General features: G+C 41.2%; 2 protein-coding genes and 2 long non-coding RNA genes across 5 annotated transcripts; 1 reads left to right on the top strand and 3 right to left on the bottom strand.

Annotated features, from left to right (window-relative positions):
- Positions 1–61,952: 61,952 nt before the first annotated feature.
- Positions 61,953–62,704, bottom strand: LOC310636844. The gene is made up of 3 exons (XR_014491811.1): positions 62,663–62,704; positions 62,322–62,562; positions 61,953–62,194 (listed from the first exon to the last, which is right to left on the bottom strand). It is a non-coding gene; the product is annotated as an uncharacterized lncRNA (long non-coding RNA).
- A 30,948-nt stretch (positions 62,705–93,652) lies between these two features.
- ABCA1 (ATP binding cassette subfamily A member 1) lies at positions 93,653–212,996 on the top strand. Of its 2 annotated transcripts, XM_083357183.1 has the most exons (51): positions 93,653–93,886; positions 120,602–120,740; positions 128,536–128,629; positions 130,373–130,514; positions 132,688–132,806; positions 150,668–150,789; positions 151,249–151,425; positions 154,498–154,584; positions 158,733–158,973; positions 159,187–159,326; positions 161,639–161,755; positions 167,844–168,032; positions 169,028–169,233; positions 169,346–169,522; positions 170,460–170,682; positions 171,390–171,611; positions 172,593–172,797; positions 174,241–174,351; positions 175,197–175,368; positions 175,447–175,578; positions 177,710–177,849; positions 178,988–179,125; positions 180,184–180,404; positions 180,676–180,748; positions 181,381–181,583; positions 183,401–183,449; positions 184,405–184,515; positions 188,709–188,857; positions 189,740–189,864; positions 190,216–190,314; positions 190,569–190,758; positions 192,581–192,675; positions 193,258–193,290; positions 194,231–194,336; positions 194,558–194,632; positions 196,116–196,285; positions 196,522–196,699; positions 197,696–197,811; positions 197,900–198,044; positions 199,221–199,344; positions 200,554–200,683; positions 202,499–202,619; positions 203,047–203,109; positions 203,675–203,781; positions 204,765–204,906; positions 205,936–206,070; positions 206,753–206,856; positions 207,936–208,028; positions 208,875–209,118; positions 209,312–209,431; positions 212,726–212,996. In XM_083357183.1, the coding sequence occupies exons 2-51, from the start codon at positions 120,675–120,677 to the stop codon at positions 212,762–212,764; spliced, it is 6,780 nt and encodes a 2,259-aa protein (XP_083213309.1). In that variant the 5' UTR covers positions 93,653–93,886; positions 120,602–120,674; the 3' UTR covers positions 212,765–212,996. The 2 variants fall into 2 exon arrangements, with proteins under 2 accessions (XP_083213309.1, XP_083213310.1); XM_083357184.1 differs by lacking the exon at positions 212,726–212,996 and having other exon boundaries at positions 209,312–211,949.
- Positions 212,997–213,845: 849 nt separating this feature from the next.
- On the bottom strand, positions 213,846–238,797 carry NIPSNAP3A (nipsnap homolog 3A). Its single transcript, XM_083353481.1, is given in 14 exon segments — positions 213,846–214,835; positions 214,943–215,029; positions 216,640–216,789; positions 217,548–217,706; positions 220,187–220,391; positions 223,897–223,965; positions 223,969–224,123; positions 225,464–225,471; positions 226,573–226,645; positions 226,729–226,815; positions 228,218–228,367; positions 229,849–230,004; positions 230,652–230,874; positions 238,617–238,797. Coding segments are annotated over 14 exon segments (1,677 nt in total). The 5' UTR covers positions 238,695–238,797; the 3' UTR covers positions 213,846–214,758.
- A 10,166-nt stretch (positions 238,798–248,963) lies between these two features.
- Positions 248,964–250,690, bottom strand: LOC310633726. Its single transcript, XR_014491082.1, has 3 exons — positions 250,610–250,690; positions 249,832–250,071; positions 248,964–249,076 (listed from the first exon to the last, which is right to left on the bottom strand). It is a non-coding gene; the product is annotated as an uncharacterized lncRNA (long non-coding RNA).
- Positions 250,691–251,870: the final 1,180 nt, after the last annotated feature.

The raw sequence follows: 251,870 nt of genomic DNA, 5'->3' as shown, positions 1-251,870 counted from the left end.
TTAGCAACATTTTTTTTTAAAAAAAATGGCTTAGCACGACGTGAATCCATGCCTTTTTGTTTCAAGTGCCAAATCCTGAAAACCCAGACAATTCCACCCATAGTGCTACTTTACCCCAAAGTAAACAATTTGTTGATTGTGCCAGCCCACCTCCAATTTCTCACCTGAAGCAAATCACTTTGTGGCTTGCCTACTGTTGTTATAATGATCACCGCTTAGCTTTTTTTCCTCCGCTTTTTCCCCTCTCATTTTCACAGCAGTCTTCTGGCTATAAGGCTCTGGCCTGTTGATGGGAGTGCCACATGATCAGCCTTCTGCTTTTTTTTGCCCCCTGGATTTTAGGCTGTCAGAACTGGCAGAATTCCTATTTTGCAAAATCTCAGCTGACATCAAATAGTTCTGGCAAAGGTAGCTGTGCTCTGTCGTAAATCAGTAGCCAGCTGCAGCTGCAGTATTTATAACCTCTTTTGCCTTCAAAACACTTATTGAAAAAAACTTGTATTCAAGTCGCTCATGAATGTTACAAGATCTGCTGAAAAATCTATCAGGCAAGCTTGCTTTGTTCCTCTTGGAGGCAAAACACCTGTAATCATGTCAAATATATATATATATATATGTGTGTGTATTGTTTCCACCCTAATCTTTTTTTTTCAGTTTCCCTGAGATGAATCTTTAAGCAACTGACAATACCAGAAACCTCAGCATTAATCTACACGTGAATTTCAGACTACGTCTAGATGCAAGCAAAAAGTTGCCCCCTTTGAAACTGACCCAGCTTCTGCATCTTTAACAGAGCAATTTGGCGAGTGACATTTTCTGTCTTGCTTAGCTTTCATGCTAAGGATTGCTTTGCTGCTAAATCTGTTTTCAGATTTTCTCTCAGAGGAACTCGGATAACAAATGGGTGGTCGTCCAATCACCGTGAATAAGCTTTTTGTCGGGGAACATTATCTACTGCCAGCATGAATTTATGCAAGTGTGTCAACACCCTTTAGTGTTTTTCCTTTAAAAGAGAGAGAGAGTGAGAGAGAGAAAGGAGAGAGAGGAGTGGGGAAAAAAAAGATTGCTGCTTGTATCAGAAGGGTTATCTTTATGGCAAGTGCATCTTTAATAGCTGTAGCTCTGAGCTCTGCCTTTTGGAGGATTGTACTTGGATCATTTTTCTAACTCATTCTCAGAGGATGTGTGGTGCCTGTTGGTGGCTGTTTTGATCTTCCTGTTTTTGCAAGGTGGCTGGGGATTCAGATAGAGGTTGTCCTCAACTTAACAACAGCATTTCATTTACTGACTGTTTGAAGTTACAACGGCATTGAAAAAAGTGTCTTATGACCATTTTTCACACTTACGACCACTGCAGCATCACGTGATCAAAATTCAGACAAAATTCAGACCATATTGATGACGGTTGCACTGTCCCTGATATGTGTGTGTGTGTGTGTGTGTGTGTGTGTGTGTGTGATGCGATCCCCTTTTGTGACCTTCCAACAAGCAAAGTCAATGGGGGAGCCAGAGTCACTTAACAACCATGTTACTTACTTAGCAACTGCAATGATTAACAACTGCGACCAGAAAGGTCATAAAATGGGGGCAAAACTCACTCAACCAATGTGTCCGTCAGTCGCAGAAATGTTGAGCTCAGTTTTGGATGTAAGTATTGTATTGTATTATTTGTTACCTATTTCCTCAGTGTTTCACCAGGCTGTTCTTCATTGGAAAAAGCTTTGTGGGAGGCATTTCCTGACTGATGAGCCTGCGGATGTTAAGTGGAGAAAAGGAAGCCAGGGAAGTTGCTGAGTCCTGGGGAAAGGGCTGTATAGGCAGCGCTGTGACTGAACTGCGGGACATTCCACCACCCCCAAGACTGGACCAGGATGTTCTCCTCCCAGCTTCAAGAATTCTAACAATGCAGAAGAAACCTTTTTGGCACAGCCGTAAATGCAGACCTGTGAGAAGGACAAACCTGTCCTTTTCCTAGCCACCCACTGGGGAGAAAAAAAGAAGGCGACAAAAGGAATGGAGCAGATTACCCCCAAATAACGTAGTCCTTAGCTTTACCCCATCCTTACTAGTGTCGTGGTTGAATTCTTGACCATCAGCCTGTCTGGCAACTACACAACGTCCCTATTCCAGAGGTAAGCAACCAGAGGCTCCAGGATCCCTTGGAAGTCTTCGGAAACCCTCCAAAACTTGCACCTGCTGATCATTTTTTAATGTAATAAAATAATAAATATGTCATTCATTGTTAATTTAAAATCAGCTGACTGCCTTATTTTGGCTCTCACCTACTTTTCAAGGTTTAAGGGTAGCTTTTGGGCCTGTGGAGGCCAACACAGTGGAACCATCCACAGATCTGAGATTTATTTTTTATTTTTTTATGTTTGTTGGCTTATAGGAGATGCCAGAGAAATAGCCACGTGTGTTAAGAAAGCAAAAGTCTGAGGTTACTGAGTTCTTATATTTAATTAAAAAAGCATTCTCTAGGAGCAAATAGATAACTGTAGGACTGCAATATATATATATATATATATATATATATATATATATATATATATATATATATATATATATATATATATATATATATATATATATATACGTTTCAAATGTTAACTCTTTAGATTACCTTGCTAGGCCCCAAACATGGGGCAAATCTTTATTTCCTGTTTTCAGCCTATCTTGAAGGCTATCGAACAGGCAGTAGTCACACCGGACAATTCCTATATTTGTGTAAATTACTAACAAAGAATTAAAGGGAAACTGAAATGCATTTCTGACTCATTAGTCGTCATCAGCCAGCCATACCCTTCTGAGATTCGAACCATGGGCTGATTGCATATGAGGCAGTGTTATTTGCCTCTAAGCCACAAGGTCTCTCTCGCTCTGTTAGCTTTTTTTTCTGCAAGGGAAGATATGTTTCAAATGTTAACTCTTTAGATTACCTTGCTAGGCCCCAAACATGGGGCAAATCTTTATTTCCTGTTTTCAGCCTATCTTGAAGGCTATCGAACAGGCAGTAGTCACACCGGACAATTCCTATATTTGTGTAAATTACTAACAAAGAATTAAAGGGAAACTGAAATGCATTTCTGAATTGTCCGGAATTGTCCGGAATTGTCCGGAATTGTCCGGTGTGACTACTGCCTGTTCGATAGCCTTCAAGATAGGCTGAAAACAGGAAATAAAGATTTGCCCCATGTTTGGGGCCTAGCAAGGTAATCTAAAGAGTTAACATTTGAAACATATCTTCCCTTGCAGAAAAAAAAAGCTAACAGAGCGAGAGAGACCTTGTGGCTTAGAGGCAAATAACACTGCCTCATATGCAATCAGCCCATGGTTCGAATCTCAGAAGGGTATGGCTGGCTGATGACGACTAATGAGTCAGAAATGCATTTCAGTTTCCCTTTAATTCTTTGTTAGTAATTTACACAAATATAGGAATTGTCCGGTGTGACTACTGCCTGTTCGATAGCCTTCAAGATAGGCTGAAAACAGGAAATAAAGATTTGCCCCATGTTTGGGGCCTAGCAAGGTAATCTAAAGAGTTAACATTTGAAACATATCTTCCCTTGCGGAAAAAAAAGCTAACAGAGCGAGAGAGACCTTGTGGCTTAGAGGCAAATAACACTGCCTCATATGCAATCAGCCCATGGTTCGAATCTCAGAAGGGTATGGCTGGCTGATGACGACTAATGAGTCAGAAATGCATTTCAGTTTCCCTTTAATTCTTTGTTAGTAATTTACACATATATATATACATATATACATACATATATATATATATATATATATATATATATATATATATATATAGCCTTGACAGAGCTATTTCTCTCTGTCTGTTCTCCTCTCTTTTCTTTATTCTCTCCTGTGATTTCAGAGATAAAGACTGACACTAAGACAGAGCAGAAGAGACAGGTGGTAAAAAGTGAGGCAAATGAATGTGACTCTGATAACAAAGCCACTAAATCAGCAGCCAATGAAAAGTAAATAAAATTAATTCCAGCATTTGAGCATTCAGTGGAGATGTTTATTGGTGGAAAGAGGCTGGTGATGGAGGAAGCAATTAAGATGAGCAATGATCAAGTCAAGCTGGACTGCCAAAAACAATTCTTCTACAGTTTGGGGCAAGAGACTTAGATGAAGAATAAACACTGAATGGGAAGCCATGTCTCTAGCCGAGTTCCATTTTTCTGAAGCAAAATTAAATTTTCTCATTCTGCAGTTCAGCTATACCGGCTCAGTCTTTGAAAGTAGAGCTGTGCTAGCAGGGGTGCTTTTTTAAAAAAAAATAATTATGAAAGACTTGGCGAAATCTAAAATGACCTGGCTCTGATTATTCTTGATCTTCTGGGTGATGGGCTGGGCTGGGAGAATGCTGGGAGAATAAAGAGTAGAAGCCATGCATCTCTAAGAACATAAGATATACAGCTTCATCTCTTTTTCCACTGCGGAGTAAGGCAAGGCAACATTATTTATAGGTGGGGTTATATGATGAGGTGGATGTTTGAAGGCTGGAGGGACCACACCAATAATAACATCAGAGAATACATTATTGAATTTTACAGAGGATTTTTTTTGACAGAATAGAAAAATATTCAGCAAAATACAGTATTATTAGTACTTGGGAATAGAGGATGCTCAAGAATGACACAGTTTTGCATATTTTGATGACAATAATAGTTAGAAAGAAAGTAACTTCTGCCCTGGATTTTATATATATACAGTGCTTTTTTTCTAATAAAAAAAAAGGTGCCGAAACTCTCATCTTGGTGGGCGCAGGAGGCGGGGGGGTGGGGTGGGGGGGCGGTGCTGCTGCAGTCACAGGTGCGAAGGGTGTTGGCGGTGGGCTCCCCTCCCTGGGGACGGAGCTGGCATGGCTGGTGCTGTGGGAGCAGCAGAGCCCACTCTATATGGCAGGGCTGTTCAATGCGGGCAGCAGAGGCGGTGCGGGCCAGGCGATGTTTTAATCTTATGATTTTAAAAATATTTTTTTCTATTGTAAGTTTCCCCAAACCTCGCCATGTGGATTGCATACAAATATTATATAATTGGTAAATAAAGGTAGAACATATGTTAAATATACATCAAATGATAATATGCTTCCCTACAAAGTCAATTCTTGCTCAATGACAGACCAAGGAGTTAACTTGGAAAGGCAAGAGGAAAATCTAGAAGAGGTCTGTGCAGCTCTTCAACATCTTCATCAACGATTTGGATGAGGGGATAGATGGGGAACTCATCAAATTACTCCAGAAGATAGGCTTAAGATACAGGAGGATCTGGATAGACTCGAACACTGGGCACTATCTAACAAAATGAAATTCAATTGTGAAAAAAGTAAGGTTCTACATTTAGGCAGGAAAAATCAAATGCACAGGTATAGTATAGGTGGTACCTTGCTCAATAGTAGTAACTGTGAGAGAGATCTCAGAGTCCTAGTGGACAATCACTTAAATATGAGCCAGCAGTGTGCTGCAGCTGCCAAAAAAGCCAACACAGTGCTAGGCTGCATTAACAGAGGGATAGAATCAAGATCATGTGAAGTATTAATACCACTTTACAAAGCCTTGGTAAGGCCATACTTGGAATACTGCATCCAGTTTTGGTCACCACGATGTAAAAAAGATGTCGAGACTCTAGAAAGAGTACAGAGAAGAGCAAGAAAGATGATTGGGGGACTGGAGGCTAAAACATATAGGGAACGGTTGCTGGAATTGGGTATGTGTAGTTTAATGAAGAGAAGGGTGAGGGGTGACATGATAGCAGTGTTCCAATATCTCAGGGGCTGCCACAAAGAAGAGGGAGTCAAGCTATTCTCCAAAGCACCTGAAAGGAGGACAAGAAGCAACGGATGGAAACTAGTCAAGAAGAGAAGCAACCTAGAACTAAGGAGAAATTTCCTGACAGTTAGAACAACTAACCAGTGGAACAACCTGCCTCCAGAAGTGGTGAATGCTACAACACTGGAAGTTTTTAAGAAGAGACTGGCCAGCCATTTGTCTGAAATGGTATAGGGTTTCCTGCCTGAGCAGGGGGTTGGACAAGATGACCTCCAAGATCCCTTCCATCTTCTTCTTCTTCTTCTTCTTCTTCTTCTTCTTCTTCTTCTTCTTCTTCTTCTTCTTCTTCTTCTTCTTCTTCTTCTTCTTCTTCTTCTTCTTATTATTATTATTATTATTATTATTATTATTATTATTATTATTATTATTATTATTAAACTTGTAGAAAGGAAAGGCCCACACTGATAAATTAAAAATCTTTGTGCTCTGCAAAGGAATGCTGGTGGGCTAATCAATGATTTGGTGACTAGAGGAGCATCTATAGTGTTGGAGCTTGTGGTCATGGTAAGCCATGGAGGCACTAGGCAACATGACTTTCAGGGCAGTGGTGGTGATTTTATTACTTTACAAAAAAAAGTCTGTGCTCTGTCCAAGGGTGCTTGGTAGGCTGCATGTACAGGCCTGGTCTACAATTTATTTTGGAGCATTCAACTATCTAGAGCAGGCATGTCAAACTCATTTTGTTTGAGGCAACTTTTTATAAAAGAATTGCCATTAATTTGTTTTAATAAAATAATTTAAATCAATTTTTCACTTGATTTCAAATTAAATGAATGCAATAAATAATTGCCAAATGCAATAAACTGGTTTTAGGTATATGTTACTGGAAGGAAAAAGCAATCCCTGTTGCATTACTGATCCCAGAGAAACATTTGCATGTATGCAGGTATCCTTAGGGTGCCATAGTTATGGATGAGAAATATTGGTTGCAAAGTTGGCATTTCTGGATGTAATACAGATATTTTGGACTTATTTTTGTTTCTTTGCACGTTTGATATTTTTAAAAAGGCATATGCTACTGACTACGCTTATGCACATATGTAACATGATCACTGCTTGTCCAAAATTTTACTATACAGATAATACCCCCAGAAATTATTTTAGCCTTTTTAATTTTAATAAATGTTGTTATTGATGTTAAGCTCACCAGAGAAAACATCATATATTGTTATGTATATACTAGGTTAATTATTTAAAGACTGAAGGGCAACATAACTAGATTCTAAATAATCTATTTTTCAAAACACACAACAGTCCAAACAGTAAAAGTAAAGTCCAAATTAAGAATATTTCATTCTTAAGAATTGTTTAGATTCAAAATAGTTTTCAAGAGTGTACAAAAGATAGTATTTTTTTTCTAGAATCAGCTAAATTAGACATATTACATTGAGAAAAATGTTTCTCATTTCTTTCCTGTTACCTTTGATTTCATTGCAGAGATGTTAACATAAGAAATAGATTATTTTGTTATCTAATTTTACCTTCCAAAAGACAGAAGCAGATGAAAAATGTGAGGTTCTTTCCTGTTGGCTTTTCTGAATTAGCTGTTTTAGATTCTAAAAGTTTAGTTCCTAAAGAAGTAATCCTGTAAATAATTTTAATGTCCTCCTCTAGTGCAGGCTCTTTTATGACTCAAGGACTTCAACTCCCAGAATTCCTGAGCCAGCTTGGCTCAGCTTGGAAACCTCTCCCTTTCCCCTCAGCATGGCTGGCTCAGGATTTCTGGGAGTTGAAGTCCATGAGTCATAAAAAAGAGCCAAGATTGCTAGGCTTAGGAAAATCAATAAGGGAGCTTGGTTGTTGTTGTTGTTGTTGTTTGGCAAAAAAAAGGTTCCGGAACACCGTTCTGTGTGTTCTATGAGAAAAAAAGCCCTGTATATATATAAAGGTAAAGGTTCCCCCGCACATGCATGCTAGTCGTTTCCGATTCTAGGGGCCAGTGCTCATCTCCGTTTCAAAGCTGAAGAGCCAGCGCTTGTCTGAGGACGTCTCCGTGGTCATGTGGCTGGCATGACTAGACGCCAAAGGCGCACGGAAAGCTGTTACCTTCCCACCGTAGTGGTCCCTATTTTTCTACTTGCATTTTTACGTGCTTTCGAACTTCTAGGTTGGCAGAAGCTGGGACAAGTAACAGGCGCTAAGATTTGGCCCGTATTTGGGCATTGCAAGGTATTCTAAATACTTAACAAATACTTATTATAAGTATATACTTATTATAATTATATACTTATTATTAATAAGTTATATACTTATTATTATAAGTATATAAAGTTATATACTTATTATTATAAGTATATAACACTGCTCAAAAAAATAAAGGGAACACTTAAACAACACAATGTACTGTATTTAATAGTAGGATGTCTTATTTTCTGTTCCCTTTATTTTTTTGAGCAGTATATATATGAATCTCTTATCAAACACTTACCTAAGTATTTTTTTCCTACTGATTGTATGTTGTCTGACCTCTAGTGGAGCTACCAGCAGTCTACACATCATTCCACTCCAGCTTCTTTGTTAAACAGCTTCTTTGTGAATAACAGAGACCCAACTTTTTATCCAAATAAATAATTGGGGGCACACTGAATTTCACAACCAAAAGTATTTGATTTAATAGGAGAGTAGACAGGGCTTTTTTTCTCATAGAATGCTCAGAACGGAGTTCCGGCACCTTTTTTGGATGGAACCTTGTAGGGTAGGCAAGGTGGGTTGTATGACACGTGTGAGTTCTGGCACCTTTTTCTTTTACAAAAAAAGCACTGAGAGTAGAGATTATTAAGGAGATGGACTTTGGTGCACTGGTTAAGGCATCAGGTTAGGAAGACCATGAACTCTAGTCCAGCCTTAGGCACAAAGCCAGCTGGATGACCATGGGCCAGTTGCTCTCTCTCAGCCCCAGGAGGAAGGTAATGGCAAACCACTTCTGAAAAATCTTGTCAAGAATACTACAAGTATGATCCCGGCAGGCATCAGAAGGCATGATATTTAGACAGACTGTTGACCCGGAATTAGGAGACAGCACAGGAAGTATGAATGGTGAATATGTGCAGATGGCCCTGCTGTCTTTGGGCACTTGCAGAGTCATGGATGCAGGGTCATGAAAGGACAGCAAGGAAAACACCCAATGTCCTAACCCACCTTGGAATGTACGATGTCTTTAGGGAAACACCCAAAAGGGAACATTTTTAGCTACTTCTGCTTTCTTATCTACAGCGTGCCAGACTTACTGGGTGAAATCTTATGTGTGTCAGCTTTGCTGGGTGGATTGCTTATGTAATCAGAAAGAATAAATACAAGGATTTCTGGTCATTCGGGGCTTCTCTCTTTTAGAGGAGCCCGTCTTTGTTCAGCTGAATAAAAACATAAAGCTTAAAGGCAACTTCTGGTTTCCTGTATTTTTTTTATCAAGCAAAACCTCAGGACCTGCACAGCAAGACAGACAACAGACAGATAGATTGATATGCTATTTAAGATGCTTATGGATCACAACAGCACCAACATGTATGATCTGGGTGGGTATGCTCTGGATTCCTTTGATTCAATAATGCCATCTATCAGATCCCTGGAAGTGTGCCATCTCTGCCTTCTGGAACAGCAACTCTGCAGATATTAACATGGCTTCTATTCTGACAATGATGGGGAAAGCTGGAGCCCTGTAGAATTCTATTTGGTTGACAATGTGTTTTTTTTCCTGACATGCATGGGAAAAAGTTTAATTTTTACTTTTTTATGTTGTAAGCCACTCAGAATTTATGGTGTTGGATGACTTCTGAATTGTGAGGGGTGGGGGGGAGGAAGAGGAATACAATAACTAACCAATCAAAAGTACCAAACCAAAAGAAGCAAATCTAGCCAGAACTATTTGGTAGACCATGTGAAAATAATAATAGTAGTAATAATAATAGTAGTAACAACAGAAAAGGGCCACACAAGTTGGATCCGCACATATATTACACTGATACATTAAGACATCCTACCTAGGTTCTTGGGAAAAATGTCATGCATATGAAGGCATTTCACCCTGTTGTGATTTCACATTGTTGGGAACAGATAGGAATGATAACAGCGAATAAACTGACTACAAATAATAGCATGACAAAGAAGTATCACCGATGCGTTGGAATATCTGCAAGAAATACCATTTGCCTCCAAGCAAGGATAGATAGGACCACAAAGTAGCAGAAAATGAAGAAGATAAAGTGTGCTGGGACGTTAGAATTCAAATAGAATAGAATTCTAACATATGCCACATAACACTCCAGAATTAACAATTGCTGATAAGAAAGACAAAAAATTCTGGAAAGTGGACATTTCAGTTCCTGGAGAGGGCAGAATGGAAGAGAAATAACGGGAGAAAAACCACAAAATGCAAAGACCTGCAGATAGAACGATCGTGGCAAAAGAAAGCAAAAATAGTACCAATAGTAATAAGGTGCCAGAGGTGCAATTCCAAAACATCTGGAGCACCACTTGAACACCATCGGCACTGAGAAATTCACCATCAGCCAGTTGCAAAAGGAACCTTTCCTTGGAACATAAAACATACAAACATACATGTTTACAATATTTATGTTTATATAAACATAAAAACAGCTTGCATCCTGTAATACCTTAATCACAGAACAATATCTGTCTATTCCAGGTCCTTGGAAAGGACAATATTTGGACAAAAATGCTAAATCCAGTCTGAACATCCAATGATCAATCAAGGAGCCTTGGTGGAGCAGTGGGCTAATGCCTCCTTAAGTAACCCCAGCTGCCTGCAATTAGTGCAGGTTTGCATCCCACCAGGCTCAAGGTTGACTCAGCCTTCCATCCTTCTGAGGTAGGTAAAATGAGGACCCAGATTGTTGGGGGCAATTAAGCTGACTTTGTAATAATGCCACTTGGGGTGTGTGTGAAAGCCCTAATAAGCAGGCATATACATAGAATGAAGGCTACTGCTAAGCTTGTAAGCCACCCCGAGTCTTCGGAGAAGGGCGGGATATAAATGGAATTAAAATAAATAAAATAAAAATAAATAGGTAATAACAGTATAAACCTGTGGATAGCCAGGCGCCTTTCATTTAACTCAGTGGTTCTTAAACACTCGGACACTTATCAAACAGTGTAATTGCAGACTTGTCCTAGGATCCGATTTTTATCTTTGTCTCACTAGCTTACTGTTGTGATTCAGGGTCAGCCTGTGGGTTCGGCAGTTGGGTCGGACGATTCAGAGGAGGAGGAGGAGGGGTTTTTTGGAGAGCCTGCAGAGGACAGTTCTGAGGCTTCGCAGAGCCCTCAGCCAGGCCCCTCTCATCTGGTTATTACGCAGACCCAGCTGTGTGACCCTGACAGCGTGGATGAAGATGACCCAAAGCTAGCCCTGTTCAAGGACGCCCAACGCAGGAGGCAGACAATCAGGAGTAAACAGAGGAAGGCAATGGGGCACCTCGGAAGGAGGCAGAGAGAAGCCACGCCTTGAACTGTTTAAAAGGGGAATGCGTGGGAGGGCTGGTTTGCTGAAGGCAACCGTTTGAATAGCTCCTGTTTTGTGGTTCGTATTTTATTCAGTTTGCTCTGTTTTGTGTCAATAAATTTGGCAGGCTTAGTTCCAGCCTTTTGCCTTTGTAAAGGGGTTGTCCCTGCCTTTTCTGCAGGGCTGGTAGTAGGCTGGAACAGAACACTTACTTCCAATATTCCCAATCATATTTTAGTCAAATATGACTGGTGAACCCAGTGTATGCGATGATTTTATGGCTAGTGAGTCATGGAGATCCAGACAATTGAGTTAATTCAATAAACTCTGGGTGAATCAGCCCCGAGTTGGTGCGTTGCAGTCTTGGATTGACATACCTTGTCTTTAGTAGCCGGAGGTGCAATTCAGTGAACCACAATGACTAAGCTCCACTGCTTGGCACCGACAGCAGGGAAGGGGAGAAGTGTGAAGATACTGCTGAAATTCAAGGCCATGAGACCCTACCCAGATAGTAGATTTATGCCAGTTTTAGAGCTGGGCAAATTAAAGCAATTCAGAGGGATTGGGAGGTGGGAAGAGGGATGCTGGAGGAGTGAAGAATGCTGTTATTCTTCTAGCAGGTTCATTTCCATGCAATTAAAAATTGTTCACATACAGCAAGGGACTCCCTATGTGAAAAGCCCCTGGGTGGCTTCCCTCAAATGGGTTGCTAAGGTGAGGATTAAGCTTCAAATAGTTTAAATGAGGAAGAAAAGAACACGGGGTCTCTTTAACACTGGATCGTTTGTGGCAGTGTGTTTTGAAAAACTTTTTTAAAAATCCCAATAAAAACAGCAGCAGCAGCAATCACAGTGTGAGTATGCAAATATGGTAACCAGCTGGCATCTTCTAGCAATGTTGTGCCTTTAGTGAAATTATCTGGGGATGTGAAGATTGTCACCCAATATATCCGGAAGGCACCAGATGGAGAATGGTTGATGGATGGTGGCCTAGGCAAGAAAAGATAGAAGAGAGAAAGCTGTATGCAGCCTTTTTCTTCCTCAGCAATCTTAATTTATCTGTATAAACATTGAGCTGCTGTATTTTTAGTACTCACTGGCTAACAGGCATGGTGAATTGATATTCAGTAGGTCAGGAAGTGCCAGTCACAATTGAATGACTGAACAATAACAGGGGAACCCATAAAGGAAGGGGAAGTTAGATTAGTTAGATAAAATACAGGTTACATGGGAGACAGATTACAAATACTTTGTCGATTAACATTGGAGTATGTTAAATATTTGCTTCTTGTCGATGTTCAGACCAATTCAGATCAGATCAGGCCTTACATAAAAACACCAACCCATATAAAAATAAATGTACATGTACATAAAACATGTACATGGAAAAACAAAGGCAGGGGCACTTATATTATATGGACACTTCTATTACAGAAAATGTCTAAACAATTTTAGAGGGCGCAGCAAAAAGAATTCAAGAAGTATCTTATTTTGTTTTTCAAGCCCCACCCGCCACATCCTTCCATTTTAAAAAGTCTTATCAAGTAAAGATCTCTATGTTCAGAGCCAGGATAGTATTATGGTTAAGATACTGGATCAGAAGTAGAAAAACCCAGGCTGAAGTCCATCCTCACAACCATGGCTACTTCCTGGATGACACCGGGCCAGGCCTTTCTCTTGGTCCAACTAATTTCACAGGTTTGTGGGAGAAAATTAGAGGAGAGAATGCTTATGGATGTACAGGTAATCCTCAATTTATAACAACAGCTGAGCCCAAAGTTTCCATTACTAAGCGAGACAATTGTTAAAGGGGTTTGGCCCCATTTTACCGCTTTTCTTGCTACAGTTGTTAAGTGAATCATTGCAGTTCTTAAGTTAATAAAATGGTCGTAAAGTGAATCTGGCTTCCCCATTGACTTTGCTTGTTAGAAGGTCACAAAAGGTGATCACATGACCCCGGGGCAGGGCAATTGTCATAAATACAGCCAGTAGCTAAGCATCTGAATTTTGATTGTGTGACCATGGGGATATTGTAATAGTCATAAATGTGAAAAACAGACATAAGTCGCATTTTCCAATGTTGTTCCAACTTTGGTCAGTAAATGAATGGTTGTATGTCAAGGATCACCTGTACGCTGCTTTCAGGGAAGGTGGCATCATCTATTCATCTCTGACTCGCCAGCCAAACAAGCCAGAAGGGGAAACAAGCCAGTCTAACAGGTCTCTTTTTAATGTATTTGCTTACATTTCTAAAGACCTTTTCTTAGAAGACAAAGGAAAGGAAGGAAGGAAGCGTAGAAATAAATTAAAAAGAGAAGAAAAGAGAAATAGGACTTCCTTTTTAATAGCAATTTTATTAAAAATTACAATGATAAAAAAACCCCGATGGAAATTAAAAAAAATACAATGAAAAAAATAGAAGGTACAGAAAAGAAAAAGCAGGAAAAACAGAAAAGAAAAAGAAAAGAAATATATATATAGAAATGAAGCTCTGCCTCATCACTACAAATACAATTTTAATAACTTATCACCTTCTCCAATTTCTGAAAGTGATTTCTAAATGTGATTAGAAAATATGCAAACCCAGTGTTCCTTTAAAGGCACCAACCAGGGAGGGCTATTCCTTAAACCAGAGGTAGGCAACCTTGGCTCTTTTATGACTCGTGGACTTGGCAGCAGGTGTAAGATCAGAGGGCCGTATCGACCTTCGGGAGGGCATCTCTGCTATTTACAAGCGGTGAGGCGCTCCGACCCTCTGTTTTCGACCCGAGGTTCCGGGAGCAGGGATGTGCAGCCACCTGAGCTCCGGCTGGTGTACTTGAACGCCAGGTCCGTTGCTAATAAGGCTCCTCTCATCCAGGATCTGGTTGAGGGGGAGCACGCGGACCTGGCTTGCATCATGGAGACTTGGTTGGGCCCAGAGGGTGGTATCCCCCTGGTTGATCTTTGCCCACCAGGTTTCTGGGTGCTGCACCAGCCTCGGGCTCAGGGTAGGGGCGGAGGAGTGGTGGTAGTTATGAGGGAAACCTTGTGTCCGCAGGAGGCCACCGTTCTTCAGATAGTCGGGTGTGAGTCTCTCCTCCTGAGATGCGGCCCTAGGGCGCAGTTGGGCTTGCTGCTGGTGTACCTTTCACCTAGTCGCACAGCGGCAGCCCTGCCTGAGCTTCTCGATATCCTCTCGGGACTGGTGATTGAGTTTCCCAAACTCATGGTCTTGGGAGACTTCAATCTACCATCCCTGGGAGGATCTTCTGAGTTAGCTCGGGAGTTCATGGCTTCCATGACGGCCATGGACCTGATGCAAGTAATTCATGGACCAACTCATGTGGGAGGCCACACCCTTGATTTGGTTTTTCTATCTGGACGGTGGTTAGATGATCTTGGTGGGGGCTCTCCAATTGTTATGCCCCTGTCATGGACCGATCATCATCTCCTGTGGCTGGCCTTCCGCTTTGCTGCTCCTTGCCGTGGGTGTGTCAAACCAATTAGATGGTTCCGCCCCAGGCGCTTAATGGACCCTGAGAGATTCCAGGCAGCACTGGGATCCCCACCTGCCTCCTCTGCTCACAGCTCGGCAGATGCCTTAGTGGAAGCCTGGGAAAGGACGGCCGCGGAGGCACTTGACCGAGTTGTACCCTTGCGGCCCCTGACCCGGCGCAGATCCCAGTGGGCTCCATGGAGCTCCGGGAGATGAAGCGTCGGAGACGGGGCCTAGAGAGCGGTTGGAGGTCCAGCCGATCTGAATCCGACCGATTGCGACTAAGAACCCATATTAGGTCTTATCTCGCAGCGATAAGAGTGGCGAGGTCTAATTACTTCGCTACCCTTATCGCATCCGCAGATAATCGCCCGGCTGCCCTGTTTAGGGTGAACCACTCCCTCCTCAATCAGGAGGTGAGTGAGGAACCCTTGCAGGGCCATGCTGAGGAGTTTAGTTAACATCTGTTGGATAAAATCGCTCGGATTCGGACCGATTTGGTGTCCGACTGGGCAGAGTCAGACAATCAGGACACGGGTGATCTTGTCAATGTGATCTGGCAGGAGTTTGATCCTGTAACTCCGGAGTAAGTGGACAGGATTATGGGGAGGCTGAGCTCCACCACATGTTTATTGGACCCATGCCCTTCCTGGCTGGTTTATGCAGCCCGGGAGGGGACACGAGGCTGGTTCCAGGCAGTTATATCTGCCTCTCTGAGTGAGGGTAGTTTCCCCGCTGCCCTGAAGGAGGCGGTGGTGAGACCTCTCCTCAAGAAGCCTGCCTTGGACCCAGCTGTGTTAAATAACTTTCGTCCGGTCTCCAACCTTCGCTTTCTTGCGAAGGTTGTTGAGAGTGTGGTGGCGCATCAGCTCCCTCTGGTTCTGGATGAAGCGGATTATCTAGACCCGTACCAATCGGGCTTCAGGCCTGGGTACAGCACGGAGACGGCATTGGTCGCTCTGGTGAATGATCTCTGGAGGGCTCGGGACAGGGGATATTCCTCTGTCCTAGTCCTATTAGACCTCTCAGCGGCTTTCGATACCATCCACCATGGTATCTTGCTGCGGCGCCTCAGGGGATTGGGAGTGGGAGGCACGGTCCTTCAGTGGTTCTCCTCCTATCTCCTGGGACGCTCGCAGTCGGTGTTGGCAGGGGGGCAGAGGTCGACCTCGAGGCCTCTCGCTTGTGGAGTCCCTCAGGGGTCGGTCCTCTCGCCTCTCCTGTTCAACATCTACATGAAACCGCTGGGTGAGATCATTCGTGGTTTTGGAGTTGGGTATCATCAGTATGCTGATGATACCCAGCTTTTCATTTCGACCCCAAAACACCCCAGTGTTGCCCTCGATGTGATGTCCCGCTGCCTGGAGGCGGTTCGGGTCTGGATGGGGAGGAACAGGCTTTGACTCAACCCTGACAAGACCGAGTGGCTGTGCGTACCGGCATCTCGGGATATTCAGGATATCCCATCTCTCTCTATGGGGGGTGAGTTATTACCCCTCGTAGATAGGGCTCGCAACTTGGGAGTCCTCCTAGATTCACAGCTTTCTCTAGAAGACCATATAGTAGCTGTGACTAAGGGGGCCTTTGCCCAGGTTCGCCTGGTGCGCCAGTTGCGGCCCTATCTAGACCGGGATGCCTTACGTACGGTCACTCACGCCCTCGTGTCCTCTCATCTGGACTACTGCAACACACTCTACATGGGGCTACCCTTGAAGACCACTCGGAGGCTCCAGCTGGTACAGAATGCAGCCGCGAGAGTTGTGTTGGGAGTTTCCCGACACTCCCATGTTACACCTCTGCTCCGCAAGCTGCATTGGCTTCCAGTTGTCTTCCGGGTGAGATTCAAGGTGTTGGTAATGACCTACAAAGCCCTACATGGCATGGGTCCGGAATACCTTGGGGAGCACCTGCGGCCGGCGTCAACTTCCCTCCGCCCAGTACGCTCCCACAGAGAGGGCCTCCTCAGGGTGCCACCGGTCAAATAATGTCGACTGGTGGCCCCCAGGGGGAGGGTGTTCTCTGTGGGTGCACCGGATTTATGGAACCATCTTCCGGTCGAGCTCCGGATAGCACCTGACCTCCGCTCCTTCCGGCGCGATCTCAAAACCTACCTTTTCGAACAAGCTGGCCTGGCCTGATGGGATGGGGTTGGGTTTTATTAATCTGTTTTAATCTATTTTTAATGTGTTTTAACTTATTCATGGGCATTTGTTTAATCGTTTTTAATTTTGTATCTTGTTTTTTAATATGTATTGCCCTGTTCACTGCCCTGAGTCCTTCGGGAGAAGGGCTGTATACAAATAAAATAAAAATAAAAAATAAATAAAAAACTCCCAGAATTCCTGAGTCAGCTGACTCAGGAATTCTGGGAGTTGAAGTCCATGAGTCATAAAAGAGCTGAGGTTGCCTACCCGTGCCCTAAACCAACTAGAGACCTCTGATTTGCTGTCTCCCCACAAGAAGCAACTATCTGGAGCACTTGTGGGTAATCTCAAGACCTCTCCTTGCCTAGAGAGCAACTATGAAGATTCAGTCCACTTGCTGGACTGCCATTCTGCCATAGTCATTACGTGGAACCGTCACAGAAATATTAATAATAAAATATTTTTTTTAAAAAAACTTCTCACCTTCTTTTCCATAGAGAATTACAATCTCATAATTCTCCCTCCCTTAGATATTATACAAAACCCTTCAGCCCCGTTTAATCCATATTTTTCCTAATCTTCAAATCCATAAATCATCTTTTTTTCTTCATTTCCTTTTTTCAGCAAAAAGTCCATATAAGGTTTCCAGCCTTCCCCCCCCCCCAAAAAAAAAAGTTTTTTCCTTTGACAAAACAGGGTAGTTTTGTGATTTCTGCAAATTGAGACATTTTCGCAATCTATTTCTCCACTCTGGGAGGAATGTAAAAATGTCTACATTTGCAGAAATGAATAGCTGTGGGAAAACAAACCATTCTAATGAATTTCTGAGAAGATAATTCCTTAATAGCTGTGATTACACAGCATGGTTACCTGACCTGTGGCTTATTTATTTATTTTATTTATTTAATTTAATTTGTATACCGCCCTTCTCCCGAAGGACTCACGGCGGTGAACAGGGCAATAAATACTAAAATACAAACTACTAATACTATTCATTTTAAAGCAGTGCTGCTAAGAACTATTTTAGCAGCCTGCACTTGAAGTTGTAAATCTGGGTATGTATACATTTATACATAAGTGTATTATACATCTGCATAGCATCCAAATAAGCTGGTAATCAGGAGCTAGAAGTTCTGAGCCAAGCACATTGCTTTTTCTGCCCCTTTGATTTTTCTAGTGCTATTCAGAGGCTGTAAAATAAATGATAGATTTTCCTTATAGCCCCAGTTCTTCCCTTTTCTTCCCACATATAATGGCTCTGTTGATTCATTGTTTTAAAGGGGGGGGAATAAGGCAACAGCTGAAATGGATTAAGATGTGTGGAAGTTTGGCCTGGTTGGCTGCTTTTAAAAGGGCTGTGTTTGTGTGTGTGTATCTGTGTGTAAATAATAAATAGTAAAAAGTATACACTATTAAGGCCCAGTAGCCAAACTTCAAACATACATGCTCAAAAGAAAGCTCTGCCAGGGCATGTCTTTTCCTATTTTGCAAATAGAGATGATCTTGGAAGGAAGGTAAAAAAATCCCTTTGCAAAACAAAAAAATATCTTCCACTAGAGTGAAGAGACGGTAGAGCAGGGGTGTCAAACTCAATTTCATTGAGGGCCGCATCAGCATTGCGGTTGCCCTCATGGGGCCGGGTGGGTATGGCCAGGGTGGGCGTGGCCTACTAGGTGGGCGTGGCTAGAGTGCGTATGGCCTACTGGGTGGGCGTGGCCAGCTCTACATGGTACGCATCAAGGGTGCCTATGGGGGCCTGGGCAGGAGTGGGACAGATCTGAGGGTCTCTGGCAGGAGGAGGGTCTCTGGGCCAGGGCCAAGGCAGTGGGGGCCGTTCCCTCACTCTTTCCAGGATGGCTTTGTGGGCCGCATGAAACCACTTCATGGGCCGGATCCGGCCCCCGGGCCTTGTGTTTGACATGTCTGCGGTAGAGTATATTTCTAATAAATCACGCTCTTCACCACAATATTACAGTGTCTCACTTTCCATGACTGTGTGTTATTTTCTTCAAACTTCTTGAAAAATTGCTTTCCTATTTCCCTTTCCTTCCACATGCTATGCATTACTTCTGCAACTAAAGACCAGCAGAGCTGTAAGCTGATTACTAATAAATCATGAAATCTTTGTGATCATCCACCAAATCCCATTAACGAGGTGATATGCATATGCAAGAAATGCATCTTGTGAAAAGACCTCTGGAAAATGAGTTGGGTTGCCAGTTTTTCCAATGGTCCCTCTTGCTGTGTTTTTACCCAGGGGATGCATAATTTTCTCCAGACAGAAGACTCCTGTTAGACTTTGAATTATATGTTAAGACTGCAACACTGAAAGTAAATAAAAGATGGAACAGGACAAACAATAAGTGCAATCAATATTGTACTCTATTTGCCTCTGATATTATTGTTTCCTTGTTATTAGTACTTTTCTGTAGTCAATATTTTGATTTGTGGACTTTTGCAGCAGCACCCATACCTTTCAGAGGACAAATATATGCTACTGCTTGAGAAAGTGATAAAAGCCAACATCTGGGGATTTCTCCATATCAAAGGTTTTTAAAAAGATCAGGATTGGGTGAGACTTTGTGCTTGAGCTGGAAAATAAATGAAACTTTGATTTTGGGTTTTGCTGATGCGTTGCCATGGCTAGTATTTATTATTATGTAAAAGTAAAAAGTTGAGGTTGTATTTGTTACCTTGTTCTGCTGCACCGAAAGGAGTAGGAATGTTTTTTTCTTCTCTCCTTTACCCTACACTTTTTCCTCATTCTTTTTTCCTTCCCTATTGTCCCATTATTTTCATTTTTCTTTGTACAGGTAGTCCTTGACTTACGACAATAATTGACCCTGAAATTTCTGTTGCTAAGTGAGACAGTTGTTAAGTGACTTTTGCTCCATTTTACGACCTTTCTTGCCAAAGTTATTAAGTGAATCACTGCAGTTGTTAAGTGAGTAACATGGTTGTTAAGTGAATCTGGCTTCCCCATGGACTTCACTTATCAGAAGGTTGCAAAAGGGGTCGCGTGACCCCAGGACACTGCAACTGTCATAAATATGAGCCAGTTGCCAAGCATCTGAATTTTGATCATCTGACCATGGGGGTGCTGTAACTATTGCAAGTGTGAAAAATGGTCAAATGTCATTTTCTTTCAGTGCTGTTGTAACTTTAAATGGTCACTAAACGAATGGCTGTAAATCAAGGACAACCTATATTTCTGTATTTTACATTTTGATAAACTAATAAAAATATAACTTAAAGATTGGGGGAGACCCATTTGGAGGAAAAAGCAGCTGGAAATCCTATACATATAATTGCTGTTCATCTCTTAGTAGTATGGCAGTGTTTTAAAGAAGCATATAGCTAATGAATTTTAAATATAGTGAAATACTCTATATTAACATCACTCTGAGTTCTCTGTGCTTCAGATTGATGTAATGTCTTGCTGCAGTACAGTGTTGCTTAAGACTATGCTTCAACGATAGCCCCATCTATAGTTAATCAGAATCATGATTTATTGAAGTCATATTTCTGGGCTTCTCCAATACATGGATAATTAACTGATCAGGCCCAGAAATCAGCCGAGATTATACATACTGTGGTTGGCAAGTTCAGTGTGCTTACACAAACATAACTGATCTATAGCTGTGGGGTCCACTGTAGGACGTAGCTTCAGAATTAACTGCCTAACTTTATCCCTAGCTATTTATTTCCACTAATATTTGTTGGTCTGTGTAATATATGTAATATATGTATGTATAAATGTTATTAACAAGTTAAAACCGTTAAACCTTATGAGGTAACTCCCCTGACAGGAGAACACGCGGGAACTTTGACAGCTGTCAAAGTTCCCCGCCAGAGCGCAGGCACAGTCATCTGACAGCTCGCGGCTGTCATAACACAGAGCCGTTTAACCACGCGGAGAGAAGAGCTGTCAAAGACGCGACGGCGATATTGGACAAATGAGACGCGGCGCCAAAAGACAAGAACCTGATTGGTCTAACCTGACAGCAGCCGGCTATAAAAGCCGGACAAGTTGTACCTTTCTTTGCCTTGTTCCTAATAAATCCCAGTTAGTTAACCTGTCGTCCCTGTGTGGTCCTTCAGCCACTTCACTGGTGACGAAGGTGGGATCGCTCCGGAGCTGAAGTCACGGCCGAGGAAGGAAATTCCCGGCCAAAGGGCAGTCACTGGAAGTTTTAACTTCCGAACGGAGCGAGACCTAGGACCGGACGACATGGCCAACTTCAGGCGTGTGAGGGAATTTGACACCCGCCATCCGGAGCGATGGCAGTCACACCTGGGGCAGGTCGAGGGCTTCCTCCTCGTCAGTAAAATTACCGACGACCGAGCAAAGGCTGCAGCCCTCCTGTACATAAGCGGGCCCCCGGTATACGACGACGCCGTCGGGCTGTTCAGCCCGGTGCCCATCACCGAAGTCTCCTACACGGACCTGGTCGACCAGCTCAACAAACACTACATGCCGGCCCGCTCAGAGCTGTATTGGTGAGTACAATTCACCCAAAAGAAGCAACGGCCGGACGAGCCCGCGAACGATTTTATCGCAGGGGTCCGGCACGCCGCCCGCAACTGCAGCTTCCCAGATTTGGAAGACCGCATCCGGGACCAAGTGGTAATAGGCTTAACGGGACGAACGCCTCCAGAAAAAACTCACATCGAAGCCCGATATGAGTCTAGCCGAACTTACCCGAGAAATAATGGCCTACGAAGACAACCACCGGAAAAAATCGACCACGACTACACCGGAAAGTCATGCAACCATGTACCAAGAACACGCAACCTTCAGTGATGACAACGAGTCCGTAGACTTCACCGATGGGGACACCCTACAACGCAGGATGGAGCGACGACAACACCGAAGGAACGACGCCTCAGACTGCCAAAAAACCAGAAACCCCCTGCCACCGTGACACGATCAACGGCCCACCTGTGCCAGCTGCGGGGGCAACCATGCCAGGGGCAGCTGCCGGTTTCGAAACGCAAAATGCCACAATTGCGGTAAAACCGGCCACATCAAGCCTGTATGCCGAAGCCATCCCCGCGACTACGTGCACGAACTGGAGGCCATCTCCCCAGGTAGGAACACCACCCACGACAACAAGGGAGGAACACCGGGGGGCCTAGTGGAAACCATAGACAAGGTACACAGTTTAAGCCCGAAAGTAAAAATTAGGGTAAAAATACAAGGAGTCACCTGCAACATGGAGGTCGACTCCGGGTCAGCAGTCTCCCTAATATCGTTTAAAACATATCAGGAAATCTGCCAACAGAGTAACAGGGAAATCCCTCTTAAAAAAACCCAGGTCCACCTAGCAGACTTCCAAAAAACCCCCATTCCACTAGAAGGAAAGGCTAGGGTCACAGTTGAATACAAAAAATTTAAGGGACCCCTAGAAGTCCTAGTGACTCCAGGGAACTGCACCAATTTAATTGGGCTGAACTGGTTCAGCCCCCTGGGCATTGCCATTACCGGGGTAAACTTAGTGCAGGCCGCAAGCCTCGAAGCCGTCTGCAACAAGTATGCAGACATCTTTGACGTCTCGCTAGGGAAATACACCGGCCCTCCCATCTCCCTAAAATTAAATCCAACCATCCAACCCATTAAGATAAGGGCCAGGAGGGTTCCATTCGCCCTCAAAGAAAAAATTGAGGATGAACTGGAATGCCTCGTAAAACTAGGGGTACTGGAACCTACCTAAGGGGGAAGCTGGGAAACCCCAATAGTCACCCCGGTAAAGCCTAATGGGGAAATTAGACTATGCGCTGACTATAAAGCGACCCTTAACCTAGCTCTAAGCCCCCACACTTACCCGGTTCCAGCGGTGAGAGACGTCCTCGCTTCCATCCGCTCCGGCGCCATCTTCGCCAAACTTGACCTCACGCAGGCGTACTTGCAATTGCCTGTAACCAATGAAACCGCGGAAGCCCAAACAATTGTCACGCACCGCGGGGCTTTCAAAGTAAAAAGACTTCAGTTTGGCATCTCGGCAGCCCCGGGGATCTTCCAAGGTATCATGGAGAAAATCTTAAAGGGAATACCCGGGGTCTGCCCCTACTTCAACGATGTCCTCATCGCCGGAGAAAACGAAGCAAACTTAGCTGACAGACTGTCAGCTGTGCTGGACCGGCTCAGGGAAGCCGGTCTCAAATTAAAACGAGAAAAGTGCTCCATCGGAGTCACTTCTACAGAATTCCTAGGCTATAAAATAGATGCCCATGGCATCCATCCCACTACAGAAAAATTAAAAGCTATTCAAACAGCCCCCAGTCCAAAAATTAAGCAAGAACTCCAAGCCTTTTTGGGGTTGCTAAACTTCTATCACGCGTTCCTGCCACACAAAGCCACTATAGCAGAACCTCTCCACAGGCTTCTGGACAAGGGCACCGCCTGGTCTTGGACCAGGACGCACGAAAATAGTTTTCAGTCTCTGAAAAACATTATCTGTAACAGCTCAACTGTCACACTCTTTAGAGAAGACATACCAGTGTGCATCGCTTGCGATGCCTCACCCTACGGAATCGGGGCGGTACTAAGCCACCTGTATAGGGACGGCACCCAAAGTCCTATAGCCTTCTATTCCCGCACACTTTCCAAAGCTGAAAGGAACTACGCGCAGATCGACAGAGAAGCACTAGCAATAGTCGCAGGGGTAAAAAAGTTCCATGACTATCTCTATGGAAGACCTTTCACCATATTTACTGATCACAAGCCCCTTCTGGGAATATTCACGTGGGACAAAACAACCCCCCAAATTCTATCTCCCAGAATATTGCGCTGGTCTACCTTCTTGTCAGCGTATTCATACAAATTAATACACAAACCGGGGAAAGAATTGGGACACGCAGATTGCCTTAGCAGACTGCCCATTCAAACCAATGACACAGACCCAGCTCCTGCAGGACTCATACTAGCAATATCCCAACTCCCAGACTGCCCCCTCTCCGCTAAAATCATAGCAAAAAATTCAGCCAAGGACAAGGTTCTAAGCAGGGTTCTCAGGTGGACAACCACGGGATGGCCAGCCAAAAGCCCAGAGCCACAATTTCAACCATTCTATAATAGACAACACGAAATGTCATCACACATGGGATGCCTTTTATGGGGGAACAGGGTAGTAATACCGAATAAGAACATAGCACAAACCCTAGACACCCTCCACGAAGGACATCCAGGCATAGTTAAAATGAAAGCACTAGCCAGGAGTTATGTATGGTGGCCAGGGATAGACAAGGATATAGAAAGACATGTGGGAGGATGCTACCCCTGCCAAGCAACAAGAAGCGAACCACCCCAGGCCCCAGTGCACAGATGGGAGACAACAAAAAACCCATGGTCACGCATACACCTAGATTTTGCAGGACCAATCCAGGGCCAGAGTTTTCTATTAATAGTTGACAGCTACTCAAAATGGCTAGAAGTACTTCCCCTTAAGAAAACTACTTCAGGAGCCACCATACAAGCCCTTAGAAAGGTCTTTGCCACCCATGGCCTTCCAGACACCATAGTCTCAGATAATGGACCACAATTCACTTCTCGTGAATTTCAGATGTTCGCTACGAGGAACTCTATTAGGCTGGTCACTTCAGCGCCGTTCCACCCATCGACGAACGGGATGGCTGAAATCATGGTGCGCGCAACCAAAGAAGCATTAAAAAAGTTTGTAAAAGGGGACTGGCAGCATCGTCTCAGCCAGTTCCTCATGGCACAACACAACACACCTTGCACGGCAACCGGCAAAACACCAGCGGAACTAAGGTGGGGAAGGAGGCTAATAACGCGTCTCGACAGACTGCACCCCGACACTTATACATCAGAACCGGATCACCCCCCCCCACCCCGCACATTCAAACCAGGGCAAAAGGTCTGGGCATGATCATAAACGTCCAACAACAAATGGGTCCAAGGGACGGTCTTACAGCAAACAGGACCCATTTCCTATTTAATACACACGACAACAGATGGCAACTTGCGGCGACACATAGACCAGCTCAGACCAAGACAACCGGAGCACCACCCAGACCTTCCTCCTGCAAACAGCCAACCCCCACCCCCCGTGCACATACTACCGGCACCACCGCAGGAGGAAGGGGAACAAGAAAATGTACCTCCCATGGAACACGGAAACGCACCACCCCCACGACGATCTACCCGGAACAGAAGAGCACCAGCATACTTACAGGACTATGAATGGGCTGGCACTAACAACCAACAACAAGAGGGAAGAAACAATCCGGGGGAGGGGTAAGCGGTGTAATATATGTACAGTAATATATGTATGTATAAATGTTATTAACAAGTTAAAACCGTTAAACCTTATGAGGTAACTCCTCTGACAGGAGAACACGCGGGAACTTTGACAGCTGTCAAAGTTCCCCGCCAGAGCGCAGGCGCAGCCATCTGACAGCTCGCGGCTGTCATAACACAGAGCCGTTTAACCACGCGGAGAGAAGAGCTGTCAAAGACGCGACGGCGATGATTGGACAAACGAGACGCGGCGCCAAAAGACAAGAACCTGATTGGTCTAACCTGACAGCAGCCGGCTATAAAAGCCGGACAAGTTGTACCTTTCTTTGCCTTGTTCCTAATAAATCCCAGTTAGTTAACCTGTCGTCCCTGTGTGGTCCTTCAGCCACTTCAGTCTGCTTGTTTATTTGCTTTTTGATGTCACCCAATTTGAACTGAAGAAAGAGGAGCTGGCGGCAAATGGCACAAAGAAATTTAAAAGATGGCATGTTTTTTGAGTGTTCATATCCTCCCTCCCTCCTCTTAAAGCTCTAATCAGTTTGTGAATGGTTGAGTCCACTGGTTTTCAGCATTCTAGTGGAAGAAGACTGGAGACCTCCTTGATCTATTGTGTAAATAAATTCCAAACGAGTTTTTATATAGGCCTACCCTCAAGGAATATCCAGAACCATAAGCTAGTCTAGAATGTAACAAAGTGGATAGTTTTAGATATGGCATGGTGCACCCATGTATCATCATCACTATTTCTTGAGTTGCAGTGGCTTCAAGACGTCACAAAAGCATCGAACAACTCATTATTTTTTTAGGCTTTTATGTAAACCTGAAAAAAAGAAGTGGCTGCTTTCAAGAGTCAGCTTCTTAAAATTAATGTGACTGTTAAAAAGTAGCTGTGCCCATTTTTTTACACAAAAGTCTGAAAAACGATAGGCTGCTTTTCTGAACGGAGACATGTGCTTCAAGTCTGAACTGCTCATTCTGGATCATTTTCAAAGCATGCCTGCATTGACCCACCTTGCCAACTATGCTCAACTCTTAATTTTCAAGGTCAGACAAGGTCAGCCAGGTACCGCCATTTGCTGAAACTAAAAATGTACATCTAGCTAAGGTATATGGTTCAGAGCCTCCAGTGACCTTTGGTCAGACTGTTGGTTTGTAAACATTTAAGTATCTGTTGATCTGGATATTCCCCTGATTTTTATCTATATAATCATTGGATATCCAACAACTTTGACATATTTTTAAGTTATTTTTAAGGATGTTATTGTATTGATTGTATTATTAAATTTATTCCTGATTATTAATGAATGATATTTTAATATTTTGGATGAAATGAAAGTGATATTTACATTTTGAAAAACTGGCCCAGCACCAATAAAACAGCAGTTATTCAAAATAAGATTACATTGGAAGTGCAGATTAAAGAAACACTTAGAAACAGCTTGGAAGAAGAAGAAGAAGAAGAAGAAGAAGAAGAAGAAGAAGAAGAAGAAGAAGAAGAAGAAGAAGAAGAAGAAGGAGGAGGAGGAGGAGGAGGAGGAGGAGGAGGAGGAGGAGGAGGAGGAGGAGGAGGAGGAGGAGGAGGAGGAGGAAGGAGGAGGAGGAGGAGGAGGAGGAGGAGGAGGAGAGAAGAAGAAGAAGAAGAAGAAGAAGAAGAAGAAGAAGAAGAAGAAGAAGAAGAAGAAGAAGAAGAAGAAGAAGAAGAAGAAGAAGAAGGCATTCTTTCTACCACATATACTTTTGTTTTCCTTGGTCTTTGTTTATATCTTTCTGCAGGTCTATTTCTCTTTTTCTTCTTTACCCTTTTCCCTGATCATTAATTTGATGGTTTTACTTGTACATTTTGTAAAATTTAGTGACCTTTTTATGGGTTTTTTTTATAACAAAAGAAGTATAGATCAAACAAGGGAAAATAAAACAACACACACAAAAGCCGCAGGCCAAAATATTTTAAATGAAAACATGTTTACCTATCAGCAGACTCCTAGCAAATAAGCCATGATGAAATTACTCTTCTCATGTCATGTGTTTGTTGAAAACAGGCCTGCTTCTCCTTCAAAAACATCCTAACATACTTTATAGTTGGAAACTGCAATTCCAGTTTAAAACAGTAGACTGAAACCACTGAAACCATTAAAAAAGAAAAAGAATATGATCCAAAGATACTAAATAAAACCAACAAGACTAAAGTATCAGAAAATAAATAACAATAAAACAGTATCAGAAAATAAATAACAATAAGAATGTATTTTTAAAAAATCCCAAAAGCTTTAACTCAGTGATTCTCAACCTTAACCAGTTTAAGATATGTGGATTTCAACTCCCAGAATACTCCAGCCAGCATTGGTCAAACAGACTATAGCTGACATTCACAAAACATGCTAAATGAACCCCAAGCAAACCCATAAAGTCATATTGTTGACCTAGAAGTCCTGCTCCTTTTATCTCGTGTAGGTTTTGTGGGCAAAGTGTATGGTTACTAATTGATTATTGAAAGAAATGGCACTGTTAACAAATATCAGATCATATTCGTAAGGGAATGGTTCGTCCTGGTTTGGAAGCATACTTTGGAAAAGAGAAATTATCTAAGACCTTAGTTAAATCACTCTTTAGAACAGGGGTAGGCAACCTTGGCTCTTTTATGACTTGTGGACTTCAACTCTCAGAATTCCTGAGTCAGCATGGCTGGTTCAGGAATTCTGGGTATTGACATCCACAAGTCATAAAAGAGCCAAGGTTGCCTAACCCTGGTTTAGAATAAAACCAACGGGCTTATAAAGAGGATCTCCAACTCCTCCTATTCTGTCGGTCCCTCTTATTAATGTCAGATTACAGCAGGGGTCTTTGAACCTGGCCCTTTTATGACTTGTAGACTTCAACTCCCAAGAATTCCTCAGCCAGGCACGCTAGAAGACCCCTGGATTACTGAGTTATCTCCCACTGGTAATTGAATATTTTCTGAGTTAAGATGGCATTTTGTATTATTGTCTTTGCATCATCAATATATATTTAATCATACCATCAATTGCCCATCAACAACTTTTTCTATTAAAGAAAGAAGTTAACAAAAAATCGGGCTTGAATTACACCTCTCACCTCGTAGTTCTGGGAATGGATCTGGCTTATCTCCATCAAGGTCATCTACTTTACTCTCCAGTCTCTACAAGTACTCACAAAAAACACGGAACTCAAATGTCATGATACAAAGTCCTGCTGGCAACAGACACACAACTTGTAGCTTCCTGCTGATCTCAGTTAGTAACAAAGGGAATATATCCGGGGTGTCAAACTGCCGGCCCATGGGCCGGATGCGTCATGGCAAAACCGCGCCCACCCTATTGCCAGCAATGGGAAAAAAAATCATGATACGTCATGACACGTCATGTGACATTGTGAGTTTGACACCTCTGGAATATATTATCTAGTCCAAAATTATCAGTGAGCCATTTCAAACAGACTGCTCCTTATCATGAGTAGTACAGCTAAGGATTTGTTGAAGGATTGTTTTAATCATTTCCAACAAGTAAGTTTTGATTAGGCATGCAGCAGATAGCTGAAACACATAGGTTAGAAGGCTGGAGGAACTAAACGTCCCCTCCCAGAAGTCTTTTGGGTCATACTTTGATCCCATTTCTTGCTTTAGGGTAGCCACTAGGTTTTTCCTGTTGCCACCAATCTTCCACGAAGTGCCTCAATTCCATCCCCAACTCTGATATCTGAGAAAGACCAGAATCTCGTGCTCTGTACAATTCTGGCAACTGAACGGTCAAAAACAAACTTTTCTTAACTGACCTCCCTTGACCGTGTCACATAGAGACCTATCTAAAGAATTCAGTCCTTCCTTCCCCCTATGGCAAATAAGCCAATCTCACAGGCCACGAGCAAAATCAAACTTTATTAGGAAAAAAAAACAAATGGCAAAAATTAAAAATTATTATGGAAAAAAATAGCCTTTAATTGTAAATATTAAATAGAAACATTCAGGGTTAAACAAATTGCAGATCTCTGCAGTTCATGGGAAACGCAGTGGCAGTATGGTTAAAAAAAGGAAAAGGAAAATAAAATAAAATAAAATAAAATAAAATAAAATAAAATAAAATAAAATAAAATAAAATAAAATAAAATAAAATATAGTTCTCCAGATAGACCATAAGATGGCAACAGTTGGCTACAAAAGGAAAGTTCTCATCTCAGTGTTTGTAAAGAGACCGGGACAAAGATACGGAGAAATTTCAAAATATCATCATAACTCACAAGAAGATACTACAGGCAAAAAAATAATTACATCTTCAGGAACATCTCTGAAATATAAATAAGGGCTAAATTTATATCTAATTTCCTCACTTGTACAGGGACACAGCACAACCTAGACAAGAAAAATCAGGAACCTCTTGTACATTTTTGAATACTACAGTATTCCCCACCAACCTCTCTGGAGTTCTGTTCTTTCTTCTTTTTAAAGCAATCAGACATTTTCTATCTCCAGAGAAAGAGATTGGAAACAGTCTTGATATTCCTGTATGGGGATATAGATGTGTATGGGGAATATAGATGTGTGAATCTGCATTCTGAAGTCTGGATTGGCATGCAGTGTTCATAAAAAGCGCATTTCCTTTCCTTTTCTGCTGAAGAAGTCAGGTTACATTCAACTATACAGAGGAGAAATAGGGAAAATGAAAAAGTGATACCGTACATTCAGTGTCCAGTCTTCAACATTGCTTTGTAGAAAAGATGTCTTCTAGGTACAGAAAATAAGTGGGATTGTGGAAATGTCTCTTTTTATGTGTTTCAAAATACACAAACATGCATAGATACGTGCTTATATTTGTATGTATGCCCTATAAGCTGGGAGTTATAGTTTTTGCAATCCAACACAACTGGATGGCACCAGGTTGGTCTATCAGTACAGGGGACTCCTTGACTTAACAACCATGATTAATCCCATTTATATCCTGCCCTTCTCCGAAGACTCAGGGCGGCTTACAATCTAAAGCACAATGTGCTTAGCAATAGCCTTCATTCTATGTATATACCTGCTTATTAAGCGGCATTATTACAAAGTCAGCTTATTGCCCCCAACAATCTGGGTCCCACATTTCTATTGCTAAGCAAGAGAGTTGTTATATGAATTTTTTTTTAATCCCATTTATATCCCGCCCTTCTCCAAAGACTCAGGGCGGCTTACAATCTAAAGCACAAATCAATGTGCTTAGCAATAGCCTTCATTCTATGTATATGCCTGCTTATTAGGGCTTTCGCCGCCCGCCCCCCCCCCAAGCGGCATTACTACAAAGTCAGCTTATTTCCCCCAACAATCTGGGTCCTCATTTTACCTACCTCGGAAGGATGGAAGGCTGAGTCAACCTTGAGCCTGGTGGGACTCGAACCTGCACTAATTGCAGGCAGTTGGTGTTACTTAAGGAGGCATTAGCCCACTGCTCCACCAAGGCTCTTGCTTCATTTTTCTACCTTTCTTGCCACAGTTAAATGAATCACTGCAGTTGTTAAGTTAGTTGTTTAGTGAATCTTCCCCATTTAGTGAATCTTCCCTATTGACTTTGTCAGAAGGTTGCAAAAGATAATCACATGACCGCAGGACACTGCAACAGTCATAAATATGACTCAGTTGCCAAGGGCCTGAATTGTGATCACGTGACCAAGAGTGTGCTGCAATGTCGTAGGTGTGAATATGGTCAGAAGTCACTTTCTTCAGTGCCGTTGTAACTTTGAACAGAGTCACTAAATGAACTGTTGTAATCTGAGGGCTATCTCTATTAATAAGAAATAGTTCAACATTTAAAACCACAACTGGCTGAACAACTTGAGTTTGGCAATCTTTGTAGGGCTGGTTCTTAATAATCAGGCAATATCTGAAGGAATCTCAGTTCCTCATCAGTTCCTAACGACAATAGGAATAAAACACACATGGTTCAATTGTTTAAGAATTTCATGGCACAGGGGCCTTGGAAATCTGATAGAGTAGAAACTGCTTTTGAGATGGCTGACCTTCACAATTTCCTCTTACACATGCAAAAATAAATCACGTTTTCACAAAAAAGTAAGAAGCCTTCAGTAGCTCTTAAAGAAAACCTTGTTTCTATCTTGGCGGGGGGGGGGGGGAGGAATTGTTTTTGTATTGTTTTGTGGGAAGTAGCTCCAAGGGATAAAGTAACATTTTAATGCTCCCTGTGTTATGAAAAGATCCCTGAAAATTAAAAGAAATCAGGGAGAAGATTAGCCTATATTAGATTCTTCATTCTTGTGGTGCTAACAGCTTAGTGGTATGTGGGAGTTGATTCAGCTGGGAGGGAATAATTGCAATATATCCATCCACCATTAGATTCTGAGGTAGGTATGTGACTCAGACTATATTATTTCAGACCTCATCTATCCATTTCTTAGCCCATTAGTTAGTTTTGCATTCATCATTTTTAGCAATGGAAAGTTATCTGTCTGTCTGTCTGTCTGTCTGTCTGACTGACTGACTGACTGACTGACTGTCTATCTATCTATGCATTATTTTTTGCACTCATTAAAATTGATGTCAGTTGTTCTGGAGAGTCTGTTAGATTGCCGACTTGAATTTTTCAAACCTATTGACAGTAGCCACCTCTTGCACGTGCAGAAGATTGTTATAAAACTGTCAATATATATGCAGATTAATCCCAGTAGCTAGACTTTTTCTAAGCTCCCCATGCACGGAGACTATGATAATAGAGGCTTTGTGAGAGAAGACATGTTATTATGTTTTCATTTGCCACAAAACTCTGGCGACTGAGGTTAAGCTGCCTGTCTCTGAGAGCCCTTGGCACGCTTGGGTGAACAGATGAAGCCACACTAGTTTATACACAAGGCACTCAGTGTTAAGTTGTTCACCCAGTTATGCAAGTTGTCAGAAAGCACTGTGGCATTTAGCTCCCATTCATGATTTCATAGGGACAATCACATTCAGCTCTATAAATAGGTAGTTTACTATCTCCCATGCACCCACATTATCAGTGCACCTTCAGGAAGCCAATCTACCAGATGTTCTACAAATGCATCTTCTTTAGAAAAGTCCTATATAAATACTGAAGAAGGAAAAGCAAACTTCCTGTTGAATACAGGCCCATTAGTATAGTCAAGTAGCTATTTAAGACACCTCATGGGAGAAGAATGAGGAGGAGGAGGGATAGACAGGAACACCTGATGGCTTTCTTCACCAATTCATCTATTATTATTGTGTAGTGGGTCCGACGCAAGGAAGAGACGCCAGCCGGAGTACGAGTTCAGCTCTTTATTGGAAGGGGGGTAGCGTACTGAGGGATGAGGGTTACCTGGCCTCCTTAAATACCTGGCCAGGTAAGCGGACAGCCAATGGGGTTGGCCCTAGGTTTCCCGCCGAAGCTGGGTTTCCCACCGAAACCGTTCAGGCCAACGCCCCCTGGTGGCTGTTGCTATGCAGGTGCCTGCATACAAAACAATTATCCTCCCCTGAAATCCTTCAGCTTCTTCCTAGAAAAGATATTTTCAGATTGGCAGCATTTTTCAAGGATAGTCTAATTCTGACCGCCACCTTTAGGAACTTCCTAAACAATGCTGCTCATTTTGCTGAGCAAACAGAAAATAAGTAGTTAGGCCAGGAGAAAATGTTAAAAATCAAGTGTGGCAAATGTAGTTTAATGGCAAAGTTTTCTGTTATAGTATGTTTTGAAATATTTGTTCAGAATTAATATTAAAATATTGATATGGACATAATGTCACCCTCTCTTCCAATATTTCACTCGTAATGGAATTTTATCTCCTAGAGGATATTTCATAATTGAGAAAGTTTTCCTAAAGGAGAAGTTCATTGACCAGATGAAATAGGCCAAAGATATTAACTTGTACAGGAATTGTTTTAAACAGGACACATACTCTCTCTCTCAAAAAAAAATACTGTCTTTTCTCTTGTTTCTTTCCTACCTTGCTTTCATTTCTTTGAAATTAGCTATATAGTAAATTATATATAAATCATACTAACACTTGGGGCTGTTTGGAATCAATTTGGCATTCTTTAATGATTAATAAATCCTACGAAAAATGAAGAAAATAAAATGGGAAAATATTAGCATTTTTCTTTGGGTCAAATTCAGTTATTGAGACAGAAAAAAAAGATACGATGAAGAATTAACAGCAACCTGCAGATCAACAAATTATATATTAGAATTCATAATAACACCTTGGGGTTGTTTAGTTATCAATATGACATTCTTGAATGACTGATTAATCTTACTGAAAATAAATAAATAAATAAAATGGGAAAATATTAGAATCTTTCTTTGGGCTAAATTCAGTTACAGGTGGTTCTCAACTTACAATCATTTGCTTAGTGATCGTTCAAAGTTACAATGGCATTGGAAAAGGTGATTTACAACTGGCGCTTACAACCAGTGCAGCTTCCCCACAGTCATGTGATCAAAATTCAGTGCTGGGCAACTGGCATGTATTTAAGACAGCTGCAGTGTCCTGAGGTCACATGAACACCATTTGCAACTTTCCCAGTTGGCTTCCCAGCAAAGTCAATGGGTATGCTGCTCTGTTCCCCCCCCCACACACACACAGAGCAAGAGTTCTACAGGTGTTTATTCAACACCCCCAAACAAGTCCTTGGAAAGCATCCCAGTTGCCCAGGTCTGAATTCCAAGATCAGAACAGCAAGAGTCACTGGGTAACCGAGTCCAATGGGGACACACAAAGTCCTGGAAAGCAACCCAGGAATCAAACAGGCCAGGATACAAGGCACAAGCACACAAGGCACAGAAATGGGCATGTTGCTCCCGCAACACTCAAGTCCTCAGGTGGGGTTAAGTAGGCAATGCTCGTGCAGCCCTTAATGAGAGGCAAGGTTGCCTCCTCATATGTAGTCTAGCTGACCTCTCTTCTCTGCTCTACATGTCCTTGGATCAGGAAGAGATGTGGACTCCACCTCCTCCTCAGCTGCTCCCTGTCCTTGCCTGGAGCCTCCTGGCCAACTTGCTGCAGTCGTGGCTCACTTTGGTCAGCCTCAGCCTGTCACTTGTCCAACAACCCCGCTGAGGGTGCTCCACAAGGCTAGCACTCTCCAAGCCCCAATCCTGACCAAGGTTGAAATGAAGGGGAATAATCATTATCTAAAGAAGCACGGTTCATAATGGCATCAGGAAGATAATGAAGGAAACCCATCAGAGGCACCACAAAGCACCATTCGAAGCGGCTGTGTTTTTAAAAAGGAGCCCAGTCAGCCTAACAGAATGGCAGGAATTATTATTTAATTAAAGACATGGGCTTGTATGCATTGAGACCACCTTGGCTGGAGGCTAACTGATAAATCAGCAAAGGGACAGCTCATTTCTGTTTATTAATTGAACCGTGGGTGTGGTGGAGTAACTTGGGTGGCGCTGCCATCAAGAAGCATCCATGCTGTTGGGCTTTGATTAATTTTGCTGGCCGCTACACTATCAATCTGACTGGGGAAATGTAAAGCTTAAGGGATGATAAAAAGTATGGATCTTAATTACATAAGATGTTGGGTAGATGGCTTACCTTTCTTGAGAAATCTGAAGTTAACCTGTTATTAGCTGTGTGCTTTTTCCCATGGTTTCCAGCTGTGTAGCCAGCTGGGAGATACTATAGATACCATGTAAGTAAGAGATCCCATACTATCTGTTTCATTGATGGATAGATATAACCTTCCACTCTTGTTATTTTTTACACATTAACTCAAGGTAGCAGCAAATGTATCCAACACACCTTTCTCCTCCTATTTCCCTCTCCCCTCCCCCCAACATCAACCTTGTGAGATGAGTGAGACTGGCCCAAAGTCACCCAGCTGGCTTTCATGGCTAAGGTGGGACTAGAACTCACAGTCTCCCATTTTTCTAGTAGTTAAAGCGCCTGGTACCTTAACCACCTGACAAAACTGACTCACCTGATTTTGTTTTGTTGCAGATGAAGACAGTGTCTTCTTATCAGTTTGATTCTGAGGAATGCTGCAAATGGATCTGTCTTATAGGACAGGGCGTTCGCCACAGCTCTTATAAAAGCACAGAAAGGAACAGCTATAAGATTGGCAACGCTGGCCTATTCTCACAAAAAAGCCGCCATGCGGTTGTTTATAATTAACTGTTGGAAGCATGATTTTAATTAATTGGCAACCAGTGGGAGCGTGACACTTTGGTGTCAGAAGTAGCCGTTTCCCTGCTAATTAACAGAAGACAAATCCACTGAGAATCACTTGTCTGGCTTTTACAGAGAAACCTCTTGTGGCCTTGGGATCTCAGATCTGAGGCAAACCTGAGGCTTTGCCATGGATAATCGTTCCAAGATCCTTCAACCAGAACCAGGAACATTATGTTCTGAAGAATTCTGAGCCTAGGAAACCATATTAGAGATGAATTGAACCTCACTGACTTCTTATGCAAAATTCTGTTCTTCCATTACAGGGATCCTCAAACTTGGCCACTTTAAGACTTGTGGACTTCAGCTCCCAGAATTCCCCAGCCAGCCATACTGGATGGGGAATTCTGGAAGCTGAAGTCCACAAGTCTTAAAGTGGCCATGTTTGAGGACCCCTGTTCCATTAGGTAGGTAAACGGTTACCAATAAGTTGAATTCAAGACTTACTATCTATGTAGAGATGAATATGGAATCTACTTAATAGAAAGAAGGACTGTTTCTTTCTGGAAAGTTTTTCAGCTTTTTAGTCAACCTCTCAGTTTGATACTCCCAGAGTCTTCCATCCAAACACTAATCAAGTCTGACCCTGCTTAGCTTCTAAATGCAACATTATCAGTTGGATATTTTTTTTCCTCTCTCTCCCCCCCCCTACAGTGGGATGCATGTGTTTTGTTCTGTTTGCTTTGGGGAACATTTAACGTTATTTCAAATCTGCCACCCAAGAACCTAGCCTTCCCCCCCTATAATAATCTTGCTATTTTGGCCACCAACAATGTTCAGAAACAGCCTTTCCAGATGGCTAAGGCAGCAGCAGCTGTGGAGTCAGTGAAATATTTAAAATGTAAATTAACAGGATTGAATATTACCATTTGTGGCTTTCATTTCAAAAGCAGAAGACAACAATTTGTTTCAGGCTCTACAGGTAAAAGCAAATTAATTGCTTGCACATCCAAGGATTCATGTATTTCATATCTCTGCACTCTTGCATATATATATATAAGATTTGTCCTGTGTTTGGGGCCTAGCAAGTTGTTCTAAATACTTAACAAACTCACTCTCTCTCTCTCTCTCTCTCTCTCTCTCTCTCTCTCTCTCTCCCTCCCTCCCTCCCTCCCTCCCTCCCCCCTCTCTCTCTATATATATGTATGTATGTATAGGGACGCGGTGGCTCAGTGGGTTAGGACGCTGAGCTTGTCGATCGGAAGGTCGGCAGTTTGGCGGGTCGAATCCCGAGTGCCGCGTAACAGAGTGAGCGCCTGTTACTCGTCCCAGCTTCTGCCAACCTAGCAGTTCGAAAGCACGTAAAAACGCAAGTAGAAAAATAGGGACCACTATGGTGGGAAAGTAACAGCGTTCCGTGCGCCTTTGGCGTCTAGTCATGCCGGCCACATGACCACGGAGATGTCCTCGGACAAGCGCTGGCTCTTCGGCTTTGAAACGGAGATGAGCACCGGCCCCTAGAGTCGGAAACGACTAGCACGCATGTGTGGGGGAAACTTTACCTTTACCTTTATGTATGTATATATATATATATATATATTGACAATAGCAAAAATAATTTCTAGTAATGCAAAAACTTTCCAAATTTTCCGAAAGACCCCATTAAAAATATCTGACTGCTAAGCCAGTGAGTTATCCCTAAGCTGTCTGATTTTTAAAATACTATCGACCTTTTCCAGACTGATACTGAAACTAAAATATTGGCAGACAACACAAGGACACATCAAACTTTAAGACTTAAGCCATAGATCCATAGCTGCACAAAGGTTCAAATCTTAAATCTTATCCTCCTCTCTCTGCACTGTAAGTTACTTGTTTTAGGATGGGAGAAGTGGTTGACCCTTGTGCATTGTTCCTGCAGCAGTCCAGGCTAGTCTCTAGTCTATTACTTCTTATCTGGCTTGATCAAGGCCTTGTAAATACAACGTCCCCTAACACAGCATTGCTTCATTCACTGAAGTCCCAAGGGTGCCATTCCAAAAGACAACTCAACTTTTTTTTCCCCTTGAAAACATTTCGTTTCTCATCCAAGATGCTTCTTCAGTCCAGCATCCATGACCTGGATGACTGAGAATCTCCACAGACATTCATTCATTGATGTTCTCATTCAGCCGGTTCATCATCCGGCACGTTCTTCACTCTGGATTGTTATGTATCCAAGTGCAGGCACCTGCATAGCAACAGCCACCAGGGGGCGTTGGCCTGGATGGTTTTGGCGGGAAACCCAGTTTCAGCGGGAAACCTAGGGCCAACCCCATTGGCTAGCCGCCTACCTGGCCGGGTATATAAGGAGGCCAGGTAGCCCTTGTGCTTCAGTACGAACCCCCCCACACAATAAAGAGCTGAACTCGTACTCCTGCTGGTGTCGAAGTGGTGACGAAGGTGGGATTCTGCCGACAGAACAGCTGAAGTCACTAGGGGGAACGCACCGTGTGCTGAAGGGAAAGAGGCATCTTTTCCTTTTTTCCCCAACGCGACCGCCAGCCACCGCGACTGGCCACCGTGAGCAACCAAGACCGACACCGGCCACCGCAACCATGACTCAAGACCGGCAACCGCAACAACCGACCCAGTGATAGCACGGACAGGACAACCCCGCGAATTCAACACCAGCCACCCCGAGAAATGGGCCCGATACCTGTCGCACGCCGAGCTGTACATGCGGTACAACCAGATCTCGGAGGACGGCTCAAAGGCGGCCGCCCTGCTCTGCATAGGCGGTCCAGCACTCCTCGAGGTCGCCGCAAACTTGTTCGCCCTGGAGGCCATAGATACCGTCTCTTACCGAGACCTCGTCGCCAAGCTAAACACCAACTTCCGGCCCCGCTTGTCCAAACTGGCTTCGAGTCACAATTTGAGAAGAGGGACCAGCGTCCCGACGAGTCCGGGGCTGAATACATCTCCACCCTGCGAGAAGTCGCCATTGCCTGCAAATTTTCGAACCTGGAGGAGCGGCTACGAGACAGGCTGCTTTGTGGCCTACGAGACACGAGGCTGCAGAATCGCCTGTTCACGAAAGAGGAGATCTCGCTCCAGGAGGCCCAGGATGCCATCCTGGCCCACAAAGCGGCCTGCAGGGCTGTTCAGGCTGTCCAGGAGTCCAGAACCAGCAGCCAGACGGCCAGCATCCACCAGCAAGTCATCTCGGCCGAGGACAAGGAGGACAAACAAAGCATCGACCTTCTCCGGCGGAAGTCGACCCCCGACCAACAAGGTGGGTGCCCGGACAAGCCCAAACCGGCCAACTACTCGCAGAAGTGCGCAGGCTGCGGTGGAAACCACGTGCGCAGCCTCTGCAAGTTCCGGTCAGCCATGTGTTGGGCCTGCAAGAAGACAGGCCACATAGCCGCGGTCTGTCGTAGCCGCTGCCCCCGAGAGGAGATCCACGAGCTGCGCCGGGAGGAGTCACCATTGAGAGGCCCCGATCCAAATTAAAATTGGCCATTTCGAGAGCTGGCTGGGCATACACAACACGGGTAGCCACCGGCTGCTCAGACCCAAAATTAGATTAACAATCCGCTTGCAGGGCATTCCCTGCAATATGGAACTTGATTCCGGCTCTGCGGTCTCTGTCATTTCTGATGAGACCCTGAATTATATTAACAGCCGGAGCAAGCAGTGGCTTCAATTACGGCCCTCAAATTTAGCGCTGACCGACTTCCAAAACACGCCGGTCAGGGTAAAGGGGGAGGCCACCCTTTCCATGGGGTTCAAGAGTTGCGAGGAGCACCTGGAGGTAGTGGTGGTAGAGGGCCGGAGAGCCAGTCTAGTCAGCCTAGACTGGTTTGAGGCCCTGGGAATCGCAGTCACGGGAATCCACCGGATCCAGGGAGAATCCATTGAGGCCGTCTGCAAGGAGTTTGCAGACGTCTTCGATGGGAAGCTGGGAAAGTACACAGGGCCCCCCATCGCATTCAAGTTGAACCCGAGCGTCCTCCCCATTAGGGTCAAGCCGCGGCGAGTCCCTTTCGCGCTCAAACATAAAATCGAGCGCGAACTGGACAAGCTGGTGGGCCAGGGAATCTTAGAGCCCGTAGATGGGGGAGAATGGGAGACCCTGATAGTCACCCCACTTAAATCCAACAGGGAGATAAGGATCTGTGCCGACTACAAATGCTCGGTGAACCACGCCCTAAACCCGCACGCTTACCCAGTCCCCACAGTCAGCCACGTTTTCGATTCCCTCCAAGGCAGTGCCATTTTTGCAAGGCTCGATCTTGCGCAGGCGTACCAACAGCTCACGGTTACCCGGGCAACGGCTGACATTCAGACAATAGTGACTCACAGGGGAGCTTTCAGGGTGAACAGACTGCAGTTTGGGATCAGCGTAGCTCCTGGCATTTTCCAGATCATGGAGAAAACCCTCAAGGGCATCCCGGGGGTCTGCCCCTATTTTGATGACATCCTGATTGCAGGAGCATCAGCAGAAGAGATGGCAGGTAGGCTTAGGGAGGTCCTAACCAGGCTGCGCGCTGCTGGCCTCAAACTAAAGAGGGAAAAGTGCAGTTCCTTCCACTGAATTTTTGGGATTCAGGGTAGATGCCAAGGGAATTCACCCCACAGAGTCAAAGGTAAGGGCAATCAAGCTGGCACCCACACCTAGGAACAAGGCAGAGCTACAGGCATTCCTGGGTCTGCTCAATTTCTACCACACCTTCCTTCCACACAAGGCAGCAATAGCAGAACCATTACACAGGTTATTGAACAAGAAGGCAGCATGGACCTGGACCCCCATCCACGACCAGAGTTTCAGAGCCTTAAAAGCGCTCCTGTCAGACAAATCCACAGTAACACATTTTATAGAGTCCAAGCCCATTTGCATCGCATGCGATGCGTCCCCTTACGGCGTGGGCACTGTCCTAAGCCACCTGGAACCTCTCTGTCTGGAGCAGAGAGGAACTACACCCAAATAGATAAGGAAGCCCTGGCAATAGTGGCAGGGGTAAAAAAAAGTTCCATGATTATCTATACAGCAGGGAGTTCACAATTTACACAGATCATAAACCACTGCTTGGCCTGTTCACAACAGACAAGCAGACCCCCCAAATTCTATCTCCCAGAATGCTCCAGTGGTCCATCTTCCTTTCAGCATACAATTGCAAGCTGGTGCACAAGCCAGGGAAGGAGATGGTCCACGCAGACAGCCTAAGTAGGCTACACATAGACACCCCGGAACCAGACCCGGCCCCAGCAACACAGATCCTTGCCCTGCAGGAACTACCAGAATGCCCAGTACACGCCAAAGACATTACAGCCAAGACAGCTTCAGACAACATCATGAGCAGGGTACACGCGTGGATTTGCACAGGCTGGCAGGACAAGTCCCCAGGACCCGAATTCCAGGCATTCTTCACCAGGCGACATGAGATATCCACACATCGGGGTTGCCTCCTTTGGGGTAACAGGGTCATCATTCCCACAGCATTCCGGGGCAGGGTGTTGGAGTCTCTGCACGAGGGGCATCCAGGGGTGGTCAGGATGAAGGCACTGGCCAGGGGTTATCTCTGGTGGCCAGGGTTGGACAAGGACATTGAGGAATGGGTCAAGGGCTGTTACACATGCCAGAGATCCAGGCCAGAGATGCCACACGCCCCCATGCACAGGTGGGAGGCCACACACACACCCTGGTCCCGCATCCACATTGACTATGCGGGGCCCTTCCAGGGCCAACTGTTCCTAGTGGTAGTGGATAGCCACTCTAAGTGGTTGGAGGTAGCTCCTGTCCCCAACATGACCTCAGCAAGGACAATCCAGGTGCTCCGAGCCCTCTTTGCCACACACGGCCTCCCCGATGTAATTGTGTCTGATAACGGGCCTCAGTTTACCGCTAATGATTTCCAGGCATTCTTGAAGGCGAATTGGATTAGACATGTCACCTCCGTGCCCTTCCACCCGCTGAACGGATGGTAAGGACGACCAAGGACGCACTCCAGCGCATCATCAGCAGGGACTGGCATCACAGGCTGGCAAAATTTTTGCTCGCACAACACACCACACCGTGCGTTGCTACTGGAAAGAGCCCAGCAGAACTACAATGGGGACGGCGCCTCATCACAACTTGATCGGCTGCACCCTGACCGGGTGGCGGCAAACACTGAGAAGCCACCTGCACATAGGGTGCTCAATGTGGGGGACCCAGTTTGGGTAAGGAACTACGGGGCAGGACACACATGGATTCCGGGGACAGTGGTTGACAAAACGGGGCCTCTATCCTACATCGTAGGGGTGGAGGGGGATCGACACATCAGGCAACACATAGACCAGCTCAGAGGAAGGGCCCCTGAGTGCACCACACACGCCAAACCAGACAATCAAAATCACACCCCAGAAGAGGCCAGACCAACTGGGAACCACACGGACCCTGAACTAGAGGAAGATGGCCTCCTGCAGCCAGCCCTGCAGCAGCAGCAGGGCATCATCGGTGGCAGGAACCTGGCAACCGGACTTAACCCAGCACAGGAGCAACGCGAGCCAGATTTGCTGGGCCAGGGAGTAGACACACCCAGACAGTCCACCAGACCCCACAGGACACCTGCGTACCTAGCAGACTATGTGTGCAAGTGACCTCAACTCGTTGTTATGTATTATGCATGCATTGTAAATAGTTATGTGTGTTATAGTTAATAAGGAGGTTCTTCTCTAAGGGGGGAGGGGTGTTATGTATCCAAGTGCAGGCACCTGCATAGCAACAGCCACCAGGGGGCGTTGGCCTGGACGGTTTTGGCGGGAAACCCAGTTTTGGCGGGAAACCTAGGGCCAACCCCATTGGCTAGCCACCTACCTGGCCGGGTATATAAGGAGGCCAGGTAGCCCTTGTTCTTCAGTACGAAACCTCCCCCAACAATAAAGAGCTGAACTCGTACTCCTGCTGGCATCTCTTCCTTGCGTCGGACCCACTACATTACATGGATGGCATGCAATCTTTTTCAAGTCCAAAGTTTAAAATCAATCTTTTGACTGTTATGCTGGAAGCTGCATCCCAATAAATAGACAGGGCTGGGGGTGGCGGGGTGGGGGTGGAAACTTAAATAGGATTACTTCCCAGAACTTAATAATTTCCCCCTTCTATTGCAATAATTGCTACAATCAGGCAGCAACTCCCCCCCACCCCAAGGCTGTGAAGCAGGAGGCAAACAGCAGGAGGCAACTGCAGTAGAAGCTTCTGCCTATCTTCCTTGAAGAGAAGAGCAGATGAGGAATTGTGTCACCAAGTGATCCTTCGTATTAAAAACAAAAACAAAACTTTTTGCACTAAGAAGGAATGCAGCCTAGCCTGATGTGCTAATTGAGTAAGAATTAATTTTACCACCTAAAGAAACATTAAGTTGCAATTCCCTGCCTATGCTCAAAGGTCCAGGAACGGTTTTACTTTTTTCATTTTATTGTGTCTATAAATAAACTCCTTACAGTGAAATTTAAGGGAAACGGGTTCCAACGAAAATACACAGTAAATATTTGACTTGATAAATCTTGGCCTAGAACTCTATGAAGTTGAGTTTATTGGTTGTGCTCAAAGCCACAGCTTACTTAATTACAAGCTTTTGTTTCATACAATGCACTCTGACATAAACCAGCTGCAGAGAGTGTATGCAGAGAGTGAGGTTGGGGGGGGGAACACTTCAACTGTGTGGGTTTTTTTTAAACCATAAGGGTGTTAACCTTATTTAACATAAATTTAAAAACATCCTGAGAATGAGTATTTAGAAGAAGACAATGGGGTGGTGGGGGGAGGAAACTCTTTCATAGGGAAGAAAACTTTGGGGAAATCAGAAGATAGGTTTTGGATCACCAGTAGCTAGTATAAATGTCTTACTCCTCCCTCAAATTCATTAAGGTTCAGGAGGATATGAGTTTCAGCAAGTCCTGGCTAGCCTACTCATGAGAGTACTTTACCCCTTATTATAAATAAGTAAATAAACAAAGCTAGACAATTAAATGAATATTAGTCCACACAACAAATATTCTTGCATTTGGAAATGTGTTTCAAGGGGAATAAGTATACGCTAGCTTTTCTATGATGGATCACTTTATCTGTAAGAAGGGGCATATATATCTAACAAACATGCCTGCTATTATAAAGTATATACATGATTGAAATGAACTGTTGAAAGAAAAATCTTCATCAGAGTCCAGTCCAAGCCAGGAATAAACAAAATGGAGACTGCTTTAGAAAGAAGGTTGTAGTTTATTGAAGAGGAGAGCCAGACAGAAAGATGGCTCTGAGAAAGCTGACAACATGTAGCAGGGAGTGGTGGGTTTTGTTTCCTGTTCCTGTTTGAGGCTTTGTATTTCCTGTGTCATGTACTTCGACCTGAGTCTGAGTGGTAATGGCGGGTTAATCCTATTATGTTTCCTTGGAGTTTGGGTGGAGGTATGTAGATTCTGAGGGATGCGGTGGCTCAGTGGGTTAAGAAGCTGAGCTTGTCGATCAGAAGGTTGGCAGTTTGGCAGGTCGAATCCCGAGTGCCGCATAACAGAGTGAGCGCCTGTTAGTCGTCCCAGCTTCTGCCAACCTAGCAGTTCGGAAGCACGTAAAAATGCAAGTAGAAAAATAGGGACCACTACGGTGGGAAGGTAACAGCGTTCCGTGCGCCTTTGGCGTCTAGTCATGCCGGTCACATGACCATGGAGACGTCCTTGGACAAGCACTGGCTCTTTGGCTTTGAAACGGAGATGAGCACCGGTCCGTGCGGGGGAACCTTTACTTTACCTTTACCTTATGTAGATTTTAGGAGTCTTTGTCTTCCTAATTTCATCTGTTTCTAATCTAGCTTCCTGGCTCCAAACTTTCTGAAAGGATTATCACACCTGCATTTCTAAAAGCTGGCCTCTGCCTAGTTTCTGCTTGGGGCTATTAAGAAAAACTGGGCTTGCTTTTCTGCCTTTAAGATCCTTTGGTAAAATATATTCTGCCTTTTTAATATCCCCCAAAATATTTCTTTCTCTGGATTCTTCCCTCAGAACTGAATACTTTATTTGGCCAAGTGTGATTAGAAACACAAGGAATTTGCCTCTGTTACAAAAGCACTCGGTGCACATGCAAAGCAATAGAATAATAAAAGGGGGAGTAAAGAAGATAATGAAGATAAATTATGCTACACCCACACTACATGGGTTAACAGAGATTAGGCAGCATTGAGAGAATTAATTGTTCAGCGGAGTGATGGCACCAGGGAAAAAAACTGTCCCTGTGTTTAGTTGTTTTGGCATGCAAGGCCCTATAGCACCATCCCGAGGAAAGGAGTTGAAACACTCCATGTTCAGGATCTGAGGGGTCTGCAAATATCTTTTCAACCCTCCTGACCCATGCAATATAAAGCATATAACATATCATTTGCCTTCCCCAAATCCTGCTCTTGTCCGACTCAGCTGTTTCCTGGTAATTGGGAGGGAACAGCTGAAAAATGGGACAAGGTAAACATGAGTATTTCTACACATGTATATAATCACTTGCATGAAGTAAAGAGTATCATCTTGGAGACATAAAACAGCATTGGTGCACACTGCATACAGAGTGGATAATTCAGAAATAATAAATTTTGGCAATATGTCAAATATTTGGGTTTTGTCCCCCAAATGTTATTTCTTAATACACAGGTACAGGTTTTATTTTCCTTAGAGAAGAGCGGGTTTTACACTACTTATAAGGAGTATGTTGTTCTAGTCTTTAAAATGTATTTTATTATGTCAGCCTTTTTTTCTTTCTTCTTCTTCTTTTTTTTGGACTTCTGCTTTTTGCAGACCAGAGCTAAATTGCTTTGTGCTGAAATAACTCAGGGTTATAAGGAGTCATTCACCTTCTGTACCAAATAAAACAGTGGAAGAGGATGAAAATGACAAAGGGATATATTTTTGGCCTCTAGATCACATTGTTTTCGATTAACACTGAAAAACAATTAGGCTGTTCCTCAGGTAATAAATTTGTCTCTGTTTTTTTAGACTTTAAGAGATATTAATCAGCTTCAACTTTAGCAAATTAAATAGGCAAAATGTACGAATGTGGAAAAGTTGTTTTACTTGCCCTGATTCCAAATATTATGGCTAATAACATGCTAGAACATGGAAAAAAAAATTGCAGGAAGCTGATTATGTGAGAAGAAGGAAATTATTTATTCATCTGAGAAGAAATCAAGTGATAGGCATGTATCAACTTGCCCTAGATGCTTAAGATGTACACAACAGTAAAGGTTGCACGTTTCTGAGACCATGAGACTTCCATTTTGCAATACTATCTTCTTGCAAACTTCTATCAAAGAACTTTGACAGTAAGCCTGATTGTCATTAAGGAAGAGATCCTTAGTAACCACAACTGCTAATTATGGCACTGTAGTCAGCTTATCTTCCCCTTCATGGATTACTGCCTTGTCGTGGCGAAGGGGCTTGCGTAATTCAATGAAGCTATGAGCTATGCCGTGCAGGGTCACCCAAGACGGAAAGGTCATAGCAGAGAGTTCTGACAAAACGTGATCCACTGGAGAAGGAAATGGCAAACCACTCCAGTATCGTTGCCATGAAAACCCTATGGACAGTACCAAAAGGCAAAACGATATGACGCTGGAAGATGAGCCCCTCAGGTCGGAAGGCATCCAATATGCTACTGGGGAAGAGCAGAGGGCTAGTACTAGTAGCGCCAGAAAGAATGAAGCGACTGGGCCAAAGCCGAAAGGACGCTCAGCTGTGGATATGTCTGGTGGTGAAAGGAAAGTCCGATGCTGTAAAGATTTTTTCTCCATAGGAACCTGGAATGTAAGATCCATGAATCAAGGAAAGCTGGACGTGGTCAAACAAGAGATGACAAGACTAAACATCGACATCTTAGGTATCAGCGAACTAAAATGGACAGGAATGGGTGAATTTAATTCAGATGACTATCAGGTATACTACTGCGGGCAAGAATCCCTCAGAAGAAATGGAGTAGCCTTCATAGTCAATAAAAAATAGGAAAAGCAATACTGGGATACAATCCTCAAAATGACAGAATGATCTCAGTTCGAATCTAAGGCAAACCATTCAATATCACAGTAGTCCAAGTCTATGCCCCAACCACCGGTGCCGAAGAGGATGAAATTGACCGGTTCTATGAAGCCCTACAGCACCTTATAGAACTAACACCCAAAAATGATGTCCTTATCATCATGGGGGATTGGAATGCTAAAGTAGGAAGCCAAAAGATAACTGGTATAACAGGCAAGTTTGGCCTTGGAGTACAAAATGAAGCAGGGCACAGGCTGATAGAATTTTGTCAAGAGAATACGATGGTTGTAGCAAACACTCTTTTCCAACAACCCAAGAGACGGCTTTACACATGGACATCACCAGACGGTCAATACAGAAATCAGATTGACTATATGCTCTGCAGCCAAAGATGGAGAAGCTCTATACAGTCAGTAAAAACAAGACCAGGAGCTGACTGTGGCTCAGACCATGAGCTTCTTGTTGCAAAGTTTAGGCTTAAATTAAAGAAAGTAGGGAAAAGCGCTAGGCCAGTCAGGTACGAATTAAATCATATCCCTGTTGAATATACAGTAGAAGTGACAAATAGATTTAAGGAATTAGATCTGATAGACAGAGTGCCTGAAGAACTATGGACAGAGGTTCGCGACATTGTACAACAGGTAGCAACCAAAACCATCCCAAAGAAAAAGAAATGCAAGAAAGCATAATGGCTGCCTGAGGAAGCTTTGCAAATAGCTAAGGAAAGAAGGAAAGCGAAAGGCAAGGGAGAAAAAGAAAGATACGCCCAATTAAATGCAGAATTCCAAAGAATAGCTAGAAGAGATAAGAATGCCTTCTTAAATGAACAATGCAAAGAAATAGAAGAAAACAATAGAATAGGGAGGACCAGAGATCTTTTCAAGAAAATTGGAGAGATGAAAGGAACGTTTCATGCAAAAATGGGCATGATAAGGGACCAGAATGGCAGGGACCTAACAGAGGCAGAAGAGATTAAGAAGAGGTGGCAAAATTACACAGAAGAACTATACAAGAATGAGCTTAATGTCCCTGATAATCACAATGAGGTGGTCACTGACCTCGAGCCAGACATCTTAGAATGTGAAGTGAAGTGGGCCTTAGAAAAGCTGAGCAACAACAAAGCTAGTGGAGGTGACAGTATTCCAGCTGAGCTATTCAAAACCTTAAAACACGATGCAGTAAAAGTGCTACACTCAATTTGCCAGCAAATTTGGAAAACTCAACAGTGGCCACAGGATTGGAAAAGATCAGTTTACATTCCAATTCCAAAGAAAGGCAGTGCCAAAGAATGTTCAAACTATCGCACCATTGCACTCATTTCTCATGCTAGTAAAGTTATGCTTAAAATTCTACAAGCTAGACTCCAGCAGTATGCGGATCGAGAACTACCAGAAGTACAGGCAGGATTTCGAAGAGGCAGAGGAACTAGAGATCAAATTGCTAACATATGCTGGATCATGGAGAAAGCTAGAGAGTTCCAGAAAAACATCTACTTCTGCTTCATTGACTATGCTAAAGCCTTTGATTGTGTGGATCATAACAAACTCTGGCAAGTCCTTAAAGAGATGGGCATACCAGACCATCTTATTTGTCTCTTGAGAAATCTATATGCGGGCCAAGAAGCAACAGTGAGAACTGGACACGGAACCACTGATTGGTTCAAAATTGGGAAAGGAGTCCGGCAAGGCTGTATACTGTCGCCTTGCCTATTTAACCTATATGCAGAGCACATCATGAGAAAGGCAGGGCTAGATGAATCAAAAGTTGGAATTAAGATTGCCGGAAGAAACATCAACAATCTAAGATATGCAGATGATATCACTCTAATGGCAGAAAGTGAAGAAGAACTAAAGACCCTCTTGTTGCGGGTGAAGGAGAGTGCAAAACTTGGGTTGAAACTAAACATTAAGAAAACCAAGATCATGGCATCTGGCCCTCTCAATTCCTGGCAAATAGATGGGGAAGAAATGGAGGTAGTGACAGATTTTATTTTCCTGGGCTCCAAGATCACTGCAGATGGGGACTGTAGCCAAGAAATTAAAAGACGCTTGCTCCTTGGGAGGAAAGCCATGGCAAATCTAGACAGCACACTAAAAAGCAGAGACATCACCCTGTCAACAAAAGTGCGTATAGTCAAGGCTATGGTCTTCCTAGTCGCAATGTATGGCAGTGAAAGCTGGACCATAAGAAAGGCTGAGCGCCAAAGAATTGAAGCCTTTGAACTATGGTGCTGGAGAAGACTCCTGCGAGTTCCTTGGACTGCAAGGCGATCAAACCGGTCAGTCCTACAGGAGATCAACCCTGACTGCTCTTTAGAAGGCCAAAGCTAAAACTCAAATACTTTGGCCACCTAATAAGAAGGAAGGACTCACTGGAGAAGAGCCTAATGCTGGGAAAGATTGAGGGCAATAGAAGAATGGGACGACAGAGAATGAGGTGGCTGGATGGAGTCACTGAAGCAGTAGGCGTGAGCCTAGATGGACTCCAGAAGATGGTAGAGGACAGGAAGGCCTGGAGGAACATTGTCCATAGGGTCGCAATGGGTCAGACACGACTTCGCAACTAACAACAACAACAGTCAGCTTATCTTAATCATGGCTTGATATGCTATCCAAACACTGATCTAACATCCTGAAGCAGCTATTAGTTGCCAAGGAAAATCAAGTGGGGCACTGGAAAGATTGCATTTTGTTGTTTCTGCTTTTGTGTGGATACAGAAGGATTTACTGGAATGAAGACAAATAGCTCACCAAGTGAGCTACCACAGCTGCCTACAAAAGCAAACACACCTGAAAAGCAATCGCTGATCAATGCAAAGATTTTGGATTAGTTAGAAATAGGAGACAAGTTACCACTATGATGATTAACTTTTTATCAACTATTGGACAATTAGTTCAATGGTTAATATTATTTGAAGTTATAAGTAGTTACAGTGTGTCACGCCAATGCACTCTGATGTATTCTTCTCCACCAAATTGTTGGAGAGAGGAAGCCAAAACAGTGGGTGGCAGACGGTAAGAGATTTCTACCGCTGTTGTTGGATTTGCCTCAGTTCAGATTTCAGAATTAAGGCTGTCATAAAGGAGTAGCCTTGGCCATTGCTTGTCTTATTATTTTAAATTCTTCTTCAGCTTGTAGATGTGAACAGAGTTGGGGAAGAGATGGGGGCCATTGTTTTGTTTATTCAACTGTTGATCTTCCTAGTTTATTCAATAAGTCATTCAATAAGAAATAATGGCCTTTACAGAAGAAATCAACTCTCTGCCCAGGAGATCCATACAATTATGGGCCAGTCTCAAATATTCTGTTACTAAAGAATGTGACCAAGAAAGTCGTGGCCCTAAATTCCCAGATGCACTTCAGTGATCTTGGTCTTTATATGATCCTCATTCAGACTTACAGCTGAGATATGATATTGAAACTGTTTGGGTCACCTCAATGGATAAGGTCATGCTTGATGCAGGGAATGTGATTCTATTAGCTCTCCTGGACTTTATGATCATCACCAGTATGGCATCCTGTTGAATTGTGCAAGAAGATTAAGCCACAGAAGGACTATTTTAAAATAGTTCGTTTCCTGTCTGATCATATCCAGATAATGGTGACAGGGGAACATGATTTAATAACTATAACACTGATGCATGGTAACCGAAAGTTTCCATCTTGGTTCTTATGCTGTTCCACAGATAAATGAAACTCCGAGGAGAGGTTACCTAGAATGGTACAGTTAGTGTCATCAACATCCTGATCACCTCTCAATGTCCCTTATTATCCAATTTCATCGAAGCAACTGTTATATACTATAGTTTTGAAGGCTGGATTAGAGAGAACAAGCTGAAATTAAGTACATACATGGTGACAGTGCTGCTTCTAATAGGAAAGTGATGTTGGGGATGGTAAGTCTCACAACCCACACACCCTAACAGGCTTTCAATCTGGGAATGTGCCATCCATATCCCTTCTTGACTGTAAACCAAAAATAATGTCATTTTCACTGTGCAATGTACTCTGCATGGTTTTACCATTAAAAAGGATGCAGAAATTACAGCTGGTAGAAAACAGCTCAGCTGCTAACTGGTATGAAGTATTCAGATTATATTACACCAGTACTAAGTAATCTTTGCTAGTTGGCAGTTGCCTACCAAGTACAATTTAAGGTGTTCATGTTTACCAAGACTAAAATAGTTTTGGAAATACCTGTTGCTTATCATTATTCAAGAGGTTTTACTTGCTTCATTTTGGTTGGCCAGGCAGCTATTTAAAAAGGACACCAAATAAAAACAAAACGAAACAGGAAACCTTACAACTTTGATTGAAACCAGTTTATGATGCTTTTAGAAGTTTTGCAAGAGATGAACTATCTGCATGGTTTTGGTATCTAGTGGCTACTAGTAACTGCTTTCACTCATCTGCTTAGATGTGAGTAGTATAAGTACATACAAACTTTTAGTGGAAATTATCAGTAGTTTTGATCAGTGATGTCATCAAAGTAAACAAAGCTATGCGCTGATTACGTCACCAGGCCATGACCATAAATGGAAGTGACGTGCGCAGCCCTCCTCCCCAGATGTGATGTGCATAATCCACACCCCCACCCCTCATGGTACAGGACTCACAAGGCCATAACCCTAGCCGGATATGACGTGTCGGCCTAACCCCATCAAAATAAGCATGGGTAACCCTAACAGATAAGGTGTGGTGTAAGGTCATAGCCCTATTTCGAGATGGTGCTTGCCGAACCTAATCCCATCAACAAACATGTGGCAGTCAAGCTTCTGTGTACTTGATTACATTAACCCTAGACTAATTCCATGGACGTGCAAATCCAAAAGAAACACAGAGACCTGTGTTTTTGGGAAACAAAACCCTGCTTTTGTGGGGGTGGGACAAGCGCTGGCTCTTCGGCTTTGAAACGGAGATGAGCACCGGCCCCTATAGTCGGAAACGACTAGCACGCATGTGCGGGGGAACCTTTACCTTTACCTAATTAAAAAAAGCTTTTTATTTCTAATCATTCTAGCCTAATGATACTTTTAATTTTTGTGGAGTTTTAAAAATCAATACCTCAAAAGCTGGGGGTGGGGGGGGGGAAAGGATCACCTAAAAGGCAGACAGCGTTTGCATTTAAACCAGGCAATTTTAAAAACATTTTCCCTGAATGAAGGGCGAACAAACCACAGACCTTTTAAAGCCCACAGCTGGTTTTTTACCTTTGTAAAAATCTAAAGACATATATTTTGGCATTTGTAAGCCCCCTCGAATCCATATGTACGCGTAACCGTTCATAGCACAGGTTTAATAAATTTTATTCTAACCTTACAGCAAAAGCGAAGCGTTTCTGACTGGTCAGAACAGATTGATGTTTTAGGTATGTGTGTTTTGGGCATGTCTGGACATGACCTGTAAGATCTTGCTATAGAGCATGCACATGGCCACAGACAACTCGGAAACTTTAAAGCGTAGATCTATTTTAACAGCGTCATGGGAACTTGTGAAGTAAATAATAAAAAGGGTGTAGAACCTGCTGTATCTTGGTTGGCGACACGATCTCTTTGGAAAGAATGCCATAAGATGTGCTGTGATGTTCGTGATGAAACCCCGGACTACTCCTGGTCTATCTTGTCTGGATGTCACTTGCCCTGTTGTAACGTGTGGGAGATGGCGTGTTGTGAAGATGAGGCCATACCGAGTAAGTAAAAACCTGTTATGTGTTCAAATGTGTAAAGCGCAATAACCCCCGTTAACGATGTGATTGCTAATGGCTAAATACATTTTCCAGGTTCTGTTCCGGGGTATAGCTATAACGCCGGTGCCTCCTTAATAACAAACATCTCAAGTGATGAAGAGGATGCAGATGTCGATCTAGGTAAATGAATTGTCTTTTTTACTATGCATGCCGCCGTTAATATTACATAATAAAAGGAGAATTAAAGAGGGTTTTACTAACGGATTATTTTTGCGTTTTTAAACAGGTGGGTTCCACGGATATTACCTAGCCCCGTGTCCGTCTGATTGTCCAGGTTGTCTACAGCTTGATCTCAAAAGAGATACCCCAAATGACTGCTATGTAGAATGTGATTGTGGCGCATCCAATTGTATATGTACAATGCCTACAGAGAATGAAGATACTGATGATACAGATGACCCCAGTAATGATAGTAATGATGGATATTATTCTGTAAATGAACGTGATGATAATTGCATGTAAATTACAAATAAAAGGTTTGTGCTAAAGCGCAATGTGTTTATTGTAAGGTTTGAACAGTGCAGAATGAAGTGTGAAAATGTACTAAAGGAACTGTATTATACGCCGGAAGGTCCAGGTAGCTATGGTGGAGTAAAACCCCTATTTGAGGCTGGGAGGAAACGCTTTAAAAACTTAACCTTGAGGCAAGTCAAGACATGGCTTTCCGGTCAAGAAGCTTATACCCTGCATAAGCCTGCAAGAATAAAAGTCTCCAGGAACGCGACAATAGTTTCCTGCATAGATTGCCAATGGCAGGCTGACCTTGTGGATTTATCAGGATTTGCCTCTGAAAACAGCGGCACAAAAATTATTTTAACGGTAATCGATGTACTTTCCAAATATGCTTGGGCAGTCTGTTTAACCGATAAGTCTGGACGAGGGGTTGCCGGTGCTTTCCAAAGTATATTCCAATCAGGAAGGGCACCCAGAAAGCTGCAGTCGGATGCCGGGAAAGAGTTTTTAAACAAGCCTGTAAAGAAGCTTTTTGAATGCTATGGCATACATCACTTTGTCACACATAGTGAAACTAAAGCAGCGGTTATAGAGAGGTTTAATAGAACTCTGAAAAACAAGCTCTGGAGATTTTTCACAGCTAAAAATACGCACAGGTATGTGGATGTATTACCAGCTCTCATGCGGAGTTACAATAGCGCTTACCATCACAGTATCCAGACAGCTCCCAACATGGTGAAACAATCTAATGAAAAAGATGTGTGGATGCGTCTATACAGGAATATTTTAAAAGCGGACAGAGAGGCAGAAAAGGTGGGGGGTCATGTTAGGATATCCAGGCTAAAGGGGAAGTTTGAAAAGGGATATCAGCAAACCTTTACAGATGAAATATTTATCGTCAAAGAAAGAGTTAGGCGGAGAGAAAGGGATGTATATAAATTAATGGATTATGCAGAAGAGCCGGTACATGGGTCTTTTTACCCAGAAGAGCTGCAAAAAATTCCTAGTGATCAAGAACGCGTCTACAGAATTGAAAAAATATTACGGAAAAGAGGGAGGGGCAAACAAAGAGAATTCCTGGTTAAATGGCAGGGTTGGCCAGAAAAGTTCAACAGTTGGATTAAGGAGTCTGAAGTACAACATCTTTGATATGGAGGAGTTTTACATCACCCTACCCAGCAATGCATCAGCAGCAATTTTCCCCCAAAACAAAAATTCTAATTTTACCATACAATTAGCGAGATCGCTGGATCTTCCAGGATCGTGGGAAGTAGCGCTAGCAGAGATACACTATCCGCATAGTTGGCACACATTAACTTCACCTGGATATTTTGAAATTGCTAACGAGAGAAAGAGATGGCATTTTTCTTTGAGAAGCGGGTACTATAATCTTAAAGGAGACGAACCGCACACCATTCTAGTTAGCTGAGAACTCGGACATCTGTTAGGGATGTTCCCTGGATTCAGCACATTATATGTTTACACAGACATTGTAGAGCTCCAGATAGTGGGCGACTTCTATGTGCCGTTACTGCGCTGTGTGCCTGTGTGAGGGCAAGACAATGATTTCGTCACAATGACCTATGACCATCCACATTATGTACCGGTCAGCAAACATCACATCGATACCATTACCATAGAAATCAAAACAGATCAGGACAAAAATGTGCATTTTTATCGCGGGAAGGTAATTGTCAAGCTTCATTTTAGGCCTCGGAAAAGTGAAGGATGGTTGTGATCAAGGAGCACGGGAACCCTCAAGACTACATGGCTTACTACAGGGCACAAGCTGGTGGCGGTCTTACAGGCTTCCGAGGAGCCCCCATTATGTACGGGACAGATTTAGGGGGTCTGTTCCGTGGGCTTTTTCGAAAAGCAATGCCTTTTTTGAGGCAAGGATTAGAAATCATTAAGCCGCATGTGAAATCTGCTGCCAAAAACGTTGCCAGAGATGTTGCGGGTCATCTTGTATCCCGTGTTGTTGAGAGGGGGCAGGATGGATCAGGGATGATCATAACCAAGAAGAATTACGCATTGGGCCCGCCTATTCCATTTAAAAAGAGAAGACTTGTGAAAAAGACCCGCCACACCAAGAGGAGACGTGCACAGAAGAGGAAGCCCTGTGACAAGGAAGACATATTCTAATACGATATGGCATTTATTCATTCTGCTTCAGAGGAATGTGTTAAATCAGAACTGGATCTTTTTCAACTGGCACCTACAAAGACCAGTATTGAAAACAGTACTTATGTCGAGATCCCACCTTTATCAGCGCTGACACCCAATGCTCCCCTGGAATTTTTTATCACGGGGCATAGTGAACATTACACAGATTTAAACAGCACCCTGCTGTATGTGAGTTGCAAGATTGTAAAGGCTGACGGTTCGGATATTGACGACGAGTCTAGGGTGGCCCTGACCAACTACCCCATAGCATCACTGTTTAATCAGCTGGATGTTACCTTGGGAGATCGGCTCATTACACAGAGCCATCATTGCTATTCTTACCGGGCCATGATTGAACTGATTCTGAACTTTGGTGGTGATGCACTGGGTACTCAATTTACAGCTGGCGGTTTTTACAAAGATGACTCGGACCTCATGGAAAGTACTCTACTGACAGCCGCTGGGAACTCCGGTTTCAAAGCGAGAGCAAGACAGACAGCCGGTAGTCGTAAATGGGACCTGCTAGGGCCTCTGCATAGCGATCTGTTCTTTCAAGACAGACTGCTAATTAACGGTGTTGATGTGAAAGTCAAACTCACAAGAAGCAGAAATGAATTTTGCGTCATGAAGGATGGCAACGAGAATTACAAAGTGCAACTCTTGGCGGCTTCTCTCTTTGTAAAGCGTGTAAAAGTAGCCCCAGGAGTGCGCCTTGGTCATGCAGAAGCTTTGCTCTCCTCCAATGCCAAATACCCCATTGATCGAGTGGGAATGAAGGTTTACAGCATTCCTGCAGGTAGCCTTGTGTGTAATCAGGAAAATCTATTTCTGGGTCAGCTACCTAAACAATTAGTGATTGGGTTTGTGGACAATGCATCTTTTAGTGGGGATTATGAAAGAAATCCATTCAATTTTCAACACTGCAATGTCAATTTTTGCGCCTTGCATTGTGATGGCGAGCAGATCCCTGCAAAGCCTCTTCAGCCTGATTATGAGCACGGTCTTTTTGTGAGAGAGTACATGGAGATGGTGCAGGCCACAGGCAAAGGCATGAAAGACAGGCCGCTGTTAATCAGTAGGGAAGAGTTTAACTGAGGGTATACTTTGTATTGTTTTGACTTGAGTCCTGATCAGGGGTGCTCTGAGCACTATTCTTTGATCAGGAACGGTAACCTCAGAAATTAGATTTGCACAACCCCTCCCCAACACTGTCAACATGATTCTCTATGCAATCTTCGAAAACCTTATTGAAATAAGTCACACAAGGAATGTGCTCTTTGATTATATGTGAGTATGGACACACTGCAACTCCGCCACTTGTTCTCTGGAAATAAAGCCTTTCTAGGAATCTACCCTTGTGACCTGCTACCCCAGAGACAAATCTCCAAAAGACCTTTTTGATTAATTGTAAATACCCACCCTCACACTCTGCCTGGTGAACACTGGCTGGCCCTCTACTTCCCATCTCACGGATATGGTGAATTTTTTGATTCTTATGGAAGACCGCTGGATAGCCCTGACTTTCCTGGCTCCATAGTGACGTTTTTAGAGCAGCAAGCTGAGAAGTACACATTTCACCAACGCCAACTGCAGCACCCCAGCGCTGTGACCTGCAGGCAACACTGTGCGTTTTTTCTACTGAACCGGACTAAAGGAGTAGACTATGAAAATATTTTAAAGATGTACTCCAATGTTGATATTAAAAATGATCAAATGGTAAAGCTGTTTGTAAAAACTATAAAGGTGGGAAGGGAGCTTGGAACCTGTAACCGTTACCAGTGCATGCAGACATGCCTGCCTTACTGTAAAATAAAGAAAAAGACTTACCGTAAACGTTTTTACTTGTTTCACTGTGTTTTTATTCATTTTACAAATTGAGCCAGTCACCAAACCTGAATCTACTTCTAGGATTTAATGTCCAAGGGCTAGAAGGGGCACTGGTAAACAGAGGCTTCTGAGTCCCAAAAGGGGCTGTCATAACAGAGTCGGGGCTAGTAGCAGTTTCATCCTTAACAACCAAAGAATCTTTCAACTTTTCTATTTGCTCTTTAACAGCTGTAGACCCCAACACAGAGGTCGGAACATTCATCTCTGCCATAGCATTCATAAAGTCATCCCAGCCTTTAGGTTTCCGCTTCTCAGTAGGGGCTCGGTGCTGCGAGGCTCCTTTCACCAAGTCTAAAATATTAGTCCCAGGAATAGGGACCCCTTTGTATAAAAAGGTACCGCGATCATCCCAGGTTGAGACGTCCTGATGCTGTTTCATTTTGTTCAGCAAAAGTTCCGCATTTTTCCTGTAACGGGTGCTCACACCGCTTAGGATCTCAGCCATCGCTGTGTCCTGCGGAGATGGCTGTGGTGGCTGTTCTGGTAATGTTGGAAGTGGCCGAGGTTCTTCCGGTGGGTAAATGAGATTCAGTCTGTCCTTTTCAGACTCATTTTGCCTGGTTAGTCTTAGATACCTCTGCAATGCAGAACTGTAGAGCTTAATCTTGTCATCCTCACACAAATCAGCTCTCTGAAGAATGGAACGCATCTCAGCATCCAACCGGTTAGTGGCTGTAGCCCCCATAGTAGGGGGCCTGCCCTGTAGTTGCTCCATCTGATGATGCGATACCAGATACATTTTCTCAGCATGATCCATGGTTTATCCAGCTAACAGGCTCGTCAACAGCGGAATAGCTGCCCCTAGTAAGGGACCAATAAAACCACCCGACTGAAGTATGACCTGCTTCTTCTTTTTCAACTTTTTAATGACACCTTTCTTTCTCTTTAGAGACCGGAATTGTGAAGGTTTCAGAGGAAGGTTTCCTTTTAGGGTGTTCAAAGCTATTTCTGCTATAGCCCCCAACAGGTCATTATTACCATTGCATAAGATGGCTTTTCTCTGTCTTGGTCCAGCCTTTACTAAGATTTTTAAAAGCCCCCAATTTCTACGTATCCTCTCTGACATCTTAAATGTACTAGTGCTAAGGCAGCCAGGCTACTGCTTTTTACACTTCTTTTTCACTGTGTAAACAGCAGGCCAATCAGGTGGAAAGAGGCCTGTTCTCAACCTGTAGGATTCTGGAGTGGTGGCTGCCAAATCTACCAAAAGGTACCCGTGTGGTTTGCGAGTGGCATCTTGGAATACTTCTAAAAAATACTTTGTGTTAGTGGGGTACATCTGCAAGGCCAGTGTGACAATTTGCATCTGATCACGAGGGTTGCTGAATAAAACCAAATATTTGGAATTCAGAGCTATTGTTCTCATTTTCTTACCTTGATAAAACAGGTTTTGTAGTATGAGAATAATGCTCAGGTTTCTGTGATGAACGTACTGTGTAAATGCCTTCTCTATTTGATCGCTCTCACTGGCCGACGTCATGAGATCATCTATCACAGCTAGAGTAATTTGATTTGGCGGAAACAAATCATCATCTTCAAAAGAAGACGGAAGCCCCTCCATAAACTTAATATAAGGGAATTTATTAAGCAGTTCTTTGTACAGAGGTTGCCAACAGCTATAAAACCATACAATATTTTGAGGCAATTGAGACAACACGACATCACCATGTTCTAACATTTGTTTGATAAAAAAAGATTTGCCAGAATTGGACGCACCGCTTATAATACACGAGAAAGGGTGTACAAATTGTGCAATATTTCCTGCCATCCTTAATAACCGTAAGGTAGCGTACAGTAATTTTCGCTCTTTAATAACCTTTTATTATACACTACTTTTAGAGTTTTTCGGAGGACCCGCGTTTCAAGGGACCACTGTTTCTTAACCCTAACAATCCCCAACTGTTCTACCCTGATCTCTTTTTTTCTCTCTGCACCAGACAGACAATAATCATCTACCAAATCTTTCAAGCTGTCAAAATTAACCTTTTTGCTGTTACCGCAGTTTAGTGTGATTCCCTTCACCTTTAGCACCGCTTTACCGTTGGACAAAGCATAGGCATACGTTTTGGGACCAGCCGCAACAAACTCTGTTATCGTAGTGTTTGGAGGAATCTCACTTGTCAGCTGTCCTAAATAATCACCCAAAGGTGGAGTCCACGCCCCCTCTCTACTTACAAAAATGACTGAATCGGTGTCATGATACAGGCATCTATCGCCCAGCCCATCCAGCAGCCTGTATAATTCCAGTCGTGCATACGCTGTTGTAAAGCTGGCAATGAATACGTTAGTACATGAGGCTTTGGTGGGATGGTTCTTGGCAGTTTTCCATGTCACAACGGCTGTCTCACTATCCAAAAACTCACAGGAGGAAACATCATAATAAGGCACAAAAAGATATTTGAATAATTCTTCAGGGTTTGTCACCACAGAGGTTGTCAGGTGATTGGTGTTCTGACCAAACTTGCCCCACAGCGAGTTTAAAAAGAGTTTGGCAATCTGCCTTTTAGCAGGATTTACCTCAATGTGTTCACGGCGTAAGCGGACACCTTCCATCTTTTCATAATCACGAATATATTGCTCTTTATCCTGTTCTGTTTTGCACCAGTCAGGGTAGCCGCTGGCCTCCTGTTTCTGTCTGAGATGTGCGTTAATATAATCTGAAAATAGCCCCTTTGATGTACTTTCAAAATGCCAGATCTCATAGATTTCAACAATTCTGTAACCTTTTTCTAAAGCTGCATTCAATTCAACAGTGCACCATGTCCCAGTCAGAGCTCTTTCCTCATCACTGTGTTTGCAGGGGGTAGTTTGCAGTTTTTCTGTGCAGGTTGCACACAAACTAAACATTAATTTGCCCCATGATTTGTGGGGTAGTACAGGAAAATAGAGATTCCTTGGTGGGTACACTTTGACTTTGGCTAACCCAAAATATTGTTTTATGTCCCCAAAATCTTGGTAGATAATTTGTGGATGGCCAATTGGGTACTCCTTGGTCTTATTCACAAAGGGGTACAAACTGGTGAAATCATAATATAAGATTTGTTCACCAGGTTTTGGTTTGTAGTAAAGACATGTAGCATTTGTTCTACCACCAAAAAAAGCATCTCGAGGTATCAAAGGCATTGGGAGCTTATTCTCAACCAGAAACTGCTTCAAAGAGGTGTCAGCCTCCATCAAGGCCCTCCATTCGTGTTCCCAGATGCAGCGCACAGCATAACCCTGCCTCCTAAGGTCCTCTTCTTTAATCCTAGTACGGCTGTGCAGGGTGCCATATGTTGAACCAAGTAAGTTGTTGAAGTCTCTTTCAGAGTAGCAGACAGGGCACCCATGAAAAAAACAACCATAAAATTCAAAAGCTGTGGGGGTGTCATTTATGACAGCAAAACCATCCAAAAAATATTTGCCTACTTGTTTTTCACCCCCCTTCAGGGCATGCTGGATATTGACGTTCTCAGTGTGCTCTATGTACATCAACCATTGTATCGCAGGTGCTGAATACCTTTTCTGTGTCTTGTGATAATTATCCATAGGAGCTAAAGCAATGGAGTTGTTGTTCAAATACATGAACTGGTACTGTGCCATACAGACAGACGCCAATGTGATACATTGGAAGGGGTCAATGCAACGAATCACTATCTCCTCAACAATATCCCCACCGCCCCTCTTGACGAACTCACGTTCAGTCATTTTCATTACCTGTTCCCTAAATCGAATACATGCTTCTCTTAATATATCTACATCCTGCCTGCAATAGTAAGCCAGAGCCTTCTTTAGTTTAAATACAGTACCTCTATTAGCAGCGTGCCATTTCAGGAATTCTTCTCTCTCCCCGGGCATCATGGTTTCAGGGCTATAATACTTGGTTTCAGGGAGCGGCCCAACGTAGTCTTGATTGGCCATTGTATTGAACAAGTGGGGGAAATATCCTTTGCAGCCTTGAAACCCCATAGCTTTGGGTAATTTACTTAATTTAAGGGGCAAAAATGAGAGGCTATCAATAAACCGGATCTTGTAAGCCGGCAGGGTGATACACAGAAGTTTCCCTCCCAGGCTTATAAGCTGAACCCTAACCTTTTCCCGGATCAACTGCCTCAGTACTAGGTACCCATCATAACCTTTGGCATTGTGAGCGATAAAAGTACATCCTTTAAACTTATCATTTATAAATGTCTTTACAAACTGATCCAGACATCTAACACCATAACAATCCCACATCACAACATCTTCATCATTATCATCCTTCAACATATCCCTGGCGCATGCATAATTAGGTATATGTGTGCCAGTCTCTTGGCAGCATTCAAAATCATAAATAATGTACCTTTGGCCAATTCGTGGCCAGACCAGCTCTTTTAGAAAACATAAATGATATTCCAAACTTTCAACCTTCTCAGAACACTGCCCACACTTGGGTTCCTTGCATTTTATGTGGGGAGTAAGGACGTAAACCCCACACTTTTCACAATATTCTTTACTCTTACAGTCAACTTTTCCCTCTGTAGCTAGCTGCGTGTGAGTTTCAAGACATACCTTAGAACGACAAACCACTTTGCACCTATAGCAGTGCATCTTTTCCTTCTCTACCTGCTTGCATTCTTGCTTGAGACATGCTCTGCAGATATATTGACAACCATGACTAAATTTATGGTGATAGTGGGTGTGGCAAAATTTACAGAAATAGCGTTCGCCCAGGAAACCCTTTATATTTTTGATGGCATAGTAATGATTGTCGTGTAACAATATAAACACTATTTTTTCTTGCTGTGGGAGGCCTGTAACAAAAAACCTCCATCTGTCCTGAAGATAAAACAAGATCTTTATAGTAACCCCTAAAGCTTTTTCAAAGAGGTGTATCTGAGAAAAGTTAACCATGTTTTCTGTGGAAATACCCAGTCTGATGTGAAGTTCCCTGGCCCTGGTAATAATTTCTTCATTACTAACACCCCCGCCAATGAGCCAGAGCAAGCAGCTAGCAAAACACAGAAATGCGCCTTCCACATTGAAATCTACTAGGTGACGTCTTTTTTTCTCCAGTACTTTGGTGAGCAGCACAGTGCTTAACTTCCTAAGCCCTCCCCCCTCATTGTTCCTCACAATGGTAACCACTAATTGTAAATGTCCCCCCCCACAATATCTCTGCTTTACTTTGAAGCAGATTTTCAATACTGGTCAGAAAATCATCAGCATTTAAACCATCCATATTTCTCCTCAGAGAAAAGAGAGGATGATTTAACCCATCTGCATCCAACCGGAGTTGAACAAAATCATTTGCACCTATGTCTCTAGCAACATTATTCAAAACATGCTGTATAGCATTATGAATAGCATCTATAGCATCTACAAAAGACTGAATTCGGTCAACATTAACGAATCTATATCGCTGATAGTATTCCACAGCCATGAAATTTCGGATAGGATGCTCCCACTCTTGTACCAAATCCAGATAAACATTGTTCATATTCTGAGAGTTTGCAGAGTTAGGGCTTTGTAGCTGGGGCATAGAATGATTTATCTCCTCTTCTGGTTGAGATACAGGCGTAGGTTCAGTACTATCACTGTCTGCTGGGGATGCGGGGAGTTCGCCTCCATGCATTTTTGCTTTTTTGCAGGGTGGCCCTGGTTAATCAAACAAACAAAATGTTATCGCCGACATTCCTAATAATGTAATACAAACACACCCCTTTTTTAGATTATAAAATAATACTAATGGTTTTGTAGTTGGATAAAATGCTAGATGTTATACCTCCTAACTCTTGTGCTGTGTGGCTTGTGCATGGTTGAGGGGTCATGCCATGCAGGGGTCCTTCCTGCTCTGTGGGTATAGTGAGATCCACAAATGGTTGATCATCTTCCCATTCTGAAGGAAAAGAAAAACCCAATGGTCAGAAATGTTGCAGAAATGTTTGTAAGAATCTGAATGTATGAAGGTATGAAAAACAAATACCATTATAAAACCCCAGACATTCGGAATCAGTCAGTTCCATCTAGTAAAAGAAAACAAACATGCCAAGAATATTATAATCACATTTTTTTTTTATATCTAAGAGGGACAGTGTTTCAAAATTTAGCAATAAAACTACTTACAAGTTCCGCACCCCTTACACATTCGGAATCAGTTAATTCCATCTAGTAAAAGAAAACAAACAGGCCATGAATATTATAAATACATTCTTTCATCCGGGGAGGAGGGCTGCGCACGTCACTTCCGTTTATGGGCATGGCCTGGTGACGTAATCAGCACGTGGCTTTGTTTACTTTGATGACATCACCGATCAAAACTACTGATAATTTCCACTAAAAGTTTGTATGTACTTATACTACGTCATGAGATCATCTATCATAGCTAGAGTAATTTGATTTGGCGGAAACAAATCATCATCTTCAAAAGAAGACGGAAGCCCCACCATAAACTTAATATAAGGGAATTTATTAAGCAGTTCTTTGTACAGAGGTTGCCAACAGCTATAAAACCATACAATATTTTGAGGCAATTGAGACAACACGACACCACCATGTTCTAACATTTGTTTGATAAAAAAAGATTTGCCAGAATTGGACGCACCGCTTATAATACACGAGAAAGGGTGTACAAATTGTGCAATATTTCCTGCCATCCTTAATAATCGTAAGGTAGCGTACAGTAATTTTCGCTCTTTAATAACCTTTTATTATACACTACTTTTAGAATTTTTCGGAGGACCCGCGTTTCAAGGGACCACTGTTTCTTAACCCTAACAATCCCCAACTGTTCTACCCTGATCTCTTTTTTTTCTCTATGCACCAGACAGGCAATAATCATCTACCAAATCTTTCAAGCTGTCAAAATTAACCTTTTTGCTGTTACCGCAGTTTAGTGTGATTCCCTTCACCTTTAGCACCGCTTGACCTTTGGACAAAGCATAGGCATACCTTTTGGGACCGGCTGCAACAAACTCTGTTATCGTAGTGTTTGGAGGAATCTCACTTGTCAGCTGTCCTAAATAATCACCCAAAGGTGGAGTCCACGCCCCCTATAAATACATTCTTTCATCCGGGGAGGAGCGCTGCGCACATCACTTCCATTTATGGGCATGGCCTGGTGATGTAATCAGCACGTGGCTTTATTTACTTTGATGACATCACCGATCAAAACTACTGATAATTTCCAATAAAGGTTTGTATGTACTTATACTACGTCATGAGATCATCTATAATAGCTAGAGTAATTTGATTTGGCGGAAACAAATCATCATCTTCAAAAGAAGACGGAAGCCCCTCCATTAGACTTAATATAAGGGAATTTATTAAGCAGTTCTTTGTACAGAGGTTGCCAACAGCTATAAAACCATACAATATTTTGAGGCAATTGAGACAACACGACATCACCATGTTCTAACATTTGTTTGATAAAAAAAGATTTGCCAGAATTGGACGCACCGCTTATAATACACGAGAAAGGGTGTACAAATTGTGCAATATTTCCTGCCATCCTTAATAACCGTAAGGTAGCGTACAGTAATCTTCGCTCTTTAATAACCTTTTATTATACACTACTTTTAGAGTTTTTCGGAGGACCCGCGTTTCAAGGGACCACTGTTTCTTAACCCTAACAATCCCCAACTGTTCTACCCTGATCTCTTTTTTTTCTCTCTGCACCAGACAGACAATAATCATCTACCAAATCTTTCAAGCTGTCAAAATTAACTTTTTTGCTGTTACCGCAGTTTAGTGTGATCCCCTTCACCTTTAGCACCGCTTGACCTTTGGACAAAGCATAGGCATACCTTTTGGGACCGGCTGCAACAAACTCTGTTATCGTAGTGTTTGGAGGAATCTCACTTGTCAGCTGTCCTAAATAATCACCCAAAGGTGGAGTCCACGCCCCCTATAAATACATTCTTTCATCCGGGGAGGAGCGCTGCGCACATCACTTGCGTTTATGGGCATGGCCTGGTGACATAATCAGCACGTGGCTTTGTTTACTTTGATGATGTCACTGATCAAAACTACTGATAATTTCCACTAAAAGTTTGTATGTACTTATACTACTTGATGTGGACCTTGGTGAAAACATTGGGGCCTGCAGCCTCAGTGCAATTAACACAGGCTCCTTGATTTTAAATTGGCAAGAACAAACCTGAGCAGCTGATCTTCTCTTTTTAAAATTACATTGCTGTGCTAAACCGGGTCACATGGGTACCATTTTGCCTGCCACAACTTGGACTACAATACCCAAACTCTAAGGAAGCTATGAGGCTGACGATTTCTGTAATGGAATAATTTAAAATCTCTTACAATACAGGTAGCGCTCGACTTACAACCATAATCAAGCCCAAAATTTATGTTAAGTGAGACATTTGTTAAGCATTGCCCCATTTTATGATCTTTCTAGCCGCACCTGTGAAGTGAATCATTGCAGCTTTAAGTTAGTAACATGGTTATTAAGTGAATCTGGCTTCCCCGTTGACTTGGCTTGTCAGAAGATTGCAAAAGCTGTTCACAGGATCCCGTGACACTGCATCCCCTTAATACATACGAACCAGTTGCCAAGCATCCAAATGTTGATCACATGACCAGAGGGATGCAACAGCCGTTAAGCGTGAAAAATGGTCATAAGTCACTTTTTACAGTGCCACTGTAACTTCGGTCACTAAAACTGTGGTAAATCGAGGGTTGCCTGTAAAAGGAGCCACTACTCTAAAATCCTGCTTTTGCTGAAAGGTGTGGGGCACACACAACAACACCAGGGTACTCTTCTCTTTCAATTCGCTGCTGCTTTTTTTGCTTTCCCCCTGTCTAAATTCCGCGAACCCGGCCCATTTCATCTTGAGAGTAACCCCGGGTAACCATGGATTCGTGGTTACCCGTGCTCTGCTCCTTCTTGCCACGTGGCGGGTCAGATGACCTTCTTACATGGTGTAGTAAGATGGAGGGTTTGTTGTCACTGTGTGTTGGGGGGTGGGAGCACAAAGGGAGGCTCAGCTAATCTCAATGTATATATCAGGGGTTTTCAAACTTGCCTCTTTTATGACTTGTGGACTTCAACTCCCAGAATTCCTCAGCCAGGCATGCTGGCTGAGGAATTCTGGGAGTTGAAGTCCACAAGTCATAAAAGGGGCAAGTTTGAAGACTCCTGGTACATAGTTGTACTTTGACAATAAAGATTCATTCATTCATTCAAAGCGAAACCTGCCCCCCCCTTTTTTTTTTTTGCTCCGAGCCCCCTTTTCAGCATTTCAAAGCTTTTACGCGAAGCCTTCCTGCAAAAGAAGCCGGGAGGCGGTGGCGCCAGGGACCTCGCCGCGCATCCGTTAAGGTGCCGGCGCGGGAGCAATGACACCAGGTTAACTTTCCCCTACTTTTGCCTCGGCTCGCTTGACGAAGAGAGGTAACTCGCGTTCAAACTCAAGCCGCCCGCACTACGCCTGCGCGGCACGTCTCGCTTCTTCTCCCCTCCCCCTCCCCCCCCTGCGCCGCGCCGCGCGAAAAACGTATACGGTTATTATCGAAAGGCAACGAGGGAGTCACAAGGGATGCCCTGCAATGTTGTGTGCTTTGCAACGTCCTCCCACCAGTGCAGCGTTTAGATCTGGACCGCTGACACAAACCATTCTTTAATTGAATTTAATAACAGCCCCGTGGTTTCGACGTGTTCCACCTTCTGCAGCTAAACCCACGTTTTACTGGGTTCTGCGGACGGCTATGCTAGCTAGACACGATCGTCGCGTGAAGCTCTGGCTAAAGGGAGCTGGTGTGCTCGACATATGGCAGTTGTAAACGGGAGGACCATCTTTCAATAGGCCCGGGGTCTTCAAACTTGGCCCTTTTATGACTTGTGGACTTCAACTCCCAGAATTCCTCAGCCAGCTTTGCTGGCTGAGGAATTCTGGGAGTTGAAGTCCACAAGTCATAAAAGGGCCAAGTTTGAAGACCCCTGCAATAGGCAATCTAGCCTATTGCAAGAACCCAGCCTTTGTTTCTCTCCATGCTCGTTTCTGGGAAACACCGGATGAAAGCATGCTATTGTTCTCATGTGCTGCTTGGGGAGTTTGAATGCCAGAATACGAATATCTTCAGACTGAGCCATTCTAGCTCTTCCTCGCCTGTCTTAGCTCCTCGCTCCCAAATCAACTTTGCCTCCCCTCCCCCCACTTCCCAATAGCTTGGCCTGCAATCCCTAGAATTCCCACCCTGCCTTAAGTCTATTGGGGAGAGAAACCCTAGCGCAGAGGTGGGCAACCTTGCCTCTTTTATGACCCGTAATTCTGGGAGTTGAAGCCCACACGTCATAAAAGAGCCAAGGTTGCCTACCCCTGTCCTAGTCCCTCTGGATTTGGTTGAACTACAGCTCCCAGGATCCTCAGCAGTGAGGGTGAAGGTTCATTCTCCGAGCTTGTCGCTTGGTTTTTGAACCCTTCAGTTGCCAGGCTAGGTAACCTCTTCAGCGGAGTTTGTCAGTGTTGTTCTGTTTATAAGGGCGTCAGGTGTGGGTGTGTCAAGTGAGGGTCTGGGATGGGTCAGCAGTGCCAATAAAGAAAGGATCCTGGGAATTGCAGTTCAATAGCATCAAGAGGTCCGCCACTTCTTCCGTTGCAGCTAAAGACTACAAGACCCACCTCTCCATCCCTCCTCTTCTTCCATTTACTTTTTCTACTGATAACCCCTAATGATGATGGCTTCCTTGGCAATTAGATGCTCCCCATCTTACCCAGTTTTCATTTTAGGGCTGCTTCTTCTTTTTTTTTTAAAGCAGGGCTGTCTGACTTTGGCAACTTTAAAACTTCTTGACTTCAACTCCCAGAATTCCCCAGCCAGCCAGGAAGTCCACAAGTCTTAAAAGTTGTCAAGGTTGGACACCCCTGCTCTAAACCCTCAGAAACCAATCTACTGCCATCGTTTGCAAGTTATCGGGGTGACTCTCCTCCCACCTTATCCTTAGCTGCTGCAATACAGGGAGTCCTTGGCTTAGGTAAAGGTAAAGTTTCCCCCGCACATGTGTGCTAGTCGTTTCCGACTCTAGGGGCCGGTGCTCATCTCCATTTCAAAGCCGAAGAGCCAGCGCTTGTCCGAGGACGTCTCCGTGGTCATGTGGCCGGCATGACTAGACGCCAAAGGCGCACGGAACGCTGTTACCTTCCCACCGGAGTGGTCCCTATTTTTCTACTTGCATTTTTATGTGCTTTCGAACTGCTAGGTTGGCAGAAGCTGGGACGAGTAACAGGCGCTCACTCTGCTACGCGGCACTCGGGATTCGACCCGCCAAACTGCCGACCTTCCGATCGACAAGCTCAGCGTCCTAACCCACTGAGCCACCGCGTCCTTGGCTTATACGACCACAATTGAGCCCAAAATTTCTGTTGCTAAGCAAGACAGTGGTCGAGTGAATTTTGCCCCATTTTAAGCCCTTTCTCACCACAGTTAAGTGAATCACTGCCCTTGTTAGTAATATGGTTGTTAAGTGAATCTGGCTTCCCCATTGACTTGGCTTGTCAGAAGGTCACAAAAGGTGATCCCTGTGACCCCAGGACATGGCAACTATCATAAATGTGAATCAGTTGCCAAATGTCTGAATTTTGACCACGGGGACGCTGCAATGGTCATAAGGGTGAAAAACGGTCATAGTACAGTACTTTTTTCAGTGCTGTTGTAACTTTGAACCGTCGTTAAATGAACTATTGGAAGTTGAGGAAGTATTGGTTTTGGGGATTTGGGGGCTGTTGTTTTTTAAAGATGGGTTGCTCTGAAATGGAACTGCAAAGCTGCTTTTGCCCACCTGCTTCAACTGGTGAAGTGGCAATGTGGCAAAAGGAAGGGCCGGAAGTTGGAGCAACTCCAAATTCAGCATTGTTGCTGGATTGATTCCTGCTGGGTTGTAACTGAGTTGGAAATTAATCAGCTCAGCTGCCCAAGCAACACAAGGACAGCATGGAAACATATGGACGCAGGCCTGGTCTCAGATAGGCACAAAGGAATAGTGTAGATGCAATTTCTAAGACTTTATTGTCAAGGACGTCAGCATCCAACCTTCTCTGTAGGCTGTTGCTGTTAAGACATGCCTTACTGCAAAGAATCCACAATGATTTGTGGTGTTAACGTCAAGGAGACAAACTCAGGAAAGGAAAAGCGGAAAGCAATAATCTAGCAGAATGAAACCAGCTCCCAAAGCAATAGCTGGGCCTGTGTTTTGCTAAAGATGAATTGGAAGGCTACGTTCAATAAAATAAAAATAAAAGCTGTCCAATCATAGTTAGTCCCCATTGAAAAGGCAACGGCTCCATGGCCAACCTACTCACATTTTTTTGATGGCAGGAAAATACAAGGAGGACTTGTCTGAGAGATGCCAACCAATATGTACCACTTTCTCCAACCATTAGTGCAGAGAACTGGAAGTAATGCTCAACTAGTTTATTTTTGTTGTTTAAACTGCTGTTAAAAAAAGAAAAGAGACCAGGCTTATCCCCCCCCCCTGCTTAAATAGGGATCCAAAACCTTCTGTTGCATCCACTTTGAAATGGTTTAGAATGGTAATTTAATAATTTTTGGTGCATGAGTAAACTAGTATGATTTTTTTTTAAATATCTCCATTCAGAAGCAAGAACCACTGAATTCAGTGGCACTTGTTTCAGTGGTGGTAGGATTATAATCTAAATGACTTGTGGCAATGCATTAAAGGGTGACAAGGAATTTCATAAATAACTATAGCCTTAGGAGTTAATTATAAAAGAAAAATTAATACAATGAGATTTATAAAATATGATTTAAGCCTTTTTTTAACTGTTTAAGTACCTTATTAAAAGCACTCTTTAAAAACATATTGTTTCTAATCTCTCAATATGTTTTGTTGTCTCCTTAAATGAAATATGATGCAATCAGATATAGAATAAGTTCTTTACCTTTTGTAGTTGTGTAAAATCAGGATTCTTTACAGATTCCATTTTTAGAAAATCCCTATTGGAAAAATTTCCCTATTAATATTCTTAAAATCAGGATTAAAATGGTTGGAAGTTAATGGATAAAAATAAAATCACTATTAGAGAAATAAGAATGCTACAGTATCCTTTGAACTGGGTGTCTCCTTCCAAATATTCCTTTGATCAGTCATTGTGGTTTAGGCATACTTTTGCACAGGCTTGTTGTAAAGAAATTTAACTATAAGGAACAATCTGTAAATACCTTTAAGCTCATGGAAATAATGTTGGATGAAAATATGATACGTGAATATATTTTTAAAATTAAAATTCTATCCTAATTTTTTTCTACATGTTTTCTTCTCTAAGTGTAATTTCCTTTTAAGTCAGTACACTTAGTACTGCAGACTTCCACTTCAGTTTATGAGGCATATAACAATAAGAGATACGTTTATTGCAAATTTAGTCAGATTCTGATTAGGGAGTTGTTTCCTGGGCAAATGAGCATAGGACTGTCATGAAAGAGTGTTGCAGCAAAGCCAAGAAAAAGCATTTTGATCCTTCCAGATTAATACATCCTGATTTAGAAATTGCATCCTATTTCAAAATCTAGATCAAATGCACAGTTTTGAGGCCCTGAATTTTTTAAATTAAAAGAAACAGGACTGTTCTTTCTTAAAAGAGATCAGGTTTCAGTTAGTCTTCTAACCATTAACATTCGATTAAATGGTTAGAAGACTAACCATCGACTAAAAAGTTTCATTTAGCATTTGTATACGTTTTATATGTGATATTAGTATGGCTTGTAGTCATTTTATATGAGCTAGAGTGCGATAGACTTAATAGTTTATTGTTGTTAACATATGGTTGGTTATGATTGTTTTTATTTTTATACCTTGTATTTAGCTCTGGGAAGTCGGGGAGGGGGGAGGGGGGGAGGGGGGGAGGGTTAGGGAGGGTTAGGAAGGGTTGGGTGGAGGGAGGAGGGGAGGGATTGTTAAAGATAAAATGTATTGTAAAACTTTTCAATAAAAAAAACCATTCAATTACAAAAAAGGGGGGGTGTCATTGACTGTACAGTTGTAAACTGCAATGTGGAATAAACACAGAAGGTTTTTTTTAAAAAAAAGTTTCTACCTTTGTTCTTATTTTTGTCATCTCAAACACTCTTCCCCTCCCCCCATTTCGTTCTCATAAAAGGTTATATTTTGCATTCTTTCCACTGAAAGAACCCCCCCCCACTTGATCGTGTTGAATGTTGGCAGGGCCAGAGCATGTTTTCAATTCTTGCTGAGTCTATTTCTTTGTGTATTTGAGGTTACTATCGGTCACATCCTCACAGTGCGAAGTGGTGCTTGCTGTAAACCTCAACTATTCCTTTTACAGGAAATCATAGCTTTGTTATGCCTACACCAACAATCTCTTCTTTCTTTCTTTCTTTCTTTCTTTCTTTCTTTCTTTCTTTCTTTCTTTCTTTCTTTCTTTCTTTCTTTCTTTCTTTCTTTCTTTCTTTCTCCCAGTAAGCTTTAGATAAAATTTTCAATGCATATCTTTCTCAGTTTCACTCAAATTATTTTCAATCAGAATAGAACGGGAAGGGACCTTAGAGTCACCCTAGTCTTTCTGTCACAAGAGACTGAAACTTCATAAGGGTCTCTTCCTACAATTATTACGTAGCTGATAATAGGCTGCCCTTTCCAACAAGGAGCCATCTCTCTCTAGCTAATTGTTGAGCCAGCCTGCTCCCAGCTATTTGTGCTTCCCATTTTCTTTCTCCTCTCCTGCTCAGCAGAGCTATATCGGTATGAATCAGTCAGAATAGAACTGGAAGGGACCTTGGAGGTCTTCTAGTCCAACCCCCTGCTCAAGCAGGAGACCCTATAGAATTTAGGACAAGTGGCTGTTCAGTCTCTTATTAAAAACCACCAGTGATGAAATGCCCAGGATGTCTGAAGGCAAGCGGTTCCACTGGTTATTTGTCCTCACTGTCAGGAAGTTTCTCCTTAATTCCAGGTTGCTTCTCTCCTTGATTAGTCTCCATCCATTGTTTCTTGTCCTGCCCTCTGGTGCTTTCGGAAATAAGTTGACCCCTGTCTTCTTTGTGGCAACCCCTCATTTCTAAGAATTTCTCATTGCTAAGAAAGGTTTTGTGGATTGAAGCCTGAAGCTATTTTATAAGTAAAATACAAACAGAAACAAAAAAAAACCCACCCGCCTCCTCAACTAGGTAGTGTATTTGTGACCATGAAAATGCTTTCACTGGAATTTTTATTTATTTATTTTAATTCCATTTATATCCCGCCCTTCTCCGAAGACTCAGGGCGGCTTACAAGCTTAGCAGTAGCCTTCATTCTATGTATATGCCTGCTTATTAGGTCTTTCACACACCCCCAAGTGGCATTATTACAAAGTCAGCTTAATTGCCCCCAACAATCTGTGATTAAAAGTTTCCAATTCATATTACATGAAAATGTAAAATTCTAATCCATTACTGGTGGCATAATTATGGTACCAGTAATGATTAGAATTTTACATTTTCATGTAAAAACCTAAATTAATTAGCAAAATAATAATTTAAAGAAGAAAAGGATATTTCACCACGTAAGCGTTTTAAAAAGCCATAAGACTCTTAAAATTTTTAAGCAATTCACTGAAAGACCTAGGCTTCTTACACCACCTAAATCTATAATGTCTTAAGGCTAATTGCAACTGAAGCATGCAGGAAGAATACATGGGAGATGAACCTGAAGGTCCATCTTAAAGTCTTTTGTGTATTTTAAGAATTAATAGGAGCAGCAGCCTGAATTGAGTGTGGAAACAAAATGGTAGTCAGTGGATCTTAATAGGCATGAGATGGTCAAAGCATATAGCTCCCAATTACAATCTGTGACTATGGGGTCCCTGGTGCACTCTGAGCTTGGTTGTTTTCTTGCAGATATTTCATTTCCAAACTAGGCAACATCAGCATAATAGTAAAATAACAAGCTCAGAGAGCACCAGGCACCCTGCAGTTCAATTTTGAGCTACAAATATTCTGTTCTGTTGTGTATCACTTGCAACTTCTAGATCCTTTTTAAGGACAGTTTCACAGACAACACATTATAGTAGTCAGGTAGGGATGCAATCAAGCATAAATGACCATGGCAATATTCAACACTATGAGGCTGGAATTAACTTTTGTGTTGTTTAAAGCTGGAAAGATATCACTCTTCAGAAGTTGTCACTTAGTACACAGAGAGTGAGGTCAGAGCAAAAAGTATCTCTCAAACTACAAATTGACCTCTCTGAGGGAATTCCTCTATATCCCACAATATGGAGAGCATCAGAAAGTTTGTCAAGGTTTTATAACACACCTCTTTCTCTAATAATCTGCACTTTTCATTAAATGTATGGCAATGACTCAACTGCAATTTTAATTCCTCCTCCTTCTGCAAAATACTGGATAATTTACACGTTTTCTGACATCAAAATCTTAGCGTCTTTTACAATCTCTCTCTGCCTTCCCACAATATCAGCATTTGCCAATTGTTTCAGAATTGGAAATAACTTTGTGCTATCAAGAGCCCTGTAAATTGAATCAGACATTACTAATCTGGAACAGAGAAGATGTGTGATTAAGCAGCAACTCTCAATTTTGTAGCTGTCCATTTTAATGAAATATCCTTGCCTGGCCATGAGTGTTCATATTAAAAAATGAGCTGAGGGAAAGAGGTACTTTGCATGTGTTTTGCAATGAATCCCCAGTTCATGGCTGAAGTTGTTTCCTTAAGCATCTCAGGTTCCTTCTCAATCTGACTTGAAAATAATTCTTAGGAAGTTGCTATTCCGGAAGGAAATATGTTGTTGAAATGTATTGAAAAGCTCTGATCAAAGAACAAATATAAAGTTTCTGGAGAATCTCTGAGTTGTTTCTTTGACTTCAAGTTATACACATGTTAATAAGTAGAGATTTAGGTATATATTTGCAATCCCTTAGTTTGCCAGTTTTAATGTTTTAGAGGAGTAACATTACAGCAAGCGTTTCTTGCTTAATATTGTCCTGAAATAGTGTGTAGGAAAGTGGACTAATAAACCAACATCCCCCCGCCCCACACACACTCTACAGGTGACTGTTAACTTCAAGATGTGAAATTGCAGAGATAGTGACCAAATTTTCAAGCTTTGTTATGTTTAATGCACAAAGGACAAAAGTAGATTTCGAGGTAAGGGTCCAAGACTCATTGCAGTACAGAAAAATCCATGGTTAATTGGTGGAGTATAGCAAAGGAAGTAATAACCTAAATGAACAAATAAATAATGAAGTATAAGAAGAACAATTCCAAATTGTTTGTCACAGTCAATTGAGTTATATTTTCCCCTAATAAAAACAAACAGAGCAGAGAGGAGTTAGACAATTAAAAAAGGAACGATCCTATCTTAAATCCTCAATTCTGAATTTCAAGAACATTAACTCTTCTGCCGGAAGAGCAGAAATATGAACAAAAACCAAAGGGCTAAACTCATTTACTTATGTTCAGAAAATAAGTGGCAATATCAACTAAACCCGCATTATGAGTTTAGCAATTTAGGTATATAGTTATTTGGAAATCCTGATTATACTGTCAGGAAATCAAGCACTAAAACTTATGTTGGGCTTTGTTGTATTACTTCAGATACAGTATATGTCTATGGAGAGTCTCTGTCATCCAGGTCATTGTTGTCCCAAAGGTGCCTTTTCAAAAGGCAATTGGACTTTCTTTGTTTTTCCTTGAAGACGTTTACTTCTCATCCAGGAGGTTTCTTCAGTTCTGAAGAAGCTTCTTGGATGAGAAGCGAAATGTCTTCAAGAAAAAACAAAGGAAGTCCAATTGCCGTTTGAAAAGGCACCTTTGAGACTTCAGATATATGGAAAGTTGTACGTTTGATAGCTTCCCATGGAAGCAGGAAGAGTCACACACTGCATATAGAAATATAGCTTGTGATGTGAAGCTAAACTGAGTATTTCTCCTTGACTGATGGCTTTCTAAATGCCTAATTACTGTACTTTTTTTTAAAACAAAGAGGTCCTTGCAAATAAGCCACTTACCTTCCATTCCAAAGTTGTACAGTCAAGAAAAAAGCAGGTTTAATTATTTCAATTGTATTTAAATGTCTGTTACCCTATGGAAAGGCACTGTCTAGTTACTGTGGCATTCTTTGGCCAAAGGGACTAGAAACATGCCCATCCTGGTTAGATGGATTGGATGGATAGAAACAACAGAAAAGTTGATATAGTTCCAAATGTGGAAGGTTGCCACTGATAAACTACTCCTGACTACCAGAATGGGAGGGACTTCCTCATAAGACCATGAGCAGGTCTCTCCAGATGATCTAAATGCCGGAGATGAATAATATTGCAGAAGGTAATCTTTTCAGACTTGGGTCTTCGAGGTATTCTCTGCAACAGTTACGTCTTGCAGTAAAGCTTATGTCGTTTACACTTAACCTCAGCACTAATATGCTTTGGCAACATCTTTTTTTTCCTGTTATGTCCCCATGATGTTGCCTTCGTCTTCACAAGTGAGATGAGCTGAAATCGTCTTTAGCTCTATCAAGAGGGCTTTCTTCCTTATTGGAGCAAATCCAAGGTGAAATCCAAGGTGTATAATTCTATTAGGCTTTGTCACTAACCTTGGAGAGAATTGGCATCAGTAATTGAGATTGGCAATTGGGACTGATAATGGGGATAACAAATTTCATGCTAATGTAGTTTTCTGCTGATGCACGGATGGATGCAGAGGACTTTTAATTCCATAGTGGGGAAGGGTAGGGCCATGATGCTACAATGAATATTCAAAAATATGGTGAATGTCAGAAAGCAAATATTGTAACCCGAAACAATCATCAAGTGAAAATCATTTGATGCCAGAGCTGTCATTCTGTTGAGGTCTACTTTTCTATGAAGGATCAGATCTATTGTTAGATCTAACTTAGTGTTCCAAGGCAGAGATTGTATCTGTGGCATGCACCACTTATATCCTCTTTTGCAGAAATAAATTATCATAATATATAAAAAGGAGACATCTCTTTACTTAGGAAAAAAACCCCTCAAATTTAAGAACATTATTACTAATAAATTCATTGATGCTAAGGGGTTCACAGATCTCTTTTTTACTATAAGAGATCAATGTGATTATGTTCTGTTAAATATATGTTGCATTACACATGAACACAAATTGGAGAACATTCTGAAATTAAAATTAACTTATAATGAATAGGCAACAGTTTTGACAGGAACAAGGTGTGTTATCTCGGCAATTACAAAGCAACTGAACTGGCTCCAATTTTATTTATTAAATGTATTTGATAATTATTGGCTTTATATTTCACCATTCCTCAAGGAGTTCAAAGCAGGATATTTGGCTTTAACTCTTTTTTTTTTCTCTTTATCATGCTTGTTTTCTAGTTCATTTAATTTTTAATTTTTTTACAATTTTTTTTATTGAATATACAGTTAAAAACAAAAAAAAACCACACTTTAACTCCTTGATGGTGTATGGTTCCAGTTTTCCCCACAATAACATTATGAGACAGGGAGCTAAGAAAGATGAACTTGCTCAAAGTCATCTGGTGAACTTCAATGGCTGAGAGTGAACATCAATCTTGATCTTCCTCATCCCAGGCAAACACATTCATCCCTTCACCCTATTGACCTTTGACTATAATGATGTTTTTAACCTTATTAAACCTCTATACAGTTTGAGTCTACTGTAGCCTACTTTAAGAGTGACCCTCTCCTGTCTGAATAGGAGAACAAGCATATATTAAAAGTTACTTTCTTTTTTCATTCTGTTTATTGTTATAAGTGCATGCTGAAGTGCTTTATGCTAATCATTGCCACCCAAACCCCTCCCACAGAACCATGCCCCCCCAAAAGGTGAGTGTGGCTATGGCTATGTATTTTTGCATATATAAAAGTCAGGGAAAAGAGAAAAGAGAAGGGAGGGGAAAAAAAGAAAACATAAAATTATGCCTCCTACCCTTCTTCATCTTAATCTTTTTCCCATCCTCTTTGTCCCTTTTTAATCCAAATCCTGAAATCATTAATTTGATATTTCTTTCAACAAAACATCCATATCAAGAGTCCAATATTTTTTTTAAAGTCATTTTTTTTGTCAGCTTTGTCTTTCTTCAAGTTCAATTCATAGAATCGTACTGTGAGGGAGATGGGCTGTCTCTAGATTTAATAAATAAATTTTAAAACACAATCTTCCACTGTAGACATGCCATTACTTTTCCAACTTTTGCACAGCTAGGCTTATGTAGTTGCAATGAATTTCTCTAACTTAGCATTCTACATTTGGGCTGAACCAGTGAGTCAAATTGCCAAGTCTTTAGGTCTCCAGCACATGTGGGAAGCACAAATATGAAGAGTCGCAGTCTGTGGAAAGCTAGTGAGATGAGTTTTACTCAGTTTTGCTAATTAGTTATTACCATACCAGATGAATTTAGGATATTAAAAGCCTAGTGATTTAATTCATCCATTCGAATTACAGTTTAAAACAGTTCTTGCATTGTAAAAAACATATTGGCATTCACCTCCTGCAAGAAATCTATTGGTATTCACTTCCAAATGCAGCGTAAGCACACAATATTTGTTCTTGGCAAGTGGCCCAGGCCATTTCTAGCTAGTCGTTTTCCAAATGCAGCTTCATATAAATGATTTCTTTCTTAGCCAGAGACAATAGCTTGCATGTTAGGATAAAAGAGTCACAATTCATAAACAGATGAAATCACTTTCGAGATGAAAATAAAAATTCAACAACACCCAAGGCCTACATTTCCCAGTACAGTTCTTGCCTGTAAGGGATTTGAATGCTCTTTTTTTTTTTAAAAGGGCAATAGCTTTGAACTGCAAGCACTGAGGAAAAATGCTTGTAAGTGCTTATTGATGGGGCAGGGGACCCCATTTGTGAGATCAATAAATATGTGTGTTCACAGCACAAAATGAGACTTTTCTCAAACTACTCAATTATTTTGTTATATTTTCATTTATTACTAACCGTATTTCCCCTTCCCATTTATCCCAGTGCTCAAGGTTGTTTACAATACTACCCAAAGTATAACTCAAATTCTGAACTAAAATCAAAGCCTGTCATTAAAGTTACTAACAATTAAAAGCTTGGCAAGAGAGAGGTATCTTACCATATTCCTAAAGACATCGCTTAGGAGTCACACAGAAGGCTTTCTTTTTCTGTAATTGAGCCCTAAATCTCTGTTGTTAAGTCAGACATTTGTTAAGTGGGTTTTACTCCATTTTGCGACCTTTCTTGCCACAGTTGTTAAGTGAATCATTGTAGTCGATAACCCGATTGCTAAGTGAATCTGACTTCCCCATTGACTTTTGTTTGTCAAAAAATTGCAAAAGGTGATCACATGACCTTGGGACACAGCAACAGTTATAAGTATGAACCAGTTGCCAGGCCTCTGAATTTTGATCACATGATCATGAGGATGCTACAAAGGTCATAACTGAAAAATTGTCATAAGTCACTTTTATCAGTGCCATTTATAACTTTGAATGGTCCCTAAATGAACTGTTGTTAAGTCGAGGACTACTTGTATACCCAAAAGATGGACTTCTGACAGCTGCCAAAGAACCTGTCCAACTGGTCTAACTTGGCAGCTTCATACTGGGAGAGGCTGACCCACAGATAAGCTTGGTTAGCTGTTTTTATGAGATTGGCAGCTATATAAATTTGATACCTAAATACGTAAATAATATGGCTTTTTTATTAAAGAGTTTTACAAAAACAAGATTTTACAATATATCCCCAAATCCCCCCCACCCCAAACCCGCCCACTTCCCCCCCCCACTTCCCAGAGCTAAATACAGGATTATAGTTATAATAATCATATTCTAAATAAAAATTATGCATAATATACAATTAACCACATTCATAATGTGCTTTAACTCCCCTTTAACATAGATACATAAATAATATGGCTTAAGCTGGGTATGTTCAATCCAAATGCAGCCCTGGACCCTTAGTAATGTGGTCCCATAAGATTGTAAACTTTTAACATTATGTACCGTAATTTACATTCATTAACTATATTATATATTTTATATGCAGTCCATGACAACTTCTCTTAACTCCATGCGGTCCAGGCAGTCCAAAAGTTTGGCCACCCACCTGCTGCAAGATATTTAGAACTTTAAAATACAATATCAGCATCTGGCAATTGGTGACCACAGCAGTTCCTTCAGAATAGGCATCACATGATTGCTATATCTTGCACTGTGCTGCAACATTTTGTGATAATTACAATTTCTGAACAGTTTGCAAGAATAGCCCCATGTCAACTATAGTTGCAGTGGTCAAGATTGCAAACAAGATGTGATTAACTGTCACGAAGCCCAAACAGCAGCCAGGATGATGCAATTGAAGTTACATTAAAAAAAATAGAGCTTCATCTGCACCATTGTGGCTGCGGTTTTGACTTTTTTGACCATATCCTGCAGACTGAACTGCTTGGAGAAGAAGCCAAAAAGTTACCCAATGAGGCTTAATGTTGTGATTCAAAGATCTGCTGCTTGGAGTCTCAAGATGCAAAACTGAGAATGAGTGGTCATTAAGTATTTCAGGAATCAGGCAGCTTTTTGAGGGAGGGAAACAATGATAGGCCTTTCTATTCCCGAAAACACGCAAGATTTGTGCAGCTCTGATCAGTCCATAGCGCTTATGAATCTGGAGCACTGCAGGACCAAACAGTCACCATGGTAACCAAGGAGAGACAATCAAAAAGAAGAACAGAGGCAGCAGTCCCAGTTAGGACTCCAAGCTCCTTTCTGAACCTGAAGTCCTGAGGCAACAACCAACTAAATTAGGCCAATTAAATCCCAACAACCTCCATAAGATTTAAGCTGCTTCCAGCACAGGGCACTGCACTCTAAACTTGCTCCAGATTACACTGAGGGAATGTGTCCAAGGTATTTTCCATTTATTTTTCTTTCCCTTTTTTCTCTGAAGGTTGCTAGGCAAGATGGTATTGGAAGCCTCAAACCCAGCACAAACTCTTTGTGAAGAAACTCATAAAAAGTCTTTGAAATCAAAAAGTGGGCAGAATTGCTCCTGAGTGTGTGTGTATGTATGTATGTATGTATGTATGTATATATACACACACACTGCTTTAATTTATTTTATATATATATATATATATATATATATATATATATATATATATATATATATATATATATATAATTTACATATATATATATATATATATATATATATATATATATATATATATATATAAGAAAATAAGACAATAAAATAAAATAAGAAAATAAAACAGAAAATAAGACATCCTACTATTAAATACAGTACATTGTGTTGTTTAAGTGTTCCCTTTATTTTTTTGAGCAATAGATAGATAGATAGATAGATAGATAGATAGATAGATAGATAAAAAATGTATTTTCCACACACAAGACATGGATGTATATAACCATGTCTAAGGTTACAACATAATTTCCTTCTTTCTGCAGTCTGCCCTTTCTAATCATCCAACCCATAAATCACAAATTCATTTTTTCTCTTTTTTTCCAGCAAGAAATCCACAGAATGTTCCTTCATTCAGCTCAGGGATTTTCTGGGATAGCACTGTCAATAGAGCTAGTCTGGTTGTAGTAGTTAAGGCAACAGGCTAGCAACTGGAAGATTGTAAGTTGTAGTCCTGCCTTAGGCATAAAGTTAACTGGGAGACCGTGAGCCAGGCACTCTCTCTCAACCCTAGGAAGGAAACAATGGCAAACCATTTCTGAAAAACTGTATCAAGAAAACTGCAAAGACTTGCAGGCTTTCACCTGGAGTTAACGCTGACACACACAACAAGTCAGTAGTATATAAGGAAGCTTCATTACCGCCCAACTCTCAGTAGACAGTTAGGACTTATTTATTCCACACAGATGCTGCTGCATGTGATTGTTCTGCCATATTTCCAATGTCAGTGTAACTGCAGTTCGTGAATTAATAATTTCAGGATGTGTGCCCGCACATATCTACACAAATCACACACAAACAAATACCATTGGTTATTTACATGTTGAGCAATCCAGATCAATAGTGTTCTTATTTAAATTTTGGGTTGTGCAAGCTTGATTAGGCTTTGTGGCATTTCATTAATTTCAAGCATGTTTCTTACAGTATGAAGCAACTTTAAACTTTCTATTATTAGAAATGGCACAAAATAGGGTGTCTATTATGTAAAAAAAATGATCTGTCCATTTACAAAGCAAATGATAGGCAGCAATCTTGTAGTTCTTCATTGTTTCTCACTTTTGTACTGTTTGGGAAGTCAGTCCACCCCCCTCCCCAGAGAAAGAAATACATTTGGGAATATTAAAAAGGCAGAATATATTTCATTAAAGGATCTTAAAGGCAGAAACCAGCCCCCCCACAAGTCTTTCTGCTCCAAACAGAAACCAGGCCTGCAGAAATGCAGATGTGATAATCTTGTCTGAAAGATTGAAGCCAGGAAGCTGGATTAGAAAGACAAAGATCCCTAGAAAAAACAATCCCTCACACCAAAAAAATCCAACAGTCATCAGCCACAGCCCCAGGGAAGCAGGATATGACCTTTGGGACATAATAGGATTAACCCACCACCATCAGAATACCAGAAAGGGAGACTCAGATTCAGGTCACAGTTCATGCTACAGGAACAACTCCAAACAAAAGCTTAGGAAGGTATAAAAACCTACCACTCCGTACTACATGTGGTCAGCTTTCCCTCTTCAATAAACCACAACCTTCTTTCTAAAGCAGTCTCCATTTTGTTTATTCCCAGCTTGGACTGGACCCTGAAGATTTTCTTTCAACAATTTGGCACCCCAGATGGGACTCCAAGCTAATCTCTCCAATGGACTGAGACTGGTAAGCCCCATCTTGCCAGCAGCAGTCTGTGGATGGGTTTCTCAAGCCCTGCCCATGTGGAGTGAGGGTAGTAAAGGGAGTTTTGAGTGACTTCAAGGGCTGCTTTGGAAAGAAGGTGAGTACCTCTAAATTTTAACTTTAAAGCCCAGGGGAGTGAGAGAAATCTCTGTGTGTCTCTGTGTGTGAGAAGACCCTTTTCCCAATCACAGTTGGATTTTGCTCCCTCTGGCCTTTCCTAACCGCAGAAAGGATCTGTTCAAGTAACAGACTCTGGAAAGCATGGGGGTTTCACCAGAGTGTAGGACCTTTTGTTAGGGAAAAGGGATAGGCTGTGTGAAAATGGAATGGAAAAGTGAGTGAGAGAATTGGATTTGGGCAATTAGCTAAGAATCACTGAGCAGAGCCCTATTCTGGAAAGCAGGTACCCGTACTCTGAATTAATTTCAGCAGACAGAGTCCTCCCAGGCCATTTGCCTGAAAAAATGAGGGGTTACCACAGATTGGAAGGTACCTCCACCTGTTGGGGGAGGTGTAGTTCTGTTGGCGGTTGCGAGGGACCAAGGAGAAAGCCTTGGAGTCTCATCACAGGGTCTCCTGTAGGGAGACGGATGAATGCTTGGAGCAGGGACAAATTGCCTACCCAGGTGGGAATGTGTAAGAAGTGCGTGTGCAAGTTATGCAGGAGTTGATTCTGCTCAGGGATGAAGCAGGAAGAACCAATTTGGCTAAATAAAGGTACTTAAAAGGAAAATAAAATATAGGAATAGTGATATTCTCATTCTCTCTCTCTCTCTCTCTTTCTATGTAACCACACAATATGTTTAAGATTTGTGCCTTCCTTAATTTGAGTTAACTGAGATTTATGGTGGGAATGACCAGGATGTATAAAACCAGGGCTTTTTTTCTCATAGAACGCTCAGAACGGCGTTCCGGAACCGTTTTTTTGCAAAAAAAAATCCCCCCAAAAACAACCCAGCTCCCTTATTGGTTTTCCTAAGCCTATTGCAGGGCTAGTAATCTTGGCTCTTTTTTATGACTCATGGACTTCAACTCCCAGAAATCCTGAGCCAGCCATGCTGAGGGGAAAGGGAGAGGTTTCCAAGCTGAGCCATGCTGGCTCAGGAATTCTGGGAGTTGAAGTCCTTGAGTCATAAAACAGCCTGCACTAGAGGAGGATATTAAAATTATTTACAGGATTACTTTTTTAGGAACTAAACTTTTAGAATCTAAAACAGCTAATTCAGAAAAGCCAACAGGAAAGAACCTCACATTTTTCATCTGCTTCTGTCTTTTGGAAGGTAAAATTAGATAACAAAATAATCTATTTCTTATGTTAACATCTCTGCAATGAAATCAAAGGTAACAGGAAAGAAATGAGAAACATTTTTCTCAATGTAATATGTCTAATTTAGCTGATTCTAGGAAAAAATAGTATCTTTTGTACACTCTTGAAAACTATTTTGAATCTAAACTATTCTTAAGAATGAAATATTCTTAATTTGGACTTTACTTTTACTGTTTGGACTGTTGTGTGTTTTGAAAAATAGATTATTTAGAATCTAGTTATGTTGCACTTCAGTCTTTAAATAATTAACCTAGTATATACATAACAATATATGATGTTTTCTCTGGTGAGCTTAACATCAATAACAACATTTATTAAAATTAAAAAGGCTAAAATAATTTCTGGGGATATTATCTGTATAGTAAAATTTTGGACAAGCAGTGATCATGTTACATATGTGCATAAGCGTAGTCAGTAGCATATGCCTTTTTAAAAATATCAAACATGCAAAGAAACAAAAAAAGTCCAAAATATCTGTATTACATCCAGAAATGCCAACTTTGCAACCAATATTTCTCATCTATAACTATGGCACCCTAAGGATACCTGCATACATGCAAATGTTTCTCTGGGATCAGTAATGCAACAGGGATTGCTTTTTCCTTCCAGTAACATATACCTAAAACCAGTTTATTGCATTTAGCAATTGTACTAAAAAAAATCTCATTCATTTAATTTGAAATCAAGTGAAAAATTGATGTAAATTATTTTATTAAAACAAATTAATGGCAATTCTTTTATAAAAATTTGCCTCAAACAAAATGAGTTTGACATGCCTGCTCTAGATAGTTGAATGCTCCAAAATAAATTCTAGACCAGGCCTGTACATGCAGCCTACCAAGCACTCTTGGACAGAGCACAGACTTTTTTTTGTAAAGTAATAAAATCACCACCACTGCCCTGAAAGTCATGTTGCCTAGTGCCTCCATGGCTTACCATGACCACAAGCTTCAACACTGTAGATGCTCCTCTAGTCACCAAATCATTGATTACCCACCAGCATTCCTTTGCAGACCACAAAGATTTTTAATTTATCAGTGTGGGCTTTTCCTTTCTACAAAATACTAATACATAATAATAATAATAATAATAATAATAATAATAATAATAATAATAATAATAATAATAATAAGAAGAAGAAGAAGAAGAAGAAGAAGAAGAAGAAGAAGAAGAAGAAGAAGAAGTAGTAGTAGTAGTTGGAAGGGACCTTGGAGGTCATCTTGTCCAACCCCCTGCTCAGGCAGGAAACCCTATACCATTTCAGGCAAATGGCTGTCCAGTCTCTTCTTAAAAACTTCCAGTGTTGGAGCATTCACAGCTTCTGGAGGCAGGTTGTTCCACTGGTTAGTTGTTCTAACTGTCAGGAAATTTCTCCTTATTGGGTATTATCACAGATACCACCGTTGTAGATATTAAATTGATGTTGAATTTAATTACGGCAGCGAGACTTTTAGTAGCGCAATATTGGAAGAAGGAAGAACTGCCGACTATAGAAGAATGGACTTTAAAAGTTTCCAACTTGGCGGAGATGGCAAAGATTTCAGCGTATTTGAAAGATCAATCGCAACAGAGATATACCGTGGAGTGGAAGAGATGGATAGATTATATTCAGAATAAATATGGGACTAAAAAGTTTCACTTAGCATTTGAATAAGTAGCGGATTTATATGATGTATAATTAGCTTGTAGTTATTTTATTAAGAGTTAAAGTGCGATAGAATTTAATATCTTATTGTTGTTTGCATATTTTAGATTATGTTTGTTTGTATTTTTATACCCTGTATTTAGCTCTGGGAAGTCGGGGAGGGGGGGAGGGGAGGGGAGGGAAGAGTTGGGGAGGTTTGGGGAGAGGGGAGGGGGAGGGGTTTTGTATTCAAAAATGTACTGTAAAACTTTTCAATAAAAAAAAAAGGAAATTTCTCCTTAGTTCTAGGTTGCTTCTCTCCTTGACTAGTTTCCATCCGTTGCTTCTTGTCCTGCTTTCAGGTGCTTTGGAGAATAGCTTGACTCCCTCTTCTTTGTGGCAGCCCCTGAGATATTGGAACACTGCTATCATGTCCCCCCTCGCCCTTCTCTTCATTAAACCACACATACCCAATTCCAGCAACCGTTCCCTATATGTTTTAGCCTCCAGTCCCCCAATCATCTTTCTTGCTCTTCTCTGTACTCTTTCTAGAGTCTCGACATCTTTTTTACATCGTGGTGACCAAAACTGGATGCAGTATTCCAAGTATGGCCTTACCAAGGCCTTGTAAAGTGGTATTAATACTTCACATGATCTTGATTCTATCCCTCTATTAATGCAGCCTAGCACTGTGTTGGCTTTTTTGGCAGCTGCAGCACACTGCTGGCTCATATTGAAGTGATTGTCCACTAGGACTCCGAGATCTCTCTCACAGTTACTACTATTGAGCAAGGTACCACCTATACTATACCTGTGCATTTGATTTTTCCTGCCTAAATGTAGAACCTTACTTTTTTCACAATTGAATTTCATTTTGTTAGATAGCGCCCAGTGTTCGAGTCTGTCCAGATCCTTCTGTATCTTAAGCCTATCTTCTGGAGTATTGGCTATTCCTGCCAGCTTGGTGTTGTCTGCAAATTTGATGAATTCCCCATCTATCCCCTCATCCAAATCGTTGATGAAGATGTTGAAGAGCTGCACAGACTTCTTCTAGATTTTCCTCTTGCCTTTCCGAGTTAACTCCTTGGTCTGTCAATGAGCAAGAATTGACTTTGTAGGGTAGCAATATTATCATTTGATGTATATTTAACATATGTTCTACCTTTATTTACCAATTATATAATATTTGTATGCAGTCCACATGGCGAGGTTTGGGGAAACTTACAATAGAAAAAATATATTTTTAAAATCATAACATTAAAACATCGCCTGGCCCGCACCGCCTCCGCTGCCCGCATTGTGCAGCCCCGCCATATAGAGTGGGCTCTGCTGCTCCCACAGCACCAGACGCACCGGCTCCAACCCCAGGGAGGGGAGCCCACCGCCAACACCCTTCGCACCCGTGACTGCAGCAGCACCGCCCCCCCGCCTCCGGCGCCCGCCAAGATGAGAGTTCCGGCACCTTTTTTTTTTATAGAAAAAAAGCACTGTATAAAACTAAGAGTTCTGTTTTCTTTTCTGTTCTCTTTTCCTTGTCTTTGTGTGTGTACGTGTGTCAAAGTCTTCATGTGTGAAGTAAATGTAACTGTTGGGTTACTCTAATCCAAAGAGAAAAATATTTTAAAATTCTGCTAAAAATTCTGCTTAAAATAAGCCACCAAATACTCTCACCTTGTTTGTTTGGCCAGCAAACAGGATGAAGAGAAATGTGTTCTTTTTTTTTTCTTTCTCTCTCTGTACTTTTAAGAACAGCCAAAAGTTATCAGGAGGGAATGTTTTAAGTTCATCTGCTGGAAAAGTTTCACTCTTGCATTTACTGTATGTGTTTAAGTGGGTTTTATCTGTCTACTTAACATCTGCAACGTTAACCTTAATGCCTTTTCAAACTCTGTCTGCAAGCTACCCCCCCTGCCCCCTTTTCTTATCCTCTGTTCTCCATGCCTTTGTCTGATCAGCAAAACCTCCCCTGGGAGAGTACACCCAGAAAGTGGGGGATGGGACCTTGCTCTCCTATCTTTCAGCCCTGCACAGATGACCCCCACAACCTTTGGAAGCAGAGCACACTGACCCAGAAGCTGCCTCCATCCATTTGAGCCAGAGAATGGGGTTTGAATCTAACCATCCACTAGAAAGTCATCATGCAACCAGAGTGGATCAGATCTTCCCAGTGCTACATCACCCAGATGCCTGTGAAAGCTGCAGAGAAAGGAAGGAGTCCTGGAACCATTGGCCCCCACGTGAAGCCTCAGAAGACAACTAGGAAAGACTATGGGGAAAGGGTAGAAACTCATTGTAAGCTTTTCTTTCATGCCTCATTTGCAATGTAATCAGCCAGTTAAATGGATTTGTGGAGGGATGAACACCTTAGACTTTTGTCTGGTGGGATGGAAAATTTGTTCAGGATATTTGTATTAACTGTTTTGTAGAAGTAGCTGCATGCACACACACCATTCGGAATCACACTTAGTCTATCCCCTCCACCTACCTTCAGTAAAGTTCCCCAGGCTGGTTTTTGCTCTGTGGCTCCAAAGCTTTGCTTGTACAACTTCCTGCAAATTCCAAGGGGGAGGAAATCAGGCCCTCTCAGGTGATTTGCAATTAATATGCTCTCACTGAGGAGGTAGCAGGAAAGAGATCTCCAAACCCAAGCCCTGAATATGTTGCACTGGGTGACTCCTAGTGAGAGTCCTACAGCTCACTGTGTGCAATTTAATAGTCTGGCTTGCACACTGGCTTAACCTTAATTGGACATTACAAACCTGGATGCACTGAACTAAGAACTAAGGCAGGCTCAGTAAGCAACCCTTGAAAATGGGCAGCCAGTGGTTATGTGTATTAAGGAAAAATATGGCTGTGAAGAATTCTGGGAGGCATGTGCAGACGTGACTGGAAGCTCAAAGTGGCATCCAACATTTGAAAACAATTGGCACAGAATATTGGACACTATAAATTTCTTTTCTATCTAACAGAACTTTTGCCCTGACTTTGAAATCTCCATGGGTTGGAAGCTCCCCCTTTGGGAGCCACTGGATACCATGAATGCATGTTCTGACTACAGACTAATCACTGCAGCGTCTGCAATTATGGGTCCCCCACCTCTGAAAACTATCTTGAGAAGGCAATCAGTCTGAAGCGATAGCTAAATTATGTGTCTCTTTTGTTCAGTAATCTCAAGGTCTCTAATGCAATGAAGCTCATCTCTTGACCAAGAACTTTTTCAATGAAATCTCCTCTGCTGATGGTTAAGTGTTAAAGAGCCTAATCCAAGTTCCAATATTTTTAAACTGGCAGACTTTCCAATTACTCAATGAGAATTCAATGAGAACAAACAGAACAAACTTTGGAGGGATGCTGCATAGTTTAGTATTAAAATTGTAAGCACAGATTAGTCCTATGGATAATTTTTAGACAAAGGATGGAGAACCTGAGTCATTCCCTTACTCTTCAAATGTTGGATGATATTATCTTGTTGACTAGAAAAAACAGGGATGGAATCCTGAACTTAACAGAACATTATAACAGAATAACAGAGTTGGCAGGGATCTTGGAGGTCTTCTAGTTCCACCCCCTGCTCAAACAGGAAACCCTATACAATTTCAGACAAGGTTGTCTTCTTAAAAACCTTCAGTGTTGGAACGCCCACAACTTCTGAAGGTCAATCTTTCCACTGATTAATTGTTTCCTTGATTATTTTTCATCCATTGCTTCTTGTCCTGCCTTCAGGTGCTTTGGAGAATAGGCTGATCCCCCTCTTTTTTGTGTCAAACCCTTGAGATATTGAAACACTGTTATCATGTCACCCTTAGTCCTTCTTCTACTTCCAGACATAGATTGAATTTGCATGCTACTTTTCATATCAAGCAGTTTCTAAGCCAAAAGAAAAATATCTGTCTAACTCACTGTGCTTGTCTTTTGATTACAAGAACAGTGGTTCATGCAGAGATAATTTGTTTACCCTCAACAGCAACAACAAAAGATTTGATTTGATGTAGAATTATCTGTCTCTATTGGAGGTGTTAGGAAAAAGAAAGATCTCCAAAAATATTCTCTGGAGTCAAAATATTATTAGCTCTGTGACGTGGCAGATAATTTAACCTTAGTTATCATGCCATCAGCCCAATGTATCCATTTTTATTTGTTTTGTAATTTTTATTAAAGTTTTTCACAGAAGTAAAACATAAAATGACATGAAGTAAGATTAAAGAAAAGAAACAATAAGGAAAATAGTACACATAGAAAAAAAGAAAAGATATATTAAAAATGGCTTCCCAATCTTCTTTATATCAGTTATAAACAAATATATTTGCCCTCCTTTCAAAGTTCCATCATATAAGTGGTCCTTAACTTATGACAACTGAGCCCCAAATTTCTGTTGCTAAGCGAGACAATTGTTAAGTGAGCTTTGCTCCATTTTACAATCTTTCTTGCCACAGTTGTTAAATGAATCACTGCAGTTGTTAAGTCAGTAAAATGGTTGTTAAGTAACTCTGGCTTCCCCATGGACTTTGCTTGTCAAAAAGTCACAAAAGGGGATCACGTGACCCCCCCCGGGGCACTACAACCGTCATAAATATGAGGCAGTTGCCAATCATCTGATCATGTGACTGTTGGAGTGCTGCAATGGTCATAAGTGTGAAAAATTGTCATAAGTCGCTCTTTTCAGCGCCTTGAATGGTGGCTAAATGAACTGTTGAGGACTATCTATAATTCCCCTTTTCCCTATATTCAACCCTTTTTAATCAGCATAATCAGTTCATTTTTTTTCATTTTCATTTTCAGCAAAAAGTCCGTAAGATGTTTCTGTTTGTTGAAAACCTAAATCCCTTGACATTATTATAAATTCCCCTTGTTCTTGTACTAACAAATGTTGATACTTTCACTTGTTGCATTTAGGTCTCAGGTATTTTTTCAGGTATTTGGAGGAGCGCGTGCGTGTGTGTGTGTGTGTGTGTGAAAGAATTTTGTATTAAAGACATAGTGAGTAGAAAGTTGTTAGTTTTTCTTTTAAGCCTTAGCTTAAATGTGCTAGGATTCATTGAATATGATATTAAATAAATAAAGTACTAATGTGCCCAAACTTTGGCAGGATTACTCCAAATCATGCAAACTCCGAATATGAATTCAGAATCTGACCAGACTGTTCCCCAAAAGCATAGATACAAGATTGGGAGGCCAAAATTGGAGAAGATGCAGCAATCACAAAAGTGACAGTTTATAGAAGCCTAACCAAAGCAGCAGTGGCTCCCTTATTTATGACAAATTACACAGCAAGACATTCAGAAAGTTGGAACAGATTTAAAGGAAGGAGGTAAGGGACCAATCAAAAACAATAGATGAAATTACTTAAACAGATACTAGCAATAACTTCCAATGTTTAATCTTCAAAGTACAGTACAAATATTTAGGCAGTGGTTAATAATTGGGGGAAATAAATTGAAGCGAAGGGGAGAAAGCATTACCGTAATATTTTTTTCCATAATGTTTCTCCTTATGTTTTATTAGTAGTTGCTTATCTTCTACTTTGCTTTTTTGCATTGTGATTTTTGTCTGATGATTTGTCAAAGCTTACACAATAAAAAGAAAGAAAAGAGGAAAGTGAATCTTTCTCTCTTTGCCTCCCTCGTCATTTGCCTCCAGACGTGATGAGGGCAAGTGGCATCATGTGTTATGATTTCATTACTTGAATTAGGCAATTGGAACATAAATTACATATTATATGTCATTTGTATGATGACATCTTGATGCATGTGACATTATGAATGCCTACATTTCAAAAATGTGGTATTCACAAGAATGCTTCAATACACCAAAGTTTCATATATATTTATAATTTCAAACTACCTATAAAAAGAGTTTCTAATAGATTTAAAGTTCAAGTACACTATCTTTCTTACATCCTTCAGCTTTCCGAACAATTTTCTTCTTTTCTTGTCCATCCATAAATCAGAGCATTCATGGGCCAAGAAAAAAAGTGACAGTCTTGTTTTAGGCTGCTTATTTTAAACAGTATGATGGGACACTAGTGGACTTTTTCATATGCAAGAAAAGTCTATTATCTATATTATATAGAGAAAGGGTGCTTTTATTTGTTTATTCACTTGAAAGCACTTCAGTCAACAGATTTGAAACAATGAACAAAAGCAAAAAGACAGCCAATACAGCCACCATTACAATAATACACAGTGCTATACTTGTAAGACAAATCTGGTCTTATAATTACAGTTAAAATTTCTATTAATTACCGAAAAATAATTAAAACATTCTTGGCAGCATTCTTGGCCATACAGCTAGCAAGGTATAATAATTAAGGCACTAGGCTAGAAACCAGGAGATTGTGAGTTTTAGTCCTGCTTTAGGCAAAACAGCCAGCTTGGCGGGACTTTGGGCCACTCCTTCTCGCTCAGCCCAATTCGCCTCACAGGGTTATTGTGAAAATAGGAGGAGGAAAGAGTATTAGGTATGTTTTCTGCCTCTGTAAAGATAATAAAGGTGAGGTAAAAAATGATTTTTAAGAAAAAGGTCTTCTGGAACAGGCATGTTTTTACAAACTTCTCAGAGACCAGGAGCTAGCATTGTAAAGGCTACCTCAGAGGTGAATATTTCTTGAAAGAACTACTAGTCAATTATCCACCAAAAAATCCAGAAGGAGAAGCAGAATTTGGGTTGGTTGTGAATGACAGTAGTAATTATTTGGCCCCAACCGAGGGCTACTTGTTTACTGAGCGCCTGAGCAATAGGAAACTTTTTATTTAAATTACCTAGTTGAGACTCTATCTCTCTGCTTTGAATTGCAGGATTGCCTACATTAATTTGAAGAAAATGACAAAGAAGCTATAATAATGCATCATCTCAGAAAAGTACAGGAGAAAATATTTAAAATTTATATATACTAATTTTAAACAGAACAGTACCTTTAAATTTTTTTTTCTTTTGCCCCTTTGAGTCCGTCTTGACTTCTGGTGTTTATCTGGACAAGTCCCTGCAATTTTCAAGATTTTTCAGAGGTGCTTTGTCATTGCTGCTGCCTAGGGCTGAGACAAAATCACCACTTTGTGCTTAAGGCATGAGCAGAATTCACAGTTTCCTAGTTTCTAATTGTATGACTTGACCACTGTACCAAACCAACTCTCACTTAGAAATATTTATTGTAACTTAATGGAAATACAATACCTCACAATAGTGGAAGTGAATCATGTCTAGATTTGGGTGCCTGCTCATTTTGAGGGGCAATCTCAAGACTTCGTACTGAAATTTCCTTCTTCAATTTTCAGCAGATCAGCTCTTAGAATGCTTTTTCAACAGAAGACTGTATGTGTGTGGCTTACCTATATATTAAATTGAAAAGTGGCTAAGCTAGAATTAATATATAATCAGTATTTTAAATATATAGCAAGTCTAGTATAGTACTTAAGGCCTCAGGCTAGAAACTGAGAGGCCATTAATTCTAGTCCTGCCTTGGGCACAAATGGTAAACCATTGCCTGAGATATTGCCCCCCCCAAAACAAACAAACAAACAAACAAAAAAACAACAACCCCACAACAATTTGCAGGACTTGTCCAGGAGGATGCCAGCAGCAGTCAAAACTACTTGAAGGCATTAAAAACAACAACAACCTCCTTCATTTGAAGAAGAAAATGCAGAAATATATTGTTTCCCCTAAATTACCAAGAACAAGAAGATATTCAAAAATCTGCAAACGTTTGAAACGGTATGGATGAACCACTTGGATCATTCAAAAGTAGAATTTCTTCAGCCTGTTTGCACTGTTGGAAGACTTATCTCACACTTTCCCCCCACTACATCAGTGTGGTTAGAAAATTTGCACATTGCAAAAATACCAATATGATTATCAGTGCACTTTTGGACACTTTTATACGCAGCAGAGTGAAGTTGGCAAGACAAGAGCATGGATGGTTCCTTTTTTCTTATGAACCACATTTTTTTCCATAGCTTCCTATCATAACAACTTTGATGGAGGGGACACGGGGGGGGGGGGGGCGGGATGAGACACCCAGTGTGGGTGTGCACAAATGACCAGGTTCATTGACTGTGGACACCTTATGTGAAGACCTAGCTTTCTGGAGAACGTGCTAATGCTAGGAAAGGTGGAAGAAAAGAGACGAGGACACCCAGCAGGTGCCCACCATTCCAAGACTTGCAAGACCAACTTAAGGTCAAGGAGAATATCTATGTGGTTGCTAAGCATGTCATCCATCAGTCAATGACTGTGTATCCTTGTAAATATGAGGGTGTTTGTGTGTGAAGCAGGGGAGAAGGGATTCTTGTTGTCTAGGTACCATGACAGCTGAGGAAATAGGACCATGATTGAATGATGCTATTTCTATTCTGATTAGTCAGTTGGAGCAGGCATTGGCTCCTGGTGATATGAACGTACTCCCTGTAACTGAGGCCAACAGCAATGAAGACCTTTGCAGATCACTTGAAAACTGCAGTAGTCAATTGTGAGTAGAGACAGCAGAGATACTGTATGGAAATGTCCTGCCATCTGAGATCTCTCCAAGGTAGGTGTGTGTGTGTGTGTGTGTGTGTGTGTGTGTGTGTGTGTGTGTGTGTTTGGAAAAAAAGCAAAGAAAAAAAATATGTTTTGATCACTGGTCAACTGCTAAAAGAAAGAACATTCACTGTGCACCAAGTGAAATCCAGCCTGTGGAGAACCAAACCAGCAAAAGTTGCGACCTCTCCGTTCTTTCTCTCCAGGGTTCTTTTCCAGCGTTATCAGAATTTTCCAAGTGATGAATTTGGTTAATTGTATATTATGCATAATTTTTATTTAGAATACGATTATTGTAACTATAATCCTGTATTATAGTGGGTGGGTTTGGGGTGGGAGGGATTTGGGGATATATTGTAAAATTTTGTTTTTGTAAAACTCTTTAATAATAATAATAAAAAAGAAAAACTAATATATGTATGTAAGGAAAAAAGAACTAATAAAATCTTTTTTTTAAAAAAAAAAGAATTTTCCAAGCGCTTAGCGTCAGAAAAAGTAGCATTCCCGGCAGCGCCTCGTGGTAAAAATGCAACCTTGCGGCATTGCTGTTCATCGCACACCCGGGCTTCCTGTCGCCCCCTCCCTCCCTCCGCCAGCAAGCAGGGTCCGTGGAAAGCTACGCGAGGCGATGGGACTGGTAATCTATTAAGCAATCGGAGAGACGCCGGGCCCAGGCTGTCTAGCAGGCCCGGGACCTCGCCCTTTTAAGAGGCGGGCTCCTCTTCCACGCGCTCCCAGTGACTGACGGAAAGACATAAACAGACCAGCGGCAGCCACAGCAGCTGGAGCGGCCAAGGGAAGAAGCGGAGTTGACCGATAATAACCTCGCGGAGCAGAGCCGGCGGGGTTCTATATAAGGCGCATCGGGCTCGCCGTCTCCGGCTTTTCTGGAGTCACGGTTGTGGGGGGAGCGCGCAAGGAGTGGAGGTGGCCGGGGCCTCCCGTTTCCCTTTCCCCCAACCCCGATTTGGCGGCGGAAAGCTGTCGGAGGTCGCCAGGCGGGTCTAAAGACCCAGCCTCCATCCGACTGGCGAGCAGGTAAAGGGGGCGAAAAGGGGGGATATGGGGGGGGATCGCGAAAGAGGGGTGGGGGGACACTTCGAGGGGGATGCTTCCATTGCAGCGAAGCCCCGGGGATCGGCTTGTCCTGCTTCTGAAGGGTGGCGGGGGAATGTGTGTGTGTGTGTGTCTGTGTGTGTGTGTGTGTCTCTGTGTGTGTGTGCGCGCCGGGGGAGGGGGAAACCCTGTTTCTCGCTCCGACCCCGCGCAATTCTGCACCGACCTCCAAGCCCTGGTTCGGCTGAGGCACCCGCTTTCGCTTGGGGCTTCCCGGTCGCTTCCCGGTCCCTTGAGGAAGGAGGGAGACGAGGAGAGCGGACTTCTGAGGATGCTCAGAGGGCGCTTTCTGCCCCGCGGAAACTCTTAGCAGTCCTGGAACGGGGTTGTTTTCTCCTGGCCGGCACGTCCCTTACGCGCGCAGCCCTGCTTTTAGAGATGGTTTGCGGGCTGGCTGGCTGGCTGGCTGGCTTAATTGAACGGGATGATAACTCGGAAGGAGCTGGCTTGCAAAGGAAGAAAGGAGGGCAGAGACGAAAGGGCGAAGGGGAGCTGGACTGGCGGGTTTGGGGAGAGATCTGTTGTTTTTAAGTAGACAAAGCAGTGCCTGGCGTCGAGGTTCTCTCTCTCTCTTTCTCTTTCTTTCTTTCTTTCTCACTCACTCTTTTCTTTCTCTCTTTTTCTCTCTTAAACAACGTACATATATTCCATCCCTATTTAACCATGTATTATAACAACAACAACAACAATAATTATTATTATTATTATTATTATTATTATTATTATTAATAATAATAATAATAATAATAATAATAATAATAATAAAGTTGGAAGGGACCTTGGAGGTCATCTAGTCCAACCCCCTGCTCAGGCAGGAAACCTTATACCATTTCAGGCAAATGGCTGTCCAGTCCCTTCTTAAAAACCTCCAGTGTTGGAGCATTCACCACCTCTGGAGGCAGGTTGTTCCACTGGTTAATTGTTCTAACTGTCAGGAAGTTTCTCCTTAGTTCTAGGTTGCTTCTCTCCTTGACTAGTTTCCATCCGTTGCTTCTTGTCCTGCTTTCAGTATGTCTTACTGTAGAACTGCAAGGATCATAGCTTATTTCCTACACGCCCTAGTTGAACTAGTAAGACTCAGTTCCTCCCCTACGTTGCTGGACTACAAATCTCTTCATTCCCAGCCAGCCCCGTGGTAGCCATTCTGGGCATCGCACCTTCTCCACGTGTAAGGATGGTTGCCCCCCGGGTCAGAAAAGGAATCTAATAGCATCTTTGCAAACCCATCCTGGAATGAAGCTTGGGAGAGACAAAACCTCCTCAATCAGGGATTTGTGATCTCTTTTCTGGAGCTGCTCTCTAGGAAGATGCCTCCAGTTGGAGCTGCTGAGGCAAGGCAAAAAAAGGAGAAAAACTCATAGAGCAACTCCCAAGTCAGCAAGGAATGACCGAGAGTAACCTTGTAATATGTGTGACAGCTTTATAAAAGCCATCAGCCTGGGACTTGCACCCTTTAATCTGAGGGGGAAGCTAGCTTTGTGAGAATTCCATGAAAAACTTAGGTACTGAGAGAAGCACTGTAATGGGGTGATGGGGGTAATTGTAGGCTATTTATTTTATTTCTATTATTATCGTTAGTTTTGCCGTTCAGCTCCAGGCTATACTGTGAATCTCCGTGTTTCCTTCCCATTCTGAGTCAGTACTAAGCAAGACCAAACAGAATAGCTTTGCAGAATAAAAAAAGAAATGAAACCATAATAAGGTCTTGCAATGTTTTGTTTTATTACTTCTGACCTTCTTACCCATTGTTTGGGGATATTGTGCATGCTTGAACTGTAAATTATCAGAGTTTGGTACATGTATATAAGACAATTTTAATGGATGTGGTTAAGTGAAATTTCTTTTTATTTGGGATTAAAATGTCACCTTGATGATTCTTGTTAATTAAGACTACTACTTTGAGGCCCCTGATTTGGATTCCGCTTCTAGTGATGGACAATCACTAACTCAGCCTGGCTCTAGTAATATCTTCAGCTTTCCCAAGGAAACGCTGCGTCTTTTGGTACCATTCACCCTCCTTTATTTGAGATGGTCCCCTTTTTTCTACTTTTCGCAAACTTGCCAAGTTTGGTTGCTTTTTATTATCAAGCTATTGCTTCCACCATATGCCAAAAGAATGTGAGTTTTCTCCTTGTTGATGGTCACTTCAAGGGAAAGGTCTTTATTTGACGCAGGACTAAGTAGAGTAGCCCATGGTACTCTTAATATCCATCTCCAAATCCATTAATCTTCTTTCACTAGCTCTTTCTCAGTGCCCAGCTTTCAATACCCTTACCACGAGGTTAAAACTATTTTGATCTCTGAAGTATTCTTCCTGATCTTGTCTAGGTTTGCCATTCCCTTCCTCCATAGAATTAATCTCTTACTTCTGCAGTGCATTATCTGTCTATCCAAAATACCAAAATCATTTTCCATCTTCTATCAATCACACCTTTTTCTTTTTCCTGTTTAATGTGAAACCTGGTTTTCCACTTCTACTTTCAAAATGAGTTCTTCTAAGACTTCTTTACTTTGGGCTAACAAAACGCTTACCTACCTCAAGTTGTTAGTGTTTCTGTTAATGCTTTTAATCATGGTATAAATGTGACAGATTGAATTGATATCTATCCTTATCTCACTCCTTTACCTATTTTGAACCACTCTCTTTTTCCAAACTCTTATTACTACGTCTTGCTCATTATGAAGGTTTCTTGAATAGTTGTAGCTTTTCTATTAACCTTAATATATTCATCATATATGAATATGTGGGACTGAATGTACAAGTATATGGCATGATATAAAGGTAAAGGTTCCCCCGCACATGCGTGCTAGTAGTTTCCGACTCTAGGGGCCGGTGCTCATCTCCTTTCAAAGCCAAAGAGCCAGCGCTTGTCCGAGGACGTCTCCATGGTCATGTGGCCGGCATGACTAGACGCCGAAGGCGCACGGAACGCTGTTACCTTCCCACCGTAGTGGTCCCTATTTTTCTACTTGCATTTTTACGTGCTTTCGAACTGCTAGGTTGGCAGAAGCTGGGACAAGTAACAGGCGCTCACTCTGTTACCGGCACTCGGGGTTCGACCCACCAAACTGCCGACCTTCTGATCGACAAGCTCAGCGTCCTAACCCACTGAGCCACCGCGTCCCTCTCTGGCATGACATATACACTGTCAAAAGCATAGCATTGCAAAGGTGCTTTTTCAAAAGGGAACTGAACTTTCTTGTTTTTCTTTGAAGATGTTTTGCTTCTCATCCGAAAAGCTTCTTCAGCTCTGCTGAAGAATCTCCGTAGATACATAATTGTAGTCAATAAATTAAACCTCTCGTCATATCTTGCTATTTCCATTATCCTATGAATCTGATATGTTCTGCCTTTTTTGTAATCACTGTTCATCTGATCTTTTTCTGTCCGTGTGTGGATCTATTGTTTTATCTAAGACCTTAAGGAAAATGTTGCTTGCATGAAGGCTTGACTCCATTGTTTGGTCACTTGTACTTGCCTTTCTTCTGTAAAAGAATATATATTTTTCCATTGATTGGGCCATGCCATCTTTCCCCAAATTTGTTAACAGTTTAGCTGCCTCTTCTGCAACTTTAAACAATCCATTTGCTATTTCAGCTGCAGTGGTGCTTTCTTATAAAAGCTGCTTATTGTTTCTATTGCAATCTGTTCCTCAATATATATATTCTTTCTCTGAAAATGTTGCTATCGTTTTTTGTAAATGATTTCTGTACAGTCTATCATTTTTCCCTTTAGATCATTGTCTCAATTAGATTTTTTCCCCATAATTAAATCTGAATAGTCCTACTTTAAAGTAAGTTTGGTCTGATAATTATGATTCTGGAGTAGGACAGGGAAGATCCGAGTTCTAGTCTTAACTTAGATATGAAATCAGCTGAGTGTGACTTTGAGCCAGTCATTCTCTTTCAGCCCTCGGAAAATGGCAGTGGCAAACCACAAAATCCTACCAAGAAGACTGCAGGGACTAGTCTGGGAAAGTTTCAGGTGTCAAGCCTGAATTGAAGACACTGTATACAGAATATACATAGTAATTCCTTAATTGTGAATTTTCTAGTCGTTTTTTGGATCTTAAAAAGATCTCTTTCTTTCTGTTGTTGTTATTGCTTTCTCCTCTGTGTTGACCTTTTCAGTTGAAATATCACTCCTTGATATTTCTTGCTTAATGTTGAAAGTTATCACTTAGTCATTAAATATCCTTTTGTCCTCCAAGGCTTTCATTCTTTATCTTTATCTTCCTAGGGATATCATGATGGCTTTGACAACAAGTTCTTGGATCTTTTCTCTTTGAATTTTTTTTTCTGCTGTTGTTTTTCAAAACATCTCTTAACTCTTCATGTAGCTCCTTAATTTTTCTTTTGTATAAATTAAATAGATTGAATCAGTTTCTTACATCAAATTTCTATTCTGATTGTATGTCCTTGAGGTCAGATGTCCCTGCTCTTTTTAATTACCGGTACATGTTTTTTTTTGACATCGAAAAATCATGCTCTAGCACCTAAATCTACACTTGGAAGCATTCTGGATGACTGGATTGTACTTTCTCATATTTTGTTTCCTGTTGTGCAATTCATATGATTCCACTGATATTCTCATATGGAGATTGCATTTGTGTTCCTTGAATCAAGTGCTGACAAGGAAGATAATACTCTTTGTAAACTGTATTAACTTAGGACCTACATTAATTCAAATTATTGTATAAAACCTGGTTCAACCCTTTCTTCAACTTTTGCCTTCAAAACATTTTCAGCAAGTTTATATTCTTTCTTGCTGCTGTATTTAGCACCTTCTTAGAATTTGCCATATAATTCCACTTGTTTTCCACCAGTACATCTACCCTGGGTGCAAAACCTCACTTAACAGTGATCCTGATTCACAGGATAGCCATTTATTTTAATAGATGAGATCCTGTCATCTGTTAGATTATAACCAGGCACAGGCTTAACAGTGTTCTTGTTAAACAATCTTTCATAAGAATTCCAAACCCTGAATGTTATTGATGGATGGATGGATTATATGATCATCTGATTTAAATAGAACCATTTCAGCCCACTTAAATTTATCTATTTCTAAAACAGCCAATTTGATGTTTCATTTCCGTTTTGACAATTTCAAGTTTTTTGTTTGATGCTTGTCATATTCAATATATGTCAGTTCTTCAAGGTGAACCACACAGGAAATGGACATCACAAGAAATACTAAAACTGTACTTTATTAATATAGGTTATAATAACATGATCCTGAAAGCCTGAAAGAGTTTCTCTCCTCCCCCCTTTTATACTGAAGAGAGTCAAGATGGGGCAATCTTGAGTTTCTTTCTCCTGCCTTCCTCTTTTCCTAGACTGCATCCACGTTTTCCCAACAGTTGCTATGTATTTTCTTCAAGGACATCTTCATAATTCTTTACAATGTGAGTAGTACAATAATAATAGTACAATAACAATAACAACAGTGATGGAACTTTAGCTCAAATTCTCAGTCAGCTGTAAAACTTTTTGATCCACCTCACAGAGGTGTATAAAGCTGAAAAAAACTTGTCATTTGAAAAATCTGTGGCAATACAATATTCTTGGAATTTTTGTTGAAGTAATATTCATATAATTGCTAGTGAATTCTCCTCAAGGCTGTTAAGTAAGTGCCTATACGCTTTGTATATTTACAACTAAATACGCCGGAACTGGCATAGAAATGCCTGTGTATGTTATAGCAAAACCACAAGGTAATACATACACAAGTTTCACATCACTTTCAAGATTAGACTCCATAATTCATCACAGGATGTTTAGGGTGGAATATGACAGTATGCCTTCCTTCACACCAAGGTAGGTAGACAAGATAGAATGCTAGTCACTAGCTGAAGGCTATTCCATAAACTTTGAAAATGACCTCTAGTAGTTTTACTAAAAGCAGTGGCGCTTATGGAAATTTGTCTCTCGAACTATAAACCATAAAGATTATATCAAAATGTTTGTACCTCATCCTAAATCAAAGTTGTTGGAACTTGTGTGTGCTGAAGAAGCCAGAGTTGGTATGATTCATTAACATAATCATGAATCTTACATAATGAAGATATGGTTTAATATGTGTGTGTTACTTATAATTTCAGAAATATACGTTTTATTGATCTGTAATCTATTAGTGGTTCATGTTGAATTAGCAGTATAGAAATACTGTAAAAAGTAATGACCAATTAATTATAAATTAAGCTAGAAATCAAAGTTTGTAAACCAGTGGCTAGGCTTTCAAAACAAACTAAAGCAACATGAACAATTTATATGGCTCATTATGGGTTGACATATCACCTTGTTTTGCTTAAAAGTTGTACATATTCGTGGTTTCTGCAAGTGAAATCAGATCTTAGTCACATATTCAGTAAAATTATGTGCTGGAGTTCTTAGGAACTTGTATTTCCCCCTTTTTGAATTATTTCATACTCTGATTTGACAACAACCAAAACACTTTCAGTGAATTTTTGTAAACCATTCTTCATTGGAGACTTCACTTTTTTTTTAATTAACCTAAATCTTAACCTTCTCTGACTCTCCACTTGCATGTGTTCTCCATTTGCATGTATTACACATAGCAAATCTTCATTTCTTTCCAGGACAAATGGAGCATTCTAGCTTTTATGAGACATCTTTTATGTTTGCACTAAAAAGTAAAAGGTAAAAGAGTCCCTGCAGATTTTACTCCAGTAGTTGTTGCTGACTATAGTGGGAGGTACTTATCTCGATTTTAAGGCCATTTCCATAGTCATGTGGCTAACATGACATCACGGTGCGCTGTTACCTTCCCACCGAAGTGGTATCTATCTACTCATATTTGCATGCTTTTGAACTGCTAGGTTGGCAGGAGCTGGGGAGAGGACGGGAGCTTACCCCGTCATGTGGTGCTTGGGTCTCAAACATGGGCTGCCAACTTTCCAGCTGACAAGCCCAACATCTTAACTATTGAGCCACCACCCCACCCCCTTTATGCTTGCATTAAATACATAGAATTAAAAATCCCTTAAATATTATGATGATTTTTTTTACTTACTGCAGTCCAGGATTCCATCTTTTAAAGCCAAAAATTGGTTTACAACTTTTCCTCACCCTGAGTATCGTCTCTCTGTTGCAAGTAGAACTGGTTGGAACTATTTAAAATATTCCAAGATGCGTGTTTTAAGTGGGATTAATTCATTAATATGCACTGCAATGGGATTTAGTGGTATTTATTCATCTTTTGGATTCCATAAGCCAATGAGAATATGCTTTGTCTTCAGAATGTATGTGCTATCAGATATTTGATGGAGCTTCTGACTTGACTGACTTGAAATGTTTTAGGTTTTGTTAAAATTATTCTGGTTTAGACTTTTGGCCACTTTTGAAGGAAAATATATTTATAGTAGCTGCTGATGTCCTGCATGTGTGCATTTCCATAAGTTCCCTGGAAATCTCAATCAATTCCTGCATTCCTTTGCTGTCTCATGCTTGGCATGACCAGATGTTGAAGCTATACAGTCTGAGCTTCATTCTTAAAAGGGTTTCTGTTGACTGTACAAAACATATACCTTGTACCTTGGCAATCAATCATACGAGAATATTTTGTCTGCAGAATCCTGCCTAGAAAATCAAGGAGAAGATACAAGTTGTGTTTAGAAATGTGATGGCATCTTTCAATCTAGTATGCTTTACTGAAGGAATAAAGCCCATCATATGAGTTGTAGTGAATACCCTGTATATAATTATCTTTAGAATAGTGCTGACGCAAATAATTGCTTCAAAATAATCTTTTAATGACATTCAAGAGACAAAGCAGTTGTCTGTTAGATAAGAGATACTTGGATATTTTCTGTTTGGCAACGTCTGACAGACAAAGGGAAAAGTTTGCTGCTTTTGCATTTTTTTTGCATTGCTCATATTTGATGAAAGCACGTGAGTCTGTGTAATGTGGAAAGAGAGAGAGAGAGAGAGCTCTTAGAAACTTCATATTTATTGGGCCAGTTCTTTTATTAATCATTCTTAAATTAATTGAGTGAAGGACACCGTTTTTTCCTTCACATTGTTGACTCTGATTGTTAATGTGATTTGAACGATAAGGTGACTGTATATGTGGAGAGAGTCCTTTTCTAGATGTGATGGGCTTGAGCTAGTTTTCAGGAACATTCTTGTGGAAAAACAAACTTTAGTCAGCATTTGCTGACCATAAGGTTCAGAGTTCTCTTTAAATCAAGCTCTGGCTTTCTCTTCTAGCAAACAGAGTAGTGCAGTAGAAATTTTTAAAAAAATCATAACTAGTACCTGATTTAGTGCCTTCCATGAACTCAGAGAATTTTCGCAGCTGTAGCAGGCTGAACTGATAAATAAGCCCCAAGTTTTAGAGGATTAATTGGGAAAGTTATGAATCTATGGCAAATTATAATCTACCCATCAAGTTGGAACGTTTATTTTCCGTATGTAAAATTATTGCCAATAATTTTGCATTTCTTTTGTCCCTTAAAATAGAACCTGTGTTTCAATATAAATGATGCAATCAAATTAATCTAATTAATTAAACCTTGGAAACTACTTTCCATCCTGCCTTCTGCTGTTTGAAGGCAGGACAATGCAGGGCTAGAACAAGAAAGATATTGTAACTGTTTTCTAGACAATGTTGGGTTTACATTTATAGTACAAGAAATGCAAAAATATTGCTCACATATTGGCATTATGTGATACTTAAGAGAATAACATGTTTGCATTTATGGTCAGGGAGTACATAATGTACATTATCCTAAGAACTGAACTAAAATGGTTAAAACATTTTACAGTAGCAGTCCCATTGCTGCAACATAGCAGTAAGATTGCATGTTGAATTGCAATAGTACTTGAATAAAAGCCAGTCTCCTGGAGATTACCATTGATTTATCTGTTCAGAGTATAAGAATACCACAGGTTGGTTAGTAAGAATATAAATAAGTGCTTGCTCCATGTTGAATAGAAGGATCAGTGGAGAAGGTGTAGGCAATTGATTCAACTTTTGAAGGCCAAAGATGGAGGATGAAGAAATGACACTGGAAATGTCATACAATTTCCCTTCTAATAATGAGAGCCAGTTTGGTGTAGTGGTTAAGGTGCTGGCCTTGAAACTGGGAGACTGTGAATTATAGTTCTTAGGCATGGAACCTGGCTGGATGACTTTGGGCCAGTCACTCTCTCTCAGCCCAACTCACCTCACAGGGTTGGTGCTGTGGGGAAAGTAGGAGGAAGAAGGATGTGTTCATCACCTTGAGTTACTTATACAGTAATAAAGGCAGGATAAAAATCTAATAAATAAATAATTTCTCCTTTGCAGAGGACAAGTTAGGAGGCTGCTGAGCAGGGCCTCCAAATAACTCAGAGTTATAAAATTTTGGGCTGAAGCCTAGACCTCTGTGTAGATACACAGTTCATCCATGAGCCAGGCAGTTGTGGATATTGCAGTATTTCCGTATAGAAGTCCATTGTGATGACTCACATTCTTCAAAGCCTCTTTCCTTAGCCTTTTCTTGATCTGTTTATATATTTGATCAGTGTTGTCAAACAGGATATATGTCTCAATGCGTGAAGGAAGGGTTTGCATATTTGAGACTTAAAGACGAATGAGCTGATAGGTTGCAATGGATCTCTGTACTCCCTGCAGGATTCTTCTTAATGTAGATGTTGCCCTTTAACCTCTATATATCCCTAGAGCATATTGTGTGTACTGCAGTGTTTAATTTCCCCTGAGGCAAATAACTATTTATTAACTCAGTATGGAAGGTAATAAAAAAATGTAACCAGGGACCTAACCTCTGGGGTCCAGGATAATCCTCCAAGTTACAGGACAGATTTTTATTTCTTCCTTTAGTGCCCTAAATCAGAGGTCCCCAACCTTTTGGACACCAGGGACTGGCTCCGTGGAGAAAGGTTTTTCCATGGACTGGAGAGTGTGTGGTTTTTTGTGATGCCTGCATCCCACGGATGGGGCTTTGCTTGTTTGTGTAGATCAGTTGCTGGCATGCCGTGGCCCTGTACCGGTCTATGGACTGGGGGTTGGGGACTCCTGCCCTAGATTACACCTCTATTTTATGGCACAAAACTCAAAATTAGCCATTAAGAACAGAGCCACACTCCCATCCAACTGCCCCATCTTTTCATGTTGGGTTTCAAGGTGTCTCTGTGTGTCATTTTATAGCATGGGTGTCAAACTTGCCACATCACGTGACGTGTCACGATGTATTGTGAATTTTTTTGCATTGCTGAAGTTGGTGTTGGTGCGGCCTCTGTATGATGCAACCGACTTGCGGGCAGGCAGTTTGACACCCCTGTTTTATAGTATAAAACTGCCTTCCATTGAGGATTTGTATATTGCACAAGCAAGAAAGAAGGCTGTGAAAATATCTACAGACCCCTCACATCCTGGGCATAAACTATTTCAACTTCTTCTGTCAAGACGACGCTATAGGGCATTGCATCCCAGAACGACTAGACATAAGGACAGGTTTTTTCCCAAGCCATCACTCTGCTTAACAACTAATTCCTACAACACTGTCAAAATATTAGTAAAGATGCATTACTATGATACTCCTCATCTTTCCTATTACGTATCATTATCTTCTTACGACTACAACTTTGCTGCTTGCATTCTACAATTTATAGGTTTTTTTTGTACCCTAGTATGATTTATGTTGTTTGCTTAGCTAGAACTCTGTGACTATCACTAAGTGTTGCATCTTATGATTTATGATGAAGTGTTGTATTTCACGATTTATGATGAATTATTTTCATGTTGTATATGGTCATGATTATCACTATTACTTGTATGTACACTGAGAGCTTATGCACCAGAAACAAATTCCTTGTGTGTCCAACCACACTTGGCCAATAAAGCCTCTTCTCTTCTCTTCTCTTCTCTTCTCTTCTCTTCTCTTCTCTTCTCTTCTCTTCTCTTCTCTTCTCCTCTCTTCTCCTCTCTTCTCCTCTCTTCTCCTCTCTTCTCCTCTCCTATTCTATTCTATTCTATTCTATTCTATTCTGTTCTGTTCTGTTCTGTTCTGTTCTGTTCTGTTCTGTTCTGCTCTGCTCTGCTCTGCTCTGCTCTGCTCTGCTCTGCTCTGCTCTGCTCTGCTCTGCTCTGCTCTGCTCTGCTCTATTCTATTCTATTCTATTCTATTCTATTCTATTCTATTCTAAATATACAAACTGTTGATGGAAAAGGGTGTTATATAGAATGTTGCTGCTGATGTTAAAAATATTTAACCAACTCAGGGTTGTTGAAGGATCTTGTGTCGAAGGAACTGTTTAAAATTACCTTCTGCAATGAAACATGATTCTTCATCGTTTTATCTCTTTTTAAAGACTCTTTGAGAGAAAAAATCTGACCAGCTGTTGTAGAATGTTTAGAAAACACTTTGAGAGATTTACATCAGAGGGCACAATATTTATAGCAGCTGTTCCCAAAAGGCCAATTCTCATAAAGGCCCAGAATGTAAAGTTGAAACTTTGATCGGATATTCCCCAAAGGGAATATCTGTTATTATAGTATAGAGTTAGAGTACATGTTTGTGCTCCAGCCTTATATCTCGAGAAACAAGCCTCACTGCATGTGAGTAGATAAGGCTGTGTCAGTACTATATTGTGCCAAAAAGAAATGAGATCTTACCGTAATTCATTATGAGAAATGCTTCTGCCCCAATTTGCCTTTTCTGTAAATATTATTTTGAAAAATGTATTAACCAAATTTTTTTTGAAGACAGATGTAAAGGGATTCTGCTCTACCATGCATCCTGGCTGAAAGATGCTTTTATTGTAAGGTTGCGATATGGCAAGGGACGCGGTAGCTCAGTGGGTTAGGACGCTGAGCTTGTCGATCAGATGGTCGGCAGTTTGGCGGGTTGAATCCCGAGTGCCACGTAGCAGAGTGAGCGCCTGTTACTCGTCCCAGCTTCTGCCCACCTAGCAGTTCGAAAGCACATAAAAATGCAAGTAGAAAAATAGGGACCACTACGGTGAGAAGGTAACAGCGTTCCGTGCGCCTTTGGCATCTAGTCATGCCGGCCACATGACCTCGGAGACGTCCTCGGACAAGCACTGGCTCTTCGGCTTTGAAACGGAGATGAGCACCGGCCCCTAGAGTCGGAAACGACTAGCACGCATGTGCGGGGGAACCTTTACCTTTACTTTTACCTGTGATATGGCAATCTTCTTGATACCATCATGCATGTTTTTAAAAGTTTGCCCCAGCATTTTTAATATTTGTTTTGTTTTGTTTCCTACTGAATAACCATCAACGTGACTTTCTCAAACATGCTATCAAACATGCTATCCCCTTTTTAGTGAATTTCTTTCTAAACATAAGATGGTGACCAATTTAGACAACCTATATTTATATACAGATCTTTATAGGATATTTGCATCTCTTTGATTTATACTTTTCCTTTCTCATAATAGAAAAACAGCTCAAATTTGGAACTTGTTGCAGTAGATTTCTATGTGGGGAAGGCGGAGTTGAATCAGATGCTGCCCAAAATCCTTTCCTTTCCCAAGTCTGTGAATCAAAATTCCTTCGATAGGGTGGGGGGGTGGGGTTGGGGAAATGGGTAGAACCTATTAATGGGGAAGATTAACATTTTCTGGCCTTATAATGAAGTAAGAGATCATGTCAGACACACATAATATAAAAGATTCAGCTAGAGGAAATTTCCCTTTTCCTCATTTTGTATGTAGAAAACAGGACTGGCAGTAAAAAAATTGGGGGGAAAAAACCACCCCCACCTTTGCCCACATCTTAAAAACTACTTCTTTGAATATAAGATGTCTTCTTTGAGGCAAATGTTGATCTCTCATTTTCATTGGTAAACGTTTGGAATTTGAAAGTTCAGGTTTTTTTTTATAAAATATATAAAAGCATCTGGATATTTTATGATAGTGTGTGGCTAAAAGTGGAAATGCTGCCTGCTTGTCTAGCTGAATGTTCTCCAGTCTGGTGAGCTCATAATCCAATTAAGGGCTGAGATTGATAGATATCTAAACCTAGTTTATACCCTTTCAGATTTGCTCATTTTTCTCAGTTTCAGAAAGGGTATGTCAAACTATTAAGGCGCAAAATTACAACATATATTAGAAGTTTCAATCAGGGTTAGATTTGGATCTATCTAATTGGATGGCAGGAATTCAAGAGCCACAGAACCCTACTTCTAGCTGAGAATCAAAATAATTTCTTTAATTACCATGTGTTTGTCTTTCCTAAGAGTGTTTGTTTTGAAAGATACAGCACAGCATTTTGGCATGTTCTGGATTACACCCATAATACTATATACCAGAGCTGGCATATCTTGGTAACAGGACTGATGTTTTTGCATCTAGAATATTTCAAATTCAGTTCCTAGTTGCTCCAGATATTGCTGGGTGAAAAGACCTCCTCTCAGAAATCTTAGAGAATTTGTCAATCTGTGTTGATAATTCCGGGCTGGATATTTGTCTTTGGATGTACTTCCTGTGTCCTCATTTTCCTGTATCTGATCCTGTAAAGCTTGCTGTCTACAGCTCTTTGGGTTTGATCTGTACGAGTGGGACATGGCCTAGAACAGGGGTGTCAAACTCAATTTCATTGAGGGCCGCATCAGCATTGCGGTTGCCCTCAGGGGGCCAGGTGGGTGTGGCTTGGATGGGCGTGGCCTACTGGGTGGGCATGGCTAGAGTATGTATGGCCTACTGGGTGGGCGTGGCCAGCTCTACATCGTTTGCATCAAGGGTGCCTATGGGGGCCTGGGCAGGAGTGGGACAGATCTGAGGGTCTCTGGCAGAAGGAGGGTCTCTGGGCCAGGGCCAAGGCAGTGGAGGCCGTTCCCTCACTGTTTCCAGGATGGCTTCACGGGCCACATGAAACCACTTCGTGGGCCGGATCCGGCCCCCGGGCCTTGTGTTTGACATGTCTGGCCTAGAAAGAACATTCTTGCACATGGATGAAGGAATCCAGACTATTTTTCAGAACTATCTTACTAGTGAATAATTTCCAATTTGACGCCTTACTTGTCAAAATACGCTTAGCCTTGCATTTCTGTTCTCTATTATCCAAATATCATGGATCAAGACAAGACACTGGAACCATCCAAACGTGTTTTTCTCTCAAAGACTTTTGGTGGGTGAATGTTACTTAGAATGTTAGATCTGGAAACTAATCAAGGAGAGAAGCAACCTAGAACTAAGGAGAAACTTCCAGACAGTTAGAACAGTTAACCAGTGGAACAAACTGCCTCCAGAAGCTGTGAATGCTCCATCACTGGAAGTTTTTAAGAAGAGACTGGACAGCCATTTGTCTGAAATGGTATAGGGTTTCCTGCCTGAGCAGGGGGTTGGACTAGATGACCTCCAAGGTCCCTTCGAACTTTACTATTATGATTATGATCATAATATTTGGTCAAAGAACATTTGGTCAAAGAATATTGATATACAACTGCAGAAGATTTTTATCAAGAGAAGTAAACACAAGGAAAAAAATGAAGCAGACCTACATACATACAAGGCACATATACTTCAGCAAACTCTTAAAATGTTCAGTGCAGGACAAGCATGCCCACTTGTTTATGCTAACTCTATGGATTGGCTTTCTACATAAAATACAAGTGAAACTCAGTTAGAGAGTGATGGATTTTAGAATTTATAGTTGTTAGTATATGGTTGTTTATGATTGCTTTTTTTATATATATATACCTTGTATTTAGCTCTGGGAAGTCGGGGGGGGGAGGAGGGGGGGAGGGGGGGAGGAGGGAGGGGGGGAGGGGGGAGGGGGAAGGGGGGCTTTTTAAAGGAAAACTGTACTTTAAAACTTTTCAATAAAAAAAATACAAGTGAAACTCGAAAAATTAGAATATCTTGCAAAAGTTCATTTATTTCAATGATGCAACTTAAAAGGGGAAACTAATATATGAGATAGACTCATTATATGCCAAGCAAGATAGTTCAAGCCGTGATTTGTCATAATTGTGATGATTATGGCGTATTACAGCTCATGAAAACCCCAAATCCACAATCTCAGAAAATTAGAATATTACATGCAATCAATAAAACAAGGAGTGTACATAGAACAATATCGGACCTCTGAAAAGTATAAGCATGCATATGTACTCAGTACTTGGTTTGGGGTCCTTTTGCAGCAGTTACTGCCTCAATGCGGCATGGCATGGAAGCTATCAGCCTGTGGCACTGCTGAAGTGTTATGGAAGACCAGGATGCTTCAATAGCGGCCTTCAGCTTTTCTGCATTGTTCGGTCTCATGTCTCTCATCTTTCTCTTGGCAATGCCCCATAGATTCTCTGTGGGGTTCAGGTCAGGCAAGTTTGCTGGCCAATCAAGCACAGTAATCCCACGGTCATTGAACCAGGTTTTGGTGCTTCTGGCAGTGTGGGCAGGTGCCAAGTCCTGCTGGAAAATGAAGTCAGCATCCCCATAAAGCTCGTCTGCGGAAGGAAGCATGAAGTGCTCCAAAATCTCCTGGTAGACGGCTGCATTGACCCTGGACTTAATGAAGCATAGTGGACCAACACCAGCAGATGACATGGCTCCCCAAATCAACACAGACCAACACCAGCAGATGACATGGCTCCCCAAATCAACACAGACTGTGGAAACTTCACACTGGACTTCAAACATCTTGCAGTGTGTGCCTCTCCATTCTTCCTCCAGACTCTGGGTTGCTCTCATCAGAAAAGAGGACTTTGGACCACTGAGCAACAGACCAGGTCTGTTTTTCTTTAGCCCAGGTAAGATGCTTCTGACGTTGTTTGTTGTTCAGGAGCGGCTTGACAAGAGGAATATTTATTTTATTTATTTTAATTCCATTTATATCCCGCCCTTCTCCGAAGACTCAGGGCGGCTTACAAGCTTAGCAGTAGCCTTCATTCTATGTATATGCCTGCTTATTAGGGCTTTCACACCCCGCCCAAGTGGCATTATTACAAAGTCAGCTTAATTGCCCCCAAATATGACATTTGAAGTCCATGTCCAGGATCCGTCTGTGTGTGGTGGCTCTTGATGCACTGACTCCAGCCTCAGTCCACTCCTTGTGAAAGTCCCCAACACTTTTGAATGGCCTTTTCCTGACAATCCTCTCCAGGCTGCGGTCATCCCTGCTGCTTGTGCACCTTTTTCTTCCACACTTTCCCCTTCCACATAACTTTCTATTCATGTGCTTTGATACAGCACTTTGGGAACATCCAACTTCTTTTGCAATTACCTTTTGAGGCTTTCCCTCCTTATGGAGGGTGTCAATGGTGGTTTTCTGCACAACTGTCAGGTCAGCAGTCTTCCCCATGATTGTGATTCCTACTGAACCAGACTGAGAGACCATTTAAAGGCTCAGGAACCCTTTGCAGGCGTTATGGCTTAATTAGCTGATTAGAGTGGGACACTCTGAGCCTAGAATATCCCACCTTTTCACAATATTCTAATTTTATGAGATTGTGGATTTGGGATTATCATGAGCTGTATGCCATAATCATCACAATTATGACAAATCACGGCTTGAACTATCTTGCTTTGCATGTAATGAGTCTATCTCATGTATTAGTTTCCCCTTTTAAGTTGCATTACTGAAATAAATGAACTTTTGCACGATATTCTAATTTTCCGAGTTTCACCTTTATATGCACACAGATGCAAACACTTTTAAGCTTGAAACAGATTTCCAAGACAAAAAAGGAGAAAAAAAGTGAGCATCTCATAATGGAGGAATGTCTATCGATCAGGGAAAGTAATTATTTCTGTCCTCATTTAATTTTTGGTGTCTGAATTAGTTGTCATTTTTTTTCTTTTAATCTATAAGACATGGATATAGCTAGTGAACTGTATTTGTCATTGTTTATACAGAAGCTTGTAACAGTGGTGCCTTTGGTCTGTTTAGTAATGTTGGAAAGTTTTTTGTAAAAATGCGATGATGATGATGATGTTATTGGGCTTTGACAGGTAATCCTCCCAAACACATGTAACAAATGTCTCAAAGAATGTGAAGTTAAAGCATGACCAAGCTAGGGTTCAATCTGCGTCAGTCACCGAGACTAGAGGTTTTATCTTCCGAGCTTTTGGACTTGTGTTGGAGCCCATCTTCAGAGAACTTCTCTCTAGCAGAGTGTATGTGTGATCAAGCTAAATAGGTTAAGGTCATATCAGGGACATGCCACCAGAGAGATCCAGGTGGGTTCCATCTTGGAGTAAAGATGGGATAAAATGTACGATAGAAAAAAAATAAAACATTGGACCAACAAATTCAAGTCCTGTTTTGGCATACATCTGTCAGGTTCCTATGCAGAGTTGTCCAAGGAAGAAAAAAGCACAAGGTGGGAACACTAAATTATGTGGTGATTTCTGCATAGATGGCTACTGTCTCTTGGTAGAAGAGCTCAACTGCCAGCTCACAACATCAAGTCCACAAAACCAGCAAGCAGAGTCTTATTATGGACCCTGTTTCCACCTTCTGCAGTGCACCGGGTATTGTCCCAGAGCCCATTCAATATGTAGTGAAATCACCAGCTGAAGAAGAGGGGTGAGTAAAGAGGTTTGCTCTGTGGGAAGAAATGATGTAGGCCACGCTAGTGAAGCCATGGTTTCTCAGGAAATGCAGTCAGTCTGGTAAGATTCTTGTAAAATAAGCAATCAACAATAAAGAAGCTGCTTTGGCCTATTCATGGTATAGTTCTGGTTCTTTGTGCCTTACACAGATGTCAAGCATTCTGAGATGCTCAGCCTGCTTCCGTAAAAGTAAAAATAAAGCAAGGGTGTCAAAGAAATGACCAGAGGTACCTGGGGATGGATCTTCCCTATGGTAGCCCCAACTCTTTGGAACCCTCTCCCCACAAGAGGTATGATATGTGCAATCCGCCACACCCTTTGCATTTTGAAAGCAAATTAAATCTGCCTTATTTCAATGAGCTTTCATCTGTAGCTGATGATTCTAGTTGTCTGTCATAGGCATTTTTTGATTGTATGAATTCTTTTTTATTGCCTCCCTTGTGTTTGTGTTTGCAATTTTTATTTCCTGTGTTGTGTGTTGCCATTTTGGGACCTGGGCAGGTTTTTATTTTATTTATTTTTATTTTTTTATAAAAAATAAAATTGCAAAGGCTGTCAAATAAATAATGAAAGCTTGGGGATTATTGCAAGGCATGCAATACTAAGCTTATGGTATTTGACTAAGCTTATGGTATTTATTTTTATTTTATTTATATCCTGCCTATATTATTTTTATAAATAACTCAGTGTGGCAAATATAATTCTTCCTTTTCCTGTTTTCCCTGCAACAACAACCCTGTGAAGTGGGTTAGGCTGAGAGAGAGTGATTGGCCCAAAGTCACCCAGCAGCTTTTCATGCCTAATACAAGACTAGAACTCACAATCTCTTTGTGTCTAGTCTGGTGCCTTAACCAATTGATCAATGGAAACTCAGGTGAAAAAGCTTAAAAGTCAGCAGTAGGTTCTGATCATCTAACTGCAATATTTCAAAGTTTAGATGAATGATTGCAGAACAAATTTTAAATCTATATAGAAGGATACATACACACACACACACACACACACACACACACACAAATGTTTTTTAAAAAAAATTTGGTTAACCCATGTCTTTAATTCTGGAAATTCTTAAAACTTCTGGGTAATATTATCATTTTGTTTATCTGATAATAGCTCAGCCACAGAACTCTACGTTCAAAGTTCACATCCCACTGTGAACACTTGTGACACACACAGCATTTGTTAGGACTGCAGTTCTTTCTGGTGCGTTGTCAGTGAGGTCTTTCCGTTAGCTGTACTGGTAGTTGAAGATTTAAGATTGCTTTACAGCTTTGGGTAAGCCTGTCAATCTTAATGGGTTTTGGGGTTTGCCTGTTCTTTTGACATTCTGTTTCATTGAAGATTTTCCTTGTAGCTGACCTGTTCAGGAATTTCACGCAGAAGTGGAATATAACAGCTAACACAGAACATTATACATTTTAAATATGACACAGAGGAAGGCTTTGATATCAGTTTTGTATTTCATGCTGTGCAATTTTTCTGCCTCCTTTTTTCTTTTCATTTGATAAAAAGATTGGCGGCCTTGATTAATTTCATTTGCATTTTCCTTTGCATGCTGTGGGGGGAAAAGCCTGTTTTTTGACAGATTTTTCCCCCCTCCATTTAATCACTCTGATTCTTGGAGACCGGCTGGACAAATTCCCTGCAGTTTTCTTGGCAAGATATTCCAAAAGGGCTGAGACAGGGGGACTGGTTCCGTACCACCCAGATAGCTTTGCGCCCAAGATGGGACTAGAACTCACAGTCTCCTGGTTTCTAGCCTGACGCCTTAACCTCTATCTATCCTAAACTTGACAGAGAATAAGAAAAATGGTTGTTGTGATTGGGGAATTTAATTCTTTTAAGACAATTCCACACCATCTCCACCCAAGCTACTATGCTCAAGACAGTGTCTTCAATTTCCATAATTTCCTGTTTTCTTCCCGGCATATCTGGAGGATGCACCATCTTTCCCGTTTGAAGCCATTGGATTAGTTGCAGCATAATTAGAGAACGGTATCTTCTGGATGCTTTAGACCCTGTGAACTGTTTTATTTCAGTATTGCTAGTGAAAGGTCTGTAGCTGCAGCCCAACAAAACTTGTGGCGGGCACCAGATTGCTTTCTTTGGGATAGAGGAACTGAATATAGAATGCTTTTGTATATGTGTACATATGTGTGCAATTGTCTAACTAGCCTCTTTGGAAGATGAAAAGTCTAGAACTTGCTTGCTTGTAAATGTCTCTGGGACTTTTGATAGCACTCTGGGGTTTCATTTTAGGGTTCCTGGAGCAGGGTAAACACCTGTTCAATTTTAAAAAAAAATCTCCATGAGCCGCAGACATTTCTGGTGTGAACAAATTTGCCTTCCAAACACAGCTATCTTAAGTAAATGCGGCAAACATATTGGAGGACTATCATAAATATTTTTCTTTTCCGCTCCTACTAGAATGAACATTCCTGTGGCAGGTAGGTGACAAGACAAGAGTGTTCAGATGAGCCAGCCATCTTGATGAAACTAAACAGATCTGAATGATTGTAAACTCTAAGGATTGTACAGATTTGAGACGTGGCAGGATCTTTTCCTCAAGAATCTTTTCAGATGTTTTTTGAAATTTGAGAAAATGCAGACTGTAATGATTGTGAGTTAAGCTACAAGATGGCAGGATTTCCAAGCATGATTCAAGGAGCAGTGCTTATAGCCAAGACTAACATAAGCTACAGCAACGAAGCAGCTTTTACAAATAGTAAAGGTCAATCTGATTGCTCAGAGTTAAGAAATCTCTTACAACTCATCAGATTCATACCTGCATCTGTATCATTTAACTATTCAACATTTTTATGGAGAAAATTTATCTTATGTAGTCATCAGGAGTAAAAAAAAAACACCCCAAAACTCAATGACACATAATCAAACAATCAATGACATATAATTAATCAGTCAAAATGACCGGTTGGATAGCCTTGGTTTATTCTTATGGGACATTATCATTATCAATGCTAGCATGCGTATGAATGAGAGCTAAGTTAGAGCCATGGAGAATTTATAGCAACGTACAGAAACAAAAATCCCTCTTTTTTTATAGACGTTTGTGAAAAACTGGAATGGTGATAAGACCGTTTGTTCTCTTAGCAAGTGCGAGCTTTGATTTAGCTGACAATTTCTTTGGAGCCAAAATCAGTGATGTGGGAGCATAATTATTTTCAACTCAAACACTGGTTGCAGTACAAGCTGGATCCAACCTTTGATCCTGATTATGAAAACGCTTCAGCTAAATTTTCCCCTGGAAGCTGGAATCTTTTATCTGTTCTCTGGACAAGGACATCACATCAGAAAGTGCACAACAAGCTGTATTTGCGTGCCAACATGTTTCAGCATGGCCCTCAAGCTTTTTCCACCAGGAAAAGGAAGAAGAAACAAGGGCTTTAGTCCTCAATTCTTCGTCCTTCATTCCAAGGGTAGACAGAAAAGCCCGTAAAGATGCCGATGAAATTAACAAGTACATATTCTCATAAGATGGAGGCCTGTTAAATAGTCAGAACAAGCAGAATCTCTTCTTGGGGCAAATCCATGCGATTGTGGTGGTTGCACAACCACAGCTCACTGCAAAATGCACTTTTTTTTATCCTACCATCTAGATTTGTAGTCTGTAATCTTGATTAGACTATAAATTTTCAAGGTGCTGGTGATGACCTATAAAGCCCTAAATGCCTTGGGTCCGGGATATCTGAGGGAGCACCTGCTGCCGGCATCAAGTTCCCTTCGTCCAGTGCGCTCCCACAGGGAGGGTCTTCTCAGGGTGCCACCGGTAAGAGATTGCCGGCGGACGACACCCAGGGATAGGGCCTTCTCAGTGGGGGCGCCTGCCCTTTGGAACCAGCTGCCAGTGGAGCTGAGGACTGCCCCCGACCTCCGTTCATTCCGCCGGGACCTGAAGACCTGGCTCTTCGAGCTCTCTGGCCCAGGCTGAGAATTAATCTTATTTTAACTGGGGTTTTATTTATACAGGGACAAATATAATTTTTTTTAAACTTGTTTTTAACTTTTGTATCTTGGTTTTTAATTACCCTGTAAACTGCCCTGAGTCCTTCGGGAAAGGGCGGTATATAAATGTAATAAAATAAATAAATAAATAAAAATAAATTTGCCAGCATTAGGCTCCTTCCTACCAGATGGCATGGGGTGAAATCTGGACCATTTGAGCCAGATTTGAAACTGTACTTAACCTTGGCATTTCTGGGAGGGCAAAGCTTGATCTTTTGACTAGAGGGACAGGGGGAGGGTTTATAGATAACAAAATAAAAGTACTGTTTTCTAAGAAGGAGTTTTTAAAAAAAATGATGATAGTTTCGCAAAAAAGTGATGGTTGGGTAAAGAGCCAGGTTCCAAACATGATTAAACTTTCTTCAAGAGTCAGCAAGTACCGTCTCCTCTTGGGCTTTTATAAGTTTGCCTAGTAGTCGCTGACTAAATAACTGTTTTCTAGGGGAAAGGTTTTCTTCTCTAACAGGTCTATCTTTTTTTGTCTCAGTCAAAGAGCAAATAGCTATACTGTCCTTCTTCCAAAGGCTGTTGAATGTTTGCTTAATGTGCTTAATACAGGGCTGAACTCAGAAAGAATGGTTATTTGTTTATTTAATTAGTTTTATATACCGCCCTATTCCCGAAGGACTCAGGGCGGTTTACAGGGCAAAATTTAAAAGACAATATAAAAGTTGAAATAGAAATAGAATTAAAATGAATTAAATTAATTAATAGCCCAACAAATTAAAACGAAGTTTAAAAACTTAAAACCCCTCAGTCCAGGCCAGATAGATCAAAGAACCAGATTGCATGGTAAAGTGGGCTCAAACTATTCAAGAACCGATTCCATTGGATGTGTGGGAGGTAATTTGGGTCAGAAATGTAAAATTTACTCAAGCCCAGAACTTAAGAGAAAATTTTTATAAAATGTATTATAGATGGCATTTGGATCCTAAAAAGCTGTCTTGTATGTATTCCAATTTACAGCCCAAATGTTGGAGATGTGGTAGTTTGGATGCTAACTTATTTTCATATTTGGTGGACTTGTAGAAATACAAAAGCTTTTTGGATTAAAATTTGGTGGAACATTCAAAAGATTTTTAAGAGAAAGATAAAGTTTACTCCACAATTACTTTTATTGGGTGTTATTACAGACTGTGACACTAAAGAAATTAATTTGATGTTGAATTTGATAACAGCTGCGAGGTTATTGGTAGGGCAATATTGGAAGAAGGATTGTCTGCCTACTATAGAGGAGTGGACGCTTAAAGTGTCAAATCTAGCAGAAACGGCTAAGATTTCTGCTTACTTGAAAGATCATTCACAAGAGAGATACATTTCGGTTTGGAGAAGATGGATAGATTATATTCAGAAAAAATATGGGACTAAAAAGTTTCATTTAGCTTATGAGTAAATTTTAGATTGTTATTATTATAATTTAAATTTTTTCTAGAAGTTGGGTATTTTAGAGTGTTGGTAATTATGTTAAAGGCGGGTTAAAGTGTATTATGTATTTGGTTTTTTTATATAGTTGATTAATGTTAGTTAGATTATGATTACTATATATTTGTAACCCTGTAATCAGCTTTGGGAAGTGGGGGAGGGGGGTTTAGGGGGGGTTGGGAAGGGGATAATATTGTAACCTTTTATAAAACTTTTCAATAAAAAAAAGAACCAGGTTTTCAGGTCCCGGCGAAACGAACGAAGGTCGGGGGCGGTCCAGAGTTCCACAGGCAGATCATTCCATAGGGTAGGCGTGCCCACAGAGAACGCCCTCCCTCTGGGGATCACCCGCCGGCACTCCCTGACCGGCGGCACCCCAAGGAGGCCCTCCCTATGGGAGCGCACAGGACGATGGGAAGTTGATGCTGGCAGCAGGTGCTCCCTAAGATAATCCAGGCCCATGCCATTTAGGGCTTTATAGGTCATCACCAGCACCTTGAATCTCACCCAGAGGGCAACCGGAAGCCAATGCAGCTCGCGGAGAAGAGGCGTTACATGGGAGTATCGGGAGACTCCCATCACAACTCGCGCGGCTGCATTTTGCACCAGCTGAAGCCTCCGAGTGGTCCTCAAGGGCAGTCCCATGTAGAGAGCGTTGCAGTAGTCTGACCGGGAGGTCATGAGCGCATGAGTGACTGTGCGTAGGGCATCTCGGTCCAGATAGGGCCGCAACTGGCGCACCAGACGAACCTGGGCAAAAGCCCCCCTGGTCACGGCTCCTATATGATCTTCCAAACTGAGCCGTGAATCCAGGAGGATGCCCAGGTTTCGAGCCCTATCAACGGGGGGTAACACCTCACCCCCCCCATAGTTAGCGATGGACAAAGCTGGTTCTCCCGAGATGCCGGTATGCACAGCCACTCAGTCTTGGCGGGATTGAGTCGAAGCCTGTTTCTCCCCATCCAAACCCGGACCGCCTCTAGGCAACGGGACATCACGTCGAGGGCATCACTGGGTTGGTTCGGGGTGGAAAGAAAGAGCTGGGTATCATCAGCATACTGATGATACCCCACCCCGAAACCACGAATGAGCTCACCCAGCGGCTTCATGTAGATGTTGAACAAGAGGGGAGGATTAGGGATCTATCCCTTTGTGTGTCAAGAGTTGGGAGACTTTGAGTTTTAGTGCTGCCAGTCACTCTCTCTCACACACAGCTTCATAAAAGAAAAAACGAATCAGGAAGTTACCTCTAAAATCATCACCAAAAAGCCTACGTGTATAGATACTATAAATACTTGACTCCTGGAAGATACTTGTCCATGGATCTTCCAGGAGTCAAGTATTTATAGAAGGTATGCGTATTTGCCCGTAGAGCTCAGGACTGCCCCTGACCTTCGTTCATTCCGCCGGGACCTGAAGACCTGGCTCTTTGAGCTTTCCGGCCAGGACTGAGAATTTTAATTGTAATTTTATTTTAATTGGGTTTTAATTGGAGTTTAACGGGGGTTTTATTTTATTCAAGCACTAAATTTAATTATTTTAATTGTTCTTAACTTTTGTAATTTGTATTGTTATTTTAAATACCTTGTGAACCGCCCTGAGTCCTACGGGAGGAGGGCGGTATATAACTCCAATAAACATAAACATAATAATAAAAAAATGATTTTGATGGTAGCAGAGCTTTCTAGAACTCTGAAGAATTATGGCTAAGGAAACTGCACAGTTCGAGGCTCAATATGACTGTTGAAGATGAAATGTTTGATGATTTCAGGTTTTCATGTATAAACACATATGAAGTGAGACCCAAAGGTTTCTGCACAAGGGACAGAGTCAGAACATTCACTGTAACTGCTCTTTAAGAGGCCAGCTGAAAAGTGTGTTGCATCTTCACACCAAGCAGGAGAGGAGAAAGAAATTGGGGAGCACAGATAGCTGGGAGCAGACTGGCTTAACAATTAAGTTTAAGTTTAAGTTTATTAAATTTTTATACCGCCCTTCTCCCGAAGGACTCAGGGCGGTGAACAGGGCATTTGAATAAAAATACAAAAATACAAAAGTTAAAAAAGAATTAAATTATTGCCCAAGTTAAAACAATCAAAATATACAAATATTAAAACCCTAACTCCCCATCAGGCCAGGCCAGCTTGTTCGAATAAATGGGTCTTTAGCCCGCGCCGGAAGGAGCGAAGATCCGGTGCCATCCGGAGCTCAACCGGCAGTTGATTCCACAAAGCCGGGGCGCCCACAGAGAAGGCCCTCCCCCTGGGGGCCACCAGCCGGCATTCTCTGACCGGAGGCACCCTGAGGAGGCCCTCTCTGTGGGAACGCACAGGGCGAAGGGGAGTCGACGCCGGCAGCAGGTGGTCCCCGAGGTATTCCGGACCCATGCCATGTAAGGACTTAAAAACCATCACCAAGACCTTGAACCTCACCCGGAAGACAACTGGTAACCAATGCAGCTCGCGGAGCAAAGGTGTAACATGGGAGTACCGGGAAACTCCCAAGACAACTCTCGCGGCCGCATTCTGTACCAGTTGGAGCCTCCGAGTGGTCTTCAAGGGAAGCCCCATGTAGAGAGCATTGCAATAGTCAAGACGAGAGGTCACGAGCGCATGAGTGACCGTACACAGGGCATCCCGGTCCAGATAGGGCCGCAACTGACGCACCAGGCGAACGTGAGCGAAAGCCCCCCTAGTCACGGCTACTATATGGTCTTCTAAGGTAATTAGCGCAGGGGTTCTCAACTGGGCATGCAAGACAATATTCCAGGGGGTGCGAAAACATGGGTTTAGAAGTTTCAAAATTTTAGTATATATACATACCTAATTCGTTATTTTGAACTTTTGTAAGGGATGCGAGAATACATCAGAAGCGTTTTAGGGGTGCGGGTTATAGAAAAGGTTGGGAGGTGCGACTCCTTGTTTGGAAAGGGCAGCTCATTATCAGCTATGTAATAATTGTATGTAACAATTTTAGGAAGAGGCACTTATGAAATTTCAGTCTCTTGTGACCGAAAGACTAGTGTGACTTTTTGTTTCACAGACTGTGTTTGCAAAGAAAAGAGAGAGACTCTGTTTGCCTTCTGCATATCATGGAGGGAATGCCATTATCAGCTAATTGAGAGTCACTGAAAATAATAGTAACTTAGATTTATATAGTGCTCCATAATGCTTTACAGCACTCTCTGGGCAGTTTACAGAATCAACTTATTGACCCCAGCAATTTAAGTCCTCATTTTACTGATTTCAGAAGGATGGAAGGCTGAGTCGGCCAGGATCGAACTCCTGGGAGTGGGCAGAGTTAGCCTGTCATGCTGCATTCTAACCACTGCGCCACCACAGCTCAGCTACCCTTGCTTTTGAAACAAGCAAAAAGTTTGCTGAGACAGCAGCGATGGTTTTCCATTTTCTTTTCCATCTTGAGGGTGGGAGGCAAACACATCGCTGGCTGTGTAACCGTAAGGGAAAGGCATGAGTGATGGTGCCGCCACAAGGAGATGTTTGAGAAAAGCATTGGAGAACAATCCTGCTTTTGGTAAGAATGAAGAGGGATTAAAAAGGGGGACCAAACCTGTGAAGCATTGGGGAGGACAAGTGGCTTTTTAAAAGGATTTTCTTGTGGCTGATAATCTCTTTCTGTTCTTTCTAGTTGATGAGCATCCACAGGATTTCTGCTGTGTGCTGTTGCCATTGGTGGTGCTCCTGGAGTGTACGGAGGCAAGATGGCACTGTGGGCACAGCTGGGTTTGCTACTATGGAAGAATTTCACTTATAGGAGAAGGCAAACGGTAAGATCACGCCATTGCTTTGTTTTCACAAAAGAGCCAACTCTGTGTTTTAAGAATTCTATAACAAGGCCTGCTCAGACTATCATAGTTCACTGTATAAATACAACCACTTGGGCACATATATGTAAGACTCCCATTGATCTGGTTGGATTTTATGATCCGAACTGGAAGGTTTATATAAAGGAGGTGAGCCAATATGTTCTTCAAAGAAATAAATTGTGTGTTGGATGTTAAGTATGAAACAAGAAGCCACAGTTATCTTTTACTTTCAGTAAATGCAGTAGGAGGCAGAGAGAAACTAGACTTGTTCTTAGTTCAACATTTAGAAAATCTGTTTTAGAGTTCAGCTGTAGGAATCATTTTTGCTCTGATCAGTCTAGCAAAAGAAAATGTAAGATTATGCCATTTCTCCATGAATGCTTAGAGTAAAAAATGGAGGCATAGTCACAAGTAGTATTAGCAATAACACTACAGCACTCTAGCACTTATATACTGCTTCATAGTGCTTTGCGGCTCCCTCTAAGAGATTTACAAAATCAGCTTAGTGACCCCAACAATCTGGGTCCTTATTTTATTGATCTCAGAAGGATGGAAGATAGTTAACCTTGAGCCGGTCCAGATCAAACTCTAGGCTGTGGGCAAAGTTAGCCTATAATACTGTATTCTAACCATGGCTTAAGTAATACAAGAGATGTACCATACTGCCTATACATTGTGAGCAGAGGAATTGTTACATCAACAAACCCAATCTCCTGCTTTTGTGTTAATTACAACTTTCTGAATTCCAGTGCTTAAGTTGGTTAGAAAATTCTGGAAATTATAGTCCAAACTATAGATATGGAGGGCATCAGAGCGAGGAAGACTGTCTTAAGCAGGGTATGACTTTATTACAGCAATTCTAGCAGTAATTTAAACTCAGATGTTCAAGACCTTCCATTGCTATGTCTAGGAGAGAGAGGCTGAATAAAACCTGGATTGCAACTGCTTTAGATTCTAATATGCTAGTAGTGCTTGGACTTAATAGGATAAATACTTAACACTATTCTTCAGAATAGTACAGGAAGTCTTCCAATGCAAATCTGAATAGCGTTGGTCAAAGTAATTATCCACGCTTAGTTCTTCTTGAGTCTTTTCTGACAGATCCTTTCTGATTAGTTTTCCCGGGCTCATATGAGACTAGACATGAAAATAAAGATGATGATACTGTACTCTCTGATTTCCCACTTACAGTGTGCACATTTGGACACTGTACAGACTTAAGAATTTAGTAGTGATGTACTTGGCAATTTTATCCCTTAGGCTCTATTAGTAACAGTGGCTTCTTGGACCATGTTATGAAGAAAGATTTTTAGCTCTGGGAGCTAAAGTCCTTCTGGTGATCTTACATAGCGTTCATACTGTTCCTGGAACACCCAGTGCCTTCTTTGCCATCTTCTGCTTCCCAAACTTTAAAATAACCTCTTTCTTCCCAAAAGCAGTGAGATCATCAGATGGGCCATCAAGGTAGAGTAAATATGAGATTCCTTTTTTTATTTAAAGGGCCATGTTCTTTCAGCAATGACAATAATGATGACCACATGCTAGCAGTCAGAAAGAGGAACCAGATGTAGGTTAAGACGTACAAAGCCAACCCATGTTCAACCATAGGAAATAAGATGAAAAGAACTTACAGTCTGACTCTTATTACTCAAATTACCACAAGGGTTGCAAGACAGGCAATGATCCAAATAGATCATATCCATAATTTAATTTCTCACTGCTTTTCAAATCATTAAAGGTAAAGGTTCCCCCGCACATGCGTGCTAGTCGTTTCCAACTCTAGGGGCCGGTGCTCATCTCTGTTTCAAAGCCGAAGAGCCATGGTCATGTGGCCGGCATGACTGGATGCCAAAGGCGCACAGAACGCTGTTACCTTCCCACCGTAGTGGTCCCTATTTTTCTACTTGCATTTTTACGTACTTTTGAACTGCCAGGTTGGTAGTAACAGGCGCTCACTCTGTTATGCGGCACTCGAGATTCAACCCGCCAAACTGCCAACCTTCTGATCGACAAGCTCAGCGTCCTAACCCACTGAGCCACCGCGTCCCTTCCTTCAAATCATTACAATAGTATTATTCAGCATGGCAAAGGAGAAAATTTCTTCCTTTTCTTATAATAATTTTACATGTGAATCAAATGCTCTAGTATGTGAATGCTTGTCAGTAATTGGGCAGTTTTGGGGGTACATCATATACAATCTTTTAAACAGTTTTTATTTTGTGATTTCTGTCATTTTGTCTGATTATTCCCTTGCATCAAATTTGTTTTTATATACTGGATTTATATTTTAGTTTTTCTGATTTTATATATATCATCTCAGCCTCCCAAAATTCTTTATTAGCAATTTGAATAATTTGCATATATATATATATATATATATATATATATATATATATATATATATATATATATATATATATATGGATCCTTGGTTTTTCGGGTTTTTCCCCGCGTAGAACTAAAGGTGTAGGTGCAACGTTTCGACGGAATCCCATCCATCATCATCAGGCTGGTGGCTTTAGCTTCCTTCTTCTGGGAGAAGCACATGCTTCTCCCAGAAGAAGGAAGCTAAAGCCACCAGCCTGATGATGATGGATGGGATTCCGTCGAAACGTTGCACCTACACCTTTAGTTCTACGCGGGGAAAAACCCGAAAAACCAAGGATCCACATACAGGCACCCGCGAAAACCTCAGAAAACACACACACACACACACACACACACACACACACACACATATATATATATATATATATATGTGTGTGTGTGTGTGTGTGTGTGTGTGTGTGTGTGTGTAAATTTTAAATTGCTAACAAAGAATTAAGGGAGACTGATATGCATTTCAAACTTATTAGTTTTCATCAGTCAGCCATACCCTTCTGAGATTTGAACCTGGGCTGATTACACATTAGGCAGTTGTTTTCACCTCTAAGCCACAGGATCTCTCTCGCTTTGTTAGCTGAGAAGCAAGGGGAGATATATATGTCAAATGCTTGTTAACTATTTTTAGATTACCTTGCTAGGCCCCAAACATGGGACCTAGCAGCGAGAGAGATTAAAAACTGAGCCTTGGTGGAGCAGTGGGCTAATGCCTCCTTAAGTAACACCAGCTGCCTGCAATTATTGCAGGTTCGCATCCCACCAGGCTCAAGTTTGACTCAGCCTTCCATCCTTCCGAGGTAGGTAAAATGAGGACCCAGATTGTTGGGGGCAATTAAGCTGACTTTGTAATAATGCCGCTTGGGGTGTGTGTGAAAGCCCTAATAAGCAGGCATATACATAGAATGAAGGCTACTGCTAAGCTTGTAAGCTGCCCTGAGTCTTCGGAGAAGGGCGGGATATAAATGGAATTAAAATAAAATATAAATAAATAAATAATATAAAGAATGAAAGATGTCAGAGCCTCCAACATCCAGTGTGGCCACTAATTAATAATAACAAGGATAACACCAACACCAACAACATGAAGGCTTATAGAAAGTTCACCTATGCTACCCCATTCATCCTGCCCTACAAAAAATATGTGTGGATCCTGAAATGGATTTGCTGCAGGTGAAAATCAGCAGTTTTGCCCATGGCTTTAGCTCAGGGATCCACGTGGACTTCAACTCCCAGAGTTCCTCAGCCAGGCACGCTGGCTGAGGAATTCTGGGAGTTGAAGTCCAGAAGTCATAAAAGGGCCAAGTTTGAAGAACCCCCCCCTGCTTTAGCCCATCAAAAACCTCTCTGAAGATAGATGGTAGTCAGTATTTTGCTGCTTAGTTTCCCATAGCTGGAATCAGCTTCTTAAGAGAGCTCTTCGGTTTTGAATGGATAAATGAGTAAGAAATGATGCTGGATTACAGTAAGGTATACTGTATAAGCCTGTTTGCTTAATGTTTCTGAAGCTGCTTTCTCGCCAGAGGTTTAGCCAGAAGGTAATTGGTCCTGGATGCCTTCCAGCAGTGCAGTTGTAACTCTTCAAGTGCGCACGTCAAGCTAAGCTCAAATACACCTCTCATACTGCTTGTTTCAGCCACCTCAGTTTGGAAAAGTGACAGGGAAGGAAATGCAGGCCAAGCTGTTTTCTGAGGGAAAACCATTTTCAAACATCTCTTTTTAATAAGAGATTCATATCAAATTGCTGCATTGATGGCTGATTTTAGCATAACAAAAGACTTATTAATATTATTCTACTAAATAAATGTTATATTAAACTAAATATTGGAATGTGGAGTACCCTTCATTTAGGATACCAGCTACCCCAATTTATTTTCCTTTACCCTCTTCTGGCTTCTTTCTTTTCCCATCTTAATTTCAAATATCACTGTCTCTAAACATGTTTATTTTTATGGACAATTCGCCTTCCCCTGCACTTAGTTTTTATGTTGTTTCATCTCATTGGGGTTTATTTTAATAATGCTGTAAAAATCTGAGTGCTAACAGTGTAGGAGTTTTCCACGCATGCTGATATACCCCTGTTTATCACAGCAGGTTGGGTGGGTGCCGTGATGAATTTGGATCTGGATATGGGCCCAATATCTAAAGATATTTCGAGAAGAATTTCCTCAGTTTGATTACAAATTGGCTTATTTATTCACTATTGATTTGTCTTGGAAGTTACTAGTTGTGGGAGCAACAGCTGCTGATCCCCAGTTGTGAAATGTGGGATAGGTTCCACGGTTTCTACATCATTTGTCTTCAGGATATGTTATTGGCAAAGGATTTTGCACCAGTGAATGTAATGTTTCAGGATGAGATTTGTTTACAGTTTAGATTTTGCTGACTTACTGTAACAACCTTAGCACTTGCATTTATACTAAATGTCAATTATCTAATTTTAGATCCTCATGATCTATGCAGACATTGAACAACACAGTTCTTCCACCAACTTGTCTACTCTAGGTACTCAGTGTGTGGCAGAGCATATGAAGAATTGATTTTACATGAAAATAATTGATTTAGCAATCTGAATAATCCTCAAATCTGAGGGAAAATTTTTCTGAAGGGAAACCATCAGAAATTATGAGTAGGTGGAGGATTATGGAAGGGCTCCTGGGAAAATTTTCTCCGGTACATTTATATTTTTCCCCATTTATAATGATTGATTGGCATATATAGAAACAGATATGTATACATTCCATTATGTCACATACAGAGGATTGGCATTCCAAGGGTTCAATAATAGGTTTGACTTACATCCTGGATAATTTAAATACCTATATTGTTGCAAGGAACGAGTCTAGACTAGCTTTACCTAGCCTGGCCATTTTGGGATAGCTGAATTACAACTATAATAATTAGATCGGGTTTAAAGCGGGCTCTGCCACATCGAACCACTGCTTTGTCCTAGCGCGCCTGGCTGACAAATACACTATCACACCAGGTGGCAAACTCTTTACTGCTTTCATCGATTTAAAGGCAGCGTTTGACTCAGTCCCTAGGGAACTGTTGTGGTCAAAATTGCTCAAAAGTTCCATCGACAGACGCCTCTTGTTCCTAATTAGATCCTTGTATAATCAGACCTCCAGCCAGGTCAGGTGCGGCTTGCAGGGAGAACTTTCAAATCCCATCCCGATTAAGAGCGGAGTTAGGCAGGGTTGTGTCCTGGCCCCTCTTTTGTTTAATTTATTCTTATCTGACTTGGCCTCTTACATTGGTCGTATTGAGTCCCATGCCCCAAAGCTGTCAAATACGAAGATTCCACTTCTCCTTTATGCTGACGATGCGGTCCTTCTATCACTATCAAGGCTCGGTCTGAAAAGATTTCTTTCTGCATTTGAGTCCTGCTGTGCCAAGAACCACTTGTCCATTAATTACGACAAATCCAAAGTATTGGTGTTCTCTAGAGCCCGGAAATTATACAACTGGGCTATCAATGGTAATGGTGTTAGGCAGGTCTTCCAGTTTAAGTATTTGGGTATTCAATTTCAGAATACCAGTGCTTGGACCAGACATCGAACCCAGGTGCTGAATTCGGCTTCCTGTAGCCATCAGCAGATTCTAAGATTTTTCTTTACCCAAGGAGGCCAGTTTATCCCTTCTGCTCTGCGTATATACAAAGCCAGAACCTTGGCCCAAACTCTTTACGGAATTCCCATATGGATATAGGGCTTCAAGGATTGTATTGAAAGAACCCAGGCTGTTTTTCTTAGGAAACTTTTGGGTCTCCCTCCCTGTGTTGGCTTTGCTCCGATGTACCTGGAACTGGGCATTCGATCAGTCGAATGCATGGCGTGGATCAACACCTTTAAATGGTGGTTTCGGGTGCTTTTTCGGCAGTCCCTGGTAGCTAGCTACCTCTCCCTGATGTTTGCTGACCCTCATACTTCTCGTTGGGAGAGGGAGCTGACGAAGAAATTCCACCTGCTAGCTTTTACGGGGGATGCCTTGGGAGATTATGGCCTCAAGGATGCCCAGTCTAGGGTAGTCCAACGGCTTGTGGACATAGATTTGCAAAATTTAAGAGCTAGAGCTAACAAAACCTGCTCCCCTCTGATCTTCAGCCAATCTAATAATTATGGACTGAGGATGGCTTCATACTTCTACACTCTAACCATCCCCAAATATAGAAGAGTCTTCTCCCTAGCCCGTTTCAATGTCGACGGGCGATTTAAGAGGCTCCCGATTAGCGAGCGTCTATGCCCCTGTGATAGGGCTGAGATTGAAACTGTGGAGCATGTCTTTTTATACTGCCCTATGTATAATGCAGGCAGAACTAAATTACTGTCTTTCCTTGAAATAGACCCTTCTGGTCCCAATGCTAGTAATTTGGTCTTATATTGTCTAGGGGATGGCTCCTCATACATCACTTCTCAGGTTTCTAAATTTCTTTTAAGAGCTGTAACTATTAGAGGAGAACGTTGCAATTCCCTTCAACCAAGGCTTCTGGTGTCCAATTGTCTATGATTTTACTTTCCCCATGTTTTTCTTTTGTTGTACTTGTACTTTGGTCTGTGACCGCAAATAAATCAATATATATAACTATAATAATTGACTATTCTTCCCAGAACGATATTTAGGATTTTGTGTGTCTATGTTATAAATACATATACATATACATATATGCATGCATATACATTACGAGGGCCTCCAAAATTATTTTTGAAAATAGACTCCAGTCAGACGGCTGCACAAAAGGAGAAAAATGTTTGCAAAGAAGGGCCTGAAAAATAACCGATAGTCTTGAAAACCACCAACAAAAGACCAAATACTGTTCAGAGCATGCTCACTATTTGGTTTTTCTTTATATAATAACTGCATAAGGGGGGGGGGGAAATCCCCCAACATTTGAAAAACTTATGAAAAATAAAGGATACATTGAAAAAATTTATGTAAGGTGTATTATAGACATTAATCTTTAGTACATATTTACATTTTGGGGAAAGTTGCATAGGAAAGTTCAGCTTAAGAAGGAAAATGTGTGGATTTTGGATATGGATATGGGCTGGAAAGAAACACTTCCCCATCACATCCCATTCCTTGCTTAGTGGACAGGAATGCTGTAAAATTACTCCTTCGTGAATTAACAGTCCAATTGTTTCCAAGGGCATCAGGAAGGCACCAAATTGGGAAAAGCTAGACCAAAAAGCAACACTGTGTTCACAGAAGCAAAATAAATAAATAAATAAATAAATAAATAAATAAATAAATAATAATAATAATAATAATAATAATAATAATAATAATAATAATACTTATGTCTACTTTTGTTTTCAGTTGCTTCGCCATATCAAGTATGGATGCTTAGTAATCTGTTTTCTCTCTTCTCTTCCAGGTCCAACTACTCATTGAAATCACTTGGCCATTGTTTATCTTCTTTATTCTGATGTCCGTGAGACTGTCTTATCCACCTTACGAACAACATGAATGTAAGTTTAAAAAAAACGCCTGTGTTCTTGGGCTTTGGTGAAGGAGAAGTAAGAAAGTGAGAGGCAGATTGCATAAGGACTCAATTGTTTCTGGCCTAGGAACATGGAAGAAAGCAGGGCTGAAAAAAAAGATTTGGGCCATCAGAGTGGTCTATATTTGACCTTCAGTTTTGCATGGGGCCATAACAGCTCAAGTCAGAGTTTTTATTGCAATTCATTTCTGATCTCAAGAAATGTCATTGCTAAAGAAGGGATTTGCCGCTGGCTTGACCACTATTAAGAATATAAAAACTCTTGCTAACGTAACCTTGAAGTTTTCCTTATAGCCCAGTGCTTAGTACAGGGGTCTTCAAACTTGGCCCTTTTATGACTTGTGGACTACAACTCCCAGAATTCCTCAGCCAGAGTACTTGGCTGAGGAATTCTGGGAGTTGAAGTCCACAAGTCATAAAAGGGCCAAGTTTGAAGACCCCTGGGCCTTAGTACAATGTGTATGAAGGATTCCATTCAGTTCCCACGATGATTCCTTACAGGAGTGGTTCTCAAACATTTTGGTCTCGGGATCTGTTTACATTCTTAAAAAGCACTGAAGACTTCAAAGAGCTTATGGTTTACATGGGTTATATCTATCAATATTCACTATAGTAGAAATTAAAACTGAGAAATTTTAAAATATTTATTTGTCTTTGCAGACCCCCTGAAAGGGTTTCAAAGACTCCTAGGATTCTCCAGACTGCACTTTGAGAACCACTACCTTAAAGTGATTTCCTTCACACCTTCACATATTATTTAAATGACAGAGCTGTGTTATTTACCTGTTACAATTTTGATGGATGTTTTTATTAACACAAACTGTTGGCAAATAATAAATTAATCTTACACAAGAGACAAATCCTAGACATAGAACAATATCAAATATTTAATTGCCCTTCTTAAACTCTTGTATATATGTATTCTGAGGTAAAACCCATTGACTTCAACAGGATTTATTCCCTGACATTAATATACATGCATGCATAAATACGTGATTGCTAGGTTGATATGTATAAAAAAAATGAAAGAATGGTACTCTGGGTTCAATAATCTGCACTGTGTATCAGAGACTAAAAGTGCCCATAATTTGTTGGGTAAGAATGCACTTAGCTCACGTCAAATTAACCAGTTTTTTAAGGACAGCTGAAAGATGTTTGAGAATGGGATTCGGTTCCTGAAATACAGAAACTGGTTAGCTCTACTGAAACAGGATTTCCTTTTTTCAAAAAATAGCAACCTTGTGGTATATTTCTCCATAATAATTCAAACTTCATTGGCTGATTATAGAGAGGCGATTTCATCACGGATAACTAGGCCTGATGAAATCTCTCTCACATAACTTTTAACGTTAGTATAGTAAGTTGATGAAAATGTCCAACTGAAGCCAGAAAAACCTAGGTTGAATTTCACCCTTAACCATGGAAATTCACTGTAAAATCAAATCTATCTTTATGGTCATAGACCAGCATAAAAAGGGGGGAATACAAACAATTAGTAATTTTAAAAACCAAACAAAATAATTGGCATTTTTACCGCACCTCTTTGCCCTTTCACAATGTGCCTATTTGCTGCATATATTATAAACTTATTTCTTGTTGTCACGTATTAGATGTGTTTGAAGACAAAGTTGGGGGGAGCATAATTTTAGGACGGGGAAGTTTTAAGGATGATGTCATGCAATGTCCTAAATATCTGTCCTCATATTTTTAGGTCATTTTCCAAACAAGGCCATGCCTTCAGCTGGAACATTGCCCTGGGTCCAGGGGATTATCTGTAATGCCAACAATCCTTGCTTTCGTTCCCCGACACCTGGAGAGACACCTGGCATTGTTGGCAATTTTAATGAATCTATGTGAGTATTGGCTATGTATTAAACTTTGGCCTGCCAATGTGAAGAAGACAGAACAACAATGCATTATCCAGGGGTACAGGCTGTTCTTTGCTGTACTGAAGGGAAACCTTTGTCCTTTAACACAAATGAAGAGCAGAAAGGGGATGTTTATTGGGGAAAGAGTGAATATTGTAAATAAGGAAAATGTAATGCAAGGCAAATCATTTATGCTGAAAGAAAGCAAGTTCACACCTACTTAAAATATCCTTTGCATGCCACAAAATGCCTCTACCATTGAGGACTACCAAGAAACTTTGGGGCCTATGTTGCCCTTTGCGTAGGGAGAGATGGCTGTTTATGCTTTGTCAGCCACTCTAGGTCAGGGCTTTTCAATGTTTTCACCCATTGTACCACTTTTAGGATATGGCAACATCTGAGTACCACCAGTCACCTGACAAGGTGTCAAAAACATGATGACCAAAAAAAAGAAAAGAAAAAAAAAGTGATGAAGTACAGGTAGTCCTCGACTTACAACAGTTCACTTAGTGACTGTTTGAAGTTACAGTGGCACTGAAAAAAGTGCCCCCCGAGCCACAGCCGAGCAGGACACCTGCCTGCCCGCCCGGCGGCGCTCTTCCTCCTGTCTGAGGTTTTCATCATTGTGAGCATTTCTGTTGAGGATTGGCAGCGGGGGTGGGGTGGGGGGGAGTTTGGTTTTTATTCCCCCCCCATCTGCTGGGTGGTTGCAGTAGGTTTTGGTCACTTCACATGACCCTGGGACACTGTGACCGTCATAAATATGAATCAGTTGCCAAGCATCTGAATGTAAATCACAAGATCCTGTGGATGCTGCAACATTCCAGCTGATAGGTGCTTCTTCTGGGCTCAGCAGAAGCACCAGGATCAGCCCCGAGCTCCAGCTGGAGCCTGGCGCTGATCCTGGCGCTTCCGCTGAGCCCTGACAGCCCTGCAGCTCCAGCCATCTCTCGCTCAGGCTTGTGCGGTACTGCCACTGGTTCAGCTCATTCCCTTCCCCCGCTACCACTTTTCTAGGATGGTCACGTACCACCTGCCAGGTGCCAATGTACCACAGGTGGTACCTGTACCACTAGTTGAAAAGCCCTGCTCTAGGTAGCCCAGATCAGGAAAGAGCCTTATCTGGTAAAGGCACCAGGCTAGGAAGTAGGAGACCATGAGTTCATATCCTGCCTTAATCATGAAAGCCATCTGGGTAAACTTGGGCAAGTTTCTCTCTCTCTCTTTCACCCCAACTCACCTCTCAGGATTGTTGTTGTTGTGGGGAAAAGAGGAGGAGGGAGGCATTTTGAATACCTTATCTGCCTTGAGTTATTTGTAAAAATAATGATGGCAGGACGAAAATTAATGCTACAGGAAGGCTGAAACTATTTTTATTGAGATGGACTACTATAACAACCATCTTGCAAGTCTGTGCCTCCTCCTCCTCCTTTGTATAGTTGAAGTGAATTAGGAAGCCGTCTGAGTCACGTCTGGATATTACCTCATTATTCTAAGAAATGTTTCAGCCTCTTGTGCTTAAGTGATGCTTCCTGTACATTTCCAACAAGGTTATCTCCCTTATTTTCTATTCCATAAGCTTGGTGGATATGGAAAGACCATTGCTTAATCAGAAAGACTTCAAAGAAGCTTTCTTCCCTGATATTCCTCCGGCAAATTCTTGCTTGTAGCTTCAAGAAGGCTATTCCCTCAACTCTACTTCATTGGTGAGCCTGGAGATAAGACACATTGCCTATCCTCTCTTAAGAAACTGAGGGAATGGCTCCATTCACATGACAAGCTGAACCACCAACTAGCCAATCATATCTCCTAGCTGGCTCAGGAATTCTGGGAGTTGAAGTCCATGAGTCATAAAAGAGCCGAGGTTGCCTACCCCTGTACTAGTAGTTTGCTTTGCAAAACCAAGCCAATTCAATTAACAGATGTCTCCATGTGCTCAGAAACAAAACTTAGAAACAATTTACAAACAAGTGCTTATGGGAATATAATAAGTGTTCACTTAGTAGAATAGTGCCCAATAATGCCAGACACAAAGTAAATGTGGATATAGAAATATTTTAGGATCCATTTGGGGGATATTTGAAGCCATCTCTCTAATAATTTTCTAATAATTTTCTCTTTTTTTTCTTCTCTCTTGCTCTTGCCTTCCTTTCTTTAGTGTCTACCGATTGTTCACTGACGCCAACCGCTTGCTAATGTATAGCCAGAAGGACACCAGCATCAAGGATGTACAGCAAATGTTGACAAAAGTGCGGAAACTTGGGAAATTTGCCTCAGGTAAGTGAACCAAAAAAGGAACATTGTGGGCTTTGCGAAGATTCTTGCCAATAAACTAGAACAGTGGCAGCTTTAAGACAGGGGTCGCTATCCAAATGCCTGCAAGCCAAATTTTCAGGAAGAAAATCTTTGCTTCATTCAATCTTTTTTGGGGGAGAGTGCATACAAAGTGCTGACAGGTAAATCACTTCCCATCCTTTTACTGATACTCTGTCCTGAAACAATCCCAAACATACTCCCCATGAAAATCAACGGAGCTTCCTTGTGATAAAATACGTGTTCCATCCTAATATGAAAGACGTCATTATAGTTCTTTTGCAAAGTTTTTTTTCCCCTTGGAATGTCCTTCGCTATTCCTGCTTCTATCCCATGATATTTGGAGGGGGTTGGGTGGGGGTGCATGCTTACGAGGAGTGTCTGTGGCTACCTTTTCTAGTATAGGAGCAGTAGGAAAAAAAAATCCACAAAAGTCTGATGGATGAGGAAGAAAAGCATCTCTCTTGCCAGCTGGTGACTCATTTAATTGTATGCATTTGATCTCCAACTGTTCCTGTCTATGCAAACATCTGGGCGGAACATTTTGCTGCTTTCATTACATCTGCTTTGTTCTTCTCCTCTGCTGCTTTCATTACATCTAGGTCAATCCCTCTGCTTACCTCTCCAAGCCCTCTTTTTTCCAGGGGAAGAATTCAGAAGCTGTTAGGAAATCTGGGAGTGGTAGGCCTCACTGGGAACTGAAAAGTATTTGGGAGTATGTGGAAGTATTTGGGAATACTGTGCCTACTTCTGGAGACCTCACTTTAAAAAAAAAAGATATTAATAAGATTAAACGACTCCGGAGACGAGCAACAAAAATGGTGCAAGGTCTGAGGGACAAATTTATCGGGAGAGATTGGAGAAACTGAATATGTATAGCCTGAAGGACAGAAAGGAAAGGGGAGACACATTTGAAATATAAAGGTGAATATGGTTCTGGAAGGCAGTATTAAGCAAAAATCAAGAACAGAGGGGCATAAACTCACGCTGACAGGAGGAAAGTTTAAAATTAATGTTAAAAATATGTACTTCCCAGAAAGAGTAATGGAAGCTTGGAATCAACTGCCAGTGGAGGTAAAGGGTCGTCGTTCATCAGTAACTGAGTTTAAACATGCTTGGGATAAACACATGTCCATCATGTAGCAAAAATTTAAAAAATAAACTCAAAGGGCAGACTCGATGGACCAACTAGGCCTTTTTCCGCAAAGGAAAATCACTCCTAAGAACCGCCTTAAAAAAGCAGTAGCTGCCTTCTGCGTTTTGGCAAAGAAATCTTTTCTCTCAAAACCTGAGTTTTCCCCACTGCTTCTCATTTTTTTCTCTGAGTTTTAAATTGAGGGTAATGTTTCTGTAGAATGACAACACAATCCTGAGGCAGCTGAAAGGAAATTTATCATCTGAAATTAGAATAGAGAGCCAATGCTGTGTGCATTTGTGGAGAGCTTTAGAGAGAGACAAGGCCAAAAGAAAGCAAATTTCCGGGCCTTCAATTTCCCTACAAACGCCGCATTCAAACAGTGATTGGAAAGGAAAAAGGCATTTATTTAAGTATGCGTTGCACTTTTCCATGGAGATTAAACCTATGGGGTGGAGGGTTTACAGTACAAGGTTTTACTAGGAGGACTGTACGCTTTCTCTGAGAGAGGGGCTTGTGAAAAAAGGTACCCCTTGACGCTGATTTTATTTGGCCAATATTACTCTGTGCTCATCTTAAAGCCGCTTTATATTGCATTTGTTGCAGCCTTGTGTGTTTCACGGCCTTCCCCTTTCTTTTGCCAAGCAGGCAGAGGCTTTTCATGACTGAGTGAGTGAGAGAGAGGGAGGCAGTAAGTAAATCATCGTGACGGTTTTCAGAGTGAAGAAAAAGGGACTTCAAATGCAGTTTTGTCACTTCAAGGGCTGGCACTCTGCAAACGATGGGTGTGCGAGCAACACTTTGAAAGCATGCGTCTGACTAACAGGAATGGGTGTGCCTGTGTAAAAAAGGGAGACTGTGTGAAAAATGCATTGTGGTGGGGAAGGGGGTGGGAAGGGAGACAAAATGACAATGAGCTTTTCCAACTGAACTGTCTTTCCTGGAAAAATTTCCAGGCATGAAAAGCCTTCACTGAGTTGGGCAAATGGCCAAAATAAGATAATAAATAACATTCGAAAACTGCGTCTTACATTTCAGTTGTCTTAGGTGCTTTATGAAGATAGTATCGTTGATATTTGTTATAACCTTCAGTACCAGGTCTCCAGGGATAGGGAGGCAGAAAGAAGGCTGAGAAATCATGACGTATCTCAGGCCACGTAATGGGCTTTTTAGTCAAGGCAAATTGCGCACTCTGATTTCTCAGCACTTATATAGCTGTTGACGTTCTGCTAAGAGTTAAATGCAGTACATCTCGTGACCTCAAAGTGACTTTGTCTGACGCTAATCCTGTAAAATGTATGCTGGCAATACATTTGGAGAAATCTGTATATCTTAAATAAGTAATTTGTAATGTGATATGCCTATTATTTGACGGATTCCATATTGTGGATATGGGTTGAGGCGGACAAAAGCCTGTTTGTCCTTTAAGTTACACTTAAATTATTTCAAGGAAAATGGGTGAGAAGCTCTTACAGCAGTAACCAACAATTTCTGGGCTCCATCTCTGGCAAGTTCACACACACACACACACACACACACAGAGAGAGAGAGAGAGAGAGAGAGAGAGAGAGAGAGACAGAGAGAGAGAGACAGAGAGAGAGAGACAGAGAGAGACAGAGAGAGAGAGACAGAGAGACAGAGAGAGAGAGACAGAGAGAGAGAGAGACAGAGAGAGAGAGAGAGACAGAGAGAGAGAGAGACAGAGAGAGAGAGACAGAGAGAGAGAGACAGAGAGAGACAGAGAGAGAGAGACAGAGAGAGACAGAGAGAGAGAGAGAGAGACAGAGAGAGAGAGAGCGAGAGCGAGAGAGCGCTACTTGGCAGTAATGAAAAGTATCTTTCAGGATTAGCCAACCAATTACTGAAGAGCACAAAGGAAGTCTTGAAAATCCTCATGGTGTTTCTGTTTCCTTGCATGGAACGGTAAAGAATGCTAATCCCTTTTACTAAGTTCCATGGGCTGTTGGCAAGGAGGTCCCTGAAAGGGGAAGATTGTCTGGGAACCCCAAAGTGCTGGAATTTCTGGGACTAGATGGAAACATGTTTTAAAGGGGAAGAAAAAAAACCCCCAAAGAAGATAGAGCAACAGGGACTGACTGCTAGGCGAAAGGGAAGGAGAACTGTCTGCTTGAAGCAAAGGCAGTTGATGTGGCAACCGGAATGCAATTTCCCCTATGCTTTATTTCTCTGAAAAAACAAAAACAACCAATTCTTAAAGAGAGTGCTGAGACCTTTGTAGATGAACTTTTCTTCCAATGGCAGTTTGCCTGCCTCAGTCCTCCTTTCACAGCCTTGTTTGTAAAGAATTTCCTGGCTTTCAGATGTACTAGGAAATTTTAGAGCAGTTCCTTACCATGAAAATGATTGATGTTCATCTGACTCCATTTTTGTATGAATATTTTTTTATTTTAATTTTAATTCCATTTATATCCCGCCCTTCTCCTTAGACTCAGGGCGGCTTACAAGCTGAGCAGTAGCCTTCATTCTATGTATATGCCTGCTTATTAGGGCTTTCACACACACACCCCAAGCGGCATTATTACAAAGTCAGCTTAATTGCCCCCAACAATCTGGATCCTCATTTTACCTACCTGGGAAGGATGGAAGGCTGAGTCAACCTTGAGCCTGGTGGGACTCGAACCTGCACTAATTGCAGGCAGCTGGTGTTACTTAAGGAGGCATTAGCCCACTGCTCCACCAAGGCTCTATATGCATCCTGGGCTCTGAAAGGACAGGACACAGGTACGATGAAGCCTAGGGGGTACCACCCTGTTGCTCCTCAAGTATTTTTCTTTCAACCACTATACAGTAAAGTAGGTCTGAATGAAATAATACAGGGAATTGCATTTTGCTAACCCCTGCGTGAAATTGAGATGTGATATTTTCTTTTGCTTTATTAAAAGAGAGAAGAAATGTCCATGCCTCTTACAGCAGGACATGGTTTCCCATTAGACAACCTTCCCAAGTTTAGTAAACTCCTGAAATGACAGTTGTTTTTTTAAAAAAAATTAAAATGTTTTTTAAAAATAAATAAATAAATAAAATGTTAGGAGTTATGCTTCTGGATGATTTGTGCAGCACCAGCTTGGGGAAGGTTATTGTGACCTTCCAATGAATGGTCCAATTCTTTGTGCAATGTTTTTTTTGCTTCATTAAACTAATTTTTTTAGCACCACTGCCCCAGCGATTCTCAAGCACTTAGCCATGTTAACTGCAGCTTTCTTCACTTGTGGCTCATTTATGACCTTTCTCGTGGCTCAGGTCAGGGTATGTATGTTATTTTCTGTCCCAAAATATGTAATTTGAGAAAGAGTTGGATGTGGTTGTCAGTACAGCTCTAATTTAAACTTAAAAAAACATTTACTTCTGCATTATCCTAGGTCTAGGAGAATAGGTAATGTATGATCCAAATTGGTTAACAAGGGTTCTTTTCACACAAGCCTGGAGTCCTAGTCTTTCAACAAAAGTGTTCTATGTTAATGCCGTATTGTCACCATTGAACAAGCGAACTGGTTTACTTCTAGCTCAGGAGGAATTTAAAAATCCCTGTTTTGAAACTTAGAACCTGTGGAACTTGGCACGTGTCGTTTATTCTTGGCTGTCTTTTATATGATCAGTCAATGCATGCTGCTTTGTCCTTCAGTAAACTACTGCCTTCATTTCTAGAAGGCAGGTATAATCTATCAGTACCAATTATTGTAATTATTATTCTTAAAACACTGAGCACAATTAGGACTCTTATTGTATCAATGTTTCTAATTGTCTGGATAACTATACTTTCACATCGTGGTTTCCTAAATTGAAACACAGGGAAATTACAAGTGGGTGGTTGGGTTAGATTAGGCCCCTAGAGAATTATGACATTGATTCTTAAATTGGATTTCTTTTTGAACTTAGAAAAAGCACCAGACATACTGAGTATAATCAACGGAAAACCCACACATTCACTTGGCTTCACACCTCCCATTATCCTAAGATGCTTATTTTGGAGTTGTACTTTGTAAAGTCCTGGTTCATGACATGAGGAACTCAGCAAGCTGTAGCTAAATCAACACACCACAGTTTAGAAAAACATGTGAATGAGATCAAATACAGTCTAATTATAGGATGGATGATCTCTTTCTGCAGTGGGAAAATTTTCAAATTGCTGAAAGAAATTGCACACAGTTCTTTGGATGGTAGATTACAGTCAGAGGATAGGATGTTTGTGGATCTTCTTCGATTAAGGATCAAGTGCCTATGATTAAGCATCAAGTGCCTTGTTTCTGAAGCAGGTCATAGAGAACTGCTAATTTCAAACAGAAATTTGCATATGCCCCTTCCCAACAATTTAATTTTTGTAGAATTCCAAAACAAGAATTCCAGAGCTTTCCCCCTTAACCATTCATATGTATTGCTGTGTTTCAGTGGGGTCACTATGTTTATTATCTCACAACAGTTCTTACCTCTTGGGTCTAGATATTCCTTGCAAGTCTCAGAGCCAAGTGTTTGTATATTATCTATCAGCTTATGTTTCCATTCACTAAATTCATTTCTGGCAGACAGGTATAAATCATAGATCATAGAGTGTAACACTAATTGGTTCAAATGCAGAGATTAGTAAACATGCTGACAATACAGCATTAAAAAAGGAGCCTCTGGTGTTTTATCACGTCAAGCCATGAAGTCTACAAATTATTTTTCTTTTTTTTATTAAAAAGTTTTATAAAAATTACAATACAAACCCACCCCCAACCCACCCCCCCTCCCCCTCCCCCACTTCCCAGAACTGAATACAGGGTTACATAAATAACAATCAAAATCACGCACTTTATCTCCCCTTTAACATGAACACAAACAAGATAAAAATAAACATAATAATAATAAGAACATAAAAACAAGATAATATCCATATTATTAAACAATACTAATAACAATAAAATATAATAAAAACTAATAAAAATACCATAAAAACATACTAATATTAATAATACCATTCTATAGTTCATTCATAAGGTAGATGAAACTTTTTAGTCCCATATTTGTTCTGAATATCATCTATCCATCTTCTCCAGACTGAAATGTACCTTTCTTGTGAATGATCCTTTACAAATTATTTTTCTTAAGTACCTCAAAGACCAAGGCTTTTCACCCTTCCCTTAGAAATGGATATTTCTTACATTTGCATTTTGCTGCCTTATTTCCTGTAACCCGGGTGTCAATTCATACAGTTTTTTTTCATTTTGTGGTGATTTATGATTCATTAATATAGCCATGCTGCCATAATCCGAAATTGCCAGTTACCTGTTGCACTCTCAAGTGACAACCAGCCAAGAGTGAGACTTGTGTCAGGATATAAGAGGCTGGGCTATTATAGCTTCTTAAACCAATGTAACAACTATTAAGTTACAGAATTCTTTGAGGGCCCAGGATAGAGCAATATTGCCTTACCTGACTGACTTGACAGTGGCTAAGCGAAGATATTTTCATCACACTTTGTTTATAAAGCTAACCCACAATAAGAAAGGTCCTACCTCCTGTCGAATGAGAAGCAAATTAAGAGGACGTACTGTCTTCTAATCCTGTGCGAGCATATCTTTGAAATTTGGTGGCAAGATGCCCAAAATTAAGCTTCTTGAGTTTAAACCCAAGGAAATAGCAAATAGAGGGCTGGTCAAGAAAATTTGGGTAGTCGCCATTTTTATGCCAAAATGTTGAGCTCTTAAGGCAGGCTGAAATCCAGGGATTGCAACAGTTTGTCTTTCAGGTGACTCGCCTGTAAGATTTCCCACAAATCACAAGAAAGGATTTGCTTCTTCTTGTGCCCGGTGTTGCAATTTCCAGCAGCTGGCAAAAAATTGGGGCAGGGACAGCTTTCAGCTTTCTGCTTTCTGATCTCTCGAACATCGCCCTGCCTTGATTTGGTGAGTGCAACCAGCAGAATCCCACTGGACTGTTGAGGCCAATGCAGAAGCTTCATGCATGGTTAATATTTACTCTGTAAGTGCCAAGCTCTGCTTGCCTGAGCCACGGGGCAATGCCCTCTGCCAATGCTCTTGAATCCTTAGCCTCGGTCTCAGTCTGTTTATGCCTTTGGTCCAGCTCCAGTAGTCGTTGATTTTGGATACTTTGGAATACTGGATGGGCTCCAGGTCTGGATTTAAATACAGCTGGCCATGACTGCTATTTGCTTAGATTAAACAGGTCTTCCAGTGACTGGTATCAGCTTTCTTGAAGTTGGTTTTAAATGAAATTTGTGTGTTCAATTAATATTACAGTACAGGTAGCCCTCGATTTTATAACAGTTCCATTTATTGACGGTTCGAAGTTATAATAGCACTGGGAAAAAGTGACTCATTGACCGTTTTTCACACTTATGACCATTGCGGCATCCCGCAAATTCAGACCAACTTGGCAACTTGTTCATATTTATGTCATTTGCAGTGTCCCAGGATCATGGGACCTTCTGACAAAGTCAGTGGGGAAGCCAGATTCACTTAGTCGTGTTATTAACAACTGCAGTGATTCACTTAACAACTGTGCCAAGAAAGGTTGTAAAATGGGGCAAAACTCACTTAATTGTCTCACTTAGCAACAGAAATTTTGGGCTCAACTGTGACCGTAAGTCAAGGACTACTGGTACATCAGCAAATTCTCTGATATATGTGGAACCCTACAAAATGCCAACCTGAATGTTGCTTGAATTGGGAATGTGTATTTGCCACATATGTACACTGATGTTCAGTTCTGCAAGGATGGGAAAGGTGTCCAATGGTTATTTTAATCTGTCTTAGGGTACTTAACAGGGGAACTCTGCCCTAATTAAATAAAAGCTGTTCTATATATTTGACCACATTCGAGACATTCTCAGCTAGTGAGAATACCTAGAAGATTTTGTAAAAACTTAGGAATCCTACTTGGTTAACAGGTAGATAGTTTAGTTACAAGGAATGTCAGGGCTGTAGACTTGAGCAATAACTTGAGAAGAAGGCAGTGGCAAATTTCTTCTGTAGAGGTGGATTAAAATTTTAAAGAAAATTGTAAAAGAGGGAGACTTCCCTGTCTGTAAATATCTCTGGCCATATTATCATCTCTAGTCAAATTGGGATTGTGATGGTAAAACTTCAGCTCTGGAAAAACAAGTGGGTTGAATGGTACAAAGTCAAAAGATATTTTCTTCAGCTTGTACTTAAGAGCCATCATTTCTATTTTTCCCAACATCTGTCCTGGCTGACCTTGGAGATTTCACATCAGGTATCTCTTATCAGAACTTGCACAATCGCTGATGCATCTATTTCTTACTTTTATGAAGATGTGGGCAGTGTATTTCTCACCTGGAATAAACCTTTACCTTCACTATGAAAGGTTATTATGCAGAAAACAGACCCAGACCATACATTGGGAGTGTGTTGCTTTATTTACTGAGAATTGAAAGTAAATATTTGATTAGCATATAAAAAACAAGACATTCAGGCTTATAAGGTAACCTCTAGCTTGTATAACTTTTTAAATTATTTTATTGGCATGAATGCATGCTGGCGCGTTGCATGCATCCAAATTAATTCGTAAGATAATATTCTCTAGAAGTAGTCTCCCAAATATATTAGAATACATCTCCTGCCATCCTGTACAGAATAAAGAAGATGACCTCGATGGAAACTTGCTGATTTTTTATTTTATTTTACTGCGAGCGACTCCCTAGTCCTAGTGTAAAGTCCAATTCTTGTGGTAGAAGCAACTAGGAGTAAACTGCACACAGTAGGAGAACTGTTACCCCCTCCCCTTCTCTGCCTGGGTGAGAACTACTACTACAACCTATTTCCAGCAAAGCCAACTTCCTTATCATTATAGAGCCATTCTCCTGTCAAAGCTCATAAACTTTCTGAATTCAAGCAGATGATCAAGAGTGCTGAACTAGAGGCTTAGCCTGTTCTGGCCAGATAACCCCCCAAACTGTGTCAGGATATATTGGAGCTCCTGATAATACTATTGGAGGGAGGGGGGGAGAGAGATTTCTTGTTATGCCACCCATTCATTTTCTTTCCATTTTTAGCCAAGCTTGCTCCTCTTTGCATTTAAAATGGAACTACCACAAAGGTTGGTAGAAATGTTTTTTTTTTGCCAAGCCCCTGTAATTTGCCACAGCATCTTGGTTGTCAGCAAAACTTTTGTTTTGTTCCCTATCAAAGGTGATTCTTTTGTACACCGCCCTGAGTCCTTCGGGAGAAGGGCGGTATAAAAATATAATAAATAATATAATAAAATAATAAAAAATAATAAAATAATAAAATAATAAATAATAAAATAATAAATAATAAAATAATAAAAAAATAAAAAATAAAAATTATGCAATACTTTTTATGATCAACTTGTAGCTTTTCTAGAAGAAAAAAAATATTGACAAGATCAGCACCCTTCAGAAGGGTGTATGCATTTAAGAAAGCCACTTTTTAATTACCCTGTCTGCAGATCTATATTTGGAAACCAAAGCAGGGCTTGATATTCATGCCACACAGTGTAAAATATGGAGAACAACATTCTGGAATATATGGGGAAGGTGGAAAACCATAATGTCTATCTTTGCCATCAGTTTAGCAGTGCCTCTGCTGCTAACAATGAGAAACCCACAGTGGCCAGCAAATATCTGAGGAGTTTTAAACAGCTTGGTGGCTTCTATCATGACATTCAGGCTAATAGTTTCAAGACTTAATAAAGCACCACAGCGTTCATTTAGTATTAATTAGGGAGATAAGATGACCACACAGTCATGTTTTCATGTTTGATCAATTCTACCCCCTTTTAGAGAAAGAATAAAGCTAAGAGCATAATTAAAATGCTTGTGATCCTCCCAAAATACAGATTTGTCCAATAAAGTTTAGGATGCTGTTGAACACACCAATCTGGGTTCCTCCAGATACGTGGAACTTCAAGTTGCACAATCCCCAGTCTATCTAGCCATGTCATCTATTCATCCATTGGAGAGCACCAAACCAGGGGCATAAAATGTTAACCTACAATGAAGATATTTATTTACAGTATCTATCTATCTATCTATCTATCTATCTATCTATCTATCTATCTATCTATCTATCTATCTATCTATCTATCATCTATCCATCCATCCATCCATCCATCCATCCATCCTCCATCCATCCCTGCAATAACTTTGTGAGTTGGTTAGACTGTAGAAGTGCTTGGTTCATAGTCATCCTCTGAGCCTTTGTGGTTGAAAGGGAAGTACTGCCCAAGTCTCTCCACTCCTAATATAACACTCAACTGCTTCACCCATGTTGGCTCTTATAAGACTTCTAGAGAAGGGATATCCATCCTTGGCAATTTTAAAATGTGTGAACTTTAACTCCCAGAATTCCCAAGTCACCTGTGCTGGGGAAGTTGCCACAGTTGGATTCTCCTTATTTAGAGCATTGCACTATCCCCAAAATGTTTCAGTTATTACTGCACATCACCTGCTGTGCACAAAACTGATTGGTACTTAGGACTGCCCCCGACCTCCGTTCATTCCGCCGGGACCTGAAGACCTGGCTCTTCGAGCTCTCTGGCCTAGGCTGAGAATTTTAATTTTAATAAAACTGGGGTTTTATTTGTTCAGGGATGGATATAATTTTTTTAATTGTTTTTAACTTTTGTATTTTTGTTTTTAATCACCCTGTAAACCGCCCTGAGTCCTTCGGGAAAGGACGGTATATAAATGTAATAATAATAATAATAATATATCTGAAAATTCACAGGATTTACAGCAGTGTTTTTTCAGCCTTAGCAACTTTATGATGTAACTTCACATTTTAACAAGAATTCCCCAGTAATGGAAAGCAGCTGACTCTGAGTCAAGAGCTTGGCACAAGAGAAATTATGAGTATGTACGTCTTTGAACTAGAGTTCAAATAATTGTTTCTGTTACTTATGCTAGTTAAATTGTTCTACTCGTTTCCCAGCCCCTCTGAGTAGTCTTTTGTGTCTACACTGGGGGTGCTGTGACATTTGAAAATATAAGAATGACTCAATTATCTAGCATAAGTTGTTTTCATTCAGTTGCAACATAAATCCATTTCTCAAATGCAATGGCTTAGTTGTTAAAGATGCTGTATTTGTCAGCTGGAAAGCTGACAGCTGGGTTGAAAACCCAAGCGCTGCACAACGGAGTTCCCTTGACTTGCCCGAGTTCAAAAGCATGCAAAGCATGCAAATGCGAGGAGATAAATAGGTACCACTGCATTTTTTTAATCCCATTTATATCCCGCCCTTCTCCGAAGACTCAGGGCGGCTTACAATCTAAAGCACAAATCAATGTGCTTAGCAATAGCAGTTGCATGGTGATAGCATTCTGTGCGCCTCAGCAGATAGTCACGCTGGCCACACAACCAGGAAATGTCTTTGGACATTTGGACATACATAAGTGTATGTATGTATGTATGTATGTATGTATGTATACCAATGAAGGAGAATATTTGTAGCTCAGGGTTGAAATGAGGGGTCCTTGGTGCTCTCTCAGCTTGCTTGTTTTCTTGCAGATGTTTCATTACCCTAACTAGGCAACATTATCAGTGCTCGTCTGTCTGTCTGTCTCTATCTATCTGTCTGTCTGTCTGTCTGTCTGTCTATCTATCCTGTTTCCCCCAAATAAGACCAGATCTTTTATTAATTTTTCCTCCAAAAGACGCATTACGAGTTTCTTTTTCTGGTTAGGTCTTATTTTGGGGAAAATACAGTACTAAATGCATCTGTCTGGCTTACGATCTTAACTGGGGGTTAGTTTTGGGGTGGGGTGAATAAAGAAAAGAAAAAGAGAAAAGGAAAAAGGGGCAGAAAGAAAAGGAAAAAAACCAGAAGAAACTTTCATTTTCCCTTGCAGCAAATACATGTATGATTACAAGGGTATCTCTTACTCAAAAGGACCCACCCTTGTAAGTGCATTTTTTTTTCTTCATTTCATGCAAAAAGTCGAGGGGTTTCCAGTCATCCATAAATGTAGATGTTGTCTTTTTTGTTTAATCAAGACAGTCAATTTAACCATCTTTGCAAATTCCATCACCTTCGCCAACCATTCCTCTGTTGTGTTGAGCCTTTCCACTTTTTGAGTATACAATAATATCACTGCTGTTGTCATATATAAAAACAGAAGTCCATATCTAATATTTTCTAACTTTATTTTAATTGCCGGAAAGATTTAAAAGACATTTCCTTTTTCACCCAAAGTTCGGGAAAGTTTGCAACTAACTGCAGTGTCAGGATCAAAGCACCGTATCATTAAAAACAGGAATAATTAATTCCACCTCTATGTTGCGGTAAAAAAGATCTATTTAAAAATGGCCTTTTGTGGCTTGCTAAAGAGTCATAAATAAACATTGTCCTTGCTGGGAATCGGTTTATCTTATTTCCTGTCAAAGCACTTAACAGTCTGGGCTTGCTTTATGATTGGAAGCATCTTTAACCCCAAGCTGAATTTTGCTCTTATATCTAATAAGTCCTACCAGACTATGACCGTTGCTGGTACCTTGCATAATTATCTTTTTTTGCAACTCAGTAATCTTAACTACTTCTGCCATAATCCCTCTAGATTGTTGGCTGACTAGCTTTCCTTCTGTATTTTTCATCTTTTATGTAAAATTAGGCCAAAGGCTGAGCGAGTTAAACATTCTATATTACAGATATTTGGTAGCAAAACAGTTGCATTCAGAAAGTCTACAGGCTAAATAGGAAGGGTGTAGTCCTTTTCCTCTGTTATTCCCTGGCAATATACTACTGATTGATGTGCTTACTCATCTCGTTTCTTAATTTTTCCTTTTGCTACAGGCCTGCTACAGGACCAAGGTTATAACTCGCTTTAGTCACCGTTTGCTAGTTGATGTGATGTGCTAAATTATTATTTAATCATGATCATAAGCAATGAATAGATTTGAAGGATTTACCATCTCTAAACCATAAGCCATGTTTACAAATCACACGTTTGGGTTCAGATAACACACACAAACCCATAGCCAACATTAAAGGAGCCCTGGTGGCGCAGTGGTAAGAATGCAGTATTATAGCGAAATCTACCCACAGCCTGACATTCAATCCTGATGGGGCTCGAGGTTGACTCATCCTTCTGAGGGTCGGTAAAGTAAGGACCCAGATTGTTGGAGGCAATATGCTGACATTGTCAACTACCCAGAAAGTGCGGTGGCCTAAGTTCGGTGGCTACAAAAATCTATTGTACGACTTAGATTGATACATATTGACCTAGATTTCCATTTGCATAATCAAGACTAGTGTTTCCACAACCACCCGTCTCGTTTCTCTCTTGTTTCTCTCCTTCTAATGCTGCTTAATCTATTTCATATCAGTTTTAGTATGAAGTTATCCATTGTCTCGTTCTTTGGTCCTCATTGCAAGGTGTTTACTTCAAATGGCTTCTGATTTTTAATATGAATTTGGTGCAGGCACCCATTGCAAATTCATGGTTAGGCAAATGGGATGTAGCCTCACTTTTATGGACCAAAAGAAGGCCAAAAAAAAAAATTGGAGCCAACAAGCAACACAACTTCACAATAAAGGGAGGAAAGAAGATCAACCCCTACATGCTAAAATCTAAAATAGCACTCCTGTGAATTTGTATAAAATGTTATGGACGTTTGGATATCCTCCAGGAGGCAGATCTAAATGCTCCTCTCCTTAGCTATATATATTAATTTGTAATGACTAAACATATTCATAATTGAAAACTAAACCAATATTTTAAAACTATTTGTATACTATTTCAAGCTTTGTGATGTCTTCAAGCTCTTTGATTTCTTCTCCATTGAAAAGATACATGTATTCCTGTTTGAAGTTGATTTCCTTCTTGTAAAATGCAGCCCCTTCTGGCCATCCACCTAACCCTCCCATAACTTATAGTAGCAGAACTGATTTATGTACAGTATTGTCTACCCGAGAGCTATGAATACTGAACATTAAACAGTGATGCATGCAACCTATTATGTTTATTGATGCTATCAGTTATATCTGTGGCTTTAAATTTCATTTCTGGATAAGAGGGCACCCAGGATGGGAGTGAGGCTTTGTGTGGAATGTATGTGGGCAGAAGATTTATCAAGTCACAAATTTGAAAACGATAAACTTTCCTTAGGGCTTAGTCAATTTGGAGTTTCTCTTCTAAGCCTTGGCAAGAAAAATCTGTAACAATGCTAGCTGTAAAGTTGCTAGAGGTTTCTCCATGTTCTCCTAGGCAGAGAATGGCTGTCTACCATTGTCCACATTTTGATAATAGGTCGGATTATTACATGGGGTTATTTCTAACTAAAATTCACAATAGGGTGCTTACCTTTCAAATCCTGCAAGATTTATAACACAAGGCTTCTGAAAGAATGTTTGTGTCTATATCAACCTAATTTAGCTTGAGATCTTCTTTAAAGCTAATCTTCTCGGTGCGTTTAACATCTCAGACGGGCAGTATCCAGAATCCATGTTTTCTGTGGTGGTGCCTCATTTTTAAAATAATTCCCTACCTGGGATAAGTGCTATTAGCTAAGATGATTTTGTCTTTTTATTTTAATGAATGTTTAGCTAGGTCTTTCCCGGGTTTTCCTTTCATTTTGGAAGCTTTGCCAAATATGTATATCAGAATCAGGAATCTGTTTATAAGAAACAGGATGTGCTGGAATGGAGCACACTTTGATCTCAATTGTTTTGGGGAACACAGCGACCTCTTTGTATCAACCTGTTTGGCAGCTGCCTCCAACCACACAACATTTTTGCAGTTTTCTTTAGCAAGATTTATTATGTTGAAAGGGACGGGGGATTTGAGCAATTGAACTGTTTCCAGTTAGAACCAATTTATCCCCAAAATGTTATGGTGAAATAGTAGAGGATTCACCATCTCCATCAAATTAATAAGCTCCATGTCTTTTGTATACATGCACGATGTCAAAAAAAATCGAGTTTGCATTGCATGGGTGTAATGCTGCTGTAATTTTCCTCTCCCTTGCCCCTTCCTGCATGGATGTCATTGGGATGGAAATTTTTTAAAGGATTTTTTTTTCTATCAGCTTTCTTGTGATCTGGAGAGGAAGTTGGGGTTTTTTTTTACCGATAGCAGAGAAGCTTGCAGTTGGGTGTTTACACAACAGTCTCCTGAATAGTATCGGCATGGGAACTAACTGTTACATCTTGTTTGTAGTGGTGCGAGGATGCCGCAGGACTAAAATTAAACTTATTTTAGAGATCCATAATTGGGTTGCCCCTCCCATTAAAGTTGTGGGAGAGAGAGACAGTCCACTGCCTCCGAGCATGTGGGTGGGGATAATAGGAATTGGAGTCCCGAACATCTGGAGGGTAGCAAATGGCCTATCTGTTTTTTTGCTATGACATCACAATATTTCTTTTTAACTTGCTTTCCAAATGTCTTCTTTCCCTTCCTCTTCTTCTTTCTCTGGTCAAATTGACTCGAGACTATGACAAATGGCTCTAAAAGGCTTTTCAGCCTCAAGTAACCTCTCGCCAGCTTTACCCAAGTCTTTGTCTCAAACCATCTGCTGACTGTGATTATTTTGCTTGTAAGAAACAAAAAAAAAAAAGTGACAAGGAGTTGGGCAAGAGAGCATTGACCGGCAGCAACCCCGGGAAGTTCGTGCTAGAGCTGAAGACTAGAAAGTAGTGGGGGGTTTTTTCCCTTCGCTTCATAATCTTCTGCCAGATTGGTGTCTGGCAAATCGGGTCTGATTAAGACAGCAATAATTTGGAATGACATAAAAGGAGAGAGGAGAGTCCATTTTTCTTAGCCTTTCCATTCCTTCTTTTGGGATTGGGATTCTCATTCCAAGCCTCCTGGCACTCTGAGCATCCATGTATTTGTAAACCCTTTGAGCAGATTAAAATTTTTGAAAGCCAGCTAGCCTCCTTGAAGATCTGACATGCTTTCCCCACATCTGTGACCCAACGCACACTGCGAAGGCACCTTCTCCAGCGTGGTGCTCTTCAAAAAATGCTGGGACGGCAATTCTTAAAATTCCTACTCAGCATAATTACGGATTTTCCATAGCGAAAAGAGCAAAGCGAAACAGAAGCATAATAAAACCATTCAAAGAGGGTCTTTTTTACAATATTTGTGCTAGTGGTTTTTCAAGGGCCGGCTTAATGCTTTTGAGTTATAAAGATCTTCAGACATTCAAGGAAAGGAAAACATATGTTCTTTCTTAATTAGCGGTAATTCTGAAAGTGTTTTGATTGTTTTCCTGGCAGATGACATTTCCCAAAAGGTAGCTGGTTAAGTTGCTACCAAGCAGCCTAAGTGGCTTAAAAAAATGGGAAAGAGGTTTATAAAACCCATAAATTACACTCTGATTCTTTTGAACTTTATACATATTTTGCCCTAATTAACTTTCTAAAAACATTTCAAAAAGTAAGGGCCCTCCAGCTGAACTGGCAGCTTAAACAAAGCCACAGTTCAGAGCTAGAGATTAGACTGCCTTCCTTAGCCAGAGATACAGTTAGAAGGAGACACAATAGACTGATTCAGGCCAGACTGATTTACTTTAGAGAGGGGGAGAAAGCTTGTTCCACAGAGTTTTCTGAATCCATCCCAAAAGTTAAGTGGCCGAAGCCAATCCTTAATGCAAGTCAGGACTATGCCTATTTTTTTTTCTCCCTGCTGTTTTTAGCATTACAGGTAATCCTTGACTTACAATCGCAATTGGAATTAGAATATCCATCACTAACTGATGCGGCTAGCACAATCACATCACTTAGCGAAGGCAATCACTGCAGTCTGGGTTGCCATGATTAACTGAGTCCCACAGTTGTTAGGTGTGAGGCAACTTTCTGCCAGCTTCCCACAACCAAAGTCAGTGAGATACTGGCAGGACATTGTATGTCCCAGGCTAGGAGGCAGGTAAGTGTGTACTGCCAGGTGGGGCAGGGAGCGAGAGGGTGCACAGAGGTGCAGGCGAGGCTGCACGAGAGATGTGGAAGACAGGTAGGATGCACGAAAGGTGCTGCTCAGGTCAGGGATGTGGGGTGCCGTGTGGATTGAGTGCATGGGGATGTGTGAATGGTAGCATGATCTCAAGACTGACTAGGCAAATATGTAATTGGGAGAAATTCAATGACTTGCCAACTTCTCCATTGACTTTCTGGGAAAGCCAGCAGGAAGGTTGCAAAGAGTGGTGAACATGTGATTCTGGGCTGTTTCTCAACTAGTCATAGTGGGAACAGATTACCAAATGCCCAGATCATGATCACGTGACCACAGGGGCATTGGGGCCATTCCAAGGACCAGGCATAATCCCCATTCGTTCGGTAGTGTCGTAACTTCAATTGCTGAACCAATGGTCATAAATCAGGGACTACCTGTACAGAATATTTGATATCTCCTTGTGTTGAACTGGCTGCACTACATGAGAACTCTTGGCGGTACACAAAATGGATAGATGGAAACAAAAATGCCTCTTTCCTCTCCGTATACATTACGGAAGCATTTTCCACTCGTCACCCAGACCACTGAGCCGATCTAATATTGATTTTCTACCCGGTTTTTTCCCCCCTTTCCTTCCTTGCCACAGAACGATAGACACTCTGGGGTTGCTCAAGATGAGTGTATCGCTATTAACCCACTGACCTATATTAGCATAGATATCATTTTTAAATGACTTTTGATGTCATTTAAAAATCCGTTGTTTTATTTTGTAATGGATTTTACTTCCTCATTGCCTGACAGGTGTCAAAGTTCAGGATTTTCTGGTTGTCAACGAGACGTTCTCTGACTTCCTCCACCACAATGCTTCCCTCTCACAGCCTGATGTGGATGAAATCCTGAATGCTGAGGTCAATCTCCACCAGGTGAGAAATATCCGTCCTTAAACCATATGTTCCATTATTATTATTATTATTATTATTATTATTATTATTATTATTATTATTATTATTATTAATTCGGTTTATATACTGCCCTATTCCCGAAGGACTCAGGGCAGTTTACAGGGCAGAATTTAAAAACAATACAATATAAAGTTAAAATAAAATTAAATTAAGTATAGCCCCCAAAAGTCAAAATCACAATTTAAAGTCATTAAAACCCCTCAGTCCAGGCCAGATAGCTCAAAGAGCCAGGTTTTTAGGTCCCGGCGAAGATCGGGGGCAGTCCGGAGTTCAGCCCAGCCAATTATAGGGAATTAAATAATCTCTGGAGGATACAAGAGTTGGGTAGGCGGGAATGATATCATTTTAGTATTGCGAACTGTGATTAGAAAGCAGGAAAGCTGATTTCCCAATGGCGTAACATCTGGACAACATTTTTAGATCATTACATCTGGCTACCGGATAAGTGTGGAAGACTTGTGCAATTTCACCAAACTGCCAGAAGTAGTTGCTATCAACAATGGCAGCCGTGACTTAATTTGCTCTATGTCGAAGGAACAGCTTGCTTCTCTAGAAAGAGTGTTCCAGGATAATATGGACTTCATCAAGCCACTTATGGTACGTACGATGCTCTCAACATTGTTGGGGATACAATCTCTTTTTTTAAAAACTGTAAGGAAAGGTGCATCTAATTTTCACATACTACATTTCCTCATTACTTCTTGTCTCATAGATTTGGTTGCTTGAGTGCCTTTGTTTTGTGATTCTGTTTATCCGCAGTCTAACCTGGCCCAGTGCAACTTTTTTGTTTACCTACCTGGTGGTCTGTTTTTCTTTCTCCTCTCGGGTTTCTCCCTCCAGCTTTTTCCTCTGCTTCTTCCTTGTCTGAATCACATTTTCTCCACGTTCCAAGCCCTTTTCTGCAAACGTCTTGGCCCTACTTTGCCATGCAGTTTTCTCGGGCTCCTGACTGATCACAGTGATGGGTCACCTGCTTTTCTCTATCCTTTTCTAAGCTTCCTTATCTGTTTGCTTGCCTTTTTTCTTTGCGACTCAGATAGTTTAGTCAATGGCATCCAGAAGCCTAGATGGACTTTATATTGCCCTTGACTATGATGATTTGTGTGTGTGTGGGTGGGTGAGTGGGTGTTCAGCGGTTAGGGCACCAGGCTAGAAACCGGGATTCTGTGAGTTCTAGAGCTACCTTAGGCACAAGGCCAGCTGGGTGAGTTTGGGCTAGTCCCTCTCTCTCAGCTCTAGGAAGAAGGAAATGGCAAACCACTATCAAAATATTGCCAAGAAACTCAGAAACGTGTCCTGGCGGGTGGCAGAAATCAACATTGACTTGAAGGCATACCCCCAAAAAAGGCAATCTTTGAATCTTCCTATTGGGGTTTAGCGCTGAAGAATGCTGTGTCTCGTTCAAGACTTCATGATTGAACAAGCTTGGCTCAGGAGGGTATGTGGGTCCAACCACTGTTCTCCAACTTCATCTGTCTGTTACAGCCAGACTGTTCGGCCAGTCATAAAGCCTTCATGAATATCACTGTCCCAAGGTTCTGCTTCCAATACAATATAAAGTTGAGGCTCATTCCAGAGCATCCTTTTTTTTCTGTCGTGAAAGCTCGTACTGTTCCTCCACCATCAAAGCTTCATCAGTTATTAACAATCAGTGTCATCATTCTAGAAATACATAATCCAGCAGCTTCAAAAATGAGAAATGGGTTAATGTAGCGGTCCCCAACCTCTGCGACTTGGTGGCCTGGCTGGGGGGAGGGGAGGGGGAACAGTGGCGCTTGAACACACATGCGCATGGAACTGTGGGCACACGTGCACACGCCCACCTCTCACGCAGTCCAGTTCTGAATAGGCCACAGCCCAGTAGTGGGCTACGCCTGGGAGTTGGGGACCCCTGGCTTAATGTGCAGTTATCTCGATTAACATCCTAGTTATTTAGATCCATAGACAAAAAAGACTCTCAATTTAATTTGGAGTTTTGTCTTTTGTTTTGTTCTGTTGGAGTAAGAGAATTAAAAAAGTTATGGCCTCTATCTCTAATCCATCTGTCCCTGGTGTGATGCCCTTCAGATATGTTAGATAACTGTTCCCAGCACAACTGCTAGGCCCTTGGTTGGAGAAAGCTGGTTTGCTCTATAAGGGAAGGGAGGAAGAGAGGTTTAAACCAGGGAGAACAATTTTACAGAGTCAGTTTTATGGTCTTCTGTCAGCATTTGAGGCTGCTTTCCATTAATAATGTTTAATGAAACACAATATGAATAAGGCATAGTAGAAAATTCTTCTCAGTAATAGTTTGCGTCCTTTCCTAATCTTGCATTGTCAACCTGCTACGCAGACCAACTTCTTATTAGTATGCTTACTCACTTCCTCCTTTTCAGGCAGTGCCAGGTCCCAAAATGTCTTCAGATAATTAAAATTCATCATGTATTATTGGTGCATAACAGCCACAGATTGGCACAAAAATCCACAGCTGACTTTTTGATGGAGTTTCCCTCACTTAAATATCTATGGCTTAGTGGTTTGACTCAGAAAAACACTGGAGTGGTATTTCAGCTCCAACCTTAGTCATTCTATATTCCATTTGCTGCTGCCGCCCTTTTGTCTATTACTCTGTCTCTCATCAAATTGTGGTTTCATCTTCTGTTGGAAAACAGATGCCAGTTGTCACTTAGGAGGACCAGTTGCTGATTTCTGATGTAAAGATCTTCAGAAAATAATGTACGCTATTGTTCATTTGTCCCCTCACACTTATACATGGCTCATTTTAGTGCAGAAGTCAGGTTACAGGGGATATAAAGTCTGCCACCTCTAAATAATTACCTTATTATTATATCTGCTGTAGATGTTAGCAACTATCAAGTATAAATCATAGCCGATTAGAAAGGTTTCTGGATAACTTGATGAAGACAATTATCCTTTCTTGAAGCAAATAGATTGAAAACTTTATTATGCCTGGCAACAGGGACGCAGTGGCTCAGTGGGTTAGGACGCTGAGCTTGTCGATCAGAAGGTCGGCAGTTTGGCGGGTCGAATCCCGAGTGCCGCGTAACAGAGCGAGCGCCTATTACTCGTCCCAGCTTCTGCCAACCTAGCAGTTCGAAAGCATGTAAAAATGCAAGTAGAAAAATAGGGACCACTACGGTGGGAAGGTAACAGCGTTCCGTGCACCTTTGGCGTCTAGTCATGCCGGCCACATGACCATGGAGACGTCCTCGGACAAATGCTGGCTCTTCGGCTTTGAAACGGAGATGAGCACCGGCCCCTAGAGTTGGAAACGACTAGCACGCATGTGCGGGGGAACCTTTACCTTTATGCCTGGCAACAGGAAAGATAGGACCACCCTCAGGATCGGCATAAGATCAAGTTATCCTATGGGTTAGTGTGAGATAACTCTCCATAGCAATAGCCATGCCAACTGAGATGTGCAGAGATATAAATACGAGGATGATCAGAACCATACAAGGAAGAAGAAACAGGCCAATAGGATCCTAGTGGTATCTTTTTTGAGAGATAGGTGGTGGTTCAGATTTGGATTTGTTTTTCCCAAACTGGGCCTGTTGATTCAATACATCCATATTGGTTTTTCTTTAAAGGTAATGGTCAAACTGACCCCTACTTCTTCTACGTTGCAGTAACTTTCACTTAACTGTGAACTTCCATTTGTTCTTCCAGAAAGGGATCACCTTCAATTCAACCCTGGAGGATGTTAAGGCAACTTTGGAGGCACTGACGCACAGCCTGGGGAACCTTCTTAAAGAGGTAGGGTGTGTTTTCCACCTCTTTGTCTCAGGCCACTTATTTAAGTCATGAAGTGAATCAAAATAAGCCAACGGGTTGTGATATTGGGCATGTTGGTGTATTCACCCATCAAGAGCCATGTGGATGAGCTGTTGGGCCCCCATTTGCCATTCTCCTAACTAGTTTCTGGCATGCTAAGACCAAGACGTTGGAACATTTTTCATTTAATTTTAGCAAGACTTCAGTTTCTTGATGCACCTAAACTGGAGTTAATACAACCAGTTGTATTAATCACTTTATTCATTTAACATATCTTTTCCCTTTGGCTGAAGTGGTTGGATCCTAGTGGGTAATCTTGAATATGAGGCATGTATTATTTTTGTGTAGGGGAAAACAAACTGTGGAATCTGTGAGTGGAAACCATGTGAAATGTGGGTTGATAGGCATAATCCACACTATCTCAGTTTGTAAGCCTAGAGCCTGCCCTCTTTTTTTTTTAATCAACTGACATTATGTAGAACCTTTTTTCCCCCCTCTGAGCAAATAAACTCTCAGTTTGGGCTAATCTGTGTAAAGCATTAGGATTTTTGAATGTTAAAAATGCTTTTGTCTACTTTCGAAACTTTGCTGCTTTAAGCAAAAAATGAAAAGAAAAAAAGTCCACATAAGTTACTGTATTTCCTTTTTTTCCTTCCGCCTCCACAGCTTTGGAATGTTAAATCTCTGAACTATAATAACCTCTAGCTAAGCTAAGCTGAACTGTCTGAGGTCACTTGAGGTTTTTTTTTTTTTTGAGCACATTTGCTTCAGTGGAGGACTGACATACCCTGTGTATGTGCGTGTAGATGTGTAGGTCTGTCCCATCATCACAATTTCCATATTAGTTATTTCTCATTGGAGGAAACGGTTCTCGGATCCTAGAACCCGCATCAACTCTTCATAGTTGGGAAACAGAAGTTACAGTAACAGAAGAATCTGGATGAAATCAGGACAAAGTACAGTCAACAGAATAGCCTTAAAAGTTTGCCTGGCCTGGGGCCTTCTGATTATTGTGTAACTCTCTCCTATTGCATCATCAGACCATGGGTATCATTTCCTGTATTTTATTTTCTTCTTGTCTTTTTCTTCTTCTTTTATTTTAGTCATACAACCTTCTCTTTGCTGATGTGGATGTAAAATAGGTCTGGCTGAGGGATGTGATTTCTCCTCAGCAGTTGTTCCAAGTTGCAGACAACTACCCCCCCCCCCCACACACACATTTCTATTTAAGTTCAAAACAAAGGCTGCTTTGGGGTGGCATTGTGCTGTGGGAGTGCAGATGACCACCAGCCTTGGATGTATGGCTTGTTTTTCATAGCCTGACTTCCTGTATGTCTGTGACAAATACTTAGAGGAATGAATTTTATACTCTTCGTCTTTTATTTCCTTACAAGCAAGGGAGACATTGCATTGGTTAGGCTGCCTTTTTCTGTGAAGGTGGGAAGGAGATGCATCGCTGGTGGGAATATTCTGGCCTATTTAAATACATGCCAATTTTAAACCCAGCCATTTCCAGTTGTTGAGAAATGATTTTAAGTAGTAATGTCAACCAGTTTCTGTGGAAGAGGCTATGCTGTTTACAAGTAGGGATTGAGGCCAGGTGTTTAAACCACAGACAATCAGACTTTGAAGGGGGAAAAAAAACTTGTTCTAAATTCTTATTTCTGGCACTATGGATTTTTTTCGGTATTAAAACCAATGATGTACTGTAAATGATTCTCAGTTATAACTCCCAGCACTGGCAACAAACATGGCTAGTGGTAAAGAATTCCAAGAGTTGTACTGCAATATGAGGGATACTTCAAATCCTTGCAGATAGTCCTCGACTTATGACTGTGATGGAGATTGTTAAGCAAGGCATTCATGAGATTACTGTAATGTATTGGGCTTGTTTTGTTAAACACCACGTGGTATTGCTGGGAGGCTGTTTGAGCAGGGAAGCTAGCTAATGGCTCCCAGCTCCTCAGACAACCCGTCTCCAGTGCTGCTATTGGTTGCCCCTAGGATGGCAATAGGTTGCTTCAAACCTATTGGCTGCTGCCTAGGGGCCAGGGTATAAATTGCTGCATCTGCAGCCCTGTTCTCTAGTTCAGATCCTGCAAGCAATAAACCATGATCTTTGCTGAACTCACTCGCCTCGTCTTCATTCCTGCGCAACGAACCCAGTAGACAACAATTACCTTGCTTAACAACCACAATCCCTGTTCTAGGCCCTTGTGGTTGTTAAGCAGAGTACAGGGTGCTCTAGTGCAAACCCAGGCCTGCACTGCAGCACCTCCCCAGTTCACACATGTCCTATCCTTGGCCTTCCCCTGCTGGATTTCATACTCTCCTCCCCACTCATACCATCATGGCTGGGTCCATGTACCATTTCCATATCTCTCCTTCAGGAGCAGCCAATCTGCCACATGGGTTTCCTATTCAGAGATCACCTTTGGGAATCAATTGCGGCTATTCCTAAAATGGGGCCCACTTCCAGGATGGTGCCATTTGGCCTCTGTACAGTATAGGGAGGCCGAGGGGCAGATTGGCTGGCTCTCTTCCAAAATCTTGGAGATTGCCTTCAGGAAGGAGAGCCTGCTGATCTGCCTATTGATCTCTCTATATAGTGCATAAATTGCATGGCTTCACCTCAGAAGCAGGCACCATTTTGGAGCGACCACAATGAATTGCAGCCACTCCCCAAAGGGTAATCAATTCCGAGATGGTGCCATGTGGCCTCCATGTGAGTTATTGCTAAGAATTCCAGGAGCTGAGATTCATACATCTCAACATTGCCAAGGTTGGGAAATACCAACTTAGCATGTGGCATTTCAGTATTTTTGCCCGTTAACCAGTCCTACCAGCATTCCTCCATTTTCCTGGAAGACAAAGAGCTGGAGGTTCTCGGGCATCCATGCCAACGGTTGCACCAGCTGCCTCATGGTAATTTCCTAATCAAAATGGAGTCTGTTGTTCCCTTTTTTCTGCACTATGTGGCTTTTGTGGTTACTGTTGTGAATTGTTCCTTGATAATTTGCACCCTGGACTGTTCTTCATATAGTTCTTGAAAGTAAATATAAGTAAATATGTGTTTACTGCTCCAAAGTGCAATTGGCAAAAGGATTGGCTGTAATTAGTGTTTGGGCATGGACCGTGTAATATTTCTGATTCAATTCTGAAAAGATGCTGCAGCTGATTTCATGAGTTACTGATACATGCTACCTTTGTACTCCTGTGTGGTGTAAAGCTACCATATACAGTATACAGGCAGATAACCCAATAATTTTGAGTGCCAAAATATAGCCTCCCAAAGTTGGATTTGGCTTATGTACAGATGGGCTTATCCACAAGTATATTTGGTAATACCTTCTTAAAGTACTCCTATATACTTGCATATATGTGTATCCATGGCTAAGTTGAACCTCAAATTTTTAACCAAAATACCATAAAAAATGAGAGTTGGCTTATCCATGGATGGTACATTTTACATGGCATTTATTTTAGGGTCAGTTTATGTATCACAACACTGATTGCCTTAATTGGATCAGAATTTATGCATGATCATGATTATTACATTTTATTGACTTGAACGGTTGTATCAGGTGTCTATGCTTTAAATAAATTTCTGTTTCTTTCAAGGAGATATCAAAACTAAGTTCAATTAGTGTACAGTGAATCCAAGATAACGGTGCAAAGAGTAAGAGAGACAAAGCATTCATTGTAAACCAACAAAAATGTTTAAGGAGGAAAAATTGGGCACACAGAGAATGGAATATTGCAACCACAATAAACATGATACAAACATGTGGCTTTTAAAAATAGTTAATCAATTGAAATCTGGATTTGTTGGAAACTTTTTAATGAGTAGATAGCAATTAGCACTGCTTTTTGAAGCAATATTATGCTTCTCAGCTGAGATTGCAAAAGCTAGCTAACTGAGGCTGATCTCAAGAAATATTGAGCAGTATTTCTTAACCTGGGCAGTATTTCAACAGGAAAACTCTGGGCTATGAACTGGAAAAATGGCAGTGGCAAGATTTTTCATAGTTCCAATTCTGCAAGAAAATAGGATGGGTTTTCATTTTTTTTAAAAAAAAAATATCATTGATAGATTATACCCTCCTTTCTTTTTGTCTTACGATTTGCAGTTGGTGAGCATGAGAAGTTGGAGTGACATGAGGCAAGAGGTGATGTTCCTGACCAGCATGAATTCCACAAGTTCTTCTGCTGAAATCTACCAAGCAGTATCTCGAATTGTTTGTGGCCACCCTGAGGGAGGGGGATTGCAGATCAAGTCCTTCAACTGGTACGAAGACCACAATTACAAAGCACTCTTTGGAAGCAACAGCTCTGAAGACGATGCAGTGGATTTCTATGACAACTATACTAGTAAGTAACCTGAATCCAAGAACGCCTGCAGATGTTTTCTGCGTGGCAAATCATTGAGAAGGACCACCTCTTGCCATCTCAAACATTCAGAAGCTAGAGAGGAAAGAAAGGGTGGAAAATTTTGTACTAACCCAGATGTGCTCTCCAAGCTGGGAAAGTTCTGGGCATGGGATTTTATCACCCACAATTATTTTCTGGTGTGTTTTTTTAAAGCACCTTTCTGCAATAACTTAATGAAGAACCTGGAATCCAGCCCACTTTCCAGGATCATCTGGAGGGCCCTGAAGCCTTTGCTTGTTGGAAAAGTCCTGTACAGCCCTGATACACCAGCAACAAGGACAATTATGTCAGAGGTAAGAATCCTTAACCCGGTTTCTTGTCCACCCAGCAAAGGGACATGTTGGTATTTCCGCTGCTTGAATGTTCTCAACTGAAATCCAAGAGGAATGGAAAAGTCAGAGACAGGTCAGGGCTAGAAAAAGGGAATCAGATTTTGTTCTCTAGCATCTCCAGTTTGGAGTCTCAGGCTGTAACTTTGGATTGAATGTTGAGATTTATCTTGAAATGGTGTGTTTATGTATTCATTAAGGGCAGATTTGAAAACGGTACACGTAGTCCTTGACTTACGACCACAATTGAACCCAAAATTTCTGTTGCTAAGGGGGACATTTCTTAAGTGAGTTTTGCCCCATTTTACAGCCTTTCTTTCCACAGTTGTTAAGTGAATCACTGCAGTTGATAAGTTAGTCACACGGTTGTTAAGTGAATCGGGCTTCCCCATTGATTTTTGCTTGTCAAGGGGTCGCAAAAGGGAATCACATGACCTTGGGACACAGCAACGGTCGTAAGTATGAACCAGTTGCCAAGCATCTGAATTTTGATCACGTGACCACGGGGATGCCGCAGTGGTCGTAAGTGTGAAAAATGGTCGTAAGTCACTTTTTTCAGTGCCGTTGTAACTTTGAATAGTCACTAGATGAACTGTTGTAAGTTGAGGACTACCTGTATCAGAAAGACTAAAATTACACCAGCTTTATTAATTGTGGCAGAAGCAATAGTTTCTTTTAAAGACTTTTTTTCTTTGCTGCTGAAGGTATTAATGGAAACAAGATTCTTCTTTGGAACACCTGTTAATAGCCACCTTCTTTTGTTCCCTCAGGATTTAGCGTCAATGTGATGAGTATTGTTGGGAAAAAGCACAGCTCCCAGCCAACAGCCTGGAGAGAAACTGTGACAATGAGTGATTATTGTAGCATAAGTTAGAAAATAGGAATACTTCAATTCATTACTGTAAATTATTATAGTTTTACAGTATAATGATCTCTCCAGTCTTCCTATATTTGGAGAAGATTTTTTTGCTTAGTCCTAATTAGAATATTGGAGAGTTGCCAGTCACAGCAGGCCAAACTGAGCTTGATTTAGCAATACTCCAACAGGGTGTCTTTATGGAACATCTTTGCTCCAGAAGTGCATGTAACTCCTACCTTACTCTAGTTCAGTAAGAAAATTTAAATCTGTTTTAGTTCAGTGTATTTTGACCTCAACTTATTGACTGAGGATACACCTATCTTGGTCTTTGACTTTGGTTCTGTTTTCTGCATTAATTTAGATCTTTTTTTATATTTTCCCCCCTTTTGTGGTAAATGATATCCAGAATCCCTCTGATAAGTACTATAAAATAAATAAATAAAAGGATTGCCCAGCACTGCATGTGCTTCTGCATCCCAGACCAGTTGTAACTTCCAGGTAGTCTTCAAGGGCAACCCCTTTATAGAGTTCATAGGTTAAATGAGATCTTTCGATATATGCATGATGTTTTGGCCACTTTATTTTTGTTTGTTGGGAGATTGGACACACGGGACTGGTCTGCACTGTCCCTTTCAAAGACTTGATGGTAAAAGGCCAGACTGAATTCTATACCTGGGTAGCTCAGTGGGTTAGGACGCTGAGCTTGTCGATCAGAAGGTCGGCAGTTTGGCAGATCGAATCCCGAGTGCCGCGTAGCAGAGTGAGCGCCTGTTACTTGTCCCAGCTTCTGCCAACCTAGCAGTTCAAAAGCACGTAAAAATGCAAGTAGAAAAATAGGGACCACTACAGTGGGAAGGTAACAGCGTTCCGTGCGCCTTTGGCGTCTAGTCATGCCGGCCACATGACCACGGAGACGTCCTCGGACAAGCACTGGCTCTTCGGCTTTGAAACGGAGATGAGCACCGGCCCCTAGAGTCGGAAACGACTAGCACGCATGTGCGGGGGAACCTTTACCTTTTACCTTTATACTGTCCTAGATGATTCTACTCATATATTTAATGCTGATTAACTTCTGTAAGCTTCTAGCTCACTTGCTAAATTACATAGCCTAAGAAGCTATCTTTAGCTTGATGCTCAGAAATCTATTATTTCTACTACTTGGAGTGATGGAGCTCTTGTCCAGAACATCCTCGGCTCTTTTATGACTCCTGGACTTCAACTCCCAGAATTCCTGAGTCAGCATAGCTCATAAAAGAGCCAAGGTTGCCTACCCCTGTACTAGGACATTAATTTGAAGCATCTCCTTTTCTCCTTTTTCTTCCTCTCACTAAAACATCAGTTCTTAGGGCAACAAAACATCTGGAAGCCAATACTTTACATTAAGTGAATTTAAAACCCTTTTTTGCTGTTGTTCCAGGTCAACAAGACATTCCAAGAGTTAGGTGTCTTCCATGAACTTGGAGGCATGTGGGAAGAGATTAAACCAAAAATTAAAACTTTCATGGAAGAAAGCCAGGAGATGGATCTGATCCGGGTCAGTATGCCATAACTTCACAACTCCTTTGTCTCTCTGATAACACCAGGGCAAATTTACAAGAGGTTTGTTTATTTTAGTATTGTGATCGACCCATTTGGCCTTGAGTGTTTCTGCCCAGGTCTGAGTATAGTAGCTGGTTCTTTCTGCTAAATTCCTTTGTCTGGAGCTCTCTTGCCTGTGCAATGTGATAATATCCTGGGACAGAGAAGAAAGGTGCAATGCTATACACAGTGCCTCTCCCTGCTGTGTTTCCATGTGTTGAATGGGGTGATTTGTAGGGCATTAGACAGATTCTGACTGGTCCATAAATCAGGCAATTCTGCAGGCTATTCTGCATGAAGAACATCTGCCAAGGATGTGGCTGAGAAGTGTGCAAAATGAGGGGTATTCAAGCTTCCCTTTATGTTGTGCTGAGTGCATATATTTCACTAGAGAACATGTATGCAGATATTACTTTGCAAGCTGTAAGGCAGGCAACTGGCCTTTTTTTTTTGTACTCCCCAACTTCCCAACTGGAGCAGGACACTTAATTAGCTACAGGGGATCATAACAGTAAATAATTTTAAGCTTCATTCTTTGGATATTAGTGAAAGGCTTTCATTCCATTTCATTTGCATGAGTGTTTCTGTTTAGTATTGGAGACTCAGTGTTTTTTTTTAATGGCCAGACTGCCAGACATCGATTTGGGGGTCTTGGGTTCATATTTCTTCTGTGTGTGAAGCTTTCTGGGAAAAGAGAAAAAGAAATAACTCTTTGGTTTTCTAAAAGGGATATGTTTCACTGATTAAACTACCTTTCCAAGGACTTAAGAGTTTATCTAAAACAGATGGACAATGTCATGGTTTTATTGAATTGTGGTGCTGCTGGCTGAAGACGTTTCAATGCAGAGTCCTAACAGACCCGGAAAGTGCCAAGTTGTCGTGCTTTTCCTGGCCAATGCTAGAACTAGAAACCTTGCAGGCATTGATTCAAGGACATAGTGTAAGATACAAGCCCTATTTATAGTAAAGGGAAGGGTCAGTTCTTGTGTTCTTTCTCCCGCCTGTGTGATGTAATGGGGTAAGAGCTTCACACATACTGGGAGGAAAGAGCAGTGACCATCTGTGCACTGATTTTTAAGTAAACAGTCTCTGGTCCTGAATCTAACCCTAACACTGGTCTGAAGGTAGACAAGCTTGAAGAAAAAGGCATTCACATAGACCAGGGGTGTCAAACTCAATTTCATTGAGGGCCACATCAGCATTGCGGTTACCCTCAGGGGGCCGGTTGGGTATGGCCTGGGTGGACGTGGCCTACTGGGTGGGCGTGGCTAGAGTGCATATGGCCTACTGGGTGGGCGTGGCTAGAGTGCGTATGGCCTACTGGGTGGGCATGGCCAGCTCTACACTGTTCGCATCAAGGGTGCCTATGGGTGCCTGGGCAGGAGTGGGACAGATCTGAGGGTCTCTGGCAGAAGGAGGGTCTCTGGGCCAGGGCCAAGGCAGTGGGGGCCGTTCTCTCACTGTTTCCAGGATGGTTTCGCGGGCCACATGAAACCACTTCGCGGGCCGCATCTGGCCCCCGGGCCTTGTGTTTGACATGTCTGACATAGACTGTAAAAAAAAATGGTAGAGGAATCCAGGCATGTGAGAAGAACAATGTGGTATTGCCAAAACATGGGCAATATTTTCCAGGAAAACCTCTCTCTGGCTGCCTCTTTCCAAGTAATTGGCAGTGACACGAATGTCAGTTGGGGGATTGCGATAGATGTTTTAGGTTGCGGCATCCTCTTCACACCACACGATGTGGCTTTAGAGCTTACTAGGAAGACAAATTGTACTGTAAAGGGATGATTTGGACAAGATGCAGGCCTGGTTTTCTCTTCTCTTCTCTGGATATTGTCTGTTGTTTGTATCTTCCTTCCACTCTCCAGCTCTGCTCAGCTTGACAGAGGAGACAAATGGGCATCAGCGCCATGTTGTGGCTCCTCACACATTTAATTGAGGGAGGGAGATGAAATCTCGTCTCTCAGGACTCAGCTGTGCAGCCTGTAGTAAAACATCATGCTTTAATCCAAGGTTCCTGATTAATTTTTAAGGGTTGCGTGATCATTAAACACGTGAATCATTTAACAAATGAAAACACAGAAAACACCGCTGTAATATACAAGAATTCAGATCAGGCCCAGAACAAAACCTAGAACAGAGAAAAATCACAGAATTTCTGCAATTTGATAACATAAAAAAGGAAAGCATTCCTAAATCCCACCCCCCCATCCCCACCCCCCCAAAAAGCTGTCATAACATAGCTTGGAAAAATAATTAAATATATTTGCTACTCATCTCACTGTGGCAGCAACTCTAGGCAGCTGATTTTTGCTGATTTATAATTTATATACTCCCATCTTTGAATGAGACTTTGTATGCATTATGTAGACAGATGGCAGATCTATAAAGAGGGTTTTAATAACACAGAACCTGCTTAGAACCAACTTGGAACAAATGTCTATGGAGATGCTCGGTCATCCAGGTCACGGTTGTCCCAAAGGTGCTTTTTCAAGAGGCCACTGGACTTCTTTTTTGTTTTACTTTGAAGACGTTTCGCGTCTTATCCAGGAAGCTTCTTCAGCAGTCAGAGCAGAAGAAGCTTCTTGGATGAGAAGCGAAAGGTCTTCAAAGAAAAACGAAGCCCAGCGGCCTCTTGAAAAAGCATCTTTGGGATGGCTTGGAATATTTTTCTTTATTTCTTGTTCACTCTCTTCTTGTTGTTGTTGTTAGCTGCGAAGTCGTGTCCGACCCATCGTGACTCTATGGACAATGTTCCTCCAGGCCTTCCTGTCCTCTACCATCTTCTGGAGTCCATTTAAGCTCAAGCCTACTGCTTCAGTGACTCCATCCAGCCACCTCATTCTCTGTTGTCTCCTGTTGTGATTCAGGGTCAGCCTGTGGGTTCGGCAGTTGGGTAGGACGACTCAGAGGAGGAGGAGGGGGTGTTGAAGACCTTGCTGAGGGGGTTGAAGATCTTGCTGATGAGAGCCCTCAGCCAGGCCCCTCCCACTTGGTCACCACGGAGACCCAGCTGTGTGAGCCTGACAGCATGGATGAAGATGACCCACAGCTGGCCCTGTTCAAGGACGCCCGACACAGGAGGCAGTCAATTAGGAGTAAACAGAGGAAGGCAATGCGGCTTCTCGGAAGGAGGCAGAGAGAAGCCACGCCCTGAACTCTATATAAGGGGAATGTGTGGGGAGGGCTGGTTTGCTGAAGGCAACCACTTGGATAGTTCATGTTTCTTAAAGCTCCTGTTTCTTGGTTTGTCTTCTTCCGTTTGTTTTTGTGGTAATAAATTTGGCAGGCGTAATTCCAGCCTCTTGCCTTCTTGTAAAAGGGGTTGTCCCTGCCTTTTCTGCAGGGCCGGTAGCAGGCTGGTACAGAACATCCCCTTCTTCTCTTGCCCTCAATCTTTCCCAGCATTAGGCTCTTCTCTAGTGAGTCCTTCCTTCTCATTAGGTGGCCAAAGTATTTGAGTTTTAGCTTCAGGATCTGGCCTTCTAAAGAACAGTCAGGGTTGATCTCCTCTAGGACTGACCGGTTTGATTGCCTTGCAGTCCAAGGGACTCGCAGGAGTCTTCTCCAGCACCATAGCTCAAAGGCCTCAATTCTTTGGCGCTTGGCCTTTCTTATGGTCCCTATTCTTCTTACCTTCAGTGCAAAATCTGTACTGGCTTTATTCTGTTGAAAACATAGGCTCTTGGCATCAGATGTCAGCTGTTACCACACTTGCAGTTTGCAGTCTCATAGTATTCCTGCAGCCATGTGACTTTGATGTTAGTTTCTAGTTTCAAGACTGGGACATAACTGTCAGTCTTTTGTTGTCACCTCATGTTCTAGTTGTTCCTGCTGAAATTATCAGGGCAACGTATGTAAAATCTGTTCTGCTATTTTGTATCTTCAGAGCAATCAAGTCAATGTGACCCTGCTTTAGAGTGTTGTCAGCTGGGACAGATGTAACCAGTGGCAAAATCGCACAGCTTTCCTATTGTTTGCTGGCTGACATTCTTTTCTAGCACTTGTTCTCAGAGCTAGGATTTTTTTTTTTGCTCCCTACCTTAAAAAATATAATAAACAGAATATTTAAGTATATGCAGTCCTATAACCTTCCCAGTTCACTTTTTTTGTTGTTGCTTGCAGTCTCCGCTAGATGCCACTATCTGTCTGTCTGTGAAAAAAGGATAATTTTACAAAGCAATGAAGGGTAAAGTTGAGGAACCCAGAAGGGAGAAATAAAAAGATGCAACTGCTAAAAAAGGCTTTTTGGTCAACATCAGTCAACATCATTCTGCGAATGCTATGTAATCAATTTGCCTTCTAATCCAACGTCCAGGTGTCTGGGGCTATATGAAACACCATATGCCCTAAAAAATACTGGAAAAGGAAAAAGGAACAGAAAGTGGAGTTGGATTTGCCCAAAGCCAAAACAGTGCAAAAATACGGGTTGTCCTCAACTTACTACTGGTTGCTGAGCAACCATTTAAAGTTACAAGAGATACCCCTCCACCCCCCCACCCCCCATTGGCTACTTGTGACCTGGATTCAAAGTTCTGATAGACAACACCCAGCCACCAGCCTGCATTTACAGCCATCTGCAGCATCCCAGAGTCATGTGATCACAATTTATGACATTTTTGGTTTATTTATATGTTTCTGGCAAGAGGTCTGTTGCAGTCAATTTCACGTTGACAACCATGGCGTTTGCTTAATAACCTCCGCAAAAAGATTGTAAAATCGGGTGTAGTCACTTGCTGGCACATTTAACAACCCACATGACCTATGACTGTAATTTGGGGCTCAATTATGGTTGTGAGGACTATCTGGATCACGATGCAAAAGTGGCGGAGTAGGTAGAGTGGCCATGCAAAGGAGGTTACAGTTCGGGGCGGGGAAGGGAGGCGAGCCCATCTTAGGCTGCAGTCCCTTGAGGATAGTACAGTTTGATATCAAGCCACTTTGGGCTTTATTCTGCCAGCAGGGAATCACAATTTGATGGTGGTGTGGGTTTTTTTTTTTTGCTGGCAGAAATAATTTGTGGCGCCTTAAACCAGTCCTGGAGAAAGGGGTTGCAGTTTTGTACCCCAGTACCTGCAGGACATGTGTCTAAGACGTAAAGATGAAAGTCTAAGACGTAAAGATGAAAGTATTGCTCCATGAATATTCTTAGTAGTTTTACTCCATACACAAGGATTGAAATGGCCAGTGGGTAGTCCCGGGCTTTTAGAGCCATTTTGGTCACATGCAAATGGAAACAATTTCTTCCTTTTCCATCCTGTTGTTCTGGCTTCAGAAATGGTTGTTTACTTTGTTCAATGCTACTTGGTTTTCTGGAGATCTTATCCAAGGTTGCCACCTGGTGGAACCAGCGCGCAAAGCATGCCCTGTTCCTTCACTGATGAGGGTGCAATAAAAGAGACTGACTGATTTTTATCTCATCCCATAAGCGTGTACGGTTCCTGTGATTCGTAAGGGACCCTTTGACTCCAGATCTCCTGCATAAATGTTTTACTTAACTAAGATTCTTCATGAGACAGTCAACATGGCAGGGTGAGGAGGGGTGGAAAGGAAACAAAGTTGGCAGCTGACCTAACGAATGGTTTTCAAATAATCCAAGTTCTTAGGAAAAGATCAGAAGAGAATTAAATTACAAGCGGTTTTACTATGTTTTCAGCCGTAAAAAGAAATGAGAATTCCTGTTGGGCTTCTGCATGCCAACAGCCTTTCTCTATCTGGCCAACACGTTGGGGTGTGATTCCCCATCATTCCCTGCCTGCATACCTGGAACCACATTGCCCAAAGACCTTTAATAGGCTGGGGATGGTTGCTGTGAACATCTGTTTCAAATTATTGATAAACATTGATAGAAATAGAAATGTTATTGCTTTTCTCCTTATATAGCAAACTGCTGTATCATACCTTACAGAAGTTTGGATTCCCTATTCTGTAACGATAACCTCAACTTTCAAGTGGAATGAATTAATGACAATAGCTCTTCTTTTTCCCTCTTGTCAGAGCGAGTTTAATTAAACCTTTTTTTGCTCTTTTGGTTACTCTAGGTTTTGCTGAAGAATGAGCTCCTTTGGAACCAATACTTGGTCAGTTCAAGATGGACCATGGAAGAGGTTGCCCAGTTCCTGGCAAAACACCCTGAGGATGTTCGTCCAGTGAATGGCTCTACTTATACCTGGAGGAATGCAGTCAACGAAACTGATCAAGCCATTATGACTATTTCCCGTTTTATGGAAGTGAGTCTCCTATTCTTGATGGACGATTAAGGAAGCGTTTTACTTTCTGTGTTTGTTAAGACGATTGATTCCAAAGTAAATGGTGATTTGTATAAGAGGAAAGAAGTGAAGACATATAGGATGAGTTTTTGAATTAGGGATTATAGTGATAGATGAGGGGTTTTTTAATTTTCTTTCTTTCTTTCTTTCTTTCTTTCTTTCTTTCTTTCTTTCTTTCTTTCTTTCTCTTTCCTTTCTTTCTCTCTATCTTTTCTTTTCTTTTCTTTTTTCTTTTCTTCTTAGCCTGGAAGTTATCTGTGGTCCTTAATTATCTATGAGGGGTCCTTGATGCTCTCTGATAATGTTATCTAGTTTGGGTAGTGAAATGTCTTTAAGGAAACAAGCAAGCTCCGAGAGCACCAAGGACCTCTCATTTCAACCCTGAGCTACAAATATTCTCCTTTATTGTTACTTATCAGTCTCTCACAGAGAGATTAAGGTTCCTGACTGGAGAATAGATACCCATGAGTGCTCTGCCACATGAATTGTTCAAGGGACCTAAACCAGATCCCTGGAGTTTTTTTGTTTTTGTTTAGGAAAAGTGATATACATAAAAGTCACTAACCTATTGTCGCCATTTTTGAAATAGGTCAGGCAACCTGGTTTTGCATTCCCGCTTTGATTATCCCTGATCGTTGATAATTTGGTCTTAGTTTTATAGAAACTGCAGTCTGAAATGTCTGGAAAGTTTCCTACTCTTCGAATTAAGCTGTGAGAAGTCAAGCAGGACTTTTGACTAAAGTGACATAAGAACAGACTCTGTTCTAAAAGCATGCTTTTAATTAAGGCTCTCTAAGCACCTCAAACTATGACACACCGCAAAATAAACACAAATTCACGCAGAATCAAACTTACAAAACAATTTCCTAGGCAAAAATTCGACAACATTTTGGTTTTCCAAATTTCCCCTCCAAAATAAACTTCAGCTTCTAACTCAATTTCATCTGTCATTTCAGTGCGTCAATTTGAACAAGTTGGAAGCTGTGCCTGACGAAGGGTGGCTTGTCACCAAATCCATGGAACTGCTGGACCAGAGACGATTCTGGGCTGGCATAATTTTCCCTGAAATCGCTCCTCAGAGTGTGAATTTGCCCCATCATGTCAAATATAAGATTCGGATGGATATTGATAGCGTGGAAAGGACCAACAAAATCAAGGACAAGTGAGCATCCTTTGGAGCAGAGCTTTGTTAAGATCCTGACTAATAGCCTCAGACTTGAGGACTTTAATTTACGGTCAGTACAGCAGTAAATCGTTCTTGCCCGTTCTTGCAGGTTCTGGGATCCAGGTCCTCGAGCGGATCCTTTTGATGACATGCGCTACATCTGGGGAGGCTTCACCTACTTGCAGGATGTAATAGAGCAAGCAATCATACGGACTTTGACAGGCTCTGAGAAGAAAACTGGTGTCTATGTTCAGCAGATGCCTTATCCATGTTATGTGGATGACACGTAAGACATACTAGATGAATATCCTGTTGATATTTCTGGTTCCACCTGTTGTGATTCAGTGTCAGCCTGTGCTCCCAGCAGCTGAGTCCGATGAATCTGAGGAGTAGGAGGAGGGGTTTGGAGAGCCTTTGGTGTCAGAGGGAGGCTCTGATGCACTGCAGGACTCTCAGCCTGGTCCCTACAGTCATGTTCCTCATGAGGCTCAGCTGTGTGAGTACGAGGTGTCAGACTCAGAAGAGTCACAGCTGAATCTGTTCTGAGACGCTAGAAGCAGAAGGCAATCCAGCAGAGCAGAGCAGAGAAAATCAATGAGGCAGCTCAGGGAGAGGAGGAGAAGGCAGTGAGAAGCCACACCTTGGGACTGATAATAAAAGGGGAAGGTGTGGGCGGGGCTGAAGGCAACCATTTGGAGACATTCTAAGAGAATCCTGGTCTGTTCTTGGTACTTCTGCTTAACTCTTTTTTGTTGACTCTTGTTTGATATTTTGATTCATTTATTGAAGGAAATGTTCTGTTGCTTTTTTGTTTGAACTGTAAATAAATTTGGGTTGGGTTTTTCCAGCCTATAGACTGTAAAAAGGAAAAAGGGGTTGTCCCTGATGCACAAACAAGGCCGGTCATAGGCTGGAACAGAACACCACCTTAATGCAGAACAAGCCATATTGTGACAGATTTAAAAATCACACCTTCTCTTAGCTGGAGGAGATAGTAGAATTTCTGCTTTAAAAAAAGTCCATACTACAGACCTCTGGGAGGAAGGTGCTGCAAGAAGCCGCCTTCAACCATCTCAAAGGGAACAGGTATCTTCAAGATGGTGACAAGAGTGCTTCCTAGGATAGTTTTAATTCCCTGGGGCCTAAGAGTCTTTAGAAACAAATAGCAACTGCCTCTGAAAATATCCTCCTAAACCTTTGTTTGCCTGCTGCTCCCTTTCTAGATTCTTGCGTATCTTGAGCCGGTCAATGCCTCTTTTCATGACTTTGGCTTGGGTCTACTCAGTAGCGGTGATCATCAAGGGGATTGTATATGAGAAGGAAGCTCGGCTGAAAGAGACAATGAAGATCATGGGTCTCAACAATGGCATCCTCTGGCTTAGCTGGTTCATTAGTAGCTTCATCCCCATTCTCATGAGCGCAGGGCTTCTGACATTCATCCTTAAGGTGAGATTGGCTTCACTCCCCCCCCCACTCCTTTCTTGATGGGTTAATGCTGTGGTTTGTTCCCCAAACTTGCACCCTCAGAATACAGTAGACAACCAGCGAATTTAATTCTCAGTTTGCACAGGACAATTATGGTTAAAGGTTAGGGGAATAGCCCAACCTATCTAGAAGGTGCTGGCCTGGAATATGAATCTATTTCCTCTATAGTACCAATGTCTCTTAACCTTGGGAATTTGAAGAAGCATGGACTTCAGCTCCCAGAATTCTCCAGTCGTTGATAGTAAGGATTGGCCTTGGCTAAAACATTAGCTGAATTCACATATTTCACACATCACGGCAAGTCAGAACCAAACAGATCATATTATGGCTCAGTGTAGTGTGGGATCCCAGCCGTTGTCCAAGCATGCTTCACGGAAGTTTGATGCCATGAAAATATTTCTTTGAATTATTGGAAAATGGCAATAAAAAAGGTAGCCAGTGACAGATCGGTGTAAACGTCTAGCTTGTCTGTAGAAAAATATGGATGGTGCCAGGTCACTACTCTTTTTTTCACCGCTTACCTGGGGAGGGGGGAAACTGAACTTGAATGCTTGAGAGTATACTTGACAAAGCTCTGCAGTCATTTGTAGTAGTTGTACTTTTTTAAATGGTTCGGTGTTTGGTGCCATACAAACCTATTTCCTCTTTCTCTTCTTTTGTTTATCCAGAAAGGAAACTTGCTGCCCTACAGTGATCCCAGCGTGATTTTCATCTTCCTGTCTCTCTTTGGTGTAGTAACCATCTCACAGTGCTTCCTCATCAGCACCTTCTTCTCCAGAGCCAACATAGCAGCTGCTTGTGGAGGAATCATCTATTTTACTCTCTATTTGCCTTACCCCTTATGTGAAGCCTGGCAGAATTATATCGGTTTCTCTCTCAGAGTATTTGCAGTGAGTATTGCAGACTTTCTTTGTTGTTGTGGGCTAAGCAAAAGAGATTGCCCAGAGTCTGGTATTTCTAAGATGCCTAGAACAACGATCCACATCTCTGCTGCTCAGATGGAAAATTTTATCCATGTACATCTGGAAAGTTGGGAGGGCTGTAATTGAAGAGATTTTTCCTGAGTATTTTTTTACATTGGTTCCTTAATTCTATGACTAATGTATAACAAAATCTAAGTTACATTTCAACTCTTAGTAAAGCTTTCAGATCCACCAAATTATATGGCTTTCCAATGCACTTTAATCTGTTTTGCTGATCGCTGACCTGTAACGGTAGTCATAATATTTACTATCCTTTGCATGGAAAACATTTTACTATGAAACCTTCCCATCATCCTCAGGAGCCAGAGGACATGATAGGGGCAAAGATACACAGAGTCATGTTTCCGTTGAATGATTATCCCCGTCGGGCATATATACTTTAAATCAACCCTGGGCAGTGGTTGAAGTATCAGTCTGCATTTTTTTGACTTTGGGTCCCTTTTACTTAGTGTATGTAAGAGTGGCTGGTATAATCTGACCCATGGGCTTTCCTCACATTCAAAAAAAACTTAAATAGTTTTATTTTTTTTATTTTAATCCCATTTATATCCCGCCCTTCTCCGAAGACTCAGGGCGGCTTACAATCTAAATCACAAATCAAATGTGCTTAGCAATAGCCTTCATTCTATGTATATGCCTGCTTATTAGGGCTTTCGGGGGCCCCCAAGCGGCATTATTACAAAGTCAGGTTATTTCCCCCAACAATCTGGGTCCTCATTTTACCTACCTCGGAAGGATGGAAGGCTGAGTCAACCTTGAGCCTGGTGGGATGCGAACCTGCACTAATTGCAGGAAGCAGGTATTACTTAAGGAGGCATTAGCCCACTGCTCCACCAAGGCTCTCTAGTGAAAGTAATAAGAGTTCTAATTGGCGGTCTTTCTTCACAGAGCCTACTTTCTCCGGTGGCCTTTGGATTTGGCTGTGAATATGTTTCCCTGTTTGAAGAACAGGGGATTGGGTTGCAGTGGGACAATTTATTTGAAAGCCCTGTGGATCAAGACAGTTTCAACTTGACCATATCTGTCTTCATGATGGTGTTGGATAGCTTGTTGTATGGCATTATGACTTGGTACATTGAGTCTGTTTTTCCAGGTGAGGAATCTTTCTCCTTCTCCTCCTCCTCCTCCTGCTGTTAATTTCTACAGCCCCGTCTTCTTCTCCCCGTGAAAGCCACTGCCACCGTGGAGGATAGGGAGCATAGCTGCTCGTCTGCAGGGGAGAAAGCAGAGAAACAGTGGCAAGAAACAAAAAGCATCTCAAATCTTACGGGAGGTATGGATGGGAGGGTTGATCTAAGGAACCAGGAGGCATGATCAGAAGAGAAGTCCCACAATGGGAGGTGCCCATTCTGCAACTTTAGAATAAATACTGCAATACTGACTTCATAACATTTCCTCTGGAGAAGCAGCAAAAATCTAGGCTAATTGGTTCAGCCGCAGAAATGGTTCCAAAGGTCTCAAGTACGGTGGGGAACACCAGACAGGAACATTTCCTAGATATGGAAAGCCGGCTTTCCTATGCATAAACCCTTAGTTGTGTGATTAAGTTACTCAAGAGTTGAATGTGCAAAAACTAGAAGCTCTAAGCTTGCAAGCAGATTTCTCAAATTGTAAGAGAAGATATTTTAACAGTTAATTCAGCTCAGTGGAGAAAATCGTTTTTAGGAGGATACGTGCACATCAGTGTTATATACTCCCTTCAGTGTTGCCCGCTGAATGTATTTCTAGAGAAGTTAATTACAAGCATTCAGAGTCTGTCTGAATTGATCTTATTGCAGAGATACAAAGAATCCCACTATATCATCCAATCTGCATTTCAATAAATGGAAATAAGGTTAAGGTAAATTGAACTACAGGGCTACAAGTAGAAATTCTAGAAGGCAATCAGAACTAATGTGTGTGCCAGTTAAAAGAATGCATGTGCATTTGCGACGAACAAATAGAAGAACCTAGAATTTGTTTCAATCAGTTTTAATACTTAGGGTTAAACATATACAGATAGTCCTTGACGTATGACCACAATTGAGCCCAAAAATTTCTGTTGTTAAGTGAGACATTTGTTTAGTGGGTTTTGCCCCCTTTTACGACCTTTCTTGCCACAGTTGTTAAGTGGATCATTGCAGTTGATAAGTTAATAACATGGTTGTTAAGTGAGTCTGGCTTCTCCATTGACTTTGCTCGTCAAAAGGTTGCAAAAGGTGATCACATGACCATGGGAAAACAGCAGTGGTCATAAGTATGATCCAGTTGCCATGCACCTGAATTTTGATCACGTCACCATGGAGATGATACAAAAGTTGTAAGTGTGAAAAACAGTCACTTGCTTTAGTGCCATTGTAACTTTGAATGGTCACTAAATGAACTGTTGTAAGTCAAGGACTACCTGTATGTGTTGTCAGTCAAATAGTAGATGCAGCTAGAACTTCTTTGTGTACAAAACAAGCCTAGTTCAGCCATTTGAAAAGTGCCTTTTCGTATCTCAAATGCTGTGACCAATTCTTTTGTTTCGTGAAAAACTACTTTGCGTTCTGTTTAGGTCAATATGGCATTCCCAGGCCTTGGTACTTCCCCTTTATGAAATCCTATTGGTTTGGTGAGGAAGCTGGAGGACAGTGGCTCTCTTCTCATGCTGCAGGATCATCTGAAAGTAAGTGACTCATTGGCAACCTTAGATGCCCGTTGTAATAAGGAAGAGGGCTTATCACCATCATTATTAGTCCTGGACAGACCACATTGGGCAGCATGTGACTTTCACCGGTTTCAAACATTTTCAGCATCTTTGGCAGCATTCCAAGGGACATTAATAATAATCTTAAGCTCTATCTTAAATGTTCGGTGCCAGGTTTTCCGAGGCCGATATTGTTTCCTCTTTCCTTCAGGAGGTATCCAACATAGTGCAATTTTTGGATGCCAGTCTTCAGGCATACATAAGATATGGCCAACAAGCCACATTTGACGTTCGTTCACACTTGATCTTTTTAGTACCTATTCGTTAGTGATGTGGTCACAATATGAGACACAGAGAATTCACCTCTTCTCGGAAAAAGGGGTAGTTGAGGAGGAATGTTGGGATTTCTTATAATTCAGAAAGGTTGGATCAGATGGAACATGGGCTCATCCTGCAAAAGCGTGATTGGATTTTAAGCTGTAGCATTGATGCTGAAACAGACCTAATAACCAGGGCCTGTTTAGAAGCAGCAGCATATCTGATCAAACGTAGGTCAGATAATTCTCACCACAGCCTTTTTTTGATGGAAATCTTCTGACATTTCATAGTTCTACCTGGGACTTCTACCGGTACCTGGGATCGAGTTAGATTTCCAACAGTCATATTCCCTGGGATTCAGAAAGTGGCTACATCTACATCGTATCCCAATGTGCCCTACGATCTCCATTATTTTCACTACCTACATTATTGTTCAAGAAGACTGCACACAATGCAGATAAAAATCTGATTACTTGCTTCGTTGGATTTCCTTTCCCTTTTTATAGTTTGCATGGAAGAAGAGCCAAGCCATCTTCCCCTTGGGGTCTCCATTAAGAACTTGGTGAAGGTTTACCGTGATGGCAAGAAGCTGGCTATAGATGGCCTTACACTGAATTTTTATGAAGGGCAAATTACCTCCTTCTTGGGGCACAACGGAGCAGGAAAAACTACCACAATGTAAGAGGAAGAAATGGCATCTTGATTCATAGCTGACTCTGTCATTTGGGAAACTAACTTCTTTTCTATTATGTTTAGGTCCATTTTGACTGGATTATTCCCCCCAACCTCAGGCACGGCCTTTATCTTGGGTAAAGACATCCGTTCTGAACTCTCCACTATCCGGAAGAATCTGGGTGTTTGTCCTCAACACAATGTCTTGTTTGATGAGTGAGTCACATTACCAATCACAGTTCCCTTGTATATCTTACTCATTTATTTCATTGTTAGGAAAGTACATAGGGAGATGGCGGCACTGGTGTTGGGGAGAGAGTATACATTTGCCCATATGTCTGGTGGCTCAGGGATTGGAATGCAGTATTGTAGGCTAAATCTGCTCACAGTCTGGAGTTCGATCTTGTCAGGCTCAAAGTTGACTCAGCCTTTCATCCTTTCTGAGGTCAGTAAAATGGAGAGCCAGATTGTTGGGGACAATATGCTGACTCTGTAGACCGCTTAGAGAGGGCGGTGAAACACTATGGGACTGTACACAAGTCTACATGTTATTCCTATGTGAATAGCATCTGTGTTAATGTTGGCTAGTCCACCAAGTTCTGTAGGATGTATTGCTTTGCTCCAAAGATGTCCTCGAATTCTTGAGCTGCTTCAGAAAAACATGACGGAATATTTAGGTACTGTAAGGAACGGCACGAAAACGTACCAGAATCACATTTTTTTTCCCAAACAGAACAATTGTGGTACTGTGTTGTGATACAGTAAATCAAGTGATGGATTTCTAATGCATGTTCAGGTTATTCTTATTGACTGTTCCTGGAACTGGGTCCAGCCGATAAATCATGGGTAGTTTCATCTGTAGTACCTTTATTGTTTTCTGTAAATAGTGCTTGGAACCTTTGGAAGAAACCAAGAGATAAAGAGCAAGGCTAAGCAGTGGCTTCAAACCCTGGTTTATTTTGAGAGGAACAATCCTCCAACCATGGTTCATGCTGTATAATACACAATTACCTGCTATTGCAGTCCATGGATGGTTAGATGTATCTGCTTGGAGGGAATATTAGCAGGCAAGATTAATGCATTAATAAGCCATGATTTGGCTTTTGTTTTGTTCTGTCAGCCCCATTTGCTCCCTGTAAATAGATTTACTGCCCACTGAAGCATAGTAAGTGAAGGGGAAGAATAATGATTTTTCCCCCTTGGCAAAGAGAGTTTTGTGCAAGAACTCATGTATAGATAGAGCCCTTTTGTTTTCATTTGCTGACTGTAACTAAATGGGATTGTTGGCAGCTTTCTTCAGATGCTCTGACTCCCCTAGATCTTCAGAAGTGGTGAGCTTTCAACCCACACTGTTATGTATTAAGCTTTATTGGAAACCTACAGCTGTGTTTAAGAGTCACCACCAGGAGGCGTTGAACTGTAACTGTTTTGGCGGGAAGCAATTTCGGCGGGGAACAGAGGTTCAGTCCGATTGAGGTACTGGCCAGGTATATATAAGAGTGCAGGTAACCCCTATTCCCCAGTACAGTCACTTCCACCTAATAAAAAGCTGTTACGTTGTACTCATCGTCTCGGCGTCCTTCCTGCTCTCCAGAACCCTCTACACAACACACACGATACAGTTTTCTTAAAACTGCCTTTTCTCCCAAAACCCTTCAGGCACGTTTCCTATACGTATTTGGATTGTGTCCACAAGCATGTGACTTAAAGAGAACGAGAGGGATGTTGAGGAGAGGAGACTGTTCTAATTCTACCTTGGACATGAAAGGCAGCTAGGTTACTTTGGGCAAGTCGCTCCCTCCCTCTCAGCTCAGCCTACCTCACAGGTTCGCTGGTGTGTGGAAAATAGGAAGAGGAAGGAGTTTTATGTACAGTATGTTCACCTCTTTACATTACTTTTGAAGTAATAAAGGCAGGATAAAAATCTAATAGATAAATAAAACAACCATGCCCTCCTAATTCTCTGTTATCTCCATCAGGATATTCTTGTTGTACCCCAGGTTGATTGGACTTCTAGAAGCTGCGGTCAAGGAAGAAAAGCATCTGTCAGAGAGGATTGGTTAGGAAAGATTAGGATAGATAATAAATGGTCTGATAAGCTGTCAGCAACCTTCTTTGATCTGTGTATAGATGGTCTTTGGTAATTTCCCCCACTAGTGAGTTACAGGGTGTTCGAAAACATCTGGTCATCTGATTTTATACCATGTCATCTATAGCTGGGTATCAAAACTATAAATGGGAAAATAGCCTATGCTAGGCATAGTCTCAATTTTAAAATAGATTAACATAACCAAACAACACACGTATATAATATCTTGTTTCTCCTCCTTTTCTCCTTTTTCCCTAGGCTGACAGTGGAAGAACACATTTGGTTTTATGCACGCCTGAAGGGGCTGCCGAAAAAGTTGGTGAAAAAGGAAATGGAACAAATGGCTATAGATGTTGGCTTGCCTCACAAACTCAAATCTAAGACAAGCCAACTTTCTGGTAAATTGCTATTATTCAGTTGTTTAGGGTTGCTTATCTTCACTGCATACCTGTAGAATGTGAGATGTTGAGAGCTCTCTGGGCTGATAAATCATTGCTCTCCTTTTGTAAGCGACAAAGAGACTTTCTAAACTCTTGAGAACAACATTCTTGGTACACGACATTCTATTTATTGTGGGTGGTAGATGGAGAAGAAAATGGGAAGGAAAAAAAATGTGGAAGGTGGTCTCAGTTGAGCAGCAAACATGAAGATTCCTCCTGGATGGTCAGAAAAAAAATCGGAGGAGAATAAAATTTTTCTTCTCCTCTGCATTCTGGGATTTATAACATCTTCCTTGAGGAATTAAAATGAATTTAAGGAAAAGAAAAGCAAGCTCTCATTTCAAGATGGCCCATCCATATTTATTTATTTATTTATTTATTTTATTTATTTATTTTAATTCCATTTATATCCCGCCCTTCTCCGAAGACTCAGGGCGGCTTACAAGCTTAGCAGTAGCCTTCATTCTATGTATATGCCTGCTTATTAGGGATTTCATACACCCCCCCAAGCGGCATTATTACAAAGTCAGCTTAATTGCCCCCAACAATCTGGGTCCTCATTTTACCTACCTCGGAAGGATGGAAGGCTGAGTCAACCTTGAGCCTGGTGGGACGCGAACCTGCACTAATTGCAGGCAGCTGGTGTTACTTAAGGAGGCATTAGCCCACTGCGCCACCGAGGCTCTTATTTAAGAAATCTTTGCCTGTAGAGAGTGATAAGAAAAATCCAATGGCATCACTCTGGAATTATATTTCTTTTCATTTGCCTCCTAAAGGCATGGATGTGTCCTTCCGCAAATTGCATAATAATTAGCAGTTAGGTAGCTCATCTGAAGGATATTTAATTGGGAAAGGCTATTTCGGTGGTAACCTGCCTGCCCGCTTGCTTCCCATTGGGATATATTCACATAAGTGCGCAATGGTGGTTCTTCCTGTTTATTTGTTAATCAAATTTACATGGCCACCCATCTCATGAAAAGTGGTGTGCAATAATCAGATGAAACAACTCATATAAAACAATCGTTCTAAGAATTTAAAAGCATTAAGAAACAAAATATCCCCAGAGAGCCTAAATCTGTCCAAACTTGTCTTCTAGGTGGCATGCAGAGAAAACTTTCAATAGCTCTGGCCTTTGTAGGTGGTTCTAAAGTTGTCATTCTTGATGAGCCAACAGCTGGAGTGGATCCATATTCCCGAAGAGGGATCTGGGAGTTGCTCTTGAAATATCGACAAGGTATTCCCCCTTTGTCTTGTGGGTCAGTGAAACTTTGCATGCTTATGTTGGGTGATGGTGGTCGGAAGCACGATTTTTAAGATAGAAAAGAGCAGAGGGTTAGTGGCAGAGTACCTATCTTACACGAGGAAGGTTCCTACTTCAGTGTCTATAACCTCCACTTTGCGCGAGGAAAGAGTCCTATCTAAAACCCCAGAAACCAATTGCCAGCTAATGCGCACAGGATTAAGCTTGCTCAGACGGTGATCTGATTTACAATTTACAATTTAAATTGCATACAGTTTCAATTCTATATTGTGTCTTCTTGTTTGCCTCCTTTGTGTGCGAGAATGAGACGTGTAATTGCGTGCAATAAGATCACTGTTTTCATTAAATATTCCACATTTGAGTTGAACTCTCAAAAGTATGCTTGTCAAAGATTTTTCCGTGCTGAGGAAGATTGGCCAGAAGACGACTTAAGCTTAAGTCTAAGCTGGCTCTCCAAGATCTTCCAGATGAAAGCTTTTGTTCACAGCAACCTATCACTATTACTTTTCTGAGCTTTCAAGTTAAGGTGTCTCACAGCCCAACAATCTGTGTACTCTTTTAAACTAGAGATGCTAAGGATTGAAAGTGGGACTTTCTGCAATGCGACGTGTGCTCTCCTCCACTGAGTGATGGATGTTCCTCATGAGGTGGTGTTTGAATAGGCTGTGGTCCTCCAGTTGACCCTTCAGTTATTTGCAAAGTTGTGCATAGGAGAAAGAACCGGATGCTACTAACAAATTTCTGTGCTTTAATTAAGGGGCAGTCATAAAGTTAGCATCAGATTTCAGCCAGCTAGAATGGCAGATCTTCATCTTCTATGCCTTCTTGCTTTGGCTTCTGTAAAAGCATCTGCAAGTCTCTTCGGATAAGCTTGGGAACCCCCATGGTCCGTTTGTGGGAAAGTCTGTTTGCTCCTGTTTCCCTGGTGTTCGTTTGCCGTCTCTGAGCTATGGTTTGCCCATGTAAGGAAAAACAGAAATCACACGATCACTAAGCTTCCCTAACACAGGTGTCTTTCTTTTGAATGGTAGGTCGCACTATCATTCTCTCCACCCACCACATGGATGAGGCAGACATCCTTGGAGACCGAATTGCCATCATATCTAATGGCAAACTTTGTTGCGTTGGCTCTTCATTATTCCTGAAGAACCAGCTGGGCACTGGATACTACTTGACCTTAGTCAAGAAGGATGTCGATTCTTCACTCAGCTCCTGTAGAAACAGCAGCAGCACAATATCTTATCTGAAAAAGGTAGGAACGGTTGCCAGTACGGCTTAAAACGATCTAAATAGATGGGGCTTCTCAAGTGTAATAACTTCTTTCTTGGGCAGGGGGGGTGTGCTGTAATCATACAAAATGTTCAGGAGCACAATGGCGTCAAGACGTAGCAATGTTCTGATTTCTAATTGATTTGAGTTCAATGCCTGCCTTGCTCGCTCTTGCGTTAAGAGTTGCAGTGTTCCTTAAAATGTATTTCCTCTTGATCTACATATCTTTTGATGACCTTTTCTTCTGTAACTAGGATGACAGTGTCTCTCAGAGTAGTTCTGATGCCGGCCTCGGGAGTGACCACGAAAGTGACACTCCAACAATAGGTAAAGTTGTTTCTTGCGAACTGAACTTCTTCTGCACTTTGTTTGGCTAGAAGGGTAGCTCTTAATCCACAGTGTAGTATTTTGATAGGATTTTGATATTAATTTTCTTGACATTTTTTTTAAAAAAAACAGACCAACGTCTGCAGCATTGATAGACTATTGATCTAAGCAAGGAGTGTTAGCAACCAAACTTTACTTCTGACAAGTTGCCTCTCCTTGATGGGCTTTTGCTGTTGGTTAACGTAGTAGTGGGATTCTTCTCTCCTCTTACATCCCATAACACCTGCTCTTCTAAAGAGGGCCTCGCCCCCTGGAATAAATCTGGGAAAGACATAGGTATCTCCCCCTTATCCTCATGGCCCAGGTGGGCTTCCTCAGTTACGTGAGAATCCTTCCATGGGCAGATGAAGCCCTTCTATTCATGGAAATTACAGCCTGTGCCTAATTTTCTATTGGGGAATTCACTTCTACTGTGCAATAGATAAGAAGTGGTTATCTTATATTGGCTCAACTCCCAGAGATAAGCACTTTGATCGTTAGCAATATCTGACATGAAAAGATTACATTTAGTTGGCACGGCATAAAGCGACAGCGGCAGGAGCAGAATCTGACGATTCCTTGCATTCTTCTAGATGTATCTGCAATTTCTAATCTGATTATGAAGCACGTCCCAGAAGCAAGACTGGTAGAGGACATTGGCCACGAGTTAAGTTACGTCTTGCCCTATGAAGCTGCCCGAGAGGGAGCTTTTGTGGAGCTGTTTCATGAGATTGATGACCGCCTCTCTGACCTGGGGATTTCCAGCTACGGCATTTCTGAGACTACCTTGGAAGAGGTACGTTGAACCACGCAGAGGACAACAGCAATTCTGGAATCATCCACAGCTCGGCTTGCTCCCAGCGAGCTGCGGCTGAGATTTATTTTATTACTTATTTTTTATCATTAAATTTACTACACTGCCAATCTCACTGAAGGGACTCTGGGTGATTCAGAACAACGTAATAAATCAATACGAGGAACAGCTCAGATTAAAAAAAAAAGATAAGAACAAAGTGATAATTTACCAGTTAAAAGTGAAAACCAGAATTAAAAAAATTTAGACAGTTAAAAAGTTAATAAGGCGGAGGCAGTGCCTTCAATCCAACAGCCATCCCCAGAGTTGCAACACCCCCTCCTCCAAAAGCCAGGTCTTCACACCTTTCCAGAGAACCAACAGAGTGGAGGTTTGCCTCAACTCTGAAGTCAGAGGTTCCAAAGGGCCAAAGCAACAGCAGAGAAAGCCTTCCTCCTGGATCCTGCCAGTCAAAATTCTTTGACCAATGGGTTACGCAGCATGTCCTTCTCCCTGCTTAGCCAGATGGGATGGGTGCAATGTAATTGGGAAGAGAAATAGCCTTTTTACACTTGGCAGCGAGGCATGCTTCCAAAACGTGTCCATTCTCATAAAATGAATCGCAGTGTTACAAAACTCTGTTAAAGTGGTGGCTTTTCTGGTGGGTAAAAATAGTAATAGTAATAAATAAATAGTAATAATAAGAAATGAAAACTCAGAATTTGGGGGCTGTTCATGGATCTAATTCTCTGTGAACCGAGGTCAGGGAATATTCAGATGTCTCTGAGGAGCTGCGCATGAACTTGGTCTCCACTGATGTTACTGTGAGCTATGCTAAGAGCAGTTCTGCCTCTGGATTTTACTTATGCTTATCAGAGCATCCATGCATGGCAGTACAGGCCTAATCAGAACAGCCATCTGTGTGGTCAGCAAAAACCTAATCTTTTCTTCCAGCATTCTTTGGGAAAAGAGCAGAGGGTTAAAAAAAGAGCTTGTGGAAACAAAAAGAGCATTAATCCTGCTTAAACGTAAAGCATTTGATTCCTGGCTGAAGTGTTAATATGAGAGGCATTTCATCATTTCAGTTTTCTTGATTTTTATGAAGTTGGAATCTGCTTGCTTTAACTGGCATTATTTATTTATTATAAATAATAATAATAAAGGTTTGATTGGTGTTATTATAATTAGATTTGTATCTTAACTTTATTTTGTACAAATCAAGATGGTGTAAATCAGTATTTCTCAACCTTGGATTGGATGCCTGTATGGACTTCAACTTCAACATGCTGGCTGAGGAATTCTGGGAATCAAACTCCACATGTCTTAAAATTGCCAAGGTTGAGAAACACACTGCTGTAAATTATGCTCCCACCTCCAATTTCCCCAGTAACAACCACCCTGTGAGGTGAGTTAGGCTGAGAATGAGTGACAATAGTTCTGTTAGCTTTCATGTTTAAGATGGGACTAGAACTCATAGCCTGCTGATTGCTAGTCCAGTACTTTCACCACTTGAAATGACTCATGCAGCTTATTCAGAAGCATACTATAGAGCAGGGGTCCCCAACCCCAGGTCCGTAGACCAGCACCGGTCCACAACATGCCAGCAAGCAGGCCTCACAAATAAGCAAAGCTCCATCCTCGGGATGCAGGCAGTATTCAAAATCACACCCTCTCCGGTCTGCGGAAAAATCTTTCTCCATAGCACCGGTCCCCAGCGCCCAAAGGGTCGGGGACCTCTGCTATAGAGCCTTGAAGGCAGATCCTGCAAGGTAGCTTAGCATAAAGCAGCATACATTAAAGGCATCACTTTTGTCTTTCAGATTTTTCTCAAGGTGGCAGATGAAAACGGTGTGGATGCAGAAACTTCAGGTAAACAGCAATAATTGTGCAACACTGGAAAATGTTAGATAATATAACAACTGAGTTGAGGATTAATAAAGCCTGTTCAATTGCCACATTAGGAAAAAAAGTTAAGGAAATTTAAGAAGAGGAACCACAATTTTATTACTTGGTTGGATTTTATGATTTACCTTAATAACAACAGATTACAATATGGTATATTCTTTATATACATTTTCACAAGTATGCTACCTAACTTTATTATTCATTTTTTTTGTATTTTCTATATTTCTTTCCTTTTTTTAAAAAAATGTATCTTGGAATTACATTAATGCAGTTACTTGACATTGTAAAAGGAAAAAAAATAACTATTTCTTAAAAATATATAACAATAAACAATATTATTAAGATAATATTTGCGGTCCTAAAATCAGTATTGTTGTACATTAAATGCTCCTTCCATGTGGTAGCCCTTAATGTCCAGCTAATGTGTTTGAAATCTATGGGGCAAGAAAGGTTTATGCCAGTAATGGGGACTTCAGAAGGATCTGTCAGTAATAAGGTGATTCGTGATGTGAATTGGATTAATCCATCAGCATCTTTCAAGTGTTGCAGCTTCCATTTTAAAGTATTTTGATGTGTGCTAAAAGCTGGTATCACTTGAAAGTCTGCTGAGAAGTTTCACAAGCCCTGGAATCAAAGAACTGTGAAATGAAATCACTCAGCACATGTCGATGAGATTGGCCTTTAGATGCCCAGTTATGAAACAAAGCTGCATCCACATCACTCTGCTTCTAGTCCATTGCCTTTTCTACTAAAAATATGATGTGTCGCTTCTTTGAAGCGACTTCTATTTCTTTTCTGGGAAACTCTTGGCTGGATAAGACCCTTAAAAATAAAAGGAAAACAGAGCAAAAAACATACAAGTGCAATAGTTTTGGCAGGGTGACTTCAATTTTGATAGACAACAAACTTTCCTTTTCAGATGGCACATTACCTGCTAGAAGAAACCGAGTCTTTGGAGACCGACAAAGCTGCCTTCGCCCATTCACAGAGGACGATGCTTTCGATCCTAACGATTCTGACATAGATCCAGGTAGAGTGGAAACCCTCCATGTTTCTCTGCATGTACTACAGTATGAGATTAAAAAAAAATAAGTTGTGCTTATAGCTGACGATCCACTACAAACTGATGTTCATTTGTGCTGTGCGTGATTTGTGCATCATATTTCAAATAAGGACTTTGAGGTTTTGGATGGGTCGTTGTAATTCAGGGGAGCATCACCTCCCAACATGCCCTTGTTTGGAAGAATGCTGATGAATTTCATGCACGCACAACAAAATCCAGTGTACATAATACAGGGCTCAAGAACAGAGGTCTTCAAACTTGGCCCTTTTATGACGTGTGGACCTCAACTCCCAGAATTCCTCAGCCAGCGTTAATTTTACTGGTAGCCCTTCCTTACTGACTGTAATTGGAGACAGAATTTCTGTCGCTAAACAAAGCTGAGGTGAGATGTGATGTAACCATACAGCTTAGCAATGGCAGTTACAGCGATTCCATTGCAGTCGTTGTTCTGTACCAGCCTGCTACCGGCCCTGCAGAAAAGGCAGGGACAACCCCTTTTACAAGAAGGCAAGAGGCTGGAATTATGCCTGCCAAATTTATTGCTACAAAAACAAATAGAACAAGACATGAACCAAGAAACAGGAGCTTTTCAAGCGGTTGCCTTTAGCAAACCAGCCCTCCCACGCATTCCCCCTTAAATACAGTTCAGGGCGTGGCTTCTCTCTGCCTCCTTCCGAGGAGCCCCATTGCCTTCCTCTGTTTACTCCTGATTGACTGCCTCCTGCGTCGGGCGTCCTTGAACAGGGCCAGCTGTGGGTCATCTTCATCCACGCTGTCAGGCTCACACAGCTGGGTCTGCGTCGTGACCAGATGAGAGGGGCCTGGCTGAGGGCTCTCATCAAGCTGTCCAACCCCCTCAGCAAGCTCTTCAACACCCCCTTCCTCCTCCTCCTCTGAGTCGTCTGACCCAACTGCCAAACCCACAGGCTGACCCTGAATCACAACAGTCGTTAGGAGAGGAGTTGCAAAGAATATACATCCTTCCATTCCATCATTCAGTTAGAACTGAAGAAGAAGCTTGGATGAGAAGCGAAACGTTTTCAAGGAAAAAAACCCAAGAAAGTTCCGATGTCTTTTAGAAAAGCACCTTTGGGACAACCATGACCTGGATGATTGAGAATCTCCGTAGTCAGATAACCCAAAGTGTGCTAATGTTAGAAGAAGGTTTGATTTTGCTGCCCTTCTTTGGGCCAAGTTTGTCAAATGTCCCATGTACGTTCTCTTTATTCTTCCTGGATTTTTTTTTTTAGTTCTTATCCCAGTAGCATAGTAGCATACCATCAGGTTTTCAAACGATGTGTCCCTAAACTTCCCCTTTAATAGCATCCAGTTTTTAAGGGACAGTAAATACAAAAAGATAAAATAAATTAATTATTCATAGTTTCCTCGTATTCATTTGATTTTTTCCAGCTGTTTGCTTTTTTTTTTTTTTAGAAAAAAATCATCCAATGCAATAATGGCTGTTTTGATGTTGCTTTTTTCCCCCTCTTGATGCATATATACATCAAAAAGAATCCCAAAGGTTCCACTCAACTGCTTTTATCATTAGCAACTCTTCAGCCAATCGATGCACCTGAATATATCCTTCCACAGAACTCTGAGCCAGCATGGATTAGTCTAATGTTCCATATTCAGAAATGAAATGTTTGGATTGATCCATGAGAGAAACAGCAGGGCAGGGCAAAAATCAAAGATGCATAGACTGCAACAATTGTCTGAGCTAGGATAGTCTTGCTTATTTATAGGGTGTGGTTTTTTTTTGCTGGGGGTGGAAGGTGTGTTTGCACCAATTTTCTACTGATTGGCAAAATAGTCACTGATTATGATTCTCAGTGCCTTTACTGACAGGTGTGGGTAGATTAATAATTGCTTAAAGTTACTCTTCACAACCTCAAGGCCATAAACATATGGACAACATCTTGCCCAAAAGCATTTTCAATCTTTGTAAATTATGGGGACAAAGGGGGGGAATGTTAATTGGTTTTGAAGTGTATTGGAAACTATTTGCAAATTAGTAGGCTGCTAGTGTAGCAGCATTCATTAACTGAAAGAAGTTATGGTTGTACCAATTAAACAATGGCACATTTTTATTGTTTATTTGAATTTATTAAACCCCTATGCACTCTGGGTGGTGTACAAAACTGGATAAAAGCATAAAAACAGATAAAAACACCAAATCAGAAGGACAATCCAGACTGAAATTATCTTAGAAACAGCAAAAGCAAACAAACCACCAGTGCTAGACAAATAACCCAAAGCTGTACTAAATCCAGATTTTCAAAAGCTTTCTAGAACTCTAGGAATATTAATTAATACATGAGCATCTTTGACCTATTTGTCATAACAAGGAGAAAACAGAATGGATGATCTTTTCACTCAATCTGAGAATCCAAATTTTGATCTGCTGGGAACTTTTCTTTGAGCAAAGAAATCAAACTATACTTTTAATTGGGACTCTATGTGTCGACTTAAGAACCACGGTATGATTTTGAGACAGCATATATAAGGAGACATGCAAAAGATTTCCTGAAATGTTTTTGGTGCAAAATGCAACATCACAGAGAAAAAGCTAAACAACTGATAAAGTTATCAAAAAAAAATTAAGGCTATTTCAAATTTGGAATATTGAAACTTTTACTATAAGATTTTGGAATTCACCATAGAAATTGTTTTGACAACAGCAAGTCATAACAGAGTTAAGAGACCTTATGATTTAAATTGGACACTTGAGGGGACTAAAGTTCAGGCAGAAGACCAAAAAAAGGTCCTTTCCTTTCAGATTGGATTTTACAAAATGGCACAAAATAATACAACGTTTAAAGTATTAAAGGTTATCTTTGAAGAATGGGGCCAGAAATCAGTAACCACAATATCATTTTTATTGGTAACAATGCTTCTATGTGATTGAAAGATTGATAGATAAATGATGTGAATGAAGGAATGACAGGTCTGAAACAAATTTTGCTTGATGGAATCAGAAATATTAGATTTTAAAAAGTGTAAATTACCAAATAGGCAAGACATTCAAACTGGAAATACAAAACTGTGGATTACAAAATAGAGAAAAGTTAAGAAAATGACCCTGATAAAGACTTTTTATTGAATACACAAAAGATGTGGTTAAAGATTTGAAAATCAAAGAGAAAAGACAAAAGACAAAGCAAGCCAATGACCTGGGCAATGATTTCCCATAGCCTTTACCAAAGAGGTCTGTTAAAACCTTGAAAAAGTCTTTGCAATAAAGAAAGACAACATCTGAATCAATTAAAGATAAAGGCAAAGCAGCGCCTGCATTTTCTGCGTCGCAAGAGAAAAGCACATCTTCCTTCCCCTGTTCTGACCACTTTCTACAGACGGACGATCGAGAGCATCCTGTCATACAGCATCACCGTCTGGTTTAGAAGCATCACTGCTTCAGTCAGGAAGGCAGCGCAGAGAGTGATGAGGATGGCCGAAAAGATCCTTGGTGGTTCCCTCCCTTCCATCCATGACATAGCACCTAAGCGTTGTTTGAACAGGGCCCGCAAGATTGCCTGGGACACTACACATCCTCTTCACGACCCATTTTCCTTGTTACCTTCTAGGAGGAGGGGGCTCCGTGGTATCCGAAGCAGAACATCCAGATTCAGTCACAGCTTTGTTCCATACAGTGTTAACCTTGTGAACTCTCAAGCTTCCTCTTTCCGTTATGTGTTCAAGTGATTAATATTTATATGTTACTTATATGTAAAGGCGAAAGTTTATATACATATGTGGTATATAACATTTTTGAATGTGTGTTATGTATGTGTGCACTTTTGAGAGCAAGCCACTAAATTTAATTTTTAATGCGCGCCAATGTGCCCACAGTAAAGAAAATGACAATAAAGGTTATCTACATTTGAAGAGAAAATTTACCTGCTGCAGAGCTGGAAAATCTACCATCTCTAACAACTGCACCTCCTAGCCTCTTTAAATATGGACCATGGTGGCTGGGGCTCTTGGGGGGGGTTGTAATGCAGCTACATCTAGTGAGCCATACAATCCTCCTATGCTAAGCAAGAGAGGAAAGGTTTCAAGGCTTTAAGCAATGCTAATGTAAAAAAAGTGTCTTACCTAGAAGTTCTTTAGCTTAGAGAAATAGATGAAAGCTTTATTAACTCCCAACTCTTTGCCTGCAGAATCTCGGGAAACTGACCTTCTGAGTGGCATGGATGGCAAAGGATCCAGTCAGATGAAGGGCTGGAAGCTGACCCAGCAACAGTTTGTAGCTCTACTTTGGAAGCGGCTACTTATTGCCAAGCGCAGCAGAAAGGGCATTTTTGCCCAGGTGAGTTGGATTCTCTCTGTTCAATTCTACAGGTAGTCCTTAACTTACAACCACGATTGGGACTAGAACTTCCATTGCTAAGTCATGCCCATTTTCACAATCTTTTTTGCCCTGGTTGTTAAGCAAATGGCTGCAGATGTCCAATGAATTATGGGGCCATTAAGCAAATTTGGCTTCCCCATTGACTCAGCTTGTTAGAAGCCAGCTGGGAAGGGCCCAATTTCCTATCATATGACTGGGGGGGACACTGCAACAGTTGTAACTGTAAGCTTTTTTATTGGTACTATTATAACTTTGAATGGTCCTTGAATGGTCATAAGTTGAGGACTACCAGTATAGGAATTTCAAAAACTAGTTCCTTTTCCGCTTAGTAAATCAATTACTACTGATCACTACTCTCTGGATGATTAGTTTTTCTCAGTTTGAATGCTGGTGGTTTACACGTGAGGGGTTAAAATCAGATTCTTGTTCCCCACCCAGCATCAATATCTATTAAACTCTATATTGACAAGAATGCTAATTTGCAGGATGAATAATGCTTTTCTGTGGGGGGTTTCCCGCTGAATTAATCACATCAAAGTTTTTAGAGTTTTAATGTGGGATGAAGTTTGAAATGTGGTGGGGGAAAGGCCATGTTCTTTGGAAAGATTTCCCCCCCCCTTAAAAAAAAAAGTGCAATTATTTGCGTTTTTTTCTGGATGATTCACTTCCTTTGCTGTTGAAAGGCGGCATGACAAAAGAATTTGCAGTTCACTTTGACATTGCTGATTAAATATTGGAAATGATAGGAACTGAGCTTTTAGCATGTTATGGAAAGCTTCTTTGTTACTCTTGAAAAGATTTGTGAGCCTGTTCTCTTGTCTCCTCTCTGCCTCGTTTCAGATTGTTCTCCCTGCCATCTTTGTTTGCATTGCTCTTCTGTTCAGTCTGATTGTTCCTCCCTTTGGAAAATATCCCACCCTCGAATTGCACCCTTGGATGTATGATCAGCAGTACACATTTATCAGGTAAATATTAAGCCATAGTTCAAGAAATCTGATATAACCTAGTATGTTAGGGTGTGCAGGCTCAAACTCACAGATGAAGTCAGATGAGATAAATATTACAAAACCAATGTAATACCAGGTTATAAGTGCATCATATCATATACTTCTGGGAAATCTTACTAGAATTCTGAGTGGAGATAGAAATAAACATGGAAGGGCTATGGAATTAATGTGAATTAATGTGAAGGAACATTAATCTTGTTTGAAACAAGTAGCTTCACCTTACTGAATTGTTCCTATTCCTCTGTTTCTGTTTGCTCTGCCTTTGAATTAATTTTAAGCCTTGATGGTTTCCTTTTGATGCATCCACAGCAATGATGCCCCACAAGACGCCACTACTCAAAAGCTTCTGAACGCTCTTCTCAACAAACCTGGTTTCGGGACCCGTTGCATGGAAGGATATTCCATTGCGTAAGTGGAATATTAGCGAAAACACTTTGTAAATTGAAGAAAGCTAGTTAAGAACTGGAGAACACTTGAAATACATCGTAGATCTCTTGGCAATTCCTAGTATGACTATGTTGTGTATTCGGTAATTCTGGGAGAAATGCAGAATGCAACTACAGAATATATATATCTGATAGGAAATCTGATGGGAAATGGAGCTCCTTAGTCCTGCCATCTGGATGGCTAGTGTAAGATTTCTGTTTTGTTTTGTTTTACAGAGAAGCTCCTTGTTCTGTGGGAGAAGAAGAGTGGAGCCAAGTTCCGGTGCCTCAGAATGTCATAGAAATCTTCCAGAAAGGCAACTGGACAATGGAGAATCCTTCCCCATCGTGCATATGTAGCAACAACAATATCAAGAAAATGCTTCCAGTGTGCCCTGCTGGGGCTGGTGGTCTACCTCCTCCCCAGGTATGTGGTTAACACTTGGGCTAAACTTTCTTCCAATCCGAATGCCTGGCAGCTAAAACATCCTGCTAGGAGGTAGAGAAGTAGGTGGATCAATTGTAGATAACTGTGAATTATTTCATTGATGTAATCAATTTAGAAGCTGCTATGGCCATTTGAGGTGGCACACAATTGTATAATGAACACATTTTTTTTAAAAAAAAGGGAAATTATAGTTCCAAATGAAGATATCAGTCTCAGCAAAGAGAGTCACAAATCACCCTGTGAAGGTCTTTTGGAACAGTCAGATCTTTGGAGCTTGCTTAAAAGTAGGCTCTGGGTCATGTGATTTTCCGGGACAACACTGTTCCAGAGGAGAAGAGACAACCAAAGACAACTCTTGTTTCTGAAATCTTATCAAAAAGCATTGTTTCAACAATAGGGTCTTGAGATCTCTGAGAAAGAAATGGTCAAAGCGCTGGTGAGTAGGCCAGCTCTTCATAGTTGCTTTCCAAACCAGAAGAGGACTTGAGCTTATCCACAAGTGCATTAGACAGTTGCTCCTAGGTGAGGAGACCATAGGACACTGGTCTCTGGCAGGTTTAGACCTCTGGGAGATGAAGACACAGGTTTTGTCTAAATACTGAAGAATATTTTTAAACAACGAACCCAGCAATTAATTGTAAGAATATCCGCATCTATAAATAGATTGTGATTTAAAAAAGGTTGTGAAAGAGAAACAAGTTTTACCTTGCAAGGAAGAGTACTGATCTGAATGGGGATGTAAAGGTGACAAGCTACAAGAATTTTATGGAAAAAGATGCTAGTCTTGACATACAAAAGAAACAAGCAGAATTAAATTAAGTAGTAATTAAAAGGGATATACAGATTACAAACCAAAAGACTGACCTGGTTAATTTTTCTGTATTGGAGTTACAAACAATAGGCCTGTTAAAGGTTTGGAGAATTTTGTGAGAAAGGGGGGGGGGAAGGAACAATGAAAAGAAATCAAGTTTTGGGACATTGTTTGAAGAGATAAAGTTGAAGAGTGTTAAAAAAATAAAAGGAAGGGATGTAAAGTTGGTTTATTTGGTCAGGTTTAAAATAGACATGTTGTTATCTCTGGTAACCCTTGATAGACTTTTGCTTATCGGGACAGAATGATGAGACTTTAAGGCTTTGTTTATGGCTAAGAGATGAGTTGTGGAAACAAGCAATCATTTGTTGTACTTTATGTGGTGTGATAAATTACTAAATTTGCACTTGTTGTGATGAAGGGGGAAGATATTTCTTTATACGTTTTCTTTTCTAATTTTTCCCCCCGCACATTCGATTTTTTTTCCTTTCCTTTTTTTTTAGTTTGCATTCATTTCTATTGTTGCAACTGTATTTTTTTTTAAAAAATAAAATGACTACTAAAAAAGCAATAAGGCCTGAAGGCAGCCAATTATGCCAGATCTTACCAAATGGACAATTGGAGAAAGGAGGCCTCATAAATACTCAGCTCTCCAGCCACGAAGGGCATTACGAGACAGAGTCAACTTTATCTAGTAGAAATGTCACTTGGGCAAAATGAGGTGCATCCATAGCTACCCGGTCTGCTACTTTGATATCATCAGAGTATAACATATTAGAATGGAGAGGAAAAAGAGAAACTTGGAAGCCTTTAATAGCTAACTTTTAATATATTTCAGAGGTTTCCTGGCCTCTGGTGTGGATGGGAATGTTCATAGGGGGCTCAGATTGCTGATTTCTATAGTAAATGACAATTGTGGTAGTTCAGGACCAATCACAATCCTGGCTTCTTCAGTGTTCCGTTTTTTTCCTCCTCCTGCCCTGTCTACAGAGGACCCAGAAGACCACCGATATTCTGCAGAACCTGACGGGGCGCAACATTTCTGATTATTTGGTGAAGACCTATGCACAGATCATTGGAAAAAGGTGCTTCGTCTTGCTTATTGTTGCTGCTCTTCTTCCTTGATAGCAAACTAATACAATGACCGTCAAGCTGCTGTTTACACGGTGATGCCGTGTAGCCCAGGGTGCTATGGATGAGAGACTGTTTATACAATGAAGGCCAGCTTAACAATCCTTGCATCTCAAAAACATTAGGGCTATAATGATAAATATGTTGAAAATTCACATGCTCTTTTTCTGCCTGAACCTTCAAGCAACAATTCTCACTATTGGCTGTGAGAGGGAGTAACAATTAAAGGATTTATTATATGTTACCCTACACCAGGGGTAGGCAACCTCGGCTCTTTTATGACTCATGGACTTCAACTCCCAGAATGCCTGAGTCAGCATAGCTGACTCAGGCATTCTGGGAGTTGAAGTCCATGAGTCATAAAAGAGCCAAGATTGCCTACCCCTGCCCTACACATGTGCAAGGAAAGGCTCCCCAGTCCCCTTTCTATTGAAAAGGCTTTTTAATCAAATGTATTTCTCCCTATGTTATGAATGTTGGAACTGGTTGACTTAGATTTAACATAATGAGATTTTCTTTGCTTTTTATACCCACAGTTTGAGAAGTAAGCATTGGGTCAATGAGTTCAGGTAAATATATATATATATTTCTCCTTTTGTGAGTGTTATCTGATCTTAAGAACTTGACTCATATCTGCAATTACTTTTTATGGATTTTTCCAGTTTGGCTTTATTTTTAGGCCATTCCTTATTCATTTACTCAACGAATAGTGTGATGTAGCTACTCTTCGAGAGATGATAGTGATACACTAGAATGCATTAAATGAGTGTTACACACACTGCAATTACATATGCTTTATTTTACTCACAACTGACTGAATGAGTTGTAATGTCCAGGCTCATATGTAACTCTCCGCCATAAACCATGGTTTACAAGCAAGAATGGGTGGGTTCATACAATGTGCTAAGCCCAAAACCTGTTGCATTATCATTTAGTTTATTTTGTGTGTATGTGAAAACCATTGATTATATATATAGATGGGTAAGAGACATTGTTGGAAGTTGAGAGTAAGAAGGCAAAGTGGAGAATAGAAAATGAAAAAAAGTGTGAATTAGTTAAAAAAAACCATTTATAATCTATAAATATAATACTATATCCAGCTATTCTGAAATTTGCTAGATTGGACATTCCAGATTGGAGAGAGTGAGCCTAATGATTGAATAAGACCCAAATGTAATTTCATAGCTCACCATTTGTTCTATATGGATCTCACTTTGATGAAGGAGAAGAGTTTGGTAGCTGTGAGAAATATCTATGTGGCTGCTCTCCTTTTTGTTCATGTGTGAGGGAGATCTATCTCCTTATTTATCTATAATCAGGGTTCCCATTCTGTGTTACTTTTAAAGAATACCGTGTACCTTTGCTGAAGGTTTAGGCATATTTTTTTTATGATTTTGCTCAATACAAGGCTTTAGAAAGCGATAAATCTTGACCAAAAATACAGAGTCATTGTGTAGGAAACGTTTACAAAAATAGACTTCTGTAACAGCTTCTTTCATCTGTTCATAGATATGGTGGCTTTTCGTTGGGAGCCAGTGGGTCTATTGTGCTTCCTCGAAACGAAGAGGTCAATGATGCCATCAATCAAATGAAGAAAATCTTGGAAATTACCAAGGTAAATAAGCAAAGAAATTTCGCTGTTAGAGGAAAAAGTTCCTCCAGGAATTTCTGCTCCTTTTCGAATTCACGTATCCAGCATACCTTTGGGGATACAGCAGAATATAGGCACATAGACAAGCATCTTCCCTGATGTGATTTCAAAGTAGTACATTACCTGGAGGTCAGTGGAATTTACTTTTTTAATTGGATTTTTTAAAATTTCATTTTTATTTTTAGGGGGGTGCTGCTGAACGGTTTCTAAACAGCTTCGGGAACTTCATGAAGGGCCTGGACACAAGTGATAATATTAAGGTATTAATTCTACTTGGCTGATCTCAGGAGTGTTATGGCTTAGACCTCTTGAACCACCACATAATGTTTCCCCAAATTTAGATTGTTTTTTTCTGGAATTAAAATTAAAAGCATACTTCACTGTCATATCCACTTGGCTTACTTTTGTGATGTAAGATTTTATTTCCAAAAAGCCACTTGCAGGTATTCCTCATTCAGTGACTACTTGTTCAGCACTGACTGAGTGGACTTACAACTGTTCCTCGTGGTTTCGTGGTTGCGGCCACTGCAGCATCCCTGCGGCCACGGCACTGCGATTCGGGCTCTTGGCATGTTGCAGTATTCCGTGTCATGTGATCACCATTCATGATCCTCACTGCTGACTCCTGACAAAAAAGTCAAGTCAGAGAATGCCGGCTGGTGGCCCCCAGGGGGAGAGCATTCTCAGTGGGTGCGCCAACCCTTTGGAATTGCTTGCCTGCCGAAATCCGGATGGCCCCCGACCTTCGCACCTTCCAACGTGACTTAAAAACCTACCTATTCCAGCAAGCCGGCCTGGCCTGATAGATTTTGGGGTTTCATTTATTTTACTATTGTTTTCTACTGTATACTTACCTTGCTCTGTACACCGCCCTGAGTCCTTCGGGAGAAGGGCGGTATATAAAAACAAACAAACAAACAAATTAATAAATAAATAAAACCAGCAGGTCACAAATGAGGATTGTGACTTAGGGACACTGCCACTGTGTGATTGCCTAACAACTGGGACTACCGCTACTGCCATTATAAGTCAGTGTAGTCATGTGACGTTGTGCTTTATGATCATGTAACTTAACAACAGAGTTGCTGGTCCCAGTTAGCATTGTTAAGTGAAGACTACTTGTATGTTCCTGCAGGAGTGATTGACCTGGATATGATTCTTGATTGGGAAAAGACAAGCCAGAAATGTGATTCATACTAAGTAATAAAGAGCAACTCTCTAGGACACACAAATAATTCTGCTGGCCTCATCAGGTCCAGGTGGTTATAAATATCTAAGAGAATCCTGAATTTAGGAGAGGTCTTCCACCAAAATTTAGAAACAACATATACAAAACATATGGATTATAAGCATGGGCCAACTGCATTGCCCAGCTTCCCCTCCTTGTTAACCTAGAATTGCAAGCTGTATCTGAAACCAATCCCCCAAATTATATTTCCTGCCAGAAATGTCCATGCATGGCATTTTTTCATATCAATAGACATTTAGATATTTTTATATCCCAGGAACCAAGAAAAGGCATGTCCAAGACCAAAAAATAATTAGTATATTGTAAATACTAATTAAAATGAATTCCCCGCAGCATATAACTGCAGGTATCTCAATCTCTCTTACATGCAAACAACTGTCACACTGAAGTGCACAAAGAAAGCCAATGGGAGCCTACGATCTGATCCTCAAATCTGAGATCTCCGATCAAAAGACTAATGTTCTCTCAGTTAAAACCAGATATTTCCTTTTCAGGTGTGGTTTAACAACAAAGGCTGGCATGCCGTCAGTGCTTTTCTCAACGTGATCAACAATGCCATTCTCCGCGCCAACCTACAAGACGGAGAGAATCCAAGCAACTATGGCATCACAATCTACAATCACCCACTGAACCTCACCAAGCAGCAGATCTCCGAAGTTGCCTTGTACGTCCTGAAATGATAGAATGAAGGTTTGGAAGGGAAAGGAACAGAGAGGGGAGACGCAATCTATCTCTCGTTGTCAAAGGAACATTAAGTCTGGTCTCTCTTCATGTAGTTCCAAAACTGTAAACCGAGATTTCAATTACAGTTATCCTCTTTCTGAAGATATATTTAATTAAGAATCCGGCTGAATGAGTCAAAAATCAAGTTGTCCCCTTTTCCTCTTTCTCTTTAACTAGGATGACTACTTCAGTGGATGTTTTGGTCTCCATTTGCGTCATCTTCGCCATGTCCTTTGTTCCAGCCAGCTTTGTAGTTTTCTTAATCCAGGAGCGTGTCAGCAAAGCCAAGCATCTCCAGTTCATCTGCGGTGTGAAACCAGTAATCTACTGGGCGGCCAATTTTGTATGGGATATGGTAAGGCTGCATCTGTTTGACATTTTTAGTTTCTCTTCCTTTTGATCATAATCTGAAACAATGCCGTTGCCCTGCATAACATTGATCCTGTATTATATCCTGGCTTGTTAAAGAGTAATATAGAACCTGAGCAGAAATAGTAGATGTTGGTCTAGGGCAGGGGTAGGCAACCTCGGCTCTTTTATGACTCATGGACTTCAACTGCCAGAATTCCTGAGTCAGCTATGCTGACTCAGGAATTCTGGGAGTTGAAGTCCATGAGTCATAAAAGAGCCGAGGTTGCCTATCCCTGGTCTAGGGATACACATTCTCTAAATATTAGGAGCTGGCATCTACACTGTATTTCCAAGGGTAGATTGCAACAACCATAAAGAAGATAGTGCTGCCACCGTACTGATTATTTAGTAACGCCGACGAGTTTCAGTTTAATTACAATTTCAGCCAAGTCCCAGCCCTGCGTGTGTAACAGTGTTCAGACTTGAAGTGACAGCGGTGGAGATAGCAATTAGAATGCTTTGGATCTGAAAGCTGACACAGACTGCATCAAAAGCAGCAAGAAGACTTTGTGGAGATTGGGGTTTGATCCAATCAAAAGAAAAGAAAAAGGAATTGCAAAAATGCAAGCCAAACGCTTTGGATCATCAAGAATCAGAATAGAGCTGGAAGGGACCTTGGAGGTCTTCTAGTCCAGCCCCCTGCTCAAGCAGTAGACCGTGTACCATTTCAGACAAGTGGCTGTTCAGTCTCTCCTTAAAAACTTCGAGTGATGAAGTTTATCAGACATCCTTTCTCCTTTTCTGTGGTTCCATCAAGTCCTCTTATGCTGTGGTCAATTTGTATCACTTTTGTCTCGTTGTAGTTAGCTTGAGAAGATCCAATTCTTAAAAGGATTGCCGTGGCCATCTTCTACATAACTTAAATGTGATATTCATTTGCATCTTTTAATCTGGAGCTCTTCTGATTTTTTTCTCTCTCTCTTTTCTTTGAAACTTACAGTGCAACTACATTATTCCGGCGACTTTGGTCGTTATCATCTTCATCTGCTTCCAGCAGAAATCCTACGTATCCTCAACCAACCTCCCCGTGTTGGCACTTCTACTTTTGCTCTATGGGTAAGGAAGACTCTTTTGGTTCAGGTGTGGGCAACCACTCATAAAATGCGTGGAGAGACCTTAATGCCCGTCTTGTGTTCTTTGCCAGGTGGTCCATAACGCCACTCATGTACCCAGCATCTTTTATATTCAAGATTCCTAGCACGGCATATGTGGTGCTGACCAGCGTAAACCTCTTCATTGGCATCAATGCGAGTGTAATCACTTTCGTCCTTGAACTATTCACCAGCAGTGTGAGTTCCCACTGAGTAAACCAACAGTGGCATTTGGTTTTTCTGCAGAATTGATTCTATAGTGGGTTGGTGTCGAACGCATGTGGAAAGCAAGACATATTTGTGTTACCACATTTAGGACTTCTTCCAATTGCACAATATTTTCTAAATGTGCAATTGAAAGGGAAGACTCTGAATTTACGAATGCAATGGGAGGTATACACCTTTGTACTATTAGAGAAAGGTAGAAACGCACAATTGAGATGGACACATTAGAAGACGAAAACATTGCTTGAATACTAATTCATAAACAGGAGAAATCTAGCCAGTCAGTTCAATAGAAGTCTTTTCCAACAGAAAAATGAGGGAAGAAATTGGTATCAATAGTTGTTCTTCTAGTTATATGAGCCATGGTGGCGCAGTGGTTAGAATCAGTATTGCAGGCTACTTCTGCTGCCTGCCGGCTGCCTGCAGTTTGACAGTTCGATTCTCACTGGCTCAAGCTCAAGGTCAACTCAGTCTTCCATCCTTCCGAGGTTGGTAAAATGAGGACCCGGATTATTGGGGGCAATAGGCTGACTCTGTAAAACTGCTCAGAGAGGGCTGTAAAGCATTGTGAAGCGGTATATAAGTCTAAGTGCTGTTGCTATTGCTATTTTTAATTCTTAAGTGTTTAGGGAGTTTCAGGGAAGAGTTGGATTATTCACTCTACCGGTAAAAGCATCTTATAGACCACTGCCTAAAATCTGTAATTCGGAGTGAGTGAGCATAAGTTGTGAAATTAAAATGGAGCTTACATTTAAACTGTGAGCCTGGAATTATGTTTGTTCACCACTGAAATAGTAGAATCAAAGCAAATGGATCCTAGCTCTGTTGTTAGATTTGCCAATCCTAGTCCAGACTGTCCTTTTTAATTTTGAAAAGCAAAGAGGAACATCACCTTATTCCTTTTTATGCAGATGATTGATTGATTTAGGGGAAAAAAACAGAGAAGGGTGCAGATTTATCCTTTTGCCCTAAACATTTTATATTTTAAACCAAAGCCAAGGGAACATGGTTCAAATCATTTAAGTCTTATCAAAACAATGACTGCTCAGTGCTTTCAATGTTTGGTGAGTTGTAGATCTGCTGCCCTTGACATCTGTCCTGTTTGTCAGCGTTCAAGCTGCTGATCGCCTTGGCTTCTGTCTTCTTTAGAACTTCAGCAGCATCAATGACATCCTGAAATCTGTGTTCCTCATCTTTCCACACTTCTGCTTGGGCCGTGGCCTAATTGACATGGTGAAAAACCAAGCAATGGCAGATGCCCTTGAAAGGTTTGGTAAGTAAGATGTTGTTCACAGTGTAGGATTTCACAGCCTGGGCCAGGAGTGTGTCACATTCTGTTTTTCCTATTATTATTTTTTAAGCCCCCAAACAGAAGGGAAGATCTGGTAGTATCCTTTTAGGCTACAGTAGCATGTTTTATCAAAAAAAAAAAAGTCAAGAGGCTTTCGTGAACTACAGCTCAGTTCATTAGAGGTCTGGGGTAGCTAAACTGATGAGGTTTGGGGAGAAGGGAACAACAAAAGAGAAAATAAGGTGGGGTGATTAGATAGATATGGGTTACGTGTGAAATAGATTGTTGTTGTTGTTAGCTGCGAAGTCGTGTCCAACCCATCGCGACCCTATGGACAACGTTCCTCCAGGTCTTCCTGTCCTCTACCATCTTCTGGAGTCCATTTAAGCTCACGCCTGCTGCTTCAGTGACTCCATCCAGCCACCTCATTCTCTGTCGTTCCCTTCTTCTCTTGCCCTCAACCTTTCCCAGCATTAGGCTCTTCTCCAGTGAGTCCTTCCTTCTCATTAGGTGGCCAAAGTATTTGAGTTTTAGCTTCAGGATCTGGCCTTCTAAAGAGCAGTCAGGGTTGATCTCCTCTAGGACTGACCAGTTTGATCGCCTTGCAGTCCAAGGGACTCGCAGGAGTCTTCTCCAGCACCATAGTTCAAAGGCCTCAATTCTTTGGCGCTCAGCCTTTTTTATGGTCCAACTTTCACTGCCATTGCAACTGGGAAGACCATAGCCTTGACTATACGCACTTTTGTTGACAGGGTGATGTCTCTGCTTTTTAGTGTGCTGTCTAGATTTGTCATGGCTTTCCTCCGGAGTGAAATAGAGTACAACTCCTTTATCAATTGACCATTTTAATAGATTAAAAAGCTGTTGCATTTGTTGAGTCATTCCAAGACAGCCTGACATCTTTTTTTTTTTAGTCTGAAAAGGTGCTGTTGGGCTCTATCTGACATTTGGCTACCATAGGCAAGCAGACTTCTCCTCCTACAGTGTCTGTTTTGTAGTGCGTATCTTAGGTTTTTTTTAGCCATGAAAAGAGGAACAGGATCATTCCTTTTCCATCCCCATCAATACTAGTTTGTCACTTCTTTTGGTGCACTGCATTTTAAACATCCGTGTAAAGGTAAAGATAGACCACAGTGGCTCCTCGAGGATCTTCCTGAAGGCTGAACCAATTTATCTGCTTTCTCTGAACAGGTGAGAATCGCTTTGTCTCCCCTCTCTCCTGGAATCTAGTTGGGAGGAACCTTTTTGCCATGGCTATAGAAGGAGCGGTGTTCTTTCTCATCACGGTGTTGATCCAGTACAGGTTCTTTATCAAGTCTAGGTAAGAAATCCTCTGTGGCCATCGGTCCCTTGTATAGGAAGGGTGCATGGATACTTTAGGGCAGGGCTGTCAAACTGCCGTGCAGAAGCCGTGCCCACCCCATTGCCGACCATGGCAAAAATGTCCCGATACGTTGTGCGACGTCACGTGACGTCGCGAGTTTGACAAGTCTGCTTTGGGGTTAGGCTGAGGCATGAGGACCTAAATCAAGAGTGGACAATCTAGCTTCCTCCAGGTATTTGGGGTAGGTGAAGGTTCAACTCTTGTTCATTTCCAGCTCATGCAGCCAAGTGTCAGGAATTATAAAAATTATAATGGCAAGCCTATAGAGGGGAGCATCTGACTTTGCAACTGGCTCGTAATTACAATAATTAACAGTGTTCCACAGTCACATGATTGCCATTTGCAACCTTTCTTGCTGGCTTCCTACAAAAGCAAGTCAAATGGAGAAGCCCGCAGGAAGTCACACGTTGCTGCTTTTTTTTTTTGCCCACCCCGTGCTCTGTGATGCTCATCTACCTGCAACCTTTGCCTGCCAGCCTGGGACTCCCACCTCTTCCCATACAGCAGTCACAGGAGATCCTCGCTTAAAGATGCCTGTGCTCCTTAGATTATAATTGCATCCAGGACTGCCAGGATTCCTGTCACTAAGCAATGCAGTCACATGATGTTGCACTTTGCAACCATCTTGCTTAGTGAGAGAAATTCTGGCCTCAATTGTTGTCGTAACCTGAGGCCTATCTTAATGCTCGTTTACATTACAGAAGAACAACAAAATAAAGGTCCCCTCCGAAAGGGTCAGAAGAGGAGAAATGGGGGATCAGCATTAAGATCAAAAATATTTATTTTCATTTTTTTTATACCAATAACTCACATTTATTTTAGAATTTACCATAGATCTGGTTTCACTCAGTAATACTCCTGGAACTTTGTATTTCTTCTTCTTTCTGTTTGGTCTCTCCCCATGTTGTCAGTTACAATAACAATTGAGGCCAGAATTTTTTGTCACTAAGCAATATGGTTGTAAAGTCCAACGTCATGTGCCCGCATTGCTTAGCGACAGCAATCCTGGCAGCCCTGGATGCCATTGTAATCCAGGTCTGTAAGTGAGGATCTCCTGTGACTGCAATACGGGAAGAGGTGGGAGTACCAGGCAAGCAGGCTGGCAGGCAAGGGCTGCAGGTGGATGGGGTTTTGTCCATATTTCCTGCTCAGTCTATTCTTCTGGTAACATGCCCAAACCAACTTTTCAATTTCAAATACTTCAATTATCCAATGCAATTCTGCACCCTAATCAGTCAAGTTATTTCATAAAATTCATGGAAGCAAGCCTACATTTGTCAACAAGCAAATCGGAATCGGGAAGCATTCTGCTTTACAGCGTGCCATAGATGTTTTTCTCTGTTGTTTGCCACCCTTAGCTTTAAAGCAGCGGCCCCCAACCTTTTGGGCATCAGAGACCTGTTCTACGGAGAGAGTTTTTTCCACAGGCCAGAGCGGGCGTGGTTTTGCATGCTGCCTGTATCCCAGGGATGGGCCTTCGGTTGTTTGTGCATCCCAGCTTCTGACATGCCGCAACCCGGTGTCAGTCCACATCCCCGGGGTTGGGGCCCCCTAATTTAAAGCATCTTGGGAGTTCATTTTAAAATGTTAAGGTGGGACGTGCCTTTAGCGAAGTGTGAGTTTTAACTTTCTGTAAATTTGGAAATGTTCCACATAGGCTATGGTGTCCAGTAGCGTATCTGTTAAGTAGCAGTGTCAGTGCTGAAGTAAATTTTAACGTAATATATTCCTTTTTCACTCTGTTTCCCTAAGGCCTATCAGTGCAAAGCTTCCACCTGTAAATGAAGAGGATGAGGACGTGATTAGAGAAAGGCAGAGGATCATTGGTGGTGGTGGGCAGAGCGACATCTTAGAAATCAAAGAATTAACCAAGGTGAGAGAAACAAACAAATTAAGCTGTACGTGTGAGAAAACGGCATTTTTGTCTTTGAACATTTATGCACCGTATCAAAGACTTGATTCTCAAGCCTACTGTCCCTGACCGTTGATTTTTCACCCAGTCTTGCTGCTGAAGAAAATTTCTCCCACGAGGGAGTAACTATAGGTCATTAAATGTACAAATTGATGCTACCCTTTCAGGGTTTCACTGGATATAAAAAAAGCAGAACAGAGTTGCTGACGGGTTAACTTCTGCGTGGTTTTCCTGAAGAGGCTTGTAGTTGATGGAAATGGAAATAAACAACAGAAAGGAAGATAAAAATCAGGAAAACTTTGCCTGGAAAGAAAATTTGGGCAGAGGGGTACAATTTGTAAAGCTGAATTGTTGTCATCTGCAAACCAATTTCTGTTACTAATTCCAGATGTACAGAATGAAACGGAAGCCTGCTGTGGATAGAATCTGTGTTGGAATCCCTCCTGGAGAGGTAAAGTTCTCAAGTATTGTAAATTTAATGTAACGTTACTCAAGGATTTAATAATATAAAGCAGTTGGTGAAAAATTTACATGGAGCCCTGTAGTAATGGAAAGGCTTAAGCACACGGCTACATCATGGTAGTGATGTGGAGTGATTCCTTCACCATATTTTTTTGCTTTGATTTTCTGCACATAAATTGGTGCATGTTTTCCCTAAACTTTAAAGCTATATTTTTAAAAATATTTTCATAGCATTCTGTATATAGTTTCTTGCAATCCTCATAAGAACTGTTGCAAGAGCATTTAAAATTATCTCCATGTTTTATAGAGTAGGCGCTGCTGGCCTAAGAGCCCCTTATAAATTTGTGGATTTTATCCAAGAAATTTAGATATAAAATCCAAGTCTCTTGACTACTGTACTACAGAGGGACACTCAGAATGCCTGGATTCTTTCTGAACTTCTGAACAAGTTAAATGGTTCCCAGATCCCAGCATTAATGTCAGAAACTATGTAAAACATCTGTAGGGAAAGATGGGACGTATTGTGCTGATGTTGTAACTCTTAATGATTACAGTGCTTTGGTCTCCTGGGCGTGAATGGCGCAGGGAAATCTTCCACTTTCAAGATGTTGACTGGAGACACAGACGTTACAGGAGGAGATGCTTTTCTGAAGGGAAACAGGTATGAAGAAAATTTACAGGTAGAACTCCTTTAGTGACCACAGTGGGGAACAGAAACCTGGTCGTTAAGTGAAGCAGTCATTAACTGAGATTGCAGCTGTACAGGTCGTCCTCGAGTTACAAACGTTCCCTCAGCGAATGTTCAAAGTTATGACATCCCTGTCCAAAAGTAGTTGTGAACGGATCCCACAGTTATATGTGTTGCAACGTTAAAGCAGTCGTTCGCACTTAGGAACGACCGCAGAGACGCTGCCACATGCTACTTTGGTGCCATGACTGAGAGTCCCGAACTGACCATGCTCGCCTCCTGCTCAGACGTGGGTGCCAGAGCCCTTGCACAGCCAGGCAGAGAAGTGCTGGGCCGACCTCTCCCCTCCCAGAGTGAGCCCCAGCCTCTCTCACCAGCGGGCACGGCCCTGCTCCACTACTTGCTGGAGTGCCGAACCCGCTCGGATTTCACAAATTGCGCTGCCCTGGAGCTGAAGAGCTTGGCGCGTCATCACCCTGCTCCCCTCGCTTCCCAAAAGCATTCCTTCACTAAATTGCAAGTGGGGCTCCTAAATAAACCTGCTTTCCAGCTCCGTCATGTATCTCCGCCATGGCATGCAGGGTAACAAAAGAAGTTTGTGGGACTAAAAAAATAAAGTTCAATCAGACCTTCCAACTTTGCGAGATCTTTTTTTTCCCCCGCAAGGACAGGCTCCATTACATTCGTAACTGGAGGACTACCTGTATTTATGATCTTATTTCAGCTTTGCTTTGTTATAGAGGAAGGTCATAAATGTGAGGATTGGTGACCGAATGACTGTTTCATCACCATCACTGCTAATGGTCACTACCTGTGGCTTTATCTATTCAGCCATTCACAATTATAACTTAGCACATAGCTCTACCTCTGCCTTAGATGTTCAAGTCTGAGAATTCTGTCAAGACAGCCGGAGCAAAACTGGCAAGTCTTTCAGAAGCTGTCTCATTTATTCACAGTATTTTGTCTAACATCGAAGAAGTCCATCAGAACATGGGCTACTGTCCTCAGTTTGATGCCATTCAGGAGTTGCTGACTGGGCGAGAGCATCTGGAATTCTTCGCACTCTTAAGGGGAGTTCCTGAGAAAGAAGTCTGCAAGGTAAAATGATGCAGGCAGGCAGAAGAACCACCCAACTTCATTGCCACCACAAATTCTCCATGGCTGGTGATTAAACGGATTGTACAGAAACAAGCATATTCTTCCTGTCTCTTAAAAGAGACATGACATACATGCGTTTATTTTGTTTCACCATATTTGCTTAGAGTGCCTTAGAAAAACAGTATAAAATTACAAGCAAAAAGAAATCAACAACAACAACAACAAGATATAAAGACCTGGCTATATCAAATTCATTTTTACCCCACCCCACATCATTTCCAAGCCTATGTAAGCTAAATTCCTTCCTAAATGTGGGATATTTTACAATCTGGTCTATAGGGATTGTAGTTCCCTTTCGGCAGGGGAACTTCTCCGATTGCTCAACAGTCCTGTTTTTTGTTGTCATATTATTTTAGTATTTTCATCTGTGTCACCCAGTCATTTGTTGAGATGGGTCAGGAAGGGAGGGAGGGAGGGTCTTTCTTTGATTGCTTCTTGTATCTTCCATTCTCAAGAAAGGGAAATTTATTCTAATTGGCTGAAATCATTCACAACAAAATTTTGGTTGAATCAGAAGTATTGCACAGTCTTAATTGGGTTAGGACGCTGAGCCTGTCGATCAGAAGGTCGGCAGTTTGGCGGGTCGAACCCCGAGTGCCGCGTAGCAGAGTGAGCGACTGTTACTCATCCCAGCTCCTGCCAATCTAGCAGTTCGAAAGCACGTAAAAATGCAAGTAGAAAAATAAGCACCACTACGGTGGGAAGGTAACAGCGTTCCGTGCGCCTTTGGCGTCTAGTCATGCCGGCCACATGACCACGGAGACGTCCTCTGACAAGCGCTGGCTCTTTGGCTTTGAAACGGAGATGAGCACTGCCCTTAAGAGTCGGAAATGACTAGCACACATGTGCGGGGGAACCTTTACCTTTACCTTTTAATAGATAGCAGATTAATGAATAGGACTTGAACTATCCTCTGTCCTAATTGCAGAGACTGTATTTCAATTCTTATGTTGCTTTTCCATCTGGCAGGTTGGTGAATGGGCTGTCCGTAAACTAGGCCTTGTAAAATATGCTGAAAAATATGCCGGCACCTACAGTGGTGGGAACAAGCGCAAGCTGTCTACTGCAATGGCCCTAATTGGGGGGCCTCCTGTGGTCTTCCTGGTAAGTATAGACATGATCACAATAGTAACATATAACTCATTAAAATTAGGAAGACACCTTGAAGAGTGTCAACCAAAACTATTTTGCTATCAGAAGTAGTGTGTGAATGGCCCTCCCAGCCTCTTACATAGAAAACAGATCAGTGTTATCTTGGCACTTGACACATGCTGTAAGAATAAACACAGTTCACTAACAATTTAGTGGACTTTTCAAAATATTTCAGATCAGCTTGTTACAGTTGATATGACATCTCTCATTCCACTTGAGATAGTTGATAAAACTTCAATTTTTTAATATTCTGTTTCTAGAATCATTGGCTCTCCAGATGTTGGTTAACAACTCTTGTCCCTCATCATGAGTTTATACAGTCTGTTGTTATTAGCAGTTGTCATTTTGCAGTGCTTTATGGACTGCAGGTTGGCAAATGAAAGAGGCAGCTTTTACAATCCTTTCTCCCTACCACACAATTTGCAGAGTATTTTTTTAATAATGAGAAAAATTCCAAAATGCCAATGGCACTCAAGATTTAATAAAAGTCCCGACGTTCACTAATTTCATTTAGCACCTTATTCAGGAAATGAATATTAAGCCCTTGTCTTGTGTAGTTAAGCCTGCATGACAATAAGCACTTTGTAATGGCAATAATGGTGAAACCAATGCATTTATTCTGTGTAAATTGAAGGATGAGCCAACTACAGGAATGGATCCCAAAGCCCGTCGCTTCCTTTGGAACTGTGCCTTGAGCATCATCAAAGAGGGGAGGTCTGTGGTCCTTACATCTCACAGGTAGGTGGTACAGTATACAAAAACTGTTTTGCATGATTTTCAACTTAGGGCCCACTTACTCTCCCTTTGTGACGTATGTTAGAAACATAACAGAATGTTTTTGATGTAAATTTTGCTAGGAGGGGAATGCACAGAAATTTAATGGCACAAGAGATCCATCTACCCGAGTAAAGATAAAACGAAGCAAAAGCAGAATATGCTAATAATCTTGTCTTCTTTTACATATGACCACTTAGTAATAAAGCAGAAGATGCATTTTTCTGAAATGTTTTCATTTTAGCTAGCAAGGCTTGTTTAGACCAGCAGGAGGCAGCATAAGCACCTCCACAGCCATCTCTTTCTTGTGGCCCTTGTTACTACCTATGCAGTATGCTTCCTATGGATCTAAGATATATATATATATTTGTAACCAAGGAAAGCATTTGGAGAAGAAAAGGAAGGTTTATGATACAGGTCCCTGCTAGAATTGCTAACAGTGGGAAAGGGCCGTTTCTCTCACTTGCAGAATGACATTTTAATATCTTAAAAAGATTCCAAAACCTGCATATCCAGACCTTCCTTTGCTTGAGGAATTAAAACAGATGTGATTTTCAAAAATCACTAAATATGCGTGTTTGTGAAAGGGGAAATAATCAGCAAGGAGACAATAAGTAATTCCAAAGTTTATAAACAGATTGATGTAATTATTGATGGTGTACAATGGGAGAAAATTGTATTAAACAACTATGTTGTTTAATAATATTTTTACTGGGGTTTTCTCTTTTTTAAATTTTTTTTTCCTGTTTCTTTTCCTGTTTCTTTACCTTTATATGATTACAGCTTCTATGTTTAGAACAATGACAAATAAGGGCAATTTTGTAGACGTTTCTCATTATTTCTTAAGATGACATAACGAACTTAGTTCTATTAATGAATGAAACAATGAATTTTAAATTCTAATAATGGTAAACTATTTACTATTTTTATTTGTCTCTTTACATCTTTTTTCCGTTTATATAATTTATTGTTTTCCTTTGCTATAATATTTTTTTAAAAAACACGGAATATTTCATATCCACCTGGTTTTCTTCCCCAAATAGCATGGAAGAATGTGAGGCCCTCTGCACTCGAATGGCAATCATGGTGAATGGGCGGTTCAGGTGCCTTGGCAGTGTCCAACACTTGAAGAACAGGTAAAATTGCTTGGTCCCTCCTGTCTTTAGGCACCTAAAGACACATCAGGACCTTGTTGTTTATGTTACTTTCCCTTTTTATGTTTAGTTGTAAGCTGCTCAGTCTCTTTGGCATTTATCCCAAAATAATTAATTAATATTTGAAAGTATTTGTTGTTGTTAGCTGTGAAGTCGTGTCCGACCCATCATGACCCCATGAACAACCTTCCTCCAGGCCTTCCTGTCCCCTACCATCTTCTGGAGTCCATTTAAGCTCACGCCTACTGCTTCAGTGACTCCATCCAGCCACCTCATTCTCTGTCGTCCCCTTCTTCTCTTGCCCTCAACCTTGCCCAGCATTAGGCTCTTCTCCAGTGAGTCCTTCCTTCTCATTAGGTGGCCAAAGTATTTGAGTTTTAGCTTCAGGATCTGGCCTTCTAAAGAGCAGTCAGGGTTGATCTCCTCTAGGACTGACCGGTTTGATCGCCTTGCAGTCCAAGGGACTCGCAGGAGTCTTCTCCAGCACCATTGTTCAAAGGCCTCAATTCTTTGGCGCTCAGCCTTTCTTATGGTCCAACTTTCACTGCCATACATTGCAAATTTGCAAGTATATAAAGTTGTAATCATATATTAGACCCTCATCAAAGAAAAATGGCTGTCCTAATTGATCAATGAGCATTTTGAGGCTTTTCTCATTAACCACCAAGACTATGATTGTGTGGCCCTTTTGAAATCAATGGCACGTTTTTTCCCCCCCAGGATCATAAGTGACCTGTGAGAAAGCCAGAACACCTTACAGCTATGATATCTTTTTATCCTAAACTTAGGATAACCATACTGAGTATCTTTGCTTTCCTTATATTTCAGGTTTGGAGATGGCTACACAATAATTGTCCGAATAGCAGGGGTGAACCCCGACCTAACCCCTGTTGAGAACTTCTTCAAGCTCGCTTTTCCAGGAAGCGTGCTGAAGGAGAAGCATCGCAACATGCTGCAATATCAGCTCCCATCCTCTCCATCCTCTCTGGCTAGGATATTTAGCATCCTTTCCCAGAACAAAAAGAGACTCCACATAGAAGACTATTCTGTGTCCCAGACCACACTTGACCAAGTAAGTTGATAGCATGAAATTTTTTGGGGGGAGGGTTCATTGATCTCCTGAGCTGTAGCTTATTAAACTTCATACTTCAATTACTACCTTGGTTATTTCTCTGTTGGTTGATATCCACTCCAGTCACAATAGGAGAAAAAGACATCTCCCTATGATGATCTCATTATTGACGCCCAGATCTTTCTTCTCTCAGGTATTTGTAAACTTCGCCAAGGACCAAAGTGATGATGACCACACAAAAGACTTGTCGTTGCACAAAAACCAGACTGTGGTAGATGTAGCTGTTTTGAGTTCCTTTTTGCAAGATGAGAAGGTGAAGGAAAGCTGTGTATGAACAACCTTTCTCAGAAGGACGCAATGGTCACACTGAGCAGAAGGAGAAATGTTCATCCTTTCTGCGTTACGGATGGGATCTTCCCAAGTGGAAACAGATCGAGACCGAGGAGGTGGAGATGGAAATAGTAATCATTCAATGCAATGCAATTCAATGCAAACAAACCAATATTCCATTACAGGGGCAGCGCCTCTGGGAGATGTTGCCTTGTTGTACTGTTCTCTAGTGAAAGACTTGAATTTAGTTACTCTTACATTATGATTCTGTGAAACTCTAATATGGTGCCACTTGCTGCTACGTTGTCTTTTGCCATATTCCCACTTGTTTCTACTTAGTTATGTTTTATGTTAAGAATTATGTAACAACAGTTCAGAGATTTGTGGCCAGTGACTTATTTATTCACCATGCTAAGGTAGGCACAGCTCCTCTGCCCAGGAAAAGGAACTGCTTGGGCACTACATCATTGCTGGCAATGAACGCATCAACAGAACCAGTGTCCAGCAGTCACACCCAGTGTGATATTGTGGCCTTATTTAAGTATTAGCTGTTGGTCTGGTTGACCCATACATATTTGAGGGGACTGGTATAACAACCATTAGGGGTCTTAGTAGTGGGCCATTAAGCATACCCTCAAAATAGGCTAGTTTGAATTCAGTGTTTCTTAATGGCTTGTCGGAGAATCAACAATGAACCATCAAAGCATCTGAGACAACTTTTGTCCTAATAGTATGGTGACCAATTACTTATTTTTCCCCTTTGCTTTTGTTGTGGGGCCGTTGCTGTTTTTTAGGCTTCCTTACTTAAGCTTGATTGTTGATATGTCGACTTTCTTGCAAAAGTACTATCTGTAGGAGAGACTCAGCAAACTCTGAAGAGCTCTCTATTAACATCTATACTAGGGTATCTTGTTTTCCTGCCTCCTACAAAATATCTAAATGCATATAGCATTGTTTCCACCAATCTTGAAAATTTTCAGTTATACCATCACCTCTGTCCTGTTTGCATATAGTTTTAAATCATACAATGGTGATCTCCTGCTTCGCATAGCAGAGATGCTGTTTCAGGGTTGAGGTTGGAGAAAGCCCTCCAGAAAAAAAACAGCCGGGGGTCTTGAAGTCTTGAATGTCCTGAGTTTCCATAGTCCTTCCATTTCTCTTACTTCGTGGCTATTATGTGGCACCTACACTGATCTCCTACTCCAGATATGGATGGAAGGTAGGCATTAAAAGTTGGATATGTAGATCACAAGCAACTAATAATAGATTTTTTTAAAAAAAATATGCCCCATTTTTCAGCAAGTTTATTTGGAAATTTACATGGGAACTTTTTTCATTCAGCCCAGACATAAAAAACTAAGAAAAACAAAATTGCTACAAATATCTTTTTGTAGTACTGGTTATCAAACCAACACTTGTGCTCATCACAGCTCACATATACTAATATTACAGTCATGTCCCAAGCCAGGTAAAGTTCTGAAATGATTAGTTGCACTAAGTCCTTTTGAAGTCAGCAGGACATCAGTCTGAATCCTGCACAAACTTTTTTTGCACCCAACTTTCAATGACCTGCAATTTAGTTTCTCTAAGTAGATATTTTTTTCTACAAATATAAATGCTCTATTTTAGTATAATTTTAAAACACATTTGCAAATTTAACACAATTATAACAGAGGTAAACATTAATTGTACAATCCCTTGATACAACAGTAACTCAGAATAATTGAGAGTTAAATGACAACTGTGTACATTCGCAATGTAAGGCTGAAATCCTATACATGATGACCTGACAGTTAAATGTACTGATCACAATGGGACTTCAATAAAAGAATAACTGCATTATATTCCCATTGCTTTCAGTGGGGAGCATTTAAATCCTTATCTGTTTCATTGGAAATAATGGTTTCTAGAAGTGCTTCTTGCTAAGAATGGAGATCCAGGCTGTGTTTGTACTAGTAAATCACTGTGTACAAATTTTTTTTTGTATCAGATGAGTTAGCCAAAATTATCCTCATGCTCTCCATGATATAAAACCACTGGTCAAGGAACTGAGCAGGAATATTTACTTCATGTTATGTGATTAAAATTGCTGTTATCCTTCTGCAGTATTTGTGATGCTGTAAAGGTAGTTTCATATGAATATATTTCTTACAGAAGTTAATACGTATAGTAAGTCCCTATTACTGTGCTTTTCCTCCCAGTTCTGTTCCAACCCTCCCCCCCTCCCCCTAATATGATTGGTCCTTCATTCCAAGCACTTTATGCTGGCTGTAATGGGATCTATTTTTGCACTGGACTGTCTTATAAACTTTGCAAAAAAGTAGAGCAGTTTCACATATACGCAAAAACAATCTTCTAAGTTAAAAATCTTTCAACGGACGTTTTCATGGAAAAACAAATATATATTTGTATTGCTAATAACTATTTGTGAAATATTAATAGGCATCTGTTAATTGCCTTGTATCAAGTAAAGAATAAAAGTGTTGCTGGTCTACAAATCATTAAGCGTTTGTGAGGTTTCATGTTAATATAAAAATTGTTGGTAGGAAATGGTATGGTTCTCTATTTTTCACAAAGTATTGTAGATGGACAGCTGGCTATTGCAGAATTAGAAAATGCAGTACATGTTTTAATAAAAAAAAGAATTACATTAACTGAATTCCAATTTAAGAGCAAAGATATTGTTGAAGAAGCAATTATATTGTAACCTGGAAGAATCTATATAATGGGTACTGAATGATAAATTTTCTGAGTATGGTTCAGATTGTTGGTTTTACAGCTAGTTCTGGACTTAAGACCATAACTGAGCCCGGAATTACCGTTGTAAATTGTGGTGGCCATGAGGCTTGGTTGTGGTATGTTTATTATACGGCATAGATTAGGTTTTCCATCTGATGTTCCATCTCAAAACTGTGGGAAACTGCTATCACTCTTCAGCAGCTGTGATCAAAGAGGATTCTGGAGACCACAAAAATTTGACTCCGATGCCACCTGGTTCTGATCTCTTTGCTGAAGCCCAAAAATCCCATGGGATTATGTAGTCACTGTGTAGTCCCAGATGCTTTCATTCATTCATTTGGCCTCTGCTGCTTTTCTCTTCCCTCTTTTCCACATTTTTTTATTCATAACTTCTTCGAGGTCTCCTCACTTTCCCGTGGCAAGACAATTTCTTGTTTAATAACATCATGTATTTTCTTTGGTTCTAGTTGGCTGGTTTGTTTCCTGTCATCTGAATTTCTTGGACTATATCTCTACCATCTTTGCCCTTTCACTTCAGGAAAGCTCATTTGTGCCAACCGAAGACTTCCTCTTGTAGAGCCATAACAAAAGAAGGCACTGCAACCACAACCTCTGGTCCGTGGCATGCCAGAAACTGGGCCACGCAAACAGGTAAAGCCCTATCCGTGGGATGCAGGCAGCACATGAAACCACGCCTCCTCTGGCCCGTGGGGAAAAAAAACTCCACGGAACTGGTCCCTGGTAACCTGAAAGGTTGGGGGCCGCTGCACTATATAATGAATTCCAGTTTCAATACTGAAAGATTAAATAAGCAGTATTTTTTTAAATATGGTAAATTGTTTCAATCCTATAACACCTCAAAAATACCTGCATGCACTAAAACCATGACCCTAGGACAATAAGTTCTCCCTCTGATGGCCTAATTTACTGTGGGGAAAAATTGAGCTAAAATATGCCGACCAATAAAGCAAAGTAATTTTGTGTACATAAACACTCAGAGCCAGGAACACCCTTCAAAGCAAGCCTCTGCCCCCCCCAAAATAAAATTAAAATAAAATAAAATAACCCTCTGGCTGCTTTAATGCTTTGAAAAGAGGTCCTTCATTAGTGCTAGGCAAAGCACTTCTTTTGAATGCTTTGCATAGCCCCAATGAGTGGATTTCTGTGTGGTATAAAAGTGGATTTTCACAGCTATCCTGGGTGTCATGCGCTGTACTGGAAAAAAAATTGTTCATCATGTTTGTCACCCTTGGCTGCAGGATGTGCCTGTTTTCCCCTGTGCACACCTGGATCTCGTGGCAAAGCTATCATGCATGATGCAACAAGGGTTTTGCTTACCAGCTGCCTCATTACAGAGCTTGTCCCTAATTACGGATGAAAGAGCACGAATGGCCAAGTCCATCCAGCTGGCTTCTGTGCCTAAGGGAAAATTGGATCCTGGATCTCTTTCTTCCTAGCACAGCACCTTAATGCTACATCACACTGGTTTTCTGGGTTGTGCTAGAAGGGAATGGATTCTAATCCTACTACAACCCAGTAACTAGCTTGAAAAAAGTTCATGACCCAGACTTAAACATTTAAAAAAGATTTTTAATATGGGTGTCATGATTAAAATCAGAAGCAACAGCCGTTGATTAAAATAAGAAACACACAATATAAGCATTTCAAAAAAACCATTTTAATGTTTCAGTTCCAACAATTACATTTCAGGAGCTGCAATCTTACGACTGGTTCAAAAATATAAAAATGTGTATGCTACATAATATTGCCGCTGCGAGTGATTCTCTCAGAATAAATCAGTTTACTCGGTTTCTGCATTTGAACTTGCCAGAGCTAGCTCTGAATAAATGAAAAAAAAAATTATTTGAATTTGAAAAGGAAAGAAAAGCTGGAAGAGAGCCCTGGATGTTATTTATAAGAAAAAAAATATTTTTTTAAAAAATGAAAGAAAAGCTCAGGTTCATGATTTGCTGAACACTTTTCATTCGACTGAAGTTCCAGTGCAAACACTTTTTTTGGCCCAGTTCTACCACAGTGATAAGCAGAGAAACAGAAATGTTAAAATTCCACGCTTAAGACAATGATAGAATTGTGGGCAAATAATATGTTACTTCATAGCACTTAGGTTTAGAACAAGCAAAACGTCTATTAAAAAACCTGACAATAATGCTTTGGAACCGTAAAGGCCATTTAGAAAAAATCCTTATTCATGATGTGTACAGTAGTTCAGAAAAATCAACAAAAATTATGCTTTTCTTAAATATTCTGGACTCCATTTTCATCTTTTGCAGAGACACTTTTACAGATTTATAACTATAAAAGGAAGGAGCCTAATACAAAGAATTTATGGAAGTTCATTTTCATAAGAGAATTTAGTAAACCTTGAATTATCATTTCACTGGGCGGGAGATTAAACTTCCCATTTCCAGCAAGGGAAATAGGTATATCATTGAAATAGAGACTAGGTTCGTATCATATCTTATAAATGGGGAAAATATAGCTGGATTATCAAAACCCTTAGACGTCCTTAACAGTGCAATGAAAAATTTTTTTGTCCATTATGCATTATATTTATTTTAATGGCGAGAACGCTGTAGGAAGCAGGAGGTTGTTTTGCTGCGATTCCAGGAATTGAACGCTTTCTCGAACTAAAAGTAAATTACACAGGCAATTAAAAGGTTAATAGTGGCATATAATTTTTTTTTCAAAGAGAATTCCAAAGGGAAAGGGAAAAGACGAGAAATCTTTCACTTACCAGCTGCTACTAACCGAGGATCCTCGTGGGCATAATGTCTTCCAGCTGCCCGACTATCTGGGCTCTCATTCCACCAAAGCACGTGAACTACAGAGACAGAAAACTGCAACTCAATAAAAATATGAATTAAATAGGCAATGCATTTATTAAAATATGCTTTGCTTGAATAGTCTTCATTCGGAAAGCTAAATTGCAACTCAATAAAAATATGAATTAAACAGGCAATGCATTTATTAAAATATGCTTTGCTGAATAATCTTCGTTCGGAAAGCTATGCCTATCCCTCGTCATGGATAGTAGTCATTTATATTGGATATCAAAGAATTCCTTTCAATTCACACATCAATGGAATACCAGGTCAGGGCAAAAACACAGACTGTAAGCATCGTATATACAACAGCAATATGGTCCTCGTGTATCCAATAATTAAATTACTGGACCAAATTAATGAAATTATTAATGAAATTAAATTAATTAGATCTCTTGATTGAATGGATTAAATTATTAAATGTTTAAATCATAATTATTAGTTATGGTGATAAATCAATGAACAGAGTCCAATTATTCTTGTCAAATAAGAGAACCTGCAAGTTCTGTCTGAATTCCTATTTTAATCACCCAGTGCTCAAGTTCTAAGCATGGACTAAAACAGAATTTCTCTTAAGAAGCAAAGAAAGTGATTATTCTTCTCAGTGCTTTTTTTGTAAAAGAAAAAGGTGCCGGAACTCACACATGTCATACAACCCGCCTTGCCTACCCTACAAGGTTCCATCCAAAAAAGGTGCCAGAACTCCGTTCTGAGCGTTCTATGAGAAAAAAAGCCCTGATTCTTCTACCAAAGAGTAAAAGACGTTAGCCTGATCCCAGCGCAGTCACACAATTTTTGTTTGAATGACCATGGCGATTAGCAATGGAATTGCCAGTCCCAATTGTGGTCAGTAAACAAGGACTTCCTATAGTTTATTTCCCTTACATTTAAGATAAGATAAGATCATCTTTACTGTCCTTTTTTACTGTGGGCACAGCGGCACACATCAAAAATGAAATTTAGTTGCCTCTGAGTCAAGTCTGATTCTAGGCAGCTTTCTGAACATATACATTCAGACCTTTTGGCAACACTATGCCTTATTTGAAGGTATTTTTCAATTTTCCACATTAACCTTTAGCCCTGAGATTCCCTGGCAAGTCTCCCATCCCAAGTATAAATCACATTAAATTTTGCTTAGCTTCAAGCCCAGATAAGATCAGCCATGAATTGAAGGCTACGTTTCCTTAAAGTAAAGGTAAAGGTTCCCCCGCACATGAGTGCTAGTCGTTTCCGACTCTAGGGGCTGGTGCTCATCTCCGTTTCAAAGCCAAAGAGCTAGCGTTTGTCTGAGGACGTCTCCGTGGTATGTGGCCGGCATGACTAGATGCCAAAGGCGCACAGAACGCTGTTACCGTCCCACCGTAGTGGTCCCTATTTTTCTACTTGCATTTTTACGTGCTTTCGAACTGCTAGGTTGGCAGAAGCTGAGACGAGTAACAGGCGCTCACTCTGTTACGCGGCACTCGGGATTCGACCCGCCAAACTGCCGACCTTCTGATCGACAAGCTCAGCGTCCTAACCCACTGAGCCACTGTGTCCCTAGTTTCCTTACTTCTTACCTAAAAGGTAGTAGCCCAATATTGTACTGAAATCTGATAAGCAATTATACCTCGGTTGAGTAGTCCATATTCGGTATGGAAGACACCGATCAGCTTAGTGTATCCACTGTTTATGTGGGCTTTAATTGCAGCTTTAAAGGACTGTCCCCACACGGCTGGTCCACCAGGTTTCATTTGGAAGGTAACCAACTCATAGACTCCTGGGGTGGGGGAGTAGCAACACCACAAGAAAAAGATTTCAGAATTTGTAATGTCTTCTCAATATATATTATGTGCATATTTTGGAAATGAATACAGATTTTGTACAAGAATCTAATTCGGTACTGAGAATATTTGAAGTTTTCATTTTTGAATTTCTATTCCTTGCTATAATGGGGCAATTGAAAAATTATGAAAACATCAAATGTATTTAAACAAGAAACTAATATTGTTGGCAGAAATGCATGGAAATCTTAGTGCTATTATTATTTTTCAATTGAAACGGTACTTTTCGACTTCAACTTCCCATTTGTCCACTTAGGAATTCTAACATCAGAGAGAACCTCTATAGATTGCTCCACAATTTCAAGCTGTGTGGACTTCAATCCCCAGAATTCCCCACACAGATTAAAGTGGGTGAGATTTAAAACGCACTCTAACATGTGCTTATGTGTATACATTGTACTTGCCAGAGGCACAAATGCTTATTTTTTTCTTTCATGAACTGAAATGATAATTTTAAGCTGCACAATACTTAACAGTAGTGCTAAGCACACACCTTCAGTAGCTGGGCTTCTAAAGATTTAGATTTTCAAAAGGAACCACAATTACTATAATTTAAAAAGCCACTGGGTAAGTGACTTTCAGCACAAAGTTCACCCACTACATGACAGAACCGCACTCGAGAAAAACCAGCCAGTCTACTCATTTAAAAATGCCAAAAGACCCAGTGTCTCAATTAAGTGAACATTCAGTGTACCATCTTTTTCAGAGCTGCCAAGTTCACACCAGGGGACCAGGTAAGTAATCTCATTCTCTTGTTTGTCCAACAAGGGCAGCATGTAAGAGATGTATTTTTCCTGCCACTCCTGATCTTTGGTTAATGCTGTACGGACAGCGGCCCTTTGTGCAAAGCTCTCTACAAACAAGGAAAGATACAGTAAATTTAAGACATCCGCATTTAGCCATCTAGTTCATCATTTAACTGGCAAGTTTTAACTGCCCTGTAAACCGCCCTGAGTCCTACGGGAATAGGGCGGTATACAAATCCAATAAAATAAATAAATAAATAAATTTATGTTTTTCATAATGACTCTTTCATAATCATTACTTCTTGTTCATCTAAAGTCAGCCATTTGTTTTAGTTTTCAGATTGAATAAAAGCCATTATCTGTTATGTTCCCATGACAGATTTATCCAGGGTTTTTGTTTTCTACATTCATTCTTGCTTGGAACCTAACGCTGTTTTAAATTTTTTTTAAAAGGAACATAATATGTTCAGTTATTTACAACTAACTGACGATATATTAGCATCTTGCCTCTCTTTTGTGATTCTCTGTGTATTTTCCTTAACATCTAATAAAAACATGCCAAAACAAGAAAACAAAATGCACCTTTGGTAAAGTCTTGTGCTTCTGATTGAATTCTCAAAAAAATAAAAATAAATCTGAATCAATCTCACCAGTTTGACTCCGACAATAGTCAGAGGTATGCTGGGGTATTTGACCTTGTGAGATCTACCATGGACATGCATCTTATTTCAGACAAGGTTGACTCTGCTGCTGCTGCTGTTGTTGCTTTGCAACAGAATCAGAGTATTGCCCATTGGCTTCTTCTGGTTTTTTTTTAACTTCCCAGTGTAGCCCACCACTACCCTGGCATTCTCTAGTGGTCTCCCTTGCTTAGCTTCTCAGACCAGGCAAGGCCAAGATGGGCACTGTGGCCTGCTGAGCCAAGCAAGCACACTAAGAACTGAACAAGAGAGTAGTTAATAAAGGCCTTAAGATCCCAAGTTTTAATTTCAAATTCTAATTAGAAGATTATAGGCAGAGTACTGTAACACCATGTTTACAACCAGGGAGCCATTCCCATTCTAACCAGCTGGATATTCCTACCTTATCATTTTAAGAGAACAGCTCCTTCACCAATTCACCTGGGAACCATGAATAAGAGATGGGAAAAGTCTTCATCTTAAAATCTGAGAAAAATATTTAATTCAGTCCAGTTGCGGAAATCTCTATACCCTTATCCTAGACCAGCGTTTCTCAATCTTGGCAAGTTGAAACTGTGTGGACTTCAACTCCCAATGTTTCCCAGTCAGCTGGCTGGCTGGGGAATTCTGGGAGTTGAAGTCCACACAGATTAAACTTTCCAAGGTTGAGAAACACTGTCCCAGATATATTTCAATAAACGTTGCTATAGAAAATATGGAAGAAATCCACTTTCTGCAAAGATGGAACAGTCAAGAACCTGACATTAATCTTACTATCTAGATTATTTTCCCTCTTTTGAATTCAGTATACCCCTGAATTCTTCACCCTTAATCAAAATGTAACTCCTTAGTTAATTTACAATTCTAATGAATGCATACTCTCCCACTCTATTTTCAGACCACCAACAATACCATTTCTTAGACTAAAAATAGAATACAGGAGACTTGTTCTTCGTTTGGGAGTTTACGATTCTGTAAGAGAGCAGTCTGTGCTGCTCAGAGAATCAGAGAATAGAAAAGTTGCAACAAGGAAGGGGCTGATGGGGCTTGAAGGCTATTTACAAAATTGAGTGAGCCTTATAGCATTCCCCGTAATTTTGAAGCTATACTGATTCCAAACGTATATGCACGTTCTGACAGAAAAGTTTATTTTGTCAATTTTAAACCAACTAAATTGTGAAGTAACAGCCTTTTATTGGACTGCAATAAAACTAGCCAGGAACTGGCAGTTGTTAAATGAAACGTTAGCTCTTGAGAGATGCTGCTTGCTTTCTTAACAGTTTCTAAGATTTCTTATTTAAACCGCACTGGCGGTAACAGGAGTTTCTGCAGTGAATCTTTTCATACTGGTTGAATAATCTGAAGACATCCCATATCCCATGGGAAGCCAGAATAATAATCTTATTACTTAATCCATCACATAATAAGTACTATAATACACCTATGGAAATATCTTACTCCTCCCTCCCTCCCACCCAAGGCAAGTCACTCTCTTAGCCTTTCAAAAGAGCACCCTTACCCGGCTCCAACTGACATGGGCAGTGGTGGGATTCAAATATGTGAACAACCGGTTCTCTGGGTGGATGCCACTTCCAGAAGTCCATTCTGGGCCTGGGCAACAAAAAAATTAGCTAACAGTTCTGCCGAAGTGGTGCGAACCAGCTGAATCCCACCACTGGACACGGGAGTCATGCAATCCTGGGGGTGGTTGGTGGATTGAAGATGGTCCCTCTGCCTTTTAACTTTGCAATTGTTCTTTTTAACTCTGTCATTCTGCTTTCTAACTTTGCATTAACTGTGACTTTTGATAAGTTTTTAGCATTTTATTTGTAAACCACCCAGAGGCACAGGAATGTGACGAGCAGTACAGAAGTTTGATAAATAACGTAAAACACTGCATACGGTACCGTATTTCCAAATGTGGAAAACTTTATTCAGTCCCCCAAATTCTAGAGTCCAGTATCCAACCATTGGGGAATGAACTGTGCGAAGGTGAATGTTTTGACTGGTGAGGTCCAGAAAATCTTTCATCTTGTTTGGCTTAACTGTGTAAGTACGAAACTCATAGAATGTCCCATCGGTCTGTCGAGGCCCTGTGGCAAAAGATGCAGCCTGAAAATAAATAACAGAAACACACATAAATGCTAATAGTAATGAATTACTTATTTATTCAGATAAATATGAACAAATGCAAATAAACTGCAATATATTTTTCTTTCACATTTGCAGTGTGATGTGAAAAAGTAAGAGAAAGACTACCGCAAGTCTTCTACAATTATGGTCTCACAAAGTAGTGAATCTAAAATTAAACCCATTTTGAGGTGAAAGACTAGGGAAAGCAGGATTATTATGCTAACAATAGTGGCCAGAATTCCCAACTCAAGGCACATTCAATTTTTAGTATAAAAGAATCAGCTAAACTATGAAAATCACAGTCATCAGATGTGGCAATGGTCACCAATGAATGGGTCAAAATGGTTTAAAAGGAAACAAACATTCACAGGGTTTAGCATCATCAATGGAGAGTAGTGTTAATGGTTACATGCTGAATACAAGTAGGATACAGAGTAACAGAAGCGGAGAAGAGCCTCTTGTGCTACTATACATTCTTGGCTATCTGGATCTGAATGGCTATTGGGTGGCGCAAATTGCTGGATTAGTTGAGACTATGGTGTTTTTTTATTATTATGTTCTTAGAACACCTTATTCTCTGGCTACCATTTTGACCCTTCTATAAAACTGCTAAATTCAATTTTTTGTACAAATGTGTCCTGGATTCAAACATTGCACCAGGCCAAAATGCAGTACGTTCCATTTTTGTTACTGCAATGGGCAAAAAAATAGCCACTGTAGTTGATCCACCATAGCTTTGCACAATTACAAACCCTGCCAATAATTTCAGCAAGCCGTGGTTTTATAGGACTTTGTACAAGCCTGGAATTTTAGAACTGCACTTTGGCCTTTTTTTAATCTTACAGTCATGGTTGCTATACAAGTACCAGACAGGCCATAGCAGTGGTATCACTAAACTTGATTTATTTTGCAATTAAATAAAATCTACAGAGCAATAAGGTCATCTTTACTCTCTAAACATTCGTCTTGTCTTTGTTTAAACTGGTAGTATTGCACTAGGAATTACTCAATGCAAAGCACTGATTACTCCACCTGATCCAAAGAAAGATAGAAAAAGCAAACAATGAGAGTGATATGGTATTAATTTCAGTGTCTAGATAACACTACAAAAGTGGGAGCTGGATTATTCACTAATTCCTTTTGATCCTCAAGTATGCAATCACTGCTCTTTAACAATTGAAAACATTTTAATCACATCACATTAGCTTCATTGCTGTATTTTTCCTTCTCAAAAGTTGCTGGCAACTGAATATTACAGGAGAGATATAGGGCCTTTGGAGCAAAAGGAGCAATAAAAGAGCTAGTGAATTTGGACTGCAACATGTGAAATAATCACAAGATGGCAGAACAGAGATGAATTTGTATCTTATACGCTACCATCTGGTGGTCATCTTGATTTTGCAGCACAAATTGAGTAGCCCTCTTGTTAGAACAAGCCTTCCAACTATGCTGAATTATTCATCCAATGGTTTCATCACAGCCACAATGTCAAAATTCAAGATTTCACTTTGCATATCAAATGTGGCACTTCTGGAAAAAAATGTTTTGTGTTAAGCCAGCCAAACGCCCCAGTTATATAAAAAAGCAGTTTTAGAACAATGCATATATTTTTATTCAACCAAGCTCAGAAAAAACAGGGAAATTTAATAAAGATTATGGAGCTGAACTGGGGTGTCAAACTGCCGGCCCGGGGGCCAGAGCATCATGGAAAAACCACGCCCATCCCATTTTTGGCAATGGGAAAAAGTTCCGATACGTCGCGGGACGTCACGTGACATTGCGAGTTTGTAGAATACACAGCAGTTTAAATCAGTTTAAATCTGCATACATCTGCAAAAATTACTGGATGGCCTTTGGCTTTTTTGTTAGTTAACAGATTATTTGAAGATAAAAGTACAAAAGGCAGTTATAATGCAATTAATGATGCATCCACAAATGAGGAACAGAACAAAATACTAGAATACAAGCTGCAGAAGGAGGAGGGGAAAATGCATGTTTTATTTTTTTTAAGACATAAAAACAAATCAGTGTGGGAGTTTGAATGCATACATTTACAGCTAGATCAGCCCTACATTGGTTCTACAATAGAAACGTCTGTTTAGTGTAGTAGTTAAGGTGCTGGCCTAGAAACCAGGAGACTACGAGCACTAGTTATGCTTTAGGCATGAAAGCCAGCTGGCTCACTCTCTTTCACTCCAATCCACCTCACAAGGTTATTGTCATAGTAAAAATAAGAGGAAGGAGTATGATGTATGTTTGCTGCCTTCAATTACTTATAAAGCAATAGGCAGATAAAAAAAAATATCAAATGTCATCTAGTGTGCATTAGCACTCATTCCTTCACAAATAAGGATTCTTTTGATACCAACACAGCAAATGTTAAAGAACATTTAAGGCTCCATAGTTAATAGTTTTACAGAGAAAGTGGATTTAGCTGTCTTGCACAGGGAGAGGATTCCCATCCTCTGATCCGCATCTGCCTACTCTAAACACAGGGAAAGAGGCTCTATAGTTGTCCCATCACTTTGTTCATTTCAACACTGGTTTTCTAACCATCAGCCCAAACCTGCATTTAGGAGGACACGGGAGATGGTGGCTCAGAATGAATAAAGAGGAAGACGGTAGAATAAACGACAATATCTTTGGACAGGCAACAAAGGAGAATAGGGAGGGGGTGCATGTCCTGCTAACCTACTACATTGGGCACAATCATTTAACTTTAAATCTTGTATCCCGTATTCTTATTTTTATTGCCCTGTACGCCGCCCTGAGTCCTTCGGGAGAAGGGCGGTATATAAATCAAATAAATAAATAAATAAATAAATAAATAAATAAATAAATAAATAAACAAACAAACAAACAAACAAATAAATAAATAAATAAATAATTTTGGGGAAAGTCCTCTTTTCTCCAGTGGCGTTTTGTTTCCTTAACTGCCAACACTTCGTTCAAACGCTAGAAAAGGCAAGTCGAGCCAGAGGTGGCTTGATCCGCATACTTTCTTCAAAGACTTTTTTTTTTCCCCCGACCCAACCCAAACTCAAATCCAAGGGGTTTTTCCAAGTCCTTTTGTCTCCAATAGAACAATTCCTTCCGGCCGACTTTTTCCTCCTAGCTTCCTCGGCTCTTTGGTCTTCTCCCTCCCCGCTCCTTTTCTCCCGTCGTTTTACAGCAAGCGGCAAAGATTAAACCAGGGGTCTTCAAACTTGGCCCTTTTATGACTTGTGGACTTCAACTCCCAGAATTCCTCAGCCAGCAAAGCTGGCTGAGGAATTCTGGGAGTTGAAGTCCACAAGTCATAAAAGGGCCAAGTTTGAAGACCCCTGGATTAAACGGAAGGCGGCTGCGGCGCCATTGCGGAGCATCTCTTGCAGGGAGGGCCCCACCTGTTGGACGCCTGCCTGCCCAACAGTTCCGCACTGCACACAGGAACTGCGAAGCTCTGTCCTCCACCCCAGCGTCTTCCTCCGTTCCCTCCTTTTACCTGAGCGCTGACCGCTCGCGCCGCTGCCCCGACTCCTCTGAGGACTGCCCGGGTGCCCTGCATGGTCTCTTAACAATCGCCCGGGCGCCGGAAAGGCAGCAGCGCCGCAACAGCCAAGGGACGGAGCCCAGCTGAAGGGCGGTAAACGGCACTTCCTACTGCCGTCTGACCCGCCCGCCGCCGCCGCATCCAGGCAAAGCATTGGCCGAGGAGAAACTCGTGGCCGCCTCCTCAGCAAGCCTGGATGGGCCGCGCCGCCTCTTCCCAACCCCTTTCCGCCACGACACGTGTGTGTGTGTGCATGTGTGTGCGCGCGCGCGGAGACACGCGGAAGTCTTACCTCTTAGCTGAAGATGTGGTTAAATTGCAACTCTCGGCATCCTTCATCCTCGGCCAGGATTGCTGGAGCCGATAGATCAGGGGTCTTCAAACTTGGCCCTTGTATTTGTGGACTTCAACTCCCAGAATTCCTCAGCCAGAGTGCCTGGCTGAGGAATTCTGGGAGTTGAAGTCCACGAGTCATAAAAGGGCCAAGTTTGAAGACTCCTGCGATAGATGGTAATCCCGCCACTCTTGGGGGGGTTTCCTTGGACTTTGTTCAAACGTTTCCCCGCGAAACTCCAGGGGAGACGCTTGAGCGCGCGTGAAGGGTCGTTTTGCGAAGGGAATCCCATGTCACGCGCGGGGGAGGGGGCGTTTGCAATGGGATTTCTCGTTTCTCAGCTCCAGAATTATTAGTTCCGGCATTATGTGCTCATTAGACCGTATAAATTCCTCAACTAAAACTTTTCCCTGGAGCTTCCGGTAGGACTATCACAAAGAGTGGTAGAAATGCCTATTTTGTGAAAACCGTGCGTATTGCCTGCTCTCTCTTAAGGAACTGAAAACTGGAATTTTACTATTGCCAGGAGGGGCGTTAAGCTATAGGCTGTATGGCCCAGACGTTACAGCAGGGGTCTTCAAACTTGGCCCTTTTATGACTTGTGGACTTCAACTCCCAGAATTCCTCAGCCAGTGTGCATGGCTAAAGAATTCTGGGAGTTGAAGTCCACAAGTCATAAAAGGGCCAAGTTTGAAGACCCCTACGTTACAGTATAACAGGGCTTTTTTTCTCATTGAACGCTCAGAACAGAGTTCCGGCACCTTTTTTGGATGGAACCTTGTAGGGTAGGCAAGGCGGGTTGTATGACATGTGTGAGTTCCGGCACCTTTTTCTTTTACAAAAAAAGCACTGCAGTACAAAGATCAAATCGTGAAAAGGTGAATCCACAATTCCGGTGCCAGCGGTTTCCAGGGGCTGTTGTTACCTATACAGCAGCACAGAGCAAATCGCCCTGTGTTTACACGTTCAGACTAAGGCAAAATGAAGGAAACGGCTTCAAAGGGTGACATGCTTTGTTTTGGTCCGTCTGGCAGCCTTTTCATACTGGACGTCCTTCAGATGTGGTGGACTTAAAATTTGGAAGAATTGGAACTGTCCCAACTCGTCTGAACAGAACCAGGAGCCCCATCAGATGCAGAATTAAAAGCCACAATTTTTCCATGCCTTAGCTTTATGTTTTCAAACTTTTGGAACTGCAGAATCAAAGACTGATTGAGTTAAAACATTAAGAGGAAGGTGAATGAAAATGAAGTGGCTTCAGTTGTAGCCCTTTCTCAAGTTTACAGAGTGTTATTTCTAATATGTAAAGCAGGTGTGTAGTCTAGGCTGACATATCCATTTAGATAAAAGTGCCATACGTTTAGTCTCACAAAAGTACATATAATAGTAAAGATGACTGGAAGAATCAAGTTTAATTTTCAACCAAAGATATAAGAATTAGAATTAGTTCTGGGATGTATGAAACTTAACAAATGTAAAATATTTTATGTAATCAGTGAAAATATGCAATATTTCAAAATTTTGCAATGTGTTCATGGATTTTTTTTTAGATTGAAGAACATCATATCCTTTAGATTGTAAAGATGGCATATAGAATCTACAATATGCCACTTAAGATGCCTTACAAGATATGTAACAGGCAGAATGAGTGGAACTGCTAAGGGGCAGGACAGGAAATGACAGAATTGCATACACACAATCCAGAAAATCTATTTAATTTTGCATTTAATAATCTCAATCATAGTGCAATAATAAATACCATAAAAAGTTCAGATCCATCACCAAATATACAAGAATAAATAAATACATTTCAGCTGTAATAAGTGAAACTTCCTTCTTTGATCTCACTGCAATCTATACATTAATCATGAGCATTTCCTGATCAAATAACATCGTGACATCAACTTTTTATTACTCATAGGTCTGAGCAGTTTTAGATTATTATACTTTATAATTAGTTTGTTTTTAGTTTTATTTGTAAGTTAAGATATTTAAATATAAGTGTAATACCAGAAGGAAAATATTAATTCAGACATATCCCCTATTTTTTTATTCTGAGCGCTAAACATTTAAGTGCTGATATTCTATACTAAGTCATTACTTATCCATATAATTTGAATCTATTTTTATGCAGATGATTAGAAAAGTATCTATTTGAGAGGGATAACATGGGTTTCCACACATAATGACTGTTATTCAAAACTACCCTCAATCTGCCTTTATAGATAAAAATGCCAGATGAGGGTTGCAGACAATGACTTTTATGTGCTATCATTCAACTGGAATAAAGCTACTTCAGAGGTGAAAATGATGCAGGAATCAGAAGCATGTTTTTCTGGGTTTCCAAGAACTGAACATTCGCCCGAACTGAAAATAAGAATTAAAATACACTCTCTCAAACTTTTAAAAAAGCATTGATAGACATTCCAAGATACACAGTAATATCTTACCAGCTGCTACCACTCTGGCATCTTCATGGGCCATATGCCTTCCAGTTGCCCGGATATCTGGGTTCTCAAACCACCAAAGTACATGAACTGTGAAAGTAAAGCAAGAACATAGTACTAGCACAAGGTGTACATATAAATCGATAGGACAAATTATGATATTCAAATTCCAATGTCTGCAAACATTTTTCTGCCTCTAAGACCTTCTCTGTACAATTCTATAAAAGACCCAGCTAGTCATAGAGGTGAGTAAGGAAAATTAAGTATATCAGTTATGATACAGAGGCACGGTATTGCTCTAGAGCGGGAATGTCCAACCTTGGCAACTTTAAGACTGACCGGAGAATTCTGGGAGTTGAAGTTCACAGGTTGCAAAGTTGCAAAGATGGACACCCCTGCTCTAAAGTTAAATAACTGTATTCCATGTTCTGCATATTAAAATTTTAGGTATAGTCCTGGCATTCCCCCCCACCAAAAAAAAAGTGGGTAAACTTTTTCCAAAACTTCAGAAAGCCATTGTCAGTTAGCATAGATATGACATAGATGAAACAACTGTCTGGCTCATTGTAAGGCAACTGTCCTAAAGATTTTTCTCCAAATATTTAGATATTCTTAGGATGCTAGAAGTGTGGATCCTGCTTTCAATAGTACAATGATAACTGATGCATAGCTATTTGCTTTAAACAGAACTTGTTTGAAGGGCAAAACAAAAATAACTTTCAAAAGGTCTTATCTTTTCATCATTTTAGCCATTATCTATCCACTGCAGGATGAAGGCCTCTTCTGCCTGTTTCCAACCAAGATGTGTGTATTAGCATGTGCAAGAAATAGACCCTAATCTGCCATGCTGGTTCAGTGTGGGTTAGCAGATGTGACTGGTGTTAGTCTGGGGCAGGGGTCAGCAACCTGAAACAGTGAAAGAGCCACTCGGAACCGGTTCCCTCACAAAAGGAAAAACTGGGAGCCGCAAAAAATGTGTGTGCATGCGCGTACATGTGCGCATGTGCAGAACAGGGTTTGACTGAAGAGTGGAGACAAGGCGAGATATGCACCTACCCTGCATATTTGAATTGATTGGTTGAACTTTTTTAGTCCCACTTTTTTTTGGGGGGGACTGCACATGGCAGAGGACTGGGAGCCGCAGGAGACGGCTGAAAGAGCCGCATGCGGTTCTGAGCCGCGGGTTGTAGACCTGTGGTCTGGAGTATCCATCATAGCTATTTGCCTTGGGAAATTCTGGTCCTATACATGTCTGATGACATAGCCCACAATTTCATTTACCCACACAAGCCCCTTCTCCTCGTCAAGGCTCCGATCCTAGAAGAAGTCTAGTATGACTAAATCTAGAACCACCTGACCCCTTCTTGTTCCTGTCCTATAGTTACAGATATTAACTGAGCACATGTGAAGTTATGGATCATAGGAATATTAAAAATATATATATGTTGGGGCATGATTTTGTATTGGAAATATAAAAAACATGAGCCTGTACCTGTATTAAGAAATCCATATTCTGTGTGGAAAAAGCCAATCAGTTTTGCATAGCCTTTACTAACATGTGCATCAATAGCTGCTTTGAATGATTTTCCCCATAAAGCTGGTCCACCTGGTTTCAGCTGATAAGTCACCAACTCATAAACCCCTGGGAGAAAATATCATTTTCAGGTTATTATAGACAGTGGGATAAAAACAAGCAGCTCATTTTTTACAGTGCATTATCTTCACCACTGATCTAAATTCAATTTCATTTTACTTTTTGCTTTAAATCTACGCATGCTTGGGTTTAAATTTACTTTTGGTCCATAATTCAGAATTACATTTGTTTAGGTATGCCCATCAGTCCAGATCCCATGCCTGTCTCAAACAGAAGAGATTTAAATATAATTTGTCCACTTTAAAAACGCCATTTTACCAATATATGAAATCATTTTAAGAGACAGCAATAGACATAGTAATTTCTCTCTCACACACATACACAAATATAAATAAGGACTAGAAAAATATGATACCTTTTAAAATGAGATTAAAAGAGTGAATATTTTGAAATATTGTTTTGGTTTCAGTCCATAGCTATGGAAAGTCACGCAAATATGATAATTCCCAATTTTGTTTCTCCCACTACCCCAGGGGTCGGCAACCTTAAATACCCAAAGAGCCACTTGGACCTGTTTCCCAGAGGAAAAAAAAATACTGGGAGACACAAAATGCGTGCATGTGCGCACGTGAGGGGGGAAACTTGACTGAGAGTTTAATTAAAAAGAAATAGAGGCTGCTGTGCATGAGTTCTCTCTCTCTTCTCTCTCTCCCCCCCTCTCTCCGATCGTCTGCTCACCTGGCAAGCTGGCTTCACGCTGTTCTCGGACAAGCTGACACACATTCTTACTGGGCTGGCTCTCCTGCCCTTGAGAGCTGCTGCTTCCTGCGGAGACGCAGCAAAGGCAGGAGCCCCGCCCAATAGGTTTGTCAGCTTCTCGGAGAACAGCGTGAGTTACACACACACGTGCACACATACAGAGAGAGAGAGAGAAAGAGAGAGAGAGAGAGAGAGAAGGGAAGCGCAAGTGACTCTCTCTGTCTCTGCAAACTGGGAGTCACAGGAGAAGGCTGAAAGAGCCGTATGCGGCTCCAGAGCCACGGGTTGCCAGCCCGTGCACTAGCCTATGATGTGTGTGTTGTTGTTTTTTGGCATATGTGTATCTTTATAAGCTGGTTAGAGCCAGGGTAAAAAACAATAAGTGAAAAAGGAAGGGAGCTGAAGCTTATTACCTCAGTTAAGATTTATGGGTTCCAGTAACATAACTAGGTGTGGTCTGGGTTCTTTTCTTGTCCTTGGGAGCCATTTTGGGGGTATCAAGTTAAACCGGAAGTGACAAAGCCTGTTGCAAGGAAGGAGTTTATTTCAGAAGCTGCTAGTCAGTGTGTTGCCATCTTGGCTCCCCTTATTCCTCAAGAAGAAACTAATGAATATTGTTAATCAGTTGCTCTCCATAATTCTAGCAAACCTCTGTCGATCCCAAACCTATCTTCCCCAGACCATTTCCTCAAACAATTTCTGAATTTCTGTGGAATTCAATTCACCGGCTTTGAAATCAGTACAACAGGTTAAGGAGCAAGAAAACAGACCTTCTTTTGGTGGAGTTCCCAATTCGCACCAGGGGACCATATAAGCAATTTCCATATGCTGCTTATCCAGAAGTGGAAGAATTGCTGCCAGTTTTTCCTGCCATTCTTTATCATTGACTACAGCCTTCCTTACAGCTGCTCTGTGTGCAAAATTATCTGTGAGACGAAAAAAGAGAGACTGAACTCCTACAGCCGTGCTATAATGGCTTCCAGGATAAAAGTACAAAACTATAGTGAAATAAACTTAATATTTTATAAGAAGTTTTAACTTAATATTGCTACTAGAGAACTTTCTCAAATGCAGCCTTGGAATATGTAGTCTGCCCCGTCCTATTTTCTCTTTGAGAACTTCCCATGCTGTTTTGCTGAGCCATGCCCTGTAGCATAATCCTAATACTTACGAAAATTGTGAATTAAGCTCCAAATGGTTTCAGCAAATGTCAGAAACTCCAGCTGTTGAAAGAGAAAGACCAGGGCCTTCTTTAGCAGCTACAGATTGTGAGCTCCGATGCCTCAGAATTCTCCAGAATTCTCCAATGGGAATGTCCATTGCCAACTTTTCTGACTGGCAGACAGTCTGATGTGTTTTGGCAAGCAGGACGATTACTCTGGCCTTTTTCTATTGCTTAGCTAAAATAGTGCTTCTAAACCGGCTTCATTAGCCCCAAAGGTCCTAACGAATCTCTTTTGGATGTTATTTGTAACCCTGTGATGGTATCCATATAACCTGGTAACAAACTTCATAGAAATAACTTTAAAAAGGCACATTCAACCTCTTTGAAACAACGCCATGCAATTCTTACCGTATTTCCAAATATGAAATGCTTTATTCATTGCTCCAAATTCAGCTGTCCAGAATCCAATCATCGGTGAGTGAACCATACGAATCTTAATAGATTTATTGACCAATTCAAGGAACTCCTTTGCCTTTCCTGGCTTAATGTCGTAAGTACGAAGTTCATAGATAGTGCCAACTTCCTGTCTGGGTCCCGTAGCAAAAGATGAACAAGCTTGAAACACATTTGCCTTTAAAGAGACAAAAGCATAAAAAAAATTAGGTGGAAATGATAGTTTCTGGATTTGTAATCATGCAATATATGATTTGATCAATAAGATACTACCTGGGAATTTTAGCAACTAAAATGTTAAAGCTTCATTCATGTTTAAGTTTTGCATTTTAACAATCCTTGACTTACAATCACAATTGAGCCCAAAATTTATGTTGCTAAGTGAGACATTTGTTATTTATTATTTATTATTATTTATTAATTCGGTTTATATACCGCCCTATTCCCGAAGGACTCAGAGCGGTTTACAGGGCAAAATTTAAAAACAATACAATATAAAATTAAAATAAAATAAAATTAAGTATAGACCCAAAAAGTTAAAATCACAATTTAAAATCATTAAAACCCCTCAGTCCAGGCCAGATAGCTCAAAGAGCCAGGTTTTTAGGTCCCGGCGAAATGAACGAAGGTCGGGGGCAGTCCGGAGTTCCGTTGGCAGTTGATTCCATAGGGTAGGCGCGGCCACAGAGAACGCCCTCCCCTTGGGGATCGCCCGTCGGCAATCCTTGACCGGCAGTACCCTGAGGCCCTCCCTATGGGAGTGCACAGGACGATGGGAAATTGACACTGGCAGCAGGTGCTCCCTCAGATAATCCGGGCCCATGTTAGGCGAGTTTTGCCTCATATTACAACCTTTCTTGCCACAGTTGTTAAATGAATCACTGCAGTTCTTCAGTTAGTAATATGGTTGTTAATTGAATCTGGCTTCTTTACTGACTTTGCTTGCCAGATGATCGCAAAAGGTGATTACATGACCCCAACTATATAAATATGAGTCAGCTCCATTTTGAATTTTGATCATATAACTGTGAGGATGCTGCAACACTTGTAAGTGTGAAAAACAGTCATAGGTCACTCTTTTCAGTACCACTGTTGAGGACTACCTGTAATTCACTGGGATCAAATACAAATTTCAGTGCTTTAGCACTTATTATGCCATTCATCTTGAAGATTTGTAGAAAAATCCAAGATAGAGAGGAAGTAAGAAAGAAAAAAAAACTGAGAAGGAGCTCATTCAGTTAATGATCTGTATCTTCCTAGACTCCCAAAATCCATTATAAAGGAGGTGTTATGCATGAAAAAATGCTCTGGAAGTTCACAAGGGGGATTTCTGTAATTCAATATCTGGTTAAGCAACTGCTTCTTGACACTGAAGTGCAGATGGCATTATGACAAGCATTTTCAGTAGTACACAAAAGCTCATAAAAAGATACAGAAGTTATGATGTCTAAGGAAAATTTGGTCTGTGAGTTACAATAGTACCTTCAATTGTTCCCAGAGAAGAAGACATTGCAAAGTCCGGACTTTCTTATACAAATGTATTCACAAAGTATCATACGCTTCCAAAAGTAGAGAGTGTTTCGGACTCTGTTCAAGTATCACATCTTTCATTAGAGTAACCTGTTTTTTCAAGCTTATGTCTAAATCTGGGGAAAAAAATATGCTGATGCTTTAACGAATGTTTTAAAGCTTGAAATCTCCAAAGCAGCTTTTAAAAACGTATTAAGAATCTTCAAAGGAATTCTTAAAGCACTTGTTGTTTTTTTCTCAGCTCACAGGAAGACTTGGAAAAAAAAAATCAGGCTGCTTTGACAAAAGTCAGACAGGTGACGCTGCTGTCCAACATCCGACACGCTCTTTCCAAATATTTTTTTTTCAAGCCCTAAGATGCATACAGAAAATGGCAGGCACACATCAATGAGCTCAGAATCAGAAACAATATGCAGAGGGTTTGTGTTTTCCAAGTCCTAATGGAAGTAACATATCATGCGTAAAATGACTCTAATGTAAGTTACAATTGTAAACATTTATCTAGAAAAAATATTGAAATAATTAAGATGTACCTATGAAATGGAGCAATTTGAATTTTTGGTAAAAGCAAATGTTTTTATCAACCAGATTCTGAATCAAACTGAGTCATGTTAAGAAAGTGATTATTCATGAAAAGACACTGAATTGGTTCACGTGATTAGTCCTTACATGGTTTATTGAATAAACCAATTGCCTGGGTTCACACATTATGTTGCAACCCCAATAGCCAGCCAGGAACTAATTAGAATTCAGAGACAATAAGCTAAAACCAGGATGAAATTCTGAAAAGTATTAGAGTATACCAAATTCTGAAAAGTATTAAAGAGTATACCAAAGAAAAACGTATGGCAATCCACATCTCATCAATATGCTGATGATACCCAGCTTTTCACCTCCACCCCGAACCAACCCAGTGATGCCCTCGATGTGATGTCCCGTTGCCTGGAAGCGGTACAGATTTGGATGGGAAAGAACAGGCTCCGGCTCAACCCGGCCAAGACTGAGTGGCTTTATATACCAACATCTCGTTTAGTCCAAGAGGTTCCATCTTTGATTATAGGAGATGTTACCTCCCGTTGATAGAGCACGCAAACTGGGCGTCCTCCTGGATTCACAACTCAGTTTTGAAGATCATATTGGAGTCGTGGCTAGGGGGGCATTTGCCCAGATTCGCCTGGTACACCAGTTGCGCCCCTTTCTGGACCGAGGTGCCCTACGTACAGTCACCCACGCACTCGTTACCTCCCGTATAGACTACTGCAATGCTCTCTCTACATGGGGCTGCCCTTGAAGACCACCCGGAGGCTTCAACTGGTGCAGAGTGCAGCTGCACGGGTAGTGATGGGAGCTCCCCGATACTCCCATATTACACCCCTCCTGCGTGAGCTGCATTGGCTACCGGTTGCCCTCCGGGTGAGATTTAAGGTGCTGGTACTTACCTTTAAAGCCCTACATGGCTTAGGCCCGGGATACTTGCAGGACCATCTGCTGCCGGGAACGAATTCCCATCGCCCAGTACGCTCACACAGAGAAGGCCTCCTCAGGGTACCATCAGCTAGGCAATGTCGGCTTGCGACCCCCAGGGGGAGGGCCTTCTCTGTGGGAGCGCCAGCCCTATGGAACCAGCTCCCCCCTGAGCTTCGAATGACCCAAGATCTCCGGTCCTTTCGCCGCGGCCTCAAAACACTCCTTTTCCACCTGGCTGACCTGGACTGACAGGGATTTTAATTATGTTTACAATTTTAACTCTAATCTTTAATTTATTTCAATTTTAAATTTTAATTTACTGTACAGAGACCTTTAATTTTTGTTGTTGTTAGCCGCCCTGAGTCCCTTGGGAGATAGTGCGGGATAGACCAGGAGTTGGTATACTCTCATAGGACTTTTAGGTCTCGGTGAGGTTCAAACTTGGTGGGGTCTTTTGCTACTTTTTTATACTAGAAGGGACAATGAGTATACACAATAGCCTCTGATGAAGCCTTGGTAGCACATGTAATCAGTGATTTAGTTCCAAATCAGTTGATCCTGGCCAGATTTTTTTTAGGAAAGGGATCCTAGTAAAAACATCTGGGGATGGTCTGGTGACATATCTAGTCAATATGTTGGGAATCCATATAATTAACCCTCTGATCATTATTTTTATGGGAAACATTGTTTCTAGTGTGCAGCTATTACTCCCCCATCTGGAAACAGGGATCAAATTAGAGAAACCATGCTGTCCTTTTTCTCTGAATTGTTACACCAAGTACATATTAAAGGCAGTATTTCTCAATCTTGGCAACTTGAAGATATGTAGACTTTAATTCCCAGAATTCCCCAGCCAGCAAGCTGGATGCAACACTGTTCAAGAGTGATGTATAAAGCCATGCTGTAATTCACAAAGCTTGCAAAGTAACTTTTTTCAGAGCATGCATAGGAAGAAATTTACAACACAAATATACTGAAGTTGACCAACACTGAGCTTCAGGGTTGAGTGACAGTGGTCTCTCTAGACAACAGACTTCCTGCTGTTTTGCCAGCAACTATGGCTGACATTTTCTTAAGAAATCTCTTGTCTAGACTCTAGAATAGATCATAGTCATTTTACCCCAAAACTCAAGACTGCCTTGCAACACAAAGCTTGCTAAATAAAACACATTTTGTCTCGGCTAACTAAATAACAGAGTGACTAGCTGAGAATTACTCAGCTATGTTATACGTGCAAAGGGTTAACGTGATTCCCAGCATTATCTCCTTGTCATGATGTTCCATGATGCCATTATATACATTACGGTATCCATAAACTATGGATTACAGACTATAATAGCTTGGTTAACCCAAATCAAACTATATTACAGTTTAACATTTTATGAAGTAAGACAATTATCAACAACTAACAAAATCAATACATTTCACATATCCTATAAACAGAAATTCTTTCTACATCAATTTACACTAGAATCTACATTTGCTTGATTTTATTTTATAAAGTATGCATGCATCCAATATTCTTTGGACTGGAGTGGCATAGAAGCCTGAATAAATAATAAATAACAATATTCAGGCTATACAGGGCAGAAAATATTGAGATTTGTGACGCTGTCTTTCAGGAATATTTTCTACCTTTACTAATTTTTCAACAGAAAAAGCACTGATTATCTTCCAAAGAAGTGCAAGATTTCTAACACAATTTAGAAACTACTACGCTAATCAATGACTAGAAGCACAGTGAAAGATGTGCATGTAAGCAGTCCATGGTAAAATATCATGATCTGTTTCATTTAGGAACCGACAGTGCATTTTTCATAGCATCACGCACCACTGCTCATCTCTGGCGTTAGTTCATAACATGCTTTCCAAGCCGTAACTTTCAAGCCCCAGACAGAAGCGCTGCATTTTTCTTGGGTAGCATTTCTTCAAAGATGCCTAGAAATTAATACACACATATATTTGAAATCTCACTTCAATCAAAAATCGTCCCATTTTCTCCTACATCTCTTCCACATTATGAAAGTCAAAATCTGATGTTGCAGAGATTTATTTTATTTTGATCCAGCATGTTTTTTTTAAAAACCACTGAACCATTGGCGCAGCTCAGCTTTAACTTCCATCATGTCAATAAAAATGTTCAGTCAGTTAAAAATGTTATGTGTAAGGAGAAATCACTAGAGATTCATAATAAATTACTAAGTAAACAAATACTCATAATCCTAAACAAAATTTGGACATTGGCATTAAGGCCTCTTCAGCAAAAGTTAAAAGTGATGCAGTTGGACCTCCCTACACACACAGCATATAGGAGGAATTTGTTTTTTCAACATAGCCTAAGCACAAAACATATTGAAAAATGCATTTGCAATGCAAAGTTCCTGAGTCATAACTCCTATTGTATCAAACCTCCAAGGCTACTAATGACAATGATATTTTATCGGAAACTGTCTTAAGACTGGTAAAATCCTCTGAAGAGAATTATGTTAGAAATGTACTACTAAAACTTGCCCATTTGTGCTGGAGAGAAAAGTGATCAAATGATGCTTTTTTAATAGCACGGGGAGAAACAGTATCATATGCCACTCTCAGGAGAAAAACTGATTCAGTAAAAATGGCCCATCCAGTGAAGGAGTGAAAATGGTATCAGATTTATACTGATAATTGGTTGCTAATTTACTTCTTCCAGAGTTTCCATATTTTGTTTTTCTCTCTTACCAGACCCTGTCCCTTTAACATTCACATAAGCTTATTTAACTTGCAAAAGTATTGATGGGAGAAGCATACACATTTGATTTGTTACACAACTCTTAAAAGCAGAGAACCCTTCAGAAAAATGCATCCAAACTGCCCCAATTCTCTTTACTGTCAGTTTCTACTTACACATTCTTAAGAGTTCATTTTCCAATTATCTTTCAATCAGCAAGCAGTTCATTCGCCACTGTTTCTGTCAAAGTGAGCTCGATTTTTGATGATTCTATGATATGCCCATTAATTTTCTTGGCAACAACACAGAAATGTGGTTTGGCTTTTTTCATACTGCCAAACTCACACACTGTTCTTTTAAAAAAACCATTTTAAACTGTGATACATTCATAGCAAATTTATTGATGAATGCTCAGTCCAAAACATGAATATTTGGGAAATACTCCTGATCAACTGAATATTTCAGACTTGGGACAAATGAAATGAAAGGATATTTGAGCTTCAGAAATGGAAGCAGATTGTAAAATTAAAATCTCCTTTCAAATGAGTTTGAATCTTAGTGACATCCTGGAGGCAGATAGACCGTTATGTAGAAATGTAAATAGAGGAAGGCAGAAAGGAAAGAATCAAGGGGACATGGTCGTATGAAGCCATATTATACCAAATACTATACTATACACGCAGTCCTTGACTTACGATCACAATTTGTGTTGCTAAGTGAGACAGTAGTTAAGTGAGTTTGCCCCATTTTATGACCTTTCTTGCCAAAGTTGTTAAGTGAATCACTGCAGCTATTAAGTTAGTGAAATGAACCTTTATTGTCAAAGTACAACTATGTGTACATTGAGATTAGCTGAGCCTCCCTTTGTGCCCCCACCCCCCCAACACACAGTGACAACAAACCCTCCATCTTACTACACCATGTGAACCAACTAGTAACGCGATTGTTAGGTGAATCTGGCTTCCCCATTGACTTTGCTTGTCAGAAGGTTGCAAAAGATGATTACCCTGCAACTGTCATAAATATGAGTCAGTTGCCAAGCATCTGAATTTTGATCACATGAAAATGGGGATCCTGCAATGGTCATAAATGTGAAAAATGGTCTTACGTCACTTTTTTCTGTTTTAAGTAGAGGATTACCTGTACTATGGAAGCTGTTTGCCACTGCCCTCTTCCAGGCTGAACATTTCTGAGATCATCCAAAATCCGCTAGGTGCTGCTACCTGCTTGCTAGGCAACCTGGGAAGGTGGGTGATGGTGGGGAGCTAGAAGCTTCGCATTTTGGGAGGAAGCCGGAGCAATAATAGGCAAAGGCAGGCAAAAGCACACCACTCGTCTCCGCGAAAGCGAAACACAGAGTTGCAGCTTTTATCTTCCTTCTAAGAGAGTCTTAACTGAATTCGCAATAAATCCCGGTCTGTTTTAAAGGCTGCATCGCAGGCCTTGTGTGCCGGCATCTTATCGCATCTTACCAACAGAGGGGGAGAGAGAGATAACCTTTACTGTCACTTTTCTTGATGTTGTGGGCACACTGGCTCACATTAAATATGAAATTGTTGCCTGCTCTCAAAAGTGTACACATACCTAAAACGCATATTGACATGCTATATACATACATATCGCCCTTATATATAAGTAAGGTAAAGGTTCCCCCGCACATGCGTGCTAGTCGTTTCCAACTCTAGGGGCCGGTGCTCATCTCCGTTTCAAAGCCGAAGAGCCAGCGCTTGTCCGAGGACGTCTCCGTGGTCATGTGGCCGGCATGACTAGACGCCAAAGGCGCACGGAACGCTGTTACCTTCCCACCCTAGTGGTCCCTATTTTTCTACTTGCATTTTTACATGCTTTCGAACTGCTAGGTTGGCAGAAGCTGGGACGAGTAACAGGCGCTCACTCTGCTATGCGGCACTCGACCTGCCAAACTGCCGACCTTCTGATCGACAAGCTCAGCGTCCTAACCCACTGAGCCACCACGTCCCATGCCCTTATATATAAATGCATATAAATATATCCATCACTGTCCATCACTGTCAGTCGGCGGGTGTGTGGGGCGGCGTGGGGTGAGGAGGGGTTGCGATCCCGCCCGCAGACCTCTCTTTCCAGCCCAGTCTGGAATAGCAGGTCCCATATGGAAAACGCGTATAACAAGGTCAAGCAGGCACCTAACGGTCCGCAGCCGGGCAGAAAGGGACAGGTGGGTTTCCCAGGGGATTTACCTGGGCTCGGAAAGGCTCTGCCGCTGCTGCTCTTCTGAGAAGGCGGCCAAGAAAGGAGGCCACGCGGAGACCCAACATGGCAAGGAAATCCGTCGGTGCCCAGAGCCCACGTTGAAGAACGAGAGGGCGCCACACTGCCCTTCCTCTTTCCTTACGGAAGCCCTAGGCGACCAAAAAAAAAAAAAAACAATCCTGGGCGGGCTGGCGCGGGAGGCGTATCGCGAGGCGACACCTCCGAGCGGAGGGAAACGCGCGTGCTTTGGTGTGGCGCCTTTGAGTCGCCCTTTCGCTTTGCTTTCACACACCCGAAATCTCTTGTAACACGCGTTGCTATATACTTGCCTACTGAGACGAATGGGCTTTTCTAAAATTCCGAGGTCCCCTCTCTCTGTTGTTCCCACTGCTGTTTTTTTTAAAGGGATCTCATCTAGTGTTGCTGCTTCAAAGCAGCAGAGTTCTTTAATACAGCGTTTCCCAACCTTAGGAACTTGAAGATGCGTGGACTTCAACGCTGGCTGGGGAATTCTGGGAGTTGAAGTCCACGCATCTTCAAGTTCCTAAGGTTGGAAAACGCTGCTTTAATAGCCCAGTTTTTCGAGTGATAGCAAGGCTAGGTTCACAGCGAGCTTCGGATAGGTGAGTTTTGGACGAGTGCATGGAGCCCGTTCTTTGATGGTTTAATGCAATATTTCTCAACTTTGGCAACCCAGATTGTTGGGGGCAATTAAGCTGACTTTGTAATAATGCCGCTTGGGGGGGGGTGTGAAAGCCCTAATAAGCAGGCACATAGAATGAAGGCTACTGCTAAGCTTGCAAGCCGCCCTGAGTCTTCGGAGAAGGGCGGGATATAAATGGAATTAAAATAAAAAATAAAATAAAAACCCATCAAAGAATGTGGACTTCAGTTCCCAGAATCCAGAAATCACAATACTGATTGGGGAATTCTGGGAGTTGCAGTCCGTACATCTTAAGAATTGCCAAAATTGAGAAACACTGAGGTTTAATGTTTCCTTTGAACTCAGCAACGTAGATCAGTTGAAAAATTGTGATTAAAGTAATCACAGATAACTTTACTGTGGTTACATTAATCACAGTTTATCAACTGATTAGATATAGATATATATTACTGAGTTACTGAGATAACTGTCATGTTATGATAACTATGTCAGCCCCAAAGGTTAGTCTGTCCCTATCTTCTATTTACTTTGAGGGAAGGATATTGTATCCAACAGAAGTTTTTCTTTGACAGGAACCGCCGAAAAATAGAACTCTTTAGCAGGTTAGCTCATTTAACAATTTAAAGGAAGTTGGATTCTCACCTTGCATCAAGCCATTATTTAATCTCCCCATGAGAAATAAAGTTTGCAAAGTGTTCAACAGTGGTTGGATTCATACAACATTGTAAGGTGAAACCAAATGGGCCACACATAAATGTGAAAAATGGTGCTTAAATTTATCCTCGACTCTAGCTGAAGGAAAGCTCATTATGCAGCTTTGAATTTTATATTTGATGAGGCATGAACTAGGCTCAAGAAAACTCAAGTCTTAAACAGTTCCATTTCCTCAAAAGTGGCAAACTGCTCATGTGGTTCAACCAATGGGAAATGAAATAGTTAAAAAAATCAAAATGCGCAATAGGGCTACATTTCTGTGCCTGTAGTCATTATATTTTTTTTTCTTGAGGAAAACACATCTAATAGGTACACTGAAACAATACTGGAAATAAAACTTTTAGTTAATCTGGTCACCCTCAGCAATGAATATTAAAAACTGTATTTCACTGTTTTGATTGGTAAGTCTTGGAGTTCTTTAAATGCTGCCCTATTGCTGGGGATTATTTTAGCCTGGAAAAGGCTGATAAGACAATCTTGTCTCCCCAGAAGTTAGATTATGAAATCCCTGATCTATAGCCATGCTGAGTAAGCATAATGGAAACTGTAGTCCAGTGAGATATCTGGGGACCCGGATTTTGGAAGAGACGGCTAGTATAAATGTGACAAAATACTTAATACTAAATCCTTAAGTGGATCACACTTAACTGCTTTGCTGAAGTTCTACTGCTATTGCCTCCTTATTTTTCTAAGTTAGGACATTTTATAAAGGATTATACATTTATGCCAAGAAATTGGTTAATTAACCTGTAGCATAATCTTCACGGTAACATTTCACTTGAATCACAATCATAAAGCATGGATTGTCAAATGTCACTGTAACTTTGCCATTACTTAAAAATCAGTATTTAATTATATTTATATCTATTCATTGTGTTTTTAATCATAATTTTTATTGAAATGAAGGACTGCTAATGCTTAGAAATGTAGCACAATGATTGCATTTAAAATGTATAATGTAAATAAGCTTCTCAAATTGTTTTCTGAAAAATTATAGGAGGCTATTTTTAGGTTTGTTCAGCAAACAGAATCGAAAAAACTTCTGTTTTTAGCAATATGAACTAAGTGCTGATCTGATTGTAGACTATATCTGGTTTCTTCCCAGATCCTGTGTCAAGAAAAGAATGGGCACAAATATTAGCCATTGGAATATAACTGCTTGGTTCTGTGGATGGAGCAGATAAGGTGAAGCTAGGATGGCCTAAGGCAGGTGTAGGCAACCTTGGCTCTTTTATGACTCGTGGACTTCAACTCCCAGAATTCCCTTTCATTTTCAAATTGCTAAGGGTCATTAACACTGCTATACTCTGTACTATACAGGAAGGTTGTGCAATTTTCTGAGCAACAATATAGAAATGCTGTTTTTACACCTTCTCAACTTAGCCTACATCTGTTAGATTTCTTCGAAGTCTTCTGTTCAAGTGCTAATCAAATTCAAATTGCTTTGGCTTTTTCAACCACAGTCATGGCAGCCTAAATGCTGTTCTATGTGAACGTTTGTTTGTTTCTTTGATGCTGCCCAACTCCAAACGAGTATGAGTGGCTCACAGTATATCAGATAATATAAAAGTAATAGAATAAAACGCAACAAACAGCAAAAACAAACTTGAACAGAAGGAAGACAAAGAAGAATAAGACGGCAACCTAACAGACACCCCAAAAACCCCAGAGACATCTAGCACCCAGTGAAGGAGGATCCTGGGAGAATAGCCAGGTTTTTTTAGGGCACCCTGGAATGCCAATAGGGTGGGTAATATTTGAATCTTGGGGGGACCTCATTCCAGAGTGTAGGCAACCCAACAGAGAAGCCACACTGTCTGGGTCCTGATAGATGACATTGTTTAAATCGAAAGAAGTATGCCAACCTTGTTAGCTTGAATCGGTCGGGCCAGTAACCAAAGGAGATGGGATATCTTACATATAAATGGGCCTTCTGCCATGTAGGGCTTTTACAGATAATGACCACCATTATGAATTGCTCATTGAAGCAAATTGGCAGCTAGGGTAGCTGAAGAGACGTTTTACATATATAATGATCTGTGGGAAAGACCTTGGGAGACGGAGTGAAGTGATGCTGCCTAAAGAATGGCAACATAAGACAGAGCATAGCCCACAGTTGAATAGCGGGTGGGGCAAGAGACTTAAGAAGGGATCCTCCCTAATTTCTTTGAGCTGTAAAGGAGATGGCAGGAGATTTGTATTTTCAGACTACATTCTGTTAATGTAGCTTTACAATAAAGTAGATTTAGCTTATCTATTATCTTTTGTGTTTGGTCTACCTGGTAAAACTGATAACATGAGTATTCCGAGGCACGCCCGTCCCTGCCCGTAACTGCTGTATTTGGGACCATGATGAAAGATTTACAAAGTTGAATCAACAAATGTAATGTTTGCACAAGCTAAAGTACAGGATTTTTTTTTTAATTTCGTATTCTGTTTCTTGCAGAGAGGAACCCAGAAGGTTATGGAGGAAGAAAACGACCAAGACATGTAAGCTTTTTGTTGTTGTAACTGTTGTTGTTCATGTCTATAAATAAATAATAATTTATGGAATGCCTATGTTGCCTGACTCATAGTTGTTCTGGTGATTTATAAATAAAAAACATAAAAGAAGGAAAACAGCGAGACAAAATAAAGAGTAAACATGGCAAGGATAAGAAAACCAGACCGGAAGGAAGGAAAGAAAATAATCCACAATACGTAAAGGGACATTCAGTTACCCTCTCTGGAGACCCGGGAAGAACCAGGTTTTCAATATCCTTTGAAACATCATTGGGGGTGGGGAGTCATCCAGATCTTCGCTGGAATCTCTTTCCAGAGAACAGGTGCTACAGCAGAGGAAATGTGCTTCCAGGGTCCTGATAGCATGAACTCAGAGCACCAAGCCTACAAGGTCAAATCAACTTGGCCAAATTAAATGAGAGACTGGTGGTTTTTCCAATAACTAATAAACACCCGTGTTTGTAAGACACACAGCATTGTATTTTGTTAGGCATACAAATCCAATAAATATCTGTGCTAACTCCTCTCTGTAGTTCACTAAGTGTCGCTTCTATCTTGTTAGCTTTAGGATTCTCACGCCACTGGTAACTTGTTGCTCCCGAGTACGACTTTAGCTTTGCTTCAGGGTTGCTTCTTTGAGTAGCAAAGAGATCTTAGCAAGATAGACAAACCAGCATGACTGGGTGAGCCGTGGAGGAAGCAGCTGGCAAACTGAATTATTACAAAGCATAGAGCCTGGTTACTTGTGGGACTGCCTGCCTCCCATAACATCTGCCTGGCCAATTTGATCCTGCAGGGTTGGGGTTCCCCCGGGCATCTGGACAGCCCCCATTCTGCTCTTGTTTAAAAGAGCTCTGAAAGCCTGACTCGTCACCCAGGGCTTCGGTCAAGGGAAAGGAGACCTCTTGCTTCACTACGCTTGCCGTCATTTATCTTTATTTTTTACGTTTTACTGATTTTATTGTGATTTCTTTGACTTGTGAGCTGCCAAGGATGGTTGAGAGTTGGGCGGCCGACAACTTGAATGGCCAGACTTTATTTATTTATTTATTTATTTATTTAATGGCAAAATTTAATATAGAATGGAAGACTGGTCAAGTGAACCAGACTTTAAAAATACAATAAAAGATCATACTATAACATAGTATAAAATACTGTAAAAGACACCTGATAAAAAACCAGCTTGAACAATGATAGAGGATCGCCGACTGCAGAGTCCTAATTGCTAAATGCCGTTTCCAGGATCAGAGGCAGATTGCCTTCTAAATACACAAGTTGGGTGCAAAACTCTTGCTTGTACGCTCACAGCTCTTTGGCATTTCTGTGGAACAGGATCTAGAGACTAAATCAGTCTGGCTTGCTCTAGCAGAAGGAAACTCTTAAATTGTTTAAGATGGAATCTTCAGGCATATTGGAATGTCAGTGGGCTCTGTGTATCAATTTGAATTCTATCCATCAATGTGCTAAAAACCTGAAACCTGCATGTCAAATATGCATGAAAAATTGAATAGGTGACTATAGACAATAAATTATTGTTTCTTCTAAAGCTGCTGGCACTGGGGGCTTGGAGTGTTTCTTAGGGTACTGGTGGCTATTGTTTCTACCATATCTACACTGGATCATGCTTTTGCTATTTTTGATGTGACAATAATCCCAGGAGTTAAAAAGTTTTGCGTCCATAGTCTAGCACAGGGAGAGAGCTGTGAAAGAATCACATGCTGCCGTTCCCTCATGCAGCAGCAAGAAAGCTTGCTTCAAACTTCCTGTAAATTCTCTGATGACACCATTTAATATATCTACTCAGTATTCTCCTTTAAGGGACGCGGTGGCTCAGTGGGTTAGGACGCTGAGCTTGTCGATCAGAAGGTCGGCAGTTTGGCGGGTCGAATCCCGAGTGCCGCGTAGCAGAGTGAGCGCCTGTTACTCGTCCCAGCTTCTGCCAACCTAGCAGTTCGAAAGCACGTAAAAATGCAAGTAGAAAAATAGGGACCACTACGGTGGGAAGGTAACAGCGTTCCATGCGCCTTTGGCATCTTGTCATGCTGGCCACATGACCACAGAGACGTCCTCGGACAAGCGCTGGCTCTTTGGCTTTGAAACGGAGATGAGCACCGGCCACTAGAGTTGGAAATGACTAGCACACATGTGTGGGGGAACCTTTACCTTTACCTTTTTATTCTCCTTTAAAAATATATATTGGCCTGGGATTCAGAGCAGTTGGCCCTAGACATTCTGGGTATTTTATACAATGTACCTGGTGCACAAATGCTCTGGAGCCCTGGAAAATATTAAAGTGCTGATTCAGATCCAGTAGCTTGGCTCTTTTTAGCTGCTTCTGTCCGTCGGAAGTAAGCATGCCAGGACATACTGATAGATATACTGCTTTCTTTATTAATGTATGTTGCATTTAAAATACTGCCCAGAATCTTTGGAGGTTGGTTGACGTAGACATTTGATAAATAAACAAATAATCTGTATGTTGGGTTGAGGATAACGAAAGATACCATGCATAAGTTTTGAATTTTAAAAAATGGCTTGCTGAAAACAATGTATCCAGCTGTTCGAGTGCTATCACTTTTTATCTGTTTTAGGCTGGTTTTCTAAATTTTAGGCAGGGCTTTTAGAAAAGGAAGTATTTTAAAAGTATTTTGAGAAGTGACAGGTAGGAACTCTCAGCTAATACCTGGGCTGATTACAAAAACACACACAACTAGTCAGTCCTTTAGGGATAGTTGGGACGGATTTAAGAACGATTAAGCAGCAAAGTCTCTTCTTAATCATTATCTCTTATGTTTTTTTAATGTTTGCAGCCCACCTGCAACTATTATTTTCTCCCACCAATTTGCATTTTGTACCACAACCTGGTTTGTGGGAACAATGGAGTAATGTACCAGACTGAATACGAGTTGTGCCTTTTCTACAGAAATGACAAAAAATGCTTTCCCGGAGCGTATTCTGCCTCATTCTGAGTCATCTTTCATTGCAGTTTATTAGCTATTCTGAAAAGCAGCCCCCTCCGATGTTCCTGGCAGCAAATGAAAAGTGATATGCCACGAAAGAAGCTAGTGAATATAACTCTGGGAAAAATAACATAGGAGCAGGTTTACTATAGACAGCTGGCTGAACTTCTAACAATCTGACACGGGGCACAGACTTTTATTTGGAGAATTATTACCCTCATTGAGAAGGAATTTAACAGCTTGAAATGATCTGGAATAGATGTCAGTGTGATCCTTGGCATGCTTATTCAGAAACCAATCCTATGTGTTAACTCATTCTATGTGTGTGTAGTTAGTTTATAGACACGCAGCCCAGTTTCCTCTATACCAATGCTTCCTCAGGAATAGGTCCTATTATAGCTAGAAAGAGCCTTGGTGGAGCAGTGGGCTAATGCCTCCTTAAGTAACACCAGCTGCCTGTAATTAGTGCAGGTTCGCATCCCACCAGGCTCAAGGTTGATTCAGCCTTCCATCCTTCCGAGGTAGGTAAAATGAGGACCCAGATTGTTGGGGGCAATTAAGCTGACTTTGTAATAATGCCGCTTGTGGGGGGGGCAAAAGCCCTAACAAGCAGGCATATACATAGAATGAAGGCTACTGCTAAGCTTGTAAGCCGCCCTGAGTCTTCGGAGAAGGGCGGGATATAAATGGCATTAAAATAAATAAATAAATAAAAAAAAATTTCTCCCAAGTTGTCACCAGTCTTGAATTGAGTTGTTATACTGTAAGTGTGGATTCAGCAATAGAAAAAAAAAGATGTTGTTTTGGAACATAAATCAAAAACTGACTTGTTGAGAAAGAATTGGTTTGTTTCAAAAACTTCCTTTAATCTTTACTTCTTTTGAAGAATATCACGATAGGCAAACTCCAGATTCAGGTTATAGAATAAGTTTCGGAAGGAACCTTGGAGGTCTTCTAGCCCCTGCTCAAACAAGAAACCCTACACGGGGGGTGGGGGGTGGAAACTTGGCTCTTTTATGAATTGTGGACTTCCACTCCTAGAATTCCTGAGCCAGCCTGCCCTACACCATTCCAGCCAAACAGCTCTCCAGTCTCTTCTTGAAAGCCTCCAGAGATAGAGCACCCGCAACCTCCGGAGGCAAGTTGTTCCCCTGATTACAGGTAACCCTCGACTTACAACCACAGTGGAGCCCAAAATTTCTATTGCTAAGTGAGACATTTGTAAAACGAGCTTTGCCACGTTTTATGACCTTTCTTGCCACAACTGCTAAGCGAATCACTGCAGTTGTTAAGTCAGTAACACGGTTGTTAAGTGAGTCTGGCTTCCCCCATTGACTTTGCTTCTCGGAAGATGGCAAAAGGATAGTGTGGCTGTCCTTAAATATGAGTCCATTGCCAAGTGTCTAAATTTTGCTCACAGGACCATGAGTTTGCTGCAGCAGTTGTAAGCCACAAGTCCCTTTTTCCCCCCGTGCCATTGTAACTTTGAATGGTCACTAAATTAACTGTCGTAAGTCGAAGACTGTACCTGTGGTTTTTTCTGTTGTCAGGAAATTTCTCCTTAATTGGATCTCTCTTTGATAAAGCGTCCATCATTTCTTGTCCTGCTCTCAGGTGCTTTGGAGAATAGGTTGACTCCCCCTCTTCTCTGTGACAGCCCCTCAAATTTTGGAAGACCACGATCGTGTCACCCCTAGCCCTTCTCTACATTAGTTTAGACATACCCAGTTGTGCAACCGTTCATTGTTTGCTTTAGCTTCCAGCCTCCTAATCATCTTTATTGCTCTTCTCTGCACACTTTCCAAAGTCTCGACATTGTTTTTGTGTTGTGGTGACCAAAACTGGACACAGTATTCTAAGTGTGATCTAACCAAGAGGTCCCCAACCTTTTGGGCACCAGGGACCGGTTACGTGGAGAGAGTTTTTTCTGCTGACCGGAGGGGATATGGTTTAGTGTGCTGTCTGCATCCTGTGGATGGGGCTTTGTCCTTGTTTGTGTGACCCGGTTGCTGGCATGCTGCGGCCCAGTACTGATCCACGGACCAGGGGTTGGGGACCCCTGATCTAACCAATACAGTGTACTCCTGATACTATCTCTTTGTTGATGCAGCCTCGGACTGTGTAGGCTTTTTTGGCGGATGCAACATACCACTGGCTCATATTTAATTGCTTGTCCCCTGGAATATTTAGATCCCTCTTGCAGTTCTTAATAATACACATCCTTCCCACCATAAAAATAGAATAGAAAATGTTTGCATTTTGAAAAAGAATGCTTAGCCATACAGTGTCTTAGCATTGAAATCAGGGAGGAGCTGGTCCTATATATTTAATTAAACCGCTCTAAGCATGATATTAATCCAGGATCCCATCAGTGGTTTCAGGAAGGTCATGGAGACAGGATATAACTTTGCAGTGCCTACAAATACATGATCATGAGATACAACAAAAATTCATCTTTCAGAGTAAAAATAATTATTAATTTTTCTGTACCATTTGATATTGATTTTGGTTGTGTCTCTAAAAGCAGTGCAGGCTAATCCTTTTTAAAATGCATACTGATTTTTAACAAATCCTTATGCTATCTCTCTTCAAAACCCTTTCAGTTATGCAGTTTTACATTTTGAGGTTTGTCACTATCACAACCATTTGTAAAGGAGTTTTAATAGCAAACCTTAAAGGTCAAAATAATGAAGATGTTGGAAATTCACTGTTGGCTCTTCTGATTTTTCTGTTTCTTTCTTTTTTATAAAAAAGCAAACTTGTTTTATCAATTTAGAGGTGAATTATATGCACATATACATATTTTTTAAGATTCAAAATAGAATAGGTGAACAGGGTAAAAAGAACTCTATGTCTGAGATACTATTAAGTAACTGCTAATATTTTTTGAATACTGGTAAATGCCATATTGGTTAGGTTTTTCGGCAAAACCCCTCAGATAAACCTCAGAAATAAAGGAAGTAATATTACCTAAAAATGCCCATACTGAAAGTGATAATGTAATTATAGCAAGAACATTATAAAATAATATGACCAAATGTTCTACTTTCCTACAAAGGCATGTTGGCTTACCTCAGCTTTCTTCCTTTTCCCCACTAGTATGGAGAACAAAAATATGCCAATATTGTAGAGCAAGATAATTACTAAATTCACATACATCAAAAGGTGTCACGCTTTCTCAGATGGCCCTAACGAGTCCATTACAATTGCTTATTGATGAGGGACTTGTAACCTGTCTCCTGCAGAAGCCGCATTTGCATAAACCACCCCATCTTCTTTCTTTCTCCTCATTTCCTTTTTGAATCCTGTATTACTTGTCTATTCTCTGTACCTGATGACGTGAACCCCAACTCATGAGAGTTCATGCCTTTAATACATTTTGTTAGTTAGAAAAGATGCTACCAGCTTCCTGATTTTTCTCCACCTGGCTGTTTTTCATCTTATTAGTGACACCTTACTCCTAGGTTTTGTCTAATTCACGGGTGTCAAACTCACCGCGTCATGTGACGTGTTGCGATGTATTGCGACTTATTTCACATCGCCAGAGCTGGGGTGGCCGCGGCCTCCGCATGATGCAACCGGCCCACAGGCCGGCAGTTTGACACATCTGGATGCAAAACAGATTATAGAAGGATTCCCCCACCAGAAAAAAATGTCATGGAAAAACATAACACTACCCCATAGTGTTGTGGTACTTATGTACATTGTACACTCCAGTGGCCCTTGGAGATTTTAAGGGATTTTATTTTCCAACCTGTTGTATTAGTTAGCATCAAAATGTTTAATGTTCATTCTAAGAGCAATGGGTGGAAGTCATACTGCATAATATTTGCAATCAAAATATTCCATCCATTAATGGATGGGGAGGACAGGATAGAGAAAATGATAAGAGAATAAAAAATAGAAAATAACATCTCTAGCAGCTCTCCATCTATAAGAGCTGATGAATTAAGAGTCGTTGCAGTGATACTTTCTGGTTTTTTTTTCTACTTGCAGTCAATAGGTCATTTAAGGATAACTTAGAGATCAATTCCATACTCATTCTGGGGAAGGAGCTATTTTCCCAGGACTTCATGACTGCCAAGTGGGAAAAGCAGTCATACAATCCACTCCATTTGTTATCTAGATCCCTGCCCACATTTCTAATCGATGTAAATATGCCAGTGTAGGTTTAGCTATGTTTGTTCTTAATTATTCACATTATTCAGCTGCCTTCTTATATTTATTCCATTATTCGAGAAAGAGGTTGATATCTTATTTGTACCTGAAGAGTTTAACACAGTGGTTATAACAGTCGGCTACAGCTACTAGGCCGTGTTCCAACATGGTGATATCGTTTGGTCCTTGCAAGCCCTCACTCACCACAACATCACAGAGGGTTGAATCAGGATTAAACATCACGACGCAGTTTTGACCTTGATCGGAAACTAAGATGTTTCCATGACCATCCACAGTGACTCCAGAAGGGTTTTCAAAAGAGAATTTTTTCCCATGATGGGGACCTATGGTCTTCCTCAAGCTTCGTTCCCTGTCAATAATTTTGATGCAGCAGCCTTGAAACCTTCCAAATAGTTGCCCTTCTACAACTAGCAGGTCTTCATTCTGAGTAGAAGATGAGAAATAAAATAAAAAAACTATGTTGGTTAACTACAGTAAGTTTAAATAAGTCTTTAAAAAAACACATATCTTTCCTGAGACTGATCCAAGTATGGACAAGATGCTATAGTATCTGGCTACAGATAACCAATATATATGAACTATTCCATCAAAAGTAAGACTGGTCTTTTCAGTAGCTTTGGCACTGAAATCCATTGAGAGGCATCTACTAGAGCAGAGGTGGGGAATGATTGGCTCAGGAATTCTGGGATTTGAAGTTCACAAATCATAAAAAGGGCCATCGTTTCCCACCCCCTGCAGTAGAGTGACACATTGGATATTGCAAGTAGAGCTGGTTAGAACTGGGATGCTCTTACAACAGATTTAAATATGGATGTCAGGAGAACACAAGCATATTGCATAGAAATACTGTCTCATTTTCTGAGTCTGCAAATATTTGTAGTTATATGTTACATCTTCTCTGCTACCAATCCCTCTATGAATATTGAGCAAACTTTTTGCCTTTCTGGGCATCCAATCATACCTCATTGATAGCCATACGCACTGGCCTGTGGAATCCCTCTATTGACTGTGTCTTCAGGATAGCATTCATTCTCCAATCCACTCCAATGATGTTGATTTTCCCTCCATTGGTCCAGTCAGACACTGCAATTTTATTGGACTTCAGGACTGTTATCCCATATGAATAAGGCCAGGTGATTTTCGGAGACTTCAGTTCATGGATCAGATCTCCATCCTTAGAGAAGATCTGGATGATTTTAGTACCGTTGGTCACAAGTAACACACCATTTTTCATGCATGTGATATCTCCAAGCCCTTTTATTGGTTCAAAGCCATATGAAAACCGTTGTTTAGGGCGACCGTCAGTGCTGTAGATCTGGATATTCCCAGTACCACTGTCTTTCACTAACAAATCACCTTCAAGGTTTGTTGTCAGACTGGTTGGCCAGATCAACTTTCCTGGATTTGTACCAAAGCCGCCCACAATTTTTATTAGGGAATTGTAATAAATCTTCTGGATTCCGGAGAGTTTCCATTTGTTATTAAAGCGGAGAGATTTTTCTATCTAGGAAAACAAACAGGAAAATGGATTGCCTAGTGATAACTGGATCGCACTCATTTCTTTAGCTATAGATCCACATTCTCAGAAGCATAAAAGATTTCCTCCATCAGATGAACCACTCACTCCAGCTTTTCTATTTAACAGATACCTTTCTCGGGCTCTTTCACATGAGATCTTGGTGCTATTTCAAACTAAGTCTCGACCTGTCTGATCTCACCAAGTCAGCTTTCTGGGAGATGAGTCAATCTAACACTGGCTTAGCTGTGGAGCATCTGAAATTTCAGCAAAGCTTTTCTTTACACTTAGGAGTACTGTAAGAGGCTGTGGCTGGCCTGTTCTCCCATTCGTGAACCACGCCTCCCACTTTCCCACTGCTTTCTCTCCGATATCTGCCTCCCAAAAGTTCTGAGTTTACAGAACTGACATGGAAATCCTCCAACTCAGGGACAGGATGGATACTACCTGGAAACTTATTTACTGGCAGAGATAAACAGCTACAGTAATTTACCTCTTTGAACATAGTTGGGAAGAAAGAAAGATGCCACGCTAACACTTCAACTTCCAGAAAATATTAGCAGGGTATCCCTTGGTCTCCATTTCTTTGAGATCTCCCATCACCCTCCCCTCTCCCTGCCTTTTTTATTTAACTTCCCTCTCTTGTCCATCAGCTCCCATTGTTACATCAATGCTGCAAAAATGTTGAAGATGTGTGAAGTGGGTA

Source organism: Vipera ursinii (assembly GCF_947247035.1).
Source record: "Vipera ursinii genome assembly, chromosome: 2".
Taxonomy (NCBI): domain Eukaryota; kingdom Metazoa; phylum Chordata; class Lepidosauria; order Squamata; family Viperidae; genus Vipera; species Vipera ursinii.
The sequence above is the reverse complement of the archived record's forward strand: the minus strand, read 5'-3'. Positions and strand labels throughout refer to the sequence as shown.

What these genes read in the sequence shown, in the direction of transcription:
- ABCA1 (XM_083357183.1), top strand. Translation starts at nt 120,675, where the DNA reads ATGGCACTGTGGGCACAGCTGGGTTTGCTACTATGGAAGAATTTCACT. An exon ending in CCAATTTTGTATGGGATATG is followed by an intron (nt 196,700 to 197,695) that starts GTAAGGCTGCAT and finishes TGAAACTTACAG; the next exon opens with TGCAACTACATTATTCCGGC. An exon ending in TTGGAATCCCTCCTGGAGAG is followed by an intron (nt 203,110 to 203,674) that starts GTAAAGTTCTCA and finishes TAATGATTACAG; the next exon opens with TGCTTTGGTCTCCTGGGCGT.